General features: G+C 39.9%; 25 protein-coding genes and 1 long non-coding RNA gene across 39 annotated transcripts in view; 15 read left to right on the top strand and 11 right to left on the bottom strand.

Moving 5' to 3' along the window:
• LOC121889912 (probable E3 ubiquitin-protein ligase ARI8) overlaps positions 1–2752 on the bottom strand; it is a 4842-nt gene extending 2090 nt beyond the window's left edge. Inside the window, exons 1-2 of the mRNA XM_042402145.1 lie at positions 2577–2752; positions 2336–2436 (exon numbers count right to left, since the gene is read on the bottom strand). Of these exons, the coding sequence (XP_042258079.1) occupies positions 2336–2436; positions 2577–2664 (189 nt within the window). The 5' untranslated portion in view covers positions 2665–2752. The remainder of the gene's footprint in view (positions 1–2335; positions 2437–2576) is intronic.
• Positions 2753–4053: 1301 nt separating this feature from the next.
• Positions 4054–6412, top strand: LOC121889913 (ubiquitin carboxyl-terminal hydrolase 47-like). Its single transcript, XM_042402146.1, has 9 exons — positions 4054–4145; positions 4246–4348; positions 4472–4584; positions 4894–4964; positions 5071–5196; positions 5429–5524; positions 5891–6022; positions 6113–6244; positions 6371–6412. The coding sequence occupies exons 1-9, from the start codon at positions 4112–4114 to the stop codon at positions 6410–6412; spliced, it is 849 nt and encodes a 282-aa protein (XP_042258080.1). The 5' UTR covers positions 4054–4111.
• A 28316-nt stretch (positions 6413–34728) lies between these two features.
• Positions 34729–37562, top strand: LOC121889930. The gene is made up of 4 exons (XM_042402167.1): positions 34729–34999; positions 35153–35253; positions 36359–36502; positions 36622–37562. The coding sequence occupies exons 1-4, from the start codon at positions 34750–34752 to the stop codon at positions 37069–37071; spliced, it is 945 nt and encodes a 314-aa protein (XP_042258101.1). The 5' UTR covers positions 34729–34749; the 3' UTR covers positions 37072–37562.
• A 430-nt stretch (positions 37563–37992) lies between these two features.
• LOC121889929 (leishmanolysin-like peptidase 2) lies at positions 37993–85324 on the bottom strand. Its single transcript, XM_042402166.1, has 14 exons — positions 84681–85324; positions 84457–84550; positions 83968–84019; positions 83690–83839; positions 82713–82838; positions 73393–73477; positions 72540–72682; positions 72266–72449; positions 71139–71208; positions 70918–71014; positions 70607–70714; positions 70349–70480; positions 69845–69954; positions 37993–38282 (listed from the first exon to the last, which is right to left on the bottom strand). The coding sequence occupies exons 1-14, from the start codon at positions 85111–85113 to the stop codon at positions 38084–38086; spliced, it is 1983 nt and encodes a 660-aa protein (XP_042258100.1). The 5' UTR covers positions 85114–85324; the 3' UTR covers positions 37993–38083.
• Positions 38398–48173, bottom strand: LOC121889938. The gene is made up of 3 exons (XR_006093671.1): positions 48072–48173; positions 47835–47966; positions 38398–38475 (listed from the first exon to the last, which is right to left on the bottom strand). It is a non-coding gene; the product is annotated as an uncharacterized LOC121889938 (long non-coding RNA).
• On the top strand, positions 44196–47428 carry LOC121889931 (probable E3 ubiquitin-protein ligase ARI5). Its single transcript, XM_042402168.1, has 5 exons — positions 44196–44301; positions 44616–44808; positions 44952–45052; positions 46544–46687; positions 46808–47428. The coding sequence occupies exons 2-5, from the start codon at positions 44643–44645 to the stop codon at positions 47261–47263; spliced, it is 867 nt and encodes a 288-aa protein (XP_042258102.1). The 5' UTR covers positions 44196–44301; positions 44616–44642; the 3' UTR covers positions 47264–47428.
• On the top strand, positions 51251–53229 carry LOC121889932 (probable E3 ubiquitin-protein ligase RNF144A-A). Its single transcript, XM_042402169.1, has 4 exons — positions 51251–51450; positions 51592–51692; positions 52365–52517; positions 52636–53229. The coding sequence occupies exons 1-4, from the start codon at positions 51300–51302 to the stop codon at positions 53092–53094; spliced, it is 864 nt and encodes a 287-aa protein (XP_042258103.1). The 5' UTR covers positions 51251–51299; the 3' UTR covers positions 53095–53229.
• On the top strand, positions 57812–59616 carry LOC121889934 (probable E3 ubiquitin-protein ligase RNF144A-A). Its single transcript, XM_042402171.1, has 4 exons — positions 57812–57992; positions 58136–58236; positions 58808–58951; positions 59068–59616. The coding sequence occupies exons 1-4, from the start codon at positions 57830–57832 to the stop codon at positions 59506–59508; spliced, it is 849 nt and encodes a 282-aa protein (XP_042258105.1). The 5' UTR covers positions 57812–57829; the 3' UTR covers positions 59509–59616.
• LOC121889933 (probable E3 ubiquitin-protein ligase RNF144A) lies at positions 66168–68445 on the top strand. The gene is made up of 4 exons (XM_042402170.1): positions 66168–66373; positions 66513–66613; positions 67275–67418; positions 67544–68445. The coding sequence occupies exons 1-4, from the start codon at positions 66220–66222 to the stop codon at positions 67991–67993; spliced, it is 849 nt and encodes a 282-aa protein (XP_042258104.1). The 5' UTR covers positions 66168–66219; the 3' UTR covers positions 67994–68445.
• Positions 80858–82641, top strand: LOC121889937 (syncytin-2-like). Its single transcript, XM_042402173.1, has one exon. The coding sequence runs from the start codon at positions 81075–81077 to the stop codon at positions 81894–81896; it is 822 nt and encodes a 273-aa protein (XP_042258107.1). The 5' UTR covers positions 80858–81074; the 3' UTR covers positions 81897–82641.
• Positions 85325–86326: 1002 nt separating the features above from the next.
• lrp10 (low density lipoprotein receptor-related protein 10) lies at positions 86327–96208 on the bottom strand. 3 transcript variants are annotated; one of them, XM_042402162.1, is made up of 10 exons: positions 96105–96208; positions 94206–94368; positions 93982–94014; positions 93502–93646; positions 93082–93275; positions 92357–92961; positions 91823–92259; positions 90640–90834; positions 89372–89501; positions 86327–88384 (listed from the first exon to the last, which is right to left on the bottom strand). In XM_042402162.1, the coding sequence occupies exons 2-10, from the start codon at positions 94252–94254 to the stop codon at positions 87734–87736; spliced, it is 2439 nt and encodes an 812-aa protein (XP_042258096.1). In that variant the 5' UTR covers positions 94255–94368; positions 96105–96208; the 3' UTR covers positions 86327–87733. The 3 variants fall into 3 exon arrangements, with proteins under 3 accessions (XP_042258096.1, XP_042258097.1, XP_042258098.1); XM_042402163.1 differs by lacking the exon at positions 96105–96208 and adding an exon at positions 95809–96050; XM_042402164.1 differs by lacking the exon at positions 96105–96208 and adding an exon at positions 95541–95792.
• Positions 96209–97986: 1778 nt separating this feature from the next.
• Positions 97987–115915, top strand: mmp14a (matrix metallopeptidase 14a (membrane-inserted)). The gene is made up of 10 exons (XM_042402099.1): positions 97987–98481; positions 107208–107356; positions 107578–107700; positions 108425–108732; positions 108831–108992; positions 109855–109988; positions 110915–111053; positions 111238–111388; positions 112368–112483; positions 112931–115915. Exons 1-10 carry the CDS (start codon positions 98398–98400, stop codon positions 113248–113250), a joined length of 1686 nt encoding a protein of 561 aa, XP_042258033.1. The 5' UTR covers positions 97987–98397; the 3' UTR covers positions 113251–115915.
• Positions 115916–123702: 7787 nt separating this feature from the next.
• mrpl52 (mitochondrial ribosomal protein L52) lies at positions 123703–126362 on the bottom strand. The gene is made up of 5 exons (XM_042401240.1): positions 126260–126362; positions 125820–125889; positions 124605–124672; positions 124115–124179; positions 123703–124015 (listed from the first exon to the last, which is right to left on the bottom strand). Exons 1-5 carry the CDS (start codon positions 126291–126293, stop codon positions 123863–123865), a joined length of 390 nt encoding a protein of 129 aa, XP_042257174.1. The 5' UTR covers positions 126294–126362; the 3' UTR covers positions 123703–123862.
• Positions 126363–133885: 7523 nt separating this feature from the next.
• ajuba (ajuba LIM protein) lies at positions 133886–142110 on the top strand. The gene is made up of 9 exons (XM_042401601.1): positions 133886–135238; positions 135287–136603; positions 139159–139260; positions 139421–139488; positions 139585–139647; positions 140332–140462; positions 140819–140870; positions 141252–141320; positions 141496–142110. The coding sequence occupies exons 1-9, from the start codon at positions 134983–134985 to the stop codon at positions 141625–141627; spliced, it is 2190 nt and encodes a 729-aa protein (XP_042257535.1). The 5' UTR covers positions 133886–134982; the 3' UTR covers positions 141628–142110.
• A 527-nt stretch (positions 142111–142637) lies between these two features.
• Positions 142638–165571, bottom strand: acin1b (apoptotic chromatin condensation inducer 1b). Its single transcript, XM_042401258.1, has 17 exons — positions 165392–165571; positions 163809–163874; positions 163498–163609; positions 162872–162945; positions 161153–162514; positions 160687–160769; positions 154956–155076; positions 149986–150031; positions 148675–148820; positions 148288–148434; positions 147956–148127; positions 147611–147756; positions 146365–146472; positions 145772–145879; positions 144415–144790; positions 144069–144166; positions 142638–143976 (listed from the first exon to the last, which is right to left on the bottom strand). The coding sequence occupies exons 1-17, from the start codon at positions 165524–165526 to the stop codon at positions 143641–143643; spliced, it is 3636 nt and encodes a 1211-aa protein (XP_042257192.1). The 5' UTR covers positions 165527–165571; the 3' UTR covers positions 142638–143640.
• A 270-nt stretch (positions 165572–165841) lies between these two features.
• efs (embryonal Fyn-associated substrate) lies at positions 165842–176365 on the bottom strand. 4 transcript variants are annotated; one of them, XM_042401261.1, is made up of 8 exons: positions 176258–176365; positions 174997–175199; positions 172851–174197; positions 172265–172384; positions 170342–171277; positions 170076–170147; positions 168709–168966; positions 165842–168488 (listed from the first exon to the last, which is right to left on the bottom strand). In XM_042401261.1, exons 2-8 carry the CDS (start codon positions 175006–175008, stop codon positions 168303–168305), a joined length of 2931 nt encoding a protein of 976 aa, XP_042257195.1. In that variant the 5' UTR covers positions 175009–175199; positions 176258–176365; the 3' UTR covers positions 165842–168302. The 4 variants fall into 4 exon arrangements, with proteins under 4 accessions (XP_042257195.1, XP_042257194.1, XP_042257193.1 ...); XM_042401260.1 differs by having other exon boundaries at positions 176247–176365; XM_042401259.1 differs by lacking the exon at positions 176258–176365 and adding an exon at positions 175699–175976.
• A 267-nt stretch (positions 176366–176632) lies between these two features.
• dhrs4 (dehydrogenase/reductase (SDR family) member 4) lies at positions 176633–179645 on the top strand. Its single transcript, XM_042401266.1, has 9 exons — positions 176633–176746; positions 177034–177149; positions 177597–177774; positions 178012–178113; positions 178219–178289; positions 178397–178448; positions 178772–178906; positions 179052–179107; positions 179226–179645. Exons 1-9 carry the CDS (start codon positions 176735–176737, stop codon positions 179338–179340), a joined length of 837 nt encoding a protein of 278 aa, XP_042257200.1. The 5' UTR covers positions 176633–176734; the 3' UTR covers positions 179341–179645.
• A 121-nt stretch (positions 179646–179766) lies between these two features.
• tinf2 (TERF1 (TRF1)-interacting nuclear factor 2) lies at positions 179767–184891 on the bottom strand. Of its 2 annotated transcripts, none has more exons than XM_042401263.1 (10): positions 184460–184891; positions 183901–184103; positions 183673–183780; positions 182920–183015; positions 182676–182786; positions 182254–182377; positions 181268–182141; positions 180736–180794; positions 180542–180621; positions 179767–180257 (listed from the first exon to the last, which is right to left on the bottom strand). In XM_042401263.1, exons 1-10 carry the CDS (start codon positions 184485–184487, stop codon positions 180141–180143), a joined length of 1800 nt encoding a protein of 599 aa, XP_042257197.1. In that variant the 5' UTR covers positions 184488–184891; the 3' UTR covers positions 179767–180140. The 2 variants fall into 2 exon arrangements, with proteins under 2 accessions (XP_042257197.1, XP_042257198.1); XM_042401264.1 differs by lacking the exon at positions 184460–184891 and adding an exon at positions 184234–184337.
• Positions 184892–185691: 800 nt separating this feature from the next.
• On the top strand, positions 185692–189253 carry cideb (cell death inducing DFFA like effector b). The gene is made up of 5 exons (XM_042401337.1): positions 185692–186551; positions 187121–187235; positions 187919–188077; positions 188207–188397; positions 188559–189253. The coding sequence occupies exons 1-5, from the start codon at positions 186526–186528 to the stop codon at positions 188698–188700; spliced, it is 633 nt and encodes a 210-aa protein (XP_042257271.1). The 5' UTR covers positions 185692–186525; the 3' UTR covers positions 188701–189253.
• Positions 189254–189355: 102 nt separating this feature from the next.
• Positions 189356–192702, bottom strand: homezb (homeobox and leucine zipper encoding b). Of its 4 annotated transcripts, none has more exons than XM_042401336.1 (2): positions 192680–192702; positions 189356–191031 (listed from the first exon to the last, which is right to left on the bottom strand). In XM_042401336.1, exon 2 carries the CDS (start codon positions 191014–191016, stop codon positions 189739–189741), a length of 1278 nt encoding a protein of 425 aa, XP_042257270.1. In that variant the 5' UTR covers positions 191017–191031; positions 192680–192702; the 3' UTR covers positions 189356–189738. The 4 variants fall into 4 exon arrangements, with proteins under 4 accessions (XP_042257270.1, XP_042257268.1, XP_042257267.1 ...); XM_042401334.1 differs by lacking the exon at positions 192680–192702 and adding an exon at positions 192445–192638; XM_042401333.1 differs by lacking the exon at positions 192680–192702 and adding an exon at positions 192317–192429.
• Positions 192697–198772, top strand: LOC121889403 (tripartite motif-containing protein 16-like). Of its 4 annotated transcripts, XM_042401331.1 has the most exons (4): positions 192697–193439; positions 193648–193719; positions 194062–194092; positions 194318–198772. In XM_042401331.1, the coding sequence occupies exon 4, from the start codon at positions 195251–195253 to the stop codon at positions 196820–196822; it is 1572 nt and encodes a 523-aa protein (XP_042257265.1). In that variant the 5' UTR covers positions 192697–193439; positions 193648–193719; positions 194062–194092; positions 194318–195250; the 3' UTR covers positions 196823–198772. The 4 variants fall into 4 exon arrangements, with proteins under 4 accessions (XP_042257265.1, XP_042257264.1, XP_042257266.1 ...); XM_042401330.1 differs by having other exon boundaries at positions 193648–194092; XM_042401332.1 differs by having other exon boundaries at positions 192697–193176; positions 193335–193439; positions 193648–198772.
• Positions 198773–201210: 2438 nt separating this feature from the next.
• Positions 201211–203505, top strand: LOC121889244 (tripartite motif-containing protein 16-like). The gene has a single exon (XM_042401059.1). It carries the CDS (start codon positions 201431–201433, stop codon positions 203000–203002), a length of 1572 nt encoding a protein of 523 aa, XP_042256993.1. The 5' UTR covers positions 201211–201430; the 3' UTR covers positions 203003–203505.
• A 1872-nt stretch (positions 203506–205377) lies between these two features.
• Positions 205378–207825, top strand: LOC121889245 (tripartite motif-containing protein 16-like). The gene has a single exon (XM_042401060.1). It carries the CDS (start codon positions 205837–205839, stop codon positions 207334–207336), a length of 1500 nt encoding a protein of 499 aa, XP_042256994.1. The 5' UTR covers positions 205378–205836; the 3' UTR covers positions 207337–207825.
• Positions 207826–207847: 22 nt separating this feature from the next.
• Positions 207848–213220, bottom strand: gmpr2 (guanosine monophosphate reductase 2). Its single transcript, XM_042401061.1, has 10 exons — positions 213072–213220; positions 212440–212562; positions 211659–211778; positions 211040–211123; positions 210757–210930; positions 210574–210655; positions 210081–210187; positions 209594–209636; positions 209329–209488; positions 207848–209202 (listed from the first exon to the last, which is right to left on the bottom strand). Exons 2-10 carry the CDS (start codon positions 212524–212526, stop codon positions 209013–209015), a joined length of 1047 nt encoding a protein of 348 aa, XP_042256995.1. The 5' UTR covers positions 212527–212562; positions 213072–213220; the 3' UTR covers positions 207848–209012.
• A 1308-nt stretch (positions 213221–214528) lies between these two features.
• Positions 214529–217416, top strand: nedd8 (NEDD8 ubiquitin like modifier). The gene is made up of 4 exons (XM_042401062.1): positions 214529–214761; positions 214898–214945; positions 215052–215134; positions 216180–217416. Exons 1-4 carry the CDS (start codon positions 214744–214746, stop codon positions 216304–216306), a joined length of 276 nt encoding a protein of 91 aa, XP_042256996.1. The 5' UTR covers positions 214529–214743; the 3' UTR covers positions 216307–217416.
• Positions 217417–220184: 2768 nt separating this feature from the next.
• On the bottom strand, positions 220185–242677 carry slc7a8a (solute carrier family 7 member 8a). Of its 2 annotated transcripts, XM_042402050.1 has the most exons (11): positions 241771–242677; positions 234407–234611; positions 231056–231207; positions 225163–225288; positions 224020–224173; positions 223401–223524; positions 223041–223144; positions 222295–222391; positions 221973–222122; positions 221064–221241; positions 220185–220778 (listed from the first exon to the last, which is right to left on the bottom strand). In XM_042402050.1, exons 1-11 carry the CDS (start codon positions 241901–241903, stop codon positions 220627–220629), a joined length of 1575 nt encoding a protein of 524 aa, XP_042257984.1. In that variant the 5' UTR covers positions 241904–242677; the 3' UTR covers positions 220185–220626. The 2 variants fall into 2 exon arrangements, with proteins under 2 accessions (XP_042257984.1, XP_042257985.1); XM_042402051.1 differs by lacking the exons at positions 224020–224173; positions 231056–231207; positions 234407–234611; positions 241771–242677 and having other exon boundaries at positions 225163–225278.
• Positions 242678–243793: the final 1116 nt, after the last annotated feature.

The raw sequence follows: 243793 nt of genomic DNA on the forward strand, positions 1-243793 counted from the left end.
ACGGGACTTGGTCAGTAATACATATGGGAGGTTTGTTGATTTCTCTGAGGAGTATTCTCATTTGTATGTAACTAAGCTATTGTTGTGTTAAAAAATGGGGACTGCGATGCTTATGGATATATTTATGTTTAACTGAGTCTTGGTGGCACAATGTGTGTATATATGTATATATACATTTCTTATTCATGCTTAACAGTGATTATGTCCTGACTTATGTCCTGATGACAATACTAGTGTTGAACTGCCCCCAAAAAACACGGCTGGACCACAGCACAGTTCAGAGAAGATTTTACGTGTCCTCATCTTTATTCCTGTATCCTGACCGATACACCATCCTGTTTACTGCCAAACCTAAACGAGTTAGCCCTGCCTAATTGGCTCACTAACACACACACACGCACACACACACACACACACACACACACACACATATATATATATATAATCTATTAATTTATGTTATTACCAAATATTGTTAATACAAATCGTATTAATGGTATATATGTACTGTAGGCTATTAGTAATCATGTCAATCAATTTTGGTCTTCTCTTAGGAATCATGGGATTAGGGATTTAGATTTATACTAATTAGCAGAAATATTTTAATGATATTTTAAAGAATTATAATTTTACCTCCAACCAGTATTTGGGTTTATTTATTATTTAAATTAATTTTAGGCAATCATAAAAATCTTGGTTTACCTGAAAGTCTGAAATATTTTCAGGTGAAATTGATGATATTTTGAGAGATTTGTATCCAAACAGTATAAAGGTATTTATGCTTAAAGTGGGGATTAAAATGGATTAATACATTAATTTCAATATATTATGGTATTTTTAAGCATTTATATTCATAGTTCAAGGAGTTTAGAAATATTAGAAAATAACATTAATTTTAATTTGATTGGATTAATGTGTAACTTAATGGACTGAAATGCATGTGGTTTTCTAATTAAGGGGAAAATTCCGGGATGGTTTTGTGGCTTTTGATCCATTTTAAGGGGTACAAAATCCTTAATTAGAACTTTATTTTTGAAACACCTTACCTTGATTTATTTCAATCCAATAATTTATTCATTAACTATTCCCTTAAGTACCCATTAATAAATACCTTAATTCCATAATTAATAATGGGTAATTTAATTGAATTTTAAGGTAATTTTAAGGTGTTTTGAAGCCAGTTTAACACCAAATATTGAGGTAGATAAAGCTTTCTTTAAGCTTTTGGACGACCTTGATGCACCGGTCAGTTACAAATAGGCCTATTCAGCTGACAAATTTTCATAGGTCTATGAAACATGAGGTCTAGATTACAACAGTAAAATGATACTTTGATGATACACTCTGATAAATCAGTATTAACATAACACGTTCACATCCCCCGACCATTCAAATGGACTTTCTAGGATTGTCTAGATCTATGATTATTGTCATCTCACTTGACACAAGTGGACAAACTTTTTTGTCTATAAGCCTATAAGGATGTCTATAAGGATGTCTTTAAGCCAGTGTTCACATCATCTAAAGTGGACTGCAGTAAAGCCTCACCCCCTTTTTCAGCAAGCATGGCTGACCGTGAGGCAAGGAGGAAGCACATGGCACATTTTAATCTATTAATCATATTAATATAGAACATAATTTGTGTTTAAACTATGTTTAGACATTATATTACTTATACATGTTAAAATATCATATGACAGATTGCTTTTACTCAGGATTTAAAAAAAAAAAATCCATCCATTGTAATGGTCGGGGATCTGAATGATTGTTAAAATAATACCAAATATATAGCCTATGTATGTATGTGCTTTAAAACATCACTTTATTCATTGATATGAGTTTAACATTCATGAAAAATAAATAAATTCATGCTTTTTGTTGAAAAAAAGTTCTCAAGACTATAGTAATTTTTTACTATTAGTTGGTTTCTCACATTCAGATTCTATGTTCATTGGCATGGACAGAATAAATACATAAAGTATTTATTGCTAATGATTTATGAGTGCATTTAGAGTAGAAATACACTATTACAATATTTTTTTGTGTTTGGAACATAATTGGGTTCTGAATTGGATAATAACTTCATAGGGCTGTGTACAGTCTTAAATAAGTGACAGTGTCAATTTTCTGAAGAACATGAAGGCTAATTTTACTTTTGATATTATTTGTAGCCTACATTTTGCTTTTTACCTAAAAGTACTTCCTCAACTGCACAATAACAGCACCTCAGGCAGCTAAAAGGAATTCATCCTAATTACACCTGAGCTTTTGCTACAGCGACATTTCAAAATGTCTTCCGTGAAGTATTTTTGAAATGCAGGTCATAACATCCTACCTCGTCTAATAATCTGCGACACCAGTTGGTGAGAGACGTCGGAGTTACAGCATGACCACAGGATATCTGCGCTCTTCTAGACTTGAAGCCTTCACACAGAACTGAGAAAAACACACGAAAGCGTTATTAAAAGCTTGAGCATTAGGCTTGTGTTTATCTTAGCTCAAAATACTTTAAAATCCGTATTCTTTTCATGCTTCGGCAAATTTAAAATTGACCGAGGACATATTCGGCTACTTACAATCTAAATCATCATCTCCATCGACGAATTTAAGACTTTTGTCGCGAGGGTCATAACACTTCTCTCCAGCTGAAAAATATGGGTCCATTTTACGCCACTGTCTTCTTTGAATGACGACCAACAGCAGTGGTAGGCGAGTCTCTATGCTACAAGACAAAACATTTTCGGTTTCATTTCTGATTAGGTTTCACATGAATAAGTAACGTGGTTTTCCATCAACTGGAATGTAAACAAGCTAGTGTGACCTGTATGAAGCCTGTATAAAAAGTAGCTTACCAGGTCTACAAAGGATGGACAAAATAACAGGAACATATCACGAGAAATAACATTAACTAACACAGTAACACATCAGGCAAGTCTTCTAAAAATGTCGTAGAAGACATCAATGATAATAGTCTGTGCCATTTATAAGGACCCATTATGCATAATATGCCTATGATCACCAGCCACCAAAACAGTTTTCTTCAAAGCACATTATAAGTCACATCCATTATATTATTTGTAATGACATAAAGGCAAAAAATGCTAAATGCAAAGTAAAGAACCATGTGTTACAGATAAGTACAGACAACTACAAATACCGTGTAAACATAAAATATAAAATAACTCAACAGTATGAGAACATTTGGACATTAAATATTTTCTGACGATTGTATTACAGTATTACCTATGCGTATGCCTATGCGTACCACAAACGCATAGGCATATGTTTGTGGTACGCGCAGGCACATCCTGTTTGATAGGTTTTAGTATCAGTTCCTGTAGGCAGTTACAAGAAATCACATGAATGATTATTATGTCATGTCATAAAGCCATTAGTGCCGATATAGGAGGTCTAGCCAATGACCCAAAGCACATATTCTTGACTAGAGCAGTACATTCTCTGGTTGATAGGATCCTGAGGGCCCTGAAATATCTAACAAGTCCCCAACAACATGAGGACAAGAAATAACGTGTTAATAATTAATTCAACTGTCACAACAATAGCCTGCCTTTTCCACATATTGCAGAAAATTAAACAATTACAATTACAGCCATGTTTTTTAAAAAATGGGCTATCTTTGACAAAATTACATTTATCAAATTTCACTTGACACTTGGGGGTCTTTGATACTTAATATATCATATTCTGAAACGCTCTTTCATGATGAAATAATAACACAGTTACGCAATTTAATTTTTCAAAATGTGCAAGCACCGTTGTAGGATGTGTCATTACTAGCCAAATCCTACTTGCATTTCTATTTTTTATCATTTAGTTTTGAAATAGGTTCTCATAATACTATAAACCTTCCTTGTGGGTCGTGCTAAACCTGATTCTAATGCAATGTTTCCAATACCCATGAATGCAGCATTCCGGTAGGTGTGGCGTTACGCGAAATAGAAAGTATTCCGAGGTTTGTATGATACGAGTGTACATGCACGACAAACGCGAGAACAAGATCTTCAGGAGTGCCTTTGTATTGTTAATCTAACAGCTCGATGAAGATTTGGCAGTCGTGGACTGATATTTTCGGCAGATCGAAGGAATCAAAATGAAAGAAAGCAAAAAGAGTGTTATCCCTCCAGGTAAAATACACGCCTCTGCAAGGCCAGTATTTCATTCAAAACAACGTTTTGGAGATAGATGTGTAGTTTACGTGCATTACTGATTGTCGCCTTTCAACAGCCAATAGATACCATGGCTTAAAGAACCAGGGAGCTACATGTTACTTGAACAGTGTGCTGCAGGTGCTGTTCATGACCAAAGAGTTCAGAGAGGCTGTGAAAAGGTTTGTTACCAAACTTATAATGCCATGCTATTTTTGTCTTTTATTATCTATTCATGTATATTTAAGTTGACGCTACAGTGTTTTTTGCATTACTCATGGCCAATATGTGTTTATTTTGTTTAGGGAACAACCTGAGACTGAGAATATTGATCTTCATCTTACAAACTTGTTTGATAATTTAACAAAGTGTACAGCTCAAACCTGTCAGATCACAAGGAAACTGGGCATCAGTAGAGGTACAGTATATGTTAGCAAGTAGACTTACATGAATGTTTAAAGACAAAATGGAAAAATCTTTAACTGATCATTTTACATTTGGTTACATGAAGCAACATCTTAAAGTAGTTCTTAACATGAAAAGCCTCAGTTAAAGTCTGCATTAAGAATACACACATTTTATAGATTTAGAGATAGTGTTTCTTCTGTCAATGCTGTCATCAGATAAAGTATAAGTTAAACAAATGACCAGTTTTCTGAAAAGTCACATGATAACTGTACCCCTCGAGTAAAGAAGCACATTTAATTTGTACTCATTACACCTCCAGTGCATGAACAACGTGATGCTGCTGAGTACTTTGAGAAGATTTTAAGTCACACCAGTCCAGAGGCTTCGCAGGTATTGACATTATCAACATGAAATCTAACAGACATTGTTGTCTTAAGTGAAGTGTTAGTGAGTAAATTCAGATGATACCACTTTAGCTTTCTCTGTATTCTTTTAGATATTTCAAGGACAGTTGACGCATAAGAACATATGCTCTAAGTGTCACACAGAGACTGACACTGATGGACCATTTTGGAGTTTACCTCTTGCATTGAAGGACTCTTACAGTGAGAACTATAGAGTGGTAAGAACAAAACTGCCAGCTTTAAAACATTTTATTTCGCCAGAGGTCATTTATTGGAATAAATATGCCATTTGCAGACTAAATTAAATGTTTTCAGACATTTAGTTCAGAACTGTGACTGAGGAAAATAAAATTTCATGAAAAATTATTCACATGGGCCTTTGTGATATATCACAGGATGGGAAATATTTCATGTATCAAGTAAAACTCAGTTGCCATGAATGTATTTCAGGTGGATGGGTTTAAAGAGTTTTTCAAAGCTTCAGATGTCAGTGGAGATAACCAGATGTACTGTGATGAGTGTGATCACAAAGCGGACGCTACTATGGTGAGTTATAAGTAAACACTCATTGTGTACATGAACTCTAAGAACACCAGTCAAGGCAGTAAACTGATGCTAACAGCTGATAACACCAGCGGTCCTGTTGCACTTTACACTGAGTAGCTAGATGATGTATAGTGATGTGGGTGTGATAGGAATATTTCACCTACTCTGCCTGTTATCTGAAGAGTCTTTGGACAGAACACACAGATTTTCAGTCTCTGTCATATTATACCGATAATCTGTCTGATTAGAGCAACACATTTCACATTGTATTGATGTATTGGACAAAGTGTGATACAAATAGTTTCTTCTTATTTAGGTACCAACTAATCTTCATCTCCTCTTATTGTTTTTGTGTATTTTGATTAGAAATGTGTGATGAAGCACCATCCAGAGGTTTTAGTGCTGCTGTTGAAAAGGTTCGAGTTTGACTATCGTTACATGGAATATGTAAAAATCAGCCGCTGTGTGGATGTTCCCTGCACCCTAAAGATACCAGAGGTATACTATATACAGATTATTTTCTACTTCTTAAAACATTTTTAATTCAATACTTGATATCTGTCTTTTCTGTCCTTTATTGGTTTTCAGAACGAGACATATGAACTGTATGGGTTTGTTGATCACTTTGGTAATATGAGAGGTGGACATTACACGGCAACAATCAAGTGCCAGGATGACAAGAGTTGGTATAACTTTAATGATACCATGGTTACCAGACTGGTAAGACTGATCACCTCCACTCCAGTGTTATTGTTCCCAAAGTATCAGTAGTTCATCTTGTGCAGTTATGTGACAGACGGCAAAAGTATTCATCATGTAACACCTTGTTATTCTTATCATCAACAGCCTGATAACCAGTCATTCCAGATGGATAACACTATGAAGTAAGTTTTCATCTATTTTTCCTCAATATACATTTTGCTGAATATGAAACAGACATTTCATTCTTGTCATATTCCCGCTAGATCCAGCAGTGCTTATCTTCTGTTTTACAGGAAAAAGACTGGTAAGATAGCAACCATTTCCATTATGCTCACTAATGTGTTGTCTGAATGATTGTAGGACATTAGTAGTTTGTCTGAATTAATTTTACTTTTATCTTTGTTTCACTTTCCAATGAAAGCTGCAGACAAGGAGGTGTCCAACAATGCAGGCTCCCAGTCTGATTCCAATCATACCAGAAAGAGGAAAAAGGATGCAGGAGGGGATTGTTACACTGTGGACAAACAGGAAAATAATAATAAGAAAAAAGTGGATAATAATAGAGACACTGAGATAAAGACTGGAGATGATAAGCCTGCAGTAAAGAGAGAAAAGATCATAGTGAAAAATAACCATGGTGAGGGACAAGACAATGTTGATCAAACCAATCAGAAAAGTACAGCTGATTATCAGAACAGTGAACAGACAACAAGACACAAACAGTCTACGAGAAGTAAAGGAAGAAATCCCTCAAAACAGCACCACAACAAGGATGTCAAGCATCAGGGTAAAGCAACATTAGATAATGTTAGACAGAATAAAAGTGAATTTCAGGAGGTTAAACAGGAGCAAGATTCTGTTTGTGTGGACAAACAGAGAAATGAGGAGAAGCTGGTAATAGATGAGGAAATTACAACTGGACCTAGTGCAAGAAAGTGTAAGAGGAAATTAATTCTAAGGATGTCAGTATTTTTTTTAATTTTTTATTATTACTATTATTATTATCATTAATTGTTTATTTGGATCATTAATTGCTACCAAGGCAACAGCTACTTTTCCTGGGGTCCATGTTAAGAATTTAAATGTATACACATGCTTTAACTTACATGCATACATAAATACAATTACATCACTAACCCCACCCCAATTAAAACACTATAAACATTACACACACCAAATACAATGTCAACAAAACCATGTGAAACTTTATACATATTTCTCTCTCTCTCTCTTTATGTATGTATATATATATATATATATATATATATATATATATATATATATATATTCACACACATGCATATACTAACAGTAAGGTAACAGGCCTCTACCCAAGAAAGCTTTCTTGTTGCTTGAGTAATAAAATAGGACAAACTATGCTACTGAGAAATGGCTCTACATATAATAGGTTTTTTCATTACATTTGTTCTAGGTTGAAGAATTGTAACATCACCCCTCCTAACCCGTCTTTTTTCCTGGTCATGTCTGTCCTGAGAAAAAGTTATAAGCAGTAGGGTTCTTCTGAAATATTACTGAATAAAACTAGAAGACTATGTATTAATCTGTCTTCCACTTTCAGTTAGGCAAGATCAGTTAATCTTAGCATTCTGAAGAGCGAAGTACCGTTGTGAACCTTACTCACTGACTTATGTAAAATATGTATAAAAAGTTGAAAAATTTTAAAGTTTGTGTGTCACTTTGAACCAAAAATGAGCTGAATTTATTTTTGATTTTAAAAAAAAAAAAATTGCATTGATGTAAGTACACTGGAAAGAATGTATAAATTGTGATGTAAGATGTGAGTAATGTGTACTACAGGAAGGAAATGTTACTTTTGGAATCTTCTAATAAATAATTGTACCTTGATGTCTCAACATTGTAATGGAAGTTAAAAAAAAACATTGAAAAATGATCATAAAGATTAAAAAACAAATGCCTTGGACTCATCTCACATGTCATATAGTTTATAGGGCAGGAGAGATTGCCCTGCCTTATTGACTTTTATTGAACAGTTAGAGACACAAGTGTTAACTGTGATATAAATATGCAATTACATGTAGTGTTATAATCTAAAAATGAAAGTGGTAAAAGTTAAAGTGTTACCCAAATTTCTATGAACTTTTGGAACTTTTACAATGCATGTGTTGACTAAATTCACTCATTCACTAATCACATCAAATCAAGGTGTTTAGAAACTAAGGACCAGCATGCATTGTGTTTGTGTTAAAGTCACTAATTAGAGGAAAGTCATTAATGAAGTTTGTTGTGTGTGATTTTATACATGTGTCTCTGATGAGTCACATGGTCTTCTCCCTGTTTATCATCTCTCTGATATGTGTCCACTGCAAACACTCCCTGCACTCTTTCTAACACACTTCAGCTACAGGTTGTAAACCATGATCTATTGAACATCATGTGACTGTCACCTGTACAGAAATAGTTGTTGTTATTGGGGAGTGTTGGACATGAGGGAATCACACTTGAAACTATTTTACTGATGGAAGATGAATAAAGTTGGAAAACATGTTAAATAGATGTTGAGAATGTTTTCACTATAAATGTTCAAGTTATCTAAATAAAAACAAATGATCAGTGGACTGAACTACAAGGAGGTGGAAACAGCAAATCACTTTGCTGATTCAAATTGTTTCTCACTGTCGGTGCAGCCAGATTTGATCATTTAAAGACTTTTGACCACATTTGTCTTTGTGACAGAATCAATTTGCAAGACTGTGTTCAGGATTATTGTCATGCTCCTTCACACTGTCATCTTCCCCATAGTCAGCCTGACTCATGTTTTTCCTGTTGTTCTCCTGGTTTAACCTGATCTGAGATAATGTTATGTACACTTTGATAGAACTCTTGAACCAGGAAATATATCTAGATCTAGATACCTCTGCCACTGTGAAATTCCTGCACAGTGAACCCTGACCTAAATTAAGTTGCCATAAATGTCATAAATACACATTTCATAGGCTGTGTTGTGTGTGAGATTTGATTTTCACTTGCAGTCTCTTGCACATTTACAGGAATTCACTTGACTTCTGGACAGTCAGGTGTGTGTTTCTCTTCTAATCTCCTATAATTGAATGTTTAATGGTGCTGAAATTAGACTCTGTCTCTGCTATGTAGCATTCATGGATTACTTCACAGTTAAAATGCAGCCTGATCATTGTTTTCAAGGTTAAATAACTTCATATTTTTATAATGAATCTGTCCACACATGACAACTAAAAAAAAAAAAAAAAAAAAAACATTTCTAGGCTGTATGAGCAAATCAAATCTTTCCAGGTGTGGTAAGATCTGGTTTAGTAGCCCCTGCCTTCACATATAGGGGTCTGACATAAAAAACCTTAAAACACCTAATATTATCAGCAACTGATGTGCTTGTTGCTAAAATAGCTTTGACTCCATAAAGAATATAAAAGTCTTAGGAAAATGCTAATGAATATAAGAGACTTTCTGATGATTCATGTCTCAGTTTAGTCCCATCAGTACCAAACTTCATTTGTAGGCATTAATGGGGAAGTTTTACTGTATCTAACAAATCCTTTAATAGTGTCTGTGTCTGTGGAAGGAGGTTAAAGGACAGCTCCTAATTCCAATATATCTGAATACCTTGAATGCAGCATTTCAGGAGGAGCATCATCAAGTGAAAAACAAAGTATTCTGACCTTTGTTTTCAGGACAGATAGTCCGCTGTATGTCTTCCCACTAAACTGTATTAATGGTGCTGAAGGTATAGACTCTATAATGGTCTAGTTAAACTGAGGTCTTCAAATAGCTTAATTCAAGGGACTGAAACAAATTGGTGTGCGGTGTCTGAGCATCAGACAAACAGTAAACAGATGAGCTGGTAAACGAAGTCTTGTCCTGATCACAGCTGCTGGGAATATCAGGTGATTAATAATTAACATTGGCCATTAATGGGCTAATTACAAGTCACACAACCATGAGTCTTTTCCAAGAATACCACACTCAGTGACAGAAGCAACATTAGATTTCGGTCTCAACACATCTGAAATGTTTTGATATTGGAGGTGGTTGTTTAGCTGACACGTGAATGTGTTATTAATGCTTTATTTGCTTCAGTACTAATGATTACATATTCATCAAGAATTCAGCTGTATCTGTCTTTTGCTATGAAAGAACTTAATGCTGCATGCCAAACCAAACTACTTGTTAGGTTGGTAGTGCTGTATAATGCTCTTTATTAACTGATGGGACAGTTAAAACTGTCAATTGCGGGTAAAATATAAATAATGCACAGTAATGATGCTTTCACGGTAACAATAGATTAATTCACCAGTTTACACGATTGACGATGGTGAAAACGATTCACTGGCTACTTGACTAAACTCCCCTTAACTAACAGTTGTAAGGAAACTTGGTTAGTTTTTACAAGTTTCAGTAAAAATAAGCACCTTGTTGGCTGTTTTGTTTTTGGAATAAAATCAGCACATTACTTTGTTTAGAGGCAATAATCACACGAGGAGGCTCAATTTTATAGTAAAATGTATTCCTCTCTTTTCTCACACGTATAAAAATCTGAAACCGTGAACATCTCCAAAGGCGAAATATATCGTGTATTAAAACGTCAACATTGGTCATGTGCGTAATTATTAAAATTCCGAAAACCTAGAATGCAGCATTTCAGTGGGGGTGGTGCTCAGTGAAAAAGAAAGTGTTCCTTATTTTGAAGACAGACACATAGACGGCTGCGCGTTTGCTATTAAAAAATAGCAAACGGTAGTCTTACTTGTTTTCCAATTAAGCTATCTGTGGGAATTTTGTCAAAGTGTGACGGTTATTCCAGAGGAATTTAAGTTTACCCTTTCGTTGGTAAAATTGCAGAGCTCAGTTGCTCAGACGACGTTTAAATGGACAGGAAAGCTCAGCAAAGTAGCATCATATCATATTTATCCCGCATGTTTACCACTCCAGGTGAGAAATGCATGCTGTTTGACCGGTTTGTATTTACAATAATGATATCAAGACAGTTCTGCAATAACATGTATTTTGATGATATTTGCTTTACAATTACAGTTACAGTTTATAATGGCTTGGTGAACCAAGGAGCTACGTCTTCCTTGAACAGTGTGCTGCAGGTGTTGTTCATGACCAAAGAGTTCAGAGAAGCTGTGGAAAGGTTTGTTACAAAACTTATATTGTAATATAATGTTGTCTTTATTTGAACTGAACTGAGGTTAGTGCTGTTCTGCACCACTCATGGTCTGTATTTACTTTCTGTAGGCACACCAGTGAAAATCCTGACACTGAGTGTTTTGAGCTTCATCTTAAAAACTTGTTTGAGGACTTAAAGAGATACAATCCAGTTTACACCTTTAACATCACAAAGAAGCTGGGCATCAACAATGGTACAGTATATTCTTTACACCTTACATGACCAAAGTTACAGTTACTTTGGAAAACTGCATGTAGTGTACAGCCTAAAATAATATCTAGTGATTTAGATATCTGCATCTTGTGTGCAGAACACATTAACAGTTATCAGTAAATTAAGCCTCATTAATAGACAGCATATCTGATATAAGGACAGTCCCAGCTCCTAGAAAATCCAGAGTTGGTGTTTGTATTTTTCTTTTCTTTCTGATATAATTTCTTAGTTGGCCAAAATGGTCAATATGGTTATTTTGCCCTCTATGGAAAGACAAACACATTTGATTTCTAATCTTCCCACCCTCAGTGTTTGAACATCGGGATGCTGCGGAGTACTTTGAGAAGATTCTGACCAGTCTGACTAGTCCTGAGGCATCACAGGTATCAACATAATATTACATCAATCAGGCATCACTGAAACTGAAGGATCTGTAAGTTTAAAAAATAAAAACAATGCTAGCAGTCTGTGTTCTTGTTCTTTAAGATATTTCAGGGACAGCTGACACACCAGAACAAATGCTCTAAGTGTGACACAGAGACTGACACTCATGGACCATTTTGGAGTCTACCTCTTGAGTTGGTCGTTTCTGACAAGAAAGGCTATAGTGTGGTAAGGACACATATCTTTTAAGCTGCCATTTTTAATATATTAAATATTTGCCAGGACAAATGATTTAGACTAAATATACTATATCCAGACTAGATACAGGTCAGCACACATTTGGTAAGAGCTCTCATCCGTTGAGTGAAACACCATTCACATGAGCTTTTGTGATATTTCAAATAATGAGAAACATTTTATATATTGAGTGAAACTTGCAGTATATGTTGATGTAACACATGGATTGATGTAGAGTTTGTGAAAAAATGTGTAAATGCTGTCAACCCAAAAAAGTTCAGTCAGGAGAGACAAATGAATAAAGCAAAATGAATATTTATCATACAGATGATGTTGATGATTAAATGTTGTCAAAAGTCTTTGGCACTTAGACTCTACAGGGAGATTTTGTAATCAAGGGACATCAGTCCCGAGCAGCAGCAAGATAAATCCCCCCATTGAGACCAGACACTGGTGGTGGCTGATGACTTCTGCCGAGGTTGATGAAGTGATGAAGTGATGAATCTGCAAAGACTGGGAGGTGATGGGGAGGTGGTGGTACATGCAAAACGGCACCATGAAAGCATTGAGGCAGAGAGGGAGAAAACATTTGAAAAGACAGCCGCAATATGATAGGCTGACAATGAAGGTGTGTCACCGTGCTATTGGTTAGGAACAGCTGACGTCGCAATTGACATTTCAGGCAATGACAGTGAGGAAATTATGAGTAAGCATGCGATAGGGAGGGGAATGACAGAGGGTTTGAGACATAAATCTACAGATGTGAGCATGCAAAAGATAGTCTTCCTGACTGAACTTTTGCTAGAGCTCCATGAAACTGCTTCATGGATTCAGCTTTAAAATGTTTGGAAAAACCCACAAAAATAACAAATGGATGTTTTATATTATTATATTATTGTTTTATATTATTTTATGATTCAGATTTGAATTGGATTGATGAAAAATGGCTCATGTGAATGCTGGCATGAAGTGTATTTCAGCACTGTACTGAATTACAAAGTCAGAATATTTTTTATGTTTTAGTTCTTGTTGCTTGTCAACAACTTTTTCATTGTAAACTAGCAATGACACAGTTGTTGGTATTTCAGAGGAATGTTTCTTCACTGCCCTCTACTGTATGTGTTCAAACTGTCAACCATGCTGCACCCCAGTGCTCACTGATGTCACAGCAAATGTTTTGCCTTCAACTAGTGAAGAAAACACCTGCTGTGACATAATTGTTTGCAGTGAGAGAAATCTGCTTGAAAGTTTTCTCCTTGTGTATATATAGATGAGAGTGTACAAACAACCTGTTCAGTTTATTGGTTAACAAATTTCAGGGGCAAGAAACATATCTGCATTTTTCAGGTGGACGGCATTGACAAGTATTTCAGAGGGTTGGATGTCAGTGGAGCCAACCAGATGTACTGTGATCACTGTGATGCCAAATCTGATGCAACTATTGTAAGTGATGGAAAATTATGCTTTATGGTTTGTGTGAAATCAACTCTGATTTAGGGGTCGCATTATGAGTTTATTTGTTAAAAAGGTCATGATGTCATGTAAAGTTTGTCACATTACATCATCTTATAATCACTGTTTCTATTGCATCACATTTAATTTCATTTAATTTCATTGTTTTTGTGTTTCAATTAGAAATGTGTGATGAAGCATCATCCAGAAGTTTTGACGCTGCTGTTAAAGAGGTTTAAGTTTGACAACTTTTACAAGAATTACGTCAAAGTCAGATGTAGTGTGGATGTTCCCTGCACCCTACAGATACCAGAGGTATATACTGTATATTTTACAATTTTATAACATAATCTTTATATTCCTGGTCCTGATTTCTGACACTTTTTCTACTGGTTTCCAGGACGAGACATATGAACTGTATGGGTTTGTTGATCACTTTGGTGATCTGAGAGGTGGACATTACACCGCAACAATCAAGGATGACGAGAGATGGTATAACTTTAATGATACCATGGTTACCAGACTGGTAAGACCGATCACCTCCACTCCAGTGTTATTGTTCCCAAAGTATCAGTAGTTCATCTTGTGCAGTTATGTGACAGATGACAAAAAAAACTATTCATCATGTAACACCTTGTTATTCTTATCATCAACAGCCTGATAACCAGCCAATACAGATGGATAACATTATGAAGTAAGTTTTCATCTATTTTTCCTCAACATACATTTTGCTGAATATGAAACAGACATTTCATTCTTGTCATGTTTTTCCTGCTAGATCCAGCAGTGCTTATCTTGTGTTTTACAGGAAAAAGACTGGTAAGATAGCAACCATTTCCATTATGCTCACTGATGTGTTGTCTGAATGATTGAAGGACATTAGTAGTTTGTCTGAATTAATTTTACCTTCATCTTTGTTTCACTTTCCAGTGAAAGTTACAGACATTTCTCAAGACATCAAGGAGGGGTCCGCCAATGGAGGCTCCCAGTCTGATACCAGTCATAGTAAAGAGCAATGTGATGTAAAGACCAGAAAGAGAAAGGAGGATGAGGAAGCAGCAGAAGAGCATCATAACACTGTGGAGAAACAGGAAAATGAGGAGAAGAGACGAGTAGATGATCAGGAAGGTAAACAGGAGCAAGATTCTGTTTGTTTAGACAGACAGAGAGATGAGAAGCTGGTAAAAGATGTTAAGGTAGAAAAGAAAAGCACAGATGGAGCTGATGAAAGAGAAAAGGCATCAGTGAATCAAAAGCTCATAATATATGACCTTGTTCATTTTTATGGGAACATGTCAAACAATCAGGGAATCAGTAACACTTCACCTACCAGACATGAGCAACTGAGAGAGGAGAACAGGGATGTTAAGAAAGACAAGAAACAAATGACAAGAGAGTGTAAATATGCACAAGTGGGAGACACATCCATGACACACCAGGACAGTAGAAAATTAGGTGATGTTAGAGAGGAACAGAGATCAAGACGAAATTCTCTCGTGGAGAATAGAACAGCTAATGACTTTAGACAGAACAAACCAAATGATGAGCAGGAGGGCAAACAGGAAATCAGTGGCAAGTTAAATGTTTCTTCAAGATATTTGGTGGAGAAAGAGGGAGAGAAGTCGGATGGTAAGGGAAATAGACAGCGAAAGATAGGAGACAATGAATGTGCACAAAGGAGAGGAACATCAGGGAGTCACGGTAGTGAGGGTGTGGAGGACAAACCACAGGAGCAACTGGAAAAGGATATTGGACACAAAGATGTTGGTGTTGAGACAAGGATCAAGGTGGCAGAAAATGTGATGGAGGGTGGAGGCCGTCCAAACAAAGTTCAAACAACTCATAGTAGTATTCAAAATAGCAACATAAATACGAAAACAGAAACCTTTGGGTTTAACTTGAGAAGACAGTTAAATGATGATAAAAGTAAAGATATAAGAAAATTGGATCCAAATGAAGATGAACTGAACACTTTGTCAAAGGGTTTTGGCAATTTAAAGCTAAATGATTCAGTTCTACAAGGAGGTAGAGAGGAAAATTAGACAAATAGTGCAATTGAGTCAAATGCTGGAAAAATGGCAAAAGAGTAAAAATCTCAATGTCCCACTGAAGCAACACAGAAAAGAAGAAAAGAAGCAGAACAAAACTTCTGGGTGTTTTTGTACTTTAAGAAGAAAACAGAAAAATGCAGACTAGATTTCAGAGTTGCAATAAGATAAAATACATTCTTTTAATGAGGATAAAAGACGTTATTTTACAACACTGCATGTGATCATGGTGATCCACAAGTTTGATGTTTTTATTTATTGATTGATGCTTTATTTTTCTCTGTACTTGCCAGAGATCAGTTAGGAATCAAGCAGTGTGGACAGTACTGTGATATATTTTCCCTTTGACTTTTTTGTTGATGTATTTTGAGTGTCTGTTTTCTTTGTTCAGTGTGGTTCAGTCTTTGTAATAGATCACCTTTGCTGGTTTTTGATCATATAAAATGCATCACTTCCTGTTTTCCACAGGAGCAGCAAATGTAAAAGGTTTAATGAGTTACTTTTAGTTAAAATGTTCATAAATATATGAATAGATGGCACAGAATGCAATGTGTAATATGATTTCAGTCAAGAGATTGTTTATAAAGGAAATGACATACTCAATGAAAATCTTTGTATTTTTACATTTTATGTTTTCTTATTTTACTGTGTTAAATTAACTCTCTTAAAATAGGCATTTTGGTCTCATTGTTTATCAGCAAAGCAAACTACACTTGTAAATTAATACTGCCCACATATTAATTTCATGTAAGAGGCTTTAGATTTTATGTTTATCACTTAAAATAAATAGATAAATAAAAAAACAAATCACAAATTAGCCTCAGGGGACTTTACAATCTGTACAGCAATATAACATCCTCGATCCTCAGACCCTGTAATGTAAATGTTTGTATAAATATTTCATTTTTTACTTTTTATGTGTTTTGTCATTTTACTGTTATGTACTGAATTATAGTAACTCTCCTTTTGGTGTCAGTATTGTTAAATAGAAAAGCATAATTGTAAACCATTACTGCCCACAGAATAAGATGCTTTGAATTTAATGTTTATCACTTTGAACCAAACTATTGTGTTGTCATTAAATTTCTGTGTCATTTGTAGATTCTGGTGGTGATTTTAAAAATAAAAAACACACACTATGTAAAATTTTAAAAAAGAAAAAGAAAACAAAATAAATCATTGTTTTGTGGAAGGTCACAGATTATGATGGTTGAAGAGATTATCAGTTACAAAATTAAGAGAAATAATATATATGCAATAAATATGCAATTGTGTTGATAAAAATGTCAATTTTGTATGAATTTATAATCTGTTGAATGTTACTTGTCCTTAAAATCATCAGATCTGTCACCTCTTTGGGGCAGAGTCTAGTGACAACCACAATCTGTGACTGGTGTTTTTCCCCTCGTTCTTCTGGTTTAAGTTCACCTGAGATCATATCATAATATCAAGAACACTTTGTACCAGGAAATACATCTTTGAGATATAAATACCTCTTCCACTGACTCATACAGGCTGAGAATTCAATCACCTGGCCTCCGCCCTGAATACATATCTAATAAACTGTGCTGTGTCACTGTGTTCACTGAGATTAGATTTTTACTTTCAGTTTCTTGCACATTTACAGGAATCCACATGACTTCTGGACAGTCTGTTGTGGTTTTTCTCTTCAGTATCGCCTTTTATTGAATGTTTAATGGTGCTGAAGCCAAACTCTGTATAATTGATTATACAGAGTCTGGCTTCAGGTTGATTTCAACAGGCTGCTCATATGTTGCTGAAGTTGAATTATTTTGCTATTTTGTATTATTTTTGCAAAAATGTATTTAAAAGTTGATCTGAGACTTATATGAGGCTTCAGACAACAGGTACTTAGACAAATTGAGTGGATATCTGCCACATTTACAGTCTTTTCAGTAAAAACAATTCCCTCTTTATGTTTCCTCACACAGTGTTTCCCTGTTGAGCTGCAGTGGAAGTATAGTAACAAAAAGAATGAATTTGGCACTAAAAACTCTAACTTTGAAAGATATCTACTTGATTTGATGAATTTGGACGACTGAAGCTTCATATTAGCTTCAGATAAACTTTTAAACACATTTTTGCACAAAATGAGGCTTGTGGATTTTCAGATTTTGTAATTTTTTATTTTATTTTTAAATTGTTTTGACATGATTTTCCATGTTTGACAAATGTTCACAGCTGCGTGTTACATTTGAGAGAAACAGCAGCATAGGCCATCATTGTCATCATCATCATAACTGCTGTTTGAATGTAAGACCCTGAATGATGAAGATGACAAATGTAACATATACTGTAAGTCTGAAGCATTTAGCAACTCAGAAATTGTAAATTACCTGGAATAAGTGTTTTATTTGTGAAAAACTATTTTCATTTTCCCAGGAAACCTTTGTCTTTATCACGATCTATTGTTTCAAAGCTTTGGCGTTTATTTTGACAACTAAACACATCAAGTTCGTATTCAAAGAAATTTTATCAGAAAATATACAGTTTGCTTTTGATTAAGCCACATAACTACATAATATATAAAGTATCTTCATGTAGTTATACTTTAATTCATTTTTTTATTTTGTCATTAAGTGTTCATTATCATTGGTATTTAGCCCTTTTCATCTTAATAATGTCTTTATTCATTCTCTTATTTCTACTGTTTATATCTATGTTTATTGTTTATTATTATGCTATTTCACTGCTTCTTTGTCCTTTAAACTTTGCTTGATTTCCTGTTAAATAAAAGTGAAAATATATTTGATTGATTGATTGAATTATTTCTGTTTAACATCAAAATGATAATTTAAACAACAAATTAGTCAAACACAAAGTAACAATTTATTAAACTGTCAACTCTAAAAGTTTACATTCAAAGTTTTTCACGGCTACAGATCACCACTGTGATCCTCTGGGACAGTGTGGATCCTGACCCTGTAGGAGCAACATTTCCCGTAAGACACCATGACTGCAGCCAGGAGACACACAGCAGCAGTGAAGCAGAGCGCTGTGGCCACAGTGACCTCAAATACCCCTCACCCCGGGGGGGTTTTGTGTCTTCCTCAAGCTCTGGTCCTCTGGAGTTTGCCTGGGAGTTTGAGGGTTCTGCGCAGTATCTTAGCTGTTCCTAGGACTGTGCTCTTCTGGGCAGAGACCTCAGATGTTGTACCTGGAATCTGCTGGAGCCACTCTCCCAGTTGGTAGGTCACAGCCCCCAGTGCTCCAATGACCACTGGCACCACTGTTGCCTTTACTCCCCACATCTTTCTAGCTCCTCTCTCAGCCCTTGGTATTTTTCGATCTTCTCGTGTTCTTTCTTCCTGATGTTGCTGTCGCTTGGGATTGCTACGTCTATCACCACTGCCTTCTTCTGTTGTTTGTTGATCAACACGATGACCGGTTGGTTCACCATCACCAGCTTGCCATCTGGATCTGGAAGTCCCACAGGATCTTGGCTTGGTCATTCTCAACCACCTTAGGAGGTGTCTTCCATTCTGACCTTGGGACTTCCAGCTCATACTCAGTGCAGATGTTCCTGTACACTATGCCAGCCACTTGGTTATGGCGTTCCATGTATGCTTTTCCTGCCTGCATCTCACACCCTGCTATCATGTGCTGATCTGTCTCAGGAGCATCTTTGCACAGCCTATAGTGGCCTGCACCTGGGGTCCTGTCTGGTGTGGTAGATCCCCGCCTCTATTGATCTTGTACTAAGTGCCTGTTCTTGTGCTGCCATGATTAGTGCTTCTGTGCTGTCCTTCAGTACAGCTTTTTCCAGCCACTGGTAGGATTTCTTGATATCAGCCACTTCTTCTATCTGTCGGTGGTACATGCCGTGTAGGGCTTGTCCCTCCATGATGGTTCCTCCTCCTCCTCTGCATCATCGGGTTTCTGCTGCCTGAGGTGTTCACTTAGCAGCTCATCTTTGGGGGCCATCTTCCTGATGTATTCCTGGATCTTGGTTGTTTCATCCTGGACAGTGGCTCTGACACTCACTAGTCCTCAGCCTCCCTCGATCCGCCACTCCTTTCTTTGGCCAGCCTATTATACCGGCAGGGTATCTGATGACTGGCAGGGCTGTAGGTGTTGATGGCGCGTACCTTGTTCCTCCCATTCAGATGACTTTTCAGGACCTGCTTTACTTTGCCTACCACCTGTCTACTATTTATTTAAACTATTTAAACCTATTTAATCTTTAAAAACTGCAACCAAAGAAAGTACTCTAGTAATTTTCACATTTAAAATCATTTTATAGAGATTTTCTTTTGTTTTCAGGTTGAGCTGAATGTTTATCGTCCTGTCATTCTTTTGATTGAAGACAGTAAAATGTTTGCAAATCAATTTGGAAAAAAATAGCACAATAGAAAAAATCTGAATCGGTTGATTTGCATCCGATTAGACAGCCTTAGATTCTTGCCATTTTGGGAAGTTCAAATGAAACGAAATCCCACCTGTTATCTCCTCAGCAGTGCTGACTGCATATAGACTATTATACTGAAAACACTTGCAGACAATGTTGATAAGACAAGGACCTTTTCAGGTCTGAAAATCAATTAAAGGCCATAGAACCTCACGTGATTCAAATAATGATTTAGCACCAAAAGCAGGTATGTCAGCTATTACAGGTAGGTATAATAGGTTATGGTAGGCCTAAATACCCCGTGCCAGCTTCTAGCATAACACAATTCAAACAAATAATAAATCAAGCAGACAACATTTCGATCTGACACGAATCTTCTCAAGCCTGTAAACCAATTACTTCCATGAAGGTCACAGGATTACTAAGCAACAAAAGCAGGTACTTCAACTATTCAGAAGTATGGTAAATAGTAATAATAATAATAATAATAATAATAATAATAATAATAATAATAATAATAATGATGATGATTATTCATGCAAAACAACAGTGATAAATGCTGATGGGGATGCAAAAGTGTCCACCTTTCTGTCAATAGTCCCTTTTCCTGGAAGATATAATATAACGCAGTAGGAAATAACGCAGATGTAAATCATAAAATTAATTATGTCCAAATTGGTTATACGTATAAGCACTCTTTGTGATTACACCTAACCAGACCTTAACCACAGTGTTGTCGCATAATTAACATGATTATTTTTAACACCGATGTGTAATGGTTTGGGAAGCACAAACAAATGATGTTGTCCTACTGATTACTGCCAATAGGGGCATCAGATACACTCCTCTGTGTTGTTTTAAAGTCCACATGGTCAATCTTTTCCCTTTTGAGGTCCTTGAGGTCCAAAGCTGAAAGGCTGTCATCTCTGTCATTGTTTGATAGTTAAAATTAACAGTAAAATGTTTGTTAATTAATTTGGAAAAAGCCTTAATCTGAAAATCTTGAAGTACTAGATTTGTTCTACATTATTACATACATTACATTATAATGTTTTTATTCATATGAATAAGAAGAAAACTTTTCAGTTGTTTACTGTAACACTTACAGTGTGAAACTGTTCATGTAAATTACAAGAGCAACACTGTAAAAATACAGTGTATTACTGCAGGTCTAACTACAGTATCAAACTGTAAACCTCACATTCTACAGCAAAATGCTGTAATATTTTTTACACCAATTAACTGTTAAAGTATAACTACTGCTGCCAGAAGTTAACTGTAATTTTACAAGGAAATTTGTTACAGTGTATTCTTGTTATTCACGTATGGTAAATACCTGCTATGTGCCAGCTGCAGTGATGGCAATGATTCATACAAAACAACATTGATGCATGCAGATGCAGATGCAAAAGTGTCAGTCTTACTGTCAATAAATAGTCTTTTTTCCTGGAAGACATATTATGACACAGTAGGAAAAGAACAGGTGTAAATAATAACATTAATGATGGCAGAATTTCATTTAGCTGTTACAGTTTCAGGACCACTGTATTGTTCACCACTATGGCACAAACTTAAATTGAGAGGGCCTAAAGATGGCACCTGCATCTTCACTTGATCATGAGGCACTGTCTTGTAGAGGAGCCATTGTGCCCTTAAATGTACCTGTAGATGGTTTGAGTTCTTGAACGGTTTTCTCTCTTAGGTGCTGCACAGTCATCTTCTTCATCTGCTCTTCATTTTCGCACAGATTGATGAGCTTTTCATGTCCTCTGGGTCCAATTGCATTCACCAGGATGCACATTTTTCCATTGATCCTGTACAGTGAGGATTGGAGTTATCCTGCTTACAGTTAACTAAAGATAAGAACTTATGCGTCAAACATATTTCAAAATATTACTGTATACTGTACAGTTATTATTTAAGTAATAGGAACATACATTTTAAAATACCTCTGATCCAGCATTTAGCATGAACAGTATCTCTCAACAACCCAACTGATTTATACTGTAGTTACGTTCAATAAAGTGTTGTGTCATGTTACCTGAATGGAGCCTCCTGCTGGACAGTCCACCCATTCAGAACCAGACACCTGGGTCTGGTACCTGTTAGGTCCAGTACACCTGTGTCTGTAACAGTGACCCTCTGCAGAGCTGCTGGACAAGAGAAAATGACTCTAAAAGAGAGACAGGTGGAGAGAGAGGACATTAATGTTACACATAGGAAGGAGTTAAGATGCATATTCATACTCTGAAAAGGTAAACAGAGAAACATTCACACTCACACACCTGTCTGTTCAGGCTGGAGAAGAAACGACGACTATCAAAGCCAAAGACTTCTCCGCTCCAGCCCTTTTCAGCTGATTCAGCTGAGTCATTTTCCTTTTTCCAACACTCACTCTGAAGAACAAGAGGAGGAAAAAAGAGTTAAAATGTGGAGCTGCAATAGCAATAACAGCCTGGTCACCAGAATAAAACGTTGGCATTGTACATTTCTGCAAACAACAGATAAATTGAATATCTACGTTTCAACACATGTAATACGTATCATATTAACATTTCCAAAGTGACGTAATTCACATGAGATCTATATGAGATGACTTTCTTATTAAGAGGTGGAAGTGTTGGACCAATTAATTAATGCCCACTTCCTGTTTCAATTGACAAAACCGGGTGTTTTTAGTGAGACATTGGGACATTTTCAGCCATTTTTATTTTATTTTTTGTTTTATTTTAACCCAAACCATGATCTTTCACTAACCAAGTGGTTTTTGTGCCTAAACCTAACCAGACCTTAACCACAGCGTTGTCACACCATAAAACATCATTATTCAACGGATAATGGCCAACATTGAAACGTAGACATTCAACGTATCCATGGTTTGCAGAAAGGTACAATGCCAATGTTTTGTTCTGGCGATTGGGTTGGCAATAAAATGGCAACGATCACAATTAAATGGACAAAAATATAGAGCTGACCACTTATTCCTGCTTCACAGAATTTGGAAAATGTAAGAAATGCAAATCATTTTGGACATTTTGACAGGTTTGGCAGTTCAGATGACGTATATAAACGTTTACCATTTTCCTCATTTGGGGTCATGTGAGGCTGTAACATGACAGTGAACTTTGCAACAGTAGACTGCTGTTTGTTTTCTCTTTCAAATCGTGTCACATTTCAAACCACAAGTCAGGACAGTTTTTTAGAAACTGTAAATTAATCACCTACATTTAATATTATCATGGTTAGATTAGATTAGACCAGCAGTTAGAATACACATCATGTGATTACACCCTTGTTTTATAAGGCGCTATTCTCTGTGGGAAACTGTCTACACATGCAGCTGCACTAAAATAGTTTCACTTGCAACAGCACATTGGAAAGTCCTCAATAAAACCTTGTGATTACATCATCATACATGTAGTGAAATAACTTCCTCTTGGCACCAGGTTCACTGCATGGTGATCTTGGTTATTATATTGTGTACATGGTGCATATAATTTTATGTAAATTTGTGTTTAATCTTGTGGGTGTGTTTGATGTTAATACCCTGTGTTTTTAAAGTCGATTGTGTTCACACAACAGTGGTGTTTGTGTCAGTCACTCTGTTGCAGGAGAGTTTACAACCTGTCTTCTTTTTATCCAAACCACATAACTACTCATCAGAGGGTTTCATAAAATCCATGCTGGTTGTAGAATTAAGAGTCTAAATGGTAAATATGACTATTTAACTATTTTAGATAACATTTTTATATTTTCCTACATAGAAAGGAAGCTTTCATTTCAATTAAATAAAGTTTAATTGAAAGTTAAATTAAAAAAATACTCTTTCTTTCTTTTTTTACAACACAACTTAACAGTGTCCTGGCTGCAAGTCTCGTGTGGAGAGAGCTGACCTGAATGATCTGAGTGTCCTCTGCTCAGTTTGCACAGCTGACAAAAAGAAGGTCTACAGATTCTGCTGTCAGTGCTCGAGGGAATGGAAAGGTCCATTTCCACGTTCAGATCGTTGTGAAAATTATGACTGCATCAATCAGACACTTGAAACACTGAGAAAGTGTCCAGAGATCATCTTTGAGTCTGTGAAGGATGTCACTGGTTGTCCCTCCATCCGTGCCTGTCCCACCTGTGGCCAACTGGTGGAGCATAACAGAACTCAGTTAAAAACATCGTCTGTCCCCGATGTAAGGTGGAGTTCTGCTTTGTGTGTCTGAAGCCCACCAGAGAGTGTTTGAAATCAAGTTCATATTTCAGGCCTTGCTCCAGTGGTGTCGCCCCCAGACAAACCTCTATACCTGTGTGGAAGAGGAAATAATCTTAACAACACCAGACTCTGTGTTTGTTGATGCAACACTGTGGTCTTTGATGAATGTTCACAGCTGTGTGTTTTGTATGAGAGAAAATGGCAGCAGAGGCCACCATCATCATCATCATCATCATCATCATTATCATCATCATCATCATCATAACTACTGTCTGTTTAAAAGTAAAGCCTTGAATGATGAAGATGACAAATCTAACATATACTGTAACTGATCAATTCAGTTTGAAAAAAGTATTTTAATTTTTCCAGGAAACCTTTGTCTATATCGCAATCTATTGTTTCAAAGCTTTGGTGTTTATTTTGACAACTAATCATATCAAGTTCATATTCAAAGACTTATTGAACAGTTTATCAGAAAATATACAGTTTGCTTTAAAACCAGATTAAACCACATTACTACATAATATATAAAGTATCTTCATGTAGTGATACATTAATTTCCACAATTTTTTTAATTTTGTCATAAAATATTAATTATTGTTATTTAGTCCTTTTTATCTTTATAATATCTTTATTCAGTCTGTTATTTCTACTGTTTATGTCAATGGTTGTTGTTGATTATTATGTTATTTTACTGTTTCTTTGTCCTTTAAACTTTGCTTGACTTCCAGTTAAATAAAAGTCAAAATAAACTATTTGCTTGAATAAATTATTTCTGTTTCACATCAAAATAATAATTTAAACAACAAATGAGTCACACACAAAGTAAGAATTCATTAAAGTCTCAACTAACGGCTACAGATCACCACTGTGATCCTCTGGGTCAGTGTGGATCCTGACCCTGTAGGAGCAACATTTCCTGTAAGACACCATGACTGCAGCCAGGAGACACACAGCAGCGGTGAAGCAGAGCTCTGTGGCTACAGTGAACTCTGTAGGAGGTCTGAGGGAAGACCAGGTCCTGACATCATCTGAGGGAGGAGTGATGTCAGCATACAGACATAATCTCCTGTCAGGGCAGAAAACTAAACCCTGGTATCCATTTTCAAACATCAGTCTATCATTGTCACATCAGTTGTGATGATTTATCTGTAAAATCCCTGTAAACAAAATCTGAATAGCACAGAAGGAGAAGTTCTTCCTTGCAGCATCCGGCTTACAGTTCACTAAAGATAAGAATTTATGCAACAAACATTTTACTGTGGTCTGTACAATTACTGTTTAAGTAATAGGAGAGTACATTTTAAAATATCTCTCAACAACCCAGCTGATTTATACTGTAGTTATATTCAGTTTTCATCTTCTCCTCAACATCTTCACTTTGTCCCGCCTGTTTTTTTTCTTCATCATGAGATGGTGGTGAGGCTGCTGGTTGTGATGTGTACGATGATATTTCTACTACATTTCTCCACCTCGTCTCCTTTCAGTTCTCCTGGATTGGCATGTGACACTCTGTGGCTTTGAAGTGGAAGAAAAATAATATATTTAGCAACGATCTCTTAATATTACAGTCATAGCTTTCTGTTAATGAATTTTTTGGGTATTTTTGTGATCCTACCTCTGCACATGAGTACATATGCAGTACTGGAGCTGGTGAACAATAATTTAGAATTGATTGTTGGCACAGAACAACAAAAGTTTACAACTTTCATTAAACTGAGGAACTGTCGCATTTGGCTTCCTCACAACATTTTTCTCATGCCATGGCACTCAAGTTCAATTTCTGCTCAAGTTCTTGACATCGGCTTATTCATGAAACCAAAATTATAATACTTTTAATTTGCTTTTGGGGGAATAATCTCCACACCAAACAGCACCATCTACTGGATACATGCAGATGTATCACTTTATAAAACTATTTTTCCTGTTCCAGTTGTGTTCTTGCTTCTCATATTTGCTTCAAATGTGAGATGAAAGTAGAGCTGCAACAATTAGATGATGAATCGATTAGTCAATCAGCAGGCAATTAATCAGCAACTATTTTGATAATCAATTAATCGTTTTGAGTCATTTTTTTAAGAAAAAATGCTAAGATTCTCTGGTTCTGGGACAAAGCAAGACATTGTAAGTTGCATCTTAAGCTTTGGGAAACTGTGATTTACATTTTTTCAATATTTTCCGACATTTTAAAGATCAAAGACTAATCAATTAATCAAGAAAATAGTCAATATATTAATCAATAATGCAAGTGATCATTAGTTGCAGCCCTAGATGAAAGCATCTGTAGTATTTCAAACCTGTCATGGATCTCTGTCGTCATGAAGAGAACTTCAAAGACACTGCTGAGGTAACATGTGGCCTGTTGTTCTTTCACGAAGGTCATTTTCTGGGGCCGCTCATCTTTCCTCTTGAATCTCCTCCTGAGGATAAAATGTTATTTTATCATACTTAAGAGATACATTCACTTCTATTAAGTCTTCCAAATTGTTATCTGACAGTATCCACATCTCCAGTTAGTTTTTGTGGGGTTTTTATGTCATGATTTTTGTTTCTGACTGACACACACCCAGTACAGTGTTTATGTTACAAGATCAAACACGCACTTCTTCCTCAATGTCAAAGACCCTGTAGCCTACTATGATGGAGTATTAGGGCCACACTGATATAAAACATATAATATAAAAAAACTGTAATATCTGATGTAACCACCGGTAGCCTTATAGTCGATCACTCCCAGCCATCTCCTAACAATCTGGTGCTGATGTGCCAAAAGATGAAGTATGAATATTATGACTATGTGATATTACAAGTTTTTTTTCTCTCGAAATATTATGAATTTATTCTCTAAATCTCAGATTTTTTTCCTCTCAGTGTGGCCCTAAAACTCTAATATCTCTGCGATACATCTTCCCTTTTCCTTACATATTTAGTGTATGACTAGAACTGAGGACAGCAACACATCAGCCTGCTGTAGGCTACAGTAGGCTGTTGTTTTTCCTGAATAATGCAATGCTGGACTCTAAGTAATGATTACACTGAGATTATAAAATGTCAATACTATTCAAAGCCTCTCCAAAGGTCTTATAGCATGCAGTTTAGTCCAAGAGGTGGCGCCATCTGTCTACTAGTTTATACCAACTTTCAAGCTCTACTAAGCCACAAGGAGCACTGATATTCACTGTAAAAAACGGAATTATCTTTTCCTATGAGAAGTGAAGGAGTCACACCAAAGCAAAGAAAAGTGCCTGCAGATAATTTGTCACATGATTTGGATCCACATTTGAATTTGAGATTTCACTCTAATCTTACTACTGGGCTCCTCTGACATGTCTGACTTGTTAAAAGATCATCTGGTAAAATCCATTAAGCTGTTCTGAAACCTCATTTTATCACCAGAACTCTCCCTGTTGAGTTTAAGTTGTATGCAGGTGGTTACTAGCAATTGGATCACATTATAAATTAGGCTAGCTGTTCTTTTCTTTGTGTAGTTTTTACCTTTTCAGACCCACCACTGTCTGTGTCTGTAAACTCACAGAGAACTTAACGAAATCCAAAACGGTTGTGTTTTTACAACATTTGCTGCCTGAACTTCTCAACATCAGTCGCAAAAGTATTCGACTTACTTTTTAAAATAACCCATATATATATATATATATGGGTGCCAGCTTCTGGTTATGCCTGGTTATGCCAGAAGCTGGCATGAGGAATGTAGGCCTCAATATAAATCACTTTGGACTGACATGAATCCTCTCAGGCCTGTAAACCAATTACTTCCTTGAAGGTCACAGGATTACTGAGCAACAAAAGCAGGAGCTTTTGTCTGACCAATGTTGATTTGCTTTTGTCTTTTGCAGAAGAGACTGCAGCTCCATGAACAAGTTTCTGTCATGAGAAACAGTTCTAAAGACAGATATACAGATTAAAGCTGCTCTGAATTAAAACATTCACAGTGTGTTTGGCTCGTTGGCTCGTGCTTGGCTTGTTTTTCACACCTACCATCATAATGCAGTACAAACACATGCTTGATTTATTGCCAAACACTGCCAGGATATTTATAACCACATCCTCATTCTTATTCAAAGAATGTGGTCTAACTACATTTGGGTACTTTCAGTTTCTCCTGCTGATCAAAACATGTTTTAATCAGCAAGACATCAAAAACGTCACACTTAACATTCCCTGTTGATCCGTCTTACATTGGGGGGTTGTCTGCAACAATTTGTAACGTATTAATGTAGTGGATATCTGAAACTTCCCAATTTTACCACAGGGGTCCATTCTTAGACCCTTTCTGTTCCTCATTTACATCATTTAGTAGCTGCATCTTAATCCATATTTTTACTTTATATTAAAGATACAGTACTTGCATGCTTCTTTCACATGAAACTTTTTCCACACATATTTCTAAGCATAGAAGCTTTTAGCAGCCTTGGTTAACATAGTTTCACTTCATCCTGCTGTCTTGAGATCATATGAGTTATATGTGCCCTGTGGTCACACATTCAGGGTTTCTTACTACACTACAATAAATTGCTGTAAAAATACAGCCAAATTCTAACAGTAAGGTACTATTCTTTCTAAATATGGTAAAATACTGTAAATTTTGATGGACAACACTAAACTACTGTAAAATTTGACAGTAAAATACTGTTTTCATTTTCACCGCCACGGTAATGGAGGGACAGAAGTCACATGCAACCATGGACATATAATAATTCTTCATCCTCCTTTGTGGAATCCAACCAAATGGTCAGTAACATCATACTGAGAAAATAGAACTATAATCGTGCATCTGGTTACCAAATTAGTGACTACGTTTAATTTTTGCTAACATTAAATTGGTATAATCCCAGCAAGCGCCTGGCAAGCACAAGAGAGCATTTTCACACAATGTTCTTCAGTTGGAAGTTTGAATTAATGGTATTAAAACATTATTTTCACTGCTGCTTGCAAGTCTAGCTTAAATATTATTTTTGGATGACTGTTTTCTCTTGTACCACACATCAGTGAATGCTAACATTATTTGGCCTGGTCTATACCTACACCTTGTTTATCCCACTTGCATTTCATAATTAATAATAGCTTACTATCTAAAGCACATAACAATTGAAGTTTATTCAAATATGTAACCAAGTTGATTAAGATATGTTTGCTGCTGAGTGGTTATATTGGTTATCTTAGCTCAACCCAAGTGTGTTTCTAAGCTGTAGCTCAGTTACTGCAAATATACTGTAGTTTGTTGCCAAGATGTACAAAAACCTGGGACATAATAGGTTTGTTATGTTGTTTTCATTGTTATTAATCCTGAGAGGGAAACAGAAGCCAGCCTAGGAAAGTAATTCCTAAGAAGATAAACAAGCTCACAGTGAACCCACGTCACCACTCTTCTGAAGAACTTGACATCACTTCAAGATAAATTAGATGTCCTTCTTGTTTAAAATGTTTCTCTCTGCCATTCAGTTGTTTCCTCTCTCTTTCTCTCACTCTTTTCATTCTTGTTTCTTTCTCACTCAGTGAGCTGTGAGCCTGGAAGCCTGGATGTCGACCTTCTGCCAATTCAAACAGAGGACTTTTGAGGGCATTACAAATTGTGTGTCCTGCAATCTGTTTATTTGCGGTTTTATATTTTTTAAAACAGCAGTTTGCAAAGTAGTTGCTGTTCAGGATATTATAATTAACAGATTCACATTGACCCCTTTTGAAAGGGCATGAACCTTGACAATTATTTTTTCAAACACATACTTGAATATATTTGGGATATTTGAAAGCCTTTGAATAAATGCTCAGTACCATAAAGCTGTCACTTGTCTCGTCCTCTTTTGTAATAGATATTAAGGGTTACGTGTTTTAAAATGTAAAACTGAACTGATCTCATTACTGGACCATTACGTTTGAAGACACATTGTTATTTACAATATATGTCTGCAATTTATAGTGGTTTTTATTCATATGAATAAGAGGAAAACTTTTCAGTTGTTTACTGTAACACTTACAGTATGAAACTGTTCATGTAAATTACAAGAGCAGCACTGTAAAAACACAGTGTATTACTGCAGGTCTAACTACAGTATCAAACTGTAAACCTCACATTCTACACCAAAATGCGGTAATATTTTTTTACACCAATTAACTGTTAAAGTACAACTACAGCTGCCAGTAGTTCACTGTAATTTTACAAGGAAATTTGTTACAGTGTATTCTTGTTATTCAAGTATGGTAAATACCTGCTATGTGCCAGCTGCAGTGATGGCAATGATTCATACAAAACAACATTGATGCATGCAGATGGAGATGCAAAAGTGTCAGTCTTACTGTCAATACAATACTGTCTTCTTTCCTGGAAGACATATTATGACACAGTAGGAAAAGAACAGGTGTAAATAATAACATTAATGATGGCAGAATTTCATTTAGCTATAAATTCACTATATTGGCTATGTATGGCACAAACTTAAATTGAGAGGGCCTAAAGATGGCACCTGCATCTTCACCTGATCATGAGGCACTGTCTTGTAGAGGAGCCATTGTGCCCTTAAACGTAATCTTCTTCTGCTCTTCATTGTCATACAGACTGATGAGCTTTTCCTGTCCTCTGGGTCCAATTGCATTCACCAGGATACACATTTTTCCACTGATCCTGTACAGTGAGGATTGGAGTTATCCTGCTTACAGTTAACTAAAGATAAGAACTTATGCATCAAATATATTTGAACATATTACTGTATACTGTATAGTTATTATTAAGTAATAGGAACATACTGGTTAAATACCTCTGATGCAGTATTTAGCATGAACAGTATCTCTCAACAACCCAACTGATTTATACTGTAGTTACATTCAGTAAAGTGTTGTGTCATGTTACCTGAATGGAGCCTCCTGCTGGACAGTCCACCCATTCGGAGCCAGACACCTTGATCTGGTACCTGTTGGGTCCAGTACACCTGTGTCTGTAACAGCGGCCCTCTGCAGAGCTGCTGGACAAGAGAAAGTGACTCTAAAAGAGAGACAGGTGGAGAGAGAGGACATTAATGTTACACATAGGAAGGAGTTAAGATGCATATTCATACTTTGAAAAGGTAAACAGAGAAACATTCACACTCACACACCTGTCTGTTCAGGTCGGAGAAGAAACAACGACTATCAAAGCCAAAGACTTCTCCACTCCAGTCCTCTTCAGCTTACTGTCTGTCATTTTCCTTTTTCCAAAACTCACTCTGAAGAACAAGAGGAGGAAAAAAGAGTGAAACTGTGGAGCTGCAACAGCAATAACAGCCTGGTCACCAGAATAAAACGTTGTCATTGTACGTTTCTGCAAACCACAGATACATTGAATATCTACGTTTCAACACGTGTAATACGTATCATATTAACATTTCTAAAGTGACGTAATTCACATGAGATCTATATGAGATGACTTTCTTATTAAGAGGTGGAGGTGTTGGACCATCTCGAAATTAATGCCTACTTCCTGTTTCAACTGACAAAACCAGGTGTTTTTAGTGAGACGTTGGGACATTTGCAGCTGTTTTTATTTTATTTTTTGTGTTATTTTAACCCAAACCATGATCTTTCCCTAACCAAGTGGTTTTTGTGCCTAAACCTAACCAGACCTTAACCACAGCGTTGTCACATCATAAAACATCATTATTCAACAGATAATGGCCAACATTGAAACGTAGACATTCAACGTATTCATAGTTTGCACAAACGCTCAATGCCAACGTTTTGTTCTGGCGATTGGGTTGGCAATCAAATGGCAACGATCACAATTAAAAGGACAAAAATATAGAGCTGACCACTTATTCCTGCTTCACAGAATTTGGAAAATGTAAGAAATGCAAATCATTTTGGACATTTTGACAGGTTTGGCAGTTCAGATGACGTATATAAACGTTTACCATTTTCCTCATTTGGGGTCATGTGAGGCGACAACCGAACAGCAGGCTGCTGTTTGTTTCCTCTTTCAAATCATGTCACATTTCAAACCACAAGTCAGGACAGTTTTTTAGAAGCTGTAAATTAATCATCTACATTTAATATTATCACGGTTAGGTGCTTTCCCAACAGCACTTTGGAAAGTCCTCAGTAAAACCTTGTGATTACATCATCATACATGTAGTGAAATAACTTCCTCTTGGCACCAGGTTCACTGCATGGTGATTACTTTGTGATCTTGGTTATTATATTGTGTACATGGTGCATATAATTTTATGTAAATTTGTGTTTAATCTTGTAGGTGTGTTTGATGTTAATACCCTGTGTTTTTAAAGTCGATTGTGTTCACACAACAATGGTGTTTGTGTCAGTCACTCTGTTGCAGGAGAGTTTACAACCTGTCTTCTTTTTATCCAAACCACATAACTACTCATGAGAGGGTTTTATAAAATCCATGCTGGTTGTAGAATTAAGAGTCTAAATGGTAAAGATGACTATTTTAACTACTTTAGATAACACTTTTTCCTGTTAAATAGAAAGGAAAGTTTTAATTCAATGAATAATCTTCATATCAGGTGTGATTGTTTTCTGCGACAGCAAAGCAAAAGCAAAACTGTTAAGTAGGTGCTTTTTCAGAGCTGTCAGGCAGCCAACAGCTGAATCAGGATTTCTGTAAACCATCCACTTCCTCCATAGTTTAACTATATTAAGGACTTTGTCTCTGTATCTTTAAGTCAAAAGAGGGTTTTTTGTTCTGGATAAGCAGATAAACAAAGTGTGCTGCAGTCTGATAAACTGTTTCCTATTCAGCTCCTCCACAATCAAGTTACTTGCATGTTTAACAATTACAGATGAGTTAATTAGTGATCCTTCAAAAGTAAACTTCACCAAAATGCAATGTTGCCTTTGAATATAATGTATTATTGTTATGTTGTGCTGTGTGAGTTAAGTAGGCCTGGTGAGATCTGCTCAAATTCATATTGTTTTTTGACATATACACAGAGGACATTAGTAAAGGTAAACATTTTATTTGTTTTTATATCACATTTCTTTTTTTTTATGAGATTAGATTCATTGTAGAAGTGAGAGTGAGCAAGACATTTTTTCTTACAATTTCATGTAGCAGACGCTTTTATCCAAACAACTTACATCTGAGAGTTAATACAACACAAGCAAGAATCAAGACAGGAGAGAATAACGTTAGTAAGTGCCATAAAGGTGAGTCCAATTCTGATAGGACGTAGTCAAGGTGTGAATAGGCAGTGCATAGAGTGCATTTTCTTTCTTCTTCATCTCGTCCACATCAGCCTCCGGACACTTTCAGCACTAAGTGGATGGTGGACATGTGTTGGATCCCACAGGATGACAGCTGGGATGATTCCTCCAGTGGCTCCGCTTTATGGATCATCCGGAAGTCATCAACTAAGCAAAAAGAAAAAGTGTTATTAACATAAATCTTGGATCCTTAAAGATGATCAGAAGTCTCGTACTGAGAATACCTGCACTTAATACAGAAATGACAGACTGTCTGGGATGTGACCTATCAGAGACACAGGTGATCAGTATAACCTGGATCATACAGGATATTAATAATCAGGTTATGTTCCATATCTGTATCATATGCTGATATGATTAAAACCAGCAAGTCATAGCAGGGACTAGTGTGCATGTAAAGGAAGCAAACTGATTGACAGGTGATGTTGATAACAACCATAGACCAGAAGTTGAATGAAGTCAAATAATAATAATAATAATAATAATAATAATAATGAAAAGATCAACGCATGGATGTCTGGCCCAAGGAACCTCAATTGTCAGAGACGGTCCTGCCCTTTATCACCATCCTTCATAACTTTCACGTGAAATATGTTTTTTTTAATTAATTAATGCATTCCCAGAATTCTACATATCGTTTTAGATCATAGTTTTTATTTGTTTTAACTAGTGTTTGTGTGTGTGTGTGTGTGTGTGTGTGTGTGTGTGTGTGTGTGTGTGTGTGTGTGTGTCAGCGCTGTTTGGAGGGATAAATCGATTGTGTTGCATTTCCTACATTTTTTAATGTCTCAGCCCCTGTATTCGGGTCTAATAAAGAGCCTTTAAACGTACCTGTAGATAGACTGAATTTTTGAATAGTTTTCTGTCTCAGCTGCTGTCCAGTCATCTTCTTCAGCTGCTCTTCATTCTCGCACAGATCGATGAACTTTTCTTGTCCTAAGGGTCCAATTGCATTCACCACGATACACATTTTTCCACCGAGCCTGTACAGTTTGAACTGGAGTCACTGTTTAGATTTTATATGCGACGATGTTCTTCAGATGTGTGCTCTGGTACAAGAGATCCCGATATAACAGAAACTAAAACGGGGGGCTGTTTTTAAGCAGTGTTTATGGTTCACTCAAAGTCACATGACCTCTCTGAAAGACGAGTAGACGAAACTGAAAACATTTATTGCCATCCCTCCCTATTTTGTAGAATATCAGTGGGCTACACTAACTCAAGATGGGCTCAGAACAGACAAAAAACAAACCTGATGCTACCGATCTAAAGAGTGATTTAACATCCGAGGAGAAGAAGACGAAGAAGGAGACGGAGACGGAGAAGGAGACGAAGAAGGAGACGGAGACGGAGAAGGAGACGAAGAAGGAGACGGAGAAGGAGACGAAGAAGGAGACGGAGAAGGAGACGGAGAAGTGTTATGATCCTGAAAACTCAACACTTAGATTTGTTGATCGGGAGGATGAATTGGATTGTAAGTACTCATCAGACGATTATTTCTAAATTTCCCAAGCAGTGATCTTAAAGAATAGTCTATGATTTACTGGTTTGAGCTACTGACAAAGTTCTGAGAGGCAATTGTAACCCAAATTGTAACACTTAACATCTTTTCTTGTGTGTCTCATAGTTTTGTACATTGGTTACAAGTCTCGCAGAGCGCTGATGTCCTGTGGTCATGCTGTCACTCCGATGTCTCTCACTGACTGGTGTCGCAGATTGTTGGATCAGGTTGGTAAACAACCCAATAACCAGAACAAAACGTTGGCATTGAACGTTTCTGCAAACCACGGATACGTTGAATGTCTACATTTCAATATTGGCCATTATCCGTTGAATAATAATGTTTTATGATGTGACAACGCTGTGGTTATGGTCTGGTTAGGTTTAAGCACAAAAACTACTTGGTTAGGGTTAGGGAAAGATCATGGTTTTGGTTTAAAAAATAAAAATAAAATAAAATACAAACGGCTGCAAATGTCCCGACGTCTCGCTAAAAACATCTGGTTTTGTCAGTTGAAAGGGGAAGCAGGTATTGATTTCGAGGTGGTCTCAAACCGCGCTCTCTGCTGATTTCCAACCTTTTTAAAATAAAGGAAATATAGTGTGGTAAACTGTGATTTTAGCTTTTTTTCTAAATTCACACAATAAGTTTAAGTATTTCATTTGTCAAATAAACTACATTCACAGCTTTACAGTGCAAATAAATAATTAAACTACCTCCTAACCGCACCGACTCCTCCTCTTCCAAACAAGAAAGTCAGCTCATATAGATCTCATGTGAACTACATCGCTTTAGAAATGTTGATATGCTACGTGGCAATCTGCTATCTGTGTTTTGCAGAAACGTACACTGTTAACGTTTTATACTTGCGACCAGGCTGTGGTAAATGTTGTTAATTATTGTACATGATCACCTTCATCGCGAAATTCAAATGGAGTTTTCTGTGACACATAATTACCTGATAAAAATGGATGACAGTAGCATAATTGTGCCGTCGACTTATTTTATTTTCATACATTTCACAAATTTCAATACACACGTGTATCTTAATGCAGTAGTCCAGTATTAATTTGACCCAACATCCACAAATAGACTTGACAGTGAAAATCTGTCTTATCAAGTCATTTCTCTCTATAATTGAGTTCTCAATATTCAAAAATCTTCTGATCACACTGGATGATTTTCTCACTTGTTTAAGAAAATGTTTAGAACTGGATTACTAACATTCAGGTAAATCAGTGCTGTATTTATGACACTTATTGATTAAGATTATTTTTTCACACATGAAGGTTTTGACTGATGCTTTGACTGATTTTCTTTTTAATTATCAAGGGTGAGAGCAGATTTAAATGTGGTCAAACTCGCTGCAATGTTGAATGGCCCTTCGAGGAGGTTCGTGAAATGGCTCTTCTGACCCCTGAAGAAATGAAGGAGTTTGAAAAGAAAATGTTTAACAATTCTAAGGATGCCAAATCAGTAAGTATTTTAATTAAGCAACTTTAAAACCTGTTTTCATACCATATTTGCTGTAATTTAAAAAAATATATACATTAAAAAATACTGTTTCTTTCTTTTTATACAACACAACTTAACAGTGTCCTGGCTGCAAGTCTCGTGTGATGAGAGCTGACCTGAATGATCTGAGTGTCCTCTGCTCAGTTTGCACAGCTGACAAAAAGAAGGACTACAGATTCTGCTGTCAGTGTCTGAGGGAATGGAAAGGTCCATTTCCACGTTCAGATCGTTGTGGAAATGATGGCTGCATCAATCAACTACTTGAAACACTGAGAAAGTGTCCAGAGATCATCTTTAAGAATGTGGTGGGGGTCACTGGTTGTCCCTCCATCCGTGCCTGTCCCACCTGTGGCCAACTGGTGGAGCATAACACAAAACTGTGTAAAAGCATCATCTGTGGCCGATGTAAAGTGAAGTTCTGTTTTGTGTGTCTGAATCTCTTTAAAGAGTGTGAGAAGACACCTTACAAGCCTTGCTCTAGTGGTGTCGCTCCCAGACAAACCTCTATACCTGTGTGGAAGAGGAAATAATCTTAACAACACCAGATTGCTTTAGCCTCAGTTGATGTTTTTATACAATATTAATCTTGTATTTTCACTTTTTCTTCTGTTTTTTGAAGATTGATTTTGTAATGAAAATCATTATTACTGTTGTCTGAAACTAAGACCCTGAATGATAACATAATAATATCTCTCCGTCAATTTTTTAAAAAAATAGATTTTTCATCACCACAGAGATAATCAAAGCAACAGACTGTAAGATTTATATGAGACTTTCTCTCTGAACTGTGTAGCTTAATTACAATCTAACACCTTGACTCTCCATAACTATACAATATCATTTATACACTAATTTGTACTAATATCTTTAAATCCTCACAGCTTCCTCTTCATTTGCTTTATAATATTTTACTAAGTCATAATATAAGAAGAGAATTCAACCAGCTTTCAGCTTTTACTAAAACTTACTGTAGAGAATATTAAATAATTTATCTGTACATTTACTGCATGTCTTTCTTCATTGTGTTAATAGTATATTAATTAATATATTATATTTAATAATAGTATTTTATTTACTATTTCAGTATCATTTGTTAACAAAACCAGCTGAAAAAACAGGCCCTCAGCAAGTAATGTTCATTAGTTGGCTGTTTTTCCTGTTCAATTCAAATAAAACGAACCTTTTGTTTGAATACATTGTTTCTATTTAACATAGAATGATCATTTTCATGGCGGTCCTCTCTTCAGGGATGAAGGAAGATGTCACCCAGTGCAGCAATGTGGCTCAATGAGGTGTTTTTAATAGTTTTTGGACAGTAACAGAGGTCTACGGCACAGAGACATATATTCAGGCTTTGGATACACATACAGTACTTTTAGCTGAGTAGTTTATTATTGGTTTGGCTCTGCACGATATTTGTTGATAATTAGAAAAATACAGAGCCAGCCAAATCCTTTAAAACATGTGACTGAGAAAAAAACAAGCCATCAAAAGGCTTTTAACAGTGAAAGTTTCTATTCAAAGTTTTTAAAGGCAGGTTTGCTACAGGTCACTATGATCCTCTGGGACAGTGTGGATCCTGACCCTGTAGGAGCAACATTTCCTGTAAGACACCATGACTGCAGCCAGGAGACACACAGCAGCGGTGAAGCAGAGCGCTGTGGCTACAGTGAACTCTGTAGGAGGTCTGAGGGAAGACCAGGTCCCGTCCTGGTCTGAAGGTAAAGTCTCAAAGGGATCACTGAACAAAAAAGCAATAAAGCAATAGAGATTAATATCAGTTAGAGGTCAGTATCAAGGAAGAGGGCGCCTGTAAAAACTCAACTTGTGATAGAAGCAGGAAATGTGTTGACATCATCTGAGGGAGGAGTAATGTCAACATACAAACATAACTTCCTGTCAGGGCAGAAAACTAAACCCTGGTATCCTTTTATCTGAGAAACAAACACAGCAAAGAAAAGACAAATGATATGATTAAATATCAAGTGAAAACTGTGGATCTGTTTGGTGTTGTTGTATTTTTAAACATCAGTCTGTCATTGTCACATCAGTTGTGATGATTTATTTGTAAAATCCCTGTAAACTAAATCTGAATAGTACCGAAGGAAAAGTATTTCCTGCAGCATCCAGCTTACAGTTAACTAAAGATAAGAACTTCTGCGTCAAACATATTTTCATTGAGCTGTTTGATTAATGTGGGACATTGTAACAAGTACTTTTATATACTACATCTATTTACATTCTATTACATTACTTATCAGTATATAATAATACTATATTACTTCATAATTATGTATATTGCACATATAATTCCCACCTACATATACTTTTTTCAGACGTTTGTGGCTGCTGGGGTTGTACTGCTTTTGCACAAATATTTGCACAATTCACTATATAGTCTAAGTTATTGTAATGATCATATCGTAGCTTTTTGAATGTGACCTTATTTCTTTAATCTCTTATTTTACTTTTTATTTATTTCATTCAGAGAGTTCCTTATCTGTTTTCTTACCTCTCAACCTGTTTTTGTTCTGCAGTAACAGGGGGATTTCTCCTCTGGGATCAATAAAGTCTTATCTTATCATGTCTTATCTCGTTTTCACATATTTCAACATATTTTTATTGAGCTGCTTGCTTAATGTGGCACATTGTAACAAGCACTTTTATATATTACATATGTATTTTCATATTTACATATATCTACATTCTATCATATTACACGTATCAGTATATAATCATAATATATTACTATTTAGGCACGTGCATAATTAGACTCCAAAGGGGGCTTGAGCCCCTCCTCTTTTTGACCTCCTAGAGAGGAAGTGTCCCTTTTTCTGGGGCGTTTTTTTAATAAATAGATGTGCTTTTTTAAGACGTTATAGCAATTTTTTTCATAAAATAAAATTAATTAATTTAACCATGCAATAGCATCAGAAAGGCTAAATAATGACAACGTAAGGCTACTGTTTCAAAATCAAAGAATATATTTATTAATCAGAACAATCACAAACATTCAAAGCAGGGGGAGGCGCGCAGAAACAGCTGTTGGCAGCTCTCTCTCTCTCTCTCTCTCTCTCTCCCTCTCTCTCTCTCTCTCTCTCTCTCTCTCTCTCTCTCTCTCACTCCATAACCAAATACAGTTTTGCCAAAGCACTGTATGAATAATGGAAGCTGACAATTATAAAAGAAATCTATACATATTAAGAATTTCGATTTTTTTTTAAGAATTGAGAGTAGAATTTGTTTCAGTCTGCAAATGTATACATTTTTCTATAGTTATGTACTACAGTTAAAGGCAACAGATTTCTGCAGTCCGAAATGGTTTAGGCTGAAGCTAAAGCTTATAATGCCCTATAATACCCTTTTACCAACACATCATGTTTACATATAATTTAAAAAAGAAAAATCTGAGGGCTGCTGTAGATCAGCAGGTCAGTGTGATTCCTTCATGTTGTGGCAGGTAAAGACAAACTTTCCTGCGAGAACGCAACAGTCTTTCATTTCTCTCTTTGCTACATTAGGGGTGAAATGTAATGAGGGCCTGATTCTGTTTACTACGACGAAAAGCAAACAGGCTGAGAAACCGAAGTGACGTGATCTGTCTGTCTATCGATCGCCTCCGTTCCGTTTCAGCACCATGGACAGCGGCACCTACACATGCACCCCCAAACACAACGAACAGCGCTGTCCATGGTCCTGAATAGCTAAGTGACAGTCACATGTATCTCGGCCAATCATTTTGTTGATTTAGCTTTGTTCTATAAATACATAAAGCTTAACAGAGGGGGCAAAAAATAAAACTAAGGAGACCCATCTTTAAATGTTAAAGACGAGTTTGTCACTTTCAGTTCAATAAGCCTGCAAATGTAAGTAAATTAAATTTGCATGAAAATGAGGATAAGAGGGCAGTGCAGCATACATTCAATTCAGGATGCCTAGTGTTAATGTTAGTTCAAGGGTCATGTGACCAGTTGGAGCCTTGATTTACTGGTCCATACAGTTTTGAAGTGTTGGGGAGGTATGTTTTTAGTATCCCCCAAACACTAAACCACCACCATACTGTGTCAGGTAAATGGATTGACTGCGGTGTGCTGTTAGATGCCTGAAATGGTGAAGGAAGAGGAGTTTCATTCTGGTCATCCTCCCCCAGAAATTATGATCGCCAGACTGTACAATACACTACAGTGAACTTTGGTCATTTGTAGGAAAGCCAGAGACAAGATGTAGGAGATGTGGCTCCCATAATACAGATCCATATTGGTTGGCCAATATCCATGCAGGGTGTAGACATTAAGAACCACGGCAATGTAGGGTAAAGTCCCTGCATGTTTTGAAGGCAGACAGCACAAGCCTTAATTAAACAACCAACCAGGTCTTTCTTCAGCACCCCAGGAATGCTGACCGATAACATATAAGTGAGAGACCCAAACTCCTCACTGACCAGACCATCTAAAAAACCTCCTGCAAACAGAAAGGATCAGATGGGGAATCCCCCATCTCCTGCATGGTCACCAAACCAGACCCCAAACCATCTTTGATCCTTCAAGCTACAAGAGCCAGCAAGATGGGAAGACCAGTTCACAGCCCACTGTGAACTGATAGTACCATTTGGATAAAATACCCCCACCACTGGTTATCCTCTAAGAGCCAGTCACACACAGAGAAGAGTTGGCACCAACTTTAATCCCACTGTGGACTTTGATTTTCAGGACCTGACTGACCAACCCAAGAACTTATCACTCGGCAAACAAGCATAAGGCAAGACATGCTGCATAATATGCCATGTCCCAGTGACACACACACACACACACACACACACACACACACACACACACACACACACACACACACACAGCTTCAAATGACATGGAGCCCAGCTGTTCACAGTCAGATCAAGGAGAACAGAGGACTGTAAAACCCATGGAATTACAAATGTAGTTTTAGATTTTCTCTAAGGACAATTAAAATTGTACGCTAGTATGTGTATGTATATCACAATATGTGTTGTTATGTACTTTAGTTAGACTTTTATTCTACCGCCTCAAAGCCAAGAAATTTACCACTGAGATAATCCCATCATCCATGATAACACTATCATGTTTCAACCCAATCACAACCCAACATTGGCATTGAAAGTTTGTGCAAACCACAGATATGTTGAATGTCTACGTTTCAATATTGGCCATTATACGTTGAAAAAATTATGTTTTATATGTGACAACACTGTGATTAAGGTCTGGTTAGGTTTAGGTACAAAAAACACTTGGTTAGGGTTAGGGAAAGATCATGGTTTGGGTTAAAATTAAATAAAAAATAAAATAAAAACGGCTGCAAATTTCCTGACATCTCGCTAAAAATACCTAGTTTTGTCAGTTGAAACAGGAAGCGGGCATTTTTTTCAAGGTGGTCTCAAACCATGCTCTCTGCTGATTTCAAACTTTCAATTTTCTGTCAAGAAACTTCCTAACCATCCACCAACCTCTCCTCCTCCTGATAAGAAACTGAGCCTATATAGATCTCATGTGACCTTCGTCACTTTAGAAATGTTGATATGATACATATTGATGAAATGATAATATGTTATGTATTACACCTGTTGAAATGTAGATATTCAGCATTTCTGTGGTTTGCAGAAAAATACTATGCCAAAGTTTTATTCTGGTGACCAGGCTGCATGTTTAGTACCATTCTGCTTGTTTCACTCTCAGAATGCTAAAGCTACTATCAAAAACGCAAAATTAAGAATCATGCAATTGCTAAATTGTTAATACTTTGATTAATGGAATAACCGTATTCAGGAGTTGAATCCACCTGTCCATGAACAGGAGGGGACTGACTCTGCTCCCCCAGAACTCTGCAACCCCTGGGATTGGTCAGGATGCATTTGAATCATTCATTAGTCATAGCCTTGTGTAACAGTTTCCTTTCCCTCTTGTGTCTTGTTTGTAAAATGTTGTAGTTTTTAGTACTTGTAGCTGTAGCATTAGTAATAAATGTGTATGTAATTGAAGTGGACTTGTTGGTGTTTTCTTGTGCTTGCATCTCAATCATTTAACCTTAAAAGACCTATACATTGCAAAATCATAATTAAGATTAATGATCATAATTCTAATTGACCTCTCTTGTGTGGCCAACAAGGATGACTATTTTCCTATTTTTGCAGCCTTCAACTTTTGTGACTATTTATACACAGAGTCAAATCTTTGTCAGATGGTTGTGTGAAAATGTTGACTAGATATATAAATAAGGATGAGAATATTGTATATTATAGATGCCTTTAATTAAGTTCCACATTGAATGAAGGTTTTCCATGCTCGATTTTTTTCTTCTTGCCCTTGATTGCACCGGTTTGGACCCAGAGTTTCATTCTGAGTCTGTAACACATGCAAAAAAAAAAACCCTGCCACATTTTAACCCACATGTTGTTTAATCATTGTGTGAGTTGGCCCTGTGTGTGTTTGTGCAGGGAAGGGCATGAATCCTGAAGACTCAGCAGTGCCAAAATCAAAAAAACATTTTCCATGAAGTCATTTGACTTTCAATAGACCTTTAACTGACACAAATACCTTTTTATCATAAACTGGCAGCAGAGTCCAAGTCAAAATTTATGATTGGCTGATCACTTTCATAGCCACTGTAAAATATCTTGAGGAGACCTTTGACCATCTAGAAGTTAAAGTAAGATGACAAGCAGTATCCAAAACTATAGACCACTAAGGGATTTGTAGTTTTGGGCTAAATGTTCAATCATTTACTTTGTCAGGTATAGTTTTATATACAAAAAACACTAAAGGTGATAATAAGAGTATAAAACATGAGCGGACATTAACAAAATCAAAGAAACAAATGCCTTACAGGTTACTGGTTCTGTGAAATTCAGATTAAAATGTATTTTAAGGAGACAAAGGCTCATGACTGCATTATACTCCAGTATCCTCTATGCTGATGCTTTTTGGAGCCAAAACATCATATAGTCATCGTTCATCCTCCTTTTTTGGAATCAAACCAAAAGGTCAGTAACATCTTACTGAGAAATTAGAACTACATTTGTGCATCTAGTTACTCAATTAGTGACTACGTTTAATTTTTGCTAACATTAAATTGGTATAATCCTAGCAAACACCTGGCAGGCACAAGAGAGGCGGCAATCAACACTATTTTCACTGCTGCTTGCAAGTCTAGTTTAAACATTATTTGGCCTGATCTATACCTACACCTTGTTTATCCCACTTGCATTTCATAATTGATAATAGCCTACTATCTAACAATTGAAGTTTATTCAAATATGTAGCCAAGTTGATTAAGATATGTTTGCTGCTGAGTGGTTATATTGGTTATCTTAGCTCAACCCAAGTGTGTTTCTAAGCTGTGGCTCAGTTGCTGCAAATATACTGTAGTTTGTTGCCAAGATGTACAAAAACCTGGGACATAATATGTGATTTGTTATGTTGTTTTCATTGTGATTAACCCTGAGAGGGAAACAGAGGCCAGCCTAGGAAAGTAATTCCTAAGAAGATAAACAAGTTCACAGTGAACCCACGTCATCACTCTTCTGAAGAACTTGACATCACTTCAAGATAAATTAGATGTCCTTCTTGTTTAAAATGTTTCTCTCTGCCATTCAGTTGTTTCTTCTCTCTTTCTCTCACTCTTTTCATTCTTGTTTCTTTCTCACTCAGTGAGCTGTGAGCCTGGAAGCCTGGATGCCAGCCTTAAAGCAGAGGACAGAGATTTTCGGTGACTGAGGCAAAAACAAAACAGTTAAGTAGGTGCTTTTTCAGAGGTAGCCAACAGGTGAATCATGATTACTGGAAACCATCCACTTCCTCCGTACTTTATGTATATTAAGGATCTTTGTCTCTTTATCTTTTCTTTAAGTCAATAGAGGGTTTTTTGTTCTGGATAAGCAGATAAACAAATTTTGCTGCAGTCTAATAAGCTGCTTCCTATTCAACTCCTCCACAATCAAGTTACTTGCATCTTAAACAATTACAGATGAGTTAATTAGTGATCTTTCAAAAGTAAAATTCACCAAAATGTATTACTTGTATGTGTTGCATATTAATATGAGAAGAACATCGGTGGGTTACACTAACTCAAGATGGGCTCAGGACAGACAAAAAACAAACCTGATGCTACCAATCTAAAGAGTGATTTAACATCTGAGGAGAAGAAGACGAAGAAGGAGACGGAGAAGGAGACGGAGAAGTGTTATGATCCTGAAGACTCAACACTTAGATTTGTTGATCGGGAGGATGAAATGGATTGTAAGTACTCATCAGACGATTATTTCTAAATTTCTCAAGCAGTGATCTTAAAGAATAGTCTATGATTTACTCGTTTTAGCTACTGACAAAGTTCTGAGAGACAATTGGTCCACATATTGAAACACTTTTCTTGTGTCTCATAGTTTTGTACATTGGCTTCAAGTCTCGCAGAGCGCTGATGTCATGTGGTCATGCTGTCACTCCGATGTCTCTCACCGACTGGTGTCGCAGATTGTTGGATCAGGTTGGTTAATGTTGATAATTAGACCCAATAAGACCCTATTGTATTTCGTGTAATTGTTTCTTTCTTATTCTTTCTTTATTAATACGCCATTTAACCCTAAATTTGACCCCCTACACATGTTCAAAAATTCACCAAATTTGGCACGCACATCAGGTCTGGTGAAAAATTTGATAAAATATAAAAATGATCCCCCAAAATTGCTAAAATGTGCTCTATAGCGCCACCTATGTATCTAAAATGTCGGCCATGGCCCGTAGCAATGTCGTAGAAAGATCGAACCAAAACTCAATTATTCGTCTCAACAAGAAAAATCAACAAATCATACGCTGACACCCCTGACCTAAATCCAACAGGAAGTCCACAATACACACATGATAGTATGACTTTGTGGACCCCGATCAAACGCTTAATGGAATCGGCTTCAAACTTTAATACATGACTTATCACACTGTGCTGAACAAAAGTTATTAAAAACTTTGTAATAACTCGATTGGTTTAGATCTAGTAAGCCCTGAAAGTTGAAGTGCCACATCACACTTTACAATGTAAACCAATAGGGAGGCAATCTCTGGGCATGGACTTTGTGCCAAACTGGGGCGTCTGACGTCTAAACTATAAGTCAGACCACTTTCAAACCTGTATCAATGGATTCGCGACGAAAATTCCCACTGTACTATGATTTTTAATGTACGATTTGGCTATAGTCGTGGGATTTATGAGGATATTTCACAAAAGGAGTACTCTGAAATCCTTCTCTCCGGCTGAGAGGGAGGAGGAATAATTGAGTTCTCAATATTCAAAAATCATTTTCTTGTTAAACATATGAAAAAGTAGCAGTGGAGTAAAAATATTTCAACCTGGCTCCAATTTTTAAATAAATATAATTAAATGTAAATGTAATAATTTTAGGAATTTCGTAGAAATGAGAGTCTGTGTCTTAAAACAAGAAAGAAAAAGACAATGAAATCATTGCACTAGAATAAATCAAATCAAATCAAGTTCATTTATAAAGCACATTTAAAAATAACCAGAGTTGCCCAAAGTGCTGTACAATAAAATAACAAAAGTAAATCAAAACAACATAACAAGGTAACAGCAAGGAGTAGAGATGACATATCAATACTATCCCATGTGCATACACAAATAAATGATTAATAGTAAAACATAAAGCTTTAAGGACACTCAAAGGCCCGAGAGAACATGTGGGTCTTAAGTTTAGCCTTAAAAGTGTCTACAGAAGGGGAACATTTAATTGCGAAAGGTAAATTGTTCCAAAGTTTTGGGGCAGCCATTGAAAATGCACAGTCGCCCTTACCCAACCCTCTCAGAATAAAGACAAATAACAGTTGTTTTCTAACAGTTTAGAACTGAATTACTAACGTTCAGGTAAATCAGTGCTGTATTTATGAAACTTATTGATTAAGATTATTATTTTTTCTAACATGAAGGTTTTGCTTTGACTGATTTTTTTTTTTCTTTTTAATGTTCAAGGGTGAGAGCAGATTTGTCTGTGGTCAAACTGACTGTGATGCTGAATGGTCCTTCAAGGAGGTTCGTAAAATGGCTCTTCTGACCCCTGAAGAAATGAGGGAGTTTGAAAAGAAAATGTTTAACAACTCTAAGGATGTCAAATCAGTAAGTATTTTAATTATTCAATTTTAAAACCTGTTTTCATACCATATTTGTTGTAATTTCAAAAAGCGATACATTAAAAAATATACTGTTTCTTTCTTTTTTTACAACACAACTTAACAGTGTCCTGGCTGCAAGTCTCGTGTGATGAGAGCTGACCTGAATGATCTGAGTGTCCTCTGCTCAGTTTGCACAGCTGACAAAAAGAAGGTCTACAGATTCTGCTGTCAGTGCATGAGGGAATGGAAAGGTCCATTTCCACGTTCAGACCGCTGTGAAAATGATGGCTGCATCAATCAGATACTTGAAACACTGAGAAAGTGTCCAGAGATCATCTTTGAGGATGTGGTGGGTGTCACTGGTTGTCCCTCCTTCCGTGCCTGTCCCACCTGTGGCCAACTGCTGGAGCATAACAAAACTCAGTGTAAAAACATCGTCTGTCCCCGATGTAAGGTGGAGTTCTGCTTTGTGTGTCTGAAGGTCACCGCTGAATGTTTGGAGTCTAGTGAACATTACGAGCCTTGCTCCAGTGGTGTCGCCTCCAGACAAACCTCTATACCTGTGTGGAAGAGGAAATAATCTTAATAACACCAGACTGTGATTTTTGTTGATGCAACACTGTGGTCTTTGACAAATGTACACAGCTGTGTGTTTTGTATGAGAGAAAATGGCAGCAGAGGCCATCATCATCATCATCATCATCATCATCATCATCATCATCATCATAACTGCTGTTTGTTTCAAAATAAGTCTGCAAATGATGAAGATGACAAATGTAATGTAATGTAACTAAAGAAAAGAGAGATAAAATGTTTGAATCTCAAATGAGAGCTGTGGATCTGTTTGGTGTTGTAGCATTTTTGAACATCAGTCTATCATTGTCACATCAGTTGTGATGATTTATCTGTAAAATCACTGTAAACAAAATCTGAATAGTGCAGAAGGAAAAGTTCTTCCTGCAGCATCCAGCTTACAGTTAACTAAAGATAAGAACTTATGCGTCAAACATATTTTAACATATTACTGTATACTGTACAATTATTTAAGTAATAGATAAGTATATTTTAAAATATCTCTGACACAGTGCTTAGCATCAACAGTATCTCTCAACAATCCAGCTGATTGTCAGTTAAGTGTTGTGTCATGTTACCTGAATGGAGCCTCCTGCTGGACAGTCCACCCATTCAGAACCAGACACCTGGATCTGGTACCTGTTAGGTCCAGTACACCTGTGTCTGTAACAGCGGCCCTATGCAGAGCTGCTGGACAAGAGAAAGTGACTCTAAAAGAGAGACAGGTGGAGAAAGAGGACAGTAGTGTTACACATAGGAAACAGTTGAGATGACTTTGACTAGGAAAACATAGAAATATTCTCTCACACACACACCTGTCTGTTCAGGCTGGAGAAGAAACAGCGACTATCAAAGCCAAAGATCTCTCCGCTCCAGTCCTCTACAGCTGACTGTCTGTCATTTTCCTTTTTCCAACACTCACTCTGAAGAACAAGATATGGAAAAAAGAGTGAAAATGTGAAGCTGCAACAGCAATAAAATGACACAGATCACAATCAAATACACAAAAATATAGAGCTGACCGCATATTCCTGCTTCATAGAATTTGGAAAATGTAAGAAATGCAAATCATCTTGGACATCTTGACATTAAGAAATGAAAAATAATTAAAAGACAATTTCTTTTTCAACAAATTCACATGATAGTAAATAGAATTTATTCCAGTTTTGAGGGGTTGATTACCCAGAGCAGTGGACCAGTTCAGTTGACGTATATAAACGTTTACCATTTTCTTCATTTGGGGTCATGCAAGGCAATAACCTGACAGTGAACTTTGCAACAGCAGGCTGCTGTTTATTTTCTCTTTCAAATCGTGTCAAATTTCAAACCACAAGTCATGGCAGTTTTTAGAAACTGTAAATTAATCACCTACATTTAATATCATCACTGTTAGATTAGATTAGACGAGCAGTTTGATTACTCATCATGTGATTAACCTCTTTTTTTATAACACGCTATTCTCTGGGGGAAACTTTCTACACATGCAGCTGCCAGTAAAATAGTTTCACTTTTGCATTTTTCCAAAGGTCAAAAGTTTAAGTAGATATCTTCATCTAAGTTAAAACATAAAAATATAAGAGTTAAGATGTCCATCACAAGTGGCATTATTGTGTACATGTAAATAACATAAATGTGTGAATGTGATGTTTTTATTTTATATTATAAATGTCTGACAGTGATAATGAAAGCAAATTTTGAACAACAACAACAAAGTGTAGATGGGTGTTTTCCTAACAGTGGAAAGTCCTCAATAAAACCTTTTGATTACATCATCATACATGTAGTGAAATAACTTGTGGCACCAGCTTCACTGCATGGTGATTACTTTGTGATCTTGGTTATTATATTGTGTATATGGTGCATATAATTTTATTTCAATTTGTGTTTGATCTTGTGGGTGTGTTTGATGTTAATACCCTGTGTTTTTAAAGTTGATTGTGTTCACACAACAGTGGTGTTTGTGTCAGTCACTCTGTTGCAGGAGAGTTTACAACCTGTCTTCTTTTTATCCAAACCACATAACTACTCATGAGAGGGTTTTATAAAATCCATGCTGGTTGTAGAATTAAGAGTCTAAATGGTAAATATGACTATTTTAACTACTTTAGATAACACTTTTATATTTTCCTACATAGAAAGGAAGGTTTTAATTCAATGAATAATGTTCATATCAGGTGTGATTGTTTTCTGCGACAGCAAAGCAAAAGCAAAACCGTTAAGTAGATGCTTTTTCAGAGCTGTCAGGCAGCCAACAGCTGAATCAGGATTTCTGTAAACCATCCACTTCCTCCATAGTTTAACTATATTAAGGATCTTTGTCTCTGTATCTTTTGTTTAAGTCAATAGAGGGTTTTTGTTCTGGATAAGCAGATAAACAAAGTGTGCTGCAGTCTGATAAACTGCTTCCTATTCAACTCCAAGAGTTAATTTGTGATCTTTCAAGAGTAAACTTCACCAGAATGTATTACTTGTGTGTGTTGCATATTAATATAATGTATTATTGTTATGTTGTGCTGTGTGAGTTAAGTAGGCCTGGTGAGATCTGTTCAAATTCATATTGTTTTTTAATATATACACAGAGGACATTAGTAAAGGTAAACATTTTATTTGTTTTTACAGCACATTTCCTTTTTGTGAGATCAGATTAATTGTAGCAGTGTTGTTCAAGGACATTTTTTTCTCACAATTTCATTTTGTTCCAATTTCATTTAGCAGACACTTTTAGCCAAAGCAATGTACATCTGAAAGTCGATGCAATGCAAGCAAGAATCTAGACAGGAGAGAATAACGTCAGTAAGTGTCGTAAAGCTGAGTAGGTGCATAGAAGCAGATTTTTTTTTTCATCTTCATCTCGTCCACATCAGCCTCCGGACACTTTCAGCACTAAGTGGATGGTGGACATGTGTTGGATCCCACAGGATGACAGCTTGGATGATTCCTCCAGTGGCTCCGTTCTAAGGATCATCCGGATGTCATCATCTAAGCAAAAAGGAAAAATAAATTTGGATTCCTTAAAGATGATCAGAAGTCTCGTACTGAGAATACCTGCACCTAATACAGAAATGACAGACTGTCTGGGATGTGACCCGTCAAAGACACAGGTGATCAGTATAACCTGGATCATACAGAATATTAATAATCAGGTTATGTTCCATATCTGTATCATATCCTGATATGATTAAAACCAGCAAGTCATAGCAGGGACTAGTGTGCATGTAAATGTACTGATTGACAGGTGATGTTAATAACATGCCATAGACCAGAAGTTGAGTGAAGTCAAACAATATTAATAATAATAACAATAATAAACTATAATGATGAAAAGAACAATCCGTGGATGTCTGGCATAAGGAACCACTATTGTCAGAAACGGTCCTGCCCTTTATCACCATCTGTCGTAACTTTAACGTGAAATATGTTTTTTTTTATTAATTAATGTATTCCCAGAATTCTACATATCGTTTTAGTTCATAGTTTTTATTTGTTTTAACTACTGTGTGTGTGTGTGTGTGTGTGTGTGTGTGTGTGTGTGTGTGTGTGTGTGTGTGTGTGTGTGTGTGTGTCAGCGCTGTTTGGAGGGATAAATCTCTGTGTTGCATTTTTTTAATGTATCAGCCCCTGAATTCGAGTCTCATTAAAGAGCCTTTAAACGTACCTGTAGACAGTTCTTCAACAATTTTCTTTTTCAGGTGATGTACAGTAAACGTCTTCATCTGCTCTTCATTGTCACACAGATCGATCATCTTCCGTTTTAAGGGTCCAACTACATTCACCTTGATAGACATTTTGCCACTGAGCCTGTACAGTGAGGAGTCACTGTTTAGATTTTATATGCGACGATGTTCTTCAGATGTGTGATCTGTACAAGAGATCTTGACATAACAGAAACTAAAACATGGGGCTGTACGTCAACGGTGTTTACGTACCTTGGACCAATAAAAATCACATGACTTCTCTGAAAGACGAGTTGACGAAACTGAAAACATTTATCGCCATCTGTCCCTATTTTGTAGGAGAACATCGGTGGGTTACACTAACTCAAGATGGACTCAAAACAGACAAAAAGAAAACGTGATGCTACAGATCTAAACAGCGATTTAACATCTGAGGAGAAGAAGAAGAAGGAGACGGAGAAGTGTTATGACCCTGAAGACTCAACACTTGAATTTGTCGATCAGGAGGATGAAATGGATTGTAAGTACTCATCAGATGATTATTTCTAAATTTCTCAAGCAGTGATCTTGAAGAATAGTCTATGATTTACTGGTTTGAGCTACTGACAAAGTTCTGAGACAATTGGTCCACAAATTGAAACACTTTTCTTGTGTCTCATAGTTTTGTGCATTGGTTACAAGTCTCTCAGAGCGCTGATGTCCTGTGGTCATGCTGTCACTCCGATGTCTCTCACCGACTGGTGTCGCCACTTGTTGGATCAGGTTGGTAAATGTTGTTAGTTATTGTTAATTGTTGTACATGATCACCTTCATCATGAAATTCAAATGAGATTTCTGTGACACATAATTAACTTCATTGATTACAATGGATGACAGTAGCATAATTTTGCCGTCGACTTATTTTTTCATACATTTCACAAATTTCAAAACACACGTGTATTTTAATGCAGTAGTCAGGTATTAATTTGACCCAACATGCACAAATAGACTCGAAATGAACAGCAAAAATCTGTCTTATCAAGTCATTTCTCTCTATAATTGAATTCTCAATATTTAAAAATCATTTTCTTGTCAAATATGAAAAAAGTGCCAGTGGAGTAAAAATATTTCAACCTGGCGACATTTTTTTTTAAAAAATGTTTTAAGAATTTCCTAGAAATGAGAGTCTGCGTCTTGAAACAAGAAAGAAAAAGACAATGTAATCATTGCACTAGAATAAATCCAAATAAAAGTTGATTTGTATAATAAACCAGCTGAAATCTTCTGACCACACTGGATGATTTTCTCACTTGTTTAAGAAAATGTTTAGAACTGAATTACTAACGTTCAGGTAAATCAATGCTGTATTTATGAGACTTATTGATTAAGATTAAGATTTTTTCACATGTGAAGGTTTTGCTTTGACTGATTTTTTTTTTCTTTTTAATGTTCAAGGGTGAGAGCAGATTTGTCTGTGGTCAAACTGACTGCAATGTTGAATGGTCCTTCGAGGAGGTTTGTGAAATGGCTCTTCTGACCCCTGAAGAAATGGACGACTTTGAAAAGAAAATGATCAACAATTCTAAGGAATACTTTTATGTCAAATCAGTAAGTATTTTAATGATGCAATTTTAAAACCTGTTTTCATACCATATTTGCTGTAATTTAAAAAAGCTATTCATTAAAAAATACTCTTTCTTTCTTTTTTTACAACACAACTTAACAGTGTCCTGGCTGCAAGTCTTCTGTGATGAGAGCTGACCTGAATGATCTGAGTGTCCTCTGCTCAGTTTGCACAGCTGACAAAAAGAAGGACTACAGATTCTGCTGTCAGTGCTCGAGGGAATGGAAAGGTCCATTTCCACGTTCAGACCGCTGTGAAAATGACGGCTGCATCAATCTGCAAGTTGAAACACTGAGAAAGTGTCCAGAGATCATCTTTGAGGAAGTAGAGGATGTCACTGGTTGTCCCTCCTTCCGTGCCTGTCCCACCTGTGGCCAACTGCTGGAGCATGACAAAACTCAGTGTAAAAACATTGTCTGTCCCCGATGTAAGGTGGAGTTCTGCTTTGTGTGTCTGAAGCTCACTGAAGAGTGTTTGAAATCAAGTTCATATTGCCTACCATGCTCCAGTGGTGTCGCCTCCAGACAAACCTCTATACCTGTGTGGAAGAGGATAATCTAACAATATTAGACTGACTGATGATGCAACGCTGTGGTCTTTGAAAAATGTTCACAGTTGTGTGTTTTGTATGAGAGAAAATGGCAGCATAGGCCATCATCATCATCATCATCATCATCATCATCATCATCATCATCATCATCATCAAAACTGCTGTTTGTTTGAAAGTAAGGCTTGAATGATGAAGATGACAAATCTAACATATACTGTAAATCTGAAGAATTTAGCAAATCAGAAATTGTAAATTACCTGGAATAAGTGTTTTATTTGTGAAAAAATATTTTCATTTTCCCAGGAAACCTTTGTTTATATCACGATCTATTGTTTCAAAGTCTTAGTGTCATATCAAGTTCATATTCAAAAACTTATAACTGTTTATCAGAAAATATACAGTATGCTTGAAAACCAGATTAAACCACATTTCTGTGTAACCACATGAAGTATCTTCATGTAGTTAAACTTAAATTTCAACTTTTTTAAAATTATGTCATAACATTCATTATCATTGTTATTTAGCTCTTTTTATCTTTATGTCTTCATTCAATCTGTTATTTCTACTGTTTATGTCGATGTTTGTTGTTGTTTATTATGTTATTTTACTGCTTCTTTGTCCTTTAAACTTTGCTCAATTTCCTGTTAAATAAAAGTTTAAATTATTTCTGTTTAACATTAAAATTATCATTTAAAAAACAAATAACCCATCAAAGTAACAATTTATTCAAGTCTAAACACTGAAAGTTTACATTCAAAGGTTTTCACAGCTACAGATCACCACTGTGATCCTCTGGGTCAGTGTGGATCCTGATCTTGTAGGAGCAACATTTCCTGTAAGACACCATGACTGCAGCCAGGAGACACACAGCAGCAGTGAAGCAGAGCGCTGTAGGAGGTCTGAGGGAAGACCAGTTCCTGACATCATCTGAGGGAGGAGTAATGTCAGCATACAGACATAACTTCCTGTCAGGACAGAAAACTAAACCCTGGTATCCTTTTATCTGAGAAACAAACAGCAAAGACAAGTCAGATAATATGATTAAATGTCAAATGAGAACTGTGGATCTGTTTAGTGTTTTTTGTTGCATTTTTAAACATCAGTCTGTCACATCAGTTGTGATGATAAATAAATCTGTAAAATCACTGTAGGATTCCACCTGGATCTGGTACCTGTTAGGTCCAGTACACCTGTGTCTGTAACAGCGGCTCTCTGCAGAGCTGCTGGACAAGAGAAAGTGACTCTAAAAAAGAGAGACAGGTGGAGAAAGAGGACAGTAGTGTTACACATAGGAAACAGTTGAGATGACTTTGAACAGGAAAACATAGAAATATTCACACACACACCTGTCTGTTCAGGCTTGAGAATAAAAGACTGTCAAAGCCAAAGATCTCTCCGCTCCAGTCCTCTACAGCTGACTGTCTGTCATTTCCCTTTTTCCAACACTCACTCTGAAGAACAAAGAGGAAGAAAAAAGAGTGAAAATGTGAAGCTGCAACAGCAATAAAATGACACAGATCACAATCAAATACACAAAAATATAGAGCTGACAACATATTCCTGCTGCACAGAATTTGGAAAATGTAAGAAATGCAAATCATTTTGGACATTTTGAAATTAAGAAATGAAAAATGATTAAAAGACAATTTCCTTTTCAACAAAATCACATGACAGGAAATAAAACTTATTCCAGTTCTGAGGGGTTTACTTCTCGGAGTAGTAGTAGTATTTTCTTCATTTGGGGTCATGCGAGGCGATAACCTGACAGTGAACTTTGCAACAGCAGACTGCTGTTTGTTTCCTCTTTCAAATCGTGTCACATTTCAAACCGCAAGTCATGTCAGGTAGGTTAAGTACCCATATTCAACATTATACTTCGGCTGCAGTCACGTACAGACTTCCGAAACAGTCCACAGCAGTTTGATTACATGTCATATGATTATATTCTTGTTTTATAACACCTTATTCTCTGGGGGAAACTTTCTAGACATGCAGCTGCCAGTAAAATAGTTTCACTTCTGCATTTTTCTAAAGGTCAAAAGTTTAAGTACATATCTTCATCTAAGTTAAAATATAAATATATAAGAACTAAGATTTCCATCACAAGTGGCATTATTGTGTACATGTAAATAACATAAATGTGTGAATGTGACGTTTTTATTTTATATTATAAATGTCTGACAGTGATAATGAAAGTAAATTTTGAACAACAACAAAGTGTAGATGGGTGTTTTCCTAACAGCACCTTGGAAAGTCCTCAATAAAACCTTTTGATTACATCATCATACATGTAGTGAAACAACTTCCCCGTGGTCCCAGGTTCACTGCATGGTGATTACTTTGTGATCTTGGTTATTATATTGTGTACATGGTGCATATAATTTTATATAAATTTGTGTTTGATGTTGTGGGTGTGTTTGATGTTAATACCCTGTGTTTTTAAAGTCGATTGTGTACAAACAACAGTGGTGTTTATGTCAGTCACTCTGTTGCAGGAGAATTTACAACCTGTCTTCTTTTTATCCAAACAACATAACTACTCATGAGAGGGTTTTATAAAATCCATGCTGGTTGTAGAATTAAGAGTCTAAATGGTAAAGATGACTATTTTAACTACTTTAGGTAACACTTTTTCTTGTTAAATAGAAAGGAAGGTTTTAATTCAATGAATAATCTTCATATCAGGTGTGATTGTTTTCTGTGACAGCAAAGCAAAAGCAAAACTGTTAAGTAGGTGCTTTTTCAGAGCTGTCAGGCAGCCAACAGCTGAATCAGGATTTCTGTAAACCATCCACTTCTTCCATAGTTTAACTATATTAAGGACTTTGTCTCTGTATCTTTTGTTTAAGTCAAAAGAGGGTTTTTTGTTCTGGATAAGCAGATAAATAAAGTGTGCCGCAGTCTGCTAAACTGTTTCCTATTCAGCTCCTCTACAATCAAGTTACTTGCATTTTTAACAATTACAGATGAGTTCATTAGTGATCCTTCAAAAGTAAACTTCACCAGAATTTATTACTTGTGTGTGTTGCATATTAATATAATGTATTATTGTTATGTTGTGCTGTGTGAGTTAAGTAGGTCTACTGGTGAGATCTGCTCACATTCATATTGTTTTTTAACATATACACAGAGGACATTAGTAAAGGTAAACATTTTATTTGTTTTTACAAAACATTTCCTTTTTATGAGATCAGATTAATTGTAGCAGTGTTGTTTAAGGACGTTTTTTTCTTACAGTTTCATTTTGTTCCAATTTCATTTAGCAGACACTTTTATCCAAAGCAACGTACATCTGAAAGTCGATGCAATGCAAGCAAGAATCTAGACAGGAGAGAATAACGTTAGTAAGTGTCGTAAAGCTGAGTAGGTGCATAGAAGCAGATTTTTTTTTTTCTTCTGTATCTCGTCCACATCAGCCTCCAGACACTTTCAGCACTAAGTGAATGATGTCCTTGTGTTGGATCCCATAGGATGACAGCTTGGATGATTCCTCCAGTGGCTCCGTTCTAAGGATCATCCGGATGTCATCATCTAAGCAAAAAGGAAAAATAAATTTGGATTCCTTAAAGATGATCAGAAGTCTCGTACTGAGAATACCTGCACCTAATACAGAAATGACAGACTGTCTGGGATGTGACCCGTCAGAGACACAGATGATCAGTATAACCTGGATCATACAGGATATTAATAATCAGGTTATGTTCCATATCTGTATCATATCCTGATATGATTAAAACTAGCAAGTCATAACAAGGACTAGTGTGCATGTAAAGGAAGCAAACTGATTGACAGGTGATGTTAATAACAACCATAGACCAGAAGTTGAGTAAAGTCAAACAATAACAACAACAACAACAACAACAACAACAACAACAACAACAACAACAACAACAACAACAACAATAATAATAATAATAATAATAATAATAATAATAATAATAATAATAATAAAAACAATAATAAACCATTATAATGAAAATATCAATCCGTGGATGTCTGGCCTAAGGAGCCCCAATTGTCAGAAACAGCCCTTTATCGCCGTCCGTCATAACTTTCACGTTATTTTTAATTAATTAATGTATTCCCAGAATTCCACATACCGTTTCAGTTCATAGCTTTTATTTGTTTTGACTACTCTCTCTCTCTCTCTCTCTCTCTCTCTCTCTCTCTCTCTCTCTCTCTCTGTGTGTGTGTGTGTGTGTGTGTGTGTGTGTGTGTGTGCGTGTGTGTGTGTGTGTGTGTGTGTGAGTGTGCCAGCCTATTTGGAGGGATAAATCCATTGTGTTGCATTTCCTACATTGTTAATGTATCAGCCCCTGGATTCTGGTCTCATTAAAGAGCCTTTAAACGTACCTGTAGACAGTCTGAATTCTTGAACAAGTTTCCCTTTCAGGTCCTGTCCAGTCATCTTCTTCAGCTGTTCTTCATTGTCGCACAGATCGACGAACTTTTCCTGTCCTGTGGGTCCAAATGCAATCACCTGGGTACACATTTTTCCACTGAGCCTGTACAGTGAGGATTGTGGTCACTGTTAGGATTTTATATGCGACGATGTTCCTCAGATGTGTGCTCTGGGACAAGCGGTCCTGATATAACAGAAACTAAAACAAGGGGCTGTACTTCATCGATGTTTACGGACCAATCAAAATCACATGACTTCTCTGAAAGACGAGTAGACGAAACAGAAAACATTAGTTGCCATCCGTCCCTATTTTGTAGAATATCGGTGAGCTACACTAACTCAAGATGGCCTCAAAACAGACAAAAAACAAACCTGATGCTGCAGATCTAAAGAGTGATTTAACATCCGAGGAGAAGAAGACGAAGAAGGAGACGGAGAAGGAGAAGGAGTGTTATGATCCTGAAGACTCAACACTTAGATTTGTTGATCGGGAGGATGAAATGGATTGTAAGTACTCATCAGACGATTATTTCTAAGTTTCTCAGGCAGTGATCTTAAAGAATAGTCTATGATTTACTGGTTTGAGCTACTGACAAAGTTCTGAGAGACAATTGTTCCACAAATTGAGACACTTTTCTTGTGTCTCATAGTTTTGTACAATGACTACACGTCTCGCAGAGCGCTGATGTCTTGTGGTCATGCTGTCACTCCGATGTCTCTCACCGACTGGTGTCGCAGGTTGTTGGATCAGGTTGGTAAATGTTGTTAATTATTGTTAATTAGGCTACTGTACCTCATTACTTTCAACACGAAATTCAAATAAGCTTTCTGTGACACACAATTAACTTCATTGATAAAAATCGATGACAATAGCATAATTGTGCAGTAGTCCAGTATTAATTTGAACAAATAGACTTGAAATGAACAGCGACATTCTGTCTCGCAATATTCAGAAATCATTTTCAACATATGAAAAAGTGCCAGTGGAGTAAAAATATTTCAACCTGGTTCCAATTTTTTAAAATGTTTTAAGAATTTCCTAGAGATAAGAATCTGTGACTTAAAACAAGAAAGAAAAAGACAATGTAATCATTGCACTGGAATAAAGAAAAATAAAAGTTGTTTTGTATAATAAACCAGCTGAAATCTTCTGATCACACTGGATGATTTTCTCACTTGTTTAAGAAGATGTTTAGAACTGGATTACTAACATTCAGGTAAATCAGTGCTGTATTTATGACACTTATTGATTAAGATTAATATTTTTTCACACATGAAGGTTTTGACTGATGCTTTGACTGATTTTCTTTTTAATTATCAAGGGTGAGAGCAGATTTAAATGTGGTCAAACTCGCTGCAATGTTGAATGGTCCTACGAGGAGGTTCGTAAAATGGCTCTTCTGACCCCTGAAGAAATGAAGGAGTTTGAAAAGAAAATGTTTAACAATTCTAAGGATGCCAAATCAGTAAGTATTTTAATTAAGCAATTTTAAAATCTGTTTTCATACCATATTTGCTGTAATTTCAAAAAGCTATACATTAAAAAATACACTTTTTCTTTTTATACAACACAACTTAACAGTGTCCTGGCTGCAAGTCTCGTGTGATGAGAGCTGACCTGAATGATCTGAGTGTCCTCTGCTCAGTTTGCACAGCTGACAAAAAGGACTACAGATTCTGCTGTCAGTGCATGAGGGAATGGAAAGGTCCATTTCCACGTTCAGACCGCTGTGAAAATGATGGCTGCATCAATCAACCACTTGAAACACTGAGAAAGTGTCCAGAGATCATCTTTAAGGAAGTGAAGGATGTCACTGGCTGTCCCTCCATTCGTGCCTGTCCCACCTGTGGCCAACTGGTGGAACATAACACAAAACTGTGTAAAAGCATCATCTGTGGCCGATGTAAAGTGAAGTTCTGTTTTGTATGTCTGAATCTCTTTAAAGAGTGTGAGAAGACACCTTACAAGCCTTGCTCTAGTGGTGTCGCCCCCAGACAAACTTCTATACCTGTGTGGAAGTGAAGATAATCTTATCAAGACCAGAGTGTGTTTGTTTTAGATTCAGTTGATGTTTTTATACATTATTTTTGTATTTTCACTTTTTTCTGTCTTTGTAATGACAATCATTATTACTGTCGTTGATCCTGAATGATAACATAACAAATGTAACATGAATGAAGTATTTTCAGATTGTAAATTAGCAAAAAGAAAGAAAAAAAAAGTTAATATCTCTCTGTCACATTTTAAAAATAATCTTTTGTCTTAGTTTGATTTTTCATCACCACAGAGATAATCAAAGCAACAGACTGTAAGATTTATAGAAGACTTTCTCTCTGAACTGTTTAGTTTAATTACAATATAACACTTTGACTTTCCATAATTATACAGTATCATTTTAATTCATTCAATTCAATCAATTTGTACTATCATCTTTAAATCCTCACAGCTTCCTCTTTATTCATTTATAATATTTTACTAAGTCATAATATAAGAAGAGAATTCAACCAGCTTTCAGCTTTTACTAAAACTTACTGTAGAGAATATTAAATAATTTATCTGTACATTTACTGCATGTCTTTCTTCTTTGTGTTAATATTATATTTACTGTTTCTTGTTTGTTTGTTTTGTCATGTTTTATTATTCTGCTATTTCAGTATCATTTATTAATGAAACCAGCTGAAAAAACAGGCCCTCAGCAAGTAATGTTCATTAGTTGGCTGTTTTTTTTGTTCAATTCAAATAAAAAAAAAAATTTGTTTGAGTACATTGTTTCTGTTTCACATAAAATGATCATTTTCCTGGCGATTTTCTATATTTTTCTTATTTACAATCTTGTTGCTATTTTGGCTACTGTTTGCAGCCGTTTCTAAACAAGCAACGGTAAACACTCTCTTCAGGGACGAAGGAAGATGTCACCCAGTGCAGCAAAGTGGTTCATTGACATGTTTTTAATAGTTTTTGGACAATAAGAGAGGTCTGCGGCACAGAGACATAAATCCAGGCTTCACATCCAATACTTGTAGCCAGTTTATTGTTGGTTTGGCTCTGCATGATATTTGTTGACAATAAGAAAAATATAGAGCCAGCCAAATCCTTTAAAACATGTGACTGAGAAAAAAACAAGCCATCAAAAGGCTTTTAACAGTGAAAGTTTCTATTCAAAGTTTTTAAAGGCAGGTTTCCTACAGGTCACTGTGATCCTCTGGGTCAGTGTGGATCCTGACCCTGTAGGAGCAACATTTCCTGTAAGACACCATGACTGCAGCCAGGAGACACACAGCAGCAGTGAAGCAGAGCGCTGTAGGAGGTCTGAGGGAAGACCAGGTCCCGTCCCGGTCTGAAGATAAAGTCTAATCGGGATCACTGAACAAAAAACAAAAAAGTATCAGTTAGAGGTCAGTATCGAGGAAGAGGGCGCCTGTAAAAATTCACCTTGTGATAGAAGCAGGAAATGTGTTGACATCATCTGAGGGAGGAGTGATGTCAGCATGCAGACATAATCTCCTGTCAGGGCAGAAAACTAAACCCTGGTATCCTTTTATCTGAGAAACAAACACAGCAAAGAAAAGACAGATAATATGATTAAATATCAAGTGAAAACTGTGGATCTGTTTGGTGTTGTTGTATTTTTGAACATCAGTCTATCATTGTCACATCATTTGTGATGATTTATCTGTAAAATCACTGTAAACAAAATCTGAATAGTGCAGAAGGAAAAGTTCTTCCTTCAGCATCCGGCTTACAGTTAACTAAAGATAAGAATTTATGCGTCAAACATATTTTAACATGTTACTGTATAATACTGTACAGTTATTATTTAAATAATAGGAAAGTATATTTTAAAATATCTCTGTGCACAGCTGACAAAAAAATGACTTATTTATTCTGCTGGCAGTGCTTGAGGGAATGGAAAGGTCCATTTCCACGTTCAGACCGTTGTGAAAATGATGGCTGCATCAATCTGCTACTTGAAACACTGAGAAAGTGTCCAGAGATCATCTTTGAGGATGTGAAGGATGTCACTGGTTGTCCCTCCTTCCGTGCCTGTCCCACCTGTGGCCAACTGGTGGAGCATGACAAAACTCAGTGTAAAAACATCTTCTGTCCCAGATGTAAGGTGGAGTTCTGCTTTGTGTGTCTGAAGGTCACTGATGAATGTTTGGAGTCCAGTGAACATTACGAGCCTTGCTCCAGTGGTGTCGCCTCCAGACAAACCTCTATACCTGTGTGGAAGAGGATAATCTAACAATATTAGACTGACTGATGATGCAACGCTGTGGTCTTTGAAAAATGTTCACAGTTGTGTGTTTTGTATGAGAGAAAATGGCAGCATAGGCCATCATCATCATCATCATCATCATCATCATCATCATCATCATCATCATCATCATCATCATCATCATCATCATCATCATCATCATAACTGCTGTTTGTTTGAAAGTAAGGCTTGAATGATGAAGATGACAAATCTAACATATACTGTAAATCTGAAGAATTTAGTAACTCAGAAGTTGTAAATTACCTGGAATAAGTGTTTTATTTGTGAAAAAATATTTTCATTTTCCCAGGAAATCTTTGTCTTTATCACGATCTATTGTTTCAAAGTCTTAGTGTTTATTTTGACAACTAATCATATCAAGTTCATATTCAAAAACTTATAACTGTTTATCAGAAAATATACAGTATGCTTGAAAACCAGATTAAACCACATTTCTGTGTAACCACATGAAGTATCTTCATGTAGTTACACTTAAATTTCAACTTTTTTAAAATTATGTCATAACATTCATTATCATTGTTATTTAGCTCTTTTTATCTTTATGTCTTTATTCAATCTCTTATTTCTACTGTTTATGTCGATGTTTGTTGTTGTTTATTATGTTATTTTACTGCTTCTTTGTCCTTTAAACTTTGCTCGATTTCCTGTTAAATAAAAGTTTAAATTATTTCTGTTTAACATTAAAATTATCATTTAAAAATGAAATAACCCATCAAAGTAACAATTTATTCAAGTCTCAACACTGAAAGTTCACATTAAAAGGTTTTCACAGCTACAGATCACCACTGTGATCCTCTGGGTCAGTGTGGATCCTGATCCTGTAGGAGCAACATTTCCTGTAAGACACCATGACTGCAGCCAGGAGACACACAGCAGCAGTGAAGCAGAGCACTGTAGGAGGTCTGAGGGAAGACCAGGTCCTGACATCATCTGAGGGAGGAGTGATGTCAGCATACAGACATAACTTCCTGTCAGGGCAGAAAACTAAACCCTGGTATCCTTTTATCTGAGAAGTAAACACAGCAAAGAAAAGTCAGATAATATGATTAAATGTCAAATGAGAACTGTGGATCTGTTTAGTGTTTTTTGTTGCATTTTTAAACATCAGTCTGTCACATCAGTTGTGATGATAAATAAATCTGTAAAATCACTGTAGGATTCCACCTGGATCTGGTACCTGTTAGGTCCAGTACACCTGTGTCTGTAACAGCGGCTCTCTGCAGAGCTGCTGGACAAGAGAAAGTGACTCTAAAAAAGAGACGGGTGAAGAAAGAGGATAGTAGTGTTACACATAGGAAACAGTTGAGATGACTTTGAATAGGAAAACATAGAAATATTCACACACACACCTGTCTGTTCAGGCTGGAGAAGAAACGACAACTATCAAAGCCAAAGATCTCTCCACTCCAGTCCTCTACAGCTGACTGTCTGACATTTTCCTTTTTCCAACACTCACTCTGAAGAACAAGAGGAGGAAAAAAGAGTGAAACTGTGAAGCTGCAACAGCAATAAAATGGCAACAATCACAATTAAATGGACAAAAATATAGAGCTGACCACATATTCCTGCTGCACAGAATTTGGAAAATGTAAGAAATGCAAATCATTTTGGACATTTTGACATTAAGAAATGAAAAATGATTAAAAGACAATTTCCTTTTCAACAAAATCACATGACAGGAAATAAAACTTATTCCAGTTCTGAGGGGTTTACTTCTCGGAGCAGTAGTAGTATTTTCTTCATTTTGGGTCATGCGAGGCGATAACCTGATAGTGAACTTTGCAACAGCAGACTGCTGTTCGTTTCCTCTTTCAAATCGTGTCACATTTCAAACCGCAAGTCATGGCAGGTAGGTTAAGTATCCATATTCAACATTATACTTCGGCTGCAGTCACGTACAGACTTCCGAAACAGTCCACAGCAGTTTGATTACACATCATATAATCACACTCTTGTCTTATAACACGCTATTCTCTGGGGGAAACTTTCTACACATGCAGCTGTCAGTAAAATAGTTTCACTTTTGCATTTTTCTAAAAGTCAAAACTTTAAGTAGATATCTTCATCTAAGTTAAAATATAAATATATAAGAACTAAAATTTCCAACACAAGTGGCATTATTGTGTACATGTAAATAACATAAATGTGTGAATGTGACGTTTTTATTTTATATTATAAATGTCTGACAGTGATAATGAAAGCAAATTTTGAACAACAACAAAGTGTAGATGGGTGTTTTCCCAACAGCACATTGAAAAGTCCTCAATAAAACCTTTAGTCTACATCATCATACATGTAGTGAAATAACGTCCTCTTGGCACCAGCGTCACTGCATGGTGATTACTTTGTGATCTTGGTTTTTATATTGTGTACATGGTGCATATAATTTTATTTCAATTTGTGTTTAATCTTGTGGGTGTGTTTGATGTTAATACCCTGTGTTTTTAAAGTCGATTGTGTACAAACAACAATGGTGTTTGTGTCAGTCACTCTGATGCAGGAGAGTTTACAACCTGTCTTCTTTTTATCCAAACCACATAACTACTCATGAGAGGGTTTTATAAAATCCATGCTGGTTGTAGAATTAAGTCTAAATGGTAAAGATGACTATTTTAACTACTTTAGGTAACACTTTTTCATGTTAAATATAGAGGAAAGTTTTAATTCAATGAATAATGTTCATATCAGGTGTGATTGTTTTCTGTGACAGCAAAGCAAAAGCAAAACTGTTAAGTAGGTGCTTTTTCAGCGCTGTCAGGCAGCCAACGGCTGAATCAGGATTACTGTTAACCATCCACTTCCTCCATAGTTTACCTATGGAGGAAGTGGATGGTTTACAGTAATCCTAACTATCAAGGACTTTGTCTCTGTATCTTTAAGTCAAAAGAGGGTTTTTTGTTCTGGATAAGCAGATAAACAAAGTGTGCTGCAGTCTGCTAAGCTGTTTCCTATTCAACTCCTCTACAATCAAGTTACTTGCATCTTTAACAATTGCAGATGAGTTAATTAGTGATCCTTCAAAAATAAACTTCACCCAAATGCAATGTTGCATTTTAATATAATGTATTATTGTTATGTTGTGCTGTGTGAGTTAAGTAGGCCTGGTGAGATCTGCTCAAATTCATATTGTTTTTTGACAAATACACAGAGGACCTTAGTAAAGGTAAACATTTTATTTGTTTTTACAACACATTTCTTTTTTTTTATGAGATTAGATTCATTGTAGCAGTGAGAGTGAGCAAGACATTTTTTCTTACAATTTCATTTAGCAGACGCTTTTATCCAAACAACTTACATCTGAGAGTTAACACAACACAAGCAAGAATCAAGACAGGAGAGAATAACGTTAGTAAGTGTCGTAAAGCTGAGTAGGTGCATAGAAGCAGATTTTCTTTTCTTCTTCATCAGCCTCCAGACACTTTCAGCACTAAGTGGATGGTGGACATGTGTTGGATCCCACAGGATGACAGCTTGGATGATTCCTCCAGTGGCTCCGTTCTAAGGATCATCCGGATGTCATCATCTAAGCAAAAAGGAAAAATAAATTTGGATTCCTTAAAGATGATCAGAAGTCTCGTACTGAGAATACCTGCACCTAATACAGAAATGACAGACTGTCTGGGATGTGACCTATCAGAGACACAGATGATCAGTATAACCTGGATCATACAGAATATTAATAATCAGGTTATATTCCATATCTGTATCATATCCTGATATCATTAAAACTAGCAAGTCATAGCAGGAACTAGTGTGCATGTAAAGGAAGCAAACTGATTGACAGGTGATGTTGATAACATGCCATAGACCAGAAGTTGAGTAAAGTCCAACAATAATAAATAGATAATAAAAAGATCAATCCACTGTGCCGGTGGATGTCTGGCATGAGGAAGCCCAATTGTCAGAAACGGGCCTGCCCTTTATCACCATCTGTCATAACTTCCCAGAATATCACAACCCGTTTTTAGTTCATAATTTTTATTTCTCTTAACTACTGTGTGTGTGACAGCGCTGTTTGGAGGGATAAATCTCTGTGTTGCATTTTTTTAATGTATCAGCCCCTGGATTTGAGTCTTATTAAAGAGCCTATAAACGTACCTGTAGACAGTTCTTCAACAATTCTCTTTTTCAGGTGATGTACAGTAAACGTCTCCATCTGCCCCTCACACAGATCGATCATCTTCCGTTTTAAGGGTCCAACTACATTCACCTTGATAGACATTTTTCCACTGAGCCTGTACAGTGAGGAGTCACTGTTTAGACTTTATGCGACGATGTTCTTCAAATGTGTGATCTGTACAAGAGATCTTGACATAAACAGAAACTAAAACGTGGGGCTGTACTTCAACGTTGTTTATGATTCAGTCAAAGTCACATGACTTCTCTGAAAGACGAGTAGACGAAACTGAAAACATTTATTGTCATCTGTCATTATTTTGTAGGAGAAACTCAAGATGGCCTCAAAACGGACAAAAAGAAAACGTGATGCTAAACATCTAAAGAGTGATTTAACATCTGAGGAGAAGAAGAAGAAGGAGGAGAAGGAGAAGTGTTATGACCCTGAAGACTCAACACTTAAATTTGTCGATCGGGAGGATGAAATGGATTGTAAGTACTCATCAGATGATTATTTCGAAATTTCTCAAGCAGTGATTAAAGAATAGTCTATGATTTACTGGTTTGAGCTACTGACAAAGTTCTGAGACAATTGTAACCCAAATTGAAACACTTTTCTTGTGTCTCATAGTTTTGTACATTGGTTACAAGTCTCGCAGAGCGCTGATGTCATGTGGTCATGCTGTCACTCCGATGTCTCTCACCGACTGGTGTCGCCACTTGTTGGATCAGGTTGGTAAATGTTGTTAGTTATTGTACATGATCACCTTCATCACGAAGTTCAAACAAGCTTTCTGTGACTCATCATTAATTTCATTGATAAAAATGAGTGGCAGTAGCACAATTGTGCCGTCGATTTCTTTTATTTTTATGCATTTTACAAATTTCAAAACATGTATTTTAATGCAGTGGTCCAGTATTAATTTGACCCAACATGCAAAAATAGACTTGAAATGAACAGCGAAAATCTTATCAAATCATTTTTCTCCATAATTGAGTTCTCAATATTCAAAAGTCATTTTCAACATATGAAAAAGTGCCAGTGGAGTAAAAATATTTCAACTCGGCAACATTTTTTTTTTTTTTAATGTTTTAAGAATTTCCTAGAAATGAGAGTCTGCGTCTTAAAACAAGAAAGAAAAAGACAATGTAATCATTGCACTAGAATAAAGCCAAATAAAAGTTGATTTGTATAATGAACCAGCTGAAATCTTCTGATCACACTGGATGATTTTCTCACTTGTTTAAGAAAATGTTTAGAACTGAATTACTAACGTTCAGGTAAATCAGTGCTGTATTTATGACACTAATTGATTAGGATGTACATTTTTTCACACATGAAGGTTTTGACTGATGCTTTGACTGATTTTTTTTTTTCTTTTTAATGTTCAAGGGTGAGACCAGATTTAAATGTGGTCAAACTGACTGTGATGTTGGATGGTCCCTCAAGGAGGTTTGTGAAATGGCTCTTCTGACCCCTGAAGAAATGAAGGAGTTTGGAAAGAAAATGTTCAACAATTCTCAGGATGTCAAATCAGTAAGTATTTTAATGATGCAATTTTAAAACCTGTTTTCATACCATATTTGCTGTAATTTAAAAAAGCGATATATCAAAAATATATATGTATTCTTTCTTTCTTTTTATACAACACAACTTAACAGTGTCCTGGCTGCAAGTCTCGTGTGATGAGAGCTGACCAGAATGATCTGAGTGTCCTCTGCTCAGTTTGCACAGCTGACAAAAAGAAGGACTACAGATTCTGCTGTCAGTGCTCGAGGGAATGGAAAGGTCCATTTCCCCGTTCAGATCGTTGTAAAAATGATGGCTGCATCAATCTGCTAGTTGAAACACTGAGAAAGTGTCCAGAGATCATCTTTAAGGATGTGAAGGATGTCACTGGTTGTCCCTCCATTCGTGCCTGTCCCACCTGTGGCCAACTGGTGGAGCACAACACAAAACTGTGTAAAAGCATCATCTGTCGCCGATGTAAAGTGAAGTTCTGTTTTGTGTGTCTGAATCTCTTTAAAGAGTGTGAGAAGACACCTTACAAGCCTTGCCTCAGTGGTGTCGCCCCCAGACAAACCTCTATACCTGTGTGGAAGTTAAGATAATCTTTTCAAGACCAGAGTGTGTTTGCTTTAGATTCAGTTGATGTTTTTATACAAAATTATTTTTGTATTTTCACTTTTTTCTGTCTTTGTAATAACAATCATTATTACTGTTGTTGATCCTGAATGATAACATAACAAATGTAACATGAATGAAGCATTTTCAGATTGTAAATTAGCAAAAAGAAAGAAAAAAAAGTTAATATCTCTCTGTCACATTTTAAAAATAATCTTTTTTCTTAGTTTGATTTTTCATCACCACAGAGATAATCAAAGCAACAGACTGTAAGATTTATAGAAGATTTTCTCTCTGAACTGTTTAGTTTAATTACAATCTAACACCTTGACTTTCCATAATTATACAGTATCATTTATACACTAATTTGTATTAATATCTTTAAATCCTCACAGCTTCCTCTTCATTTGCTTTATAATATTTTACTAAGTCATAATATAAGAAGAAAATTCAACCAGCTTTCAGCTTTTACTAAAACTTACTGTAGAGAATATTAAATAATTTATCTGTACATTTACTGTATGTCTTTCTTCATTGTGTTAATATTATATTTACTGTTTCTTGTTTGTTTGTTTTGTCATGTTTTATTATTCTGCTATTTCAGTATCATTTATTAATGAAACCAGCTGAAAAAACTGTTTTTTTATTGAGTCAGGCCCACAGCAAGTAATGTTCATTAGTTGAATGTTTTTCCTGTTCAATTCAAATAAAAAAATGAACTGTTTGTTGGAATATGTTGTTTCTGTCTCACTTAAAATGATCATTTTCCTGGTGATTTTCTATATTTTTCTTATTTACAATCTTGTTTCTATTTTGGCTACTGTTTGCAGCCGTTTCTAAACAAGCAACGGTAAACACTCACTTCAGGGATGAAGGAAGATTTCACCCAGTGCAGCAAAGTAGTTCATTGACATGTTTTTAATAGTTTTTGGACAATAAGAGAGGTCTGTGGCACAGAGACATAAATCCAGGCTTCATATACAATACTTGTAGCCAGTTTATTGTTGGTTTGGCTCTGCATGATATTTGTTGACAATAAGAAAAATATAGAGCCAGCCAAATCCTTTGAAACATGTAATAAAAAACAAGCCATCAAAAGGCTTTTAACAGTGAACGTTTCTATTCAAAGTTTTTAAAGGCAGGTTTGCTACAGATCACCACTGTGATCCTCTGGGTCAGTGTGGATCCTGACCCTGTAGGAGCAACATTTCCTGTAAGACACCATGACCGCAGCCATGAGACACACAGCAGCAGTGAAGCAGAGCGCTGTGGCTACAGTGAACTCTGTAGGAGGTCTGAGGGAAGACCAGGTCCCGTCCTGGGTAGAAGTTAAAGTCTCAAAGGGATCACTGAACAATAAACAAAAAAATAACACACTAAGATTAGTATCAGTGATTTTAAAAGAAAAGCTAAGCCTTAGTGCTGGGGTGGGGAATCCTCAGGTGCTGCTGTATGTGCGTCCTGAGCATGTTTAAGTTTGTGGTGGAGAGTGATTTACTTTGTGGTGCAATATTGTGTGTTGTGCACTGAGGAGATGTGATTTTGGTGTGAGTTGCAGTGCCCTAAGGGGGGTGTAATTTCTGTGTGGGGTGGTCTGTCTTGGCAAGTGCCCATACCCTGTTTGAGTGGCACTGGAGGCATGTATAGGACTCTGACTGGAAGGCAAGGCTGTTTGGCTATATGTGTGACAATAAAGATTCTTTCCTGATACCCTTGGGTTTCCTCCTTCTTTAACTGTGTGCACAGTAGAAATATTCTGTGTGCAGGCTCTCTACATTCTCACATCTGAGACAAAGTTTATTATAATATTGAGGAAGAGGGCGCCTATAAAAAGTCACCTTGTGTTAGAAGCAGGAGATGCGTTGACATCATCTGAGGGAGGAGTAATGTCAGCATACAGACATAACTTCCTGTCAGGGCAGAAAACTAAACCCTGGTATCCTTTTATCTGAGAAGTAAAAACAGCAAAGAAAAGTCAGATGATATGATTAAATGTCAAGTGAAAACTGTGGATCTGTTTGGTGTTGTTGTATTTTTGAACATCAGTCTATCATTGTCACATCAGTTGTGATGATTTATCTGTAAAATTACTATAAACTAAATCTGAATAGTGCAGAAGGAAAAGTTCTTCCTGCAGCATCCAGCTTACAGTTAACTAAAGATAAGAACTTATGAGTCAAACAAATTTAACATATTACTGTATACTGTACAGTTATTGTTTAAGTAACAGGAAAGTATATTTTTAAATATCTCTGACGCAGTATTTAGCATGAACAGTATCTCTCAACAACCCAACTGATTTATACAGTAGTTACATTCAGTAAAGTGTTGTGTCATGTTACCTGAATGGAGCCTCCTGCTGTACAGTCCACCCATTCAGAGCCAGACACCTGGATCTGGTACCTGTTAGGTCCAATACACCTGTGTCTGTAACAGCGGCCCTCTGCAGAGCTGCTGGACAAGAGAAAGTGACTCTAAAAGAGAGACAGGTGGAGAAAGAGGACATTAATGTTATACATAGGAGTTACATAACAGTTGAGATGACTTTGAACAGGAAAACATAGAAATACACACACACACACACACACACACACACACACCTCTCTGTTCAGGCTGGAGAAGAAACAGCGACTATCAAAGCCAAAGATCTCCCCGCTCCAGTCCTCTTCAGCTGACTGTCTGTCATTTTCCTTTTTCCAACACTCACTCTGAAGAAAAAAGAGGAAATAAAAAAGAGTGAAAATGTGAAGCTGCAACAGCAATAAAATGGCAACGATCACAATTAAATGTACAAAAATATAGAGCTGACTACATATTCCTGCTTCATAGAATTTGGAAAATGTAAAAAATGCAAATCATTGTGGACATTTAGGAATTAAGGAATGACAAATCATTAGGAAATAAAACTTACTCCATTCTTGAGGGGTTTGTACACGCGACACTTCTCCAGGTATTGATCAGTCTGGCACTCTCCCTTGTGAAGGTGAAGATAATGACACCCAAGTCCACTGAGAAGGAGGAATAATGCAAATATCCATGCTGGAAATGAATGATTAAAAGGAAAAGTGACCCACATCCCACTTAAAGATATAAATTACTATATAGAAAATAATAATACAACTTTAAATCTACCTGCCAGTGCAGAAAAAGGTTGAGGAGTTGTTCTGACAGGTTGACACAGAGCCAAACATAGCTCCTTCACCTGTAAAAACAACACATTTATCATTAAATTTTATTCATTTTTCTCCTGCAAACACTCTTAAAACAAAGAAGTCAGACTGTTTGAATTATATTTAAACATATTCTGTTTGTGATGCCTTTTAGAAACTCTATTTTCAGTCTTGTTGATGCAGATTTTCCATGTATTTATGTTTTTACTATAACAGTGCCTGCTCAAAACAGCTCAAAACACAAGCAGATCAAGTCAGAGCCCAGAAGCCCCGCCCCGCCGCTGCAGAGCGGAGCGGCTGATGACTCGTTTATTCAGAGTTTAACTTTATTAATATTTATCCTGCCCTGTGTCCAGATTGCACCAAATTCGACATGGCACTCCCTTTTTTCCCCAGCAATGCACCTGCCAAGTGCGGAGTCGATCCAATGAACAGTTCAAGAGAAACATGAAGGACACACAGACAGAGATTCCTTGATTTAGTAGATACAGACGGGTGACAAATTGAAGGAAAAACTGGTACAGGTCTGAATGCTTGACCCCTACAGTAAGGGGATCTGGTGGCTCTGTTATGTTTTGGGGGGCATGGTTTGGGACCACTTAGAGTGAAGGGTCACTGCAAATCAATATAAAGTTGTTCCGAGTGATCACCTTTATCCTATAATGGTATATTTCTATCCTGATGGGAGTGGTCTCTTCCAGGATGACAATGCCCTAATTCACAGGGCACGAGGGGTCACTGGATGATTTGATGAGTATGAAAATTATGTGAATCATATGCTATGGCCTTCGCAGTCACCAGATCCCAACCCAATTGAACACCTATGGGAGATTTTGGACCGACGTGTTAGACAGCGCTCTCCACCACCATCATCAAAACACCAAATGAGGGAATATCTTTTGGAAGAATGGTGTTCATCCCTCCAGTAGAGTTCAGAGACTTGTAGAATCAATGCCAAGGCGAATTGAAGCTGTTCCTGCAGAGCGTAGTGGCCCGACACCTTACTAAGACACTTTATGTTGGTCTCTCCTTTCATTTGTCACCCGTCTAAGGATACACAATATCTACACTGCTCTGCTGTTCTCTTACCGTCTCCCCAGACCAGACTCTGTGCCCGGCTCAGGTTGACAGTGTACCAGCCTGTGTCCTGTAACGCAGCCAAGGTGACCGGGTCTATCCGGACTGTGGTCGAGTCCCCCAGCACCGCAGCCATGATGGACCCCTGCAGGAGCCGGGACTCCCAGTGAGAGGACACACCGCCTGGAAGTACATCCTGGAAGAAGAAGAAGAAGGTAGAGGTGTAGAGCATGTAAGGAGAACACATGATGAATCTGGAAAAGAGTTAACTTGAGCTGCTCAGGACCAGGTTTTCCAGTGGCCCTCCAAGTTCGGGGTCTGTGGATGCCAGGTGCTTCTGCAGGGCTGAGATAACAGACGGGGTGTAGATCCTCATCTGGCCTGATCCATCAATGTGAGTCACTTTCCCCCGAGGAGAACAGCCAACACCTGCTCGAAGAAAAACAATGAAACATCTATTTTCTTACATTTGCACATGATGTTTAATGTGAGTTAAATGTGCAGTAAACTAAAACCATTTTAACCTATTTTACTTGTTTATTTAATTATTTTTAATCTACTTTTTATTCTATTTCATTATCTGTACTTGTATTTGCCTGATTCTATTTAATTTTAGTGCTGAAATGTTTTAATCTTGATCTTCCCATCAAGCACTGTGTAACTTTGAAAGGTGCTCTGTATATAAATTTCGTTAGGCAATCATTATAATTATTATTTGACCCCTTTACATTGTTCTTTTGTATGTAGCTTAGGGGACTGTTCTCTCTAGGTATTGAGAAATCAGCCTGTTCCAGACAGGCACAATTTGAACAGGCACTGCACTAGTAAATGTAAATTAGAAGTAAAGTACATTTTTACAGAGGACATTTATGCTGTGCTATTACACAGGGAGGAGTGTTGGGTAAATATCAGTGTGTATATGGGTTTATTACGTAAAATATCATTGGTGTTCTCACTAATTTAAACTGAAGTGGACTCAGTTGTCCCAGAATCTTTTTGAACTCATTTACATTTGGACAAATTATACTAAACAACCATCATGTGGAACAACACACGCATTACATACTTTTATAAAATAGTGTAATACATGTATAAAGTGTGATATAATGACTAATAATAATATGAAATATGTTTAAAACCTTGAGAAGAGGAGGAACAGTCTCTCCAGGTGTGGAAAAGATCTTTAGAGAAACCAAGTGTATGAAACAGCTCGTGGATCACAGTCTGAAAAACACACAAAATTATCTGGTCTGTCCTTCTTAGAGACGACTCTGTAAATGCTTCTTGTCAGCAAAAACACATGATTTGTTAAGTTTACACGACTTAAAGTGACTGATTACACTTTATTAAGTGTAATCAGTCACTTTAAGTCGTAATTTATTAGTTTTAAACTGACAACCCTCTGCACAGTATATATATTATTACTATTTGATAGAAAAATCCATGTATTAGTTAAGTAGGTATGGTCATATGTATGTATATGTTTGGCGGCAGGGCCTTCAGGGGAACACTATAATAGACATATGGACATCATGGTCATTATGTGAACCGAGAGCTCTGTAAAGCTTTGTCTAGGTCTGTTAGAAGGAATCTGTAAACAATTAGAGGTGCCTCCCGAGGGCATCAAGGCCGTCAATATATACTAGTGACTTTCCTTTGTCTTGTCAGAATTCTCCACGGAGACTCTGCGTACTCTCCGTGTCTACAATATATGTTTGGTTTGGATTAAAGAGACGCTTGACTTCAACCAACCTCAGTCTATTTGGTAATTTTTACCTATCATTTTTGGTCCTTCGAGCCGGATTCCTGGATGTGCTTCTCGGCCCTCTTTCCAAGCCGGAGCGGAGTAGAGTGCACGACATAGGTTACAAAATCCTTTTCCTGCTACGTTCAGAGATAAAGGCGCTTGCGGGCTGGAGAGGGTCGGGAGCCCCACGGATTCCTTTGTGAGGTGAGAAGTTTGTCTCTTTAATCAACAATTGAGTTGTGTGAAAGGCCTGAATCTGTAAGCCCAGCCTCAAGCTATGTGGGAGAGAGTTTAGTGGTGATTTTAAACGGCTGTATAAGACTGGCAACCCTTGGGAGAGTGAAGGGAGAATAGGTGTGTCTACCTAGGTTAGAGGTGTGAAAAGTGTCAACCTAAAAAGACATATATAAAATATAAAATACAAAAAAAAAAGGGGGGGGGGGGGGGGGGGGGGGGGGATAAGTAGTAGCTTACATTAAAACAAAACAAACAAAAAAAAACTACAAAATTTTTCTTTTATATCAAACGTAGGTTGGGATCTTGTTATAGAAGGTAGTTATTAACAGTGTCTCAGTGAAATAACCAGACAAGGGTAACCTTACGGTGTCAACAAATTGTCTGGAGACTGGAAACCTAACGGTGACAACAAAAGTCTACATTTCACTGATTGGACCAGTTGCTCGGGTGAATTCCATACAAACTGGTTGGCTGTTAAGGGAAAATAGTGAGATAAAGTCACTACAAACAACAAAAAAGAAGAAAAAAAAGGGTGAAGTATGGGTACAAATCAAAGCAAAACCCCGAAAAATGGGTGGCCGGGGGATGCAAAATTTATGTACACGATGAATGAAGAGAGCGTGCAGTATCTTGACAAATGGAAGAAGAAATATAAGTTTAAAGGGGGACTGTATGCAGAGGACTGTAAAAAACTGTGTGAAGAAATAGCCAAGGCGTGCAAAGGGGATGAAAAACGAGAGAAAAAGGAAGGGCTGTTACAGGCATACTTGTGGCTAGAACAGGCAAAGATGTCTATGGCCCAAGTAAAACAACAAGATGATGATGGAACTAATGCTGTGGCAAGCTCTGTTGTCTTGCACTCTGTTGTTGTTAAACAGGTACAGGACACCGCTCCGATCCCCGGCCTCGCGTCATCCTCGCCTCCGACCACACAGCGTGCCCCGCCACCGTACCAGGAAGGAGCCGCAGCTTGGGAACAGATAAGTGGAATCATAGAGGGTTTAAACAGATTGAGCCTGAATAGCCCTGTATCTCAAAAAGTTCAACCTGATGCTCCGAAAGTACCATCTCTCTATCCTGATCTGACCAAATTAAGTGGTCAGATCAGGATAGAGAGATGTTGTCAAGCAGAACCAGACAACATTGTGACCTGTCACAGAAAAAACTGTCCGATTTAGTAGAGCCACTGATTGAACTGCCGAATCCCAGACAAGGGGAAGGGCAACCTGATTCTGTTTTCTGTAATTGGACAAAGGAGGACTTGAGAAAGGCAGTAGATGGGATTCCTCATCCACGTAAAGATGTGCAAGCATACATCAATAAAATATATGGGCTGTATAATAGCTATAGGCTAAACGGGGAAGAAATGACTAAATGTCTCAGGCAAAGTTTGACTACTGATTGGGCGACTGTAAATGTTGATTGGAGACCTATGGGGGCAAACGGGGAGCCGCTCCTGTGGGACCGAGATAGAACACGCGGGCTCGGTCCACAGCTGAACCAAATGGCAGATACTCTTCAGGAAACATTTGGCCGGAGAAATGATTGGGCTGAGATTGATACTGTGGTACAGGAGGAAAAAGAGACAGTAGCACAATATGCTGCCAGGCTCACGGAAGCATTTAATGGACACAGTGGGCTGGAGCCGCGAATCGGAGATGGGGTTAATCCACACTACGAGTCGCAGTTAACATCCCGCCTTCTGAGGGGTTTAAAACCACAGATTGCAAATTGGATAAAAAAACATCTGGTCGGATGGGAAGGAGAGCAGAGAAGGGTTATTCTCGCACATGCTAAACACGCTGAAAAAGTTCTGGAAAATAGAGACAAGAAACATAAAAAAGTAGAGGTGTTTTATAATGACGGTGAGAATGATGATGGTTGCTTTTTCTCTTCTGAGTCCCGCAGGAAGGAAATTATTTGCTATCGCTGTGGGAAAAGGGGCCACATCGCCAGAGAATGCAGAAGTCCCATGCCAGCTGCGGACACCGGGCGGGGCGGAGGTCAAGGCGGTGGACGGGGCAGGAGAGGACGCGGGGGCCGTGGAGGCGGTCGGAGAGAGAAAAGAGAACATGATGACAGAGAGAAGGATGAGGAGCAGGACTTCTGACTAGCTTCCCCTGCAGAATCAGGTCATGCAATCACACACACACATACAGAACAGAAAACAAAACCTGAAGATGCTGACTATGATTCTGAGGAAGTGGAGGGATCAGAGTTTCTATCGCAAGGAGAAGTGCTAAATTTGGAATCTTTTGAAGTAATGTTAGCTGAGTGGGATGACAAACCTTTTGTGACTCTGCTGGTGAGGGGAGAAAAGTGTACCTTTTTGTGTGATTCAGGAGCTTGCAAAACTGTGTCGAAGAAAAAAGAGTTGCCTGACAGTATTCGGTTGACAAAACAAGAACTATCAGTAGTGTCAGCTTCAGGACATCATGTGTCGGAGAGATTGACAGAAAAAACAAAACTAACTGATCCAGTAACTGGTTTTTCAGTAAAAGGGGATGAGCAACTGGACAGAGTGTACAGAGGTCATTCCCTGCCCCATATTGGTCTTGCTAAGGCCCCTAGGACGCACTGGACGGACGTCGGTGCGTTAGTGGAGTTGGGGGAGAGGGCCTTAAAAGGTTGGGTGCAGCATGAGTCAGGGGGGAACGGTGTGTTTTTCCACCAGAGACACGGTCTGTACAAGAAGGCGCTGAATTGGGTAACAGTGGGAGCAGCCACCACTCATTTGCAGCCCTCTTTGTGATCATTGCAGGACAAAGTGTGTTTGTTGACAGAGGAGCAGGAAAAAGAGTTAGAAGAGTTACCTTCTGAACTGTGGAGTACAGGGAAAGATGGTGATATCGGGTTGTTACGTACTGCCACACCTGTTACCATTAAACCTAAAAGCTCTTATAGACCGTTTGTCAAACAATATCCTTTGAAGCCGGAAGCTGAGGAAGGTATTTCAGAAGTGATAGACAGTTTGATAAAACAAGGGGTTTTAGTTGATTGTCCTGACTCACCCTGCAACACACCAATTCTGCCTGTGAAAAAAGCTACTTCCGGGTGGCGGTTAGTAAATGATTTACAAGCTGTGAACCGAGCTGTAGTTCCACGAGCTCCAAACGTGCCAGATCCCTACACTCTTTTGAACAACATAAAACCCACTAATGTTTGGTATTCAGTGATTGATTTGGCAAAAGCATTTTTTACCATTCCTTTGAGTCCTGAGTCACAGTTTTGGTTTGCGTTTACATTCAAACACAGATGATTGACATATTCAAGGCTTCCTCAAGGGTTTCAAGATAGCCCTACTATCTTTTCACAAGAAATTAAAAAATGTATTGACCTTTTTGAACCTCCTGAAGAGGAGTCTCAGATTTTGACTTATGTTGATGATATTCTTGTGACTTCTAGCTCGCAGCAAAAGTGCAAAAACATGACTTTGGCCTTGTTGAGATATCTAGCTGCAGCTGGTGTTAAAGTCTCTGAGTCTAAACTCCAGCTGTGGAGTCAGGAGGTGAAATATTTGGGTTACACGCTAACTCCTGAAGGCCGTGTGTTGGATGAACAGAGAAAAACAACTATTCTGCAGTTACCACAGCCTACAACAAAGCGAGAGATGATGTCTTTTCTTGGTACTTGCAACTTCTGCAGGTTATGGATTGCTAATTATGCCGAAATTGCACAACCATTACAGAATATGATTTATGGTAAAGCAATGGCTGCTTCAGATAAGGTGGTGTGAACTGGGGAGGGCGAGCAGGCTTTCACAAAGTTAAAGCAGTTGATAGCTTCTTCATCTGTACTTGCCTTGCCTAACATGAAAAAGGATTTCATACAAACAGTGGATTGCAAAAATGGTTTTATGATATCTGTCCTGTTACAGGAGTATGGGGATAAATTAAGACCTGTTGCTTTCTATTCCTCCAGACTTGACCCAGTAAGCAGAGCCCTGCCCGGATGTCTGCAGGTGGTGGTGGCAGCGGATATGGCAGTGCAGACCTCAGCTGCCTTAGTTTTGTTTAGGCCACTGACTCTTAGAGTGCCACATGCTGTGTCTTTGCTATTGCTGGAGCACAAACATTCACACATGTCACCAGCAAGACACTTGTCTTGCATAGCCACATTGTTAGGCCAGCTTGACCATTGAGAGATGTACAGCTTTGAATCCAGCTACGCTCCTTCCAACACCTGTAGAAGGGATTCCTCGTGATTGTGTGGCAATTACCGATGAATTAACCCTACCTCGCGCTGATTTGATTGACACACCTTTACCTGATGCAGACATTGTGATGTTTGTAAATGGTTCTGCAAGCAAACATGTAGATGGGATTAACAGAGTTGGTTATGCTGTAGTTACACTGCATGAAGTTTTATAGTCTGGAGCTTTGCCTTCTAATTTCTCTGCCCAGGCAGCAGAATTAGTTGCATTGTCAGCTGCGTGCAGGTTAGGGAAAGATAAGAAGGTCACGATCTGGACAGACAGTCAGTATGCCTTTTCCACTTTGTTTACCTTTGCACAGTAGTGGAGGAATCGAGGAATGATAACATCCACAGGTCGGCCAGTAACACATAAGGATTTATTGTTGAAATTACTTGATGAAATACAGCTGCCTGCCAAGGTCGCTGTCTGCAAGTGTGTGGCACATACAAACAATACAGACAGTGTGTCTCGTGGGAACAGGAAGGCAGATGAAGCAGCAAAGAAAGCAGCTCGCGAGAGTGTTAGTCATTCTTTCTCTGTACAGATTGACAAAGCTCAAGTAGCCACTGACCTTTTAATAGACATGCAACATAGTTCTCCTAAACAAGAAAAACAGTTTTGGAAGACTAAGGGAGTTAGTCAAGACGCAGATGGTCTTTACATCTGACCTGCAGGTAAACCAATTTTACCAAAGTCTCTCTATCGCTATGCAGCTATGACGAGCCATGGAGTCACTCATGTCTCGTCAGGGGGGGTGGTGAGCTTAGTTGAACAAACGTATACAGCATATGGATTGGGGAATTATTTCAAAAAATATTGCTCACAATGTTTGATTTGTGCAAAGAACAATCCACAGGGAAATTATAAGGTTAAATCAGGCTCTTTTCCAGAACCTGTGTATCCTTTTCAGTACATTGAGATGGATTTCATCGAGTTAAATAGATGTGAAGGGAAAAAATATGCATTAGTGATTGTGGATAAGTTTTCAAAATGGGTTGAAATATTTCCTGTTGGAAATCCAGACGCTATAGCAGTTGCAAAGGCTTTGTGTAAGCATATTGTACCATCTTTTGGAATACCAGAAAAAAACTATTGTGATAATGGAACACATTTTGTAAATACAGTGATTACTAAAATGTCACAAAGTCTTGGGATACAAGTTAAATACCACTGTGCTTATCATCCACAGTCAGCAGGCTTTGTGGAGAGGACTAATCAAACTATTAAAAGTAAATTGAGAAAAGCAATGGCAGAGACTGGGAAAAATTGGGTTTACTGTCTACCTTTGGTTTTAACAGCAATGCACATTACACCTACCAAAGATGGTTTGTCACCCTTCGAGGTTTTATTTGGGAGAAGTTACCAAATTCCTGAACTACGACATACACCAGCTCAAGAAGCTGAGGACAGTCTAGCTGACTATATGAGAAAAACCTTATGTCATAGACAATTGCATGCAAATGTTTTACCACCATATTTGTTTGATGTTATTCCAGAACCAGAATCAGATCTCAAGCCAGGGGACCTGGTCCTGATCAAGGTGTTCCGGAGGAAAAAGTGGACTGAGCCACAGTGGGAGGGGCCTTATACCGTGCTACTGACCACTCCAACAGCAGTTCGAGTTGAGGGCCAGACCACGTGGGTATATAAGACACATTGTAAAGTGCCACCGGTGAGTGAGTAGTGGGTCCGTACTGCCTTCTCAGCCACTCCTCAGGTGACCTGTAAGTCCGGCTACACAGGGGGCGCTGTACAGATAGAGGTGCAGTGTCGTCTCAAACCGGTGAAGATTTTGGTGTTTTTTCAAAGTGGGCCCTGAGGATTTAGGAGTTGAAAGGCTTTCGGGCTGCTGCTGCCACCTGGTGGACTCGGGAAATATTGAAGTCATGGCGTCCCAGAGGAACAGACAACCTCCATCACCAGCACAGGAGACTCCAGCAACCATATCCTTCCTACAGTGGTGGTATTATTGGTTACTGTGCAAAAGAGTGATGATTGTTTTGTTCTGTGTGACTGTTTTGATGATACCAATCTGCATATGGTTCTTCCCTACTATTCGTCCTTATCTATCATTGCTCAGAGGTGCCCGGTCTATGGAAGATGATGTCATCAGCCACGCTCAGGATGTCTGGCTGAGAATGATCTCTGCAAGGAAATCACACTCCACCATGTACACACTTAACTTTTGGTATTCCTATGCCAAGTATGTTGCTGAATCCAAGAACTGCTCTAATTGCTATGTGTGCAGCCATATGCCGATTGCTACAAACAACCCCCATGTTGTCCCCAGACCTGTTAAAGACTTAAAGAGTTTGTTTCCTGATATCTTGGTTTCTAGTGTTGACTCATCAGTTTTAAATCAAACAGTTTTTAGGGCAACTGGAAATGTGTTGCCAGCACTATGACCTTCTTCAGGTTGCAAGTTTTCTAGGTTTAAGATTCTCAGTGCTGGGAGTGAACCCTTGCTTGGGCCGGTCCATTTGAGACCCGAAATTAAATTGGATTGTTTTGCTCAAAAATTTGTTCTGTCTGAGTCCTCCTCCGTGAAAGTAGGAAAGATCCCAAAACTTTTCTGCTCCACTATTTCAAGTCCTTGTACCTTGAATATTGGCAGAGCATCTCTAAATTATTCACAGATAGTGATGGGCAGTGCGTGTGCACCTTACTTCATCGTGCCAGACGTCCTTGGGACATATCCACAGACTGATGTAATGTTTCTCTGTGGGTACTACATGTATGCTCACCTTCCTCCTGGCTGGGTGGGTCGCTGTGCGGCTGTGGAGCCGACTGATCACTCCTTCATTGTTTCAGCTATGCCCCACCCTGGTGAACTTCCGGGTAAGCAGCGTATGAGGAGAGATGTAAGTCAGCCGCATGATCCTGTCTGGGGCTCTAATGTTCCAGAAGACCATAAGTTGTGGTCCACGGGTGAAAAAGTCATGCTGTCACTCTTCCCGTCTCTTGGAGTGGGTAAAGTGATGCTGAGGATGGAAACTATGAACTACAGGTTCTCTGGGTTCGTAAACACTACGTTGGCTATGTGGCAGGCTGAACGGGAGGAGTTGAGAGGCCTCAGGGCCGTTGCCCTTCAGAACCGCATTGTGTTAGATCAACTCACTGCAGCCACTGGAGGTGTGTGTGCTCTCGTAGGTGCCTCATGCTGCACATACATCCCTGCTAATGATGATGAGGGAGGAGTCATTCAGCAGGCAATTGCTAATCTGACCTCATTGCGTGATGCTGTTGATCATGACTCAAAATTTGACAGGTCCTGGTTCGTAACCGGTCCATGGTACGCTGTTTGTTTGAAATTATTGGCTCCAGTCACCCCATTTTTGATTCTGATCTTTGTAAGTGTTTGTTGCATCATTCCCATTATCAAGGCACTGATAAAGAAGACTGTGACTATGGTCATGCACCAGGAAGCGAGATATCAAGAGCAACTTCTACTTTTGGATCTGTGATGTAATGTTACAAAAGAAGGATTCTTTATGACGTTAATATTGAAAATCGTGAGAAGTGATATTGACTGATGATTCTGATGGAAACGTTGTAACTTACTGATGTGATGTATTTTGATCATTTTCATCAATTATGATGGTATAACCGAAATTGTCAAAATTATTAATCATTATTAATCATTATTAATCATTAGCAATTAATTACTGACTTAGGCATAGTTGATGTTGATTGATTTCACTATGATTGTAATCTTTTATCATGTAACCATTAATCTTATATCTATGTTCATTCATGACGATTCTGATGTTGATTTGATTTTATCCTGTATTACGAATAACCTAATCAATTACACATTTAGTTCTCACTATACATTTTTTCTATGTTTTTGATTTTATTCATTTGTTTCACAAAGTATAAACAGGGGGGAAATGATAGAAAAATCCATGTATTAGTTAAGTAGGTATGGTCATATGTATGTATATATTTGGCGGCAGGGCCTTCAGGGGAACACTATAATAGACATATGGACATCATGATCATCATCATCAGAGCTCTGTAAAGCTTTGTCTAGGTCTGTTAGAAGGAATCTGTAAACAACTAGAGGTGCCTCCCCAGGGCATCAAGGCCGTCAATATATACTAGTGACTTTCCTTTGTCTTGTCAGAATTCTCCACGGAGACTCTGCGTACTCTCCGTGTCTACAATATATGTTTGGTTTGGATTAAAGAGACGCTTGACTTCAACCAACCTCAGTCTATTTGGTAATTTTTACCTATCACTATTGTATTCTCTTCAAAAGCATAAATTGTTAATCGTACCTGTACAGTAGTCTGGTGACTGTATGTGGCTCCTGTTAGTCTCTCCCTGCAGATGACCACTACCCCAGCCACAGGTCGACCATGGGTGTCCATCCGGCAGTGGACAGCATAAGCCAACACGTTAGTCTGGGTGGACAGAAAGTAAGGAGGAAGGTAGCATGAGAAAAGTCAAAACTATGACTGAAAACTCTGAGAAACTTTACATTTATCTTGGTTCATAAAGTTTAAAGACGTAATCTGCTCAATTTTTTATACAAAAAAGGATGTTTCATCTCTCTATCAACCTATCATCGTTCTATAAAGGTTTATGGTGTTGAATAACTGTCTCCAATTCCAGGAAATGTATTCTAATGTACAGAAAGTCACCCATTTTAGTTTTTTAGTTTTTGTCAAGTAAATGTTGTTTTATAACCAAACAGCACCACCTAGAGAAACTCAAGTGTCATGAAAATATAAGAAAAAAAACTATTTGTCACTATTTTGATCATCGATTAATCATTTTGGGTCATTTTTAAGAAAAAAAATAATTAAATTCTCAGAATCCAGCTTCTCAAATATCAATATTTTCTGGTTTCTTTAGTCCTCTATGATAGTAAAATAAATATCTTTGGGTTTTGGACAGTTCATCAAGACAAAACACAATATTTGAGAACACCGCATTGGGCTTTGAGAAACAGTTATTAACATTTTTCACCATTTCCAGATATTTTACAGACCAAACGACTAATTGGTTAATCGAGAAAATAATCAAAAGATGAATCAATAATGAAAATATCACAGTGCAAAAAAGTCACAGCAATGAGTACTTTACAATGTGACCAAACAGTAGATTATTACTTTCACATCCATTCACACAGTAAAGTCTGTTTCCAACCTCTAAGTACTTACTGAAGTACTAACAAATGATTTGATTAAGGCTGCAACTAGCAATTATTTTTTTCAATATCATCATCTCAATGTTTTCAGTGAGTCTTCACCTCTGCTCTACACTTGTCGGTGGCCTGTACGTGGAGGTAAAGCAGGAAGTCGGTGTCAGGGAGTCCGGCACCTTCAGGTTTGAGAACAGTCTTGCGAGGTGAATCTGCCTCTGGATATACATCACATCCAGCAAGATGATCATCTGGGATCTGACAGTGACAGGGATGGAAAAAAAGATGCTTCTTTTGTGTCATTAAGAGAAGAGGAACACATACAAGTGCACAATGTACTTTTCAGCTTGCAAAAATAACAAAAACTAAGTCAGACTAATACTTACTGTCACATCCAGACAGGTCTCAGATCTGTAGTTGTTGTTGGCTCTACCACACCTGCAAGAAGATCATTTTAACTATATGTTTGTACACTTTTATTAAAATTTCTCCTTCATTCAACGGTGCGCAATGAAACGGGAGAGACAAGTCATCACATATGAGACATATTTGTACTAATTCACCTAATTTATCTAGTATTATTGAGGGCTGACAGATCAAAAATGATCAAGGTTACTCTGTCACTTCTGGTGATTTTTATTGCTGTAACAGAAAGTTTATATAACCCTCTATTTGACAAAATGGTGCTCTCATAGGATGTGTGGACATTTCAGTTCCATCAGTTTAAAAAATATAAATCTGTGAATCGATATGTAGACTAAAAATTGTAATTTTAATCTGTCTCGTGTGTTTAAAGGATTGCAACTCGGCACGAAGATTCTTCTTTCACTTCTTTACTTGCAGGTGATAACAAACACACAGACACATACACCAACCTGTTGTAGTTAATAGTGCTTGAGTTCCTCCATAGAAACTTGCAGTACTTGTCGATGTCTCTGCTGAGCAGCAAAGGGCCCGGTACTCTGTCAACTGTCAAAAGTCAGCATTTCATACACGTTAGTCTCCGTGTGTGGGTATGACTTAAGCCACTTTCAGGGGCACAAACCTCTATGTAAATACCTCAAAAGTGACTTAGACAAGTGTGTGTGTCTTTCATCACCTGAGAGTAAAGAAGACACCATCCTCACAGCCTCTTTCACAGCTGCATCCAGCCTGTCTTTCTCAGCCTCTGATAGGCTGGCACTCTCTTTTGGAATCCAGGTCCGGATTCTGATTGGCTGTGGGGAGGCAGCAGTGGGCGGGGCTAACTCTTCCAGGGTGTTCCTCTGATTCACTGCTTGCAGAGCTGATGCCTTCAGTCCTGGATGAGCAGTTTGTTGCTCAGATGGGTGCTCTTGCCCGGTCAGGGCTCTGAGTCTGGTCTCGTTGGGTGGGCTGTCTGGGTCGATGGGTGCAGCTCCGACCACTCTGACCTGAGCCTGAACCTCATCAAAGATGCACTTCTGCAGGGCTCCAGGGAGCTCAACCACCACCACCACCGCAAGCACCACCAGCATCCCCACCCAGAGTCTCTGGGATGGAGGCAAAGTCATAATTACAGCTGGGACCTATTTTAGGGTCACAGTGAGGATGAGGATTAGTTGTTGGACATTTTGCCTGAAGAGATTTCCTGAGCAGCATGATGTTAAGATACAAAATGATGCAAGGTTTCCATTTCTCTTTTTATCTATTATTCCCTGCGTGCTCCTTAACAACTTAATTTAATTATGTAAAACCTATTTGGATGGACAGTTAAGGTCGCTGAGGTCATTTAAAAAACTAATGTGCTGGCCTCAGTTAAGTATATTTAAATGTGACAAGTTGTAATAAAAAATTACAGAATATAAAATTGTTAGTTTACTGAATAAACATGAGTTTTGTTTGTGACCTCAGTCTTTCTAACATCCTGTGTACAACAATGCTGATGTCTTGTAGGTAATCTAAGCTGTTCAATAACTGAATGCAAACATGAACTGAACTGAACTGAAATTATTGAACTGATTGCAGATGTGGTCAAATTCTGCATATGTGTTGTGCAATCAACATGAAGTACATCCAACATTAGTCTGCTTAGCCAGCTTGTTTAGTGGCCAAGGCCTGCTGTATGTTGCATTAGCGATTTTAAGCATCAGTCACAAAAGGCATACAGTATTAAACATTGTCAAATTGTCCTTTTCATTTATCAAAATTACAATTTTAACAGCTTATTGAGGGCTTTAAAAGGTGAGTGTAACATGCAAACATTTCCATGTGCTTATTCAAAACCTCAATAAATTGTTTTTTTCCCCTTGTCGTCTCAAAGATCAGCTGGTTCTGCCAGCGAGTCTCACTTTGGGTAGATCTGCTAGAAAAGAATGAGGCCTGCCGAGACAGCGGTTAACAATAAAATGAAAAATTCAACATCAGCAACCCTCCCGCAGCAGATTTACCAATTAAGCACAAAGTGGCTGATATAATTACCTTGTAGGTTAATGGATCCTCAATCCATCCATGTAGTCCCGAACCTCAGAGCAGAGAGCTTCTAATTGTGTTCAGACGTTACTGCACATTTATCTTTAAACGGCTCACCAGAGTGAAGATGTGAACTCTCTCGGGAGTCTGTGTGAATTTTTACAGGACTTTTGAATACAAAGCACAATGCAACATCTGTTACTAAGGTGTCAGGTCCTTTCTTCCTGTATTTTGTTCACCCACTTAACCCCCGATACACACACACACACACACACACACACACAAACACACACAAAACACTCAATACCCAACAGCTAAAAGTGCAAATCGTTTAATGTCAGCCACATTTTTACTTATATACAGTGAAGTTGACCCTAATAAAATCATAAAATCACTTTCTCTCTTATTTACCTCATTATATTGTAAATTTAAAACTTCCAGCTACTCCACATCGACCCTAATACATTCAACAAAGCAAAACTGAACAAACTTAAGAGAGAAAGAGAGAGAGAGAGAGAAAAAAAAAAAAAAAAAAGAACTTGCTGAAATAAAAACACCATAAAATGTACAATAATACAAATGGCACACCACAAGTCTGTTGTGTCAAAATGTGACAAGAATGCGATCGCTTCCCCTCAGGGGTTGAAGATTCAAGTTGAGTTTGTTTTGTGAACTCGGGGCCCCTTTCATCACTAGGGCGCTGTGTACACACCGCACACTCACACACACACACACACACACACACACACACATCCTAAAATCAGGCACCTAAGAGATTGTCTTTTGACACGTTTGCTTTTGAGACTACATACATTCACTTGGGAAGGGTGCACACCTGTATAACCAGAACACGCGATTATGTTGCCATGTGCACTAAAAACCGGAGGAGGGTCCCAAAAAAGTTATTGCCAGCTTGCAGAGTAGACATGCAGTTTTTTCACGTTATAATAAAGCCATTGATGTGTGTGTATGCGTGCTTTGATGTGAGGAAAAACGTGTGCCTGTGTGTTTGGGTGTGCAGCGTGTATCTAAATCTCCTCAAACCATCTACAGGAAACTCCTCAAAAGGCACTTAAATAGGGGATTTTTCTTTTTTTTTTTTTTCCTCTATAATATCTGATATAACATGAGACTCAATGTTAGTGGCAGAAGTATGTGGAGACAATCCACATCTACAAACATACTCCACTGTCTACGTAAGACTAAAAATGCAAATGCATTCACACAGTTGCAGTCATACAAACACGATTGCCTTCCGTCGTGTTGTCTAAAAACTCATTCGGTTGGACAGTCGCCTGCCTCAGTATCTGGATAGGGAAGATTCATCTGTGCAAAAGTTTACCTTCAAATGTGCAGCCTAGCATGAATTAAGTGCACATCCAATACTCACCGACGCTTACTCACAAACATACGTCAGCCTTGCTTTTCGTCTAAAACTTATACTTTCTTAAGGAGGTCTTTAAAAAAAAAAAAAAAAAAAAAAAAAAAAAAAAGTAGAATACTTGACTCAGTAAGTCATCAAATCCAACTCAAAGCAATTTCAAAAAGGCACCAGACTTGCACAGTGAGGGTGAGTCTCGCCGTGGGCCACTCCTGTGCTGAAGTTCAAACATATGTGGAAAGACTGGGTTTCAGTTATTATCAGTGAGTAAAGGAGAAAGAGTAGAGGTGAGGGGGGAGTGGGAGGGGGCTGCAGGGTGGGTGAGGAAGTCCTGGCGTCGTTCAGGTGAGCATGGGCACGTCGTCCTCTGAAGTGGTGTCTTCAGACAGCGGGATGAGCAGCACCTCGTCGTCCGAGGAAGACGAGGAGGAGGAGAACGACGGGGAGATGGAGAGGGGCATGTAGTTGGTGGAGGAGGATGAGGGCGATGCTCTGAAGAGGGAGATGCTCAGGCCCAGCGTGTGGAAGATGGAGGCCAGAGAGGGGCTGCTCGGTGGGGGGACGGCGACGGGGGGAGTTTGGGGAGTGGCCACGGGTGGAGCTGGGGGAGCGTACGGAGGTGGAGGCGGGGAAGCGACAGGCGGCGTCGGTAGTGGCGGTAGAGGAGACGGTGCTTCGCGCTGTTGCTGCTGCTCCGACTGACCCAACAAGCCAAGTTTCTGAGGCACCGGCTGGTTGACCGCCTCCACAGCCGACGAGAAGCTGGTGGGAGCGGAGTGAGCCGGCGTCTGACCGGGAGGAGCGGCGTCTGCCTGCTGCTGGCTGGAGCTTGACGCCTGAGAGGGTCTGGAGGGAGGTCTGGGGATTAGGCCCCACCTCCTCATGCGGCGAACGGCTCGGCGGATGAATCGGGGCCTGCGTCTGCGGTGCGGGGAGTTGACGGCGTCCTGGCGGAGGAGCTGGAGAATCCCCCTCAGAGAAAGAGATGAAGTCTGATGGAGGAACGAGATTAAGATGAGACTTAATTGATGCCCAGAGGGAAAATTCACATGTTACAGCAGTGCAGCAAACAAGGAAACACATAAGAACCAGGAGTAATAAATGCAAACAAAATAAGAAGTCAAGAGTAGAGAAGTTGCAGTAGAGGAAGAGCAACAACTCATATATTTGTCACTTTCCTCCTAATCAGCATTAAAATCATTTCATCTACTATGGCTTTGTATTCACAAGACACTGATCTAAGTTTAGAGAGCAGAGTAGGTGGTTTGGGCGAATACCAAGAGACAGAGCGTGCTTTGTTTTAATCCTTCCAACCCCCTCACCACCTCAGCTGTCTGCACCAACTAATAGAGCACCTTAAAGTGAACCAACGGCTCGATCTTAAAGCTCTCCCTACTTCGGCCTTCAGCCTGCTGGGGATTAATAAGCACATGACTTTAAGACAGATGACACAAGAGACAGCTTAGATGACAACACACTGCACGTGGCCTCTTTTCTGATGAATGAATATACTGTCACTTTACTTCTCCTTATTTTCAGTTTTTAGTACCGGGGGTTTTCCCACTTCCCTACTCTTTCAAACTACAGCATTTAAATAATTTATAATGGTCCTTTATGACTGCAGAAGATGTTTTGCATTACTGTGGCTTTAAATTAGTATAATTTCATGATGCTGTTAAGATGCTACCAAATAAGTCTGTGTCCTGTGTCAGGGTTAAAAACTGGACACGGAGGTCAAAGATGCAACGCCAGACTGACAACCAGCTCATCAGAATCAGGTAATAGTTGCTTAAAAACATGTGAGCAGCACTGGGTTGTTATCTGTAATGTTGTTATATGTAAATGCTCGACCATGTCAGCAGCTTTAAAAATACCAGGAATCAGTCAACACAACAATGGATTCAGGATACTGGTTAACATTTCAGCACTGTGTATCCCTGCAGGCAGGTACTAGGTCTTGCGGCGTTCAAATCTCTCACCTCATTAGGGTTTTCTGTCGGGAAGTCCTCAACTGGGGGGATGATGCCCTGGGCGATCAGCTGACCGTATGACGGAGGAGCCTGCTGCTGGATCAGCTCCGCTTCCTGACGGCTGATTGGTGCGAACATGCTGCCAGGAAACAAACACGTTAAGATGCATTCACACACTTAAAGCGCTTGACAGACACAGGCACAGAACATCCTTTTGCAGTGAAGTTAAACCACCGACTGTCGCCATCATCACTGTAACGGAGACCATTAAGTTGAATGGTTAATTGGGATTTGTGTTATTATTTCATATGGCTGTGGTCCCACCTAAGTAGTCTTGTCCACCTTATTACCTGCAGCCAGGAGGGTAAATAAGGCAGCTGTGTCTCATGGTGTCTGTGTGGAAGACAAATGCCTCTCTGTGGGAAAACTTAAAGCCACCGCCGGTCTATCAGGACACGCACCATACATCGCTTTTCTTTTTTTTATCCCTTAAACAGGCAAGAGTGGAAAATGAGTTGTAAAAAAAAATAATTGGATGTTATTACTTATCTCATTTCCACACATATCTTTTAAATATTTTGGATTTTATTAGTTGTATCTCCCAGGATACATTGCCTTATCTAAGGTATAAAAATGTTTTATGTGATGAAGAGAAGTGATCCCTGGTCATTAACATCACACATACTAGTTTTTAAACTGATTTTATCATTTCTATCTAAAAAGGACAAGGCACGTTCAAATGCACAACCATCTTAACTGATTCATCTTACATCTTAACCTTGAACATCTGGGCGTAGGTATCTCTTTTCCCCAAAATACTGAAGCTCAATGCTATGTTCTTGAGACCAAAACCTTGGCACACGGTGCAACCAAAAGCAACTGAGGTTAGCAAAATACCAGTGTTCGGGAGCCTCTGTGCAGCGTTGTTCCGAAACGTGAGTAAACATCTGTGGCATTGCTTTGGAAACGCTTGGGTAGCGTAGCTCCTTTTAAGGAATAGGCTGGTGTGTATTTTGTGCGGGTGGCATGTGAGAGGTTACATGAGTGAGCCAGCAGCAAGAAAGTGACGGTGAATGTGAGCGGAGCAGAGGAAAGGTTAACAGTAAGTTGTCGATCTGGCAGTAAATGTACAGAACAGTAAAGGTAGCAACGACAGGTTAACGCAACCTGCAGACACTAAACAAAATACAGAAATAGAGAAGGAGCTAGAGCAGCAGAAGAATAACCAGACCAGGTAGAGTAGATAAAAAACTATAAGAAGAACTATATGATGTTACCTGTACTCCCTGGTCCTGAGTGAGTACAGTTTACAAGTGCAGCCCATGGCGATAACCAGCAGAAGCCCGCAAACCAGGCTGCCCACCGTTGCCGCGGTGATGACCTTGCGGGGCAGGATGACGGTGCAGTTCAGCTCGTCTGTACCGTCCTTGCAGTCCACCTGGCCGTCACAACGCCAGCTCTCAAACACACACCTGCGGACGGGACAATGAGTCATTTGTGTGTTTGAGCATGAAGGAATATAATAAGAGAGAGGTTTAGTTTCACTTGCGATATGACCAATAAAACCACAGGATTGTAAAACCAGCAACCAAAGCACATAATGAGATACTGAAATAGCGTAACAGATTATGTAATAAGGTGTTATGGATTAAGCATTATATTAGTTAATGTAGGAGATGACACAAGATGCATCCTTATAAAAACTCCCATCATAAGCAGCTTTGTGTCATATCTGCAGCTCTAAATGGATCAGATAGAGCTTCTTTTTTCCATTCTTAACCTCCTAGGTTGAAATACATATCGTCATTACGCTGAATGCAACAATAAATTGAAACAGAAACATAAGGCACATTCCTCGGTTGAAAATGTCTCATTTTACTGAAGTGTAACACAACTGTAAACCCATAAATTACACAGATATCAGGTCCAATTCTCCAGAAGACTCTATTCTGACTGTCAGACGATCACATGCCTGCACACACCCTGTGACTCACACGCTTAGGTTGTAACCAAAACACACCGAGGCCTGATACTAAAGACACATACCATTTTAGCTAATGTGACAAAACAATCTACAAACAAAACAAAAGTAGTGGCTGAACAGCTACTAAACGGTAAAAAAAAAGTAAACTGCTGTTTCCAAGGTCAAGAATGAACTTTGAACATCAACTTTGAAGTCAACATGGATGAGAAATTCCTACAGGCGCTCAGAATAATGGAAAGTTTGAACATCTACAGTCACACAGCAACAACACAAACTCAATTTGCTGATGAGAAACATGTGCGCTTCGGAGCAGCTACAGAAATAGACCTTGAGGTGCGACTGCTTTGTCAACTACTGTTTCCAAAGTCAAGAATCAACAATAAAACTAAACTTTAGTTCATTCTTAATGAAGCTGAACTGAAAAGCTGGAAAAACTAAATCACATAACTGTCCTCTCTGAGTCAGGGTACACTGACCTGTCGCTGTCGCAGTGGAAGGTCCCTGGCTGGCACACGGTACAGTCCCTCTCGTCGCTGCCATCGGCGCAGTACAGCTGGTAGTTGCATCTCTCACTGACTGGGTAGCACACCGGCCTGCCAGCGAAGTGGCTGGATGACACCGCCCTCTGCCCCGCCATTCCACAGGCGAACTGGTTCAGACTGCAGCCCCTGCACCCCTCCTCGTCCTTCCCCGTCTCTGGACAGTCCCATTCCCCGTTGCAGCGTTGCTCCTGAGTAAAGCAACCTCCTGCTGCGCCACCACACCGGCCTTCCCAGGGAGGGCAGTAGGTCCCGACATGGAATGTAGCGTTAAAGCCGTTCCCCTCTGAGCTGGGAAGAGTCTGATATGTCAATGACAGCAGGCCAGTATGGGATTCTACTTGGACTGGTTTGCCATTGGAGGCGCTGGTGATCTGTCGAAATACACAAAGGAAACATCATGTCACCAAAAGATCCTTTAATATAATTGTTAATAATTATTAGATTAATTTCTCAGTTAAATACACTCACAATTTTGATGACGTCTCCTTTGCCTTGCTCTCCGTTGCGGACAGTGAGTGTGTCCCCGGGCCCCAATGCCAGGTGCTGCAGGTCCAACCTCAGCGGCCGGGAATCTTGGGGGTCCAGAGTCCAGACACAGAGCAGTGGGGGGCCACGAATGGCTGGGGGCAAGAAGGTCCCATAGAAGGTCTGGAGAAGCCCTCCGCAGGGCCACTCAATAGGAGTGGGCGTCACAATGGGCACCCTATGAGGCTCCGGCTTCTCTTGATCCACCTGGGCTTCCTCCTCCTCCCTCTTCTTCAGCAGTGCCCACAGATCAGACAAGTTCCGGTCCCCTGACCTATCAGAGCTCTCAGTTTTATCTGCAGCTTTGTGTCTCTCCAAGCCCCTGTCGCTGTTCCTCTCCGTGTTTGTCTCTGCTTTGTCCTCTTCTGCCTTCGTGCTGCCGTGCTTGGGGGTTTCTGGGGTGTCCACATCTGCAGCGCAGCCTTGTTCATCTGAGCCGAGGCCGTCGCCTTCCCCGAGACACTCCACCTGACCGTTACAGCGCCAGGAGAGGGGTAGGCAACGCCCTCCGAGGCATTCAAAAGATGTTAATGGGCATTCACCAGTGTCTGGAGGAGTAGAAGAAGAACAATTAAAACAAAGGTTAAGAGAGGCAGTTTTGTATACAGTAGATGGGAAAAGACATCATTTCACAATTTGTTCAACAAAAAAACACCATAGAAACACACCTCTGGCGTAACTCAACCGAAACGACGACACAGGGAACAGATGCGGGAGGAAGTGGTGTGTCACTGTAATGTTTCCCCCCGGGAATTCCATTGGCTGCGGCAACTTGGAGCCACAAAGAAGAATCGGCTCACCGCCAGATGAGGATCTTATAGACACCCATTCCTTCTTACACCGAGCTGAAAACTGGGAGAAGCTGCGGAAGGATTTAGAGAAAGAGAGGAGGAAAAAAGTCAAAGGGGAAGTACAGCAGTGGATCCGACTTACAAAACCATACAGAGGGACATGTTGACATTTTTGAGATTTGTTTAGCAGTGTGTGTGCAAGCAAATAACTGGGGGGTGAATCATTTAATTTAATTTTTATGTCGGGTGGCGTTTGTCTTGTGCATCTGGTATTTCAAACTCCCCCAGCGTCTGTACCTGAGAACGACAGGTTCTCCTTCCAAACCCTTGATGATCCAGCAGTCATAGGTAGAGCCGAAGCGGTAGGACCAGCTGTGGTAAGCAGAACTCCTTATCTCTCCCTCTTTGCTGTCTAACACTTGAAGAGAGTACCCACAGTGGTCTGAGAAACAGAAGGACAAAGGTGCAGAGGTTCAGAATTCATAATAGTTTCAGTTTGTGAAGCATAAAGTGTTAAGTTAAGGTGTTAAACCTGCAAGATTTGGAGGAAAATGTCAGCAGCCTGACTAGTTTTTGATTAATTCTTTAGCTCCATATATACAAAACAGTAAAAGTGTTGTTAAATATGATCTGCCTCAGTTCACATTTGCTATGATTATCACTATGACACCCTGTGGGTTAGAGGAATATTATGTAACGAGAATGTGTCACTGAATTATTATTTTATGATATTCACAGACAAAACATGAGATAGTGCTGACTGGTCTGCGTCCTTACCAGAGCTGAGGGCAAACTCAAAACAGCTGCACGCTGTAAAAGGAAATAAGCAAAAAACAGCACAAATCAGGCAGGCGTTTTATCAACATGCATGAGATTGTATATGTTGTGTGACATGAGAAATACAAACACATCCTTTGCTTAATAAACAAATATTTTAAGTAGGTGCTTTGGACAGATACACAAACAGTCAAACACACAAGGATGAATGTGGATTCACTTGCCTGTTATGGTGAAAAGTAGGAGGGTGAAGAAATTGAAAGTGACTGTCATCGTGGTAATGTCTCTCCTCTAAAACACCAGAAATCATAAAAAAATGAAGACTTAAAGGCTAAATAAATGTCAGAAAAGGGTCATTGTAGGAGGTTTTGTTCAGGAAGACATCACCTGCAAAGTGAAAGAAGAGAAGATACGAATAAGAAACACATGAAGTACCTTATACATAAAAAAGAGAAAACATTCAATAAAATAGAGAAAATAAAATCAGAATAAAGGATGCTATTAAGTATGATGAATATAGCTAAACGCCGTAATCAGGTCACAGAATCTGATGAGTCACAGAATAACGTGTTAATACCCATTATCTTGTAATTATGACACAGTAACACATAATTATGTGATATGGTAATTTACAGTTAATATTTTCCTGAGAGCTTCAACGATTAATCAATTAGTTGCCAACGATTAAATTAATCACCAACTATTTTGACAACTGATTAAATTGCTTTGAATCACTTTTTTACAAGGAAATATTCCAAATTCTCTGATTTCAGCTTCTTAAATGTGAATATTTTCTGGTTTCTTTAGTCTTCTATGATAATAAACTAGATATCTATTTAAAATCTATTTACAGAATGGAATAATGATAGTTTTGAAATGAGAAAATAAAACTTGAAATAAAATATTGACTGTACAAAGCAAAGATAGACTGTGCTTTGGACAAAGAAATTAAATATATGAAGGTGACAAGAGTAAAAATTAAATGTGACAATGTGCAATAAACAATTAAATTATGTAATAGTGGAGGTTGAATGCAATGAACAATGTTAAGTCTAGTTTGGTGAAATATATCAAAGCGACAAGTGCAGGGATTAAACGAGAAATGTAAAGTCCAGTAAAGTAATTAATGGATGACTCGAGAAAATAATCAAAAGATGAATCAATAATGAACAGAATTGTTAGTTGTAGCCCTAAATTCTCCTAAAAAAGAAACTAGTATTGAGCATCAATCAAAATCAGTAAAGCACAAAGTTATTTGTAATGGAGATGCAAAGAAATATTATAAATGTATCAGGTCCAGTGGTGGAAAGTAAATAAGTATATTTACTCAAACACTGTACTTAAGTACAATTTTGAGGTACTTATCATATATAATAAGATATCATTCAGAGGGACGAAACCACTACTTTAATACTGTAACTATATCAAGCTGCTAACTCTTTTGTACTTTTACTTAAGTAGGATTCTTCGTGCAGGACTTTTACTAGTAATTAAGTATTTTTACATTACTGTATTGGTACTTTAACTTAACTGATCAGGTCTCTATAAAGGAAACTTACCATCATTATAAGTTGGTTTACATTGCATTTCTATTTATAAAACCAAACCCACGCCCTTGTGTGTATTAGCAGGAAAACAATACACAGATGTAGTTGTCGAGGCCTCTTCTATGAGGTTGTTTTGCTCTTGAACACATCGCTGTCGCACTATTTCCTTCCCATAATCTCCTCAACAATGACGCCAGCGTTTCCCTCGCTAAACAAACATTTTTAAACTCTTGATATTATTCTCAGCAATATAAAACTATTACTTCAGGTCGATTAATACCTCGTTTAGCTTCCTGTGTATTTAGATAATGTCCAGATACAACGTAACGAGTTGGTTTCGGTTTGAAGCAGAAGGAGAGAGTCGTTCCTTTAGCTTCCTGGCGAGCTAACATGCTAATGCTAAACACCCTCGCTTCGTTTTTCGTTTAGTCGCGTTTTTATAAGCGGCGACACCCCAAGAAAAAAGTTTCCAGCACGACACAGAGGGTTATAGAAAAAGAAGAAGTCATAACATGTTGGTCAGAAGCAGTAAAAAACATAATAAAATGATTTTTAAAAAGGGACAAGAGTCGTTACCATGTTAGTCGGCCTTTCTTGTTGACAAGTTCTGAGGTACTTCCGTACATTTCAGCTCATGACGTCAGGGGCGGGGCTTGTGACGTCAGCCGTTAAATGCCTTTTAATCTAGTCATAAAACTTTACTTCATATTTTCTGTTCATATTAAGTGTTTCTATGCTTACTTATACCCCAATTTACGCTGTAAACTCATACATTCCTACAGGCGGCAGCTGCTTTGCAAAAAGAGTGAAAAGTGCAGTGTTTCTTTCTCAACACAAGGTGTCAGTGTTGGTTAGTTCATTCATTCAACAAGAGATTTAATTCACTAAAAAACGGTGCAAAGGACCTGCCGGCAGGGCTCCTTGAGAAGTTTAAAGTAACAGGGTTTACAGTATACAGTGGTGGAAGAAGTACTCAGATCCTTTACAGGACTACAGTGTAAAATTACTCCATTACAAATAGCTAAAATTCCGGCATTTAAGATCCTACTTAAGTAAAGACACAGATTTATTTAAAGGATGGGTTCACAGATTTTCAAGTATGTCTTAAAACAATAATAAGGTGCCCAATTGAACATTGAAATAGGTTTTTCTTCTGACAATCATTCCTCCTGTTCATCCTAGATCCCTTCATAATGCACTTACAATGTAAGTGGGGGTTAAAATCCACAGTCCTCCTTCTGTGCAAAAATATATTTAAAAGTTTATCTGAAGCCAGTTTGAAGCATGAGCTGTCCAAATGAGTCAAATCAAGTAGATATCTTTCAAGGTTACAGTCTTTTTAGTGCCAAGGTTCCTCTTTTTGTTACTATACATCCACCACAGCTCAACAGGGAAACACAAAGGAGGAATTTGACATTAAAAAGACTGTAAATGTGGCAGATATCCACTTGATGTGACTAACTCTGACTGCTGAAGCCTCATATAAGCTTCACGTAAACTTTTAAATGCTTTTTTGCACAAAATGACTGTGTGGACTCGCTGTGGATTTTGGCCGCCAGCACTTACATTGAAACCACATTTGAAGAAGATCTTTTAATAACCAGTATGAACAGGAGGAATGATTACAGCGGGGAAAACCTCTTTCAGTGTTCATATGGACACCTGACTGTTATTTTAAGACACACTTGAAAAATTGTGAACCTATCCTTTAAAAGTACTAAAGTAAAAGTACTCCTTTTGCAGAAAATCGTCCACTGACAGTGTGACTGACATCAGCCGGGTAAAGAAATGAAGAAAAAAGAAATTTCTGTCACACAAATTTTGATTAACTTTTCAGACTTTTCTCTAAACTTTGCTTTCTTGTGTCAAATCTTCATCTGAAAAGTAACTAAACCTGTCAAATAAATGTAGTGGAGTACAAATATAAAGTAGCATCATATGGAAATAGTGCTCAAGCACAGTACAAGCACCTCAAAATTGTACTTAAGTGCAGTGCTTGAGTAAATATACTTAGTTACTTTCCACCACTGATAATGTTTCATAAACTGATTATGTGTTTTTTTGATGAAATCCAAAAAGTAACTATAACCAGTAGGCTACATATAGTGGAGTAACAAATGCTATGGCTTTTACTTAACTAGAGTGGTGAAGTTAGGATGCAGGACGGGATGTTTTTACTTTATTTGAATGATCTGACAGCTTTTTCCTCTCTGAATGTGGAAAATGTGTCTTTCAACCTAAAATAGAGTCAAAATAAGTGCAGCAATGTCAATTTCTGTAAATCACATAAACAAAGTCCACAGAGATCTTTTCAGTTTGCCAGGAATGTTACTGAATCCTTTCAAACTGTCATATCTGTGTCTCTGTATCATTTATCTGATAAACCTGGTCAGCTGTCGTCAAGCAGCCATGTTAAAAAAAAAAAAAAAAAAAAAAAAAAATACGCCTGCACATCTGGAGGAGGACCCAAAGGAAAATCCATCTCTCTCTGCCCACGTCCTCACACGCTGCAGACAATCCTACCAAAGGAAAGCCAAACTATGAAGCTTTAGTTAACAACAGCTGAGCATTTGTCACAGCCTCCCGATGCTTTTAGCTTTTTGTTGGTTGTTTTCAGCTCGACTCTGATTCTTGAAGAGTCGCTTTTGCGCAGAAAAGCCGCCCCGGTGCGCTTAAAAAAAGTGCCCATGCGGATACGACAAAACGTTTCTGCCACGTTTTAACCAAAAAAAACAAAACGGAGTAGCATCGATCGATTGTACTTTGATTTTTTTTCTTTTCCTTCATCGTCTGCTGTCGACACGGCGGGACTTGTGTAGAGAGATAGTTTTCTGAACTTCTCTGAGGAGGCAGTTTGCAGATACAAGAAATGCTCCTCCAGCTCCTCACCGTGGCCTGCGGGCTCTGCTGCTTTGGTTTTACCTCCGTCACTGCAAATGTGCTGAAAGCAGAGGTAAGTCTGATGGAAAAACGGTTATTTCACTTTGAAAACATCCGCTTATTGATAAAATACAGGATTTTTGTGCGTAAATTCAGTGTGCCATACATGTGATAGTGTGCCAACGATGTTTATTTTCCATTTTCTCCATTTCAAATGTTGTTTTTGTCATCTTATTCTAAAATATATCCCAGAACATACATTTAAAGTGATTTGCAGTAGAAAACATGAACTATAGTGATCTCATTTTGTTATAATTGCGTCACAACACCACTTACTCATACTTGCAGTGTCTTCAAAAAGTGTTTTTTGTCATCTTGCAACTGCTACTTCTGTTTCCTACATGTTTATTCCCCTTCTTTCAAACACTCCTAACCTCTCTTTTTTCCCTGTTAAAACGTGTCCACTGTAACAACAGATAAAACTTCATCCACAGAAGGAAAAAAAAAAAGAAAAAAATCATAAACTCTTGTGGCTTGAGAAGGAAGAGGGGTGGGGGGATTCAACCATGCAGGGGCAGTGCACAGTTTAGAAACCTCAGCTGAGCTGCTTTGTTCTGAGGAAAAGTGGGCAGTGGTGGTACTTGTGGGGGCGCGGGGGAGGGGGGTTAATAGTTTTCATCTGCCTGTGTAGGCTGCACAGACAGCAGGCCGAGAAGGCTTGTCCAGCACTCACAACAAGCTGGACGTGAGGCGGTCCGTCTGCACGGTGTGGAGACACTAAACTGCAGATTAGCCGTCACCTGAACAACATATTTTGTCATCAGGGCTCTTACAGCTCTGAAAATGATCGGGTACATCCTGGGCGCCTCTGCTGTCTGCACATTTTAGATTTGCTTCATCCGGCAACATTCCAGTCCACCTTGTTGATAACATCAATAACAGCCGGTGGTCATAAGTGCACGGAAAAATAAGGTCACATACAGTCATAGCCGGGAAGTGAAGATATAAAGTGTTTCTCTGTAAAATGTAGGATGCTCCACTAATAGCCAGCTGTTACAGGAAATTGATTCACAGAGCAAAAAGTCGCTTTAGGTGGTTCAAAATGTTACCAAAGATATACAAGAGTCTGAGCTGTAGCTGCGAGTGGGCCCAAGATACATAAAGGAGTGAAGGAGGACCTTAGTCACTGACCACAAGTGCCTGGCGTGTGAGTCAAGCCAGACATGATGGATAACTCCGAGAAGTCAGACAGTTTATAAGAGGCCGCAGGCAGCGTCCCCCCCTGTGGCGTAACACACCGACACAGTGATGAACGTCTGTAAATAAGAGTGAGAAAACATGACTGTTTACAGCAGCTGGACAACATCAGTACAGCGGTGTGACGGTTTTTAGTGTGCAGCATTTAATGCAAGACACACAAGATGAGGAGTGGATGTCTCATCCGCTGATGCAGGTCATGTATATAAAGTTTTATCCTCAGTGTGTGATGTTGTCAGATACAGAAAGAGGATAAGCCTTAATTATGGGGTCTGGATTACATCACCTGGGAGCTGTATATAAAACCTGTTATCAAAAGATAGACGTGTGTGTGGAGAAAGTAGACTAAACTGGAGAAATAGGAGTAACAGACAAGACAAAATAACAAGTAATAGACTGTAAATGTAAAATTATCATGGGTGAAGCTCACTTTTTAGGGTGGTTGGGAGGGTCGAGAAAAAGCAGAGACTGAAGTTAGAGGAATTTTGTGGTTTATCAGTGTTGCCCAACATCTCTGACTTCACTCTGACAGGCTAAACACATTTAATCCATGCTGAGTGAGCGGAGAAACTCCACCAATAGAGGAGTACGACTTCCCCTTTTTTCTCTGAAATGAAAACACTTCTCGTGAAGTACTGTACCCTTTGCGCCGTCCAGCATCTGTTTTCATTCACTGTGTTTTGCCTTGTCTAACCTTTCTCTGCTTGAATAAAATGCTTAGTTGGACCTTGTGAGCAGAGGAAGCGGACAGCAATGAAAACAAGTGGGTCTAAAACAGGATCTCTCCATATCTGGCTGAAAAAAATGCCGGAGATTTCCTGTTGCCATCTGGAGACACATGTCTCGTGATCCCGGCAGATCTGGTCAAAACACATCTGGGTTCAATTCTCTTTATCTTGACTTGTTGATGTAGCATCAAAGAAAAGCCTTGCTCAAGCTCTGGTGCACGCTGCTCCTACAGGCAGCGGCTGTCACTTAAGAAATGTCAAAATAATCCACTGGATCGGCCTTAATGAGAAACTGATGGACTTCAAGGGAGAAAGGGAGCTTATCTATGCTCGACACACCGGCAGAAAATGCTCCACCTTGGTATAAATAGAGGACATCAAACAGAAAAAGTTTCCACCGTGATGTTAGTGACTGCGGAGTCGCGAGTCTTGGCCCTAAGACTGATGTATTTTCACCACTATGCTGATCAAGATTTGCATTCTTACTGCTCTTTATGTTGGAGCTCAGCTGGTTGGATTTGGCAAAAGTTGAAAGCCAAAAGTGCTGATCCCAAATCTAACTTTAAAAAGTCAGCCAGCCATTTAAAACGCGGCACTGGAAAGTAAATGTACATAAGTACAACCTGAAGTAGTTGCACTTTTCTGAAGTGTTTCCATTTCATACCAGAGACACCCTCTATCCTTACACGATTAGATAATAAACAAAAAACTCCCCCAAAAAAACACTTCAACAGGAAAAAAAAGAAGTAATCAAATCCTTTACTGAAGTAAATGTAGCGATGCAAGAATGTAAAAATACTCCTTTACAGGTAAAAGTCCTGCATTCAGAAGTATTTTCCGCAAAATGTACTTAAGTATCAAACATTAATATACTCATAATGCAGAACGGATCCTTACAAAGCAGGATATACCAGCCAAAAGGATTTTAACAACTTTTAATAGTATTGATAAAAGTATTAATGAATGATTGTAAAAGTTATTGATTACAACTTGTAAACTTTATAAATTATACATTGTGAGAAAGTGATACTCATCATTTTGATGCTGTAGCTGGTCAAGATGGAGCTAATTTCTCTCATACTTTTAGGAAATTTATTCTATAACGACGCATCATATTTTATAAGCTCCTTATATATTTTGTATATAAGATATTCAGCTGCAAAGTAACTATAGCTGTGAAATGTATTGCAGTAAATGCAAATGCATATTTCCCCTCTGAAAGTCAGTAGACCAGCAGTATCCTGCAGAGGAAATACTCAACATTGTACTTAAGTGCAGTACTTAGATAAAAATACTTCCATTACTGGTTGTTTGTATGGAATTTTTGTCATTAAAGCAGTTTCCTATAGTGCAATAACCCATCCTAAAGGTATTTATCACTCTCATATCAATTTACCAAATACCGTTGCAGTGCGTCAGTATAATTTGACCATGCAGATATGTAAATGCTCCGGTGTGAGTGCTAACTGGGTCAGAGACGCTAAGAAATGAAGGCAATGTGAGATTCAGCCACTCTTGAGCAGAATTCTCTGTTTTTTCCGTTGGCACCAAGCGAGAGGAACAACTGACTCAGTCCCTCGGATTTAAATTCAGCCATACTTCTAACCCCTCTCGCCCCACTTTCCTTTTACCACTCGTCTTTCTAATGTCTTTACCTCTCCCTCTCTAATGTAACTCTGCACTTTAGATCATCTTCTGCTGTCTTTAATCCTCTTTGTCTGTCCTTTTTTTTTCTTTTCTCTTCATTCCTGGTGAGATTTATGCTCAGACACTCACATGCTGTATTGAGTAACGCAACATCAGTTCAACTTCCTATAAAAATGTCATCATCCTTTTGTTTTTTACCACAACAGCTATAAATGCTCAAGGGAATTTTTCTTCAGTTTGTTTATAACTCTTGTAGGAACTTGTGGTTTGCTTTTTTTTTTTATAGTGCATCCGGAAAACACATCACCCTTCAGTGTCATGAGAATGTGACTAACTGTGTGGGACAAGGTGGCAGCCACATGTCCTGTGATACATCACATACATGCTCACCAGCAACATGGTCACATTTTTCACTTGCTGATACTCGCTTGATTGAGCAAATTTGTGTTTTTAAAGTACAAGTCTGCCCTGGGGCCCTTTCAGGTATTCAGGAATATGCACTAATAAGATCAGCTGACATGATAAGGGAACCGAAGGAGGTGCATGATCTGATCTTGACACCTTCTCTTGAAAAGAGTCCTTATGTCAAAATCTTGTTTTAAAACCTTTATTAGTTCCATTTTGTGCTTATTTGTCGCGGATTTCCAAATTATCCAAAGTACCGAGAAGAATGAAGAGGTCAAGTGCTCAGTCAGTTTCACATGTACTGAGTCTGCACAGAAATAAGGCAAAAGAAAATTTATATTTAAAGACCCATTAAAGTCCCATTTCACAAAAAATATTGCCCGAATACTGACAAAAAAGTAGAAGAGGCTCTTCAGATGCATATTAGGTAAAAACACAGACTCACAAGACCTCACAGGGTCTTGATTGGAGCAGAACTAGTAAAAGCTAATTCATTAGACCTGGCACTCTGTGTAGACACATATAGAGTTTTCTTTTCTCTAATCAAATTACCACACAGCACACAAGTATTCTTCTAACATGGAAAAACTTAACACATTGCTCAGGCCACACGCAGGTTAATACAGCCGTGTTAAAGTAAGTTTTCTGGGTTTAGTCGTCCCTCAGATTTTTATTTTGCTGTTCTGATCTTAGGAAGAAGATGATTGCAAGCAGCCACATGCAGCGATGCAGCGCTGCAGGCAGCATACGTATCTCAGTTTCTGGATATTGAACGTGTATTTCATCCATTTGATTATCAATAAATATCCAAATCTTTAGGGTTGTTATTTTCAAAATCTTGCTGGTGAGTTTCCTAATTAATCAGTCAATCATTTAGTCTATTAAACATCGCAAAATAGTGAAAAATGCCTCTCACAATTAGCCCAAATTGACATATTCAAATACCTTTTACCAAGTAATTGTGTCAAAAACTCAAAAATATTCAGCTCACTATACTTTAAGACATGGAAAAGCAACATTATTTCACATTTAAGAAGCTGGAAGCATTGAATGTTTGCCTTTTGTGCTTAAAAAGTGATTTATTTTACGTCAGTCGACTAATTGATCGCTCAATGAATCGTTTCAGCTCTATATAGAATAGTAAGGTCACAGTGGGGTCACAGGATCTATGTATACATCACGCCGCGTCACCAAAATGACCTCTTCCAACATTTACATCACGGTGGTTGTGTTTCACTGAGCATTATACATTTGGACCACACGTCAGTCCACACTCACACACACACTGAACAGACCCAGGGGTGTATTTACCAAACCAGCAGCCAGCCCTGTGACCACACATGGTCGTGTGGAGGGAGAGCGCTACCTAGCCACCCCAACGCCAACAATACCAGCCATGTACAAGTCTCAATAAATAGAAGCTTTGATGGTGGCTGCTGCTAGTTCCAGGGAGGAGGGGTGCATGCTGGGATATCTGGCGTCTGAACCGGAGGTGGAGGTGGTGGTGTGTGTAGTGAAGGAGTAGTTTAGGATTAGGGGAGAGAAGTGGAGGTCTTGACGGTGTGGGGGGGAGTGTTTTTATAGAAGCAGACGCGTCACCACACTGGAGCCACAGGACACACTAGCAGCAGTCAGGCAGTCAGGCAGAGAGAGTAAATTTGGTTGGTGTTAGAGACAGATTGACACAGAGTAAGACAGAGGATAAATTAAATTAACTAGACCCTTAAATAATCCAGAGAAATCTTTAGGAAATGGCGAGTGAGTATGAGGGGGATATGCAGAGGCAGAGAGAAGGGGGATAAGCTGCCTCTCTCTGCAGGTCATCATAAGTGAACCTTGTTCTCCGGCCTCGCTGCCCCACCACATGACTAACAGTAGCTGTGTGTGCCCGGGCAGTATATGGATGGCCAGGTAGTCCTGCCCAGTTGCTGCGTTTCCATCCCTCCCCTGCTTTCCCCTTCACTTGTTGGAGAAAGGTTTTGAAGAGAAAAACAGCGCTAATGGTGGAACAAGAGAGATATCTGAGGTTTAAGTGACGCCAAAGAAGGAATTCGGTGTAATTCCCCCGACTTAATTTGTGGTGGAGATGAGGATTTGCTTTAACTCTCAGTGGAAACACACAATTCAAGACACGTTTAAGCCTTGAACTCCAAAATGGGGACATATTTGATTCTTAAAGGGGACATATTATGCTTTTTGTGATTTTCTGCTATTTTTATACTGGTATGACGTCAGATGTTCATGTTAAACATTCAAACACGTGAGGTGAAGTTATGTAACAATGCTCCTATAAAATCAAAACGAAGGCTCCAGCCCCCTCTGAACGCTCTATTTGCAATGTTACCTCTACTTCCTCTTCGTGATGACATCAGATTGTTCGCACACGCCCACAAACGGCCGTCTGTTACGTAGCCTTTGTTGCTAACGTTGCTCCATGGGTTGTTGTCACGTTGTCCAGTCGCAGATTTCAGCTACGGATGTATTTGAGTTTAAGTTTCCATTTCAAGTAAAGACATGAGATAAGACGGGCCTTAACGAGACAGGAGCTAAAACAGCCTGTTCAAGACAGAGCCTGAACTGAGGAGCTGCATAAAGAGCCAGTTTAAGATAAATAAGGAGTGTTTTGAACTGTAAATCATGCAAAATATTCCAGTAAAGCCCCAGAGTAAAATTATAGACCTAGAAATGTGCATGAGAAGTGATTGTTTGACTGTTTGAGGAATATATCATTTTTGACAAGCGTTAGACAGGAAGGGAGGGATATGAAGCTAGAGCCAGCGGCTGGTTAGCTTAGCTTAGCGTAAAGGCTGTAAACAGGGGGAAACAGCTAGCTTGGCTCTATTCAAAGGTATCACAATCTGTCTACCAGCACCTCTAAATCTCACTAATTGATATGATACATCTTGTTTGTTTAATCACAAAAAGAACAGATATGAGAGTGGTATTGATCTTCTCTCTCCCAAAAGGTTAACTAGTCCTTTTAAGAGCGTCTCTGTCCAGTCTTAGACCACCAGCAGTAGGCAGTGGAAAGAATAGGTTGGCCTTTCATGTGTTAAGATAAATAGTGGCGGTTTTGGTTGACATGAGGACAGACAGAGAGGGGGAGGAGGACAGACGTAGACAGTGACAGGAGGATCTGAAACTCAAGCTTTGAGGAACTTAAATGTTGCCGAAAATGTTGCTTTTTCCAGCGTTGTGACCGCGAGTTGTCTTTGGCTGCGATAGTCTAGACAGAGTTCTGGGTCATCGTGAATAAAATGACATCAGTGTTTTCAGATTGTGTGTTTAATTTGGCTTTCAGTTCGTCTCTCATCCCTTCTTATGACCCCACAACAAAGTTTCCCATAATGAGTTCAACATAAATCATGGGGGCATTTGAGGATTTGGTGTTAGTTTTTAAGAGTTTGTAAACAGGATAATGTCACAGTCACATGAAGAAAAGACAATAAATTTAACATGCTGTGTTAATTCAGTGTGTGTTGGCTGCTGAAGGAGGAGGATATGTAGGTTAAAACTGTTGTTATTGCTTGCTCGAGTCAGCTTACTATACAAAAACCCCCGTCACACACACACTCTTTGTCTCCCTTGCTCACTGTGCAATCTGTGTGATACATCTGAGCTCAGAGACACAGGTCCAAACAAGCACTGCAAGTTCACTGGAAGTAGATAAACACCAACAGGCTCACACAAGAGGCCGAACACTTATTTTGTTGACTAAGATGTTTTCTTGTGGTCTTTCTTCTGTCTCCGGTATGTCTGACTAAGGAGTGAGTGAGTGAATAACTCACCAAGAAACTCAAAGAGAGAGAGGGATGGTTTTCAGTAATATGTCATTAAACCCCTAATAAATGCTTGGTCTAATTTAAAAGCCTCTTTAATTGACGAGACCTTGCACTTAAAGCAGGTTAATGTAGATTTCCAGTATTTTCTGTCGCCAGCATGTAGTAATTTGTGCTGTCAAGTCCTGTAGCAAAAATTGGAAAAACGTTCCAATAAAACTATTTTAGCAGTGTGTTAACCACTAATAACCTACCCAATGATGACAAATTATTTCTAGTTTGTGACCCAATTATGGAAGCAGAGGTGTTTGATATTCAGTTTCAGAAGTTAACTATTAATACATAAAATCCTACATATTGGATACTTTAAGCTTCAGCTTTGTTGTGCAGGTAATAAACTACTGTTAATAAATATCATTAGGTTGTTAAACTGTTGCTGCAAATCCTCCCCACTATTGAATATTGTCATTTAGTTGTAAAAGAGAATAATGATATTTATACATGTGTAGTGTTTGTTTATGAAGCCAGAAGTAAATTCAGTGTTATTACATCTAGTACTCATTGATTGTTTTGGAGAACATAATGAAACATGAATGTGTTAACAGTTGTTCTTTAAATCTGCAGTTAAACATATTAAGATGTACAGTAAATATGTTTATAAGGATTTCTACAGTTGTTAAGAATCAATCGAATATATTTGCTTTGACGGATTTTTTCGCTAATTATGCATTATGGTCAACCAGTTGGTCTGGAGGATAAACAAGGTCTCACTGCAGTGTTTCCCTCTGTGAGAGCAGTCAGACTGTAAAACATTAAACCTTACACCAATAAACCTCTTTCAGACCTTTGCACAAGAGAGTCCACCTGTTTGCTGGTAGAGGAAACAGTATCAAGCTGTATAAATGTGATCATCTTCATGACGTTATCTGTGTTTAGCTTAGTCTAACAGACAAACATTGTCCTAATCTCTCCCTCTCTTGCAGGCTTGGCTGCAGCAGTATGGCTACCTGCCTCCAGGTGATGTCAGAGCCCAGGCTATTCGCTCACCCAAGTCCATTGCAACGGCGATTGCAGCCATGCAGAGGTTTTATGGTTTGACTGTCACCGGCTCCATAGACTCCAACACGTTAGAGTGAGTCCTGTTTGACTTTAATGGTTTTTATGACGCATAACTGTTTGGTTTCAAATTGTTACTGGAAAAAAAGTCACAAAAATCTGAATTTTTTTATGATTTGGGTTGCAAGAGGAATAAGAGAATCTAAGAAATCAAGGTGGTTCCTATTTACAAAAAATGTGCCCTTCAAAGCAGTTGAATATTTTACATTGTTGACAATTTTATGTTGCTGTTGCCAGGGCGATGGGCCGGGCACGATGTGGCGTCCCAGACAAGTTCGGCCCACAGCTGAAAACCAACCTGAGGAGGAAGAGATACGCGGTGCAGGGTCTGAAGTGGGACAAGTCTGAGGTGACCTTCAGGTCAGAATATACACTCACACGCCAACACTGATCAATAGTTTGGATTTACTTCTAAAGTTTCACATGTGAATCTACTTTAGTGTGCATATGATGATACACTTGTATGGACTTTAGGGCTTAAACTCATCATTTTCATTATAAATTAATCAGCTGATTATTTTCTTTCTTGTTTTATCTGTAAAATGTCAGAAAATTGAGAATTAATGTCCCTTATAACTTCCCAGAAGTTTATTTAAGTGCTTGTGTGATCTGACCAACAGTCCAAAACTAACAGATACCAGATTCACTATCAAAGAGCACTAAGAAAACTGAAAATATTTACATTTCTAAAGCAAGTAACACTGAATTTTTGTTGTTTTTGTTGGGGTTTTTTTGCTCTAAAAAAGTATTAATCGATTACCAAACGCTCTGCATTGATCAATCAACTAATCAACTAATTATTATTTAACCTGACAGGCAAAATTCAAACTCAACTAAATATTGCATTAATGGTCCACAAATGAATGGCAGGTACTGAATAAAGGGTAAAAATACAAAGAATATTACTAAGAAATTGCAAAAAGTGACACTAAAGTGACATTTTCCTAATAAAACGGGAGTAATCTGCTTTATTCTTGTTTCAAGATATTAATGCTTGTTTTTAAAACACTGAATCCAAGACGTAAGACTGCAGAACTGGTCCCTTTAGTGTCCTAAATCCCAGTGTCTGCGTTCTCTACCACAGCATACAGAACTACACCCCAAAAGTTGGCGAACACGCCACATACGAAGCCATCCGAAAGGCCTTCAAGGTGTGGGAGAGCGCGATCCCGCTCACCTTCAGAGAGATCCCCTACAGCCACATCAGGGACAAGGTTGACAAGTTCGCAGACATCATGCTTTCCTTCGCGGAGGGTTTCCACGGAGACAGCACACCGTTTGACGGCGAGGGCGGCTTCCTGGCGCACGCTTACTTCCCCGGCCACGGCATCGGAGGAGACACGCACTTTGACCTTGCCGAGCCCTGGACCACTGGGACCGTCGACCAGGGAGGTAAGAAAAAGAGGAGTGGAGGGCAAAACAGATCCAGTTTGTTTTGTTTACCATCATCTTAACTGATAAAACTAAATTTCCTCTTCCTCTCGTTGAAGGTAATGATGTTTTCCTGGTGGCCGTCCATGAGCTGGGTCACGCTCTGGGTCTGGAGCACTCCAACAACCCCTCTGCCATCATGGCCCCCTTCTACCAGTGGTTTGATACTGAAAACTTCCAGCTCCCCGACGACGACCGCAAAGGCATCCAGGCCGTCTACGGTGGGTTGATCTCCTAGAGCAGCTATTTTGACCTTTGACCTACCAGACAGTTTGTTTTATTTCAATCATTTTTTGAGGTAAAACTATCCAGCAGGTCACAAGGAAAAATGCAAAGATCAGAGGATATTCTGAAATAATAAACATAATTTCATGCATTTTTGATGCTTTATTATTCTTTTAATCATCTCATGACCCCTTAGAGTTATCTCGCAGCACCTTGAAGGGTCCCGACCCCAAGTTTGGGAACCGAAAGTAGTACTGTTCCTTATGGAGGCCTTTATTTTAATGTTGTAGCAGCTTATAGACTGTTAGTGCTATGAAATATTTCATGAATATGAACATCTAATATATAAAAAAGATATATATGTATGTATGTAATGTATGCAGTTGAAACCTTAAAAATATGTTGTCTCCCTACTTTTAAAGAAGTCTGTTAGTCCAACAATGTGATAAAACCTTGAAAACTTAATGTCCAAATTCATTGCAAGGGTATGACGACCATAAATAGTCAGTTTGTTTTAATTTATCAGAAGACAGATGGTGTTTAAGGGTCAATTCATTGTTTCTTTTATCAATATCGGTTTAGTTGTACTGATAGAAAGACACATAATACCTATAGTACCTAGTACCTAGAGCACTACATAGTTTCAAGTTAAAGTTTTGTTGTTTCTTCAGGACCAGGACATAAAATCTGACATTAAGCATCAATCCAAAAACGTAAAACATCTAAAGTATGCATCTATAAAAGATCTATATGTGCATATAGCAGAGTAAAAATATAAAACAAGCATCATTTGAAACATGTTGGGTGGTCTTCCTCCAAATAAACCATTTCTGTCTCTCACAAAAATCTTTCCCACAGGAACAAAGTCCGGAGCTCCCCCTCCTCCCCCTCGACCCACAAAGCCGTCCATCAGGCCAGAGCACGGCCCAGACATCTGTGAGGGACACTTTGACACCATCGCTATCCTCAGAGGGGAGAAGTTTGTATTTAAGGTACAAAAACCATTTTTCTTAGACCCTCAAATGTTCTCAAAACCCAAAATATTGAGACTCACAAAGACATTTTTGTTCATCCTATGTTGCTCTTTAAATTAATTGACCTTTTGGGGAAAATACGCTTATTTGCTTTCTTGCTGAGAGTTAGATGAGAGGATTGATTCCACTCTCATGTTTGTACGTTAAATATAAGGCTACAGCCAGCAGCCAGTTAGCTTAGCTTAGCACAAAGACTGGAAACAAGGGGAAAACTAGCTTGGCTCTGTCCAAAGGTCCCGTGAAACTTTTCATTTTTACACTTCGGTTTTTGTACAGATTAAAGGAATGAGATATCGTGTGTTAATTAGTGAGCTTAAGAGGTGCCGGAAGATAGATTTTGTTACCTTTGGACGTGGCATGTTAGCTCTTTCCTCCTGTTTTCAGTCCTTTTTGTTAATCTAAGCTAACGTCTCCTGGCTCTGGTTTCATATTTACCATACAGACATGAGGGTGGTATCAATCTTCCCATCTAACTCTCGGCAAGAAAGCAAACAAGTGTATATCCCAAAATGTCAAACTATTCCTTTAAACTCTACCTACCTACTCTAACTTGATAGTGCTATTTCAACTGCTATAAATTGATCTGTCTTGGTAATAACTACAACTGCGTGAACTTGACCACTTTCTCCATAAATTTTGCAAGTCTTGGGCTAAATCCTGCCAGAAAGCAATGTCTTTATATTTCTTCTCTTTTACAACCTTACAACTAACAAGCTGAAACCAGAGAACGTTTGGCATTTTCGCTTAATAAAAGACTTTTTGTGAATTGAATTGTTTCAGCACCAGTATGCATTATTTCAGGCAAATAAAGAAAACAAAAATCCCATCATGCAATATATTCTACTGTAGTTTTCATCTATCTGTGTGTTTGTGTGTGTTTGTAGGACAAATGGTTTTGGCGTGTGCGTAACAACAAAGTGCTGCCAGGATATCCCATGGCCATTGGTCACTTCTGGAAAGGCTTGCCAGCAAACATCAATGCCGCCTATGAGAGAGATGATGGGAAATTCATCTTCTTCAAAGGCAGGTTCCCTGTGAGAATAAATTGAAACCAGATTTAGGATGGCGGCGTCATCGCAGCTGCTCAAGTGATGAATTTCATGTGTCAACTGTTACGACTTTTTTTTCCTCTGGTCTTTCTTTCTGTTTTCTATCTGCCTTTCTTTTCATCTTCCTGTTTTTTTTTTTTTCTTTCTTCCATCTCCAGGTGACAGATACTGGGTTTTCAGTGAGTCTAGCATGGATAAGGATTCCCCCAAGAGCCTGAAAGAACTGGGTACTGGTCTACCCAAAGACAAGTTAGACGCTGCTCTCTTCTACACACCAACAGGACAGACGTACTTCTTCAGAGGCACCAAGTGAGTCCTTCCTCTAGTCAGGATTTATATTTTATTCTTATTTTTCCCCATATGGTCCTCATATTGAAAAACAAATTCTTCCTCATTGTCCTCGTACACTTGCGGTATTTTTACAGCCATCTTATGAGCTATCAGGAACATTCCTGTTGCATGAATGTCTTTCCATTTCCTATACAAACAGGGTTCATACTCTTTGTATACATGCAGTAACCTGTTGCAACGTGTTATACATCTACCATCTTATCTGTCAACGTGGCCTCCAACATTTCATTTCTCTGACTCACAATCACAGGTCCCATCTATCCTCTCCTTTCTAAAATGGGTAACACTTTAACCCCTATTTAGCGTATAAGTAGTATATAAACAGATAATAAATGGTTATAAAACACTTTAATGTAGTGAAATGTAGATAGAAGTGTTTATTGATGTATAACTCTCCTGTGGGCAGCCATAAGTGGAAGCTGGTGTATCAACAGATAATGAATGAAAATATAGTAAAACACAGATGTAACAATATAAAATATGTCTTTATAGGAGAAGTTATAATTGTTATTAAATAATCAACACTTCCTATATCCTCATATCTGCATTATTGTGTGTTATAAACCTTTTAACTGTTTATATACTACTTATAAATGTAGGGACTTTAAGTAAAGAGTTACCCTTAAATTCAATTTCAAAGTGTCCGGAGAAGTAATTATATCCCAAAAACTGCATAGATTTTCATTTTTTTAAGTATTTCTTAGCATTTTTTTTTTAGCTTTTTAAAAAACGCTGACAGGAAACACGAGACAAGAAAGGAGGCATGACATGTAACAAAATATCCCCGGTCAAACACGAAACAGGAACATTTTAGCATCTAACGGTCACGTCTTGTATCCCACCAGGACGCCCCAGCAGCAGTCATAGAAATTAATCACCCAAAGCTGTTTCCTCAAGATGTATTTCTTTAATATTTCCCTCTTTGTGGCATTTGCAGGTACTACCGTTTCAACGAGCAGACTCGCACTGTGGACAAAGGCTATCCAAAGCCTATCAGCACGTGGAGCGGAGCACCAGACAACATGAAAGCTGCCATCATGAGCGAGGACGGATGTAAATTAACACTCTTAACACACATTTTCACTTACAAAACACCAAAGTCTTCTTAATGAGCGAGGGCAAGACAGAGATTGGTCAAACAACCAAGAAGAGTCACTTAGATTATAGGAAAATGGTGCTTAGAAACGCAGTATATATGTAAAAAATGATCCTGAGACTATGTGCAGAAGTCACTAGACGAAGTTTAGGGGCAGAAGTGACAGAAATGATCATCATACTAAGATGCAACCTGATGTTGACATGCAGAAGGACATACTTTACTTTAGATTTAATCAGAAATTCATCATTTAGATTGAATCAAATACAAATGACAGTGTGAAGCTTAGATATTAGAGCAGTTCGAGCCCAAAAAACAGTTGTGTTGCTGTGTTTTCTCCACTCAAAACTGGAAAAAACTCATGAAACTAACTCCTGCTTTTTCCATCTCTCCATTTTCCACAGCTTACACGTATTTCTACAAAGCCAACAAGTACTGGAAGTTCAACAACCAGTACATGAAGGTGGAGTCCGGCTACCCCAAGTCTGTGCTCAGGGACTGGATGGGCTGCGAAAGCGAGGAGCCCAAGAAGGGTCGGGACGAGGAGGTGATCATCATTGAGGTAGACGAATCGCAGAGCGGGGCCGGGCCGATAGCCGTGGTGATCCCTCTCCTCCTACTGGTGCTGGTGGTGGTCACTCTGGGAGCTCTTTTGTTCTTCAGGAAGTACGGCACGCCTCGACGTCTCCTGTACTGCCAGAGATCCCTGCTGGACAAGGTGTAGACAGAGCGACGGGTGATTGACAGACTGCCACAGAGGGACAGAAAGAGAGGGAGAAAGAGGGCCGGATGAAGATGGAAACTGAGAGGGGGAAAGAAATGAAAGAGGAGGAGAGAGCAACTGGAGACAAGATGGATGATTAGGGATTTTTTTTAAAAAAAGGGACGATGTGTTAAGGTTTGGGTGGTTTGTATGTGCCACAACAGAGTTTTCTCAACAAAAAAAAGGCCCTAGAAACTGAAATCAGGAAAATGTGTATTTGTATGTTAACTATTTACATGTACTGTTCTGTGTTCAGAGATTAAGAACATACCCACAATCTCACATAGAGAAGGGGAAATATACAAAAAAAAAAAAAAGACTTCATCAATGACTTCCCTCCCGCCTCTCCTCTCTCACAACCCTCAAAAAAAAGAAAAAAATCCCTCCTTCTTCTCCTTTAACTGGACGACTCCAGCTGAACTGCTGTCTGATTCATTAGTTTCATCACGTTTCACAAGTCTGTGCTTTTCAGTTTGGGTTTTACTCAGAAATTTGTAAAGAGTTTTTACTCTAAAATACATTTGCTGTCAAACTTTTGGGGATATTTTTGTCGGGGAGTTTTACTTTTTTAACTTTAATTCATCATTTTGACATTACATTTGCTCTTAAATCTGTTGTTTTGGCAACATTTTGCAATATCTCCTGTATTTTTTTTTCTACCACTAAGTAGGGCTGGGTATCAAAGTTCATACAGCTCTGGTATTGTTTAAAATGTCTCCACATCACGAGCACGAAAACCGTTAAATACCTAAAGTGGCATTGAGTTTCAGGTCAGATTTCGACTGTTTTATTTTGGTAAATCTTATGTACAGCTGCATGTGTTAAGACAACATTTAAGATTTGAGATCTTTGGCTTCTTTTGTTAAATAAACATATTTCTTGTTGTAGAAAAGCATGCTTTGTATTTCTCAAAGTAAGGTGCAGTATATGCATTGTTTTGGAGAAATGATACCCAGCCCTAATACTATTAAGAGGTTTCTCTCCCTTCTGCTAACGCCTGCCTTTCTCACAGGTACTCAGTCAGTTGCTAAAGATGGAGACCGTGTTCAGTTTTAGGAATAATTACCTCCCTGATTGTTGGATGGATTTTATGGAGCTGAGTGTAACAGCACAGCCGTAATGCACAGTGTTAGTATTGATTGATGCAGACTTTTCAACATGCAGAGATAGGTATCATTTAAACCAAGATTATGTCCACAAAAGTCAGACTTAACTTGGGGCTGTGAGGCGACCCCCCCCCCCCCCCTCTTAATCATCTGGTTGCACCCCCCCACCCTGTCGAAAAGTCTCTTCTGGTACAAAAACTACAGTATGTAACTACAACTTGAGTCGTTTAGACTTGCAGCCAAAACTCTTCTTTCAGTGCAAGCAGTCAGATGGGAAAGATAATAAAAAAAATATGTGATGTTTTATCTCACAAATAACAAACATTCCAGTACATTTGTTGTCTATTAACGAGCAGAGCGGCTCGTCTAAATGTGTGAGTAAGCGGTACAGTTTCCAACAATATGGTGCAATCTTTAATTATTATCGTTTTTATGGGAAATTGTTATTATTATTATAAGTATGGTTATTGTTATTATTGTTCTCCTGGTAAAGTTATAATAACTTTTTTTTTTTTTTTTTTTGCTTTTTGTACATTGTCATTTGGAGTCCTGCTGGACAGAGGCATAACGTGACAATGATGGAATTGAATCCCAGTTTACATTCAGCGTGCGGTGAATTAGATCAGATGAGGGGGGTAAATGTGATTTCAGGGAGTTTTAATATTCTGAAACACCCGAAATTTACCCAGACGTCGGCACAGGATAACAAGCAATGCTATTTATGAACTTTGACACAGATGGTGCTCAATGTTTGGTTTTTTTTGTTTTGTTTTGTTTTATACACAAATCAAAATTGAAGGTGAATTGATTTAGTTAATAACAATGATAATGGTAATGATATTTATAATGATGATCATATCAATAAAATGGAATGAGATTTTTTTTTTCTTGCCTGTTTTCACTTTTGTATTTCATTAGATAAAGTAAAATTAAACTATTTTCTACAATCTGTCATATATTTTTTTTTCAATGCTTTCAAAACCTCGTCAGTGTCTGAACAGGAACGCACTTACACACAGAAAAGCACAATATTAAATGCACTTTCAGCTGATGAAATGTTTGATTTTGACTCAAATTAAAAAAAGAACTCATGTTAGATACCAAATATTTACTAGATATTGGGGTGAGATGTAATTCTACCACTTTATTGATCAATTTATCCATATTTGTCTAATTACTTTCTGTACTTTTGAAAAACAGGTGGTCAGGATTTGAAAAGAGGTAAATGCTCTTTCACAGTATGTGTTAACAAAATCCCATCAATGATCTGACCGAATCCTTTCAAAACCCTTCGATAAACCCAAAAGTGTTTGGTAGTCGAGCTGAAAACAAGTTTGTTTTGCTTGAGTTCTTGAAACGGTTGGAGATAAAGAATCAAGATTTAAAAGATTTAAACCTTGATTTATGCAAACATCTGTTTAATGGTCTTGATTGACATGCTTCACGCTATAACTATAAAGTATATACTGTAATAATCGTATGTATTAAAAGGGTACTCTTCCCTAAAACTGGGAGTCACATTATGTTTCCATTTAATGAATATTGGCTCCGTTTCTCATTCACTTCTATTGAATCCCGACGGACTGCGTTTCCTGTTTCGGGGTGATGTTCAGCCAGTTCCAGTTGTTTTACAGGTCAAAGTTCACCTTTGTTCATCGTTGACCGTGCGAATGTGCTCGGTCAGCCAATAGAAACACTGCTGCACTGTGTTTTTGGAAATGAAGAGTTTATTATTCTTGTGTGTTGTGTCACCATTATCACACTACCAAACAACAACTTTGTTATTCTCTTTCAACATCACATCCTTTTTCGGAGTCACATCCAGGGAAATTCTGGTGGAATTCACAGTGACATCATCGGGGTTGTTTGTTCCTTTTAGAGCAACAGACAAGACAATTTACAACATTTACAACTCTTTTCATAGGCTGAGTAGCCCTGCCCATGACAAGAAAAAAATGATGTGCCCATTAAAATTAGTAATGTATCTATTTTAAAAGTTGGCATAAAGAAACTTCTGTACTGCGCTGTTTCGTGCCAAAGAGGAGATGATGCAAGATGGGCACTGACTGATGTCATTAAGAGCTGAAGCTTAGCTTCACTACCTCTTCTTCCTAAAATGTTTCTCAGGAAATGTGTTTTGTTTAGGGATGATTGCATCATTCAGGTTCACAGTGGTTCAGTCTGACTTTTCACCTAGATTAACAACTGCAATTTTTACACTTTTTTTCCAGTTCCTTCTCCATTTCTGTTATGTGCTACTTTCGGGGACAAACACAACTGGTTATTGTGTCTTTGGTGATTATTATGGTGGCCCTGAAAGCTCAACACACATGCAAAAAGACCAAACACAAGAAAAAGAAACATCACAGTAGCAGCATTTGGAGGAAAATGCTAAGAAAACCAATTTTCTGTATTTGGTTGTGTTTTCTAACTTGGCAGCTTTTTAATCTAAATACTGCATGTGTCGTCAAATTGCTTTTGTTTTATCCATTTGCATGTGTTTCCTAAGTTGCAGTGTGTTGACCTCTCAGGGCCACCGTAGATTCCTTAATCATTACCATTTAACACAAGAAGTTCCATTCATAGAAACACAGTCTATAAATATAAAAGATCAAATGATATCAAGCATTTCATACCAACAATCATCTGTCCACGGTCCACAAAACTTACAAACACCTACAGTTGGATATGAATCATTATTTATTCATTTTATTGTTAATTCATTGCACAAAAACAAATCCTCACCTCCACCCAGACAGCCAGGTTTTAGTCTGCTGCAGCTCGGAGCTGCTGGAGGGCCACAGATGGAGCAGTCTGGATACAGTTACACCGCTGGTTGTTTTGGACGCAGAGCCAGCAGTCATGTGTCGAGGAACGAGTCGGAAAAAATGATGGAATGGTCACATTTTTTTAGAGAAGCGCGTTCCAACCAAGCATCTGGTATTCTTGACATATCTGAACTTCTCAGCCAATCCCGGCTGCAGTTTGCATGTGTGTATACTGTATACTGCATGTGTGTATGTGTGTGTGTGTGTAGGTGTGTGTGTGTGTGTTTGTGTGTGTGTTCAGGTTTATGCAAAGAAATGTTGACGCCCTGCGGCTCCCTCCTCTTAAAGTTTATTGTTACAACATGTGAAGACAAACAGTATGTCAAAGAAAAAGAAAGAAACTGAAAGAAGAGAGGTGAGAGGAGTGAGAAGGGCAGTAAAATAACTTATTTTATAGGTTTGGGGATATTTTTCCCTCTGCACGTTTCTATCCAAAAATCTTTTTGCAAGCAGCCTCCCCCAATCCCTCTCCTCCCTCCTTCTCCCTCTTATTTCCTCACCCACTGCAAAATTGTTCTTTTTATGAGGCTTCGGTCTCAAACCACTCCTCCACTCACCACAAGTATCTCTGGTCTGTTTTTGCTCTTTCTTTCTCTGCTCTTTCCTCCCCTCCTTCCCGTCTCTCCTCATGCTTTCTGTTCTCCGCTTTAACTCTTCACACGCTGCACGCTGTGTCACGGTAAACAACCACAAGCTCAGGATAAACAACCGCAAACATTAGACAAAAATGGCTCTAAATCTTAATCCTCTGCGGTTTAGTCTCTCAAAAAAACAAAACAATTTTCATGTCAATTACATTTTCCAGAATGCATCGTATAAATAAGGTTTCTTTTTACACATAAAGATTATTTTAAAAGTTCTTTTTTGCTTTTAGTTTAAAGTATTTTTATCTCTTAACTGTCCTTCTTTCAATTTGTGTCACTTACTATGTAAAAAGTGCTTCGTAAATACAGTTTTAATCTTGGTTTTGATTGGATCTTAACCTCGAGACGTCCTTGAGCAGGATACCAAAGCTCTGCCATCTCCAGGGAAGCTGTTTGCACAGCTTTCCTCTGACTTTTTAGGGGTGCCAAAAACATACTTTGCTTATATTCTTTTAATTATTGCAAATTAGTTTTAAGTGGTATGTTAACTGATTTCAGATATGGTCAAAAGCTTAAAAACAAGAAAGCAATTGGTTCTTAAGTTGAGATTGTTTTGTCAACTGCTGTTTCCAAGGTCAAGAGCTGAACTGCTGGACTCAGCTTTTAAGCCAACATGGACAGCTGCCTGCTGCATCTGGAAACGACGCTGATGAAAGCTGTGAGAGTGAACAGAAACAGAGAGACAACCAAAACAATGAACTGGAAGAAGCTGTAAAGTTTCATAGCGTTCAGGGGAACTGCTATTCTCTGTAGATTTGCCACTACGAGCATTTGATCCATTGTTATTATAAAAAAAATATATAGATTAGAGCTGCTACCAGGCTGAATATGAATGTCTCACTGCCTCCTCTGGTTGTAAGTTTCAAGCCTGCTGCACCTGTAACCACACCAACAGTGATGTCACGGTGTACTGTCACACCCTGAAGTACACCTCTACATCACTGCAGCAAGGTCAGACATCAAACCACTAGAGGTCAGCAAAAACAAGATTTTCAGCTGGTGTTAAATGTCAGTTTAAAGGAGACATAACATGTGTTTTGTGATTTTCTGTCATTCATGGACTGTTATTATGTTAGATATGTTGGTTACTTCCTCTACTTCCCGGATTGAACTGATGTCAGATTGTTTGCACATGCCCACAAATAGCCGTCCATCCTGTAGGTTGTTGGTGGGCTAGTCATGTTGTCCACTGGCATATTTCAGATTGGATTCAGACCCAAACATGTACAGACGTATTTGAGAAGTTTATGTTTTGTGTAAAGAACAGGAAAAAGAACCATATAGCCCCTGGAGCTGCTGGAAATCTGCAGAGAAGAAGCTTCCCGCAGAGATAACCAATGAGAACAGAGTGGGCTCATCGGGAGGGGGGTCTTAAAGAGACAGGAGCTAAACCTGCCTGTTTCAGACAGAGGCTGAACTGAGGGGCTGCAGAAACGACCAACATAAGATAAATAAGGAGTTTTTTAGCTGTGAATCATGCAAAGATTTTCCAGTAGAGCCCCAGAATAAAAATATAGACCTGGAAATGTGCATAATATGTCCTCTTTAATATAATAATAATTGGATTTGAACAGGAGCAGATGACAGCGTTGCAGATCTTAACTAAGGGGAGAAAAGCTTCCTCTCCATTGTAGTGATGTTGTATTACAGATTTTGTAATCAGCTTAATGGGGTCAACTGAATGTAAACAGGTTTGATTACAAATGTCTTTCTGTGTGTTGGTCAGTGAGACACTGAAAGACAAATGTTTGGCTTTGACGGATTAGATTGTCAACACTGTCTGCCTCACTTACGTGAATATACTGTACACTAACCTGGCTGACCTCACCTTTTTATTTTTTTATTTTCACATCTGTTTATCCACTCTGCTCCTGTAATGGCCAAACTCTCTCTCTCTCTCTCTCTCTCTCTCTCTCTCTGGTATTTCCATTTGCCTCGGTGAATCCTTCCAACACACAATAACTGTTTTGACTAATCCATCTTTCTAGACAAACATCCCCTGCTGAAGTCTGACAGCGGATCAGTGATGAGTATGTAGAGATGCTGCTGAACTGAGCAGGGACTTTTCGGTGATACTCATCGAGGCATTTATTGTGGAGCTTATTCATAAAAAGAAAGGAGGAAATTGCAGCAACAGCAGAGTGGTGCAGGGAAACCTCTTTAATCAAAAAGCCTGCATGGGGCACATTTTGTTTTAAGAGTCCCCTAATTTCCTAATAATTTCATTGAAAGTTTCATAGAGAGAATCACGTAATTTTGTACTAATTATAAGTAAAATAGAGACGGTTATTCAAGTTTAGCTGAGTTTATAAGCAGTTGTTGATTTAGGAATGAGGAATTATCTTGACAAAACTGCTAAAATGTTAATAACTGGAAATTATTAAAACACAAGTGAACATTGCATTTATTATTGGAAACTTAGCTGTCGAATTTTATGCTTGCCTGTAGACACATTTTTACATTTTGCATGTTCAGATGACGTGATCGAAATAATATTTAGGTCAGTGGTTCTCAAGCCTTTTTAGCTTGTGAGCCTTTAAAACAAAGCAAAGCTGCTTGCAACCCGTCGTCACAGTTTCACGCGTCCAGTTAAACCAAATAATGTTTTTTACCTCTGCGATTTGAATACACCTAAAGAAGTACAATGAGTCAGTAAAGCACAAATTAGAGGAAAGTCTGAAAACCAAAGTATGACATTATGTAGCAGACATATGTTTGTTCAGCTGTTCATGTTCTCACAATACCTAAGGTTAATATTGTGACCCCTTGTTGGAGTCCCGACCCCCCGACTAATGCTCGCTAGCAATTGGAATTGGGAGTGTCTCATTGTCTCTACAGTTACAATGAGTCTTTTCCAGCAGCCTTCCTAAGAATTTATGTATTAGTTGCTTTTCTGGGAAATTATTAGGAAACTAAGGGGCCTGTACTGTTTCCAATAACCTTCCTCATGCTTCTTTGTTTTTAAATTGTCATGGTGATGCCATCTTGGTGGGCGGACACACGGAAGAGCAGTCAGATGAGATACAATCATGTTTAATGGTTGTAAAAGATGTTGCTGATCAGGAAGAAGGAGAAGGGAGGGGGGGGGGGGGGGGGGGGGGGGGGGGGGGGGGGGGTAAAGATATCAAACTCCACAGACTGCTCTTCATTTTGGCCATTTCATGCAGGATTTTTGGATGTCTGTATGGAGGTGCGACCGAGTTTATCTGCCAAGCATCTGGTCTCCTTGTCTTGTAGGTCACGGAGATGAATACAGATGAGACCTTTGGCAGCCATGTTGGCTTCTAGTCCTCTTTCTCCCCCCTTTCTCTCTCTCTCTCTCTCTCTCTCTCTCTCTCTCTCTCTCTCTCTCTGTCAGCCATTTTAATGCTGAACTCATACAGTCTGGCTGCTGGGCGGTGCAGGAACAACCATCAGGCTCAGCACTCCTTCCCCATGCCAGGCAGGAAGTGGCCCGGACAGCTGCTTGCAATTCAACCTGAGACTTTGTTTGGGTGACCTACATTATGGCACAATTTTCTTTCTACTGTAACTTTAAGGCGGCTTTTTCCCCCCTTCATTTTCTCCTTTTCTTTTGCCTGATTTCAAGCTTACTCATATTATACAGCAGAAACACCCACTCGAGTATAAACATTTTATCAAATTATCAAGTTGATGCCCAAAAAAATGCGAATTAACTCATATAAGATGTAAACAAAGATTCCAAATACCAAGGAAGCTGCATGGTTTACTGTCCAACTAGCAACAAACAAAGATAATTGCAGCCTATGGTGCCAGTTCTCCTACAGTCATGCGCAGTTCTGGCTGTGTAATTTTGTCAAATGCACTACCCAGGGTGCCCCTTCAGGAACAGGAACACCCAGGTCAGGAAGCGGTCTTCAGGAGCGAGTTGCTGAATCAGGCCCCCCCCCCCCCCCGACTCATGGCCTTGCCCATCCTCCTGCATCCCCCCCTTGTCCCAGTCATATCTGCCAGGAAACCCTCCCTGCTTCTGGTCTGCGGGTGAAACTACAGAGGCCTGTCAGCTAATCCTCAAAAGCAACCACATCTGAAATTCACCATGTCTCATCCTTCACTACCCCCCCACCCTCCATCTCTCCCTTCCATGCGAGCAGACTGACCTCACCTAACGCTCCCTAAAAACACCCTCCAACCCTCACCTCCCTCCCTCCCTCCCTCCATCGCTGACTTCTGCACAATAAGCAACATCTGGTTCTCATTTCCCCCCAAAACCAAAACAACAGGAGGAGGAGAGGAAGGGAGAGATGGAGGGTGGGGGGGAGGAGGAGGAGGAGGAGGAGGAGGAGGAGGATGGGGGAAAGACATTCACAGAAAGCAGCATGTGAGAGTCAAGAAAAGAATGAAGAGTTGCATTTCTCACTTGTTGGTGCAGTTTCTTTGATGGTCCAGGTGTGAGGAAGTGTGTCGCCTTGTTAGCCACTTTTTTTTTTTTTTTTTTTGTATTTAACACCCTCTGTGGTCTGCTCAATGTCCTCTCACACTTTCGTAACTCAACAAACAGTCAGCGCCTTTGGTCAAACTGTATGAAAAAGTTAACACAAGGAATGGAAGAGGAGGGGAGAGGAGGTGAGGAGGAGGAGGAGGAGGGGAGTCCAATCTCCACAGAAAAGAATCTGCAACTCAGCGGCTAGCAGCCCTAATTACAGTGGGGCTTTGCTGAAGTCTGCAACAAGACCCGAGCAGTGAGAGAGAGAGAGAGAGAGGCAGATGGAAGGGAGAGAAAAAACCTGAGGATGAAGGGAGCAGAGAGCAGGAGTGAGGGCGAGAGGAGAGGAGAGTCTTACCTCATTTTGTAAATAGTCTGTTTATAAGTCAAAGTCACACTTAATTAGTGCTGACTAGACAAAGAGACAGCTGGTATGCATGCTAGAAATCATCTTAAATCCCTACAAGAGTCCCTTCAATAAAAACAAAATACCATAATCTCATGTTTCCCCACTTTAAGACACTTAAAATTCATTTTAAGTGTCAGTTTATTCGTGCGTTAGGCTTGTCAAACTAAATGAAGCAGAGGACAAGTGTTTCTGCAGCTTGATTAAGATTTATCCGGCGTACAGTTTGAGCTGATACCAGAAAAATATCACTTTCTGTGGGATGAAACCGTCTGCCAACTAGGCTGCAGCCGCCTAATCATCTTTCCAGACAGTAGGCTGCTCATTCAACACTCCAGCTTTCGCTCTTTGTTGGTACAGATGCCCGACAAAAAGCGAGAGCTAAGTCGTTTTAAATGAGCAACATGAAGAATGTTATGAAGCAAAAAGTTGCAAAAAGCATCATCTAGTGTTGTATCTGTGCTTTATTTTTTGATCTTGGAATAGATTTGGTTTTAAACTTGTTGCTAAAATTGTGTGAATTTTAAAGAATTGGCCGTTTTTCAGCTGCTGTGTCTCCACTTTAACCTCACAATTTCACTGAGGTGGTCTTGACTGAAACATTCGTCATGTATTTCGAGTAATAACACCAAGTTACGGCATGCCAAGGTGTGAACCCCTCACTCACTCACTCTCTCACACACACACACACACACACACATACACGTTAAAGTCTTGAATCAGTGCTACTTTATGTTTCCCAGCTCCTCCCTTCCTCTTGCCTGTCCAACAAAACTCCTCTCTGAGCCCAGCACCAGACAAAATGGCGTTTGATCCTTCACTTCGCACTTCGCTGGAGAAATGCTGCATTCTAGTGGAAGCTGAGAGACATTAACTCAGTGTTATATTTATACAATTATCTCTAAAAAGACATTTACTGTATAAAACGTCTCTTTTTCACCTACATATTTCTCTACAGCCGAAAAATCCATCATCACAAGAGTTTCGTGTTGAAAGTATAAATCATTTATTGCATGAAAATGACTGCAACATAAGTTCATGAGAAGTGAAAAACTGTCTTGCAGGAGAAAACATAAGAGACCTTATAAATATTTGACTATCAACATTCAGAATAACGATATCATTACGATGATAAACTGTTTCTAACTTTGAGGATTTTTCTTCATTAATAGCTTCCCTTTAGGTTTCAGTAAAAGAGACTTTTTGTGTTCCTCCATCCGTTTGGCTTCTTCCTGTTTTTCTGTCCATCTCTCCATCCCTCTGTCCACCTCAGAGCTCAGCATCACGATACGCCTCTGTCAGAGACAACGTGAGGTTACAGACAAAGACGTGTAATAAACACAAGAAGAGCGATAATAAGATGTTTTAAAATAAGGTAAAAGTGTGATACTCACTGCTAAAGCTTCCCTCTCTTGCCTTCTTCTCAGCATTCCCTTCATCGGAGGTGCTGGTCTTCCATCTGAGCGCAAACGAGAGAAAGTTAACGCAATCAAATAAAATGTGATGGTGGACTTCATACGTTAAATTCAGAAGCATAATAAGTATTAGAAACCTTAAAAAGAAGCAGGATCACTCGCTAAGACTTTACATGACAAGTAACCATGCAAATAATTCATACTCTAATACAAATTATTCAGCAAGTCCAGATCTTAAACCTGACAACATAGTGCCAGTGGTTACACATTGTATTCTGGGGTTTGTTCCACCTGCCAGTGAGAGCAGACAAGGAATTAAAACACCACTCTCTAAGTATGCTAAATTAACCAAAAACTCAATTACATCCCCTTAGTTACTGCCTCATAATGTTAGCTCTGAACGAGGTCTCTGTTTCTTGAAATACCCCCAAATTTGTATGATTCTAGCAAAAAATATTAATCATAATACCTGCAAAAGACCAATCAGGTAGATCTGTCAGAGGTCCGTATTCTGTGCCACTTCGGGCAAGTCCATGTCTGCAAGCAAACACAGAAATTAGAAAATAAATGTGAAATATTTCAGTGAGGTTGTAAATTTAACTGTAAAAAAGAAATAAATCACTATATACAGTATACTGTTAACACTTCAGAACATTTTTAAAATATTTAATAAGTTATTTTTTACAGTTTAAGGTTTTTCTATGGCTGTTTGTTGGACAAGAGTGCACAGTATAACATGATGGGCTGATGGGCCCCTATTAAACCACCAGGTCACTTACATTCTTTGTGCTATTATAAGTGTGTTTTTTCTTGGTTGTAATACTACAATAACTTAAGAAATAAGCAACATATACAGTAAGCACAAAAGTGATGATGAAAGTAAGGCTGCCCATGGTGATGTCTTCAATTTGCTTGTTTTGTCCGAACAGTCCAAAACCTTAAGATTCTTAATTTACTGTCACATATGACAAAGAAAAGCAGCAATACTCATATTTGAAAAGCTGGAACCAGGCCTTTTTAGTAGAAAAATGCAAAAACAATTATTCTAAGGCTGCAACGAATAGTCGATTAATCAATTAGTTGGCAAATATTAATGAATAGGCAACTATTTTGTTAATCAAGTAATTGTTTTGAGTCATTTTTTTAGGAAAAAAATGCTAAAATTATCTTGTTCCATCTTCTCAAATGTGAATATTTTCTGCTTTCTTTAGCTTTATATGACAGTAAACTGAATATCTTTGGGTTGTGGACAAAACAAGACATTGGAGGACGTCATGTTGGGCTTTGTGGAAACGGTGATCAACATTTTTCACCATTTATGGACCAAACGACCAATCAATTTATCAATAATGAAGATAATTGTTAGTTACAGCCCTACACATATCCAAAAAAAAAGCAGCAATCCTCACACTCAAGAGGCTGAAACCAGAGAACATTTAGTTGTAAATGACAGAAAGGACGTTTTGATTATTGGATAGTTGCAGATTAATCGACTAATCATTGCAGCTTGAAATGAAAGTCTCAACACTAGATTTTTTTTTTTGACATTTTCTGTTTCAAGAAGGGACTCGAGCTCTCAAGTAAAGTATTTTCATTGGGCTATGAAATATATTGTATATCGACTTTTAGGAAAAACCATACTTTGTTGTGGCAGCAGAATAAAACACATAAACTGTAAACTTACTCTTTCCTCCATTTCTCTCCAGCTTGAACTCCACATGTTGTGCTGAGCTGCCTGCTGGAGTGTCTCAACACTGAAAAAAACAACAATCAGGGAAACAAATCAACCTCTTAACCTCACTTCTAACACACGTATGATCACTCAAAATGCACAGGATTCGCTGCATTATGATCTTAAGAGTAGGTAGGTTGTTTGTTTAGTCTGATCAATGTATCAGTTGAGTAATGACGGACATGGTCAATCGTTTACATTAGACAGAACTGTTAGCATCAGCGTTAGCATTACTAGGCGATGTTACCGCATTTATGTCAGTTATTCATTGAGACAACTGTATGAAAAGCAGCGGTTGGTACAAACAGATATTTACAGCGACGAAACTCAACTTTAAAGGGTCAACGGGCAAAAACACAATACATTTAATTAGTGAATAACCTCTGTCTCACCTGAACAGCACAATGTCCTAGTGACAGCCGCCATGTTGTCTGCACAGTTCGGTGTTGACCAGCAGGTGGCGGTAAAGACGCGCTGTTGTCAGGGTTACTGTTAACCGTTAACCGTTTAAACAGATGTAATATTTTTGTGAGTGAAAAAGGGATTTTAAGACTCAAAAATTAGGAAAACAAAGCTATGAAAATGACAATACGTTGTTTTTTTCTCATTTGGATTCGTCTCACACTGATTCAGCTCAATATTTTTCTTATCAAAGTAGTTTTTCCTCTTTATTTAGTCATTTAATCCTGTTTCCGTTTACTAAACAATGAATAAACAATAATATATAAATAACACACACACACACACACACACACAAAAAACAGTTCAGGCAATATAGGCTAAAATATAATATAAATTCAATATACCATTAAGGGACCATTAATAACTAAACATACCTATTAAATCAGTTTTCCCTCTTTATTTGGTCATTCAAACCTTTTTTGTTTCCATTTGCTAAATAATGAATGAACAATTATACACAAATAACACAAAAAATCTATACAACAGTACAGGGAATATAGGCTAGAATATAATATAAATTCAATACACCATTAAGGGTCTATGAATGACCAAACAAATAATAATAGTAATACAGCTAAATCGCATAGAGTTAACATACATAATCATTAAAACCTCTTTTAAAATGTATGTTCTTCTGGTTTTCAATAGATTTCATAGAAATTTATGACTAATCATGACTAATCATGACATGTTTGTATGATGACATACTCCTGATTGCCACATAGGTTGGATAGCTTATAATTAGTAAATTATTGCTGTAATACCTAGGGACTTTCCCTTAGGTTGTAATATTGTTAGTACTCCTTAAAATTCTCTGTTGCATCACAGAGGCTTGAGTGCTACTTTCTCAAATAGAAATATCAAATTTGATTGTTGCATCGTTATTGTCCCACTGGTCAGTTGTTTTGTCAGAGTAATTTAGAAATTTGGATTCAAGCTCCAGGTTCACTGTCAATTACTTACTGTTTCATTGCACATTAGAATTTGCACCAGTAAATATCAACTGATATGAGTCCTGCATTACAACCTTATCTTGTGGTTCTTATCTGGTGGTAAAGCCAGTTTTAAAGGACCACACAATTTTGTTTGCTAGTTTTAGCTCTGTTTATTACCTGTAATGTAAACTAGACATGATTTGAATTATATTATATGGGCTAAAACATGCAAAATCACAGCTGTAGTCTCTTAAAACTTTCATTATTTTAGTTTACATTGAGCTCATGGTGCATATTTCTGAATGCATTACAAGGAGACATTTTGACCTGTTAGTAGGAAAGGCACAGGTGTAAATCATAACATTAATGATTGCTGCACTCCATACAGGTGCTCCAGTTATTGTGCATGCTGGTTCACCGTTACAATTAAACAGAGCAGTCATCATTAATGTTATTAGTTACACTTTTCCTGCTCAAACAATGAAAGCGTCTGCTGTTATTGTACTCTTAAATTATTTGACCTTCTGAAGTTTATGCATGTGTTTACTTTTTCCTCTCAGTTGTTGTTGTACTTTTTTGTATTTTATTTATTGTAGGCTACGTGATACTTATTACTGTATGCATTTTAATGTACAGCACACTGAGTTTACCAGTTATGAAATGTGTTATAGTTAAAATTATAATGTATTGAGGGTATGTTCACAATATTGTATGGAGTTCGACCTCAAGTATAATGCAAATAAAGGTAGTATTATGATTGTCAGAATGAGGGAAGACAGAAAATTAGTATTTACTGATTTCTTCCTGTCTGGCATTACCCTTAAAGTGTGCAATGAGGCTAAATACTTATACATAACCAATGATCTATCAGATGTCAAGGACATTCACAGACAATGTCATGTTGGCTCGTAAATTTAGTATGTGTTCAGTGACTTTTTAAAGCTTTTTGTACCCCACTACAGTATATGCTCCCCATGTGTGGCATTGCTACAGAAAAGGCCGCATGTGGAGACTTACAGTAGCTTATAATGACATTATGAAGCTGCTGCTTAAAGCTCCAAGAAACTGCAGCGTAAGCCAAATGTTTGTTAACATTGTATTTTTACTGTGCTACGGACCCCCCATGAACTGTGTCCTTAATAAAGTCTGAATCGAAAAAAAAAAATGAAAATTGTCTTGCCTTACTGTTAGTCCTGTTTGAAGGAAACCTGTTATTTGAGGGAGGATGTGTCATTGGTGAGGCTGATTACCTGCAGTTAGGCCATTATGGAAAGGAAACAAGCTATTAAGGGCTTAATTAAATCATTTAAGGTACACTCTGCTAAATTTATAGGTCACAATCACTTAACTAGTTACGAAGTGTACTTTTCAGCCCATGACAACAGCTGTGTAATGTCTCCTAAGACTCTGGAGGAGCTTTGTCACGTCTGAGAAAATAACCTCTGCTGATGTCATGGTGATGTCATCGGGGTTGTCGCTCAGCTTGGGCTTGGAAACCTTGAGATTTTTACCATAAAGGCTGAACAACATGTGTGTATCATCAGGCAGGGAGGTATAATAATGCAGATGTGACCAACATTTTCAATGCCTTAAAACAATATAATGTCTATATTTGTGACCCTTTTTCACAAGTTAGGGTGTTAATGTGAACATTTAAGCAATTCATCCAAATGATTTGTTTTCATTCTCAGGTTGTCAAGGATTTTTGGAGGTCAGGAGAAGTGGTTGTAGTCAATACATTGCAAGAAAATAGCAATAAATAAATAAATAAATAAGAAAAACTTGGAAAAAACGATTTTAGATAACAGAAAGATGTTTTTTCTTACCTTCTTCAATCATATTGTGACCCTTCTGATTTATTTTGGGACTGGAAGTGCAATAAATGTGTGTCTTTTTTAAATTTGGGTTATTATCTACTCAAATGACTTTAAATATAACACATTTCTCCAGAGAAAAGACAGATAAACCAGAGTTGTGTTTGTGCCAAATGTTGTATTTGTATGTCTGCCCTTTCAACAAATAATTACACACATATGGTGGGAAATTGGTCTATAAATGGGGAAGGAGAGGACTTAATGTGTCTAGGCCCCTATATCTGTAATGATTATCAGTATGACTGTATTTAGCTGGAGAAGAAATGCACAGACAGAGCTCTCGCAGCTCTTCAAAGTATTGTTTTTGTATGAACAGCTCCGACACTAAGCCCAGAAGAATTTCTCTGTTAGCTTTTCAGACAAGTTCCCACTCGCAGCCAGTGAGGTAAACGCCTGCAGAGTCTGCAGAGGCTGCTGCAGGGACTCCGGTGAACCGCAGGGGCCATGAAAGGCTCCATGTGGAGGAGGGGGCTCCGGGGCAGGTAGAAAGCCGACAAGCCTATCCAAACACGCCAGGCCAAACAGGGCTGCACTTTATCAAGGCTCGGTTGTGTGTTTGGTGTGTCCGTTAACTGACACAAAACGGCCGGAATCAGCACTGACTAATGCCGGTCAGTCCTGAAATAGTAGCGGGATGTTTACTCTGTATCGTCCTTGGAGAACTCAGACACGCCGAAAAAATTCACCAGCCGCCTCACGCCTCCGTCTCCCTCCGCGCATTCCACAGGCTGGTGGTACAATAAACTAGTGCCGTTGCCTAAACAACAACAACGCAGTTTTACACAGTTTGACTGTAGTGTAGAATATCTGTAAATAAAAGTAGTCATACTAGAATATAGAAATAGGCTTTATTACAAGAAAAAGTGAAGCATTTGAAATTTTACACAAATAAAACTATAAAAAATATGCTATTATCAGCATTAAAGTTCACATTATGCAGAATGGCATCTGTCCTGTATTATATAGCCTATAGGCATATATTATTCAGTTAAATAACACTGCAATAAGTGACTAAATCATCACTGTGCTATATATTAGGGCTGCAGCTCACAATTATTATCTTTTATTAATCTGTTGATTATTTTCTGATTAATTGTTTGAGCCTACACAAACAAAAAAAAATAGGCCTACACATACAGTCTCCCATTAAGTTTGATCTGATTCTTTGTGTGTAAGTCTGCTGAGAGCTTCTTCTGAGAACCAGGGTTAAATTCCTTACATGTGTCAACACACCTGGCCAATAAAGGTGACTCTGATTATTGTATTATTATCGATGCATTAATGTGTGTGCAGTCTTAATCCACAATGTAGCTATAGCTGTCAAATAAATGTAGTGGAGTTGATATTTTCTTGTGAATTGCAGCGGAAAAGTGGCAAAAAATGGGAATACTCAAGTAAATTCTACAATTCTCAAAACTGTACTTGTACTGTCTACATTAAGGTCGACTGTACAACTGAAAACATTATGGCAACAGGAGCAGGTTTGGTTTCGGTAATGATTTGGGGGTTACAGTTGTATGTGGAAAACAAAGACTAAATAAGGGCTTTTGTGAAAACAGAATTGTTTATATTGGTGGTTTGGCTCGTTGGTCATTTCAGTATTTAAGCCAAGCCACAGCCACATGACTACATCTGTATTCAGTGCTCAGTCATAATAAACATTAACATAATGGTTAGCCTACCGTTTGCAAATTCAGAATCAGGGCTGGATTAAACTGCTGAGGGGCCCCTGGGGCAAAAATGAGCTGTGGACCCCGTTTGACCCCCCACATTTCTCCTGCTCTATGTGCACTGTGTATGTAGTTTGGGGTCATTTGATTAAGTAATTTAAAAAAAAAAAAAAAAAAAAAGCAGCACAAAAGGACAATAAACTGAAATTTTAAAGTCCTCAAAAGAAGATTTTGAGACAGGGTTCCTCTAAAAGATGAAGCCTCAAGATTAGATAATAATGCAGGTGTTGACTTAAAGGCCCTGCACACCCATGGTAAACGTACACAAGTGATTTTAATTATTTTTGGCTGATAAGACCTGTTTTCTGGGCTCTGTGGGTGTGTACAGACTCTGTGTGATTGAAATCTCTCACACCCACCTTCAATCCGAGCAGAGACCACCTGTGTGGGTTTACTATGGGTGTGCAGGGTCTTTAAGGCCCCAATTTGAAGACCTCCAGTTTACACAATGCAAACTGCCACCAGATGAGTTTTCAGCCCCCATCGATGGTCTCAATCCACAGGACCATCAGGATGCTATGGCCAAGTACACAGGAAAAAGTGTAAAACCAAAACAAATATGAGCAAATAAAAACATACATCTATTATGTACAGAACATTTAAATATAATGAGTCAAAAAATACATATCAGACTCATCTTTCATGTCTGTAACTGTGGAATGTAAACTCCTCATGCTCCTCAAACCTCCTCCCAGAAACAATATGGAGGACATTACCTTGGTTGCTCACTGACCCTAGTCTCCACCACCAAATTATATGTATTGTTTCTTTATTCAGACCATTTAACTCAAATGTCCAAAGGAAACATGTCATCTCTGGTGCATGTCCAGAAATACATACACTATAAAATAAATACACGTTAAGACAAAGGACTAAAAACCGGATTGATAAATAGATACTGCAAGGACATAAACAGAAAGTAGCAAGTACAAGGAATCCAATGTGGTCCACATGTCAACAGAAAAAAGCAAATAAACATGAACATTAAGCAATAAGCATAAACACAAACAGTGTGAGAAAGAGAAGGATAGTCATTTACAAAGATGCTCTCTAGCAGGAGTGGACTATGTGCATGCATATTAACATGATAAAAAACTATGCGTGTGCAAAAAAAAAATATATATATATATATATATATATATAGAAGTAGGCCTATAAATACCAATGTAGATATAAATATAAACTTGATTATAAATAAACTATGTGTGTTTCTTAGCAGGATATATATGTACAGTTAACAATTAAGAAATAAAATCTATATAGCCTAAACTCTACACAGTGCAGGACAAAGACACAGTATACACAATATGAATCTGAATGAGATATGGATCTGACGTGAAGTTATCTATCAGTCCTGATATGTTTATGCCAACTTTATTAGTGGTAATCTCATATAATGTAAAGACATTTGAGGATCTTTAAAAGGTCATAATGTCAAACTGTCAATTATAGAGGCTAAATTGCACTAAAGTGGACAAATATCCTCACAATTTGACCCAAAAATACCACCTAAGCTCTGCATATGTAGGATGAAATCTTCATTTAAAACTACAAAGACGCTGTGGAGACATTTTTATGTTAGTTGTTACTGCGTTTAACTTTCTACAAGGCTGCTCTTCTTGGCTGAGTGGGCACATCCACCGAGGAGGGAGTTTTGCGTATGAATGACGACACAGCCATGGCTGGAGGAAAGGTGTTCCGGCCTGCTGGCTGATAAAGGAACAGAGGAAGCGTCAAGTCAGACGCACACAGACCCGTAGCAACGGTTGCTATGCGATCCTACCTTCAAAATAAAAGAGAAAAACGGTGACGATTGATTAACACTGGGGATCAATTAACTACAAAACTGATCCTTAAGCAGGAATGAAGTGTTATATGTGAAACGAACCCAAATCTGTAACAGCAGAACATTTAATATTTGTTTGCTTGGCATATTTCCTGATTTGTGTTACTTAAAGATCACCTTCAGACATGTTTAAAGATGTATATACATGTATATAAAATACTCTGCTTTGAATAATAATTTCTGTCTGATGTGGTTTTTCCACAGAAAAGTTAAATTATTATGTTAAAAATCATCACACTTGCGTAAGTTGAATATTGGACCACAACTGGCTTCCTTCAAAATTATTTGTGATGTCACAAATCATGCTTGTAAAATCTGATTGTCAATGAGCACAGAGAAACTTTCCACTTTTAAGTAGATGAATGTGAAAACAGCCTTCTAGTGTCAGACTCTGCACATACGTCATTCTGCACAGTGAAGCTCAAACATCCAACTGAAGGAGCAAGAAGAAAAACATATTTTTGAGTGGAGGAGGACTGTAAGTAGTGAGAAGAAAAAGATGGTATATTTTTGTTATCTTCATGCCAAATATACAATTGCTGTGTGGTGGGAAAAGACACTTTAAGCAATCCTTGAACCAGTGGCTACAAGGACTTTTGAAACTCGTTATCTGTGGAAAAGCTAACATTTGCAATAAAGGAAAAATCCAAGGACTTTGAGAAGATGTGGGCACCATTTATGGATTTCCTGAAAAATGAGCCTCATGGAGGATTTTTCAGTAGTTTAAACTTAAAGTGTGACTACACTGTACACGAATTAGGAGTTTTATAATTTTCCCTTATTTATTTATTTTTGTTGTCATTGTTGTTGTCTTTTTCATTATTGTGTTAAGTGTGTTTGACATATATGACATATAAAACAGAAAAAATAACGGATTCATTTTCCTAGGATGACGAAGTCAAGACCCGCCCTATCCTGCCTCTGATTGGCTTACCCAGATATTCTTAGCCAATCCCACTCCTCATACCTAAACCTAACCAATCTGACCACCGAAGGCAACGAGTATTAGCCAATCAAAGGTGGGCTAGGGCGGGTCTTCATCTCATCGTCCTAGGAAAAAAATGACTAACTGTTGCCAGCTTCTCGCTTTGAAAAGCTCTAACCGGAACTATCTTTTTCCGTTGTCGCCACCTTGACACTGTTGTAAAAAAAAAAGAGGGGGGAGGTAAGTAATTATTTAGGGGGAAGAAAGAAAGAAACAAAGTTGTCGACCGTGCAGTGCACACGGGGAGGGATTTTATTTATCCGGAGCGACTCGTTTAGTCCAGCACCGGGTCTGTAACGGCGCGCCGGTTTCCAGTATTTCCTCCTCTCTGTCTCCAAAACTTCTCCGCTACTAATTTCACCGAGTCCCGGACAGGATTTCGCCTTTGAAAAAAAAAAAACGGGAATGATAAAAGCAGCCGAGCACAGGCGGACGGAGGAGTCTAGAGACTGCAGTGTGTGTGTATGTGTGTGTGTTTTCTGTAGCTTAAATTAAGTTAAACATGTTATTTTAAGTTTTTTCCCCCGAGCACGTTTCGTCCTGAGATGAATGGCAGAAGTCGGGTGAGTCGACTATCAGAGCTCAAACGGATTTATTTTCTTGTCTACACTGGACCTACATGAAGTAGTGATATAGCCTGCATCCTGCTGAAACTCTTTGTGTTTTTATTTTTTTTAAAAAAGCAATAAATTCAAAAGGATACGCACTGGATAACCGAGATATCAAAGCAACTTTTGTGAAGCACATTTCGGACAGTTAAACTTAACAGAGAAGATGCAGATGTGGAGCCACATGAGGGTCCACAAAGGAGGCCCTCCACGACCATAGGTCACGCAGAAGTGTCCTGGATGTATGTTTCTCCAATTTCCTGGCTGGGTTGACTTGAACTGTTAGTAATTGTCTAATAATCCAATGGATTCTTCCTCACCACAGCCTACCTGTGCCTGTGGATTTTCCACATGAGGGCAACCCAGATGACTCAGAGGACTTAAGTCATGTAACCACCCTGAAATGTCTTAAAAGTCTTATTTATCTGTCTTGTATTTATTTTGTGTATATAAGTGGATCTTTTTTTAAAGCTTTGAGCTAGTTTCAAGGCCAGTTTTTAATTTCTTAGTAGAATTTGAAAGCTGCCGTAGAGAAAACTGTAGATTTACTTGAGCATCTTTGTTCTGCTGTATATCTACACACACTGTATTTGAGCACACTAATCTGTAACGTTAAAGGGGGGGATCTGTAAGTCTTCGCTTAGACAGGTAAAAGATACACGAGAGGGCTTCATCATGGACAGGCCGATAAGCAAGTTATTAGAAAAGTTAAAGCTAACAGACTCGGGCAGTGTGAAATTCAACAGTTCCAAGAAAAAACATGACACGGCCAACAACTCCAATAACAGCAACGCCAACACTGGCATCTCCGGAGGCAGCGGTGGGGGCAGCAGTCTGGCACCAGCCCCCAGCTCTGCAGCTGCCTCGCCCTCAAGACCCGGCCAGTTCTCGCTTGCCTCTGCAACCACAAGCGATGCATGTGTTCCAGCGAGTGGAAGAGGGGGAGGAGGTGGAGGAGGAGGAGGAGGAGGAGGAGGAGGAGGAGGGGGAGGAGGAGGAGGAGGAGGAATGGGAATGCCCCCTTCTCAGCTTCTTACCTCACCACAGACTTCCTCCACGGTGGGTGCTGCACCATCAGATGGAGAGCAACAACATCACCCTTCCACCTTGGCACCATTGAGGCGCCGCTCCCCCCAGCAGCGTGCGTCCTGTTACCTGGGCGAAGGCGTGGACTCCCACCTGAGGCGCGAGTCCGGCCTGGGCCCCGAGTGTGACGCTCACGGAGCGTATGGCTCCAAGTCGTCCCTGAATCAGCGGCGCTACTCCCTGGAGCTCCAGCAGCTGGTCAGAAGACAGCAGCTCCTCTCCCAGCCGCCGCCTCACTCTGTCCCCCCGCCGTACCCCGCCGCCGCTGGGTATGGGTCGGCTCCCCGGGCTGGTGGAGGCGGCATGGCGGAGACTGGCTACCTATCAGAGCCAGAGAGGCACAAGCGGCTCTCTCTTCAGGAGGCTCTGTTCTACAAACGCCTGAGCACAGGCAGTGAACTGTGGGAGAGCACCAGGCCGGCGTCCCTCTCCCATCCACCGCACCGTCCATCCGATGTGACGGGTGGAGGAGTGGGAGGAGGCTTCTTTTACCCCCCAGGACCAACTCTGAGCCCATGCTCATCTTTCAGCCTCCAGGAGTCGGTGCTGGTCAGCCCCAGGTCCAGCTTCGCCTCCAGCACGGCCAGCGGCGGCGGAGGAGGGAGCCCTATGGGCAGTCGCTGCAGCAGCAACCGGACCAGCGGCATCAGCCTGGGCTACGACTCTCGCTACTCCGCCTCTGGAGGCCTCCCTCCACAGCAGCAGTCCCCCTCCGTACAGACAGGGGGCTCTGCAGCTGGATATGGAGCTCCAGGAAGGGCCGGGGTGACGCCTGTGGAAGCCTGGACTCAGTACCTGGACGGAGGGATGCGTCCAGCTGCCCACGACAGCCGACATTCCTACCCGCCTGCGGTAGGAAGTCCGGCGGCGGCGTGCTACCAGGCTGGCCCAGAGTGGTGGGAGGAGCAGCGGGCAGGTATAAGAGGCAAAGAGGGGGGTGTGATGGGGGAGAGGGCCAGCTACTCAGACTTGCCTGGCACCCGCTACCAGGAGGAGCTGACCCGACTCCTCCTGAGAGATGCAGCGCTGGAAGGGGACGGTCTCCTGGAGGGCCTGATGCTGAAAGAACACTCTCTGGCCCTGACGGCTCTATCCAAACCGGGCTCGACACCACTGGGGCCTTCCACAGCCGGAGGGCCGGTCAAATCTCAGGAGAATCCAGGAGCCGGCGCTGGAAGAGAGGCCTCGGAGAACCGCCAAGAGTTCTTTGGTGAGATCACAAGAATCTTTTTTTTTTTTTTTTAACAATAGTTTAGACAGAACAGACATCCCATGCATTCATAATAGAGCAGCGGGTCACCCCACATCCGCCCTCAGTGTGTTATTATTGTCCTCCTCACTGGCTGGTGTCAGATCACAGGTTTCTCTCTCTCTAAATGAAAGGGTTGTATGGATGGATGCAAGGATGGATGGACAGATTAATAGTTGAAAGAGAGTATGGATGGATGGATGGTGCCTTGGAACCTGCAGAGACATGCAGGGTTGGAGCATGCAAAGTGTAAAGGAGGAGGAGGAGGAGGGAAAAAAAGGAAAGAAACACAGTCGGGCCTCAGAAACCGATCCAGACAAGTAGATGTGTTTTGCTGAAGAGGAGAAAGAAAAGAAAGCGTTTAGGAAAAGATACATGCTGTCCTCAAATGAAAGTATACTTTCACTTTAATATTAAAGTGAAATCATTATCATATGCGTGTGTGTGAATGTGTGTGTACACTCGCTCGGGCTCACACCTGTATCCAAAACACGGAGCGAGGTCAGCTGATGTTTGAGGCCGACGTTGCCAAATTCGCACGTAAAGGGCTAATGTAGCGTATCTACATGGCCGTTAAACTGCAAAATTCTGCTGTAACACTTAGACACAAATTACATGGTTGCTTATAAACAGCTCTGACCATTACTGTGAGTCACACAAGATTAGGGCTCTGTGTGTGTGTGTGTGTGTGTGTGTGTGTGTGTGTTATGGTGGCTGAATCAATGTGTGTGTGTGTGTATATTGTTTCTCTGTGGCAGGGTGTGTTTCCCCCGAGTGACTTCAGGCCACAGTAACGCAGTGTGTGTCGGTGGGTGTGAGTCATGTGTGTGTGTGTGTGTGTGTGTGTGAGTGTCCCAGTGAGTGTATGTGTGTTTTTAATGCTGCCTTGGCGTGTGCAGGGGCGGTGTGCTGTAGCCTGTTTTTCTGCTCAGGTATGTGTGCCCGGAGGGGACATACAATACTGTACTCCTCTCAGCCATTAGGAAGAACTCAGGAGCTCTGAGCCGTGAAGACAAGACGCTCCGAGCTCAGCTGACACACACACACACACAAGCTAACACACCTTTATTCAAATATACTGAGCAAAGTTTACAGAAAACGCTCAGAATCGAGAGGAAAAGAGTAAAAATGAAAAGTATTGTCCTATAAAACCAAGAAACCAGAGAGCTGATCCATAAACGACTAATGAAATATTGATTTTATTGCTGATTTATGTGCTACAAGTTAAAAAAAAATTAGATTTAGGCACAAAACCGAGAGCAAATCCACATGTTATAGTTGGAAGTGGGCCAGAACTAATTTTTGTGGCTTTTATAATCTTGTTTGTTGACAATTTTCTTAATAAACTTTATCCTACAGAAGACTTGTTAGTTGTAAACCCTAAAAAAAAAGAAAAAAAAAGTCAGTGGACGGATGCTGTCCCCAGTCACTTAAACCAATCATTTCCCGGCTTATTCAATATGTAGCAGCGTCAGACTTTATATTTAAAGCCATCGAGTTCGAAGCCTCGGCCCTCTGGTTTCTGGCTTTGGCAGAGAGTCTTGCCAGTTCCTAAATATCGGAGGGACTGTCCAAGACCACGGCAGCCGAGTGTAGGAATTCTCGATTTGTGTGGCACTCCCACAGCCACATTAAAAAAGGGGAAAAAACACACAGGCAGACCCTTTAAATAGATCACAGGAACGCTGCAGCTCAGACCACCATGCCACTTTTCCACTTTACATTTTAGTACACGGACTAGTGCTGAACATGCACTTGAGTGTGTTCTGTGGTGGAAAAACACAAAGAAAAGCTAGTTAGTTATAAAGATTGACTGAGTTTAACTTGGTGTGTTGTTTCCCAAAAAGCACCTCAGGAGGGTTTTGGGTTTTTTTAGGCCACTAAGCAGGAAAACGTGTGGTAATCTTGACCTAAAAATGTTGCTTATTTACCTTCCTGTTCCTGAAAAAGCTGAAAAAACTTGCTTTTGTTTGGCCAGAAAGTGACAACTAAGCATTTGCTCTGCTGACTTAAAATGGAAAAAACAATGATCTGCCAGCAGATAATGATTTACAGGAAATTTACTAATTTTTTTTTTGTGTTTGTCTCTCACAGCGCCGTCTTATATAATCTCCAAATAGCTCTGACTGTGGGCTTTAAAGCCAAATTTTTAAAGGAACGTCTTCACTCCAGAAGAAAGAGTCATCTATTCTTTTTTTAAGAACCACTGCCAAAAAAGTCAGATCCGGTGGAGTTTCCCTTTAATAACAGAGCTTTAACAGAGCTTCAGACACTTGAGTGGATGAGCAAACAGGCTGGCATGGGTAACTGGGTTTTAACTGTGTGAAAATCCCCTAGGTGGTGCGAACGAGAGGATTTACAAGTGTTGACACTTTGTGTGGAGTTGGATTTCAGACACATCCTCTTGGAATGCGTCGTAAACGAAGTGGTAAGAGCCGGCGAACGATTACACTCAACTAAATGCGCGTTTGTGTTTTTTTTTTTTCCCTTCCCCCCCCCCCCCATTGTGCCGGCAGGAACCTGTGTGAAGTGTGGGAAAGGCGTGTACGGGGCGGATAACGCCTGTCAGGCTCTGAATAGCCTCTATCACACTCGCTGCTTCACCTGCGTCTCCTGTGGTGAGTACCCCCCCCCCCCCTCCTCACTGACCCAACAATGACTTCTTTTTAAAAGTATCTAAGCTTAATGTCTTCCTATCAAAGCCACACCCACGCTAAATGTAACTCAACCATCAAAATGTCCTTCACGATGCTGATTCTGCCGTCTCTCCCTCCGCAGGACGAACCCTGAGAAACAAGGACTTTTACAATGTCAACGGCTCTGTGTACTGTAAAGAGGATTACATGGTAAGAGACGAGGTCAAAGCGTGTTTTGTCATCCGTCTGTTGGGAGTCAGAGGATTGATTTTCGGCTAATGATATTCTCCTTTGTTGTAATTACAGTTTTCAGGATTCCAGGCTGCTGCTGAGAAGTGCAGCGTGTGTGGCCACCTTATTCTCGAACAGGTGAGGGGCGTGTCTGACGCGCGCAAACACCTCTAAACACTCGGACTTATGTCAGATTTAAAGAAAATATATACACGCTTCTTAAATTGTATTACATTTTCCAGAATGCCTTTTTTTTTTTCAAGAAGCCCCCCTAGAGAACAGAGAAAAGTTGAGTGACGTCTTCTCGTTGGCCCCCTCATCGGGTTCCCACGGCAGATTTTCAGTGGAATGTTTGCCTTGGGTTTTTGATAAACAAAGAAATAAGGCTCTGTGGTGATTCGCTTAAAACCTTTTACCATATTTGAACCACATAATACCAATAATATAAATAGAAGGTTAACGGTGTGCCTGAGATCCACAGGCCTTATTTGATACAGTTTTTTTTTTTGAATGGCCAAAAAAGCAATGTATTGATAACTAAATGCTTTTACAAAAGGCAAACAAAGCAGTAAGAAACCAATCAAACGATAGAAATTTAGATCATGTGACAAGAACAAAATGAGGGGAAAAGGCTGATAAAATACCAAGTTACAATCAAAACAGCACATATTTACAATGCTAACATGCTGGTTTAATGTCCACCATGTCAGATGGGAATGTCATCAGTTTGTCATTGATGTCAGTTGTTTACAAGTCTTGGCTTGTTACCGTGGGAATCATTTTAAAGTGTTTTCTTAATGAGCGATCGCTGTGCCGTCTCAGATCCTGCAGGCTCTGGGGAACTCGTACCATCCCGGCTGTTTCCGCTGCGTGGTGTGCGGCAAGGCTCTGGATGGGGTGCCTTTCACTGTGGACCAACACAGCAGCATCTACTGCGTCGCCGACTACAACAAGTGAGACGTGCCGCTATGTTTTGAACGCTTTGTTTTAGAGAGGATGACGTGTGGGCGTCTATAATATACCTGAAACACGAACGCTAAACTGTCCAGTCAAGCAACAACACATAGAATTTGATGTTTTAAGACGTGGACCACCCAAAAGATTCTGCTCTTGTTATGTGTGTTATATCTGTCTAATATGAAAGTATTCTTTTAATAGTGTGTAACAGAAACGTTAGGGGAATTCTGTTTTTGCATGTGTAACGTTTGAAGTATTCCTCTTACTCATCCCACTTCTTTCAGAGATATTACTCAACCGTAGTAGTACTCCCTTGTTTCTAAATAAACTTGTCTCCCGTGTTATTCTGCAGGACTTTTGCCCCGAAGTGCGCTGCCTGTTTACAACCCATCTTACCTACTGAGGTGAGCACAAGTGTCTGTGTGTGTATCTTTTGTCCATGCACTTGTTGGACGGAGGCCTTTTTTTCTTTATAAATAAAATAAAGCCTTTTCTACCTTTCTTATACATCATACACAAACATTTTTTCTGTTTTCCAGACAACTTTACAGCCACAAGAAGCAACACACATTTCTAGAAAGTCAAAACATCCACTGAGTTTTTTTTTTTTTCAAAATGGGTTTACTCAGCGTGCATATCTGGTGATTCACACTTTTATCTAAAACTGAAAGGGCTCTAAAAGGATGAAAACAGGCTATTATTGGCTCACGCTACATGACTGGACTCTGCTTTCTACGCTGACCTCTCTGATGTCTTTTTATTTTCTCGTTTTTTTTGTGTCTCAGGGCAGTGAAGAGATCCTCAGGGTCGTGTCTATGAACAAGGACTATCACTTTGAGTGCTACCACTGCGAGGTGAGTGATGTTTGTTTTGTTTTTATATCCTTCTGTTTCCAAAAATATCACAGTTCTGAGTGCGGACCCTAAAGTCCGAGAGCTACAAATTGTTCTCAAAGTGCTTTGAAAGCTGACCTCACTTCCCCCTTTTGTGTGCATTCCTGTCCCCTTATCTGCTTCTCCTTTTCCTCAGGAGTGTGGCAAGCAGCTCTCCGATAAGCCCGGCTCGCAGTGCTTCCCCCTGGACTCCCATCTCCTCTGCCACTCCTGTCACATGAGCAGAGCGTGCGCCACACACAACATTCCCCCTCACAACACACACTGATCAGCTCTCCCCCCTCTCCTCCTCCGCCGCCCCCCCCCCCCCGTGCAGCTGTGGATGTTAAACACGCTCCCATTATCTTGTGCTTTTTTTTTTTTTTTTTTTTGCTTTTGTCACTCTTTCTTCAAGACTGCTGATATTAAGACATTTCCACTGATTCACTTTCATTGTCTTCAGTTCCTTTGTCACATGTACTGCCTGCTGTACTTCTTGTACTATTACTGTACTATAGTTATAAGGGAACGGGAAAGAAACTACTGCTTTTTTTTTTTTTTTTTACCCTCCTACCCCAATGTGGCTACTGTTTGCTGTAGAAGAACAAGGGATCTCGCTCAACTGTTTTGTACATATTATTGCTAGCAAACATTTTGCACTTAAATTTGACTTTACTGTAAGAGATTTGTAACGTGAATCTGTACAATTTTTGGGGAAAAACATTACTGTAATTTCTGTATGCTGTAATAAATATTTTCATTTGTGTTCTGACGACTTGTAAGGTGCAACTTCTGGCTATCAGGCTACAAGTTTTAAAGCCCAGATTACTCAGCTTTTGCTCTTCTTGTCTTCTTTAAGTCGCCGTAATCCAAATACTTTACCGATAGATTCATCATTAAGGTTTTCAGCTCCGTGGCTCACAGCCAGGTCACGCTGCTTCTCAAGAGCTGCAAGCCAAAAAAAAAAAAAACATCCAAGCAGACAATCTGATAACCAATTTAAATTTATTCATTTTTTAAATTCTCAGTACATTCAGCACTTGCAGGAGGAAAAAAAAAAAAAAAGCAACAAAACCAAACAGTTTCCAACTAAGAACATAAAATTAAAAATATTAAAAGTGTAACTATTACTCTATTACAGGATAAACTTTCATTTTACCTCCTCTTAAATATATATTTTATATATGATTGACAGGTCAGAGGAGGCGTTTCCAAATGGAGACCGGTGCGGGGAAGATCAGCTTCCCGAATCTATTACGTAATAAACCTCCGCTTTGATGAGAATTGCATATCCTTCACTTCTCATCTGGCTAAAGACAAACTCAGGCATGTGCACGTGTCCCGCATCGCCGCAACATGTAACATCACGTCTCTTTCCTATCGCACGCTTTTTTTCTAGGTTAACAGTGTTGAGACTTCGGTACCAGTTGCATCCTTTGTGTGCGAGAGGAGAGGATGAAGGTTTATTAACTCACACAAACAAACACCCTCCAAGGCTGGAAAAAAAAAAAAAATGAACATGATTCGTAAAATTTCAACAAAAAAACACACACACAAAAAAAATCACTTTCCTCACTTTGACAGAGATGATCTGTAAATTTAGTAGTATATAAAAAAATTCCTAGTGCTGAAGAGTGGAACACTAAAACTGATCCTAGAAAATATTTGAAGGTCAGGGATCTATTTTGGACTGGTTTTATTACAGGGCTCTGAGGAGGAAGGAACTGTGCACCCGCAGAACTAAAATAAAGAGGCGGGCTCCCAAACCTCAGTGGGACAAAATGCTGAGGCGAGCCAAAAAAACCACCGCCCTCTCTGCTTCTTTTCTTCAACGGAGGAGAATTAACAGCGATTGCACAGAGACGAGGAGGAACGCTGCTCTCTAGAGGGGGCTGAATGGTACTTCTGGAAGACAGAGAGAGAACAGGAGAGTCGGGGGGAGGAGGAGGAGGAGGAGGAGGGTTGAAGCTAGATGAACCGTCATTAACAAAATAATTAACATTTTCTGTGTAAATCGACATGGACGCAGTGGTGTTGAGAGGCGGCGGGAGCGGGCGAGGGGGGGGGGGAGAAATGGCAGAAGTGTGTGGAAGACAACGCTGGCATCAAAGTGGACGAATTAAAGCACAGTGGGGCGGGCAGCGAGGAGCAGACACAAGTCCTGACTGTGAGGCGTGAGAAATGCATCGCCGAGTGGAGACTTCCTGTCTGCCGTGTCCTCCGCTACACAGCGTCCCTCTCTCTCTCTCTCTCTCTCTCTCTTTCTTTCGCTCTGCAGCTTTCCCTACGGCCGCTCGGCCCCTCAACGGCGTCTGTCTCTGGGGTTGCTACGGCTACGAGACCGCCGTCCGCTGCCAGTGCCTGCCGAGGGTCGTCTGGGCCGGTGGCCGCTGTCCCTCCTCTTGTCTCCCTCTCGGTCTCGGCCGCGGTCCCTCTCTCGGTCTCCGTCGGCTCCTCGCCCGGCTCCTCCTCCTCCTCCTCCTCCGCCGCCGCTCGCTGTCACTCCTCCTTCCTTCTCCCTGGTCTTCAACCTCTCCTTCTTCTCCTCTTCGCGCTTTTTCTCCTCTTCTTGCTGCTCCTTGCGCCTTCGCTCGCGTTCCTTTTGCCGCTCTGTGCGGTCCAAAACCCTCTGAGCAGCCTGGTGGAGGAAAAAAGCAAAGATTTAGTCACGAGAGATACGCGAAGTTTAAACCGACGAGACCAAACTCAATGAGACGGTGAAGCACCAACCTGCTCCTCGGTGAGGGGAAGCCAGTATATACACGGAGCTGCTTTGGTCTTCAGGAACAAGTCGTCTAGCAGTTTCGCTGGAGGTTCATCTCCCTTCTCTGTTAGTGAGAAAACACATTTTATGTTTCATTAAGACGTAAAAAAAACACTTAATGACAAAATAACTCACTGATGAAGACTACAGACATGTTTAAACCTCTAATTTTGTGTAGTTCTGACAGTTTTCCAGGCTATTAAAAAACATCTTATAGATACTTCAGTGATCGATGACCATGAGAGACTAACAAAAGCTTGTAGTGTGCAGTTTTGTATGCGTGTATTATCCCCTCACAGCGCGACATCTTACCCTTCTTATCAGTCTTCCTCTCCTTGCTCTTGGCCCTCTCCCTCCTCCTCCGCTCTCTGTCTCTGGATCGAGAGCGTCGGTCTTCCTCACCGGGTCTTGCGAATTCCCTGACCTTATCCCGGTCCCATTCCCGCTCTCCGCGGGTGCGTTCGCGGCGCTCCATCTCTCTCTCGCGCTCCGCCCACAGATCGCGCACTCCTACCACGCCTCGCTCTCGCTCCCGGTCTCGCTCCCTGTCTCCGACTCTGTCCCGCTCACGCTCTCTGTCTCTGTCCCGTTCGGGCATGAGAGGGGGTAGCCGGTTCTGGGGAGCACCTGGCTGGGGGACGTGGTCCTCCTCCTTGTCTGGCTTCAGGATACCTTTGTGAAAGTCAAGCTGCAGGAAAAAGAAGAATAGAAATGAGTTGACAAATACCAGAAATGTTTAAGGTGGTGGTGTGTGATGAACTTTAAAGTGAACTCATTTAGAAAACTTCAATAGTCAAATGATTATCATCTGTTAACAGAGACACTATACACAGAAAAATCTAATGCAAAAATAACAGTTGTGAAAGGCCTGTCACTACACAACATGGTGGATGTTGTGACAAAAAAATCCTCGGATCACTTAGAACTTAGTATGTAGTTGCTCATCTGAAATTGTTTCAAAAATAAACCTGTTAATATTTAATTCCCCCAAGCCTTTTACTTTGAGTAACACCAGCTGCCTACGATTTGAGTGCATGCCTGTATGTATGAGGGTATTTATTCACTTTAAGAGGTGACAACCCACAAATAACCTGGTGTATCTAAAACAAACAGTAGAGCGATAGAAAAGAGGACAACATACACACTTTTGCATCATACAAGGGATGTCGGTTTCAGTTCATTTTGCTTGTGACAGACTGATGCCCGTTAACCGATAACTAACAAGTTAATTTTTAAGCAAAGTTGTGATGTAGCTTTTCACTTGTGAGAGCTGTCCAGCAGTCGGTTGTCAGAGCTAGCTTCTAGCTTTAACTTTTAGCTCATCTTTCTTCACCTCAAAGTGTTTTCAACGTGTTTAGTCACAGTAGCTCTCGATGGCTATCCCCCGCCCTCTACCACAATGACTGGCAGCATATCCGTCTGACTGATAGCCTCGGACCGGCATGCATCACACTTTCTCCCCCCGGCTAGCAGCGACGTGATCTTTGGCTGCGAATGTGAGCCGTCCTCGGACATGGCAGCCGGGTTCTTGTTCTTAACGTGGTAGAGCATAGTGATAGTACAACTACTTAACTGAAGAGTAGCATCAGAGTAGCATTAGCTGGAATATCCTCTCCACCATCTATTGTAATATAATTCAGGTTTCAGTGAGTGTATTTTGGCATTTTACCTCATCCTGTTCACAGAAGTCCACGCTGAGGACCTTGGGATTGCTCTGAGGCCATTTCACTCCATGGAGGGCCGCTCTGGTGGCCACCGCCTCCTCTGTTGTAGCGTACTACAAAGAGAAGAGAAGATTAATGGGGTTATCAGACTGATTGTAAATTGTATTCAAATCTTAACCGACATTTTGTTAAAGTATGTGAGTGAATAAGGACGGAAACTGTCCTTTAAAAACGGACTGTTGCAGGCACAGATCGAAGCAGTGACAATGACGAGAATGCTTCTATTCATGTCTGAACTCAAACATGTCTTCCTACAACAATATTATTTTGAGGTTTTGATATAAACTTTCAGGAGCATGTTCCAGCAGAAGAGCAGGAAACAAGCTCTAATGGAAAAGTCCACCTCTCACAATACGCCTACATTCAGACCCTTGGGGCTCAGGCCTGAGCCTATTCTAACATACTTATAACACCAAACAGTGATCATAAAAACAGTTCGAAACATGCAACTGTGGATCAAAAAGTTGCTCAATTCTTGGTGGAAATGAGGCGTCACACCTTATACACAATATAAAGGGATTCGTGCGTTGGTACTCACTGTGACGAAGCAGTGAGACTTGATCTTATCAATCCAGAAGCCATCTTCCACCACACTGCCCGTCTGGTTCAGCAGCTCTTTGAGCTGTCCCAGCGTGAAGGGTCGTACCTGTGGGACGAGACAGAACCGTCAGGGGTCAACAGAAGGGGGGTCAGAGTGGAGCGGATGTTCATGGAAAATTCATCCCTTCCTTCCTGAGTACGTGCAGGACAAAGATGGTTATTTCAAATGTATTTAAGTTTTATGACTCATATCTAAAATCTCCCTGATGAACAAGTTTTTACAACTTCAATCTGAATGACTCTCATATTCTCTCATTATCCAACACTTCATGACACAAGACTTCTAAAAAACTAATGACTAACTTCACAATGGTTTCAGTTGTACTTCATCAGATTGATGCTACTGTATGTCAAACAGAATCCAACAAGAATCCTAAAAGGTCACAATATGGAAGATAAACCCTTTTAATTTAGGTAACTACATGGTCTTCACTCTGGTGCCACCCTCAGGCCAAAACTCACATTCCCCCCCCCCAACTGGAAGAAAGCATCAAAGAACAGCAAAGTTGTTCCTACATTTTAAATCTGTCCGATTCATCAGTTTTGTTTTCTGGTAAACAAAGTGTTAATGAGCGCTACGACCTCACAGCTTTATACTTTTAGTCTTGTATGTTTGGAATCGGTGCTGCTGAAGTGTGGCTGAGTGGCAATGGATATTTGGTTCTCTTTGATCCGTGTCTAATTTTGAGTCTTTCCCCTATGACGCAAGTTAAAAAAAAAAAAAAAAAAAAATCAGCAAATGCTAGTCATTAAATGTGTAATGTCTCGTCTTGTCACAGTCTGTTTAGTCATGCAGTGTTCCCCCGACTTAAGGTGCTGCTTGTCTACGGCTGTAATACCTGGTTAAGAGTTCCTGACTCTAATTATGGGTATGATGGTGATGTGGTTACCACTGGCATCGACACAATGTGCCTCATTCATGAAAACACTCATATGGTACATTTAGAAACACAGGATTTTTCTCTTGAGCCATTTTTGTCTCACATACTAGTCTGTGGGGAAAGTTTATGGATATAATTTGACCAAAAAACAAGGAATATAAGAAGTATTTTTTAATCTTCTCTGCAAACTGTAGCAAGTGAGTTAATTTTGACAAGACAGAACTTCCACAGACACAGAAGAAAAACAATTTTTTCACTGTATTTTATGCTTTGTAATGCGTTTACGATGAGTTAAAAACCCACCAGATTGGTCACATGGATGATATTTGAGACTTTGCCACGAGGTGGCGAGGGCTGCCTGGTTGTGCGGACGGGGTCGTCGATGGTGACGGACACGCCGGACTTCTGCTGACTGATTGAGCGACGTACCAGACTGTCGCTGGGGGTAACTGGGGGGAGATAAAAAAAAAAAAAAATTGTGGGGGAAAAGGTGAAAAAATAGGCGTGTATGTAATTAAGAACAGAGGGAAAGATGAAGCGCTGCCAGAGGCACGACTGGAAGAAAAAGCAGTGAATAGATCTGTAACTGACAAATTAAAATTATTAAATTAAATTAAAACCTGCAAACTTTTCAAGGAGGCAGTTTACCTTTCTTCGCCTCTCCGTCGAGCTTGACAGATGTCTGTGTTTCTGAGGCTTCCTCTGAAAGACTGTTCTTCCTTTTGTCTTTGGAAGTCCTGCGTTGTTTTTCTCTCTCCATTTTCTCCACTTCCTCCTCTTCATTTGTCTGTCCGTTCTCCTGGCTGTCGCCTGGCACCACCTGAGGAGGAACAACAGGTAGAAAAACAACAGTGTGAACTTAGTTCTTCAAATCAGGCATCAATCATAAAAGAAACCTCTCTTAGTGCCCGCGTTAAAAACATTCCTTTACTTCCCTTTTTATAACGACAAGCTAGCCGCACTGATACGCTTCTCCTCACCTGTGTGACTGTGCGTCGGATCTTGAGGCCCTTGTCCTGGTCGCCCCGGCTGGGGTCCAGGTTCTCCTCATCCCCAGACAGTTGCAGCTCCTCTGGGTGCAGCTCCACCACTGCCTCCTGGCTTACTTTGATGTCTGGGATCAAAGACTGGAGGACAAGAGGAGAACACAGACACACAAACAGGAAAAGGATGGAGGCAAAGAAAAGAGAAGGACAAAGAGAGGTTAAAAAACAATGATGGGAGGGATGAAAAGGAAAGGCAGACAAACGACTTTTCATCAGTCATTTTGCAATTTATGTCAGAGGTTAGACTAAAATATCAGCCTTAATGAAAACCTCCTGGCACTCATTAGACACCTGGTCCTGGTCTCTGTGCTGTGTCAGTACCTTCAGTGAGTCGGTAGTGATGCTGATGGATGGTTTCTTAGCAGTGACTGCCGTGCTGGAGCCCCACCGCCTCTTCCTCCCTGCTGCGGTCCCTGTATCGGGCTCTCCTGCTCCTCCTTCTGTGGCGGCTGGAGACGTCTTGCTGCCTGCAGAGGAGGCAAAAAAATTAATTCAGAAGGGTAAAAAATAAAAAAAATACATTCCCAAATGAATGACTTGTTCTCAGATGAACAGAACTTTAGCGGCAAGTCGCTGCATGATCATAACCACATGCAAAAATAATTGCTTTAATATTTAAGCCAAATAGTTTCGCCAAAGGTAACAATGACTAATTTAAGTTTACAGGAGTTATTAAATGGAATTAAGAGATCAAATAACTTTCAGCGACTACATTACAATATCAGTTTATTTAAAACAATATTTTTCTGAAGTTTGAAGTATGGACAGGGTCCTCGTAGCAGTTTGCACACAAACATGTCAGGAAATATTGTAGCTTGGTGATTTTTTAAAAATGTGCTTGAGCCGAACGAATGTTTTATTTAGAGAATCACTTGTGAACGACAGAGTCTCCACAACACTACTCAAGTACTTCAATATGAGAGGATAACGCTTCTGTTTCGTTTTTTCAAAATCAACATTGCTGACCATGTAAAGTGATTTAATTTACGTATCTGCCACAGTCGGCTGTGACTCCTGTCAAATCTACTGCAGTTTTCCTCTGAGAAGTCACCAGCAGGTAGAGATAAACCAGCACCATGAAGCAGGTCACTTATTACAATACAACATGTATTGTAGCTTTTCCTTACGAGATTTTATTGCACAGAATTTACTCTTTCTTACTCTCGCCACTCACATAAATATGTACCGCTGACAAAAGAGAGTAAAATTCTCCAAAAAACAAAGTTTAGACGTGATCACTACAGTTGGCAAGATCCTAAACGATTTGTCTTCCAGATATTAAATGTGAGAAAACCAAATATTCTAAAACAAACCATTTCATCCTAAATTAAAGAGTTATATATTTATTGTTAGGCTCTGCTTGTGGAGGTCATATAAAATTAACTGCACTGTAACCTGAACTCAGTCATATGGCTCTCACGTTCCTGCGCTCACATAAAGTCACTACTGTGAATTTTTATCGATTCTTTTACAATTTTCAGCCAGTTTTGAGTCAAAAACATTAATTTACAGCTACATAAATATAATCCGCACATGGGTTTTAAATGCTAAAGTCGAGCATTTTCCTTTTTTAAGTCTTCCAGTAGGATGAAAGATCCAGGAGTCGAGAAAACACGGAACTGGTATACTTACTGGTCAACGATATCTTGCGAGCAGCGAAAGCCTTAGGAGTGGTGCTCTGGAAGAAGAGAGAGACAGACAGAGAACATACAGAACCCCAGGGGTGCGGGGCGACATGAGAACCAAGAGTCCAGACCCAAACAGGCAACAACAGAGAGGAGGTGAAACAGGAACAGTGGAGGGAGGGGTGGGGGGGCGAGGGGGGGGTAAAGTAACAGAGGCCTGGAGGCTCCAATTGTACCACATTAAGGAGAGAGTTCTTGGTCGATACAGAGAGACTCCAGACACATTTCCGCCTTCCACCTCTGCTCAAAAGACACTGAGATAAATCATTAAGCTACTCTTTTGTGTGTATGTGTGTGTGCATGTGAGACTCTGAGGACAAAGCAGTACAGGATGTGCATTAGGACAAGAGTAGGTCTGTGTGAAACTCTAACTGGGTCATATCTTAATGTGGTATGTTATTAGAAGCTGGTATCCATCAGAGAGTCTGAGCAGGAAAAGGAGACTTGCAGAGTGTACGAGTGGATGGTGTCAACTTTACAACACTGAGACATACAAATGTTGTTATACTAGCGCATTTATCCTTGGTAGTTCTGGCGTTTTGCACATTTCGGTGATGATTTAGCGTAAATAAAACGGTGTGTAGTTGAGTCAAGTGTTGGATTTTGTATGTGCCTGATGAGTTCTGTGGAGCAGAGGTGGAAAACCGAGTGCTGAAAACCCAAAGATCAGTCAGAACGAGTATCGGTACTGCAGTTGAAATTTGTCTTTGAGATTTGCGATATTAAAGCACAGTGTTAAAATGTATGATGAGCACCGCCATCTTGACTTCATGTCAAATTGAAACTGCAGTACAGTTCAAAACTTTGCAGTAAATTACAAAGAGGAAGTAGTTAATTCCTCGTATTTATGACCCAAACAAGATTTGGGGATTTTTTTAAATTTTTTTTTACAACTATTCCTTTAAAAATTTATACATTTTAAAGAGAGGAATAATGACAAGTCATTTCCTGGTACCATTTGACACCTGATTCCTTACTGGCTCGACTATGGCCCAACCGCACGACAGTGTGTACTGTATCTAGGCAACAAGGATCCAATCAGAGAAGGCAGAGGAGTGAGGGCAGGGCTCGTTTTGAGTGTGCAGATTAGCCAGCAGACAGGAACTGATCACTGGATTGGACTTTTTTCTTGAAGGGGGGGTTGGGGTTGGACTTTTCTTGATCGACACAGAGTCTCATTTCAGTCTTTTTGGGGAGCAAAGACTTTCAAAATTGCCTTGTGATGGATTGTGACAGGGGTCGGGGGTGAAGTAAACTTTGGTAAAGTCCTTGATCTGTGAAGTATAACTGATGAGTAAAAAAATCCATTTTTGTGATGTTAGGATCGACTGTCTTTGATAAAATTGTCCTTGTTCTCCAGTATACTGTCCTGAAAGCCTTTGTGACGCTTGAAATGTCACAATGATGACAACAGCTTGTCCTGGGAGGTCTTTGTTCGTTGTCCGAGATATTTGTGGTCCCGTATTTAGCAGTTCATGAGGCTTCCATAGCCGAACATTTGCCAAACAAATTCTTGAGACTCTTTTGCAGATTCAGGGCAAAGGGAAAAATAGCAGTCTGTCGTCTTTCAATGGCAATGAAGGTGGAAAAAAGTAATCCAAAGGCATTTGTGTTTTCGTTAAAATTACAATCCAGGGAAATCGTTCAGATGAGATGACTGATGGGCATCATCTTGAGTATATTCTCTGGCAGGAATGCCTCCGCACTCACATACGAGATGAAAGGGCCAAGTTGTGGGTGTAGCAAAGAGCTGGTTGTAGAAATAAACAAACAGCGGCAACAACTGCAGTTGTCGATCTGCCAGATCCAGAGCAGACGCAGAATATCATGACCTCCTGGTGAAACATCCACCGAGTCACACTCGAGTTCAGTGACAGTGTGACCGCAAGGGAAAGGGAGGCGATGATTTGCTGAGTAAATCCAGCTCTCTTGGCCCAAGCATGAATGCTGAAAGTCACCGTGCACCCACAGAAACTCACGATGCGTAAATGTGTGTCGGATTAAATGTCCATGGCGGTATGTCCTTTAAAAGTCTCTGTTACAGTGGAACTGGTGCAGAGTTCAGGGGAACAGTTTCTCTTGTGAATAACAGCTTTGACAGAATAGTGTAAGATTTGACTTGCACAGCTGATTAATGGAAGTCCTTTTCAAAAAGCTGAGCAGCTTGTCCATGAGGCAATGACCTATAATAGCGTTCCAGATGTTTGAAAGTCTGAGTGAAAGTCCACATCATAATCTCACACATGTCCACAAAGCTTTGTATTTTAAAAAAGCCCCAGTTGCTCCGTTGGAGTGTGTTTCAAAGCTTAAAAACCCAACAGTGATCTTGCTCGAGCCCTGATCACTATATGGGTTACTGCAGTTGTCCTCAGTTCAAGGTCATTACTCCGCCCCACAAGCAGAGGGCAGTGTGGGATTGGAGGTAAACGTGAATCTCATGAGCTGCTGAGGAGTTTTTGTCTTTTCTCTGAGTGAAGAAGTTGCATCTGGCTGTTGGAGGTTGGAGGACGACACTTGAAGACTGTGCTCATCCTCAAAATGGCAGATGGGAAAGGCGCCGAGAGGGGAGGCGATAGAGAGAGTCGCACGCCCTCCCCTTCTCTTACCCCCATCATTCATCATCATCACCACCACACACAGTACAGTACACTACAGTCCAGTCCGGTTCAGATCAGCGAGCAGGCTTCCAACCCCTGAGGCTGGGTTACCATGACAACTGTGTGCTGCTGCAGTTACCATGGCTGCCGCTGCTGTCGGTGGTGGTGGTGGTGGTGGTGGTGGTAGGATGCGAGCTCCAGTTCCTGCTGGCTCAGCGTGTCACTGGAGGGCTACAAGGGGGAGGCCTTGCAGGCTCGGGCTTTACTCAGTGCCATGGGGTTGCAGACTCTGGGCCTAATTCAGGTACCAGCGACGCACTTGGGCATAGCGGGACAGGAGTTGTAGGAGGAGTAGGAGGAGGAGTGGAGGAGGTGTTGGTGTTGGTGGTGGTGGTAGTAGTAGTACGCAGCAGGTACCATTAGGGGCAATGGAAGAGGCATGGGCACCTTCATAACAAAGCAATCAATGGGGTTTTAAACAGCAGTCACACCATAAATATATATAGTGAGAGAGAAGCGTTTCATGATGGGATACAAAGGCAAAAGATGGAAATTGAGGGGACAAAGAGGGGAAGAGAGACAGCGAGAGAGAGAGAGAGTGAATGAAAGAGAGAGAGAGACAGAGAGAGACGCAGTGTAAAAAGGAGCAAGCCAGAGAGCAGAGAGAATGAAAACAGGGTGAAAGAAACAGCAGAAACAAGCCCTGATGCATCTCTACACACACTGTCAGGGTCCATTACTCATGCAAACCCAGAGAGGAAACAAAACCCACAAAACACACACACGCATACATACACTGTAAAGAAAGACACATGCTGGCAATAACTTCAGTAGCACAGAAGCTCACCAGTAAATCTAATTACGCTTCTCTAGATAAGAAAGTCCAGAGCTCAAAGCCCTATAACGTAGTTTAATGTGTGCATGTGAGAATCTTCTGATGCTGCTCTTCAGCTTGTTTCAACAGCAGTAAATTGCGATGCTGCGTTTGAACAAACAGCAGCTTCATGAAGAACTCTAGCAGGAATTCTCTGATGAATTATGTATTAAATATGAATAAGCATGTAATAAAATTTTGATTAAATAAAAAGAAACTGCTCGTTATATCATTAAACGCAGTTCGGGATATGATGAGTCTCGTCAACCTGACACACCAAGCTGAATTCAAAAGAACCAACCGATGTCTTCGACTAATAACTTTCAGCTGGACTCGATGCAAAGACTACACCTTAATGTTGACATGCGTGTGTCATATGTGCCTGTGTGATGGATAACAAGGTAAGTAGTCGTAATCCAACAAAAGATGGTGGAGAAACAACAAAATCTAGATGATTATTTTCATGCCACAGTAAATTACAGCAAGCACCTGGTCTGGTACCTGCAGGTAAGCTGCAAAAAGTATGCGTAACAGATTAAAGATATTATTTGTATTAATTCACAGGTACGGGCATAAATGAATAAAATACAGGCGGGCAGCAGGTGAAATTAGTCTTTTAAAAACATCTAAACCAGCTGAATCTTATCAAGCCATATTAGTCGCCATGAACTGTTTCATTTGAATGCCCACGACAACCTTTCACCCCTCAACTCGCATCCGGTCACGTAATAGAAGTCACTGATGAAACAGCGATGTAGGCTAGCAGCTAGTGGATCAAAACGGAAGACCTAAAGACATAAATAGTCAGTGGTGAGATCAAAATCAAAGGCCGAGTCAGACAAATATGCTTTTAACAACGGCCCGATGGCACCTGATGGTTAGCTGTCGTCTTGGTGTGTCAGGGCGCTGACATTTTTTACCTTCTCCCTCCCTCCCCAACACACAGATGAGAACAGAAATATAAGAAGCACGAATGTCTAACTTAACATACTATCAACCATCCCCCTCTTACACTCTAGCAGCATCAGCACTTAACATCCCTCTGCAGGGCCCAGACAGATAAAGGGTGTGTGAGAGATCATCTAAGTTAACAAGTTAATTATGAGTTATTAGTTGCATTAAACACAGATGGAAGGGATTAGTTCATTCCCATTTACCCCAGGACCCAACTCCAACTCAACCCCTGTTTTGTTCATCTATGAACATTTGTAAAAAACGTCCAATTGAGTGATGTGTTGAGCATTTAAGAGGATATAATAATCAAAAGCCTGTCTCTGCAGGTTCCAAAGGCTCCAGTGACTCATTAAAACGTTGGGGTTGTGTTGGTTTTGAGTGACTCTCTCAACTTATGCTGCCATCTAAACATGCTTATATGTGAATGAGGATGCAGGTTAGTGGGAGACAGAGCAAAGACCCAGGCAGCCCCCACCCTCTCAGTGACCTTACCTCCTCCAGGCGACCATCGTTGTTGTCTGGCTCAGCCCCGGAGGCCGGCTGCTGGGCCATGGAGCTCTCCTGGTCTGGTTCCACCTCGGTCACGGCGGCTGCGCTGGGCTCTGACACCTCCCTGCAGGAGACGGGTGGGGTGAGGGCGGAAGGATGAGTGGGAGAAGAAAAATTCATCCGATAGCAGACTCGGTAGTGGGCTGTTCTTGTGCTAAAACACAATTATATGATTTTTTTTTTAGGATTGTATTTAAATTTAATTTAAACACATGAAAGCTCCTTGTTTTAGAAGGCCCTGATAATGACCATCATCATACTCAATTACTATGATGTTAAAGGCCTGGCAGCACCTTACGTGTATGCTGCCAAAAGCAGATACCCGACTACATCTGAGTGGACTGCTGTGATGACAAGCAGGTGAACAGAAAAACCTCCCAGTATCATGACTTTCCTTTCTGATTTTCTTCTGTTTTTAACATTTTTCTCAGGTTAAAATGTATATCTGACAATATCAGTTAATTGTTAATTGTCCTTTTATCCAAAGTCCAAAGTTATTTGGTATTTTAGAACATTTAAGTCAAGAGAATAAAGTTTTTACCTCATTCGTGGCTGCTGGATCGATGACAATATAGTGTGAATAAGTCGAACTCCAAACTACTGATCAGAAAAATAATCTTTTTATAATTTATTCAAGTAATTTTTCCAGCAAAAGTACCAAAAACAACCTAGTTCCAGTTTCTAAATTGTAAGGATTTGCTGCTTTTCTCTGTCTTATGATAATAAACTGAATATCTTTAGGCTTTGGAGTGTTGGTCAAACAATTTGACGTGTAGCTTTAGCATATGTAATGGGCATTATTGACCGTTATTTGACATGTTGCGGACCAAGCGATTAATCAAAAACATAAATCAATTAATCTGTGATGAAGATAATCCTTAGCTGCAGCCTTAATTGAAGACAATCCAGACGCCGCCTCCATGCTCGGCTCTAGACGGGCCAATGTGAAGGTTGGCCTGAGAGGAGCAGACAAAACGATGCGTAGGACAAGACAGAGGAAAACACTGCAGGAGTCAGAGGAAGGGTGCTGGAGGCCACTGATCTGGGTCACTCCTGCTATAAATAACTCACCAGCTAACTGACACCCAGGGTCACAAACACTCCTCAAACGAACTCACAGACCAAGAAACACACTCACAGCTGACTCAGTGTGTGTGTGTGTGTGTGTGTGTGTGTGTGTGGTCTTCGTCTGATGCCTGCTGGGTCATTATTGAAGAAGAGAAGAAAAAAAACAACCCAAATCTAATTCAGCCAATGATGGTCATTGCTTTGTAGTTACTATGAGTCAGACCTCACACAGCCAAATGTTTCTTCAGATGAGCTTTTAGTTGATTTTTATCTTTGTTATCTTAGACAAAATAAAACCAAGAAAAAACCATCATTATATTTTTAGCTACATCCCAACTTCCTCTACCTGCACTATCAAAACCCTCCTCCGCTGCCTCCAGTGTGATGACACAGACACCGAGGCAGCACCCTGTAGGTGGTTGAATCACATCCTCTAGCATCCCTCTCTCTCTCTCTCTCTCTCTCTCCATCACGTTGCACCTTCGCCTCTACTGTTTGATCCATTACGTGCTTTATTAGATTGCGCTCCGTAATTAGCATTTGAAAGGAAACGGACATGAATAATACATTTAAAAATACTTTCATGTCCACAAAGCATCAAAAGAAACTATACTCATCTCTACGGCATGTTTTATATCTCTGGTTCAGTGGTAACTGTTTCATCAGTTGTTGCATAAAATTTCATGTTTGTAGCGGCAATATTCACCGAGCTACATATGTAGTAGTCCATATGACACTCTCTAGGTTATTGTTAATTACTGACCGACCAGACAGAGCACCGACTCCAAGATTAATGTGGTAGGCGGCCAATTGGACCCTCAGAAGTATCTTTCTGGCTAAAACACTGATTTTACTACAAAATATCAAAGTCACTTCAAACATGACGCACACATTTGTTATGAACCTAGTTAATCAAAGCCAAACGCTCCCCTTTCTTTCAAGCAAAGTAACTGTAAAAAAATATCTCCTCATCTTGCTGATAATTACTCACGTGGTCCTACTCGCCAGCTCAGACAGCCAAACCTCAGCTTTTATCTTTCTCCATGACATGTAACTCGGCCAGTGGAAAAGCTCTGCAGCGTCTTAAAGAATGAGGGTCTGTAACGTTAGTCTCTGTACTACTGAAATCTACCCAGAGGGTTAGGAGAGCCAGTTCAACCTCTTTCTCTGGAGATTAGTCACTGGCAGGAGTGTAGGCAGGAGGACAGTATTTACCCCTCCTCCACACCACTCTGATTCTCCTCATTTGGCCTAGGTGTGGATGTCAATATCTATTGTGTGTGTGTGTGTGTGCGGGGCTGGCTCGTAGGCAAGGCCGTAGGAGCACCAGCACAGGCTATAAAGCGAGACAGATGTCAACTAGAAATATAACCCCTTAGGATCAGGAGAGGAGGAAAGGCCAGGCCAAGGTGATGTAATAATCACTGAGAGAGAAAGAGAGAGTGAATAACTGTGTGTCCGTGCCTGTATATTGAAGCTAACTTACTCTACATTTCAAAACTTTGTATTGATACGATTAGGCTGGAATGAGGCTGAAGTACAGCTTGAGCCTGAGGAAGATTATCAAAATCTGTAAAATGCAGAATGCAGAAAATCTGACAAAAGTGACCAGAAGTTTAATATGACCCCAGGCACCAATTTGCATTCGCATCAACAGAAATACACAAATCATGTCTTAATCAACAAACTGGCCACATAAAAACAGACCGAAAGCGCCGTCGCTGATCAAATCAGACATGTAGCCAGCTCTCAAGGGACGAGAGTGTGAGTGCTGGTGCCAGCTGGGAGAATTATATCACACCATAAGGGCCCACTCACACTGACTGTACAGCTAACAGATGTCTGCTTTAATGATCTCCCTTGACAACAGTGAGATCATTAACAGCTACAGCCACACAAACCCAAAAATACAAATACAGTGTTCAGTGGGCCGGCCAACGGGATGCACGCACAGTATGGTCAGATTTCAAGACAACAAATTGATTGATGTCCTGATTTTGAATTAAGGAGGTGGTAAAATTCTATTATAAATTAAAATAGGGATTAATAATCCCATGACATAATATGTTAAGGTCAAAAGGAAAGACAGAGGAGGGGGGAGAAATCACTGCCTGCATGATTTACGCTAGTATACCATTAAACCTGAGCTTATTATTTATTCATCAGTGTATTCCTCCAATGTAAAGCTATTTTGAGCACTTATCAAAGCAGGGAGACCCCCTTCCCCCTCAACCCCCCCTCCCCAAAAAAATCTTCACCCAACAAAAGACTCTCACCGCGGTCCCCACCCCAGGTCCTCCTCACATGTAACATATCCAGGCCAATATATGAACCGGTGACATGCTATTTAACGGGTTGAGGGAGCGTGATGTACAGCCGGCCTCACGGTGCGTAAAGATAGTCTCACACCGGCTGATGTATCCCCGTTGCTTTCTGGATCAGGGGTGTGAAAGTACATGCACCAACCCTGAAGCCTAGTGTCGCCCTCTGGCTCACTCTTACCCGTTTTTGTTGCCTTCGGACAGCATTGTGACCGGCCTTGAGACGGAGGAGACCCCCGCGGATGGAGAGTAACCGTCTATCGCTGGAGGTTATTCCGGTCAGGCGAGGGTGGAAATCCGGGACGCGACTTTTAAAAAAAAAAAATCCGGCCGCGGTTGATCTTGCTGCTGGTTAGCTGATCACTGCGTCGCTATCAGGGATGCAATGCATGCATGGCGGCCATGTTGGCTAGCGAGACCAGTGTCAAGTCAGCCAGAGTGAGGGAAACTACCTTCCGGTTAGGGATTTCCAACATTAAAGCTCTATTAAACGACAATAATGGTGACAAAGCTAAAGCGCGGACAGCTACCAGCGATGAGGGGAAATTACATAAAATAAGGCAAGGGGGGCAAGGCGGATAAGGACCCTTTTTCCTCAAGAGAAAAGCCCAGCAGCAGCCACGCTGGTTGTGGGGCTGCCGCATCAAACGCCTGACAAGAAATACAACCTGCTATTATTAGGAGCGCTGACTGAGAAAGTACTTGGATGTGTTTACAACCGATTCAAAGCTCAAGAGCAAATGGAAGTATGATGTCAGTTCCGTGACCAGTATTACTCAATGCAGCAGACATGTCTTATGTCTTTGCATGATGTCAAATGATCCTCCAGATATACATCTGATTACTGTGATCAATCAGTTTTGTCCAAGCTATAGCGTGCAGCCATGTGAGTATATGCATTTTAACAGGTTCAATGAAAAGGTCACAACTGAAGCAACAAACTACAGTTTAGCAGGAATTCATATTAGAATAATCCAAGTTAATACAGCTGATAGATATAAATAAACATCAGCTGTTCAGACATGTTGTAATATTATATACTGTATACATTTGATAGTAGTCTAGTGGTCATCATATGCCAAACAAGCTCTATGAAAAGATGGATGTTTCTTTGAAGTTTCAGCCTGGTTTTGGTGGGTTTTGTCAACCACAACTGCATTTAAAATATGCACATTTTACACAGTAGTGCGGTGCCCGTTCAAGACGTGTCTGTTCAGAACAAGCTGAATGTTTGGCCTCCAGTATTGCTGCTTGCAGCTTTCTCGAGAGCCGCTCATCCCAACAGCTTCACACGCGACACTGCACTTCCTTGGGTCCTCAGCAATACACCCGCCAAGTGTGAAGTCAGTCAGATGGGACAGAAATACATACATACATAGACTCCTTTCATTTTAGTTAGATTTTACTGAGATTAGTTTCATTGAGGGCTAATTTTCCTTAAATAAGAATGTGTGATTCTTATTTCTGTCATGTGTTTTCTGTATCAGCCACTGTGTGTCATTTCGGGCAGGCTTGTGTTATCTCAGTAGTTTCCAGCCTCCCTCTCTCCGGCTCTGCTCTCCTCCGATACTCCGGCTCCTTGGGTACTCAGCAATATACCCGGCAAGTGTGAAGTCAATCGGAAGAAAGGTTGTCAAGAAAATTGAGAGACAGACCGACGACGACTCCTTTGGCTGCTGTATGTTGGCGGCTATGCATCTGCATGACCATCATATTAGAGAGCTCAAGATCCGTTAGCATACAAACGCAGCACCGGTATTTACACTGGTATTTTCAGCCGCCATATTGGAGAGGTTAAGATCTGCTAAATACGTTCTTTTAATGACATTTTTAACATTTCTCATCCAAACAACTTCACACTCGACACTGCACTCCTTGAGTCCTCAACAATACACCCGCCAAGTGTGAAGTAGATCGCATGAACAGTTCTGGAGATATGCGAAGGACATACATACATACTGTACATACAGACAGACTCTTTATAGTTAGATGTGCAAAGCTCCACATGTACATTTTGAAGTACAAGAGATTACTAATATAATAAACCAAGTGTGGAGGGTTAAGACCATAGCTTTAAGAAAATATAATAATCATCCATGATATCAACAAAATCATATAAATGTGTCACATCACAAAGTAATGAACTGAGACAGAAAGCAAGGAGGTGGTGCATTCAGGTGCATATTAATAAAGGGTTTTTTTGCTGCCATGAAGCCACAAATAATTTGAAGATTTAATTCGACTGGACACAGAGGTTATTTGTACTTAAAGCGATTGTTACTGACCTTTTTGTGAGGTATTCTTTCTCCGCCCCTTTACTCAGCTTAGTCTTTTTCTCGTCATCTGCCTCTCGTCCTTGGTCAGCGTTCTGCGAGATGATTGAAAGTAAACACATTGAAAGGCAAACAGCAATATGCCCAAATAGATTTAGTTTAAAATCCATGTCAGTATAAACCATGGGAGGCAAGTTTTCTTTTAAATGCACGCCAGAAATCTTAGAAAAGGAATCCGACCAAACTGACATACATTGCATACTGTCAAAACAGATGTTGATATTATTACTCATACTCACACACACTAGTGCATCAACATTAGCATGGAAAAAAAAAAAAACAGCACCAGAAACAAAGCACACTCAAGCTCTCCCAGACGTGTGAGTTGAGTATGATAATGCACAACATCACATTTACAAGCGCTATAGTTCAAAGATCTTGGTGAATGACTGACACCCACATCAGCTTGATCACTGACCTTCAGCTGCCTGGCAGGGCGGGGTTTATCCCCGGCAGAGGAAGACGATTGTGAAGAGCGTGAAGAGGAATCTGATTTGGAGTCAGAATCTGATGAGGAGCCTGAATCTTGGGCCTCGGTTACAACCATTCTTTCTTTGTTAGCCGCCTGCTGTCTCTTCTCCCGCTCCTCCTCCAGCTGTCTTTTCTTTCTTCTCTCCTCCTCTTCGAGACGTTTCCTCTCCTTTTCCTTCTCTTCTTCCAAACGTTTCTTCTCTCTCTCCTCTTTCCTTCGTTCTTCCTCCTGCTCTTTCTGCCGTTCCCTCTCTCTCTTCTCCACCAGTCGCCTCTCTTCCTCCATCTCTTTGTTCTCTTGTTGCCTCTTCCTCTCCAATATCTGCAGTGGAGACTCACTGGGACCGGCGGCTCCGACAGAGATGACAGACCCGGCGCTGGACTGTGCTGTCTCTCCTGACATAGTCACAGCTGAGGCGGTCTCGCCTGCACGGAAAGCACCCTCTGATTCCATCTTGTGTACCAGCAGAGAAAGGGGCCCTGGCCTGCGCTTCACAGGGGGCTCAGGACTGCTAGAGCGAGAGCTGGATTCAGAATCTTGCCTCTGCATGATGGAAGGCGGGACAGCCACCCTTGGACCACGTGAGGCTTCAGGGTCTTCTCCCTCCTGGTTGTCTGCGTCTGGAGGGCTCTGCTTAGGAGTGTCGGGGAGGGGGAACAGGTCCGGCGGTGGAGAGGGAGGAGGAGTGGGGTGGCGCAGCTGCATAGGGGTCGCGAGTACCTGTGGTGGTGGGATGTGCTGCGGAGGCTGAAGCTTGCGTTTGGATCTTGCAACTGCCGATGGGCCACCAGGGGGCATCTGCTGCGGCTGGGGAGGGACTCTGTTGCCTTTTCGTGCCCCACCAGGCCCAGGCCCAGGCCCCCACTCCTCGTCATCCTCGCTCTCATCATCGCCGTCGCCATCTTCATCACTGTCCTCGTGGACACGACCTCCTGATAAGACGCCGGCAGATCGGCTGAGGTGGAGGACAGGGTGGGCTGAGCCAGGCTCGCTGGGTGCGGTGCCCTCCTTCTCCTGGGCTCTGGACACGGCAGGGGGCAGCCCCTGGCGGTCAGGCTGGCCCAGGACACGCACTGACAGGGAGGCTACAGCACGAGGAGGAGAGGGGGCCGGTGGCTCCTTGTGACCTTGATGAAAGGTGGCTCGCTGCATCCTAGCTCCTGGAGCCTCAGCAGACTCTTGGCGGTGGGGGGTCGGACCGGGGCCAACATCAAGCCCATGTGCCATCATCCCATGACCCATCATCGATCCTCCTCCTCCCCTCTCCTCCGTCCTGGTCACAGGGGGCTGGGAGATTTTGGGACGATGCTGCTGGGCACAAAAAAATTGAGTCAGTCTTTGAGAAAACATTCTTCCCTCAAGATGACGACAAACATTCTGTTCATTCATTAGCTTGTTTTTTTGTTTTTTACCATTTCAATGTCCAAGCATGAAAAATGTATTTCAAATTTTCATGACTGTTCAAGGACTATGAGAACTATAGAAACACAGTTCACACACATGAACATTACAAAAAACATGTGTCATGTAATAAGAACCACCTTGGATTTTGTGGTTTAAGTAGAATATTGAAGGAGATCGAAATATCTGATCAGTGCATAGCAGCCGAAGTGTGTTTTATTCTGTGGGAGAAGTCCTTAGTTTTCCTCATTAGAGGATACTGACCTTGTCAGAGAGATAGGAAGAGCTCTCATTGTCCTCCGACTGGTCTTCATCCTCTTCCGGCACTGCTGGGCTTTCTGTTAGAGGGGGACATAAGGCAGGGGTTAAAGGTCAGCACCAATGTGAGGATTAAAGATCATGACACATAAACACACTGCTTCCTAAACGAGGGCAACTTTAGAATCGATTAAGAAGAGATATATCCATTTCTTTAAAAAAAAAAAGGTTAAGGTTGGTCTCTGAAATATAACTTTCCTGCGAGCTGACATTTTTGAAAACTTTGTTCAATGTGAAGTATGCTGACAGACGCTGGTTAATGTGTCAACATCTGTTGCATGTCACATGTGCATGATGTCATTTTTTCTATATTCTTCCTGTAATGCTTGATTCCCAAACTTTTCAAGGTCCAGAAATAAGCAACAGTTATTTGATATTATAGAAACTTGGTGTAATATGTTAACACGTTAATGAGCATGTTCATACAAAATTACTTGAAATTAAGTGAGTACAGATAGAGATACAGAAGAGGGAAAGTAGGAGAGAAAGACTTTTCAGTTTTTTCCTTTCATGTGGCAGACACTTTGGTTATTATCTGATTTGTGCTTGTGGTGTTTATGTGCGTGTTATACCATCAGCATCCTCCTCTTGCTGGGCCTCTCTCTCAAGTCTCTGTCGAAGGAGCTCCTGCTGCTTTGCCAGGTACTGTTTTATGAAGCTATTCTGGCTCATCTCCTCCCCTATCTACAACACAGAACAGTACACAAAAAAAAAAACACAATATAAAATCCATGTACTGTAAAATCCACAAAACCAAAAAGAAGCAACTCTAAACGGTGAAACAGGACAGGAGTCGTGCTTCTCTACAGAGCTCAAAATGACCAGACGTATATTGTCAAAAGATATGTGAAAAATGAAGCCAAATGAAGCCATCTCCTCGTACCTGAGAGTTGGGCTGCAGCCCACTGTGAGAGGAGGACGACTTCTGCAGGTTTTCCAGCATCAGGGCCTGCAGGGAACAAGGAATGGGATTTATTTTAATCAATAAATGACATCACATCATATCTAACTAAAGACGTAGAACAACTGCAATTCAGATACTGAAATTTCACTTTAAATTTGTTTTGTTTACTTTATTGGCTACTTCAATGACTGACTTGATTGTAAAACATACGTATCTGTTAAACAATAAATATGGGTTCTCACATTTTGAAAACATCCTCTGTATTTTTTTATCTGAGAATTTAGGGCTTTATTATTTTCATTATCAATTAATCTATCAAATATTTTCTCAATTAATTGTTATGTAAGAAATGTGAAAAATGCCCATCAAAATTTTCCAAAACCCAACATGACCAAATATCTGGTTTTGTCCGATAAACAGCCCAAAACCCAAAGAAACTCAGTTTGCTATCACATAAGACAAAAAAAAGTAGGAAATTGTTACAACTGAGAAGCTGACCTCAGGTAATGTTTCAGATACATGCCTACAAAATATCTTAGACTTATTCAATTATCAAAATGTTTGCCAATTAATTTTCTGTCAATCTACATTAGAAAAAAAAACGTCGTACTTAGGCTATTTAAGTAGTTAAGATGCATCACAATGTCACTAGTTCATTACCAGCTATAGACCTTTGTTGCATGTCACTTGTCTGTTTACTATCTAATATCATTAAATGCAATTAACACGTGATAAAAATGGCTATCTGTAGTATTTTTATACTATAAAAAGTCCAAAAAAGAAATAACGAAAGGATTGTATTCCGGGAAGTGTGCAGAGGGCTTTGAAACAGTGTTTACACCTTAACTTTTTGAAATAAAATATACAGACAATACAAGTGAACAGTTAACTGAGTAAATAAAAGGATAAAATAGAATCTGTAGGCTTTATTTTGAGTGTCTACTCAAATGTTAGACCCATGATCTCAGTTTATCTAAAATTCTAGCTACGGCTCTGACACCCACGATTGTTTATGAGCTGAAGGTCTCTTCCAAAACAACGATAATAACACCAAAAAACCAACAACTTTTACACTAAATTGCATAAGTCATAAATTACACGCTGGGGAAGCCATTAAAATTGTGTTTACGTTACGAGGCGCGCCCCCGTCACCCCAACACACACACACACACACACACACAGTGAGCGCGTTCACGGTCATGTACTGTACACTATGTGCGGCTGTTCGCTCGCTTACACTCAGCTTAGGCCTCGACTTGACAGGTGCACAGTTCAACTGTGTGCAACACGGTGCACCAACTAGTTACGAATCAAGTGTGAACTCGGTCGTTAGGCGGTTTCGTTGCACTGTCAACTACAAATAACCGAAAACAGAAACTGTTGTTTATGCGTAATAACGTGTGCCAGGCGGTTTATGTATTCCCGCTTCCCGAGCCCACACACACACACACACACACCGTTACAACGGCCTCTAATGTTAACCGCCCCCCCTCCACCCCCCGCCTCCTGTTAAACTTAGCCAGACTCGACACAGGCGTCCGTAACAATGCGCGAAAACTTACCCCTTTTAGTCGCTTTATCAGTGTGTTTTTCTGCCCGCTTTTCGGGAGGTTTCTTTGCTCCAGAGCGGTCTTCAAGTCCGCGACTCGGAGCGATTGTAGAGGTTTTCCATCAAGCGTAATATCTTCGTCCGCCATTTTGCTCCCTTCGCTTGTGTAAACTCCAACGAGCGTCGCTACGGCTGCTGCTCGGCGTCACAACTCGGGAGTTTCCGGAAACGGTCGGGCTAGTCCGAAGTACAATGACAGTTCTGACAGTTCTTAACAGTAATGTGACAATTTAGACGCTACTCGCACTCGTTTGTCAAACTTTATTCAAAAATTTAAAAGGATTTTTTCCCAGCTATCGTGTATTAATTCTTACTTTTACTAGTCTGTGGAGTATATATATATATATATATAGCCCGGCAAGATAAAACACATACTGCAATCAATAATTCAGACACATTTGCATAATTGTAAAAGATGTATTTGTGCATTCTCAACAGGAATACAAGACAGACATCAAATGTAGTGTTTAAAAGTAAAGAGAGAGATGTAGGTCTGTAGGAGAAAAGTCAAAAAGATTCACTTCCCAGCAAATATGGATAACTGACTCAAATGAGTTCATAGTGTAGAAAACTGTAGTACAAAATAAAACACAGCCATATATATATAACCTGTAACTTAATACATTTCTTCCCAAAAAAAACAAACAAACACATTTTTGTTCCTTATAAATCACCTAGTAAAAATCTCCCCCGGTGAAGGATGTGTTTATGTAACATTTAAGCAAATTAAAGCTATGAAAACTGGAAAGCAGAGAAAACATTAAAAAATATTGACAATAATAAATATATAGCTAAAGGTTATTTGCGATCGTGTCTCTTCACATGTACAACAATATAGAGCCTGTTTCGGCAGGCGTGTATTCATTAATACTTCAAACCCCCACAAGGTGACACTGCAGCAGAGAAAATGGGACAGCAGGGAGGTATTCCTCAAAGCATGATTTAAAAAATGTGAAAATGATTATGCTATACCCAGATGATACTGATTTGCATCTTTAAAAAAATTGATAAAAGTTGAGTATTAGTTTAAGTAATATGATTGATGACACAGAAGATAGATTCTAACAAAAATATCAGTATCCAACTTTGTCAAGCACCACTAGATTTGTAGTGTAAAATGTAAAAAAAACAGCATGTTTTTAGTGTACTATACGTTCCTCTCAAGATTCACGCTGAGCAGGTTTCCACTGTGTTTTAGCAAAGAATAACATATTTCATCTCCAAAATGACAGTAGGCAGATATAAATATAACGGTTTGAGATGGAAAACAGGTGTTAGATAAAACAAAACAAAAAAAAAAAAGACATGTCGTTTCACTTCACAGCTGCAAACAGAAATATGCCAACATATGTTAGCCCGAAATGAAGCATGACATGACATGTTGTAGCATGTTGTACCACGTTGTAGTGTTCTGTTGCACTTAAAATGCTAGATTTTCTTCAAAAAAGGTGAGCTGTGCTTCATTCCAGTTTACACTAAGGCTGGGTGATATGGTTAAGATCAATATCAGTATATAACTTGATAAGGCAAATGTATGCAAATCATGTAAAATAACCAAATTGATGTTGAGGACAGTGAACTATGTTTCACACAGGACAAAAAATCATCTTCAAACGTGTAAAACAAACATTTCAATAACTATTTGTTTTCTTGTAATTATATTTTCAGTTGACAAAATTGAATAAACAATGACATCATGATCACGCCACCATGAGCCAACTCCACTGAAGGCCCGTATCAATAATACCGTCTTACATATTTAACACCCAGCCTTAGTTTCTACCAGCCCACCTCGCAGCTTTGAAACTGTCAAACCAGATGTGAGTAACTGCTGTCGACAGGGATGCGCAACTTATGGGAAATGAACATGAAAAGCAAATATAGTCAAAGAAGCGTGAGCATGCAGATCACAACATAACATGTGGAGACAGGTGAACTTGGTCGACAGGTTTCTTATCCTTAGCCGGGCTAACGTGCGACTGTGGGAAAGAATAGGATTAGGCAACTATCGTTATTCACCGTCTGTCCCTGCATTTATCCTCAGATATTATCTCTGCCTGTCACACCGGACAAAGCTTTTTTTTCTTCATGAAAAGTTTAAGACTCTGTAAACTGAAGAATGTACTGGAGATGTTTCCTGTAATCCTCATTGAGTGGATTCAAAACTGTACTGCAGGTAATCTTTACTCTCTAGCAGAAATGTGTACTACACAAACACAACACATACTTGCACAGATTAAGGATGGAAGTTGGGCAAACTTCCTACTCCACTCCCTATTCCATTTCTCCCATATTAAGCCCAAAAACACTCAAGCAGCTGCTTCAACAGCCTCAGAATGAAAATCACAAAAGGCCTTTCAGGTATCACAGTAAAAAGTAGGCCAGAACCAGGATGTAAGGCTTCCTTCTGTGCTATTTTTGGAATAGGGGGGATGGCTAAATAAATAGAGCAGGGAAGGAAAAATGGCTATCATGTGAGGGAAAAGAAAATATGGCAAACACAATAAAGCAAAGCTCCCAAGATAAGCAGTCCGCACGGACAATCAAAGCCACAAAGAGGCTCCAAATATTCAATAAGTTAACACTCAAAAAAAGGTAAGTGTGCCTGGCATCAAAGCACAGAGGTCAGTATATAAACAAAAAGGCAAACCAACACACACTTGAAGGACAGAACCGACACAGTCAAAACCCAGCTTTGTCACAGCTGCAGCGAGGCTAAAACACTTGTTCCAGGATTCACCTTCGCTTGCTTCAATCCCATACAAAGGAAAAGGTAATGAAAGAGTGTAACAACAAATAAGGCATTTCAAAGAGAGAAAATATGTAGTGTCAACAAGGTTTTTTTACGCAAATGATATGAAATATCATGAAGATATTCCTGCCAGACGCTGCAGCAGACTGGAGAAACCAGCTGCTTGCTGGGAGAGCTCAGCGACGCGGTCTACCATCTCCTGGGTGGCAGATACTGACGGGTAGTTTTGAGCAGCACCCTTTGTTGCCACGACAACTGATTTCAAGGCTTGGCAGAGTCGTCCCCCTGAGGTTGTGATCTGAAGGAAGAAACAAGAATACAATTATTACATTAGTTTAAACTTTCCTCAAATGTATGACCTGTCTGTAATTGTTGTTTTAGCAAAGTCTAATGTCTGCTTCTGGATAGCTACACTGAAATCAGACACAATCTGTGGTCATCCTTTCATTCAATACAATATTTTCTCTCTACATACAAGTTACATCTGCCAAGGAAAAAGAAAGGTTTTCTCTACAGACCTTGGCTCGGAGGTCAGCAGAGCTGAGAAGGCGGGAGAGCGTGTCCCCGATGAACACCAGTTTGTGGGCCGTCACGATGAGACTCTTTCCTCTGGCGACGAAGATACGTGGCGGTTGGTTCCCCTGCACACTGCTGAAGAGCACGTCGATGGCGTCTGCCAGGCAGGAGAGGTGAGCGAGGCTCTGAGAGGAGTAGAAGGACAGCAGCTCCGAGTCCTCCAGGGAGAGGGACACCGGCAGAGGAGGGGATGGGGTCAACTGTACATGGAAAGATGAAATTAGTCAGGGAAAAGTCACGCTACAGAGTCAAATATGCCACTAGCATAAAATGTATTATTATCTTTTAGAGATGGGAAAGATAAGTGGGCTTGTGTTAAGAGGTTTCAACATGGACTCTCTTACAGAGCTGGAAAAATCTAATAATTGACCATGAATGAGAAACACTCTCAGATATCTACGCTGCAACCACAGAGGCTTGAGTCAGTCAATAAAAAGGCATGAATTGCTCTTTTACGACCATTTATCATGAATATTAGGGCTTCTTATCTAAATGTTAACACACCAGAAGATTTATGAACTCCTCTGATTGATGCAAGAAATGATTTTTGCCAAAAGTAACTTTGGCAAAAATCATGTTTTAAACAAGTAGGTTTTTGCTACAAAACAAGACGAAAAGAAACAAAAAAGATGAGAAACTAAGAGTCAGAAACAAACAACTGTTGAAAGATGACTATGCTTTTCTGTCACCGTTTGTCCTGCAGTCTCCCGTCTATGTGAAGCAAGATTGTCAAGATTTACAAGTGACCTCTTGTTGGTCAACTATGGCAGAACAAAGGAATTGAGCAAGGAGCAGAAAAAAAATGCAGATCAAGTGATTAAAAAAAAAAACATGACCTCAGTCTTCAAGTAACCGGAGACACGACAGACTTACCAAATGACATAAGACAATATATGATTATCTTGATTATGTGTATTTTCAAATGTCTCCAAATGTAGGTCTTGATGTTGGATCCTCAGATAGCAAATGAAAGCTTTAACATAATAAACGCAATTCTCTCAATCTCCACACAGAGATGAGTGACATGAAGTCTGGAGGTGTTGGGTAAACATTGCGAGTATGGACGAAAGAAGGATTTAAACTATATCAGGGGCCAAAGGAGCTGCTGCAAGCTCCAATAATGAGTCACACTGCTCATTAGTAAACAGGGCGCACTGTGAACACAGAGTGAATCAATGGCTTATCTGTGTAGACTTGCTGTGTGCGTTTCTGTACTACAAAAACTTGCAAAGAATGACAGACTGTGAACTGTAGAGGCAAAAAAGGCTCATGAATGTTAAATGTTTAAATACAGATGACGAAGACTGACCCTTGGCTCTGCAGTGATAGTGTGTGTTTGTCCGTTCTGAGTCAGGGCATCAGGAGGCGGCTCAGGTTTCCCCTGGTGTGGTAAGGCGAAAACAGGCATGTTAACAGACACGTTTCGCAGTCAAACCATCAACATAAAGCTACATGTGTGTAAATGACATGTATGAATAGTTACCAGTAAAGCTACAGATGTGTTTAAGCACAAAGAGCATTGGTATGTTAAAACAGAAAAGACAACAATAAATTCATTTTATTATGAAAACTGACCTGCAGCTTGACGTATCCAACACTGTCTCCAGTAGGTACTGGGGCTGGGATGGGAGTCAGGCCGATCCCTGCGTACTCATTGCTGGGGTCTTCTTCTCCATCACTGGGTCCCACCGTGAGGGTCACAGTGGATGGAGTGGGAGGCAGGGGGAAGGCTGGCTGAGGTGTTGGGGGCAAGGGCCTCTCCTGGATCCAGCTGCCTTTACGGGAGCCCATTCCACCTCCAGATGACTTCCCGTCAGGGAGCGCAGGCAACGGCCGGCGGGACAGGGATTCTTGGGAAGGCAGACGGGGTCGACCCTGAGCCTGCAAGAGGAGGGCACTTTCCTCAAGGGATCGCTGGACCAGTGTTAAGAGTCCTTCAGATGGAGGAGCATTGCCGATAGCAGATAAAGCCGGTAGAAGGTCTGACAGGCGAGCCCAGGCCTGCTGAAGAGGCGGTGGAGGATCCCCAGAGTGACTGGCTTTCCAGGTGGACAGGATTTCCGCCAGCGAGGTGGCCAGGTCCCGTGACGACAGAGTGGACGCCGAGCAGGAGGCCGTGCTCAACACTGCGTGGACAAGGTTGGAGAGCGAGGCCCTCCACTGCACGTCGCCAGAACCGTTACTCGAAATGGAGAGACGGCGAGTAGAGGTGGAGGAGGACGAGGATGAGTGAGGGAGGACTTCGGCGGTCAGAGCAGGCATGTCATATATGCCGCAGTCTGTCTCAGAAGAGTCCCGATGATGATCTCCACCGCTGACCCGTTTCTCGGTACCTGGGACACAAAAGGCGTCTTCACCGGAGAGGCTGGTGGTGGACTCGCCCGGGCCCAGAGGCACACCTGGAAGTGTAGGGACACTGTAGACATCGTCATCGACTTCGTCAGGCACCAAGCCGCTGTGCTGGACATCTGATGTGGACACATTCAGAGCGATGGTAGGGACATCATAGACCTGCAGGAAAAATAAAGAGTGTTGCTTAATGATCTGAAATACTTTTGTGTGGAGTGAGGATTATTTCAATGGGATTATTTAATTCACAGTATGGAGTTTCTGTGTCAGTGGTGGAACAATGTTGCAACTTCATCCACAATACTGCAGATACTGCAGTGAGTTTAGAAGAGTTTTGACTACATGTGCTAGATGCATTTGACCCTATTCACATCCATGTGTAAAAGCAATGAATCCACACCGCGCATATGAGTAATTGCAGGCTAAAGGAAAAAATAATCCAACAGCTGGCAGACATAGTCAAGTAGCATTAAAGGGAGACCACTGGGGGCAGGGTAATGGTGGTGGTGGTGGTGGTGTTACGGCCTTGGCATGGCCCTGACAGATGGGTGTGACTGGGAGAAAATAGCAGTAGCATTTGGACTGGATAGACAGGCTCCCTCAGCAGACAGAGACAGGTGTGGCCTCGCCTTGGAGGGGGGCAGGGAGACAGACTAATAGTGGAATGTGGGAAAAAATGGTGACAGGGTATTTGATAGTCATCTTTTCCTGGTGAATCCCTCACTTGCACAGACATGATTACAACACACCAGTTTGTCACAGTATATTACAACTTTACATTAGCGTTTTATTGACTGAAAATAAAAAAAGAGTGTAATTATACACTCAACACAGCATTCAATAGCGTAATGGCTGCACGTTGACTCCAAGCCAAATATTTTTTTCAGACAGACATTTCAATCCCAACTGAAATGATTCACAACGAAACAAAAACATGATGAAGTGCTGCCTACTGTACGAAAACATATAGACACTGTCATTTTAAAGTTTAAAAAGTTTTAAAGTAATTTAAAGTTTAAAGCTGAGATTAGAGATTAAAGGGGAGTTTAAAGAGGACTAGATAAAGCTGAGAGGGTATTCACTTCTAGAAGACATCAATAAGTCTATCTGTAATTCAGCAAGGAATGCAAAGAGAAGAGTTATCCGTACCTCTGTCTCTGAGTCAGCCTGTGGTGGGACACTTCGTGGGGTGTCATAGATGCTATCATCACCACCAAGGGCAGTTGGTACTGGACGTTGCCACCTGCCACTGGGAGGAGTATCATACACCTGCCAAGACAACAGAAACACAAAACCAAGTTATGATTGCAGATTAGGATATTTAACATATAACATTGTAATCCCCACAATAGCTCATGCAAACTTTCAAAGCTAACCGAGTGCTGACTATTGTCAACGTGCAAACCAGGAACCACAAAGGATCCCTACAGCTCACCACCATTTGAAAATAAAGAGATGTCCAAGATGTGTGTCGACATTATGGGAAATATTTTAGTTATTTGCAATTTTATATAAACCTTGATCACCTAAATACAAACATGTGTATATTTTCCAAACCTGCTGATACATAAGTATTCTCTTATTCTTGGATAAGACTCCATTGGGTAGACAAAATTTTCGGAGCATTTAGGCTTACATATAAATCAGCAAAAATCAACATTAACATGGACACAAAACTCAGCAGAACAACTGTTATTGGACAGAATCAACAGTGTTGAGTGCAACCATCACGTACCTGGTCATCCACAGGATCTGAGTAATCTTGATTTTCTCCCTTCTTGTTCTGCATATTGTTGCTTTTCTCCAGGCCATTATTCATCCTTTCCTCCTTGCTCTGTGCAGGTCCCCTCTGTTTGTCCTCCTCTTGCTTCAGGCTTGCAGAAGTGGGTTGAACAGTGGCTTTGGGGACAGAATTAGAATCAGCTGACGAGGGTGCTGATTGTTGTGCATCTTTCCTTGTGACTCCCCTTACTGGAGGTGCTGGTGGAGGAGGTTTGCGGGCAAAATTTGGTGATCCGGGAACCCTGACCTGCCCTGCTCTAACCAGCAAAGGGGACCCCCGGTGACAGGCTAGACCGGGTTTACCTCTGGAAACAGCAGGGTTGGGTGACACTCCTTTGAGCAGAGGTCTGGGAGATGCTTGGGCAGGGGATAATTGAGATGGATGCTGATGGGCTAAAACTGTGGCTGAAGTCCTTTGAAGGCTTGCCCCCACAGGGGTGGGTATTTGATACATCCCAGGCGAGTCTTGGCCCACTTTGGGGTGGGAGGCACCGGGGGTTCCACCAACTACCGAGGGACCGTTAGAGCAGACAGCAGCAGCCACAACTCCTCCTGTTGGGGTTTGGTAAACTTCGTCACCTGCAAGTGGTGTACCTTTTGGCACCAAGTAACAGTCGTCTGAGGGTCCTGTTGTGAGTGTTTCTCTAGGGACAAGATATGTATTTTCCTCTGACTCATCAGCCGCCCTGGGTACTCCGCTGGGGGAGAGGTACACAGACTCTGAAGCCATGAGTGCTCCTGGCTGCCTGGCATGCTGAATTGCTGAAGGTACAGGACTTACTGGAGTCTGATAAAGTGTTCCTGTCATTTCTGTGCCCCGTCCTCTTAGAGAGGGTGAGCGTGGACGCCCCACAACCCCAATATCCCAATCAGGTCTGGGCCGGGTGCCAGAGCTGGAGTGAGAGCGTGGACGCCCACCCTCAACTCTGCGGAGCTCCCCGGGCCTTGAGGCAGCTCCAACTCCTCGTCCCTCACCGACACCTGGTGGGGAACGATACACTCCATCTATGTCCTCCGCACTACTGCTGACAGCAGTCCGGGCCAGTGGGGAACCTGGCGACAGGTAGACAGAGTCCTCACTGGGCCCACGACTGGGGTCTGTGCCTGGGGGTGGGGCAGTCTGAAGGAGACGAAGTCGGTTGGCGGGGGCAATGCCCTGTCTGCCGTGTAGGGAGCAGAGCCACCAGCCGGGCCCCCCATTCTGCTCCTGCTCAAGAACCATCAGGATGTCACCCTTTCGGAAAGCCAGCTCCTCTGGGCTCTCGGCCGTGTTGTCAAACAGCGCCTTTGCCAATACCGTCTGAGGAGGAGACAAGAGTCGAAATCACTAACACGGACACAACCATTCAATAATTCACACACATGCCAAATGGCCATGTGAAAGTAGGTTTTAATCGACAGCCTAAATCCCCACAAGCGAGCGTCTCACATCTGCACAAACAAACAAGTACATTGACACGGCGATGCAAAACCAAGCGTATAAAAAGCTTGATTGTTTGGACTGTTGAATAGAGTGAATAGGAGTGAATAGGGAAGATCTCGTAAAATGAACGTGTGAGAGACAAGAGGGTCAGGAAGAGGATGGATGGGTAAGTAAAAAAAAAAAAGAAAATGAAAAATGCAAAATCTAATATAAATATTAACTCAGAATTCACAGCTGTGTCAGCAATCATAAGGCAGAGAGAAAAAGGGGCACAGTCAGCGAGGATCAATGATCAAATGGACACAAGGGCTTAATGGTAATGAGCAGGATGAGAGGGAGGGGGGGGAGGGGATGAGAGGCACATCTGTCCCTTGGTGTTTAGGGTTTAATTGCCCATCCAGAGCCAGAGAGTCAGGCCCCCTTTCATTTTCTAAACCAACCCCCTGGGGACAGCTAGGCTTCATTGAGCCATGTGGGACCCCCTTAGAACAGTAATGGAGTCAGTGAAGACCCAAATAAAATATATTGATATGGTGAGATCATATATAAAACATGCTCTGTAAGTTATATTTTTTTAGTTTCAGGTTTGTTCTGATCAAATTAGTCCATCATCATGATAACAACACAAGAATATGAGCACATACGTACAAACAAAAGAGACAAATACTGTACTCACGGAGACAGACATTGTTGCTAAGATCACAGTTATGTCTCAGAGAAACTATAACTCAAGTGTCCTGGTCAGTCGGGGTCATCCATCTAGATCAGCTGCGGCTCTCACGGATGTGTTGGTCCGGGGAGAGACTCGGTGCCGAGGCACAGCTGGGTCTGAGCAGGACACATCTTTAAAATCTGGACGCCTCCGCCTTCATACGGATCCTGCGATACATGTAGAAAAGCTTTTTATTTCTCGTTTATAACACACTGAGGCGATTTTAGCAACGCTGGGTAACCTAAACTCACACGCTACGAGACACATGTGAAATCAAAGGTAGGCAGTCAGCGGCAACACCTGTCTGTCTATCTTTCCTTTCCACGCCCAGTAATGTTAAATACAGCCCGATTCAGTGAAAGCTAACGTTAGCTTAGCGTCGTAAATAAATATGCAGCGTGTAGTCGCAATCATAGATACAACCTCTAGTTGAGCATGCAACCACTATCCGGGTTATATTACAATTAATGTGACCTGTAGCCAGCTAGGATAACGTAAGCTACGTTGTCGCGGCCTAGCTACTAACGGTAGCAATGTTAACGTTGGTTATCTTCATCCCATTACGTGCACTTCAAAACAACAAAGACAGCGCTACGTAAAACCGCTAAAGCCGACTTGTTTACCAGCCAAAGTTAGCACCCGAAGTCGTAATTATAAAATCACTACCTTGCCTCTTTCTTTTTGCCGATAAACTTCGCATCGGCGTACAGTCTGTGATACGTAAATCACTTCTTTTCAGGCGTGAAAATCGGTGGCCATCGGCGTTCAATCATCTTCGGCGATGACAACAACGTTATCTCCGCCTCCTTAGACGTTGACGTAGCTCGCTGATCTAACAGCGTAACATGAGCGTCAACTGAAGGCTTTAGACCGATCCAGTACGTGTGAGATCACGTGGCTAGCCGCAGCGCAGAATACACCGCCTGTTCTGATTGGCTCTTCTTCTTCTTCTTCTTTCTGTTTACTGGGTGATCGCAAACAGCTTTAACGTGCATACCACCACCTGCTGGATATAAACTACAATTTCCACTGACTAAACTGCTATAAATTCTCTATTATTTTTCAGGTTCCTGGCTCTGGGTTAGCAAGTTTTCACCCCAAGACTCCAGCAACACAGAAAAATCTCCTTCCTGCATCTACAATTATGTCAATTTTCTCAGATTTTCTCCAGCAGTGCAGTTAATTATCATTGCCAAAAAGCCCAAAAACCTCACCTGATCCTTACAAAAGCAAAACTCCAGCATGCTTCCTCACTGATTTGTCCTCCTTAGCTGCTTGACTCACATCATAACATTTCTTACCTACTGACCCTGATTTTTTTCTGCCTCCTTGTCTGATTGGTTCGTTGTTACGGGTTGCGTTTAGGGACGTCCGAAAATATCTGTTAATCAAAAAAACAAAGCTGTAAATAGAAAGAAAAATCAAAACGTTCTCCGCATTACCATCCCTATCGAGCCGTATTGCAATATTTCTAATTCCTAAAACAACAGGCGTGGTTATTTTTGACGGACTTGGTTGTGCAATTTACGTAAACAGCAACTGTTGTCTGCTGTGGGGTTTTATTTTGACAGCGGGACTTTTACCCGGAAAAAAACAGACTGTAGTTGACACATGAGTCGTCGGTAGTCAAAGGTCTTGGAAATAACTTTGAGAGTGTCTTTTTTCAGTTTCTCCAATTGTACAACTATATGTTCAGTTTTGCATGACCTGCAGGGTGAGATAATGCTCTCATATTATATGTTTCTAATATATTTATTGTTAATTATACAATGTAGCTCACTGCGCTAAAGCATTAAGTAGAACTGAGTCTATCTTTTTAAATAGAAATACATCATCATAGCTGCTATTTCACAATGGATCAATAACTGTATTCAAAGTATCGATTGTTCCTAACTTCACTTTAATCACTTTGCATGTAACCCGTGCACAGCAGCTGTCAGATGACCTTCACCCTAGTTCCCCATTGTTTTCATTAAACCTGTGATCTCTCTCTGTCCACAGGTGATGTTGAGGAGTGTTGTCAGGTGCCTTGGGACCAATCCTGTAGCTGGATGTAGAAGTATGTCTCAAAGCAGTCTTGCCGGAAAGGTAGCCATAGTCACAGCCTCTACAGATGGGTAAGAACCATATTACTGACTGCTGCAATTTTGCTCTGACAAATGAGACATTTATACACAATGAACTATAAAAGGCATGCAATGTTTGGATGAACATTGACCGATACATAGTCTACACCACTTATGATTTTATACTTTTTTTCATACCTGAATCTCAAACACTTGTCATTTAAAACAGCCCCAGTACAGCCATGATGAATATAATGATTGATATCAGTTTAAAGGACAGGTTCACAGTTTTTGAAGTCTGTCTTAAAACAACAGTCAGGTGCCTAAATGAACACTGAAATAGTTTTTTTTTTCTTACTGTAATCATTCCTACTGTTCATACTGGCCCAAGTAGAATGATTAGACTGAGGAAAACCTGTTTCTATGTTCATATGGGCACCTGGCAGGACTTTATAAATTGTGAACTTGTCCTTTAATCCCATACTTTCTCCTGTTCAGAATCGGTCTGGCTGCAGCTCAGGCTCTGGGTAAGAGAGGAGCCCACGTGGTGGTGAGCAGCCGGCGGCAGGCCAATGTGGACAAGGCGGTGGCACTGCTGCAGAGCCAGAACATCCAAGTGACTGGGACCACCTGTAACGTTGGCAAGGGAGAGGACAGGGAAAAACTGGTTCAAATGGTGAGTCCCATCAGCATCAGAGGCATTTAAGGAGTCTCCAAATATAAGAAAAGATACAAAAGATAGTTGAAACCAAAATTAACTGTTTTATTAGTTGTTTTTTATTTCATCAAACAAGTTAGATGGTCCTCAGGCAACTGAATCAACCAGTTTCATGCCCTATGGCTCAAAAAAACAATAACTATAAGGTTGTTAGTGATTCTTTTTACTTAAATAGTCTCATTCTGTTCGGTATAGACTCTGGATCAGTGTGGGGGCATCGATATTCTGGTGTCTAACGCAGCAGTCAACCCTTTCTTTGGAAACATCATGGACTCCACAGAGGATGTCTGGGACAAGGTGTACATATTAAAACAAATTCTGCAAAGTCTGATAAATCAGAAGGTTTTTTTTAAACTATTGAAAACGTTGAATTAATGTTTTTACTTGTACATTTCTTTCTAGATTCTGTCCGTAAATGTAAAATCAGCTTTCCTCATGACCAAGCTGGTGGTGCCTCATATAGAGAAGAGGGGGTGAGTGGCAAAATAACTGATACGACACACGATACAATACTATGGGATTGGCAAGATCCAAATGACAATAAAGTTTATTATATGATGTTTCTTGATTTTTCTTCTAGAGGAGGAAATATAGTGTTTGTGTCATCTGTGGCTGGGTACCAACCAATGCAGGTCAGTGAGAGTATAAACAGATTGATTTAAAAAGTGTTTGTATTAACAAAATATGTGGTAGATCAGTTAAATTTAATATTTTACTCATAGGAATGATGTATGTGGGTATAACAGCAACATTGTCAAGCATTGCTAGTGCCTTCTAGTTATGTTTAACACCATTGCACCCTTTTTTTGTCAGTAAACATCTCTGAGTTCATTTTCTTGCGTTAGACGGTGACTTATTGAAGAAATCTGCATTATAAGGACGTTTTCCTCTTGTAATTAAGCAGGTGTTTCTTAAACTTCTCTGCTTTTTTTCTACACTGTGTTGGTTTCTGCAGGCCTTGGGTCCTTACAGTGTGAGTAAGATGGCCCTGCTGGGTTTGACCCGGGCCCTGGCCCCCGAGCTGGCTCACAGTAACATCAGAGTCAACTGTGTGGCCCCTGGAGTTATCAAGACCCGCTTCAGCTCTGCGGTGAGGTGACACACAAGCGCTATGAATTTTGCAGGAAGGGTTTTTGTTGTGTTCTGTCATTTATTTCCACTTGAGTCATGTTTTCTCTATAAATATACTCTTGATTAACGTTGTAGTCTTTATAATACACTTTGTTCTGTCTCAGTTATGGCAAAATGAAGATGTTATGGACGAACTCAAAAAGCAGCTCAGCATTAAAAGGTACAGTTCACATTCATATCTCAACAATTTGTCATTAATATACCAAAATACCAAGTTTAAATGTTAATATTTATAATTTATGAATACAATAATGTTTCAAACTTGTCTTCCCCTTCAGGATTGGAGAACCACAGGAGATTGGGGGAGTGATTGCTTTCCTGTGCACTGAGGAGGCCTCATACATCACTGGAGAGACCATCACAGTGACCGGAGGGATGGGCGGTCGACTCTGAACCTCAAGTGGCAACAAAACTAAATTACACTTAATTGTGTTCTTGTGTAGATAAACTCTTTGATCGTAGTTTGACTACTTCCACAGTTTCACTGAAGTGGAGTCATGATGTTGAAAGATGTTTAGACAGTTAAGAAACCATAATATATCCAATTTTAGCCAGGATACTGAGATGTAAAGCCCTTTTTGAAGATTCTGGGTTACTGTTCAAGTTCTCCTGGGTAATGATTATAATATTGAGTGTATGCCTGTGTAAAGATTTCTAATCACGCTATGAACATTTATATAAAAATGACATCGGAGCTGGAAGGACTACTCTCTGATATCTGTCTGTGTGATAAGCGTTTTGTACTTTTGCCACTATCTGGGTGTCAAAACAGAGGTTTACATAGTAAAAACAACTTTATTAACTAAAGCATATAATACATTTCAGGTTTAAAATATTTATAAGTTTGATCATAAACCAGATATTGTCTGGACTATATGTACAAGAAAACAGTTAAAAGTCACAATTTAAAGTAACAGTTTTGTTTGCATGATAATGCTTATAATAAGGGACGATGCCATTTCAGGGTTTTCCATGATAACAAAGAAATTATTTAAATTAAAATTCATGTTCAAATTCCTTTGTTACAATGAAAAACATAAACAAAGACAAAGATAACTAATGAAAATACTTCATAAAAAACATTTTTTGGCTTTCAGTTGATGTAGCTGGCAGAGAAAACCAGCTTGGCGACAGTCAAAGTCCTCTGGCGTTGGTTTCTCAACAACCGAAACTGGCAGTGAAAAACCGTGTCATCATCTGTGTTTACTGCGAGGAGATAACTCCCGCCGTGTCATCCCGGGTTTCCAGAACTCCCTCAGTGTTGGTATATATGTGCCGTGCTTGGTTTTGTAGTAGCGCTTCATAAACAGCTGAGGGAGACAAAGTCTGTTAATAAACACTGAGGAGAGCACAAAGTTATCGATATTTAAATGTTGTACTGATAAATAAATATATTGTCTGATGCCCAGACTTGATTTAAATATTAGCAAGACTGTAATGAGAGAAATATTTATTCTACAGAACTTTTGCTAAATTTCAAGAGTAAAAAAAATGTATCAATTTTCAAAAACTTTTAAGGCATGTACCCTTAAAATGGACACGTTTTTAAGGATTTTCACTGCCCAAAGTAACCTCATGTTTGAAGGATACATACCCTGCCTTTGAAGTTCTTTGTCGCCTCATCTTCAGAATCAGCGACGTAGTCTTCGCTATCACCCGGAGGGGCCGACGTCTCTATACATCAAGGGAAACACAGTCGTTAAAAGTGAAATAACTGCAGCTGATTATTCAATGTTGAGTTATTAAAAATTCCCCTGCCTGCTATTTAACTACCATTTGTCAATTCACCTGTGTGACTCCGCTGGTGGGAGGAAGAGCTGCTTAGACTCGGTAATACAGGATGATTTCTGTCAAGTAGAGACGATAATATAATTAAACCATAAAGTCATAGTCTCAATAGGTGGTAAATGGTGAATGTAAAAAAAAAAGGTGAATCTTTTAACTAAGCACATCTGCTTTGCTAGGGAACCTTATAATGAGTCTAAAGACAACAAGGAAACACTGAAATGCAGCTAAATGATGATGATAGAATACATCACTTATACTATGTCACATAGAGACAGAAAAAACAAATGAAACAAGGAGAATTGAACTACATCAGTTGCATTTATTGTATAAAACAGTATGTATTGGATGAATCAATGTGTCGTAGCAGGTTTAACTTAAAATATATGGCGATAAAATCCGTGGAACTGCAGTGATCTCTGATATGTTTCAAAACCAAAACACACATTTAAATTAAGATGTAAGATACAAGAATCCGATGAAGAGATGAGGAAAAGCTAATTGACAAAATGCTAATACATATCATGCCTCTTACTCTTTATCATCCAAGCCAGGAAAATCTGAGTCAAGCTTTTGAGGTTGGTTGCTTTTACGTGCGGGGGCTTTGACGGGCGACTTCCTTCTCCGATGCTGCTGATGCACATATGAGGATTTTCCTCCTCTACTGCTCCCCTTAACGCCGGCGGAAGTCACTGGCAGTTTTTCGATAATAACTTTGGGCTGGCTGTTCAGACAAGAAACGACGATGGAGCGGAGGGACGGATCTTTAGGTAGCTGCAGCGTTCTGACACCCAGCTGCCTCATACGGGTTGCCAGGACTGCTTGGTTACGCTCCTCGTCTTTTCTGGTTTCCGCTCCGTCTTCTTCGCTCTCGTTTGGTCTCTGGGCTCTTCTACCCTGCCTCGGCCTGCTCGCTCCGTTCCTGCTCGGCCTCCTTTTCCTAGATTTAGTCATGCGTAACACTTCTTCCTCTTCCTCAGACTCGCTTTCTCTTTGGTCAGGTTGCTTGCGTTTCACTCCGTTGCTTCTTTTTAAGGTGTTCCTCTCCTCCTCCACCTGATCTTCACCGTCTTTCCCTCCATCATCTTTAGACTTTTGTTTCTGTTTAACCGAAGTGAATTTTAAGTTCTCCTTTGAGTAAAAGTGCCCATTTGTTGCTTCGTTTGAGCTGGCCGGCTCATCACCTCTCAGTGCCCGTTTACTGGCGGAGATCATACATGGTACATCTTCATTAGATATTAGTCCAAGAACAGGTGTGATAAATGGTGTTTTGCTTTTTGTCTGTGAGCTATCGGACTGATCTGCAGCAGACTTTCTGGGTCCTGTTGCTTGATTTGAAGCTACTCTTCCAGAGGGTGGCAGAGAAAGTGAAGCCAGGATGGAGTCTCCCATGTTTGGAGGGAGTGATGCTGTGAAAAGCAAACAACAGCATGTGGATCAAAGAAATTATTAGGAATCTAAACCAAAGATTTTGCTGTCAAGGTGACCCTTGCAAGAAGCTGACGAGTTATCTCGTTGTACCTGCTGATTCTAGATGACCTAGACAGGTTTGATGCTGAAGCAAGATCTCTAAGAGCTGGGGTTGGGTGGCTGCCCGTGCACACTCCTCCAGGACAGGGGGGGCATCGCTGAGCCACGACACAGTCTAGAAATAAATGATTATATATGAACAGTTAAAACTTCTTTTAAATCAAGTTTTCTGCTTAAAATTCAGTCAAAATATCTTTCAAGATTACAAGCTATAGTAACAACAAAACAGCAACAGCTTTCATACTCATCTACTGCAAATTGTAGGTTTAACATATTAAACTAACAACAATCATACACTGGGCAGAGTTGACTTTTTACAGAAGTACAGATACTGTTAAAGCAAGAATAAGCAGTAAAGATGAGGTGTAATTTGTGGCAAAACAAGGAAAGTTATTCTCAAACACGCTCATTACCTGAGCTAAGTTGGGAACAGGGAGCAACTGGTCCAGTCGAATTAGAAACTCCCACAGAAGCTTCTCCAATTCCTGGTCAAACGTGGGACCATAATCCACTGGAAACTCCTCCTGTCAGAAGGGAAAATAGGAACGGTTATCCATTACAGACTTATATACATTAACTCTGAAATGATCAGATTATAGAGATCAATATGATTAGCTGTTGCTGCTGTGTGATTGTGATTGGAGGAGAAGGACTCACCTTGAAGAACTGTTCTTTCTCTGAAGGGTCTGTTAGCAGCGTGTGAACCAATGCGTGGAACCGTTCGACTGTTTTAATAACTTTTACGTCCTTCCTCTACGAGACAGAATAGCGAAAAAATACAATTTGTAGCATAAAGACTTCAAGAACACTTGCTTTACCATTATAATCAATCATGCAATCCTTTGGAATGCACACGAAGATATAAAAGTCTATAAAATGTTTGAGTGGTGGAGCTGGGAGACATACATCCACATTGTGACATGACCATAACATGGTTTTGTCTGGGATTTTGTTTATTGTAAAGTCATAACACAACTTAAATGTTATCTTTTGTATTACAGCTGAGGTTCTGAACTTTTCTGAGCTTAATGTTTGAAGTGAAATGAGTGATAAATGTCTAACTGGTTAACCAAAATATCCACATTACTACTAAATTCACATCACAAGCCAGGTAACCCCCACTACTAGTTTAAATGAAGTATAAATACACCAATAGTCATGCCAAAAATATCCGTATCAAGGTCCTGATACTGTAATCATCTCCAACATTTACTCAGTGGTTGTAATGCTGCAATGTAATGTGCCATGGAGTGTAAAGCGTTCAGCCAAATAGTGCAAAATAATCAGTAATATCATCTGGTGGAGTCTTTGTTTGGGATAAGAGTCTAAAAAATGGTTGTAGGTGTGTTTACAGTGTGAAAAAAGGCAATTTAATTTGTTGTGCGATTCTAAACATTGAATCTTATTTACCACAGGAGGAGCTGAGGAGTGTGAAGGGGCATTAGGTGCACGGATCCTTTCCAGGTGCTGCTCAATCACCTTAGCATCGGGTTGTGTACAGCACAGCTCCAAGATTAACTGAAACACATAAGGTAATAATATATCTGTCAAAATGGAACAGAAGAGAGTAAAAGAGACTGGCATCGTGGGAGTGAGTCCCACATTAAAATCTGATTTCTCTCCTCCTGTGGAACTCACCCGTGCTCTCAGTCCCAGTGCCAGCTTGCCCTGATGTCTGAAGGTGAGCAGCCCTGGGACGGTCTCACAGGCTGAGGTCACAAACTCCTCTACGACCCCATACTGCATCACATCCCTCTGCTTCATCACTTTCCAGATGGCTGCAGACACCAGACGCACAGGCGGGGCCAAGAGCTGAAGTGCAGCAAAGGGAAGGCTGGCGTCTGTGAAGGAGACAACACAATAGACACAAACTAATTAGGAAACAGTGGCTACAAATTCAACTAAATCACGTAGAATTAAATATTTTGCTGCTCTGCTCTCAATGTGTTGTAGTTTTCAGACATGTTGCACCTCTCTGGCCACAACCCAATCAGTGATGTCAGTGCAGAGGCTTTTCATCAGCTGTCTGATCTATCCAGCTGGACACCTCTTTCTGTCTGCTGGGGTAATTATGTGCCATGACAGTCACACCTGTCACAACCTGACGTTAAATCACCACTTAAAGTGTGTTGACTAACATACGACAAAGACATGGTGACAGCTTGTACACACACACGTATTTGCTGTTAACACTCACCACTTTCCTTCGGCTTCCTGGAGGCCATTCTGAGTCAACTGTTGTCAGTTAGGATGGTTAATTCGTTAAACTACTAACGTTAGCTTAGCAACCTTTACAGATTGCTGCCTGAGTGAGCAACACAGCTGACACGGAGTTTAACAGTTTACCCAGGCGGAGTTGTTTTGGCAGAAACCGCTGAGATAATGTTTATTAACTTTAACGACGCCTGGAGTTGACGCTACCTGTCGTTACACATCAGCGCCGATGTTGTTTTCCCCCGCTAGAAAACCACAGCTAGCAAACACTTCTATCAAAACTTCTGCTTCTCATCCTCCCGCCTTCACTGGATTAATATCAACCGCTCAAATGTTCACACTGGCTGTGCCGAATTGGCGGTGCTTCGCGATTTAGAAGCATAAAAGACGCTCGTTTAAAGAACCCCGTCCACGCGCGCACTTCAACGTCTTAAAACAAGCGCACCCACTCGAGTTTCAAGGATGTGACGTAGCAGATCTCAGTCGTCTGTTTGCTTCAGCTGTCAACAACAGTTTAACCGCTTTGCATACATGTGTTGTTATTGTTAAAAATGGCTAAAAGGAAAAGAAAATGTTACAGGAAATAAGACGGAATGGTGTGCGGAAGGTCGGAGCATGATAAGGAGCATATAAAGTAGAGAACCGTACCAATAAAAACTGTTATTTGCCCAGAGAAGATGAAAAACGTTGAATAAGGACGTTGAATAACTTTAATAACCTATTAAGTTAGGTGAAAGGACGGGTTCACCATTTTTCTGTCTTTTGTCTATATTAAAACAACAGTCAGGTGCCCAAATTATCATTTTTCTTGTCATAATAATTCCTCCTGTTCACACTGATTATTAAAAGATCCCTTCATAATGCACTTTCAATGTAAGTGATGGAGGACGAAATCCAAAGTCCTCCTGTGCAAAAAAATGTATTTAAAAGTTTGTTTGAAGCTAATATGAAGCTTCAGCCATCCGAATTAGTCAAATCAAGTAGATATCTTTCAATGTTACAGTCTCAAAGAGGGAATTTGACGCTAAAAAGACTGTAAATGTGGCAGATATCCACTTGATATGACTAACTCAGAGTGCTGAAGCCTCATATAAGCTTCAGACAAACTTTTAAATGCATTTTTGCACAAAATGAGGATTTTGGTCCCCATCACTTACATTGAAAACACGTTTGAAGGAGATCTTTTATTAGCCGGTATGAACAGGAGGAATGATTATAACAAGGAAAACCTCTTTCAGTTCATAAGGACACCTGATTGTTGTATTAAGATTTGAAAAACCTTCAAAAACTTATCCTTTAATATCCCCACAATGGTCCTAAAACGTAAATTATTCTAAAATATTTATATTGTAAGATATTAATTATGTAATATCTATAGCTCTAAAATAATATCCCTTTGAAATAAGATTAGTAGGACAAGGTGATAAAACTCATAAATCACTTGGGTTGATTTATTGGATATTACATTATTGCAGATAGTATTGGTGTACATGTCAGCTAATAAATATTAGCAGAGCAGAATTGCCAAAGCTTTGTCTAAATTCATTTAAAAAGTGTCACCTATAACATAGTTTGTCCACCAGAGAACAATGATAACTATATATTTCAACAGTAAAATGTCCCTCTCAGTACACTATGGTAACAATTCATTAAAAAAAAAAATAAAACAACAAATATAAGGAATCAATATCTATATATTTGCTATATAGTTCTGTCATTGTCCGTCTTTAAAATGTATATATGACAATTGGCCTAAAAAAATCCAGTATCGGTCAGGGAATAAAGGTAATAATTTTGCTTGGCACATGAAGAAAGGATGTTTCTACACACACACACTAACACACACACACACACATACACACACACCCACAGGCCTGATGAACATTGACCTGTGTTGTTCTGTATCTGAATGATCATCATGTTCGGAGCAAAGTCCACCTGCTGGGTCAAACACAAGCAGTGCTGACATTATTACATTACATCAGTCCCACTGAAACACGGCAACAAAACACAAAACTGTGAGAAGAAAAGAGCGAAACACCGACCAGAATGGAAACCACATCGTCATTTATCAAGTAAGTGGAGAATTAGTCTCAATTGTATTGATTTGCTTCGTGATACTTTGCTTGATCAACAACCCAAACAACACAGTTTGGCTGGTGGAGCTTAGTATAGAGTTTGGTATGTAGGTAACTGACTAACTCAATGATTTAATCTAATTTAAAGCTAACATTCTGACATTTTAAGTGTTTTCAAGCCTGCTATAATAAGTAGGGTAGCGGGGAAACAGTGTCAACAAGGTACGAAAAAACAGATTTGAAATATTTGCTTATTTCACCTCAAAATAAACAAGCAAGCAAAGAGAAAAGTGAGTTAGTATGTTGATGGAATTAGGTGACAGTTTCTAATCTAATGTAGAGAAATCACTCACACTGTCATGACCACTGACTATTTATATAGAGTCCATGGTCATTAACTTACTTGAACAGAACATATCCATCGTCAATGTTATCAGTAAAACCTGTGCAATAAAAGTCTGCTGTGAAAATCTCAGAGGATCCACACAGAGCGGTAATTAAATTAAATTAAATTGAGCCCATCATATTAAACAATTTAATTACTTTTGTATCTTGTCTGCCCTCAGATCCGTAACCAAGCGAGTGTGGTCGCCGCCACAGCGACCTTTCAGGGTGTGCAGTAACAACAGAGAGACCAGGAAGGGCATCACAGCCGGGACCCTGGAGGAGCTGAAAGAGAGGGTGAGAGTGACTGTAAAATAAAAATAATGGAAAGAATTACAAGAGCAGATTCTGATCAGGTTATACACGACTGCTTCCATTGATTATATAGTAAAAAAGAGGAAAAAACAACACTAAAAAGGATGATAGAGTAGAAAATGTAAAAGAAAAGGTAAAGATAAAGGTTCAAATAAGACATTTAATATATACAAACTCATTAAAAATGCAATAGAATGAAGCATAAAAGCTAAATGATTTAAAACTAGGTGACAATTAAAAAATAAAGTCAATAAATTGTGTAATCTTCTGGCAGGATGTTTCATTATCTCAAGGCTCTGATGATGTCAAATACATGATCACATAAAGTCATAAGGCTGCACCCAGACTTCTATGGAGATAAGATATCTGATGTGAAGCTTTTAAAATGAGTCATGTTTGCAACTGCAGACTAATATATAGTTGCTTAAATTGCAAATTATGTATATATATATAGTGCAGCCTTTGTTTTAGTGAAAGTCCTCACTGCTGCACTCTAAGAACATTGGAAACATGACAGTGATGCTGAAATAAGAGTTATAGTCTTAAAATTTAATGAGATGACGAGTGAAATAAATCTGAAAAGTCAAATCTGTGTATTAGAGTTTAAGTCAAGACTAGAGGATGTGTCTATACTGTTTAAAGCATCTTGAATGTCTGTGTTGTAGGTGTGCCAGGCACTGCTGCTGTCCCTGTCTGCGGTGTCTCTGGCTCTGGTGTGTGAGGAGGACGGTACAGAAGTGGACTCCGACGAGTTCCTCATGACCCTGCCTGACAACACCATCCTCATGGCCCTGGAGCCCGGACAGACATGGAGACCACAACCGGTACGATTAACCACAGAAGCAACATTTTATTAGTTATATAGCCTCACAGGGCTCCTTTAATCCAGATTTATGGCTCCTGTGAGTTTGAGACATTCAATATATTTGACTGTTGCCTCTGATCCCCTCCAGGGTGCAGTTGTTCTCAGATCTCAAGACCACAACAAGCCTCGGACAGGGAAAGACATAGCCCGCGTCACCTTTGACCTCTACAGAATGAGCCCGAAGGACTTGTTCGGCTCCCTGAGTGTGAAGGCCACATTTCAAGGCCTGTACTCCGTGAGCGCTGACTTTCAGTGTCTGGGGCCGAAGAAAGTCCTCAGGTAAGCTACATCCTCTACACGTCAATTTTAAGGGTCTAAGTCTTCATCATAGAAAAAAACGTGCCTGGATGAGACGGCAGTTTAACCCTGGTGACTTGGGTGGGGTTTTTGCAGCGTATTATCAGTAGAAAATGTAACTGTTGAAACCTTTCTTTTTTCAGAGAAGCCCTACGTGTTGCCTCCACTCTCCTTCAGGCCGCTGGACACCTGCTTATCACTACCGCCTCCATGATCCGCCGCATTATTGAAGGCGCTGAGCTTTGGCAGCCGCAGAGGGACGAGTACACAGCCAGCTGGAACTGACGGAGCCAAGAGAGACATCTGATATCATTGTTGACTTAATAGGGATCTGAATTCACTCCTACTATTGAGTATCTCATTTGGTAGCCAGTGTGTTGCCTAATTGCAGTTTACCTCGTTAAGAGGGGGAAAAGAAACCACTTTTTTGACTTGTTAATGTAGTATTAACAGTGATGGTCCTCTATGTGGTGATTGTATGACAGTGCATCATACTCTGCCTTTTATGTTTTGATGATTTCAGGAATGTGGAGGACAAAAAACAAACATGAATCTTAAATGATTGTGTGTTAGAAACTGTATTTAGCAACAACAGCGGTAGCTTCGTAATGTAGCCTTGTAACATGACAACGTGTTTCATAGCTATAAATGTACTTTATATTTTCTGTGCAATATATTCTATATAATATCAGAGAATCTTACTTTATTTTTGTTCATTTGGTGTGAATTACAAGTTGGCAAGTGAACGTCTGCTTCTATCAGCTCTGAAATTACAAGTGCTAACTGATCACATAAATCATGTAGTTATTGTTAGACATTAAACAAAACTGTCTTTTTTTGAAAAATGAAGGCTTACAGTATTGAAAATATATAATTTGTTGTTTTACGAATGCTTTTATGTGTGTAAATATGTCTAAAAGAATCACAGGAAGAGCCAAGGTTAAACAACAAAGCAATGAAAGTGTTTTACTTGAATAACAAAAAAAAAGTCTGCACAGCACAGTTGTCCCTCTTTTATGTAACTGTGTGCAAAAATGATTAAAAATTATTCTGGATTGCAAATGAGTATGTTCAGAAAATACTGCACGGTCATGTAAACATATTAAATAATCACAATAACACTACAACAACAACACTTTCTGTTTGACAGAACATGCAAATTCACAAGAAGAACTGCATAACAAACAGCTTGACCTAATTCACCAATAATGCACAAATTATAAATCATAAAACTGTGTCTGATACATGTTTCCGAATGTTAGGAGATGATTCATCTTTGTTCCCTTTTGTGGGATTTTTGGTACAGAAGCTGTGACATCATTTCTACTCTGAAGGCACCTGCATCATTTCGCCGTCACCGTAGCTTTTGCCACCCTCCAGCTTCATCTTCATGGTTGCTTTTTGCTCACCCTCACTCGACTGCTCCTTTGCCAGCGCTTTCAGGAATTGCCGGTACTTGATGTTGGCCAACGCCTTACTGTGCTGCTCCTCGTTCAGCCAGCCCGGCTTTCCTCTTTTGATGTAATAGCGCATGTCGCCAAACCACTGAACCAACACGTAGCGGGGGACGCCAATCCTTGTTGCCAGCAAGTCGTAGTGCTCGCTGTCTGGATACTGGCAGTGCGAGAAAGCCTCCTTCATCATCACCAGCTGAGTCTGTGTTTTTGTTCGCCAGCGGATCCGAGGAGTGGGGAGTGTATATGGTTCTTTAGAGACCTTCTGCTTTTTGGGGATGTCCGGGCTGTGGGTGGATCCTCTGGGTGATTGGTTATTGTTTATTATGTGCTTCAGTTTGACAACATCAGTGACGGCAAAGTCGTAATTTGTTGACTCTGCGTGCAGTTCTCCGCCCGGCCGAGCTTCCATTTCTGGTTTCCCCTCAAAGCCGCTGTTGGCAGGGGTCACACTAACATTTATTATTTCTACTCCTCCTGCTCCCTCCTCTTGTTGCTTTGTTCCCTTTTTTCCCATGTTGTCTGTCACCGTCATCTTTTTTCGCTTTTTCTGCGTATTCTTTTTGTCTTCCTCTACTTTTTCTACCTTTCTGTCCTTCTCTCTCTTCAGTTGTTGCTTCATTTCTCGCTCATTAGCGCACACGTCTTCCTCCCTAACATCTCCTGCCTTATTCCCACCAGACTCTTTCATCTCTGTCTCCTGTTTCTCCTTCTCTCTTCTATCCTCATCTACCTCTTGCTGCTCTTCCTTCCTTCTTTTGAACTTTGCCCGGACCTCGCGGATGTCTTTATAGTCCCAGCTGATGCCGTAGCGGAGCCTTTGAAGCATGAACCACACCTTCACCTGGTCTGGGTGCAGGGAGCAGCGCTGCGCCAGCTCTGCTGTCTGTTTCTGTGTCAGGTATGGAAACCTGTCGAAGGCTTTGTCCAGCTCTGCTGCACCGTCCAGCTGTAGGTTGATCTGGTTTGAGTTCACCCATATAAGCCTTCGACTCTCAGAGACCAGGGGGAGACAAACAGCACTGCTCTGGTTCAGGTTGAAAGCCGCAGGCGCAAAGTTCATTTCTGATATTGTGGGAGTCTCTCCATGAGCGTCAGGAGTCTTTTGTCTGAGCTCTCCGTTAGCCGTTTGCCTCATCTTTGTCATCTGCAGTAATGACTCCTGCAAAGAGAAGATAAACAGAAAAGGCTTAATCTCTTTATAAAGTGTTTAAGTACATGAACATGAAACCAACCTGCCAGTTATTCTAAATCAGTCTCATCAAACTGTATGTGACAGAATAATATAAGCAGAAGAAAAACAAGGATCTAACGTTTTGTCCTTTGCACCTATGATGAGTGATAAATACAACATCTCAACCCAGACAGCAGGCTGACATTAACACACCAGTTTTCACGAAGCTGAAGTTACCTTCCGAGAGCACGCTAAACATCACAATTTATGTTTCCCTTAACTTTCCCTAAACTTTTCCCTTAAGGAGAAAACTATGATGCTAACTTCAGCATCATAGTTTTCACCCTGACTCACTCTGTTTTCATCCAGACCTCTAAGGTCATCTGGGGCAGGTCTGCTTTCTGTCCTCAGAGTCAAAACTAAACCATATCTGGAACAAATTCCCAGAGACCTGCAGGTCTGCTACAACTCTCAGTTCTCTTAAATCAAGGATGAAGACTTTTCTGCTTGCTGCTGCCTTTTGATAAATCAAAATTGAGGCTTTTGATTAACATCTTTCACGGCACTGTAACTTTTATTCTTGTATTTTATCTGTCTTATTTTATTTTAGCTTATTTTTATTTTCTATTCTACTTAAATGGCTATTTTAAATGCGTTTTATTTGCATCTTGTCTCAATGCTTTTGATGTTTCATGTAAAGCACTTTGAATTGCCTTGTTGGTGAAATGTGCATTATAAATAAACTTGCCTTGCCCAAAATAATCCGATATCCAAGTTGTTGCAAGCAGGAAATTGGGTTGTTTTCATTCGACTGGGAGGCTAAACTGGGTTTCAGATGTTTTTCATAAGTAACGATACTAAAAATGTAGCTTAATTAGCGCCTACTCCAACTTTAATGCTAAATTATGTAATTTCTTTACATTGCAGACCTAACGTGACTAACCGGGATAGGCTAATGTTAGTCTACGGTAACAGTACCAACAATAACGTTATAAATCATCGATAATCATTATTTATTGATTGAGCTGAAAGCCACTCGTCCCGGCATCAGGGTCGGTTTGTTCGCGTTAACGTTAGTTTAACCGCTAAATGTTAGCTTCGCTAGTAGCCTAGCATTAAGCTAACCTCTTCACTGCTCACAATGCACCGGGCAGGTTAGCCCGGCGAAACAACTGTAGTACAATACTGCGTGAACTTGCCAGGCTAATTAAATTTTTTCCACTTATAAGTATTAATCTTTTCCCCGGTTCAGTTCAGGTGCATGGTCTCTTACCTCACAAACAATAACTTGTAATGTGACGGGATTTTTTTCTGCTTTATCCGTCCATAAAAACCGCCCCGTGGTGTGGATCAAGATCAATTAACACTCCCTGAAAACAGTTTGTTTGCTCAGCAACTTACTCTTTTCCTTCATGGGTTATCCATGAAATGTCCACGTAAACTTTATCAGATTATTTAGGCTGCACAAACTCAGAATAAAATATGACGAAATGATAAAATTAACCCCCAGCTGCTAGTTTATTAAATACACCTATTGTAGCTATAAAGCAGTAAACAGCTCCACAAACTACAAAAGTTCAATCAATTTAAAACAGCTGCTAAAAAAAGACAAGCATTATATCTGTAATTAAGATACCTGTAGTCAGGACCGGATTTAGTGATTTGGGGGCCCCAAGCAAACTCTTTATTTTCACCCTCTCTCTAACTGGGAAATGTCTCAAAACTTTTTTTCTTCAGAAAAACTATTAAAGGGGTCATATTATGCCCTTTTCTCAGTTTGATATTTTCATTATCGTGGTCTATTTAGACACATTAGCATGTTTTTATGGTCAGAAAGCTCCTAGTTACAGCGGTACAATTCATGGATACAACCACTCTTTAGCTCCTTGGCCCCCTTCGGAAAAGCCCACTCTGTTTTGATTGGCTAGCTGCTTAGAGCATGTCGGAAATGTCACGCCCAGTATCATAACCAGAGTTCAGCAATACCACGAGTGACCACTGGGAAAAATTGGCTGCATGGCAGAGTGGCGGCACCCTATCCAGGTCTCATAATACATCCATGGAGTCTACGCAGTAGAGTCGGGCGGCAGCTGAAATGACAGAAACCATCTTCGGGAAAAATTCATTTGACGTGTACTATGTTTTTTTAGTTTGGCTCATGTCCCTTTTGCTAACATGGAGGGGGCAGGATTTGTAACCTATACTGCAGTCAGCCACCAGGGAGGGAATCAAGATATTTTGGCTTCACTTTTGGGGAGCTGTCATGACATCCATATTTATATATGTATCAGTCCTACATGTTCGACCCAGAGTCTGATCTTGGAACACCTGGCAAAATAACCCGATAAATTTGGACCACCTCCGCAACCAAGACTGGAGCAGGACTTTTCACAGTGGTTAGTTTTTGTTTTGTTTGTATCTTTTTATGTCAGATGTATAACTGTGTAATTTCTCTACTTAACGTAACAACTATTTGTCTGTTTACTGACTGATGGAGCACTTGTGGGAACTGCACAAATTTAACCACTCAGCTCTTCTTTCCTCTGAGGCTGAGAGCCGATGTAGCCTTTAATTCTAACTGTTTTTTTTCTGTTTGTTCAACAGAAACTTGTTGTTGCAGCTGAAATACCTGCTCGTCTAGTTAAGTGAGAAAGGCAACTAATTACCAGAGACACGGTATTCTTTTGCAGTCCAACTACCTTTAATAGATCGCTAAAGCGTATGCATACGGGCTCCCCAGGCTCTGCACCCGGAGGAGCCCCTTGAACAGCTCACGCAAACACTTTATTCTTTCAGTCTCCGCCCAACACAACCATCAACACAAGCACCTCATGTGCAGTCACACTTCTCTGTCTGCAGACACCTGCTTCCTGCAAGATAATCAATAAGAATTCCATACATGGTGTCTTGTACAGTTCTTGCATTTAGTCCCCCTTTTCCAATGATCACTTCTTATAATCAGGGTCACCATGTATCACGCACTTCAGATAACCTTTTCTATTTCTTCTTCTCCAACAGACGAGACATTCATGTTGCCTACACAAACAAGGTGCGGGACATCTTGGCGAGACATTTTGCATAAAACAGAGTAATGTGATTACAACATATAAAGGTCAATTAAAAGGGTCTAAAGTGCATCATGTTCTTGAAAGACAAACCTGATCAGTTGAACACATTTCTACACTGGATTAATGCAATACAATTAATACAATAATATAGTAATTTCTCCAACAGAACAGTTCTAATGTCATTTTTTCCTCCACAAAATCAATAGAAATTAATTTCCAAGATCTCCTTGCTTCTGAAAACATCTCTGACAATTTACAAAAGGACTTGTGGCAAGTTGTCCTCTGTGACATGTGCACAAAGGAGGACAGGAAGTCTCCATGTGCATCCAGCACCTCCAGATCCACCTGACCTCTCCTGTGTTACTACAAACCACTAAATGCCCCCAACATGGCAAACTCTGGAGTACTACTGTTTGGATGACATGACCTATGTGTGTGTTTCTTGCCTATTTTCATGCCTAAGAATAATTATTGGGTGAATATAAATGTCAGTGATCAGTGCCAAGTTGCAGTAAAATGAATATATAGTGCTGTCAGTGCAAAGATCTCAGTCATAATGATAATAGGTGCAAAACAAGTTTAAAAGCAGATTTTTCAAGATGAGTGGACAAAATCTGAAGATTCAAATGTGATTAAAAACAAATAAAGTGTAAATGAATATGATAAATTAATTAAAAGTTTGTGCTAGATTAACATGAGCGGATTACTACCTGGATTTCATAGTTTGCCTGCCTTTTACTTCCAATGTAATGTATTTCACACTCAAACAGCAACATCAACATATTTTGGTAAGTCATGAATAAATTCCCATGAGATGAAATTTGAAACTTAACAGTAAACATAACAAAAAGGCTGCACTCACATCTGTCTGACTCCACCCCCTGAATGTTTGGTCTGGCATGTGACTGCGGTGTAAGAATAAGCTCTCAGGAAATCGAAACTGTTCTTCAGTGCTGCTGTGGTTGAGAAATCAGACCACAGACTGAGACACCAGAGACTAGTGAACAAACAAAATTCGGCAAAATCTGATTTCATTTTTCATTTCTGTCAATCAGAGACCGACAAGTAGCATCCTAAGGACTCATCATTGAATAGTATTTAAGAAAAAACAAATCAAGCAGTCTCAGGTTTTTGAAAACATGTCAGACAGTACAGACCCACAAGTTATCTTTTGCGACATGTGCACAGAGGAGGACAGGAAACCAGCGCGAAAGACCTGCATGAAATGTGAGATCTCCATGTGCGTCCAGCATCTCCAGATCCACCTGACGACTCCTGTGTTACTACAAACTCATCCTCTGACTGAACCTATGGCTTTATGTGGGACCACTAAATGCCCCCAACATGGAAAACTCCTGGAGTACTACTGCTTGGATGATATGACCTGTGTGTGTGTTTCCTGCGCCATTGAAGACCAGCACCGCGTGCACAACATGAAGACCTTCTCCACAGCCCACAAAGAGCTCATGGAAAAGCTTGATGCTGAGCAGCAGGCCTTACTGGTGAAAACCGATGATGAGAACGTGAGTCTAGAAAAGTGGGAGAAGAGTGAAAGAGAGAAGCTGGGCCACTGTAGTGTGCGTCTCATTGAGGCTGTGACTATCCTGCGTGGCGTCACCTTGACCAGCGTCCAGAGTTCAGTCTCTGCTCGAATGGTGTCCATCAAAACCAGCAAGAGCAGCATGCAAGCAGCACAGAAGGAGAAGGACACCTTCAGATTCTTGCAGATGTATTCTCAGGTGCATCAGGATGTGGAGAAGGCCAAGGCCGCAGATCTGAGAAAAGGGTTGGAGCCTGGCAGCGATCGTGACAAACTGGTTGAGGAGATCAGACAGGGTGGTGAAAAGATGATGAAGCAAGCAGACCAGTTCTGGTGTTCTTTGTTGACTCTGGTTGACCCTGAACACCACCAGGAGCTCATTGCTACTGATTCAAACTTGATCTTTGACCCGCAGACTTGGGGCCCTGACATATCACTTTCTAAAGACCAGAGGAAGGTTTTCTACAGTGATTGGCCGGGACAAAACTCTGCCCACGTCTTTCACCTTAAGAGTACCCAGTCTGTTCCCAACTTTCAGAGGTGGGTGATCAGCCTTTCCGAAGACTGGACCATTGGTTTATGTGACAAAAATAATACAAAGGAGTTGAAAGATGGAGACGTCTATGGACTGTGCTGCAAAGAAGGTAACCATCTCAGCTTTCTCACAACAGAGTATGATGAAGTTATCGATGCATTTGGCCCAATGCAAAACATGCAAAAGCCCAAACTTGAGAAAACACGCAGGGTTTCTCTTCAGCCAATCAACCCTCCAGGTGAAGATATGGCAAAGATAATGGCCCGACCGCAAAAAGTGGAAGTGGTATGGCGCTTTCCTAACTCATTATCGTTCTTCAGCAGGATCGGCCAGCACCAGAGAATAAAAATAGTCACGATTAGAATCAACTCCGCCAGCTGGGACCTAGCTCCTTTTGTTCGCTTTGAAGGGAAAAAGTCACAAGAGAGCTCAAATAAGTCCAGTGGAAGCTTATTTGGAGCTCAACAACAATGCCAGAAGCAATGGAAATGCTCATGTGGGAAGGTTTACACTGAGACCAGCAATGGATACAATTATGGAGGGCGCATTTATCAGAAGTCTTCCCAAGCCACCTGTTCTTGTGGAATACTTATTGGTGCCCTGCGCACCACAGAGGTGCTTTGTGAACTTCTGTAATGGGCTGGCATGTTGTTGTCTACAGCCCACATCTCCACATTTACATTCACATATTATTAATCATATTAATTTTCATGCCTAAGAATCACTACCAGAATTAGATTTTTCTTGCTTGCAAAATTAAAATTAAATTAAAATTAAATTAAAATTAAATTAAAATTAAATTAAGTTGCAGTAAAATTAATATATAGTGCTGTCAGTGCAAAGACCTCAGTAATAATGATAACAGGTGCAAAACAAATTTAAAGAAAGAATTTTCAAGATGAGTGGAGCAAATCTGAAGATGTAAATGTGATTAAATATAAATAATCAAAGTGTAAATGAAATGATAAATTACTTAGAAAATTTTTATGCAAGACTAACATGAGCTGATTACTACCTAGATTTCATAGTTTGCCTGCCTTTTACTTAAAACGTAATGTATTTCACACCCAAAGAGCAATGTCAACGTGTTAGTGAATCATGAATAAGTTCCCATGAGGTGAAATTGACACTTAACAGTAAACCTAACAAAATGGCTGCAGTCACACCTGTCTGACTCTACCCCCTGGATGTTTGGTTTGACATGTGAGTGCAGTTTGAGGATAAGCTCATAGGAAATCGAAACTGTTCTTCACTGCTGCTGTGGTTGAGCAATCAGACGAGAGAGCAGTCTGCAAAGAATTTGGAGGATGGAAATATCTGTGGACTGTGCTGCAAAGGTGACCAGCTTAGCTTTCTTGCAACAGAGTATGATGATTGTTCTGATGCATTAATGCCCCAAACAAAGAAACAGTGCAGGATTTCCTCTAAAACAATCACATATCATAGCAAAAATGGAGATGAGGCCATAGCATGACCTGAAACAGTTGAAGTGTTTTGGAATTTAGCGGCATCCTCGCTGTCCTTCTTCAGCAGAAGTGGACAGCACCAGAGGGAAGAAATACTCACAATTATGAGCCTCAACAACAGTGACCTGGTCCCATTTGTCCAACTGGGAAAGGAAAATGCCCAAAATAGCTTCCAGCAGCGTTGGAATTGCTCGTGTGGGAACATTTACAACAAGGCCATCAGTGGGTACATTATGGGAAGATACCAGTACTCACACCATGCTAATTGTTCCTGTGGAGCATTTATTGGTGACCTATGCATCACAGAGGTGATTTGTGAGCTGCAGTAGTGGGTGGGAACCAAATTATCATTGCTAATCATTATAAATGTCAAGTAGCTACAAATATCTACAATAATAGCCTGTATCTTGCTTTCACTGGATGATAAATGTAATTGATTAGTTAAGTTTCTGTCATTTGAATATATAGTGCTATCGGTGCAAATATCTCAGTAATTAGCCCATGCGTATACAAAATACACATCATACACAATAGGTAATAGAATATCTTCAGCTGAATGTCTTTACATTGTTGTAATGTTGATTATTTTGTTTTGCAGGTTGCTTTTAATGTACTCAACTAAGTCATTCTGTTTTTCCTGTAATGTTTCTACTTCTGCTAGTTCAAGGTGTTTGTCTCCATCTAGTGGTGATGAATGTGTCATTGCTCTCACAATGTTCGGTATCGAAGTGTAGTACATGGTCTAATTAAATCAGAATGGCAACAAAGAAATGTGTGTCTCTCGCATGTTATGAATGATCAGATCAAAAATAAAGCTAGTAAAGTTGAAGATGTGTAATGATTTTTATTGACTGGATAAAAATAATCATTTTCACAGCAATGTGAAAGTATAAAATGAAACAAGACAGATCATGTAACAACAGCTAGTAATGGCTTAAATACAAAACCAGTCCATCAAAACCAGCAAGAACAGCATGCACGCTGCACAGAAGAAGAAGGACTCCTTCAGATTCCTGCAGATGTATTCTCAGGTGCATCGGGATGTGGAGAAGGCCAACGCCATGGACAATTAGCACAATTAGTATCAGTTCCACCAGCTGGGACTTAGCTCCTTTTGTTTGCTTTGAAGGGAAAAAGTCACAACAGAGCTCAAATAAGTCAAGCGGAGGCTTATTTGGAGCTCAACAACAATCCCAGAAGCAATGGAAATGCTTGTGTGGGAGGGTTTACACTGAGACCAGCAATGGATACAATCACAGAGGTTGCTTTTACCAGAAGTCTTCCCAGGCCACCTGTTCTTGTGGAGGACTTATTGGTACCCAGCACATCAGAGGTGCTTTGTGAACTTCTGTAATTGACAGGCATGTTTTTGTCTACAGCCCACATCTCCACATTTACATTCACATATTATTAATTATATTTATTTTCATGCCTATGAGTCACTACTAGAATTATATTTTTCTTGCTTTCATTGGGTGAATATAAATGTCAGTGATCAGTGCCAAGTTGCATTAAAATTAATATATAGTGCTGCCAATGCAAAGACCTCAGTAATAATGATAACAGGTGCAAAACAAGTTTAAAGGAAGAATTTTCATGATGAGTGGAGCAAATCTGAAGATGTAAATGTAATTAAATATAAAGTGTAAATGAATATGATAAATTAATGAGAAGATTTTTTGCTAGATTAACATGAAGTGATTACTACCTAGATTTCATAGTTTGCATGCCTTTTACTTAAAATGTAATGTATTTCACACCCAAAGAGCAATGTCAACACATTTTGGTAAGTCATGAATAAATTCCCATGAGATGAAATTGAAACTTAACAGTAGACAGAATAAAATGGCTGCAGTCACATATGTCTGACTCCACCCCCTGAATGTTTGGTTTCGCATGTGATTGCAGCGTGGGAACAAGCTCTCAAGAAATAGAAACTGTACTTCATTACTGCTGTGGTAGAGCAATCAGACCACAGACTGAGACACCAGAGATGAGTGACCAAACAAAATTCAGCAAAATCTTATTTCATTTTCAGTTTTCTGCCAAAACAGAGTCAACCAGGGACCAACAAGGAACATCCTAAGGACTCAACACCGAATAATATTCAAGAAAAAACAAATCAAGCAATCTCAGGCTTTTGAAAACATGTCTCAAGCCTTTTACGTGCAGGCCCCAGGCAGCTGCCTACTTTGCCTAATGGTAAAGTCCACCCCTGCCTGCAGTGGATTATCATTCATTTTGACTCATAAGAAGTAGGGGGAGGCTTTTTATGGGCATTTGGCAAACATATGTAAATATTGTACAAAGATCCGTTGAAGAGTACACTGTAGTGTGTTTCCCAAGAAATGATACTCCTGAGGAGAACCACTGTGTTACAGCTCAAGATATCATACTATCATACCAGATCAACTCTTGAGGGACCAGACAGTCAACAGCTAATTTGAGGCCATTTCCTATACTTCACAGCCAATCTTTTGTTAACTCCTGGAGGTGTTTATTCAACAGAAACTTGTTGTTGCAGCTGAAATATCAGCTTGTCTATTTAAGTGAGAAAGGTAACTAAATACCGGAGACACGGTATTCTTTTGCAGTCCAACTGCCTTTAATAGATCACTAAAGCGTATGCATACGGGCTCCCCAGGCTCTGCAGCAAGAGGAACCCCTTGAACAGCTCATGCAAACACTTTATTCTTTCAGTCTCCGCCCAACACAACCGTAAAACAAGCACCTTGTGTGCAGTTGCACTTCTCTGTCTGCAGACACCTGCTTCCTGCAAGATAATCAATACGAATTCCATATATGGTGTCAAGACTGTCTTGTACAGCTTCCAGTTCTTGCATTTAGTCCCCCTTTTCCAATGATCACTTCTTAGAATCAGGGTCACCATGTATCATGCACTTCAGATAACCTTTTCTATTTCTTCTTCTCCAACAGACGAGACATTCATGTTGCCTACAAAAACAAGGTGCGGGACATCTTGGCGAGACATTTAGCTTAGAACAGAATAATGTGATAACATATAAAGGCCAATAAAAAGGGTCAAAAGACAAAACTGATCAGTTGAACACATTTCTACACTGGATTAATGCAATACAATCAATACAATAATATAGTAATTTCTCCAACAGAACAGTTCTAATATAATTTTTTCCTCCACAAACTCAAGAGAAATTAATTTCCAAGATGTCATTGCCTCTGAAAACATATTTGACAATTTACAAAAGGGGTTGCGGCAAGTTGTCCTCTGTGACATGTGCACAAAGGAGGACAGGAAGTCTCCATGTGCATCCAGCACCTCCAGATCCACGTGACCACTCCTGTGTTACTACAAACTCATCATCTGCATGAGCCTATGGCTTTATGTGGGACCACTAAATGCCCCCAACATGGCAAACTCCTGGAGTACTACTGCTTGGATGATATGACCTGAACATCAACATGATTTGGTAAGTCATGAATAAATTCCCATGAGATGAGATTGAAACTTAACAGTAAACCTAACAAAGAGGCTGCACTCACATCTGTCTGACTCCACCCCCTGAATGTTTGGTTTGGCATGTGACTGCAGTGTGAGAATAAGCTCTCAGAAAAATCGAAACTGTTCTTTAGTGCTGCCGTTGTAGAGCAATCAGACCACAGACTGAGACACCAGAGTGTCGGTGTGACACCATTTTTAATTTCTGTCAACCAGAGACCAACAAGGAGCATCCTAAGGACTCAACACTGAATATTATTCAAGAAAAATCAAATCAAGCAATCTCAGTTTTTTGAAAACATGTCTGACAGTACGGACCCACAAGTTATCTTTTGCGACATGTGCACAGAGGAGGACAGGAAACCAGCGCGAAAGACCTGCATGAAGTGCGAGATCTCCATGTGTGTCCAGCATCTCCAGATCCACCTGACCACTCCTGTGTTACTACAAACTCATCCTCTGACTGAACCTATGGCTTTATGTGGGACCACTAAATGCCCCCAACATGGAAAACTCCTGGAGTACTACTGCTTGGATGATATGACCTGTGTGTGTGTTTCCTGCGCCATTGAAGACCAGCACCGTGTGCACAACATGAAGACCTTCTCCACAGCCCACAAAGAGCTCATGGAAAAGCTTGATGCTGAGCAGCAGGCCTTACTGGTGAAAACCGATGATGAGAACGTGAGTCTAGAAAAGTGGGAGAAGAGTGAAAGAGAGAAGCTGGGCCGCTGTAGTGTGCGTCTCATTGAGGCTGTGACTATCCTGCGTGGCGTCACCTTGACCAGCGTCCAGAGTTCAGTCTCTGCTCGAATGGTGTCCATCAAAACCAGCAAGAGCAGCATGCAAGCAGCACAGAAGGAGAAGGACACCTTCAGATTCTTGCAGATGTATTCTCAGGTGCATCAGGATGTGGAGAAGGCCAAGGCCGCAGATCTGAGAAAAGGGTTGGAGCCTGGCAGCGATCGTGACAAACTGGTTGAGGAGATCAGACAGGGTGGTGAAAAGATGATGAAGCAAGCAGACCAGTTCTGGTGTTCTTTGTTGACTCTGGTTGACCCTGAACACCACCAGGAGCTCATTGCTACTGATTCAAACTTGATCTTTGACCCGCAGACTTGGGGCCCTGACATATCACTTTCTAAAGACCAGAGGAAGGTTTTCTACAGTGATTGGCCGGGACAAAACTCTGCCCACGTCTTTCACCTTAAGAGTACCCAGTCTGTTCCCAACTTTCAGAGGTGGGTGATCAGCCTTTCCGAAGACTGGACCATTGGTTTATGTGACAAAAATAATACAAAGGAGTTGAAAGATGGAGACGTCTATGGACTGTGCTGCAAAGAAGGTAACCATCTCAGCTTTCTCACAACAGAGTATGATGAAGTTATCGATGCATTTGGCCCAATGCAAAACATGCAAAAGCCCAAACTTGAGAAAACACGCAGGGTTTCTCTTCAGCCAATCAACCCTCCAGGTGAAGATATGGCAAAGATAATGGCCCGACCGCAAAAAGTGGAAGTGGTATGGCGCTTTCCTAACTCATTATCGTTCTTCAGCAGGATCGGCCAGCACCAGAGAATAAAAATAGTCACGATTAGAATCAACTCCGCCAGCTGGGACCTAGCTCCCTTTGTTCGCTTTGAAGGGAAAAAGTCACAAGAGAGCTCAAATAAGTCGAGTGGAAGCTTATTTGGAGCTCAACAACAATGCCAGAAGCAATGGAAATGCTCATGTGGGAGAGTTTACACTGAGACCAGAGATGGATACAATTATGGAGGGTGCACTTATCAGAAGTCTTCCCAAGCCACCTGTTCTTGTGGAATACTTATTGGTGCCCTGCGCACCACAGAGGTGCTTTGTGAACTTCTGTAATGGGCTGGCATGTTGTTGTCTACAGCCCACATCTCCACATTTACATTCACATATTATTAATCATATTAATTTTCATGCCTAAGAATCACTACCAGAATTAGATTTTTCTTGCTTGCAAAATTAAAATTAAATTAAGTTGCAGTAAAATTAATATATAGTGCTGTCAGTGCAAAGACCTCAGTAATAATGATAACAGGTGCAAAACAAGTTTAAAGAAAGAATTTTCAAGATGAGTGGAGCAAATCTGAAGATGTAAATGTGATTAAATATAAATAATCAAAGTGTAAATGAAATGATAAATTACTTAGAAAATTTTTATGCAAGATTAACATGAGCTGATTACTACCTAGATTTCATAGTTTGCCTGCCTTTTACTTAAAACGTAATGTATTCGACACCCAAAGAGCAATGTCAACATGTGTTAGTGAATCATGAATAAGTTCCCATGAGGTGAAATTGACACTTAACAGTAAACCTAACAAAATGGCTACAGTCACACCTGTCTGACTACCCCCTGGATGTTTGGTTTGATATATGAGTGCAGTTTGAGGATAAGCTCATAGGAAATCGAAACTATTCTTCACTGCTGCTGTGGTTGAGCAATCAGACGAGAGAGCAGTCTGCAAAGAATTTGAAGGATGGAAATATCTGTGGACTGTGCTGCAAAGGTGACCAGCTTAGCTTTCTTGCAACAGAGTATGATGATTGTTCTGATGCATTAATGCCCCAAACAAAGAAACAGTGCAGGATTTCCTCTAAAACAATCACATATCATAGCAAAAATGGAGATGAGGCCATAGCATGACCTGAAACAGTGGAAGTGTTTTGGAATTTAGCAGCGTCCTCGCTGTCCTTCTTCAGCAGAAGTGGACAGCACCAGAGGGAAGAAATACTCACAATTAAGATGAGCCTCAACAACAGTGATCTGGTCCCATTTGTCCAACTGGGAAAGGAAAATGCCCAAAATAGCTTCCAGCAGCGTTGGAATTGCTCGTGTGGGAACGTTTACAACAAGGCCATCAGTGGGTACATTATGGGAAGATACCAGTACTCACACCATGCTTATTGTTCCTGTAGAGCATTTATTGGTGACCACCTATGCATCACAGAGGTGATTTGTGAGCTGCAGTAGTGGGTGGGAACCAAATTATCATTGCTAATCATTATAAATGTCAAGTAGCTACAAATATCTACAATAATAGCCTGTATCTTGCTTTCACTGGATGATAAATGTAATTGATTAGTTAAGTTGCTGTCATTTGAATATATAGTGCTATCAGTGCAAATATCTCAGTAATTAGCCCATGAGTATACAAAATACACTTCATACACAATAGGTAATAGAATATCTTCAGCTGAATGTCTTTACATTGTAGTAATGTTGATTATTTTGTTTTGCGGGTTGCTTTTAATGTACTCAACTAAGTCATTCTGTTTTTCCTGTAATGTTTCTACTTCTGCTAGTTCAAGGTGTTTGTCTCCATCTAGTGGTGATGAATGTGTCATTGCTCTCACAATGTTCGGTATCGAAGTGTAGTACATGGTCTAATTAAATCAGAATGGCAACAAAGAAATGTGTGTCTCTCGCATGTTATGAATGATCAGATCAAAAATAAAGCCAGTAAAGTTGAAGATGTGTAATGATTTTTATTGACTGGATAAAAATAATCATTTTCACAGCAATGTGAAAGTATAAAATGAAACAAGACAGATCATGTAACAACAGCTAGTAATGGCTTAAATACAAAACCAGTCCATCAAAACCAGCAAGAACAGCATGCACGCTGCACAGAAGAAGAAGGACTCCTTCAGATTCCTGCAGATGTATTCTCAGGTGCATCGGGATGTGGAGAAGGCCAACGCCATGGACAATTAGCACAATTAGTATCAGTTCCACCAGCTGGGACTTAGCTCCTTTTGTTTGCTTTGAAGGGAAAAAGTCACAACAGAGCTCGAATAAGTCAAGCGGAGGCTTATTTGGAGCTCAACAACAATGCCAGAAACAATGGAAATGCTCATGTGGGAGGGTTTGCACTGAGACCAGCAATGGGTACAATCACAGAGGGTGCTTTTATCAGAAGTCTTCCCAGGCCACTTGTTCTTGTTTAGAAGTTATTGGTGATCTATATATAACTCAGAATTATATTTTTCTTGCTTTCATTTGGGTAAATATAAATGTCAGTGATCAGTGCCAAGTTGCAGTAAAATTAATATACAGTTCTGTCAGTGCAGTGATCTCAGTCATAATGATAACAGGTGCAAAACAAGATTTTTCAAGATCAGTTGACCAAATCTGAAGATGCAAATGTGATTAAATATAAATAATGAAAGTGTAAATGAATATGATAAATAAATTAAAAGATTTTGTGCTAGATTATCATGAGCTGATAACTGCCTGGATTTCATGGTTTGCCTGCCTTTTACTTAAAATGTAATGTATTTCACACCCAAAGAGCAACGTCAACATGTGTTGGTAAGTCATGAATAAATTCCCATGAGATGAAATTTGAAACTTAACAGTAAACCTAACAAAGAGGCTGCACTCACATCTCTCTGACTCCACCCCCTGACTGTTTGGTTCAGCATGTGAGTGCAAGAGTGACTAAGCTCTCAGGAAATCGAAACAGTTCTTCAGTGCTGCTGTAGTAGAGCAATCAGACCACAGACCGAGAGACCAGAGATGACTGAGCAAACAAAATTTAGCCAAATCTGATTTCAGTTTCAGTTTTCTGCCAAAACAGAGTCAACAGGGACCAACAAGGAGCATCCTAAGGACTGAACACCAAATAGTATTCAAGAAAAAACAAATCAAGCAGTCTCAGGTTTTTGAAAACATGTCTGACAATATGGACCCACAAGTTGTCTTTTGTGACATGTGCACAGAGGAGGACAGGAAACCGGCACGAAAGACCTGCATGAAGTGCGAGATCTCCATGTGCGTCCAGCATCTCCAGATCCACCTGACCACTCCTGTGTTACTGCAAACTCATCCTCTGACTGAACCTATGGCTTTATGTGGGACCACTAAATGCCCCCAACATGGAAAACTCCTGGAGTACTACTGCTTGGATGATATGACCTGTGTGTGTGTTTCCTGCGCCATTGAAGACCAGCACCGCCTGCACAACATGAAGACCTTCTCCACAGCCCACAAAGAGCTCATGGAAAAGCTTGGTGCTGAGCAGCAGGCCTTACTGGTGAAAACTGATGATGAGAACGTGAGTCTGGAAAAGTGGGAGAAGAGTGAAAGAGAGAAGCTGGGCCGCTGTAGTGTGCGTCTCATTGAGGCTGTGACTAACCTGCGAGACGTTTCCTTGACCAGTGTTCAGAGTTCAGTTTCTGCTCGTATGGTGTCCATCAAAACCAGCAAAAGCAGCATACAGGCAGCACAGAAAGAGAAGGACTCCTTCAGATTCTTGCAGATGTATTCTCAGGTACATCAGGATGTGGAGAAGGCCAAGGCCGCAGATCTGAGAAAAGGGTTGGAGCCTGGCAGCGATCGTGACAAACTGGTTGAGGAGATCAGACAGGGTGGTGAAAAGATGATGAAGCAAGCAGACCAGTTCTGGTGTTCTTTGTTGACTCTGGTTGACCCTGAACACCACCAGGAGCTCATTGCTACTGGTTCAGACCTGATCTTTGACCCACAGACTTTGGGCCCTGGCATGTCACTGTCCAGAGACCAAAGGAAGGTTTTCTACAATAGTTGGATGGGACAATGCTCTGCTACTCTTCTAATCTGTAGTATCGAATCAGTTCCCAACTTTCAGAGGTGGGTGGTCAATCTTTCTGAAGACTGTGACTGGACCATTGGATTATGTGACAAACAGTCTGTAAAGAACTTGAGGGATGGAAATGTCTATGGACTGTGCTGCAAAGGAGACCAGCTCAGCTTTCTCACAACAGAGTATGATGATTGTTCTGATGCATCAATGCCCCAAACACCGTACAGGATTTCCTCTCAAACAATCACATATCATGGCAAAAATGTAGATGAGTCCACACCACGACCTGAAACAGTTGAAGTGTTTTGGAACTTAGCGGCATCCTCGCTGTCCTTCTTCAGCAGAAGTGGACAGCACCAGAGCGAAGAAATACTCACAATTAAGATGAGCCTCAACAACAGTGACCTGGTCGCTTTTGTCCAACTGGGAAAGGAAAGTGACCAAACTAGCCTCCAGCAGCATTGGAAGTGCTTGTGTGGGAATGTTTACTACAAGACCATCAATGGGTACAGTATGGGAAGGTATCAGTACTCACACCATGCTAATTGTTCCTGTGGAGCATTTATTGGTGAACCGTACATCACAGAGGTGATTTGTGAGCTGCAGTAGTGGGTGGGATGCAATTAATCATTGCTAATCATTATAAATGTCAACAAGCGCATAGCTACAAATATCTACAATAATAGCCTGTATCTTGCTTTCACTGGATGATAAATGTAATTGATTAGTTAAGTTGCTGTCATTTGAATATATAGTGCTATCAGTGCAAATATCTCAGTAATTAGCCCATGCGTATACAAAATACACATCATACACAATAGGTAATAGAATATCTTCAGCTGAATGTCTTTACATTGTAGTAATGTTGATTATTTTGTTTTACGGGTTGCTTTTAATGTACTCAACTAAGTCATTCTGTTTTTCCTGTAATGTTTCTACTTCTGCTAGTTCAAGGTGTTTGTCTCCATCTAGTGGTGGTGAATGTGTCATTGCTCTCACATTGTACAGTATCATAGAATAGTAGATGGTCTAATTAGGTCAGAATGGCTACAAAGAAATGTGTCTTTTGCATGTTGTGAATAATCAGATCAAAAATAAAGCCAGTAAAATTACAGATGTGGAATGTTTTTATTGACTGGATAAAATGTGAAGTGAAAGAAATGTATTAAAAACTGCATTACAAGTTTACATTTTGACATCATAAAAACATTTTCACACCAATATGACAATATGAAACAACCCCAATCATGTAACAACAGCTTGAAATGGCATAACTACAGACACTGTGTGAAGTGAAACCATACCTAATACTGATGGTACAAAACATCCAAGGCTTATTCCAAGGAAGGACCACTTACTTAAAAGGCAATAATGAATCATTTGAATTTGTGCATCACTGAAATAAACCTCCTCAAACTTTGGTATCGATCAGGAGCAGCTGGAACCAGAGAGAAAAATGTAAATGCAAAGAAAAATGTAAATATCTTTATATTGAAGAACGCCTCTGGTATGAATTCAGCACTTCATAACTAGAAATATCCATATACAGTATGGTCCATATATAAATTCTCCCAAATCTAATTTACCTACTTAAAAAGATACATATGCAACAGTAGATGCTGGAAACAAAGTATGACACTGTAGTCTCAAAACATTTCAATGAGACAATAACTGAAACTAAATATTAGACTCTCAAATCTCAAATTACAAATCATTAAAGTGCAAAACTTAATGAGTGATGGAATGATTGAATTTTCTAAAAACAGATCCATTTCCTAATTAGCCATAGCAGTTGCATACATATTTATTGTACATGTTGTATGTACCGATTATGGCATGTGGAATGATTCACAGCTACAAAACCGTGAGATAGCCACAGGTTTGCATACATGTGAAAAGAACAATTAAAGATCTTATATTGGAATGATGAGATGCAGGCAGACACGCGAAGAGCAGGAGAATTACTGCTCTAGCTTATATGATGCTGTCTAGAGACTCTGAACCCTGAAACACTTTGTGTCTTAATGAAAAACATTATTCAAAATCTACTCAGAGTCCGTGTGCTGAAAAAATATTTCTGTTTTAAGTCAATCCTAATATATTAAAATTGCATTAAATTCCAAGTCAAAGGACCTTAACTTATGCCAAAAAACTAAAAACGACAGGGAAGGTCAGTATTTATGTATTACTGTATGTGTCTGTTAAATGCACAAACAGCATTTTGGAGACAGACGGGCAGTGTTGCAGACTTCTCTTTTGTTTAGAAGCAAGATTGAGCTGGATGTTCAGCTGTCGTTGCCGAAGACGGTGTTGAGCTGCTGAGTCACCCTGATGAAGGTGGTCCTGCGGCTCAGCTCCTTCAGTTTGCCTGCCCCAACATAGGTGCAGGTGGAGCGGACCCCGCCCAGGATGTCTCGTATTGTCACATCCACGGGACCTTTGAAAGGAACTTCCACTGTCTTCCCCTCGGACGCTCTGGAGGAAAAAAAAACAAAAAACATGTATACTAAGATAATTCATAGAAAAGAAGCCCTAAAAGTATCAACTGAGTCAGGTACTCTGAAATTATATTTTTATACCTTATCTACGAAAATAACTGACCTGTACTCAGCCACGCCCCCTGCGTGCCTCTTCATTGCCACTTCGGAGCTCATTCCATAGAACAGCTTGTATTTCTTGCCATTTTTCTCAATGACCTCGCCCCCGCTCTCTGAGTGGCCAGCCAGCATGCCACCCAGCATCACAAAGTCAGCTCCCGCACCTAAGAGTCACATAAAAAGAGCCAAATAGTGAGGAACCTGGATCGACAGACTATGAAATAATTTTTTATGAGTGGAATTAATTAGAGAGTAAGTTGGAAACTCACCAAAAGCCTTTGAGACATCTCCTGGGCAAGTACATCCCCCATCCTGCGTGAAAGCGAAGAGATGTTGTGATTGTGACTTTCTGTTTTATCATGTGCAGCCTGGAGGAAAAGATAAGTCTGCACATTCTCAGAGGGAAGCACATGTCTAACAAATCACATGTACTGCGCCTTGCCAAATAGTGGAACACATAACCCAATATAAAACCACAAATTGTGTGTCATCAGTGAGGTGTAGAGGTGCTAGTTGGTTCTGGATTTTGTCATCTCCAAACAGAGCCAGGCTTGTTGTTTCCCCATTCTCAGTCTTTGTGCTAAGCTAAGCTAACTGGCTGCTGGCTGTAGCTTCATATTTACCACACAGACAAGGGAGTGGTATCGATCTCTCGGCAAGAAGGGGCCAATTCCCAAAGTATCAAATTATTCCTTTAGCATTTATTCCAGGAATTCTGATTAAATTAACAGATTTTTATAGAAGAGAGTCACTTACAGAGATGATGTGGCCACCCAAACCGTGGGCTGCATCTGCACACTCAATCACAGCGCTGAGCTGGGGGTACCCCACCCCTGTCTTCTTGCGAGTGGTGCAAACAGAACCTGCAGAGGAAGACACACATGAGACAGAAGACTAGTCTTCCAAGTCTGCGGTCCAGGATTTGCAAGCATTGTTTGTGGTCTGCTTATTATTTCTTTTCTGCAGCATGTGTGAATGCTTACAAGCAGTGACACAGGTGTAGCACTGCAAGCAAGTTAGTCAGTTTCAAACACTATAAATTAATTGTGTTCTTATAAATGATGCGTTTCCTTCCGATATTAATAACCTAAATTAAGGCTTCATGTGTTAAGCAATACAGACAGAGTATTAAGACAACTTTTAAAAATTCAGAGTCTGATTGATGATGTGATGTTGTGGTAACGTTCTCTGCAGGGCAGGCTGCATGTAAAGAGCAGAAATGTGTTAGTAAGTGTTACGCTCTGATCACCTGGTCCGATGCCTACTTTGATGATGTCAGCTCCGGCCAGGATCAGCTCCTCCACCATCTCTCCTGTCACCACGTTTCCTGCCTAAACCAAAAAAAAAAAAAGGTTGTCCTGTACTTATCTCCAAAATAGAGAAAGTGCATTCTCTCCCTCAATTTAGAAACATAAAGGAGACATTTACTGACCATTATAGTGTGTGAGGGGAACTTCTCCCTGACGTCTTTGACAAAGTGGACAAAGTGTTCAGAGTAGCCGTTAGCCACGTCCACACAGATGTACTGCAGCTGTGGCACCGCCGCCAAGATGGCTGAAATCTTCTCAAAGTCATTGTCACCCGTCCCCGTGCTCACCGCTACACTCTGGGAGAAACAGAGATAAATGTGTTACAGTAAATACCACACCCAATAAAACTAGAGATGGAAAAAAGGGAACAAATAATGGATTACACAGTGATTACACTTTAAATACCTCCAGGCATTCTGGATGTTTTTTTGCAAACTCCACCCAGTCATCCACAGAGTAATGTTTGTGGACAGTAGTGAAGAGAGTGAACTAGTGGAAGAGAACAACAAATTAATTGAGATATTTATACAGAGACATAATGTAATAAGGCAAGATAATTCAGCGGTTTTAAATTGATTAATATATGATCTAAATCTATGAGGTGCCTATTATTTACTGTGGCTTAAAAGGTCAAGAGGATGCTGAATTAAGAGTGGTAATACACAGCAGTAAGTGTTATGAAACAATCATTCAGTATCATTATGAGAACATAAGCCACCTACACTCTATTGTCTAGGAAACATTTTTGAAAAGGATCTTGTTTAATCTGGTCTCTGGAGGAGGCTACACTGAAAGTAGGGCCTGTCCTCATTTATCAGCCTGCCATGTAATATAGGGATTATTAGGCATTATCGTGTTCACAGCTTAGATTAAATTTAAGTTTGGACTACTTAAGTCACCTTTCCTTCAAAACAAATGACTGGTACAACAAAAGTTCTCAGATTTAAAGATTAGCTCTATGTGATCTTTGTGGAATAATAAGTCATATACTGTATATTCATCTCATGTTATGCATGTAGTTTACCTGGTGCAGAGCCAGGGCCATCTCAAAGGTCCCCACAGTGTCCATGTTAGCAGCGATAATGGGGATGCCTCTGTAGCTGCCCTTGGAGTTCCTGAAGGTGAAGCTCCTCATCAGGTCCACCTGAAAGAAGCAAATACAGCAGGAGCTTTAAGGACAGGTTCACACTTTTTCAAATCTGTCTTAAATCGATAGTCAGGTGTCCATATGAACAGTGAAAGAGGTTTTCCTCATTGTAATCATTCCTCCTCTTCCACATTGTGTCCACACAGTCATTTTGTGCAAAAATGTAGTTAAAAGTTTATCTGAAGCTTATATGAGGCTTCAGCTGTCTAAGTTAGTCATATCAAGTGGATATCTGTCACATTTACAATCTTTTTAGCATCTAATTCTCTCTTTGTGTTTCCCTGTTGAGCTGCGGTGGAAGTATAGTAACAAAAAGAGGGACTTTGGCACTAAAAAGACAGTAATGTTGAAAGATATCTAAAAATATTAAAATCAACTTACTTAATCAGTTTAAAATGCTCCTCGTGAGTCAGAATGTGTTACCACAGTCACATGACTGTTTGATACATGCAAGCTTGTGATTAAAGGGTAAGTGCTCTGACCAGCTGGGAAGCTGAGAATGGGGACTAACACTTCTTCTCTCCTTCAATAACTATCTACGAGGATGTGTGCTCACTCAGAGTACCTCCGCAGGATGATTAAAGGTCCAGAAAATGGAAGTATTTGTATTTAGGTCAGTTAGTTTTCATGTGGAAAGAATCCACAGCTGTATACGTACCTCGCTCCTTGACTTGAGTGTGCTACGCTTTGGGCGGAGGAGCACATCCTTGAAGTCCAGTTTGATGTCATTCTCAATGCGAGGCATGTTGGAAACAGGTTATGTAACTACAGTACAGTGAATCTGTGGAAAACAGGGAGGTCAGAGGACAGGATAGTGGCTTTATGCTGTGTATTTTCTCATATTTACACCCCCTCATCCTCTCTTCACACACTAACACACACGTATATTGTCATTAAATGCCATTAACTACTAGCAGGCAAGGTGTAGAGTCTGGGAAGAGCTCATTATAGTCAAGCATCATTCAAAAGATTAGTCAGAATTAGCCAGAACTGTAATTACTATTTCATGCAAACGTAATAAGACCATTTTTTTAGCTAAGTAGCGGTTTCAAATATGCTTACAGGCTACTGAAAAAGCTGTTGCTAATGCTATTCACACATAACTAAACCACAGATGTCAGAACAACATTGCTTCTTTAGCCTCGGTGTCAAAATTCAAGGTTACATCAATTCAAAGTATCGCAATTGAAGCCGCTCTTGATACGTAATGCAAAGCGTTTATCTTTGCAAAAAGCACTAATTAGTCCAAGACTGAGTTATATAATTCATTTGGTAAGATAAAGGAATTACCTTTAGGAAAGTGTGACAGCTTTTTTTTCTGTGCTGCTACTTCCTGTCCCACTGTGTGTGCGCGGGAAGATTGACTGGGGAGGACACCTACTGACAGCCGGTTTGTAGTTTTTGAGGCGCTGTTGCTTTTAGACGATAGTCATGTTGCATTCAAGTGCTCCTCGGATGTTCCCAATTCGCGAGTTGGGAAGTCATTCTTTCGACTTCGGTGTGTTCATGAGCTTTTAAATCGTAATGTGGAAACAACATGGATCGCTACAAAGACGGTGTGTTGTATTTTTTTCATTGACTGTATATAAATATGGACGTCATGACAGCTCCCCAAAAGTGAAGCCAACACATCTCTATCGTCCCCTGGTGGCTGGCTGCAGTATAGGTGATAAGTACCGCCCCCTCCATGTTACTGGATGGGACATGAGCCAAACTAAAAAATACAAGTACATGTCAAACAAATTTTTCCCAAAGATGGTTTCTGTCATTTTAGGTACAGACGGATGACGAATTAAAAGAAAAACCAACATAAAATTTCTTAGTAAGGTGTTGAGCTACCATGTGCCACCAGAAGAGCTTCAACGCACCTTGACATTGATTCTACAAGTCTCTGAACTCTACTGGACACCATTCTTCCAAAAGATATTCCAAAAGATGATGGTGGTGATTGACAACACACCCCTGTGATGTTGTCACCATAATAACATGTTACACAACATACACCCCTGATCCCTAACCCCAACCACCCCCCTCTTCATGCCTAAACCTAACCAAGTGGGTGTCATGAAGTATAGTGAGTGTTTGTGTAGATGCTACAAGTCCTCAGATAGACCTACTTAGGTCATCCTGTTGCCCGACTCGACTGCACAGACTCTTTGACTTTTTGTTGCTGCACCAGTACATTCCCTAAAACCACTAAAATATTGCTTTACCTGACTTGTTATCAGGGTTAATGCTAATAAATTAATAATAAATAAACTTTTCTAACTAATCTTGGTCACTCTATGTGGACTGCAATTAATGGTTACAACCTAATACTATAATACAAATTACATGAGAGCAAAAAAAAAGATATGCACTATGTGAATTAATAAGAAGTTTCTTGCCATCAACCAAACATTTACTTTTTTCCACCATGTTTCTGCGTATATTATGTCAACTTTCAGCAACAAATTCGACTTTCCAAGTTGTTGTTCTGACTTGAGACAATGTTCACGTGAATTTTCCCAGTTAGTAACAAATTTTTCCAATTATTCCGACACCACATGAATGTCACATTTTACAAAAAACTACAAATGCAAGACCTGCTTTACGCCATGTTGCAGTTATGTCGTAAAATTTCCTTTTAGCCGTTGAGAAAACACATTTTACTTGCTCACACCAACAAAAGACAATTCATAGGAGACATGTTGTGTTTTTTTTTAAACAGCAGATGAGGCAAACGTTAAATCACGAGAAGCGGAACCGTTGACACAGAAAGAACGAGGCGGAGGGATTCACTGTGACACACCGGAAACACACACTGAATCTTGGGAAAGGAAGGAATATCGAGTTTCTTCACCAAAATAACGAATTTAAACATTATTTTTCAACCCGGAGCTGCTCAAAACATAGATTCAGCTACTATATAAGTACACTTCTGTTCCCGCCTCAGTGAATTTTACCGAACAGATCAACAAAGATGCTGATTAAAGTGAAGGTAAGACACTGAAAGCATAATTAGCCCGTTTCACATGAGCTAACAAATGAAACATTTCATGGCTGTTTATTACTGATCCTCTAAATCGTGTACAGTGTTTATGCTTAATAATAATCTGAAATAATCTTCGTCACAGACACTCACTGGCAAGGAGATTGAGATTGACATAGAGCCCACAGATAAGGTATAATACTGTTATTTCCTCATTTGTTACTATAAGTTGTAATAAGCTTTTTATTCAGTGTGTGTAATTGTGAGCTTGGATTAAAGTTGTATTAATTTCCATTCAGGTGGAGCGGATTAAAGAAAGGGTGGAGGAGAAGGAAGGGATCCCTCCGCAGCAGCAGAGGTTGATCTACAGTGGAAAACAGATGTAAGATACACTTTCTGGATTGAAGGATATTAAAAGACCAAAAGCAAACATTGAATTTGTTTCCAAAGCCTGATATAGTTCATTATACTGTCTGTGCCATCCTGCTGCTGCAAATGCTCACTAGAGCATCAACTGTGTATTGATCTGCTCGCTCAAAATAGTCAAAAGGTTCAAGAGGTTTTATTGTCACATGCACGGCAACATTGAAGGCAGTGAAATTTGGCTTCTTTGAGCTCTAGTTCCAGTTAGAGTATATAATATAATGAGAGAGAAATATACAAATATACATTATGTTGCACATTGGTGCGCAGGTGCAGGATTGCGCATAAGTGACGGGTGAGAAATGCTTTTGATAAAGACAGAACAACATGGTGGATTTTGTTTTTAATGGGATTTGTTGACTTTAAGAAAAATATAGAATAACACCAGTTTTATACTTAAATCAGTTTAGGAATAAGTTTCATACCTTAAACTCCTAAAGAATGTTTTATGCTCTTTAAAGGAGTTAATTTATGTTTTTGGTGACATGGTGACATCGCCCCCTGTCATATGAAAACAGATTAAAAAAAAAACAATACAAGCTAACGTTATCTTTTTCTAATTAAGATTTTTTTTGTGTCTCCAACAAATGCACAATTTTGTTTGTTGTTAAAAACTACAGCACTCAGCTGTTTTAGGAATCACTAAGCCTTTATTAAAAATGAATCTATATATTTGTGACCCTGTTTTCAAAGGTTTACTTCTTCAGTAGGAACTAATGGGTTTTGGGTAAGTGCCACAGACAGGGTAACATAATTAGAAAGTATTGAACTTAAACTTGAGTGTCCCAAAGGGGAAATTTACTTTGCATAAAAAATATGCAAAACAAATGCTTAAACCCACCACACAAGCTCACATAAAACAATTTACATCAAGTTACAGCATAACATAAAGTCTAATTGTCCCTGCTGTCATTTAAAATAAACAATTTATATTAAATTTCAATTTCTAATTAAGGATTTTTTGATCACCTCTTCTCTAAATCTACTCCTTTTTCTATTTTCAGGAACGATGAGAAAACAGCAGCAGACTACAAAATCCAGGGAGGCTCTGTTCTCCATCTGGTTCTTGCTCTGCGAGGAGGTCAGGTGCTTTGCTATCCCAGAAGCCCCTTCTCCACGCCTGCGTTGTAGCCATCCCCTACGAAACATGCCTTAGCTTTTGTGATGCCTACATTACGCGGATCAACTGAAGACACACGGCCACCGGTTACGGAGTCACCCGGCGGCGTTTGTAGGCAGCCCAGAGCCATTTGTAGAAAGAGTTAAATCAGGTTCTACTTGTGGCCGCCACTTCCTTAAAGCCAAAATGTGTTGGCTGAAAACACTTCTCCTCCTCCCCCCCTACTGTAACGTTGCCATGGCGAGACACTGCACATGTTAAAGCTGGGCTGGCTAAAAAAATAAAGTTACTTTAAAAATTAAGCAAAGCTTTGCCTACAGATTTACAATCCAGAGCTAATTTGGCTGCCTTCTTGTGTCTCTTTATACATCTCTGAGGGAGGCAAGGCTGAGTTTCCCAAAGGTTATCTTTGTTCCCCTATCTGTAGCATCCAGGTGCTTTAGGGAAATCCATCCTTGGATCCTCCAGACTCAGACACAAACAAAGGTTTAGTTTCTTTTTATTAATGTCATACAACTTTTATTCTGTTCTCTACTAATTGCCCCAACCTTCCTCACCACTTTAGTATAATTATTCCAAGGCTACTGGGTGTATCAAAGCACCCATGTAGCTCAAATACAGTTGTAAAGAAAGGATAGCAGCACATTTAAGGGAACATAAGAAGTAAAGGACATGTTTGGTGCTCTGTGTATTAGAAAAAAACCCCCTCCTGTCACTTATTTTAAATCATGTACTCCATCTTTACGCCTGCTTCATAACTAGACTGAGCATGTCCGTTTAGTAGGATAATGTTTTATATAATTTCATATGAATTTGTGTCAAGTATTTGCTTCTTTTTTTTTTTTTTTTTGCTGATTGCATATTATTTTACTGTCACTAGAGGACAAGGTCAGCTGTGCCAGCTGTGGTCCTGTCTGAAAACAGCTTCAGTTTACGTGGATATTGTTTGGTTTGTTTGTATGTTCAGAGAAGCAATTTTAACTTTTGGGATTGCGGTGTCCAGCAGCACCCATGTGCCCCCCCCCCTCCCCACCCCCCTTTGGCGTGTACAGAATTGTGTGAAATTGACCTTTTCTGTGGATTCGTTTGTCAGTAGAATAAACTTATATTGATGCTGAAAATGCCTCATTTTTGCTTTTCTGCGTTCTTAATACAAAATGTTCAACACAGCCAAATAAAGGAGACGTAAAAGGATCATTTACGCATATTTTTTTATTCTTGTCACACACTCACCACCAATATGTACATTTACATTTTTTTTTTTAACACAAAAATAGACTCAACTCTGAGAGACATATCAGCGAAAATGGCTCTCAGAATGGAAGGTAGACCTGCAAACAGCAAAAAGGCGACTTAAAATAGAGACCAATGTGTACACGAAATGATTTAGAGACAACATTCTTGTCAGGCAGTGTATCGTAGTGTGATGATGTATCGCCAAGAAAAAAGAACTGCTTAGATTTATCAGTACATGACGACTGTTACAACATGGAAAACCTCATATTTCCACCGCGCTGAAGGCCTGTGTTGGTCTGTTTTCAAGCAAGAAGTGGAGGTCGCAGCGTATCAGGGAACCTTGAGCGGCGAGAAAGCGGGACAGAGTCCAACAAGTATCGCCACTGTTAAACTTCCTTTAGCTATACATCAAAGTGGGTTAGGATTAGGGTTAGGATTAGGATTAGGGTTAGGGTTAGGGTTAGGGTTTGGGGTTAGGGTCCACAGTTTCACATTGCCATATCACACAACAGTTGCAGCATTTGATTTCTGAGGTGGAAAAAAGATCAGGCCTCGTTTACATACAGTAAGGGTCTCGCTAAGAAATGTGAAAATAATTTCACGTTTATGTTATGTATGTCAAAATTGAGTGAAAAAAAATCAAATTACCGGAAGTAAACCTGAATGTATTAAGAATTTAAATCACATCTTTTCAAATGATCGCACAATGAAAGACGGATAAAGACAGGGAGCAGTTTTTTTGTTTGTTTTTTATAAATTAGGCCCTGAATTACAAATTCAAAATACATTTGTCAGTGGTTTTTATTCACTAAGAGACACCAAACAGACTGTCATGACATCTTTTTTTTGTATTATGTAAGTACACAATAACCGTACAGGCACAAAACACATCATTGTACTTGTAAAGACATCCAAGACACCCTGTTCCCCTTACAGTTTAACAAGAGCAACCTTACTAGTCTGACATTCCTGCTGAAACCTCAATCATTTTTTTGGGGGGGGGGGGATTGCTTGAGACTCCTGAGGACTCTGAGGAACGAGTATCTAACTAGCACCAGTACAGACATTTAGCACTAACAGACTGGATTTCAAGGAGGCAATCGGTCAGACTCAGATGTTGAGTTTCCGTAGTCTGCAGGTTTTAGGCAGTGTATGTAAGGAGAAGGCAGTGGGGATGCCCTGAGACACTAATCGATTACAGAAAGACTGAAGACACAAGAGTACGTAATGTGGGTTTATGTGCATGTGAGTGTTGTTACTATAATATACAGCATGAGTATAGATACATAACTATTACCAGACAATGCAAATGGGTTCATTCAGGGGGTGCGTGTTCAGTTTTTGCTGGTGCCTGTACTAATATTGCACTAAAATCTCTTCTATAGTGAATTGTATGAATCAAAAAAAAAAGTATTTTTTTTTCCCTACAGCTCTCATTTCTACACCCTAAAATAAAGCACAAAAAAAATTATTCAAACACAGCTATATGGTTAACTACAAAAATACTTTGGCTGTAAAACAGACAAGACAATCAACGCCTTTTTTTTAAAAAAAAAAAACAACAACTGTTTTTCACACAGGCATTCACATGTGTCGGTGTAGGGATCTGTACATGAACAATGCAAATGTGGTGGTGAAAATGTCTTGTGTCATGTCTTGCCTATTTTTTTTATTTTTTATTTCTAGTCGTCTCCATGTTGGGCTCGCAGTTATAACGGTTAATTACTTGTGTAGTGTCCATACAAGAGTTCACAGAAAAATGTTAAAAAACTACTTTTTTTTTGTTGTTTCCATTAAAATCCGCCCTAAACCCCATCAGTCAAAACATGGCTATAATGGCACCTAAGTACAGAATATCATCTAATTAAGGCAATTAACAAGAACTGTGCACCATTTTAAGTACAGATCACACATCAGCTTTAAGATATACACCTTTGGAGTTGCAAGAGTAAAAAATAAAACCAGATGAATATGATGTTGAATAGAAAAAGAATATCAGCAAAACTAAAATTAACAACTAAAATAACAACAAATGATATAAACAATTACCACAAATACAAAAAAAAAAAAAAAAACATTTCGGAATCACAGTCACCTTTAAAAACAAAACACAGTACTTAGTGTACTTCACGAAACATGAAATGACTTGATCTGAATCTTATTTTCCTGCTTCGACAATCAAAATACAGCTTTGGTGTGTTGAATGTATGACAAAGCAAAATTTACAATGTGGCAAAAAAAAAAGAGAAAAAGGTGTTTGCGTAGCCATCACAGTACAGTAAGAGTCTTTTAAAAACAATAAAAATACAAAAAAAAAAAAAAGAGGATGCTCTTACAGTAGGCGTATGTAGGGAATGTGTGGAGGCAGAGAAGTAGGATGATGAAGAGTTGTAGATGTCTGTATAAGCATGTATGGAGGAGGTGGAAGGTGCTAATCTTGCTTTATTGCACTCTTGAAGGACCCCAGACAGAAAAGTTTAGGGTACTATAACTGTAAGGGGCCCTATTTTAACCGTGTTAGTGCAACGGCAAGCGCAGCGTGTTTAGGTGCACGGACTGTGTGGGCATCTCCGTGCACACCTGTTGTTTTGGTTTCAAAGCAGACTGATTGACTGACTTTCCTGCTTTAACCTCATTAAACATTATTGTCTGTGCCAATTTTGGTTGGAGAGTGTTTAATTGAAATAAATTGACAACCAAAACACAATAACTGTCTTTGCGATGCTTCACTTGAACGAACCTCCCACCTGTGCAGCGTGCGCTCTGTGCTGGCCGTCACCAAAATACCACACAGATGCGCCAAGTGAGTTTCAAAGTCAGGAAAACACCAAACAGTCAGAGCTCTGCTTGCGCTGGTCGTTGCACCTCCACAAAAATACGGCCCCTAATCATGTCATAACCATATTTGGTACAGAAATGAATGATTCATGTGATAATAAAACCAAGTAAAAACTGTTAAAGACAAAGTTTTGGAGCACAAGTGTTGATCAGTAAATCCACTACAAACGGTGGTGTATGTTGTGTGCACGCCCACGTGTGCGTCTGCTGCGTACGTCTGTTTGATTGGGAGTGGGCGGGAGATAAAGACATGTGCTTTAGCAGTCCGCTGACTTGTGGTTTTCTCCGTCTTGCTTGGACAGAGGAGACCTGGCCTCCGTCATTTCCTCTCCTTCCTCTCCGCTGCTGCCGCTACTTTGTTCCGGATAAACCACCACACAGAACTTCTGGCCCACGTACGTCATCTTATCTGGAAGAAGAGAGCGACACATGGGTTTAGACTGGCTGGCTGAAGATTTTTTTTTATTGGAATTTAAATTAGATCTATGATTAATTATTTATTTTCTTGCTAAGACTTAGATAAGAAGATCGATACCACTCTTATGTTTGTGCGTTAAGTATGCAGCTAGAGCCAGGAGGCTTAGTTCAGCTTAGCATAAAGACTGAAAGCATGACTTTATGTTTAGTACATGTAAAACATTTCACCCATGACACAGAAAACATGCCCAAAACAGCCTCCGATAAGCCAACTTACTAACGAAGGTGTCAAAGCACTGTGGCTTATTGTCCCAGTAGACTCCCAGGAAATAGACGGGGACGCCTGTGAGCATGATGGCCAGGCCGATGCCGCACACCACGGGCTCAGAGTAAAGGGAGAAGATGAGCAGGAAGGCCCAGAAGATGAGGTAAATGACCGGCCATATCAGGCTGATCTGGAAGAAAGAACAAAGGAACGTTTTTTCACACTCGTGGAGAGTATTCAGTTCAGTATTTTCTCTCTCTTTAAATATGCAAATGATCTATTCTTGCTGTTATACTCTCCAGTCCTCTATTCTTAATTCATTCTGTATCAGTAATAGTTCTCTGCAGTGGATTTGTAATCCTGGGTGAATTTAACAAACAAATGTTGCAGCAGACTTTATGGCTTTGAAACTGCATTTATGTTTTATACAAGTCTTTTCTGAAAAACACAAAAAAAACACTCTAGATGCCAGCAACATCAATGACTTTGAGCCAGTTTCCATATATTTAAAAAACTACTTTTTACTACCTTCAGACTTTACGGGCTCCATTTCTGTTTGCCCAAAAATTTCTACCTGACTTACATGCCAAAAAAAGCACTGAGACGGCTCTCCTCAAAGTGATAAATTATACCAGAAAAACATCTATTTTAATACCTCTAGATCACTGTAATGCACTGTTTGTGAAACACAGTGTATTGCACCTTTTTGCATGAAATTAACTATATAAATAAAGTTTTTTACAATTATTATTGTTATAATGAGACAACTAACAAAGCTCAAATACAGCCCTAATCTCCTGAGCCTGAATATAAGCAAATCCTTCAAAAAAAGGACCAAAAGTGATTAAACAAAAGACAGTGAACAGGTACCACTAACTGATATCATTTGACTAACGTGAGGCATTAACACCAAAAACATACCTTGATCGGCCGGTGCATGTTAGGCTCTTTGAAACGCAGGACAATCTGCCCGGCGACAGTGACTCCGTAGAAGAGGTAGTTGATGAAGCCCACATAGTTGATGAGCGTGTACATGTCACTGGTGCACAGCATGAGCAGGGTGGACAAACACTGAGGGGGAGGAGGAGAAAAGGAAGGTCAGAGACAGTTTGTGGTTTGTCTGCAGCTTTATTATTTGTCATGATGCAGCTTTTTTAGTCTTGTTGGGTTTAACTAAGTCATTATCTGAGGGAGATACTGTAATATGAAGATGTGTGGTGGTGAGATCAGGCGTAGTACTCACCGTGAAGAGCAGAGCCGGGATGGGAGTGCAGCGTTTCACATGAATCATGGCCAGCAGACTGGGGAGGTGTCCCTCTCTGGCTCCAGCAAAGAACAATCTGTGACAGACAGAAAAAAAAAAAAATCATACACTGTATTTGTGTCTACAGCACATCCACATATTATATGATGAAAATTTAAGACTAGAGGGGGGGCTTATGGAGAGGTTTTAGATGAGGATGCCAAGGAAATAGGAAATTGTTTCCTCCAAGCTATGAATTATTGTGAGTTTAAAAGGCTTAAAATGTTAGTTAATAATTACAGTTTCTGTCTCATTGCTCCAAATACATATCTGGTGGACTGTAAAGACTTAGATAGATAGCATATTCACTGCAGTAGCAGCTGTTAGCAGCCGGTGCCCAACCCACACATGGTAGATCCCACATATTGGCTGTTTTTGGTTGTTAATATCATCAAAACCCTTGGCAGTAGAGGCAGGAGTTTGGCTTTATTTGATAGAATACAGATGCAAATCAGACAAAAAATATGGATTCACTGTGTATTCTCAAGCCAAGACACCGAATATTACCTCTGTACACATCATAAATCTGACATATTTATGATATTTCAGTTTGTACAAGGTGACACATAGAATCATAAAATGAGCTCTTGAAAGTCAGTCTACTTCTAGTTACGTGGCACTGCACCAAACCCTGAAAAAAAAAACAGTTTGAGCCACGTTTGAAAGTCGCAAACAAGCCGACTAACCGTGAAGATGTGAAGAGGGAACCGTTGACTCCCCCAAAGGTGGACAGAGCCACAGAGATGGGCATGATCCACTGCATGACGCCCAGCAGCTTCTCACCAAACGTCTGGGATGGAGGAGCGAGAGGATGAAGGTTAGAAGGTGGATGAGAAAGAGACACACAGGCAGATGTTTAGATGTTTATTTCTACATGTTTTTTTAGTTTTTTCACTTTGAATGAGGTATAAAAGGTATCAACAAACTGTGCAGTAATATGGACCAAATGTACCACTAGAGGGCGACAGAGTCATTCTACTATCAAGGTGTGTGTGTGTTTGATTGACGTCACGGGATCAACCTGCATCACAGCCGGATCTACTCACCACGGCAACAGCATTTGAGGCGAGAAGCTCCTGCGGACTCATTGCCGTGACGTAGGCGATGTTGGCAAAGACGTAAACGAAGGTCACGAGGGGGATGGAGATGAAGATAGCGCGAGGAAGGTTCCTGGAGACAATAAAAAAGAACAAATGTTTAGTCGAAAGAAGAACGGGGAGGAGAGCTAAAAAGAAGGAGAGAGAGGAGGGGATTTAGAGAAGGAAATTAAACTGGTACCTAAGGGGAGGTTACTGAACTAAATATCTATTAAATTAAAAGTAGGGATTTAAAAAAAAGAAGGCAGAGGAAATGAAGAAATAAATCACTTTATACAGCGAGACATTGTTCTAGATGAGGGGCCAGACATTGGGAATGACAGTGAGAATTTCTCTCATGCTAAGTTAAATAAATATCAGAGAGCTTTAACAAAAAGGATCAGGGATTAAACCGAGAAGCTTAGTCGGTATGCGACTGCTAATCAGTGAAATAGCTAAAAGCAGCTTTTAAATCAGCCATATTCTAATAGCAAGGAGCCATTCGGGACTGTGGGAAGGTGGGGTTTTTTTTCTGAGCACAACAGCAAAACATTTCTGGACACATGAGAGGCAAAAAGAGGGAACGTACACATAGGGGTCCACCAGCTCCTCCGTGACGTAGTTGAGGAAGTTCCATCCTCCATAGGCAAAGGAGCCTTGTAGGAAGGCTAAGGCTATCAAACCCACATCATACTCCTGGAAGGGCTCGAAGGCGTTGGCTGGCTCCAGCCAGTAGTACTCTCCTGCAGGTGGGGAGGACGATAATTAGGCTCTATATTTAGTTCGAGGCAACATTTTGGCACAGAAGTTAAGGAATGTTTTGTATTTTACGCAATCAAGAACATCCATGCTGTTCATTATTTGTAGAAATATCATCAAATAGTCTTTTAATCTTCCTTTCCCAATATAGCCATCTCTTAAATTCAGGATTCTCTTTGTTCCTGATGTAAATTTGAATGCCTTTCCCTTAACTAAGTAGGTCTGTTCTTGATCATTTCGCCCTCGTTTGCTAATGTTGTTTTTTTGCTGAGGGGGTAAACAAACTATTTTCCACTAAAGTTGGGCTTGCTGTAAAGAAAGCCAGCTGAAATCCATCACCTGATGCATTCAATGTGTGCGAAACAAGCTGTAAAAGACGTTCGCCAAATCCAAGTAAGATAATTTGTTTTGTAAAATACACTGCAATCTCAGAATTAATCAAATACTCTGTTTGGGGTAAATGTCTAAATCATCTGTGATCTTTGGGAAGCTTCTTTCTTTCTCTTTTGTCATTACATTTTTCAGAAATCCCATGACGAGGCATGTTTTCCAGAGAGCATTAATGTATGTCTGCCCTGCTTTCTCACACACCGTCCCGTCCCTCATATATGACCTAAAGTCTCCCAACAAATCAGCCAATGACTGAGCTCTTCATTATCTTCTGGCACATAAATCCCCGTTTTGTTGTTTCAGGGGCCTAGTCTCTGTGGCCCCTGTAATAACTGGCCCTCAGCCATGTTGTGACTGCAAACCCACAGAGGCGGGCCGATATTAGCGATGTGAGTTTTAACCGGAGGGCCCCAGCAACTCACTGACCCCTGCAGCGACCACGGGGAGTCTATACAGTCCCGAATGACTGAGGATGTCCCCGGTGACCGCGAGTATGTGCGAGAGAGCGAGTGCTTTTCAGACAGAGGCAGAGAAACCGCCAGACGCAGGTGGAATGTAGGATGTATGGCGTCTGTAGGCTTACCCTTGCAGATCTGCACGATGCCCATGATGATGATGAGGGCGAGGGCCAGCAGCTTGCCGGCTGTGAAGATGTCCTGCACTCTGGTGGCCCACCTCACGCTGGAGCAGTTCACCCATGTTAGCAGCACTAGACACACAAAAACACCATAAAAAACGAGTTAGTGCTTAATTCATAGAACCTTAAAGTCCAAAAAAACACTCACTTCCTTTAAAATCCAGTTTTTAAGTGACTTTCAGTTGCTAAAATCATCTTGTTCCACATATTGTGTGACATTATCACATATTTTTTTTGTATTTTAAGCTTGCTACAACTTTTTTTTTTTATAAATGCACCATTTAACCAGATGTTTTACATGTCATGTGCATCATTTTATGCAAATTGCCCCCAAATTTAGCCTGACATTTTGGTATCTTTATAAGTTTTGGGATTTCTACTATAATTTAAAACTAAATTCTGCAGGTTTGAATAATGTTTAGCTGCACAACTTTGGTTTTGTACTGACGGTTCCTAAGAGGTCGATGACATTAAAACTAACATGCTGCAATACTTTCTAGGCAACATGCAGTCACTGGTTTATGTGTTTATTGCTTTTATTGGTCTTGTAAAACAACGGTCATTGCATCGTTTGTAGTAGTAGTACTCTATAAATTGCCCAAGAGAAGAAGAAGTTATGAAATTGTTTTTTTTTGCCGCTGATAAACCTGTAAGGACGTTAGAGTTCAAGTTAACAGCCTTGAGGTGAACCGATGTCACGTCAGTGAAAGGAGAAAGTTTAAAAGACGCACATCTGAGCACGCGTGTGATTTGTGATGTGTCTTAATGATGATGAAACGAGGCAGCGACCTTTGACTGTGCTGCTGTGTCGCTGTTATCTCTCACACCTAATGTCGCACTTGCAGCAGGCAGTGTGGTAGGTTTTCTTTTGAAGCACTGCAGGTATTTTCCCATTCAAACATAATAATAAATCCATCTCTCAAATCTAGAAACTGTAGGAAAACCTATTAATGTTAAAGAGTTTTATTCATATTTTATACAGAGAAAAGCTCTGAAAAAAGCTAGATTTTAATACATTATTTCCTTTCTTAATTTGTAGAATACTGTGCACATTTGTTACATTTTGGATACAAGTTTTTAATGTTTTCAGTATGGACAACATCATTTCTAATTAACAAAGAAAAGGAGATTTCATGTCAGGGTTTGTTGATTTGATAAGACAAGATATATGCAAACAAGCCTGCCATGCTTGAGAAATTACCAGTAAATTACAAGCTAATTGAGTTTGACAGTGATGGATAAAGTCCTAGTCTGATACTTTAGATTCTCTTTATAATGTTTTATACACCAAACTCCACCTATATGGCATTTAGAATTTTTAAAAAAAACCAAGCCCTAACCAGTTTTTGTAAATGCTGTTCGACACACTTCAACTTGAGGCTGACCTGACAGACAAAGATAATGGATTTGATCTGTACTGCTGGGTACAACAGGCCAGTGGGTTCAGGCCAATAGGGTGCCATTAAATAATGGGCCTGTTTGACTCTGTGGGATTAAGTTCATCACATTAAATAACTCTGAGCTGAGCTGTCACTGCAGGAGATGAGGGCAGATGCACATGAACAGACATGCACCGCTATGCACATACATGTACACATGTAGACATCAGTGTATAGATGGTTTCCACATGCACGCACACACACACGCACACACACACAAACGAAGAGACACACAGGTGCACAAAATAAGGTTTGCAGGCTGGGCTTGTTTGCAGTTGTTGTGGAGAGGTTTATGATGTTTTTTAGGTTGATTGGTAGGTGTTTTATGGAGGGAAAGGGGGGAAAGGAATTAAACTGCCTGGGTGACTCACAAACAAAATTACTGCAACAGACAGAACAAGAGTTGTGGTTAGGGCGAGAGCCGCAGAAAAAAACAGGAAATGAGACAATATGTGCATGCAAGTCAGCTTACGAGTTGATTTGTGTACTATACAAACACACACACACAGTCAGGATGAACTAAAACACAACTGACTGATCCTCACGAAGCTCTGAGTAAACACGTCTTAAACCTCTTAACTCAACCACCAGTAAACAGACTTGTTTTAGGAATCTTTCACTTCAGCATTACAGTAACAGCGTGTGCCGTCCGACGACCCCTCTTTGTTGATTGGCAGGCTCCGAGTAAACACCTGAAGGGACATTCTTATAACTGCAGAGCTCCGGGGCTGCTCAGCTGTCTGTAAGCTGAGTATACAAAATGTAATGTTATGTATGTGGTGGGTGTGAGGAACTTGCTGAGTTAACTACAAGCTTGCTGGAAATTATGACAGAGCTATGACCTTGCACGCTGCCATCTGTAGGAAGAGACGGACCCCAGGGAGAATCCCCCCGCAATGTTTTTTGAAACGGTACACCTTGGAAAACCTTTTGTCCTGCAGACCAGTCTGGCTGGATTTGTAAGTAAATAAGTAAGATTATATCCTACATACTATTGTATAATATCATGCAAGGGTCACATTTTGGAAATCACAGGAATGTCTCATCACTGAAGCAGATAAACACATGCATGCAGCCCCCACAAACAACAAGAATGACATCAGAGTTGAGGGGGAAACAGCTAACCTCTCACCCACTTTTCCCCTGAACAACAACAGAAAAACAAGGATAAACCATCTTTTAAAAAAAAAAAAAAAAAAAAAAAAAAGACCCAGCAAGTCAGGTCTTTTTGCTGAAAGCTGCCTGACAACATCTGTCCTACTGACTCCAGAGAGACGCTAGATCACCCTGCTGGCTCAGCCAATCAGAAACCTTTTCAGAATCAAAACAGACCAGAGTTAGGCAATAAAATGACTGCTAGCAGTTCTTGTCAGAACTAAGCACTTTTTGCTCTAAGGCGTTCATGAAAGTGGGACAAGAAGACAGGTAAATGTAGGTCAATGTGTCTATAATGCAAACAAAAACACTATGAAGTATTCAAAGAGCGCAGAGCTCCGACAAGGTTGGACTATGTTGTTAATGTGTTATTACCACTGCCAAAGAGGTTGTGTTTAAGTGAGGAGGATCAGATTTCAGTCAAGTTTACTAGACAGTTAAGCCATGAGGAGAAGTCATTAGTTTTTCATGTGGATAGGACCCAAAAGCTCAACTAGGTGGGCATTTATTGGGCACTTTACGTTTTCACTTATTATCAAAATCATTGCAGCTCTACTTAAATGCATTACGCAGCTACCGCATTCAGATGACAAATCAAATCTGTCAAAATGTTTATAGCAGAGGCAATTAAATAGAAGCTCTCATGGTTCACAGAGTACAAGTGTGTTTGTGCATGCCTTTGGAAAGTGAGGTTTTTACATTGTCAAGCCAAACATGGCAGCCAACTGGGCCCATCTGCCAGTGAACAGCATGTCGCAGGACATCACGGGTGCATTCCAACTCCAGGAAAAAAAAAACCCCTTTCGAGAAGATGAATCTAAAAAAATCTGATTGTAGGCTACACAGGGGCACATAGTGGCAACCTTGAGATGCCCAAACAAAACCCTAATGACAGCTGGCATTACCATTCATTATCCGCTGAACTGCGCTTCTGCATGACAGCTCCAGCTCCACCAGCTCCTGTTTTTCTCTAGCTGACATGGACACTCACCTACTTTAGTTAGGAGGGACATGACAAAACTGGTTTCCTTTGTAACCTTCAGGACACTTTTTCTCTCCTTTTTTCTCCCTTCTCTGCTAATCGAAAGCATTTAGTTGTGATTTAAAAACAGTATCCCCTCTAAAGAAGGCTACAGCTGTCATATTTAGCTCACTAAAGCCAGTGACCATGGAAAACATCTTAGTGCTGGTGTTTATTTGACAAGTCAGATTAGAGTATTATCAGATAACACTCTTAAGTTTGAAATCGTACACAAGGTTTGCTCAACATTGACACACGCAGACAATGAACACACTCATTCCCGGTGTCTCTCTCGCTGTCTGAAGTCTGCCCGTAGTATTTGACCAGTGCGTGTGAAGTTTGTCGAGGGATTCAAATCAACAACTGTCATGTCAGCGCCAACACATTTATCCATTTGTCTCCTCGCACATTCGCCGCTCCTCCAGCCACTCTGCTATCTCTTTTATTCTCTGTTTTTCTGACGTGACCTCTAACTGTGGGTTAAATAACAGAGGAGCTTCAGAAGAGGACAGCGACCGACACGAAACCGGATAAATCGAGCCATAATTCAGCCAATCTGTGACTGCTTTAAATATCTGGTGAATTATAGACAGCTTTGATGATGTAACTACAACCAACAAAGCAAATATACGACTACAGTGGAACATCTGCTTCAATGTTCAGCACCCATTTACTACCCACCAAACCACTTGTGTACCCATTTCTTTAGGGTGAATGACGCTGATTCCCATATGTTTTTCATCTTTTTTTACAGTTGGATTAACTGGCAGGTTTTCAGCTTTTGAGCCTGTCCCAACAAGTATACTCAACAACAATTCTTTAGGTTATCTCCACTCCTTTATCGCTCCATAATCAAAACTGATCCAGAGAGGAGTCAAAGCTTCTAGCTGGTTCACCAGGAGAGGGTATTTTTAAAGAAAAGAACTTTTGATGTGTAAAATGTTTTCTTATATGGGGTATTTTTATTTCCAAGTGATATCTTCCTTATGTCATCTTTACATAACCCTCTAGGGATCTCCAGATTGTGAGATTAAGTGGATGTATCATGCACATTTCTAGGTCTATATTTATATTCTTGGCCTCTACTGGAATATCTTTGCATGATTTACAGTTAAAAAAAACTCCTTATTTATCTTATACTGGCCCTTTATGCAACCCCTCAGTTCAGCCTCTGTCTGAAACAGGCCGTTTTAGCTCCTGTGTCTTTAAGGCCCTCTTCTCGATGAGCCCAAAACTTCCAGTGGCTCCGGAGGCTACGTAAACAAACAGTAGTAGTGGGATTTCGCTTTTTGTAAACTTCTCAGGTCAGCAGTGAACAACGTGAACAACACGCGGGACAACTTTGGCAACAAAGGCTACTGAACGGATGGCCGTTTGTGAGCATGCATGAAAAATCTGACGCCATCACAAGGAGGAAGTAGAGGTAACATTGCAAACAAGGTGGCTGGCTTTTGACTTGCAGGGAGCGTTTTTACATACGTACACCTCAAGTTTTGGACTTTTGACCATGTTTAACATAAACATGCGACATCATATCAGGATAAAAATAACAAAAATCATGATAGAACATAAAAAAATAAACATATTCTGCTACAAAAATTATTTATTCTTTCTGACTTTTCTCCAATATTTGCTTCTTTATTACGAAATACTGTAGTATTTAGTGGAGCATGACTTTTTGGACATATGCAACCTGCAACAAGGCCAAGGGGTCACGAGTAAGCAGGTAAGAGAACTTATGTTTAACACTGATCCAAGAATACTGGACTGTATTATTTTAAACAAATCAAACTAGTTTTGCTCATTTTTCGTAAATGTATTAACTCTCTTAAGCTTCAGCCCTCTCATACAGAAGTCAAGAGGGCTGTCGAAGCATGTTTAAACATTAAAGTCAAGAGACGGAGAGCAGTTTCCCTCGAGGGGAATACAGTTGAAGCTCACACTGCTGACTTGACAAAACAGACAGAACAGAAAGGGAAACCTTAGGTGACGCAAGGGTTAAGTTACTGTGACTGTTAAGATTGTGCTAAATCCCCTTGATAATTATTCCTTGTTATGACCATTACACACAGCTGGCACATCCCCAATACTGGTTTAACAGGTATTGCACGTATTGTAAGAGACGCTGTGGTTTTAAAACGAAAACTCTTGAACTGTTTGAGGTATGCTCTTCGTTAAGAAACATGTTTGTGTGTGTGTGTGTTGGTGTGACCGTGTCACTCACAGAGGCAGATGGCAGCCAGCAGGCGCAGGCCGTTCTCTGGTGGAAAGCAGGTGGGAAAGAGGGGCTGCAGGACGTAGTTGGAGAACGTCAGCGCGATCACAGCCTGGTTCGTCGGGTAGATCACCAGCACGGCGATCCATAGACGCAGGAACCTGGGACACAAGCGAGGGAGGGTGGCACGGTTACAAACGCAGGCGTGGGAGGAACAGCAGGACGTTAGGATCAAATACGGCGTACAGAAGCACACACAGGAGGAAACACATTACTACAGCACATATATACATCCTCCCATTTACAGGTTGCCATTCAAAGCAGTTTATTTTTGGTCCGAGACGACACAAATGTAAACTTCTATTAATGTTCATATCCTCTGTCGTCAGGCAATAAAAGAGCTTTGTTATTTTACTTTAAAATGTACTTTTGTTTCTGTAAAAACATGCATAAAGTCAATAAATCGATTCATGTTTTGACAGTACACTTGTATTATTTATCAAGCAAATATCCTTTCTGCTTTTCTTCTTTTGCTTTCATTATTTATATCATTTTAAAATGGAATTTCTTTGGGTTTTGGACTGTTGAATAGTCATAAAAAGAAATAAGAAGAGGTCGACATAGTTTAGCATGTAAGATTATACATGCTAAAGTATTTTTAAAAATTGTCAGATTAATCAACAATGTGAATAATTATCTTGCAGCTCTAAACGTCATTGTATAACCAGCCAAAATTATGAATATGAATTTGGTGTTTGAGTCCTTTCTCTATGTGATTCTATAACAAAGACATCCTTTCTTTTAGAAAATACAATTTAATACCACTTTCAATCAAAACAGATCAATCAAAATGTTTAAAAAAATCAACTGAAAGTGGGCATGACTTAAAAGATTAACTCGTTTTACTCCTACGCCCAGTACAAGGAACAACTCCAACAGTCCATCAGCTTAATCAGTCTTTCTGTGCTGTAGATGACAGATGGGTGATTTTTCTAAAAAAAATACACTGACACAAACACACATGTTCACTGTGTTAGAAGCTGACAGGATGAATCGTACTATACTTGTCAATAGCAACGTGGATGGTCAGCGGAGCCACACTAACAGACAAATACAGGCGGGAAAGAAGGGAGAACGAGAGGAGGAGGGAGCTCGGGTTTAGCCGGTGTGATGTAGGAGAGACCAAGCGTGCGGATTTTCCACCAAATTCCTCGAAAGCTTATAGAGGGATCATTACACCCGACTGCGTTAATGGAATTGTGTCTCGCTGGAATGTGTGTGTGTGTTTAATGTAAAAAACGTAGATTCAAACGCAGGTCCGAGCTGCTTGAAGCATCTGAGTAGACACCAACGTTGTGAAGTAATTTCCCAACATAGGAGGTACTTGATCTATCAATTTCATTTGTTTTACTTACTACATTTTGTGCAACTATTGTACTTTTACTCTTTTAACATATGATAAACTCAGATTATATGATACACTTCTATAGATTAAACAAACAAAAACTCAATAAAAGTCCTAGTATAGCACTTAGTAGTAGTATAGTAGTTGCACATAGCTTCAACATTAAGATGCAGCTTGCAGGTTAACGTATCAATAATTGATAACACTCTTAAAGGAGCCCTTTTGCATAATGCATATTTTCACTCAGTCCAAAATCCAAAGATATTCAGTTTACTATCATAGAAGACTAAAAGAACCAGCAATTATTCACATTTAGGAGGCTGGAACCAGAAGAATATTTGGCATTTTTGCTCCAAAAACGCTTTAAATGATTTATTACTTCTACTATTTTTACTGTACTTCCTCCCTGCACTGGTAGACACACATGAATGATAAGACACATAGTATAACGTATGCAAAAATGAACAGGAGATATCAGCAGGCTCCCTTTAAAATAATTTACATGATAGTTTAACACTATCGCTGCCTACAATCTGTCTCTATACCGCACATTACTTGTGTAACACAACCTTCATTAGACTGACATAACAAAGAGCCTTTGTACTTGAAACATTGTCCATTCAAGTTGTATTTCGAGCGCACACGTTTACGAGCTTTTTCCCCTCTTTCCTACGAACTTGCCTCGGCCCAGCTGTGACGAAGTGATGCAAGTATTTCCGTCGCTCCAGTTATTGACTTACTCACACGACCAAACCCCTCCCACGCCCACCTACACACACATAGGGATAAAAGGAGCAGGACAACAAAAACAAACACCTCTTGAATTAAGTTTATTTCTCCGAGACAGAGGGCACAGGGAAGCGGCGTGGCCCCCCACCCCCCCACAACACTTCAAACCGAGCATCTGAAGCAACGAACAACAAAGTCTCTGGAGGTAAAAGTTCACTGATGTGTATTGATAGCTACTATACAAAGGGACAAAAACAATCATTGGCTGTTTTGTCTGGGTGAATTCCTCTCCCGAAATACCCTAATAATATGTATCCTTGTGATAGTTGAAAAAAACAATGGTCTAATCTGTGTTTACAGTCTGGGCAAAGTGTGTGTGTGAAATCTATGGTAACAAACGATATTGTTTTACTAGGAAATTAACTTAGCATGGTTCCCAAGCGTTTACTGTAAGCGCTACTACCTTAAAGCTAACCGTTACCATTCATGGATGAATGGAAGAAGGCGGCGGACTTCCAGGAAAGTAAATTGAGAAGCAGCAGCAGTTTGTAATTCTGACTTACAAACTGAAACGACTTTGTGTCTGCGTGTGTGTTCATGCAGCTGGTTTAATATTGTTCTGCTACATCTACCTTCTTCTTTCCTTCACTACCAGCTAAAGACCCCCTGCTTTAGATCAAGATGTCTGACCTACATCAGCAGGCTCATCCACCAGGATAAAGAGAGGAATCTAGACATGCTGGTATGCTCACCTAAATCCTTGTCAAATTAACTTTGATTGTTGGGGAGGCCCCCTTCTTCTTGAAAACTGGGTCATATACTTCACAGACAGTACGTTTGACCAGGGGTCGACTGGTGGTTTATCAAACCCTAGTGACCTGAGAGTCAAAAAACACCCATCTGTCCTTAAAAGTGAGGAGGATCTGTGAATATGTGATGCCTCAAAATAACATCGGTTCTTATGAAAAGTAGCTCTTAGCACAGGCACTGACTTCTCTTACTGAAACAACCCCCGAGAAACCACAAACCAGTGATTTCCCGGATGTGGCACATCGAGTAAAGTCTCCTCATTCTTAAATAACTGATTTCCACTGGAATAAATTATGTCAGTCTGCTTTGATGTATTGCACTTAGTGACTCAGATCACACAAATGTTGCATGCTTGATTGTTTCCACTCAGAGCGAGACCACAAGCAGATGACTGAAACCGTCTAGTGTTTGCTCACCCAGCCAGTCCTCCGAAGATGTCCTTGACGTAGGAGTAGTCTCCCCCCGACTTGGGAATAGTGACGCCCAACTCGGCGTAGCACAGCGCCCCAATAGCGGTGATGATGCCCGTGATGATCCAGACGATCAGGGCCAAGCCCACGGAGCTGGCGTTTTCCATCACTCCCTTCGGACTGACGAAGATACCTGAGCCAATAATGTTACCTGTTGGAGGGAGCAGAGAGAGGTTATAGTGTGTGTGAGAACAACTAGAGGTGCAAAGTAGCTTTTTACTTTTAAAAAAATAATCGATTCTGCTTTCACTTCAGTAAATATTCAAAAATGTGTTTCAAATGTTTTTAGCCCATTTTCTACAAATCACCAACCATGCTACTGTTTTATTCTTCTTCTGCTGTTGTTGGCATCCACTGGTTTCCACTCATTTCTGCATATGTGTAAACCATTATAGTGAAAAAGGTGGATAGTGTGCATACCTGGACACATCTAGATAACTAGAGCTGCAACAATTAGTCAATTAACTGATTGATGGAAAACTAATCTGCAACTATTTAGGTAATCAAATATTGATTTTGCCCATTTCTTAAGCTAAAATCCTAAAACTTGGCTGCTTGCAGCTCCTTCAGTGAGAGGACTTAAAGCTTTCTGTGTCATACATGATAGTAAATTGAATATCTTTGGGTTTTGGACTGTTGATCAGACAAAACAAGACATTTGAGGACATGACAATAAAGTCTAAGAAACCTTAATTGGCATTTTTCTCTATAATAATTGGCAGATTAATCAATAATGAAAATAATCATTAGTTGCAGCCCTACACCCAACCCCAGTTGGGTACAGTGAAGGTACAGGACAACGCAATGTTTTAACCAACAAGGTCAAAATGATTTGGTCTTGTTTTTAAAAAAAAATCCATATTGTGAATATGATGTAAATATGTTAAAAAATGTGTGTCTAATATGTTCTGTATGGGCTATGACCTTTTCTTTAGGACTTTCTTTATGTGTTTGTTGCTCCTATATATATTATATATATTTATCTTAATGCAGTTTTACGTTGCATTTGAATCAATCTGCACTTAAACGTCACAATCACACAACAATCGTTGGATTTCACAACACATTCACACACATTTTATGAGTCTGTTAATTGATTTTGAACGTATGGTAACGTAAAATAATAAAACAATACATCACAAACTTTAAAACCCTGCTTTTAAAAATAGAAAGCAAAAGTATACATGATTTGTATTTGGTAAAGTCCTTTACGTTTGCTGCAAATTATACCTCATATAGTCACAGGACTTGACTGTGTGAGTGATTTTCTGTGTTATATTGAAGTCAGGTAACATTACTTCTGCTTGAGTAGGATTTGTCTTTACACCTTCTACCTCTGTGAAAGAGTACGCGTGCTTGTGGGAGGAAGGTTTCAGGGTTACTGCACAATGTGATGCACTATAAAAGGAACTCTACTTTTTCACTGATGACGTACTGCTGAGAGGTTTGTGGGCAGACAGAGGACACGAACAGGAAAACAACGAACTTGAACAGGAAAAAGAATGCAGTCACGAGAAAAGAGTAAGACAGAGACAGACAGAGAGAGAGAGAGAGAGAGAGAGTAAAAATGAGCTTGAATAGTGATGAAGCAGGCGGGCCATCGGGCGAAGCGGAACCTGTAATCTGCTGAGTATGAGATGTAGCAGGACACAGAGTGGGGTGAAAGAGTACAAAGAGGGAGGAGGGATGAGATGCAGAAGGGGGAGAATAATGCCCTGACAGATTCAATGAGCATCAGAGTGCCAGGCAGTTTACACAGAAGCTGAAAGATCGGAGGGACGGACAATTGAGTTCTGGTCCCACATGAAGCCACCCGAGCCTCCGGACGGATTCGCTCCTGTCTGATTGCGCTCTGACAAAGTAGAGGCCGGAGGTCAGGAGCCACCAATCAAGATTCAGCTGACTGTGCTCAGACTGACTGTGTTTGAAACCGGCGGCCAATAAAAAGCGGTCAGGGTCAAAGGTTGAAGGTTTTGGATCATAACTGACATGAATGGATGATAGGCTGAGTGCAATTTTACAGTACAAAAGTCAAAGGTATGAATGATGAAGTGCTGCTATAACTTAAGAAGACAATCAGCGAAAAAAGTTGGAACTGCTTTTATCTTTTGTCGGTAGTATCACTTGCAGTTTTATTTCCAGATAAGTGCATAGTGTGTCAAACTATATCCATTGTAGTGTTGAAACGGTACAACTCATTAACAAAATTTTAAGCATTTCACTAATGGTTTACATCATTTTTTAAGCAAAATTCCACATATCTGCCAGTTCCAGCTTCTTTAATATAGGAATTTTTGCAACTTTTCTCAGTTTTGTATCATATTAAATTGAGTATTTTGATATTTTGTGCAGCAATCTTTATTTTTATAGACCAAACAATTAATCAGTTATCCAAAAGAAATACAAACAATGATGAAAATAATTGTTTGTTGCAGTTTCAAACATTGAATTACTGAATAAATGCACACCAGTCCTCTTTAAGTACTCATTTGAGGAAATGTTGATAAGATAACAATCAAGTGCAAAAACTGCCACTGTGCTAAAAAATACTGAATCTGTAAAAAATCTACAGAAAAATCTGAAAGACTGAAAGAACGAGGACGTGCAAATTTGTTCAACTTTAACAGATTCCACATGCATCATGTGCGAGTGCTGAGGACAACTTATGTAACTCCAGCTGCAGGTAAAAGATAAAAAGATGACAAACATGCCGTCTCTCCCCTGATTACACTGACATTTTTACGGGAGCAGAGGTCTTCAGTTCATGACCTTTGACCTCTGGGGGGAAAGTAGCCCCTATGCATTGACTCAGCACTTTTTGCCTGCTCACATTAAGCCTCAGCAATATGAAAAACTTGGACGACTTATGAGAGGAAAGTAAAAAGGTAACAAGCTGCTTCTGGAGGATTTGAGTGAACTTGACTTTGGGTGCATTTATAAGTGAAAGCAAACGTGTTCACTTGCATGTTGTGTGTTCATGTCATGTGCATCGTCGCACACAAGTGCGTTGAGACATGCTGACTAATGTGGAATCTTCAGGTTTCCTGTTCTTCCTTTTGCCTCCAATCAGGCAAAGGGGGGACAAACTATTGCCAAACACTCTCTCTAAACTTGACCTTCATCTTTGACCAAATGAGTATTTTTTTTTATCAACTTTAGGAAGAAATGGATAAAAACTACTAAAATCTCTTGAGGGAGCCTCCATCATGACGTCTCTTTGTCATGTCTCTGGAGAAAAGCTTCCCCTTTTCTACAAATCTCTGCAGGCCTCAGTTCCCTTACAACAGGATATTTTGATTTCCTACATTGTTATTGGACTGTTGTTTCATAAAGGAAGAGGTTTGGTCTCAGACATGCTCTCGGAGCTGATTTCTGTTCCTCTTGGACTGTTTGATGTCATCTGACAGCAACAGGCCAAGGCTCCATTTCGAACTTCACAGAATGTATTTTTATGGTCTTAGACAGCCGTTGGGTTGTTTTAGGTGCCATTTAGGTTATTTCTAGGATGCCATCTTTTATATGAGTCATGTTAGAACATTTTATTTATGATTTTATAATCACATTAGTGTTTTGTTTTGATGCGGATTAATTCTGATGATTCTACATGCAGATACGCGATACATTTTGTGATGCTATAGAAAACACTAAACCTGCATAGTTTATATTTTGCTTTCTTAATAAGGGGAGTCTAAACAACTCTAAACCTGTGAGAAATTAGTTTGTTAGTTATTTATTTGAGCCTCCATGACACACGATTGGAAGCCATTGCTCAACATCTCACAGCAGCAGCAAACTATGAATATTAACAAGTATATATGTGTATAGTATATATATGTAGTATTTATATATATACATGTGTGTGTGTGTGTTTTTTCACAGCATTATACTATAACTTTTATCAGCCTTTATAAAGCCCAGTAAGATCAGTCCTTGCATTTCCTCCCAGTTATAAATCCCTGTTCAAACAGCCAACAAGCTGAGACAACCTGCTGCTTGGCCCTCATCCAGACCCTCACACACCCTGCAGGCATGTGTGTGTGTGTGTGTGTAAGAATGCTAATAATAAAATCAAGGCTATTAGATATGAAGACAAACTGGGTCGACTCCATCTTTTTTTCTTTTTTTTTTTTTTTTGTATTTTGAATGTAACGGAGGTTCATCAATATTCCTACCAATTTAAGGATTTTTGCCTCTGCAGCACAATTCAGTTTTTAAACGACAAGAAGCTGAACTGGATATTTAATTAAAGTGATGTAAATTTGAGTCTGTGCAGCAATTACATTCCAAAAGAAATGGAGTGGAGCCGAGCTCAGACATGGCTAAGCCAGGCAGGCTAATAAAACAGCATTACCAGGGTGGGGCCTTCTTCCAAGTGGCCAAAAGTTCACTTCTAATCCCAATTCCTGGCTTTGCACGTTTTTCTTTTAATTTTATGTGTGTGTGTGTGTGTGTGTGTGTAAGTGATAAATGTCTGCACTGTACAATAGGCCATAAAACTGTTTGATGTCCTCGTGTGTTCGGATCTTTTCATGGAAACCCAGCGGGGCATGTTCATGAAGCCAAGGATCAGACGCGCGGCTGAGACCAGTCACCTGACCTCACGTCTCTCCCTCTCTCTCTCTTTCTTGCACATGACAGTGTGAGCTGAGCAAGCATGAATGAGCGGCTTGACTTGGTCAAGGAAGAAAGCCCCGGCAAAGAACAGTCTGGTGACTATACCAAGGTTTATGGACTCTGGACGGCCATAAAGATCCTTTAAGACGACATTGCCAGCTTAACTCTAGACCCTGTTTCTAAATAATAGGCCTAAGTATGAATAAAAGGAGATTAAAGTCATTAAATTATCTAAAAGTTACAGTGATAAGAGAAAGAAGATGGCAGCGTGTTAATTTCTGACTTAAATGAGGCGTTTTATAGATCATAAATGATGAGTCAATATTTGCAATCATCTCAGGACATGATCATTGCCCTTAACTTGATGCGCCAGATGGTTTATAACACAGAACTATATGAGAAGTTGTCTTTGGCAACTGGCACTTTGAACAAAATACACGGCAGGTTATTGGATCCGCCTATCGCCGTCCATCACCATCTTACTTTACGAGGCAGCTGGTTTCACGAGATCGTGTCAGAGTCCTCACAGGACGCTGATACAAGTGTATAACTTGAAGCCTGACAAGATGGATTCTCGTGTGATCTTGTGATGTCGTGATCTCGCGAAATCCAGCTGCATCGCAAGGTAACACTGCCCTGGAAAGATGTGAAATTTCAATATCAACATCAATAAAAATGTGTATAAATGAAGTTTAAAGGTAGCTTTGCTTCAAAGCTTCATACAGCAGTGCAGTGATAAGGCTGTTCCAGTGCAGCCTCAAGGATTTAGATAGTAAGTTAGAAACCGAAGAGGAACAAAGTCTTCTGAGAAACATTTCAGTAGCAAAGCTGCTCTTCATCTTTGCCTCTCTCTCTCTCTCTCTTGCTCTCTTTTTTCCCATCTTGTATCAAATCTCTTGGGAATTCCCGCGTGCACACGCTCTCACTCTCTCCCCCCCCACCCCCCTCTTCTTTCCTCCTGTTACCGTGGAAACACATGAATGAATGAGTCATCCCCTCCCTTCCCTTCATCCCGTCAAGGTCAAAGAGAAAGACCACACACTGTCCTGACCCACCTGGACAAATCTGCACCATATTTCATCCCTCTGTGTGTGTGTGTGTGTGTGTGTGTGTGTATCGATCTGTCGTCTGATGGTGTTATCTCGATGTGCTTGTCGTCTGTGTTGAATGAAAATGACCACTCTCTCTGCCCTTGACTGGCCTTTGTGCAGCTATTTATTAGTGCTATTTACCCCCATTATGTAGATAATGTCAAGGTTTCAAAGCTGAAAGTTAACTGATTGTACTTTAACCATAAAATAAAGTAATCTGTGATACTGATAGTGCTGCTAAACAGTTTTTGATTTTTAGACTGACAGTAATAATGCAGCATAAACACGCCTCACATCTGTTATCTTGTTACACTGTCTGTATAAGTTCAAACACATTTAAAAAAAAAAAGCATTTTCTATACAGTGTAATCTGTAAAAATCACACTCAATCTCATGCACTGAAGGTAAATTCCTGACATACACATGTCATGCATGTCAGTTAATACTGAAAATAAATTAATGTTCATGCTGAAATGTCACAATGCCACTCAGGAGATACTGAGGGAAAGTGGTGACTGTGCACGTGCTGCCGGGTGAACGTCAGTATCTCTATCTTTACGATGAAAGTCAGCCATGTTTAGATTATGCATTATCATGATCTATCACTTCAAAACATGAATATAGGTATGAAAAGTTCATTCTACCACTGAAATATTGCAGGTAAATTAAATTTTATTGGCCCACATTCCTATTTCAACAATGCAATTAAAGCTGTATCTCTCTGTCAAAGCCACTAAAACCCACCCAGCATGTACTTAATGGCAAATACAGGAGCTGAAGGCCAATTTGTGACATGCTGCCACTGTAGTCCAAGTAAGTCATGTGAGCCTACAAATTGCTTTGAATGTGCTAATCCTCTCAGCATCAGAGATGAGTGAGGGTGACGACATCATCATCGCTGGCCGGGCGACACAGAAATGATGAAAGCTTCCACTGATTAACGGCTGCAGCAGAGTGAGAAGTTGCTGGCTTCATTTTTAAAAGAGTTACTGTTAAGACCAAACCGGTGTGACATATGTGTGTGTGTGTGTGTGTGTGTGTGTGTGTGTGTGTGTGTGTGTGTGTGTGAGTGTGTGTGTGTGTGTGAGTGTGTGTGTGTGTCCAGTTTGGGGCAGGACACACCTTTGTGCCATCCTGATTTCTACTTGAGCAGTGCAAGCAGGCATTTATGGTGTCCTTTTTAAAAGGAATAATGTGTGTTTTATTCCAAACTAGTTGCACACATATGTCTGAATGTATACAGAGAATAAGCACATTATCAATTCTGTAATTTACTGACTGCGTGAACGCACAACATCTTTATCTTGGGTTACCCACATATTCATCATAAACTTTATGTTCCTCATTTACTAAGTGTTGGAAAATGATCCCAGAGCATCATGCATACCTTAGTAAGGACTGACTGAAACACAGGTGGCTCTACACAGTCCTTCTCCATCTTATTTATCCTTTTCTCTCTCTGTTTTCTCACTTTTACGCTCGAGCACATAACTTTCTCAGACTGTGATGTATTAAAAGGCAGCGTGGGTGTGTGGAGTTGAATTATTGTGTGGTTAAAACCATATGGCAGATGCTCTAGTAGACGTGACAATAGCGCAGACTTACCAACAATAATACCGCAGGCGCTCACAAGCCCGATCTCCTTCTTGAGCGCAACTCCTCCTCCGGACTCCTTCTCACCGGCAGCATCCTTGGCAGAGCCGGACGTGCTGCCTCGCTGTCTTGGACCGTCCGTCATGTTGATGGCTGGACTTGGGCTACCCGGCTTTTTTTGGCTGTCTTCTCTTCCTCCCGCAGCTCTCCCTGTGCGCTTGTCTCGCGTTGAGCTCGAGCGTCTCCTTGTGCGTAAAAACTACGTTGACCGACACGTGCTGCACTTATCTGATGAGGAGTTGTTATTGCGTTGTCAGCAACTTGTGACAATGAAGGGTTTTTCTTTTCAAAAATAAGGCAAAAAATGGAGAAAACAAGGGTGGGAAATGTAAAAAAATATATATATGTATGTATGTAAGTGCAGCTGTTGAATGCCTGTTTTCACTTCACGGTGCAAAATCCGATTTGCAGCTGCAACGTTTTGTCGAAACACAGTTGACAACCAATTGACTCTTGTAGTGGTGCCTGCTGGTGTCACAGGTGGTGCCACAGGTCGCACTTTAAACGCACGTCAAGTCCGGTTATGGAGCCAAACGCGCATATTCCACTGGCACTCCGCCAAAGTGAGGAAAGGAAATAACTTAAGTCTCTCACTTCTCTACTTCTGAGGTCATGAGCAAAAAAGCTCTCTCTCTCTCTCAAAAAAAACAACAAACAACAACAACAACAACAACAACAAAAACAAGCTCTCAGTGTTTCCTTGTTCCAGGTGTGAGGTGAAGAGACAAAAGCATCCTCTCTGCGCGCAACCACGAGCGCTCCGGCAGTGGACGAAAAAACAAGACTTTTAAAAGTCCTTCAGGTTTGTCTCGTGTACATCCGACCTGCGTTTAGCTTGGACGAGAGAGGTTGTATTTGAGTAAATATACATGTTCTCCCTCATATGAGTTAATGTAGCGCCGCCCCCTTTCTGCCTCCCTCTCCACCTCCTTCGACGCTGAGCTTGTTTTTCCTCCTTCAGCCTCTCCAGGACCCTCCCTCCTCATTTTTTTCTCCCCCCACCCCCCTCCTCCTCTCCCCTCCAACCATCAGCTGTTCCTCCAAATTCTCTCCTGCTGCTGCACTGTACACCTTCCACATACATACAGAAACCCTTCCCCTCAAAAGGGCAGCAGCTTATGGTGGAAAACAAGCCTTCCTTTTCTTTCCATCCTCTCTCGCCTTTTGTTCACACAGTAGCACACACAACACACTCTCACTCACTCTTTATTATTCAAGATGCAGCAGGAGCCACAGTCTAAATTTAGCCCTCTCATCGTGACATCACTCCTCACTCTGCATGCTGCAAGACCGCTGGTGTGCTGACACCCAACATGTGTATGTTCACATATAGGATGAAATAGTAGACTCCATATATAGTGTTGTTACAAGTCGTGCTGCTAGTATTGGTTGTTATTTCCTGAGTAAAAATGCATCTAACTTCTACTTTACCTTTTCAGGAGGCGATTTTAACCCACTTTGACCCAACATAAAGACAAAAAATGAGTCTTTAATAAAGATTTCTGTCTGTGGTTTCTGGCCACACAGTGAAAACAGGAGTGGGATCATTTCTGCTTTTTTACCGTGAGAATGAACCTCACCAACATGCAAATGTTTGCTCCGTATACTAAATATCCTCTTTATACTGTGGCCTTTATCTTCTCCCTGATGTGCGACCAGGTGTTTTTGTGTACACACACAAGTCTACTGTCCACGCCGGGAAACTTAACAGCAGTTAGAGAAGCTTCCTGAATGCTTGTTGAACTCAGAAATGACGATGGACAGTAGGTTGAAAAAAGCACAATAAAAACACATAATAAATTGATCTACTGCATTAAAACTTGGGTTAAATGTATTTGACATCATTTATTGTGCAGCTGACAGTCCGTCCTTTCTCCAGCAGCACAGGTGCTTGCAGACGAGATCCTTGAACCTGAGTCCTTCAGATAGCAACAACATAGTTAATTTTCAGCTTTCATCTCCCATGATTTTACGG

This window comes from Thunnus maccoyii, chromosome 22 (assembly GCF_910596095.1).
Source record: "Thunnus maccoyii chromosome 22, fThuMac1.1, whole genome shotgun sequence".
Lineage (NCBI taxonomy): Eukaryota > Metazoa > Chordata > Actinopteri > Scombriformes > Scombridae > Thunnus > Thunnus maccoyii.

Bases quoted from the DNA above. Each gene is read 5' to 3' on its own strand.
- LOC121889913 (XM_042402146.1), top strand. From the start codon at position 4,112: ATGAAAGAAAGCAAAAAGAGTGTTATCCCTCCAG. The intron at 4,965-5,070 runs GTATTGACATTA...GTATTCTTTTAG, and splicing joins CCAGTCCAGAGGCTTCGCAG to ATATTTCAAGGACAGTTGAC. The intron at 5,525-5,890 runs GTGAGTTATAAG...TATTTTGATTAG, and splicing joins ACAAAGCGGACGCTACTATG to AAATGTGTGATGAAGCACCA.
- LOC121889930 (XM_042402167.1), top strand. From the start codon at position 34,750: ATGGGCTCAGAACAGACAAAAAACAAACCTGATGCTACCGATCTAAAG. The intron at 35,254-36,358 runs GTTGGTAAACAA...TTAATTATCAAG, and splicing joins GTCGCAGATTGTTGGATCAG to GGTGAGAGCAGATTTAAATG. The intron at 36,503-36,621 runs GTAAGTATTTTA...ACAACTTAACAG, and splicing joins ATTCTAAGGATGCCAAATCA to TGTCCTGGCTGCAAGTCTCG.
- LOC121889931 (XM_042402168.1), top strand. From the start codon at position 44,643: ATGGGCTCAGGACAGACAAAAAACAAACCTGATGCTACCAATCTAAAG. The intron at 45,053-46,543 runs GTTGGTTAATGT...TTAATGTTCAAG, and splicing joins GTCGCAGATTGTTGGATCAG to GGTGAGAGCAGATTTGTCTG. The intron at 46,688-46,807 runs GTAAGTATTTTA...ACAACTTAACAG, and splicing joins ACTCTAAGGATGTCAAATCA to TGTCCTGGCTGCAAGTCTCG.
- LOC121889932 (XM_042402169.1), top strand. From the start codon at position 51,300: ATGGACTCAAAACAGACAAAAAGAAAACGTGATGCTACAGATCTAAAC. The intron at 51,451-51,591 runs GTAAGTACTCAT...TGTGTCTCATAG, and splicing joins TCAGGAGGATGAAATGGATT to TTTTGTGCATTGGTTACAAG. The intron at 52,518-52,635 runs GTAAGTATTTTA...ACAACTTAACAG, and splicing joins AATACTTTTATGTCAAATCA to TGTCCTGGCTGCAAGTCTTC.
- LOC121889934 (XM_042402171.1), top strand. From the start codon at position 57,830: ATGGCCTCAAAACAGACAAAAAACAAACCTGATGCTGCAGATCTAAAG. The intron at 57,993-58,135 runs GTAAGTACTCAT...TGTGTCTCATAG, and splicing joins TCGGGAGGATGAAATGGATT to TTTTGTACAATGACTACACG. The intron at 58,237-58,807 runs GTTGGTAAATGT...TTAATTATCAAG, and splicing joins GTCGCAGGTTGTTGGATCAG to GGTGAGAGCAGATTTAAATG.
- LOC121889933 (XM_042402170.1), top strand. From the start codon at position 66,220: ATGGCCTCAAAACGGACAAAAAGAAAACGTGATGCTAAACATCTAAAG. The intron at 66,614-67,274 runs GTTGGTAAATGT...TTAATGTTCAAG, and splicing joins GTCGCCACTTGTTGGATCAG to GGTGAGACCAGATTTAAATG. The intron at 67,419-67,543 runs GTAAGTATTTTA...ACAACTTAACAG, and splicing joins ATTCTCAGGATGTCAAATCA to TGTCCTGGCTGCAAGTCTCG.
- LOC121889937 (XM_042402173.1), top strand. From the start codon at position 81,075: ATGGGCAGTGCGTGTGCACCTTACTTCATCGTGCCAGACGTCCTTGGG.
- LOC121889929 (XM_042402166.1), bottom strand. From the start codon at position 85,113: ATGACTTTGCCTCCATCCCAGAGACTCTGGGTGGGGATGCTGGTGGTG. The intron at 84,020-84,456 runs GTTGGTGTATGT...ATCTTCTTGCAG, and splicing joins AGCACTATTAACTACAACAG to GTGTGGTAGAGCCAACAACA. The intron at 70,715-70,917 runs GTAAGTTTTATT...TTTTTTCTTCAG, and splicing joins ACAAACCCCTCAAGAATGGA to AGTGAGTGTTGGAAAAAGGA.
- lrp10 (XM_042402162.1), bottom strand. From the start codon at position 94,254: ATGACAGTCACTTTCAATTTCTTCACCCTCCTACTTTTCACCATAACA. The intron at 90,835-91,822 runs GTCAGTGTACCC...TCCCGTCCGCAG, and splicing joins TTCCACTGCGACAGCGACAG to GTGTGTGTTTGAGAGCTGGC. The intron at 88,385-89,371 runs GTGAGAGATTTG...TTCCTCCATCAG, and splicing joins CGACAGAAAACCCTAATGAG to ACTTCATCTCTTTCTCTGAG.
- mmp14a (XM_042402099.1), top strand. From the start codon at position 98,398: ATGCTCCTCCAGCTCCTCACCGTGGCCTGCGGGCTCTGCTGCTTTGGT. The intron at 108,733-108,830 runs GTAAGAAAAAGA...CTCTCGTTGAAG, and splicing joins TGGGACCGTCGACCAGGGAG to GTAATGATGTTTTCCTGGTG. The intron at 108,993-109,854 runs GTGGGTTGATCT...TCTTTCCCACAG, and splicing joins AGGCATCCAGGCCGTCTACG to GAACAAAGTCCGGAGCTCCC.
- mrpl52 (XM_042401240.1), bottom strand. From the start codon at position 126,293: ATGGCGGCTGTCACTAGGACATTGTGCTGTTCAG. The intron at 125,890-126,259 runs GTGAGACAGAGG...TGTTTTTTTCAG, and splicing joins TAGGACATTGTGCTGTTCAG to TGTTGAGACACTCCAGCAGG. The intron at 124,180-124,604 runs GTATTATGATTA...GTTTGCGCTCAG, and splicing joins ACCTGATTGGTCTTTTGCAG to ATGGAAGACCAGCACCTCCG.
- ajuba (XM_042401601.1), top strand. From the start codon at position 134,983: ATGGACAGGCCGATAAGCAAGTTATTAGAAAAGTTAAAGCTAACAGAC. The intron at 139,261-139,420 runs GTGAGTACCCCC...CTCCCTCCGCAG, and splicing joins CTTCACCTGCGTCTCCTGTG to GACGAACCCTGAGAAACAAG. The intron at 140,463-140,818 runs GTGAGACGTGCC...GTTATTCTGCAG, and splicing joins TGCGTCGCCGACTACAACAA to GACTTTTGCCCCGAAGTGCG.
- acin1b (XM_042401258.1), bottom strand. From the start codon at position 165,526: ATGGCGGACGAAGATATTACGCTTGATGGAAAACCTCTACAATCGCTC. The intron at 150,032-154,955 runs GTAAGGTCACTG...CTCTTCTTCCAG, and splicing joins ACGATGGTCGCCTGGAGGAG to AGCACCACTCCTAAGGCTTT. The intron at 144,167-144,414 runs GTAAGATGTCGC...TCTCACTAACAG, and splicing joins GAGGAAGACTGATAAGAAGG to AGAAGGGAGATGAACCTCCA.
- efs (XM_042401261.1), bottom strand. The intron at 168,967-170,075 runs GTCAGTCTTCGT...TTCCATGTACAG, and splicing joins CTATCACTGCAGAGCCAAGG to TTGACCCCATCCCCTCCTCT. The intron at 168,489-168,708 runs GTCTGTAGAGAA...TTCTTCCTTCAG, and splicing joins CTGCTGACCTCCGAGCCAAG to ATCACAACCTCAGGGGGACG.
- dhrs4 (XM_042401266.1), top strand. The intron at 178,290-178,396 runs GTGAGTGGCAAA...TTTTTCTTCTAG, and splicing joins CCTCATATAGAGAAGAGGGG to AGGAGGAAATATAGTGTTTG. The intron at 178,449-178,771 runs GTCAGTGAGAGT...TGGTTTCTGCAG, and splicing joins CTGGGTACCAACCAATGCAG to GCCTTGGGTCCTTACAGTGT.
- tinf2 (XM_042401263.1), bottom strand. From the start codon at position 184,487: ATGGCCTCCAGGAAGCCGAAGGAAAGTG. The intron at 183,781-183,900 runs GTGAGTTCCACA...TATGTGTTTCAG, and splicing joins CACTGGGACTGAGAGCACGG to TTAATCTTGGAGCTGTGCTG. The intron at 182,787-182,919 runs GTGAGTCCTTCT...CCCTTCTGACAG, and splicing joins AGAAAGAACAGTTCTTCAAG to GAGGAGTTTCCAGTGGATTA.
- cideb (XM_042401337.1), top strand. From the start codon at position 186,526: ATGGAAACCACATCGTCATTTATCAA. The intron at 188,078-188,206 runs GTACGATTAACC...GATCCCCTCCAG, and splicing joins AGACATGGAGACCACAACCG to GGTGCAGTTGTTCTCAGATC. The intron at 188,398-188,558 runs GTAAGCTACATC...TTCTTTTTTCAG, and splicing joins GGGCCGAAGAAAGTCCTCAG to AGAAGCCCTACGTGTTGCCT.
- homezb (XM_042401336.1), bottom strand. From the start codon at position 191,016: ATGACAAAGATGAGGCAAACGGCTAACGGAGAGCTCAGACAAAAGACT.
- LOC121889403 (XM_042401329.1), top strand. From the start codon at position 195,251: ATGTCAGACAGTACAGACCCACAAGTTATCTTTTGCGACATGTGCACA.
- LOC121889244 (XM_042401059.1), top strand. From the start codon at position 201,431: ATGTCTGACAGTACGGACCCACAAGTTATCTTTTGCGACATGTGCACA.
- LOC121889245 (XM_042401060.1), top strand. From the start codon at position 205,837: ATGTCTGACAATATGGACCCACAAGTTGTCTTTTGTGACATGTGCACA.
- gmpr2 (XM_042401061.1), bottom strand. From the start codon at position 212,526: ATGCCTCGCATTGAGAATGACATCAAACTGGACTTCAAGGATGTGCTC. The intron at 210,656-210,756 runs GTCAGTAAATGT...TTTTTGGTTTAG, and splicing joins TCCCCTCACACACTATAATG to GCAGGAAACGTGGTGACAGG. The intron at 210,188-210,573 runs GTGATCAGAGCG...CTTCCTCTGCAG, and splicing joins CAAAGTAGGCATCGGACCAG to GTTCTGTTTGCACCACTCGC.
- nedd8 (XM_042401062.1), top strand. The intron at 214,946-215,051 runs GTATAATACTGT...ATTTCCATTCAG, and splicing joins ACATAGAGCCCACAGATAAG to GTGGAGCGGATTAAAGAAAG. The intron at 215,135-216,179 runs GTAAGATACACT...TTCTATTTTCAG, and splicing joins ATCTACAGTGGAAAACAGAT to GAACGATGAGAAAACAGCAG.
- slc7a8a (XM_042402050.1), bottom strand. From the start codon at position 241,903: ATGACGGACGGTCCAAGACAGCGAGGCAGCACGTCCGGCTCTGCCAAG. The intron at 222,392-223,040 runs GTTAGTCGGCTT...TGTCTGTCACAG, and splicing joins TCCCTCTTCACATCTTCACG to ATTGTTCTTTGCTGGAGCCA. The intron at 222,123-222,294 runs GTGAGTACTACG...CCTCCCCCTCAG, and splicing joins TCCCGGCTCTGCTCTTCACG to TGTTTGTCCACCCTGCTCAT.